Below are 243,140 nucleotides of genomic sequence, written 5' to 3' on the forward strand. Positions count from 1 at the left end.
GGGAATATCATGGATGCTGAAGAAATGAGGGTAATAAGTAGGGAGGTCTTGAATCATTTGCATATTATGAGGAAAGAGCACTTGAAGCACATCAAGGTGGACAAATCCCAAGGACCTGACCAAGTGCAGCCACAGAACTTATGGGAAGCCAAAGAAGAAATCAGAGGAGCCCTTGTAGAGATATTTGCTTCATTATTAGTCACTGGCAAAGTTCCAGAAGATAGGATGGTAGCCACTGTTGTTCCATTCTTCAGGAAGAGTAGCAAGGACATGCCAGGGAACTACAGGCCAGTGAGCCTGACTTCAGTTATAGGGAAGTTACTGGAGGGAATTCTGTGAGACAAAATCTGCCATTGCTTAGGTAAGTCAGGGCCCGATCAGGAAAATTCAACAAGGTTTTGTGCGTGGGAGGCCATGTCTAATGAATCTTTTGGAGTTTCTCAAAGGGGTAACTAAGAGGATAGATGAAGGTAGGTAGGTTGTCTATGTGGACTTTAGTAAGGTCTTTGACAAAGCTTTGCATAGTCGGCTGATCTAGGTTAGATTGAGGGGGAACTAGTGAGTGTTCAGAATTAGTTTAATGATAGGAAGCAGAGGGTAATGGTTGAAGGTCAATTTTCCAACTGAGGCCTGTGACTAGTGAGGTGCCACAGGGAATGTTGGAACATATGTTACTCATTTATGTAAACGATTTGGATACAAATGTATAGGGCATGATTAGCAAGTTTACTAATGAAACTAAATTAAGGTGTCTTGTTATTGTGAAGTAGGTTGATCATTTAAGTGCATGGGCTGAGGATTGGCAATTAGATTTCATCTTAGATAAATGTAAGGTGATGCATTTTGGAGAGTCAAACCAGTGTAGTGTTTATATAGAGAAGATTTAAGTCTGGCACTACTTACTGGTTTGAGTGATAACTTTCTGGTCGCCAATGAAACAAAAAAAGCAACTAAATGCTTCTTTATTCACACTTTTTCTGGTAAACCATCATAGCAAACAGTGGCCTGTGGATCCCTGTTGGAGCTCATCTGAATCACCTGTACGATCTGTCATTTTTCTGTGTGGCTAGAGTCTCGCTGGGGCAGGACAATTGCAACATGGCATGGTCCAGTCCGTGAAGTCTGCATTCCGGTTCACGGTCCGGTCCATCGTTCCTTATTCCAGGTTTTCTGGTTTTCCTTTGTTCTGGTGGGTGCTCTAATTAAGGCACCTGATTCTCATTTTGGCTGGCTACATAAATAGCTCCTGGGTTCAGCTTCATTTGCTGGACTGTTCCCTTCTCTTTGGAAGTCTTACCTGCAACTGCATCGCTGTCAAGTTCTACCACTAGAGCAAGACCGGAGCCTTGCTGTGTCTACCACTAGAGCAAGACTGGAGCCTCGTTGTTTGGAACTGTCTCTGTGTCCATGCCTTTGCTTGGTAGGTCCAGCCATTTGATGCTACCTTCTGTTGGGAACCATCTCTGTGTCCATGCCTTTGTTAGGTAGGTCTGGCTGTTTGCCGCTACCTTGTGTTGGGAACAATCTCTGTGTCTACGTTCTTGCTAAGTAGGTCCGGCCATTTGCCACTACCTTGTGTTGAGAACCATCTTGTTGTGTTCAGTAAGCTGTGTATAAGTCCTGGCCCTATGTCCTGTTCCCAAGGAGGGGTCCCAGCTCTGTGTTCCATGTTCCTGTCTCTCAAGTCCAAGGCTCGGAGCGTCCAGTCCTTGTCCAAGGCTCGGAGCGTCCAGTCCTTGTCCAATGCTCCGAGCGTCCAGTCCTCGTCCAAGTCTCTGAGTTCCTGTTCTGCCAAGACCAAATCAAGGCTTTGTGTTCTCGTCCACCCCAGGAGTACCTTGTCCTGCCCAGGAAAGCCTTGAAGAATCCAAGCCTTGTCCAGTCCTGTAGCCATGTCATGTCCTCGCCTAATTCCAGGGTCTGAGCCTGAGTCAAGACCCAGGTTCTGGGTCCCTGTCCAGTCTCTGGCTCAGAGCCCTGGCCAAGGCTCCTAGTTCCTAGTTCTGTGTCCTAGTTCTGCTTTCCTAGTCAAGTCCTAGCCCAGGCCCTGTATCCTAGTCTCGTCCTGGGACTGTGTCAATGTCCAGCATCATTTCTTCCCCTCTTCCCTTGCTTTCTTGACAAACCTAGTCCTGTTCCTTGTACTTCAGCGTCTGGGTTTTGCATTTGGGTCCGCCACACAGCATGTCCAGACTGGAGTTGATGGAGCGGACTTGGAGGCCATTCAATGCGGCAGAGCCAGGGTGAGGTGTGGAAAGATCCAAGGTTTGATTGATTGAGGGCTAAGCCAAATTGGAAAGGGTGGATAATTGGATATAGCGGAGCCAGGGGAGGTGGGGAAAGATCTAAAGTTTGATCGATTTAAGTGCTGAGTCTAACTGGAAAGATTGGGTACTGGCCGTATTGAGGTGGCTGAGTTGAGCCCGTGGATGAGGAACAACCCAAGGTTTTGACAATTTAAAGACTGAGCCAGATTGCAATGCTCAGCGTGTTGGGGTCAGATGCGAGAGACAGACTGGTTCGGCTTGCTGATCTGGGGGATTTGCTTGAATCTGTGCTGGACTGAGGCTGTGGCCTGCAGCTAGTAGGCTTCTGAATCAGCTGTAGAGATGCCTGGCATTGTGAACTAAAGTTCTGAATACTGTTCGCTTGCTTTATTGTTTGCACAATTTGCTTTTTCTTCCTCTTTGCACATTGGGTGTTTGACAGTCTTCTTTTGTTTTTAATGAGTTCTTTGTTTCATGGCTGCCTGCAAGGAGACAAATCTCAAGTTTGTATAATACATACATACTTTGATAATAAAATGTACTTTGCACGTCAGGGTCCAGATGGGTACTGTGGAACAAAGAGACATGAGAGTACATGTGCAAGCTGCTGTGCATGCTGACGGGTGATAGAGAAGGTGGCTTGCATACTGGTAGTAGGGACATTATGTTACATTTATATACAGTATATTATTGGTGAGACAGCACTTGGAATATTGTGTACAGTTTTGTCACCTTGCTAGAGGAAAGACTGTTGGCTGGAGAGGGTGCAGAATAGATTTACGAAGATACTGCCTGGACTAGAGGGTCTGATTTGCAGGAAGAGTTTGGTCATGCTGGATCTTTATTCACTGAAGTGCAGGAGAATAAAAGTTGGCCTCATAGAAGTTTATAAAATCATTGAGGAGTATGGATGTTGGACAGTTATAGTCTTTTCCCCAGGGTTGGGGGTCCAAAATTGGAGGGCACAGATAAAAGATGAGAGGGAATGATTTAAAAGCAAACCTGACGGGTAACTTTTTATACAGAAAGAGGCGAGTACCTGGAATGAACAGGCAGGTACAATTGCAATTTTTAAGAGGGATTTGGATAGGTGCTTGGAGGGGAGGATCTTGGTGGGTTATGTTCTGAATGTGGGCAACTTGGACTAGCGGGGAGGATGCAGTTGTTGGCATGGACTAGCTGTACTGAAGGGCCTGTTTCTGTGCTGTATAACTATGATAGGGAGCAAGATAGGAGTTCACATAATGCAAGTAGAAACCAGTCAAGCTATCGGTCTATTAAAATTGCTCAGTCAATACTCTGAAATAAGTCCTCAAAAATAGATTTGTTGATCCACAAAACATTTCTTAGGTGTAGGAGATATAAATATCAAGTGTTTAGTAAGTTACTCTGGAGCTCCGAAAGCATATAACCTTAAAGGCCAATTTAGTCATATAACCACGCCCAGGTCTTCCTGCCACACCCAGGTTTCATCACCTTAGAAGCACAGGTATTGTTGTACTGTTTATTTTTGAACTTGTATCATAAATACACCTCATTATTTGTTAATTCATTTGTGGTAATATTACTTTGTGTTGTGTGTGTGAGTTATATGTACTGTGTTGTGAACCTTGGTTTGGAGGAACATTGTTTCTATGGTGGTACACATGTGTACGGTTGAACGACAATGAACTGAAGTTGATAACAAAAAAATCTGCAGATGATGGAAATCCAAAGCAACTTAGATAAAGTCCTGGAGGAGCTCAGCAGGGCAGGCAGCATCCATGGAAATGAACAAACAGTCGATATTTTGATTCTTCAGGACTGGAAAGGAAGGGAGAAGACACCAGCATAAAAGGGTTGGGGAGGGGAAAGAGGATAACTATAAGGCAATAAATGAAGCTAGGTGGATAGGAAAGGTAAAGGGCTGGAGAGGAAGGAATCTGATGGGAGAGAGGAACATAGGAGAAACGATAGGAGGAGAGGCACTGTGGGGTGTGATAGGCAGGTGAGAAGACGTAAGAGGCCAGAGTGGGAAATAGAAGAAGGGAGGAGGAGGGAAATTTTTTTTTAACCAGAACGAAAAATCAATATTCATGCCATCAGGTTGAAGGCTACCAGACGGAATATAAGATGTTCCCCCACCCTTGGGGTAGCTACATCATAGCACAAGAGGAGGCCATAGGCCAACATGTCATAATAGAAATGGGAATCTGAATTGAAATGTTTGGCTACTGGAAAGTTCCACTTTTGGCAGAGGGAGTGGAGGTACTCGTCAATGCGGTCCCCCAATTTACAACAGGTCTCACCGATGTAGAGAAGGCCACATCAGGAGTACCAGACACAAGACAACTGCAGCAGGTTTGCAGGTGAAGTGTTGCCTCACCTGGAAAACATGATAAGTTTCATATAAGGTTAAATTAAATGCTAGATTATATCACCTCAAATCTGAGGGGAAATCTGTCTGTTTTGCATGTTTTCTAAGATTTAAGGACAGGAAATTTGGGCCTGTAGTACTACTCAGTATCGTGGATAAAGAATTAATTAAATGTCAGAAAACAGAGCAGGAATATGCTGGTCTTCCTTACTCCTGCAAGAGGTTGTGTGGTTAGACTTTAATTTGCCTTGTGGAAACTAAATATAATGTTTACCTACTTTAACTGATCTTCAATAGCAATCCAATGGTTATAAAGTGCTATAGGTTGTTACATGAGATGGGTTCTTCCTTCTGTGACTTACTGATGCCCCAGTGTACTGATGGCGGAGAGATTAAATAGTTAGGGGAGTGTGACAGGATGCCGGCAAGCAAATGCCATTCTCCTAAGTATCGCTGCAATTGCATATATCTAAGCAAATACAGTATTCTATCACACTCCTGACTTACAGGCAGACTAAAGGCTTTGTTGTTCATTACTGAACAACAGCTTTGACCTGTTCTTGTAACCACAGTATTTATGTACCTTAGTCCAGTTGAGTTTTTGGTCAGAGCTGTTGATAGCAGAGGACTCGGGAATGGTACCAGCATTGAATGCCAAGGTTAGATTATCTTCTAAATGGAATTTATATGTCATAAGCCAGGCCAGCAATTATTGCTTGTACTTGGACACCACATTGATGCAGTTGGGTAGAGTGGTACAGTGGTGCAATGGTGCTGCTGATAGAGCCACTGTCCTAAGAACCATATAGCAATCCAGCATGGAAGCAGCTCCCACAGCCCTTGCAGTCTACACTGACTAGAGAACCCTCCCTGTTGCCTATATTCAGCCCATAACTCTCCAAGCCCTTCCCTCCATGTACCTACAGTATCTTCCCAGGTACTCGTGTTACGTACCCCGTAACTGGGTTGCCAAACCAGCAGAAATGGACCACTCGTTGGAATCTGGACTACTAGGCACAAATAAGGTTTTATTAAAGAAATAAGTAACACAGTACTCTAATCATAAGGATATAAATGCAACAGATTAGCAATGATAATACACATATGTACACAGAACTAGGGTAATAGGAATCAACCAAGCTCTATCGCAGTCTAGGGGTAAAACGATCAGGTCTTAAGTGACGCAGAGTTCAGTTCAGCTTAGCACAGTTCGCAGTAATCGCTGTTGTGCCGTTGGGGAGAGAGACAGGGAGGGGGATGCAATTTGATTCAAGCAGACCTTTGTCTTCGCAGTTGGTTTTGGGCGGACCCTTTTATGTCTTCTATCCCGCTGTGGTCACCGACTGTGACCCCTCCGTTCCGGGTACGATCGTTCTTCCGTGGTGAACCCGGCACCCAGGCAAGGACGGACACACACACCAGGTTCCCATCGATCGTACCTTTACACCCTGGGAGCCTATGGTCGGTTCCCCCAAACCAGACCTCCAAACTTCCACCAACTTGTGGGGGCACACCGCTCTTTCCCAGGGTCTCGTTATCTCGTGGTGTGTTGCGTGCCTAGCGAACCTGCTGTTTTTATCCCCCTACTGGGGTATTGCCTGTCCATCAAACTTCAAACAGTTCAGGTTCAAGGCAACCGGTCTGTCAATATTTTGAATTGTGTTTCTTTTCCATTAATCCCTCTCTCCTCTCTCATCAGCATTTTGAACATTTCTCCATTGTCTCTCGTATCTCTCTCATTAGTATCAATTGCCCGATAACTTGGTTTGGCGTCACACTCACGACAACCATAAAGAAGTTACCTCTCAACACTCTTTTAACTCCTTCCCCTTTCACCTTGCATCTGCGCCCTCTCGTTTTGGACTCCCTGACCCTGGAGTACCTCCTGGTTACCGAGGTTCAGTTCAGTCCTCTGTTGCTGTCTGTGTGGAGTTTGTCTGCATGGGTTTCCTCCAGCTGCTCCAGTTTCGTCTCACATCCCAAAGGTATGCAGATTGGTAGATTAACTGGCCACTGTAAATCGCTCCTAGTGTGCGGGTAAGCAGTAGAGTCTGGGGTGAGTTGATGGGAGTGTGAGGAGAATAAAATGGGATTTATGTAAGGTCAGTGTATATGAATGTTTTGTGATCAGCATAGACTCAATGGGCTGAAAAGCCTGTTTCTGTGACCCTGTTGCTCTTAAGAAGATGACATTATCTGCCCTCTTGAACCACTACAGTCTTTATAGTGAAAGCACTCTCATGGTGTAGTTGGGGAGAGGGATACAGGATTTAGAGTTGCTGATGATCAAGGAAGCTCAATAACATCCAGGTCAGAACGGTGCAGCCTAGAAGGAAATCTGAAGCGGGTGGTTTTCCATGTGTCCCTCTCATTTGTTGGTGGTAAAGGCTGTGAACTTAGGAGGAGCCTAAGTCAGTGTCTGCAATTGTAATAGATAGATAGATAGTCATACGTTATTGATCCCAAGGGAAATTGGGTTTCGTTACAGTTGCACCAACCAAGAATAGAGTATAAATATAGCAATATAAAACCATAAATAAATAGTAACATGTAAATTATGCCAGATGAAATTAAGTCCAGGACCAGCCTATTGGCTCAGGGTGTCTGACCCTCCAAGGGAGGAGTTGTAAAGTTTGATAGCCACAGGCAGGAATGACTTCCTATGATGCTCAGTGTTGCATCTTGGTGGAATGAGTCTCTGGCTGAATGTACTCCTGTGCCCACCCAGTACATTATGTAGTGGATGGGAGACATTGTAATCTGCAAGTGTAAAGGTGGTGTTTGAGCAGCTTTGTCCTAAATGGTGTCAATCCCCTGAAGTGCTGTTGGAGCTACATTCGCCCAGGTAAGTGGAAAACATCCCATTGAAGTCCTAATTGCTGCATTGTAATTGGTCAGGAGGTAAGTCACTCACTGCAGGATAAACAATCTCCGAACTATTCTTGTAGCCACAATATTTGTGTGTCCAGTCCATTTAATGCTAGGATTGTGGCAATCACAGGACATTGATAGTAAGCCAAAGGTAGGTAGACTTATTTCATTGCCTGGCAGGTTTGTGAAATGGGTGATATTTGCTAATTGTCATTCTAAGCCTGAATGTTGTCTAGCTCTAGGTCGAGGTATAGGTTGATTTAATTGCTGAATAATTGCAAATGAAATTGGGCATGATGTAATATATCCCTTTTTAACCTTCTGATGTTTGGGAGGTCATAGATGAAGCAACTGAATATGGTTGGGCTAGGACACTGCCCTGAGGAACCTCTACTGTGATTTCCTGGGTCTAAAATGATGATTTTCAACAACCACACCTGCCCTTCTTTGTGGGAGGTATATCTCTGAAAGACTGAGGTCTTTTTCCCTTGATGCCCACTGACTTTAATTTTACTTGGGCTCTTTGATGACACTCTTGGTCAGTTGACTCATAGCCGTCAATCTCAATTCACATCAGGAATTCAGTTCTCACTATGAAAATATCTAGAACTGAGTGATCTTACTAAAACTGGTTATTAGAAAGTAATGCCACTTGATAGCGCTACAGTTATCCTTTTCCATCAGTAATCCCTTTCCATCATCAGGCTGATAATTGAGAATAGGTTGATTGAGCGGTAATTAACTGGATTGGATTTGCCGTACTCTTTGAGGTTAATATAGGCAAGTTTCTATATTGTAAGGTAGGAGCCAGTGCTGTAACAGAACTGGCACAGCTTGGGGTAGAGTTACAATGAAATCTGGAGAGAAGACCCTCCGAACAACAACTAGGATGTTGTCTGTATCTGTGTCAGACAAATATTGTGGAAAAGCTGGGCCATGCATATGTTTATATTGGGGAGTAGCATGTCATACTTTTGTTCCAATGTCTAGGCCTAAATGCTCAGGTACTCCTGATTTTTTTGGATGTAGGCATAACTGGCAAGATCAGCTTTTATTATAAATTGTTAATGTTTTTAGGAAGTTTTAGAATTAGAATTAGAATTTTATTTATTACATCCATCTCACAACATGAGGGAGTAAAGAATCTTCATGTTGCATCTCCGTCGCAATGTTCAAGCAATAAGGAAGGGAAATGTGGAGGATATTACCCAAACACTAAGATTGTATACATACAGTGGTATGCAGAAGTTTGGGCACCCCGGTCAAAATTTCTGTTACTGTGAATAGCTAAGCAAATAAAAGATGACCTGATTTCCAAATGGCATAAAGTTAAAGATGACACATTTCATTAATATTTTCAAAATTACTTTTTTATTTCCTCCTTCTACAGTTTCAAAATAACAAAAAAGGAAAAGAGCCCGAAGCAGAAGTTTGGGCACCATGCATGGTAGGTACTTAGCAACACCCCTTTTGGCAAGTATCACAGCTTGTAAACGCTTTCTGTAGCCAATTAAGAGTCTTTCAATTCTTGTTTGGAAGATTTTCACCCATTCTTCCTTGCAAAAGTTTTCTAGTTCTGTGAGACTCTTGGGCCGTCTTGCATGCACTGCTCTTTTGAGGTCTATCCACGGATTTTCGATGATGTTTAGATCGGGGGACTGTGAGGACCATGGCAAAGCCTTCAGCTTGCGCCTCTTGAGGTAGTCCACTGTGGATTTTGAGGTGTGTTTAGGATCATAATCCTGTTGTAGAAGCCATCCTCTTTTCATCTTCAGCTTTTTTTTACAAACGGTGTGATGTTTGCTTCCAGAATTTGCTGGTATTTAATTGAATTCATTCTTCCCTCTACCAGTGAAATGTTCCCCTTGCCACTGGCTGCAACACAGCCCAAAGCATGATCGATCCACCCCCATGCTTAACAGTTGGAGAGGTGTTCTTTTCATGAAATTCAACACCCTTTTTTTTTTCTCCAAACATACCTTTGCTCATTGTGGCCAAAAAGTTCTATTTTAACTTTATCAGTCCACAGGACTTGTTTCTAAAATGCATCAGGTTTGTTTAGATGTTCCTTTGCAAACTTCTGATGCTGAATTTTGTGGTGAGGAAGCTGGAAAGGTTTTCTTCTGATGACTGTTCCATGAAGATCATATTTGTGCAGGTGTCGCTGCACAGTAGAACAGTGCACCACCACTCCAGAATCTGCTAAATCTTCCTGAAGGTCTTTTGCAGTCAAACAGGGGTTTTGATTTGCCTTTCTAGCAATCCTATGAGCAATTCTCTTGGAAAGTTTTCTTGGTCTTCCAGACCTCAACTTGACCTCCACCATTCCTGTTAACTGCCATTTCTTAATTACATTATGAACTGAGGAAATGGCTACTTGAAAACTCTATGCTATCTTCTTATAACCTTCCCTTGCTTTGTGGGCATCATTTATTTTAATTTTCAGAGTGCTTAAAGGAGCCCATGGCTGCTGATCGTTGGGACGAGGTTTGAGGAGTCAGGGTATTTATAAAGCTTCGAAATTTGCATCGTCTGGCCTTTCCTAACGATGATTGTGAACAAACCATAGCCCTAACAAGCTAATTATGGTCTGAGACCTTGGTAAAAGTTATCTGAGAGCTCAAATCTCTTGGGGTGCCCAAACTTTTGCATGGTGCTGCTTTCTTTTTTTTTCACTCTAAAATTGTACAAAACAAAAATAATACTCTAATCTTGCTTAAAATGTTGAAAATAACGTTTAATCTTTAACTTTGACTTTTGGAGATCAGTTCATCTTCTACTCACTTAACTATTCACAGTAACAGAAATTTTGATCGGGGTGCCCAAACTTTTGCATACCACTGTAATTGTTTTGTATACATGTATGCCGTCCAATACAACGTACAGGCAGATATGCAATCAGAGAAATGTGTATTGATAAAACTGATAGCCTGGTGAAAGTAACTGCCCGGTAGCCTATTGGTCCTCGTCTTAAAGCTGCAATACCGTTTGCCAGACAGTAGCAGCTGAAACAGTTTGTGTTTGTGGTGGCTGGAGTCCCTTTTGATCCTCTGGGCCCTTTTTACACACCTGCTGCTGTAAATGTCCTGAATATAGGAAAATTCACATCCACAGATGCGCTGGGCTGTCTGCTCCGCTCTCTGCAGTGCCCTGCGATGAAGGGTAATACAGTTCCTGTACCAAGCAGTGTCATAGCCAGTCAGTATACTCTCGATAATCCCCCTGTAGAAAATCATGAGGATTTGGAGACTCATCCCAAACTTGTTCAGCTGCCTGAGGTGCTTTTTCACCACACAGCTGATATGTACAGTCCAGGTGAGATCCTCAGTGATGTGTACACTGAGGAAACTACTCACCCGCTCAACTACAGTTCCATTGATGTCAATAGGGGCTAGCCTATCTCCATTCCACCTGTAATCTATAATCAACTCCTTCATTTTTTCAACATTGAGTTAGTCCTTATAAAGAAGGTATCCCCATAATGTTACTTGTAAGGAGTTCCATTATTTAGATTAGGCAACAATGAAGGAAGAGTGACATATTTGCAAATCAGGATAGTTTGAACTCCTGACTTCTCTGTGCTGCTCTCAAATTCTTCTTGCTAACCTATCCTAATGATGCATCAGCTTCCCTCACAACCGGAACAGTGAGATCATTTGTGAATATTCAAGTCAATGAAGGAAAATCATGATAGTAATATCTTGAAGTGAATTCTGCCCAATTTATGTACATAATTTGGAGAGGAAATTGCAGTTGTGTCATGGTCCGGCCTGTGAAGTCCACATTCCGGTTCACAGTCCAGTCCATCGTTCGCTATTCCAGGTTTTCTTGTTTTCCCCAGTTTCTGTTGAGGCAGCTGATTCTCATTTGGGCTGGCTTCATAAATAGCTTCAGGATTCGGCCTCTGGCCGCTGGACTATTCTCTTCCCTTCTGTATCCCTGTCAGTTGCCGTGGCAAGTTATCTTGGCAAGTAACCTTGGCGGTTACCACGGCAAGTAACCTGGGCAGTTACCACGGCAAGTTCCCTTGGTAGCCACCCCCGCCCTGCATTCAAGATAAGAGCCCGGCCCTGCGTCCTGGAAAGCATCCTGGCCCTGTGTCCTAGAAGGGTTCCGGTGGCTCTGAGCCCCAAGAGGGAGTCCCCGCTCCAGGCCCAGTCCAAGTACCCAAGAGCCCAGCCAAGCCCAGTCCAAGGGTCCCTGTCCGGTCTCTGGCTCGGAGTCCTAGTCCAGGCTTCTTGTTTCAAGTTCCTCATCCAGGTACTACGCTCCCAGTCCAAGTCCTAGCCCAGGCCCGGTGTCCTTGTCTCGTCCAGGGTCTGTGTCCATGTCCAGCATTGTTTCCTCCTGACTTCCCTTGCCTTCTTGACACTCCTAGTCTGGTTCCTAGTATGCCAGTGTCTGTGCTTTGAATTTTGGTCCGCCACCAGTGCCCCCTTATGACAAGTTGATGACATTCCTGTCTACCTGCTACCTTTTTGTTTCCCAATGATCATGGTTTGAGTTTTGAAGAGTCTTTGAAACCTCAGCCATCTATTACTGTGCATAAATCCTGCCCTATAACAAGTTGATGACAACTGCCATAATTCTGATGATGATTGAAAGTTGCCGGTTTTCAAAAATCACATTGTTTTCACTTCTCTGCTTTCTCCTTCCTCTATGACCTCATTCAGCCTCTATCTGCCCCAGATCTCCACACCTTTCTAGTTTTGGTTTCTGGACCATCCCCAAATTTAATCACTCCACTGCTATCTTTCCAGTATATTGATGGCTATACTTGTGCTTTTTCCTGCTCTCATACAGAACTCAAAACTAACTGCTTTCACTTTCTCTTGGTTCATCTCCAACTCCAAGAAGACCACTATCTCTAAGGCCAGGTTAATGATTAATACCCATTACAAACCCACAGACTCCCGCAATGATCTTAACTACACTTTCCCCTGTCCTTCATCTTGCAGTAACTCCATATTACTTCTCCTTATTTCTCACTCTGACTTGCTGAGTATTTTCTGCTTCTGTTTTAAATAATACTGATTTCAGTATTTCCATGAATGGAGCTAACCCAGCAATCTGCAAGGTACAATGAATTCCAGATCTCAAATGTGCTTCCTTCTTCTCTTCTGAACTCTGAGCAGTGTTACACATTCAATAAACATAAGAATGGAAAGAATAACCTTCCTGCAAACAATTAACCTTAAATGGAAATTATCATGAATCTAACTCGGTTTATTGCAATTCAAGTTCAAAGTAAAATTTATTATCAAATGATAATTACAGTTACTGTTTTATAGATTTGCTAAGTACACCCACATGCAGCTCTGAGTTTCTTTTTCTGTGGGCGTACTTAGCAAATCTATAAAACAGTAACTGTAAGCTGTAAACATCAGAATTTAAGCACCAGCGTTTTGTGGCATTCTATCCCCAATACAAATTACCAAGATCAGAGAACAACTCACTCCAACTGTGTATACCTTATACAGCCTTGAGAATCGTCTCCTTACAGGCAGCCATGGAACAAAGAAACCCAGCAGAACCCATTTAAAAATAAAAAGACCATCGAATACCCAATATTCAGAGGGGGGAAAAAAAACAAATTATGCAACCATGAAAGTAAGCAAATAGCATTCAGAATCGAAGTTTATGTAAGTGAATCCATAGACACAAAACAAGGCATCCCTGCAGCTGATTCAGGAGCAGGCCACAGCCTCAGTTCAGCGCTGAGCCGAGTAAACGTCATGGAGCTGCGAGCTGAACTGGCTCGTCCCTTGCCTCTGGCCCCAACACCCTGACCTTTTCAACCTAATCTGCTGCTTAGGTCATCTAAACCTTGAGTTGTTCGTTGTTCTTGAACCCAGGCCCTGCCGCTTCAATATACTGGTGCCCCGCTGCCTCAAATCGGCCTGTACCCAACCTTTCCAATTTGGACCTGCGCTTAAATTGATCAAACGTCGAGCTTTTCCTTGCTCCCGGGCCCAGGCTCTGCATCGACTCTGCCCCTCCTCAGTTCTGCAGCATCAAATCACCTCCAAGTCTGCTCCAGCAATGGCTAAACATTGACTCATTCCTTCCTCTCAGGGCCGGGCCCCACCACCTAAATTTGGCCCACCATGTTGTAACTGTAATGCACCTTCAAAACAAAAATGCTAAGTTGGGCAAGCTATTCAAGAGCTCAACTCTGAAAGGGAAATTACAGCGATCATTTACCAGAAAAAGTGTCATTAATAAAGCATTTAGTTGTTTCCTTTGTTTTGTTCTGACTGAAAGTGAATAACCAAAATCAGGAGGGGTGCATCTAGCATTATCAACTCTAGTTGAATTTAGGGTTGCTATGGCAATAAGCTGTTCACGAAGCATTCCGATATGGACTATTACCGTGAAAGAAAAGAAGTGTAGTATCGAAAACCTGTGAAACTTGTGGTTGGTGCTGTACGAAACATTCAGCAGATCAGATAGCAGAGGGTGAAACAAATTAAATTCTCAACAGAACTAGGAATGGTTAAATGCTTCGAACTACTGAGAAGGGAAAGAAAAGGGGACAAAGGTAATGTCAATGCACTTTGGTGAGAGAAACCAAAAGCCAGACTATTACCTAAATAGAAAGGAACTGCAAAGAAGTGAAGTGTAGAGGGGTCTAGGTGTTCTTGCACATGAGCCACAAGCTTAGCAGTGGTTAAGAAGCAAATGACATATTGGCTTTTATTGCAAAAGGGTTACAATTTAGAAACATGAAAATTTTATTACAATTGTACAAAGCATTGGTGAGGCCACACCTAGAGTACTGTGCATACTTCAGTGTAGTCTCCCAGAACTCAAAGTACATTCGCAAGATCCAGTTTACCACATTATCATCCATATTATTAATATAAATGACAAGCAACGGACCTAGCAGTGATCACTGCACACCACCAGTTACAGGCCTCCACTCAGAGGCAATCATCTTCTACCATTCTATGGCTTCTCCTGGTAAATCAATGTTAAATCCAAATTACTATTTCATCCTGAATGCCAGGTGATTTAACAATCTGGACTACCTTCCTATGTGGGACTTTATCAATGGCCTTGCTAAAGTCCATGTAGACAGCATCCACTGCCTTTCCATCATCAGCTTCCTGGTAACCTCATCAGAAAACAGGTTGGATCGTTAGGTTGGTTAGGCATGATCTACCATGCACAAACCCATGCTGACTAATCCTATCCCAACCCTGTCTATCCAAACACTTGTATGTCCTGTTCCTTTAACACCTTCAAATAATTTACCCACCAGTAACATCAGAATCTCTGGCCTATAATTTCCTGGCTTATTCTTAGAGCGTTTCATCAATGACGAAACAACATTAACTATCCTCCAATCCTCTGGTACCTCACTTGTGGCTAAGGACATATCAATACTTGTGCTAGGGCCCCTGCAATTTCTGCACTAGCTTCCCACAAGGACCGAGGGGACACTTTGTTAGGCCCTGGGGACTTATCCACCCTAACTTGCCTCAAGGCAGCAAGCACTCCCACTTCTGTTATCTGGATATGGTCCATCACTTCACTTTTTTTTAAGTTGGCTCGTCTGTTGAGTAAATACGGATGAAAAAATCCATTTAGGATCACTCTCCTTTCTGTCAGCTCCATACTTAGATGACCATGCTGATCTTCAAGTGGACTAATTTTGATCCTTGCTACCCTTTTGCTCTTGATAGATCTGAAGAAACCATCAGTATTCTGTCTTCACCTTGTGTGCCAGAGCAACCTCGTGCTTTCTTTTTGCTTCCTGATTTCCTCCTTAAGTGTTCTGTTGCATCACTTATTCTGCTCAAGCATCTCATTTGTCGCTTGCTGCCTATATCTGCTATACACCTCCTTAACCAGGGCCTCAATATTCCTCAAAAACATAGGTTCCCTAAACCTGTAAGCCTTGTATTTTATTCTAATAGGAACATACAAACTCTGTACACTCAATATTTCACTTTTGAAGGCCTCCCACTTACCAAGCATCCGTTTGCCAGAAAACAACCTCTCCCAATCCACATTCTTTCTGCCAGGTCTTTTCTGATGCCTGCAAAATTGGCCTACCTCCAATTTTGAATCTCAACCCAAGGGTCAGGCATATCTTTCTCCATAATTATTGTGAAATTATGATCACTAGATGCGAAGTGTTCCCCTACACACTCTTCTGTCACGTGTCCTCTCTCTTCCCATAATAGGAAATCCAGTATTGCACTATTTCTAGTTGGGACCTCTATATATCAAGTAAGGAAACTTTCTTGAACATATTTGACAAACTCTATCCCATCTAATTCTTTTACAGTATGAGAGTCCCAGTCAATATGTGGAAAGTTAAAATCACCATTTCTCTAAAGGTTATTCTGCTATCTCTCTACAAATTTTGTTCTCTAAATCTTGCTGACTACTTAGAGCTCTATAATATAATCCCAATAATGTGGACATCCCTTTCTTATTCCTAATTTCCACCTATACAGTTTCTGTAGATGAACTCTGCAGTCTATCCTGCCTGAGAACTGCTATGACATTTTCCCTGACAAATAATGCCTCCTCTATAATGTCTAAAACAATGAAACCCTGGAACATTGAGCTGCCAGTCCTGCCCCCCCTGCAAACCATCTTGCTAATGGCTACAATATCATAATTTCACATGTTGAACCACACTCTAAGCTCATCTGCAATACACAACAGACACAACCCAGAAGATTAGTCCCACCATGCTCACCTCTTTGTCTGCAGGCTTAACATCTACTTTTCCCACAACCACTCCACTAGCTGCCCTAGCACTCTAGTTTAAAGCTCCCCACTACACCCCCACCCCTACTCTAAGCAGCATAGGCAAACCTTCCTGCAAGAATATCAGTCCCCTTCCAGTTCAGCTGCAAACGGTTCCATGTGTACAGGTCCATCCTTCCCTAGAAGAGAGCCCAATGATCCAAAAATCTGAAGCCCTCTTTTCTGCACAACTCCTTAGACACATGTTAAACTATATTCCTATTTCTAGCCCCATTGGGAGATGATTATGGGCAGCAATTGTGAGATCACCACCCTTAAGGTTCTATCCTTTAATTTCGCACCTAACTGTAGGAAAACACTTTGCAAGACCCCATTACCCTTCCTGACTATGTCATTTATCAACATGGACTACAACCTCTGGCTCCTCCCCCTCCCCTTAAGAATGTTGTGGACGTGATCCAAGTTATACTTAAACTTCCATCTGGAAGGAAACATACCGTTCAGTAATCTTGTTCTCTTCCATATGATCTGTCTGTTTGTTTCCCTGGTTGTCAAGCTGGGGGGGGGGTGGGTAGTGGGGACAAGCTCCCACTATCTGAAAGTGCTCCTCATGGCATGTGCCTCAAATGGCCTCTGACAACTAAGTCCAGCTCCTGGCCTTCTGGTGTGGCTGAGCCTCTAAGCCCGGCGGAACTGTTTCTACTGACAGGAGAAGGGGCGAAGGCGGGCCCTGGTGCCTTAAAACCAGTGCTTCGGGTAGATGGAGCTTGTCAGCCTGGGAAGGCAGTCCATCTAAGAGAGGGAAAACTCTGATTTTAAACCTCCGCTGCCTTGCGGCCATACCCACTCATGGGAAAGGCTTCGGGAGCAAACTCTGAGGACAAATCCGGAGCTGGAGTCCCTAAGGCAGTCCGACGTTGCCTTCAACCTTGTTCTGGCAACTCCTGCGACGACACTGATGCCAAGTTGTATTGGCCCTTGCCCTTCCCTTGGACAACATCGGTGTCATGGAGAGGGGAGACTTGCAGCATGGGCAACCGCCAGTCTTCCATACAACATTGCCCAGGCCTGCATCCTGAAGAGGACACTCCAGCGTCGCCTCACCATGACGGCACAACACGGAAAGCAGCAGTCTACCGGTTATAAGCCTGCGCTCGATTGGCGTAGAGCAAGGCACCAGGGGTTGCTTTCGACGGAGGGAGAGACCATCACGTCTTACTGGACAGCTACCGCCTGCCTGAAGCTGGGCAGCCCCCAGCCGATTAGGTGCTGCCCCTCCACTGTCCGCTCGCTCCACTGGGTGCGTGAGGCTTAGGGATACAAGTAGCCCGAACTGCGGACTGTAAACACTGCACCAGTCACAACAAGAAGACAAAGAAAGAAGCCAGCATTCAGACTAGGATGCTGGAATATACGGACCATGACAACTGGTATATCAGATGACCTTCGGGAGATCAGCGACACAAGCAAGACAGCAGTGATTAACAATGAACTGTCGAGACTCCAAGTGGACATCGCAACGCTCCAGGAGACACGTCTCGCAGAATCGGGAACCCTACGTGAAAGACACTATACCACCTTCTGGCAGGGGAAGGGCTCAGACGAGACCAGAGAGCATGGTGTCGGCTTTGCCGCGAAGAACTCGCTGCTGAAGATGGTAGAGCCTAGCGAGAAAGGGACGGAGCGGATTTTCTCGTTTCGACTCCACACATCCGACGGGCCTGTCAAACTTGTCAGCGTCTATGCCCCAACCCTCTACTCTACACAAGATGCAAAGAACAAGTTCTACGACCAGCTGTCAGTGATGATACAGGAGATCCCAAGTCAGGAACAGTTGCTGCTACTTGGTGACTCCAACGCCAGAGTGGGCGCCCACCACGACTCCTGGCCAAGCTGCCTGGGGTGGTACGGGATTGGCAGCATGAATGACAACGGGCAACGACTGCTTGAGCTTTGCACGCTCCACGAATTGTGTGTCACCAACACCTACTTCCAGACCAAAGTTCTGCACAGAGTGTCTTGGCTACATCCCTGCTCCAAATACTGGCACCAGCTGGACCTGATAATCACAGGACGCCGTCACCTGAGAAACGTGCTCACGACTCGCTCTTTTCAGAATGCCGACTGTGACACGGATCACTCTCTGGTTTGCTGCAGGATCAGACTTCGGCTGAAGAAGATGCACTGCGCCAAGCCTCCAGGCAAGCATCGATGCCGGTAAGACACAACACCCAGACAAAGCAGCAGAGTTCATCAAGTCACTGGAGGATGCTCTCCTTGCAGACCCACCTGAAGGAGATGCTCAGCAGAGATGGGACTCTCTCAGGGACACTATCCTCAGCACTGCACTCAAGGCCTTCGGGAAGAAACGGGGCAAGACACAGGACTGGTTTGAAGCGAGCTCAAGTAAGCTCACTGCTGTCATCGAGGTGAAGCGTGTTGCACTACTAGACCACAAACGCCACCCCACCCAGGCAACCGCTAAGGACAGCAAGAAGCAAGGCCCAGGAAACAGCCAGACGCTATGCAAATGACTACTGGCTGCAACTATGCGAAAGCATTCAGTCATCATTTGACACAGCCAACATCCGTGGAGTGTACGAGGGGATCAAGAAAGCCATCAGGCCAACCCAGAGCAAGACAACACCATTGAAAACCATAACAGGCGAGACCATCAATGACAAAGGCAAGTGGATGGAGAGATGAGTGGAGCATTACTCTGAACTCTTCTCCAAAGAAAACAACATCTCCGACAGCACACTAGACGCCGTGGAATACCTGCCTGTCATGGAGGAACTTGATGCATTGCCGACTGCCGAAGAGCTGAGTAAAACCATCGACAGCCTGCCCACTGGGAAGGCACCAGGATTGGATGGCATTCCACCAGAGGCCATCAAATGTACAAAGGGCGACCTGCTAAACCACCTGCACGAACTACTGTGCCAGTGCTGGATAGAGGGAGCAGTGTGGCAAGACATGAGAGACTGCAACATTGTCACCATATATAAGAACAAAGGGGACAGAAGTGACTGTAACAGCTTCAGGGGAATCTCCTTGCTGAGCATCGTTGGGAAGGTCTTCGCCTGCGTGGTCCTGAACAGACTGCAGAAAATAGCCAAAAGGGTATATCCCGAGTCTCAGTGCGGTTTCAGGTCAGAACACTCCACAATTGACATGATCTTCTCCCTTCAACAGCTACAAGAGAAATGCAGAGAGCAAAGACAACCACTCTACGTCGCTTTCATTGACCTTAAGAAGGCCTTCGACCTCGTGAGCAGACACGGCCTGTTCAAAATCCTCGCCAGGATTGGTTGTCCCCCGAGGCTCCTCAGGATAGTTCAGTCATTCCACACAGACATGAAGGGCGTCGTTCAGTTCGACGGCTCTTTTTCGGAGGCTTTCAGCATCCGCAGCGGTGTGAAGCAGGGCTGTGTGCTTGCCCCCACCCTGTTCAGCATCTTCTTTGTAGTCATGCTGAAGCACGCCTTTGGAACATAACTGATGGTGTCTGCCTCCACACCAGATCGGACGGGAGGCTGTTCAGACTGTCCCGGCTGAGGATGAAAACCAAGGTTCGTGAAGTACTCATCAAGGACATGTTGTTTGCAGACGATGCGGCACTGGCAACACACTCTGAAGAGCAACTGCAATGCCTCATAGACAGCTTCTCAAGAGCCTGCCAGGACTTCAGCTTGACCATCAGCCTGAAGAAGATCAACGTGTTGGGCCAAGGAGTTGAGCACCCTTATGCCATTACCATCAACAACTACGAGCTGGAGGTAGTTCACAATTTTACGTACCTCGGCTTCACCATCACAAACAGCCTCTCCCTTGACCCCGAGGTCAACAGACGGATCTGACGAGCAGCCTGAACATTCGCAAGGCTGACAGTCTGGGAGAACAGAAAGCTGATGACACACACCAAGGTTGCAGTCTACAGGGCCTGCGTCCTCAGCACACTGCTTTACGGCAGCAAGACCTGAAGCTTCTACTCTAGACAAGAGCGGCGTCTCAACGCTATCCACCTTTGCAGCCTGAGACGCATCCTGGACATCAAGTGGGTTGACAGAGTCACCAACAATGAGGTCTTGGCCCACGCCCAGATACCCAGCCTCTTCACCCTGCTCCAACAATGCAGTCTCTGCTGGCTGGGCCACGTACACCGCATGTCAGATGGGAGGATCCCGAAAGACCTGCTGTACGGGGAACTGGCCTCTGGCAAGAGAGCACAAGGGCGGCCCCATCTTCGTTTCAAAGATGTCTGCAAGAGAGACATGAAGTCGCTGAACATGAACATTGAGAGATGGAGGACATCACAAGCAATCGCTCTCACTGGAGGCTGGAACTACACAGAGGTCTAAAAAGAGGAGAAGAGAAGCAGAGGCTTGCTGCTGAAGAAAAGCACACTCGTCGGAAAAACAGCACCAAGATGACACTGGAGGACAGTGCCTTCAAGTGCAGTCGCTGCAGCCGAGACTGTCACTCCTATGTGGGACTCTACAGCCACAACAGACGCTGCTCTATCAACACAGACTGAGGCAAGACTTTCCAGGCACAGATCCATGGTCTTGCGAGACTAACGGATGCCACAATGACTATGAATTCCCTATCACTACTGGTTAGGGGAACAAATAGACAGAAGGTCATATGGAAGAGAATCAAATTCCAAAATTGTATGTTTCTTCCCAGATAGAGTTTGTCAGCCACGGTTGACAGATCATCTGGGAGAAGGAAAACTTTGATACCAAACCTCCACTGCCATGCTGCTATACCCACTCTTAGGAAAGCCTCGGGATTAAACCTGAGGAAAAATCTGGAGTTGGTGTCCCTCGAGCAGTTCTACATTGAGTTCAATGCTGACTGGCAGCTCCTGCGACGCCACTGGTGTAAAACTATATTGGTTGCTGCCGTTCCTCCGGGTTCATCAGCTGAGTGGAGAGCGGGAGCCTGCCACATGAGTAACAGCTTGCTCTTCATATGGTCCTTCCCTGGGTTGCATACTAGCTTGTGTATCACATAGACAGCTAGGGCACAACATCCATGGTCAACCCTGACTAATGGAGGGCTTGGGACTGCTTGCCTCTTCTCTCCCCACCCCCTTTCGCTTCTGAGTCACAGAGTCAGACTCAGTGCCAGAGAATGGACTGCTGTGGCTTTCCTTTGCTAGGTCACTCTCCCCAGCAGTATCCAAGACAATATAATTGTTATTGAGGGGAACAGCCAGAGGGGTACCCTACACTGGCTACCTATTCTCTTTCCCTCTCCTGACAGTCACCCAGTTTCTAATGTCCTGCACCTTAAATGTAACGAGATCCCTGTATCTTCTGTCAATCACCATTTCAGCCTCCCCGATGATCCAGAGCTCATCCAGCTCCAACTCCAGTTCTTTAACATGGTCTATAGGAAGCTGCCAATGGAAGCATTTCTTGCAAATGTAATCATCAAGCATACTGGAGGTCTCTCTCTCTTCCTGCTGTCCAATCATTCCCACTGCTCTGACTGTGCATAAGAAAGAAAGAAGGAAGGAAAGAACAAACAAAAAAGGAGAGAATGAAGTAAATAAGGAAGGAAAGAAAGAAATCAGAAACTTACCTTAGCCGCCTCCTCTCCTCGCTGAAGCCTCTTGAGCCAAAGCTTCACCTTCCCACTCTAACTGTGGCCCCTTCCAACAATCGCTGATCTGCTTAAACCAAATGTTGTTTCAATGCCCCTGTCAAATATCCAATAACCCAAATGATCCCAAGCTCCAAAGAAAGTTCCCAACATGATCTGCTTGCTTTCTTAAATCTGACACTTACTCACCACAAACAATAGCTCAAGTGATCTCAAACTCTACTCTGCATTCTGTAAAAATTGGAAATAGAGGCCTAATGTACTCAATCTGTCCTCATTCCACAAAACTGTCATTCCAGAACGAGAAGTAACTTTTCTCGAGAAGTAACATATTGTACTATTATTTAAAACAGCTTTAATGTTGAAGCATTCTTATTCATGCATTATGCACATGACTTTTTTCAAAGTTTAGGCTTGGGTATAAATATTACATGTGTATTTGTGCTCCCAAAATGGATTTTCATCTCATGGTATTGAAAATGGCTAACAGACAAACACTTATGTCAGAATTCTGTTCATCGACTATAGCTCAGCATTTAGCACCGTTATTTCCACAATCCTTATTGATAAGTTACAGAACCTGAGCCTCTGTGCTTCCCTCTGCAATTGGATCCTCAGCTTCCTAACCAGAAGATCACAATTTGTGTGGATTGGTGATAATATCTCCTCCTTGCTGATGATCAACACTGGTGCACCTCAGGGGTGTGTGCTTAGCCCACTGCTCTACTCTCTCTATACCCATGACTGTGTGGCTAGGCATAGCTCAAATACCACATATAAATTTGCTGATGATGCAACCATTGTTGATAGAATCTCAGATGGAGATGAGAGGGTGTACAGGAGCAAGATATGCCAACTGATGGAATGGTGTCATGACAACAACCTTGCACTCATCGTCAGTAAGATGAAAGAGCTGATTGTCAGTAAGACTAAAGGAAGGGTAAAATGAAGGAACACATACCAATCCTCATAGGGGGATCAGAAGTGGAAAGAGTGAGCAGTTTCATGTTCCTGGGTATCAAAATCTCTGAGGAACTAACCTGGTCCCAATATACCGATGCAGCTATAAAGAAGGCAAGATAGCAACTATACTTCATTAGGAGCTTGAAGAGATTTGGTATGTTAACAAATACACTCAAAAACTCCTATAGATGTACCACGGAGGGCATTCTGACAGGCTGCATCACTGTCTGGTATGGAGGTGGGGGGGCTACTGCACGAGACCGAAAGAAGCTGCAGAGGGTCGTAAATTTAGTTGGCTCCGTCTTGGGTACTAGCCTACAAAGTACTCAGGACATCTTCAGGAGTAGTGTCTCACAAGGATAGTATCCATTATTAAGTTACCCCAGCACACAGGGCATGCCCTTTTCTCATTGTTACCATCAGGTAGGAGGTACATAAGCCTGAAGGCACACACTCAGTGATTCAGGAACAGCTTCTTCCCCTCTGGACATTGAACCCATGAACACTACCTCACTTTTTTAATATGTTATTTCTGTTTTTGCATGATCTTTAGTCTATTCAATATACATATACTGTTATTGATTTACTTTTACTTTTTTCCTTCTATATTATGTATTGCATTGAACTGCTGTTGCTAAGTTAATAAATTTCACAACACACGCAGTTGATAATAAAGCTGATTCAGTGTATTCATACTTGCAAGGGAAGATTGCTGCAACAAATTAAGCTAAAAGCATGTTGATACAAGTTTAAAATATTTTTGGCTGATCCATGCTTGGCAGTTTTCATTGTGTTGATATAGGGCAGGGACTCTAGTGAAGCATAAGTAAGGAGAAGTGCATAATGAAAAAAACTGCAGATGCTTGAAATCTGAAAGAAGAAATGATAGATATAACCGATAATTACTATCTTTACTCTGTTACTTCCCGATCTTGAAGATAAACTGGGAAAGAGTGCGGATGTGGGCAGAAATGGGGCACTGAGCATTCTGAAAAGAAGAATAAGATTTTAAAATTTGAATCATTGCTAATTCATGAACCAAGTAAGCAATAGGGAAATGGGATGTGATGTAAATTAAGATATAGTCAGCAGAGTTTTGGATGAGCTGAAATTTATGGTGGTAAGGTAATAAACTATGGAACATTGTAACAGCCAGTAACACAAGCCATTTATATCCAAGGTGCATCGGCACTAAAGGATTATAGACTTTAGCATGAAATGTTAAATAATTTTATATGTTATTTATAACAGTGGAAATGTGCCATTTAACACATTTATATGATTTTCCTGGTTTAGTAAAAGTGTTTCAGCAAGCCTGTCCTTTCAATGTTTCCACGTCTGATTAGTCTGAAGGAAAAAATATTAAACACATTTAAGATTATCTTTTGCTGCTGCAAATAGGTTAATTTCTCTCCATGCATGTGTTAATGTATTTTAAAGTGTGTTATGTGAAATATAATGCTAAATGCAAGGGAAATTTAAATGTCAACAATCCAATTGTTTGTCCAGGAATGGAAATTGGGGTTAAGACTTTGGGATCATTACTTTGGGATCAGATGTGTTTTTATAAACTAAATCTTTGTCTGATTTAGCTGCAAAATTTACCCTCTTGTTAATGTAAGGAAACATTATAACATAGACTGAGAGGACTGTAGGTCTTTTGATTCTTAGGATTTATCCCAATTCCTGGATAACTGGGGTATTTAAATTTTAAAACTTCATTGCTTTGCTGGAGTACTCAATGAATGATCACATCAGCCAATTTTGTTTCACTTTCATTGGGTCAGCATCCTCAGCACTGTAGCTTGCTTTCCTGATGATAATTTCATCCTCTATGATCTATCCTAAATGTGCATAGTAAAGATCATTTTTGATCCATGTCTTATACATCTACTTATACCTTATCAATCTTACATGCTATGCATAATTCGTGCTTACAAAATATTTACTTCTAACTGCCAATTCTTTTGAAGTAATGCTTGTTTACTTGTCATATTGTGAATTATTCCAACCATGGACTCTATTTGATTTGCACAAATATCAATAAAATAAATGCAATAATTCATATAAAATCCATTTCAGATGTTAATTAAGGGAGATATATTGGTCAGGCTAGGGAAAGAAGATGAGCATACCTTGGAGTATATGATGGCTTCTGACAATATAGTATTACCTTCATCCTGCACTGATGGATCAAGTCTCTAGAGTAGATGTTGACTTTTGAGTCTAGATGACCACACAGCCCTTCTATCAATAGATAATTTCAGTATTTGACAACCATACAACATTTCATATAAGGCCAGTCTACAATCCACAAGAACAGTTGCTCAGATCATATTGTTGGCTCAAGCAGCTATACCTTAATCCACCTAAAAGATTTACCTTGAAGTTTCTTCCCAAAATCATTTTAACTCTTGACCTCTTTATAAAATACTCTTAAAACGTATCTCCCTGGCATACCACAGTGCAGAGGTTGCAACGCGTCACCTCTGGATACCCATCCGCTATATACTGGCTAGGGAAGCTGATGAATATCAAGCTTTTGGAAATGTATCTAGAAGGAAAAAATCTCTCCCAGGTGGTACTCCATTTGTCCTCAGTGCAAAAGTGTTTGGAAAATCAGTGCTACTTAGTAAGTTTAATAATTTCTTCAAAATGGATGTAAATGAGGGTGTTCGGGCAGAAATTCTCCCAACATTTTGTCAATTAAGCACCATTTAGAAGAGAATGTTTTTAAAAATCCTGGCTATTTCCCGTTCCCCAATGATACCCTTGCACTCCTTGACATTTCCACCTCTCCTACCCCTACCCAAATTAACCCCCTGGCAAGCCCCAGTTTTTTTCTTATAAAACAGAAAACATTGGCATGTGGGTACAATCTTCAGCTGGGCGTAATACAACTATCATGATATCTGGTGTGGTTGCGGGTGCTTAGCTTGGACCATGTGTGGATTGGATCCAGTGTTCAGGCTCCCCAGATACATCCACTTGGGCAGAAGAACCTGCTTTTGATGTCACCCTATGTAAATTATCGGCTCTCTTTCATTGTTCTTTCTGCAGGTCAGAGTAGTTCAATTGACTGGTATCCCATCAACCAAGCTAAACATGAATTCCCTCAACTATCAGTGTGCACCATTTGCAAGATGTACTGCAATTACTGGCCTGGCAGTTCCAACAACATTACCCAAACACATCACCTCTATCACCAATAGAGACAGGGACTTAGAACATAAGACATATGAGCACAAATAGGCCATTTGGCCCATTGAGTCGGCTCCAGCATTTAGTCATGTTTTACTCTCCTCAGCCCCACTCCCCGGCCTTCTCCTTGTAACCTTGGATGCCATGTTCAGTCAAGAACCTATCAAGCTCTGTGTTAAATGCACCCGACAACCTGGCTTCCACAGTTGCCAGTGGTAATAAATTCCACAAATTCACCACTCTCTAGCTAAAGAAGTTGCAGAGCCTGGGCCTCTGTAGCTCGCTCTGTAATTGGATTCTCGACTTCCTAACCAGAAGAACACAGTCTGTGCATATCCTCTTCGCTGACAATCAACACTGGCTCACCTCAGTGGTGTGTGCTTAGCCCACTGCTCTACTCTCTATATACACATAACTGTGTGGCTAGGCATAGCTCAAACACCATCTACAAATTTGCTAATGATACAACCATTGTTAGTAGAATCTCAGGTAGTGACGAGAGGGCATACAGGAGTGAGATATGCGAACTAGTGGAATAGTGCTGCAGCAAAACCTGGCACTTAATGTCAGTAAGACGAAAGAGCTGATTGTGGACTTCAGGAAAGGTAAGATGAAGGAACATGTACCAATCCTTATGGAGGGATCTGAAGTAGAGAGAGTGAGCAGCTTCAAGTTCCTGGGTGTCAAGGTCTCTGAGGATCTAACCTGGTCCCAGCTTATTGATGTAGTCATAAAGAAGGCAAGACAGCGGCTATACTTTATTATAGTTATTTTAGTTTGAAGTGATTTGGCATGTCAACAAATACGTTCAAAAACCTCTATAGTTGCACCGTGGAGAACATTCTGACAGGCTGCATCACTGTCTGGTATGGAGGGGCTACCGCACAGGACCGGAAGAAGCTGCAGAAGGTTGTAAATCTAGTCAGCTCCATCTTGGGTACTAGCCTACGAAGTATCCAGGACATCTTTAGGAAGCGGAATCTCAGAAAGGCAGCGTCCATTATTAAGGACCTCCAGCACCCAGGGCATGCCCTTTTCTCACTGTTACCATCAGGAAGGGGATACAGAAGCCTGAAGGCACACACTCAGTGATTCAAGAAAAGCTTCTTCCCCTCTGCCATCTGATTCCTAAATGGACTTTGAAGCTTTGGACACTACCTCAGTTTTTTTAATATACAGTACTGTATTTCTGTTTTTTGCACTTTTTTTATTTATTCAATATAGGTAATTGATTTACTTAAGAAATTGAATATTCCAAAATTATCATCTAATGAAGGTTCAAAGCTAGATGTACCTATTACAGTAGAGGAAATAAAGAATGCTATTTTTTCAATGAACTCAGGTAAAGCACCTGGCCCAGACAGATTTACAGTAGAATTTTTAAATTTTTTCTCTACTACACTGACTCCTTGGCTATGTTGTGTTTTTAGGAATGCAGTATCTATAGGTAAATTACTACAATCTTTTTATCGAGCTTCTATTTCCCTAATTCTTAAAAAAGTTAAGGACCCCATTGAATGTGCATCTTTATAGGCCTATATCTTTGCTGAATGTGGATTCTAAGATTTTTTCTAAAATATTGGCAATAAGATTGGAGAATGTATTACCTCAAATTATTTCTGCTGATCAGACTGGATTTATTAAAAATCATTACTCTTTTTTAATATTAGGAGATTAATGAATATTGTTTATATGCCTTCACCCAAAATTCCAGAATGTGTTATTTCATTGGATGCTGAGAAAGCTTTTGACAGAGTTGAATGGACATATTTATTTAATAGCCTTGAGAAATTTAATTTTAGTTCGATATTTATATCTTGGATTACACTGATATATCTTACCCCTTTGGCTTTGGTATTTACTAACAACCAAAAATCCCCTCTTTTTCATCTATTCCGTGGTACTAGGCAGGGTTGTCCTCTTAGTCCACTACTATTTGATATTGCTTTGGAACCGCTAGCTATTGACTCCCCTAATATATTAGGCATTACCCATGGAAATGAGACTCATAAATTATCATCATATGCAGATGATCTACTGTTATATATTTCTAACCCAGGAAAATCTATTCCAGCAGTATTAACTTTGCTTGCTCAGCTTAGTAGTTTTTCTGGTTATAAATTGAACCTAGGTAAGAGTGAACTTTTTCCATTAAATATGAAGATTCCCACTTACAGAAACTCTCCATTTAGAGTGACTACTGACTATTTTACTTATTGAGGAGTTAAAATTACTAAGAGACATAAGGATCTCTTCAATTTTAACCTTTTACCATTAATTAATCAGGTTAAACAACTGATTACTAAGTGGTCCCCATTGTCTCTATCATTGATTGGCCGAATCAATGCTGTTAAAATGATCATTTTACCTAAATTTTTATATTTATTTCAAATGATACCAATTTTTATTCCTAAGTCCTTCTTTGATACTATTGATTCTAAAATTTCCTCTTATATGTGGCAAAATAAAAATCCCAGATTAAGTAAAAAAATACTTACAGAAATCTAAGAAAGAAGGTGGTTTGGCATTGCCTAACCTAAGATTTTATCATTGGGCAATTAGTATTCGATATTTAATATTTTGGATGCAAGATTGGAATATAATTCCAAGCCCATATTGGGTAAACCTTGAAGGGCAATCTGTACAAGGGTTTTCTTTAGCTTCCATTTTAGGAACTTCACTTCCTTTTGTACTATCCAAATTGAACAAACATTTAACCCTATAGTTAAACATATATTGCGAATATGGTTTCAATTTTGTAAATTTTTTGGCCTGAATGAATTTGTGTTATCAAGTCCTATTATATAGAAACATAGAAACATAGAAAATAGGTGCAGGAGTAGGCCATTCGGCCCTTCGAGCCTGCACCGCCATTTATTATGATCATGGCTGATCCTCCAACTCAGAACCCCGCCCCAGCCTTCCCTCCATACCCCCTGACCCCCGTAGCCACAAGGGCCATATCTAACTCCCTCTTAAATATAGCCAATGAACTGGCCTCAACTGTTTCCTGTGGCAGAGAATTCCACAGATTCACCACTCTCTGTGTGAAGAAGTTTTTCCTATTCTCGGTCCTAAAAGGCTTCCCCTTTATCGTCAAACTGTGGCCCCTCGTTCTGGACTTCCCCAACATCGGGAACAATCTTCCTGCATCTAGCCTATCCAATCCCTTTAGGATCTTATACATTTCAATCAGATCCCCCCTCAATCTTCTAAATTCCAACGAGTACAAGCCCAGTTCATCCAGTCTTTCTTCATATGAAAGTCCTGCCATCCCAGGAATCAATCTGGTGAACCTTCTTTGTACTCCCTCTATGGCAAGGATGTCTTTCCTCAGATTAGGGGACCAAAACTGCACACAATACTCCAGGTGTGGTCTCACCAAGGCCTTGTACAACTGCAGTAGCACCTCCCTGCTCCTGTACTCGAATCCTCTCGCTATAAATGCCAGCATACCGTTCGCCTTTTTCACCGCCTGCTGTACCTGCATGCCCACTTTCAATGACTGGTGTATAATGACACCCAGGTCTCGTTGCACCTCTCCTTTTCCTAATCGGCCACCATTCAGATAATAATCTGTTTTCCTATTTTTGCCACCAAAGTGGATAACTTCACATTTATCCACATTAAATTGCATCTGCCATGAATTTGCCCACTCACCCAACCTATCCAAGTCACCCTGCATCCTCTTAGCATCCTCCTCACAGCTAACACTGCCACCCGGCTTCGTGTCATCTGCAAACTTGGAGATGCTGCATTTAATTCCCTCATCCAAGTCATTAATATATATTGTAAACAACTGGGGTCCCAGCACAGAGCCTTATGGTACCCCACTAGTCACTGCCTGCCATTCTGAAAAGGTCCCATTTATTCCCACTCTTTGCTTCCTGTCTGCTAACCAATTCTCCACCCACACCAATACCTTACCCCCAATACCGTGTGCTTTAAGTTTGCACACTAATCTCCTGTGTGGGACCTTGTCAAAAGCCTTTTGAAAATCCAAATATACCACATCCACTGGTTCTCCCCTATCCACTCTACTAGTTACATCCTCAAAAAATTCTATGAGATTCGTCAGACATGATTTTCCTTTCACAAATCCATGCTGACTTTGTCCGATCATTTCACCGCTTTCCAAATGTGCTGTTATCACATCCTTGATAACTGACTCCAGCAGTTTCCCCACCACTGACGTTAGGCTAACCGGTCTATAATTCCCTGGTTTCTCTCTCTCTCCTTTTTTAAAAAGTGGGGTTACATTAGCCACCCTCCAATCCTCAGGAACTAGTCCAGAATCTAACGAGTTTTGAAAAATTATCACTAATGCATCCACTATTTCTTGGGCTACTTCCTTAAGCACTCTAGGATGCAGACCATCTGGCCCTGGGGATTTATCTGCCTTCAATCCCTTCAATTTACCTAACACCACTTCCCTACTAACATGTATTTCGCTCAGTTCCTCCATCCCACTGGACCCTCTGTCCCCTACTATTTCTGGAAGATTATTTATGTCCTCCTTAGTGAAGACAGAACCAAAGTAATTATTCAATAGGTCTGCCATGTCCTTGCTCCCCATAATCAATTCACCTGTTTCTGTCTGCAGGGGACCTACATTTGTCTTTACCAGTCTTTTCCTTTTTACATGTCTATAAAAGCTCTTCCAGTCCGTTTTTATGTTCCCTGCCAGTTTTCTCTCATAATCTTTTTTCCCCTTCCTAATTAAGCCCTTTGTCCTCCTCTGCTGAACTCTGAATTTCTCCCAGTCCTCAGGTGAGCCACTTTTTCTGGCTAATTTGTATGCTTCTTCTTTGGAATTGATACTATCCCTAATTTCTCTTGTCAGCCACGGGTGCACTACCTTCCTTGATTTATTCTTTTGCCAAACTGGGATGAACAATTGTTGTAGTTCATCCATGCAACCTTTAAATGCTTGCCATTGCATATCCACCGTCAATCCTTTAAGTGTCATTTGCCAGTCTATCTTGGCTAATTCACGTCTCATACCTTCAAAGTTACCCTTCTTTAAGTTCAGACCCTTTGTTTCTGAATTAACTATGTCACTCTCCATCTTATTTCTTTTTATCTATATCTAATTTCTTTTTTCAACCCTCGGTAATGGACCAAGCCTTTTTGATATGGAAAATGAAAGGTATAATATGTTTTTGTGATTTATTTCTGGATAACTGTTTTATGTCTTTTGAGTAATTATCTAAGACTTTATCTAAGATTTGCCTAGATCTCATTTTTTTAGATATTTACAAGTAAGCAATTTTTTAAATACTACGTTGCCTACCTTTCAGACTTCAAATCTTACAGGCATTATTGATAAAATTTTAGGTTTAAATCCTTTTCAGAAGGGATTGATAGTAATTATTTATGATATAATTATGAAATTATAGCCAGATATATCTGATAAAATTGAAAACGAATGGGAAAGGGAACTTCAACTTTCTCTACCTATAGAGAAATAAGATAAAATTTTCCAATTAGTGAGTACTTCTTCTATATGTGCTAAACATACATTAATACAATTTAAAGTAGTACATAGAGCCCACATGTCCAAAGATAAACTAGCTCGTTTTTATTCCCATATAAACCCTGCTTGTGATAGATGTCACTCTGAGATGGATTCTTTAACTCATATGTTTTGGTCCTGTCCTCTTTTGGAAAAATATTGGAAAGATATTTTTGATATTATTTCAACAGTTCTATGTTTTGATTTAAAACCCCATTCTATTACGGCAATTTTTGGATTGCCAATGGTAGAACACAGATCTTTGTCTTCTTCAGCCTGTCGGATGATAGCATTTGTTACTTTAATGGCTAGAAGATCTATTTTGTTGAACTGGAAGGAAATCAATCCTCCTACTACTTTCCAATGGTTTTCTCAAACTATATTAAGTTTAAATTTAGAAAAAATTAGAAGTGATATTTTTGACCCTTCGGTTAAATTTGAAGAAACTTGGAAACCTTTTATGCAATCTGACCTTTCCAAATTTTTTTTTTCTAACTTAAATTATATGAATAGAGGAGCGGAGTTGACGACATTACTGAACGCGTCTGATTCAAGATATTGGTCTAGCCCTGTTTTGTTCTGTTTTTTGGGTTTTTTTTCTCTTTTGGGGATTTTTTTTGTTTATATATACAAATGCTTGTATTTTTTTCTTTTTATTTCTTAATGACTAATTTCATTATGAGTTTGGGAGTCTATTATTCCTATGTTGCTTAAAATCCTTTTTGTATATACTGATTAAGATTATTCCAATCTCTTTGTACCAACTTTGTTATTGTGTTTATAATTTTGAAAATTAATTAAGAGATTTAAAAAGAAAGATTTACTTGTTTATTTACTATTATGTTTTATTTTATTTATTATTATTTTTCCTCTCTGGTAGATTATGTATAGCATTGAACTGCTGCTGCTAAGTTAACAAATTTCACGTCACATGCCGGTGATAATAAACCTGATTCTGAAAAAAGTTTCTCTGCTTCTCTGTTTTCAGTGAATGCCCCTCTATCCTGAGGTTGTGCCCTCTTGTCCTAGACTCCCTCACCACAGGAAATATCCTTTCCACATCTACTCTGTCTAGGCCTTTCAGCATTCGAAAGTTTTCAAAGAGATCTCCCCTCATTCTTCTAAATTCCAGCGAGTACAGATTCAGAGCTATCAAATGTTCCTCATATGTTAACCCTTTCATTCCTGGAATAATCCTTATGAACCTCCTCTGGACCCTCTCCAATGCCATCACATCTTTTCTTAGATGTGAAACTCAAAACTGCTCACAATACTCAAGGTGAGTATTGCCTTATAAAGCCTCAGCATCACATCCCTGCTCTTGTATTCAATTCCTCTTGAAATGAATGCTAACATCGCATTTGCCTTCCTCACCACTGACTCGACTTGCAACTTAACCTTTAGGATATTCTGCACTTCATGCTCCTCATCAGTCTACCATCCTTCCCCCCGTGCAATACAGCATTCACTAATTATCAACAGCCTCCCCTATCTCGCATCAAAAACTGAGAATAGACTCAACCAAATAAACAAGGTCCATGTGCGTACTGCCATACTGTGCGAAGGGATGTCTAATGAGATTGCTAACAGGGCTGCTCGGTCACTACCCACCACTGCGAGTGCTACATCACGCATTGTGTGACATTCAAAAGATGATTTTTATAAAATCACCATCTCTTACAGAACCCCTTGCGCTGTCTCATGGAACCTCAGGTTTCCGTGGAACCCCGGTTGAGAAACCCTGCTATAGATGATGAAGTACTGTATTCAGACATCCCACCTCTCCCGGAAGTTCCAGGAGTCTCCCGCACATTGATAGCGGCTCCCTGACGCCCGCAAATTATATACAATATCCCAGAAATCAATTTTTTTGAGAGCGAGCAAGCGAGAGGGGGAGAGGGAGGGAGGGAGAGAGAGAGAGAGAGAGACGTAGTGAGAGTGTGACAGAGAGAGCATTCTGATTGGTCTGTCTTTGTGCTAAGTAGAACTATCAGTTTTCTATGTGTGCGGGCTTTATAGTCGACCTCTCGCTCTCTCTTTCATTGTCCATCAGTTCAGCTTAGTTCCTGCAGTGCCATGGCAGAGTGTTCCAAAAAAAGAAAATATAAAATGTACTTCACCCCAGACTAAAGTGTATCCCTGTCTAATAGGGGTCAAAAATAATGACAGTGTTGCTCACTGCACTATTTGTAGCAGTGACTTTTCTGTTGCCCATGGTGGGTTAAATGACTGTAAAAGACATGTTGAGGTGAGTTTAACAGGTGTCATTTGTTTATTAGCATAGCTAACATTATTTAAACTAGCTGGCTGGCTGCTAAGGAGCTACTTTATTGATGTCTTACGTGATGAGGCCAAACTCCCTGTAGTTTTGCTTAAAGTTGTAATAGAATAAAAAAAAACTTCTCCATGATAATATAATACAATATAATTGTGAATCTTGTGAATCTGATGACTTGCAAAATTAACAAATTCATTGACCCAGACTGCTATGAGGTTGAGGATTCTGGCAAAATGCTCAAATCTGCCAAGCAAGCCACATCACAGTACAACAAAAGTTTGCAAAAGAAATAGAAAAGCTATTTGCATTAGCATTTAGCTATTAGCATTGAGACTGCCAACAAAATACTCAACAAGGTGTGTATGTATATGTGTGTGTGTATGTGTGTATATATAGTGTGTGTGTGTGAGAATACTTTCAATGTGTGATCAAATAAATTGTTGTGTTCTTTCATAATCAAATGTCCTGTATACATACACCCTTGGAGGTCGACCGGGGGGCGGGGGGGGGGTGCTACCTCCCTGAAATGAGTTGTTGCAGGGTGGGATGTCTGTGTATTACTCTTAATAATATTTCCTGCCATCTCCACCCAGTTTAGCGTCTTTTTTTCTCTTCCAGTGGCTCATCCACTAGGATCTGCTGAGACAGTACTCCACCTAGTGGCTAGAGTCCAATGAAATCAGGGACTCACTTTCCAAATGCCACCTATGATAACAATTAAGTAATTCTTTGGCTGCATGTCATTTTGTTAAAGAAGGGAGATTTTGTTGAAGTCATGCCAGTCACTCCTATGTTCTATTTTTGACTTACTGGGAAGTTGTTCTAGCCTGGTGTTTGCCACTCCCTTTTCAGTAGTGCTGCCAGGGGTTGAAAGAAGGCAGTCTAATTACAACACACATTTGTGAATGGACGAGCATTTCCTGAGTGCCACCCCACAGGCTCAAAGCTAACAAAAAGTAGTAGATTTGTTTTGGGAAATTGGAGGTGGGGCAGAGTTAATGGAGAGGAATTGATTCCAAAGAGAAGATGGCTGGGAGATTGAACAAGTGGTGTCAGAGAGAGTTCAGGGAAATCAGTATTTGTAGTGGGTGGTAGTTGCATTGTCTAATCAGTTTTTATTTGTAGAAAACCTGACCTGATATGTCTGCAGCGCTCGGGGGAGTATTGAGGAATGAGCAAAATCTAGATGTATAGATAATCAATGTACAGAGGGTAGAGAAGATGCAACACTGGGCCTCCTCTTAAGAGAATGAGGTAGGGCAAGTGATTGACGTAAGTGATTGACGTATCAGTGGAGGAGCACATTGCTACCAGTCATCATAATAGTTCTAATAATTTTTAAATAGTTATGCAGAAATATAGGAATTTAACAGCTTAAATTGGAGCAGGGATACTTTTGGAGGCATTAGGTGGAGGTCAATTAGGTGAGAATATTGTAGGCAAAGGGACGTCTGCAATGTGGAAAGTTTTTTAAAGTATGATATCCAGAGTCAGGGACAGCATGTTCCTGTTAGAGTGAAGGGTAAGGCTGGCAAGGGAATCTTGGCAGACAAGAGATATCAAGACTCTTGACAGAAAAAGGAGGAGGTATACATCAGATTTAGGGGTTAGGATCAAGTAAATACCTTGATTAGAAATATAGGAATACACTTAACAGGGAAATCAAGAGGGCAGGAAGGGGGCATGAGAAGCATCTATAGGCAAGTTTAAGGAAAATCCCAAGAGATGCTACAGGTATACTGCATGGATAGATAAGGATTGATTAGCGAGTCAGCATGGAATTGTGCATGGAAAATTGAGTCTCACAAATCTATTAAAGCTTGTTTAAAAATAAAGTAAACAAGAAGCTTGATTAGGGAAAAGTATTGGACACTGTCTTTGTGGACTTTAGCAAGGTCTTGTTGGAAAGACTAGTCTGGAAGGTTGGATCACATGGGATCCAGGGAGAGCCATAATTGACCTGATGGTAGGAAGCAGAGGGTGATGGTGGTAGGTTGTTTTTTTGGCCTGTGTCTGGTGTGGTACCATGGGGCTTCAGCGCCTATTGTTGTTCGAAATTTATCTAAATGATTTGGCTGAGAATATACAAAGCACGGTTACTAACTTTGCAGATGACACTAAAACAGGTGGCACCATAGAGAGTGAAGGTGGTTACCAAAACTTACAGCGGATCAGAGAAGCAAGTGGGCTGAGAAAAGGCAAATGGCATTCAATTCAGATAAAGGCAAGGGGTCTAATTTTGGGAAGCCATGCCAAGTTAGGACATTTACAGTGAACGGTTGTGCCTTGGGGAGTGTTGCAGAACAGAAGGACCTCCAAGTACAACCACATAGTTCCCTAAAAGTGGCAACACAGATAGATGAGGTGGTGAAAAAGCCATCAGGCATGCTGGCCTTCATTAGTTAGGATGTGATGTGGCAGTTGTATAAGGTGTTGGTGAGTTCTTCCCTGGAGTATCATTTATTGTTTTAGTTGCCTTTTTATAGGAAAGGCATCATTAAGCTGGAAAGTGTGCAAGGAAAATTTACAAGAATTTTTGCCAGAAATTGAGGGGCAGGGAGGGGGTGGGCAGGCTTGGACTTCATTTCTCTGAGCATGGGAGACTGAGTTTATAGGGAAGTATAAAAACATGAGGGGCATAGGTAGGGTGAAAGCACACTGTCTTTTTCTCAGGAAAATAGAAACAAAATCTAGAGGGCACAGGATTAAGGTGGGAGGGGAAAGATTTAAAAGGGACTTTAGGTGCTGTTTCTCCACTCAAAGCGTGCAGAGGGAGGAAGTAATTGAGGTAGATACAATTACAACATTTAAAAGACATTTGGACAGGTACATGGATAGGTAAAGTTTAGAGGGATACATGCCAAACACAGGAAAATAGGGCTAACTTTGAAGGATATCTTGGTTGAATTGGACCAGACGGCCAATTTCCATGTTGTATTACTCAATGAGTCTATTTAGCACTCGTTCAACCTGTTTAGTGAGTGCATTATGACAATGCATGATCTAAAACAAGCTGAAACAGGAATCAGATTGTAGGATTATAGTAAAGATGATCCAAGATATAGAGACTGTACTGGCCTATTGCTTGAGAAATCTTAAATAAAAATTATTTGCTAAAAAGACTCAACAGTCCAAGCATTAGCTGTGGAAAGAAACGCAGATTTAATGTTTCAGGTCAAGAACCTTTCATCAGAATTAGGAAAGTGAGATAAAGATCAGTTTAACGTTGCAGACAGGTGGTGGTTGGAAATACAAAGAGATTATCACTGATAAACTGAGGCCAGCTGGCATATTTACTATCACATGAAAACATTTACATGCTCTTCACCTTATTCTGCAACAACACCAGCATAGATCATCGTAAAAATGACTTGGTCTGCAGTTTTTTTATCCTTTGCCACACTCAGAGTTGCATGGAAACCCTGACCCCACCATGTCAGAATAATCCCTCTTTACCCTCTTAGCCACATGAGCCATCCACCTTTTTGCAGCTACCATTGGACAGGAGGTACAGAAGCCTTCCATATCACCAGCTTCAGGAACAGCTACTTCTCTCCAACCATTCTGTTCTAGAACCCACCTGTACAATTCTAATCACTCGCTCAGTAATATCAACACTATGACCACTTTGCACTACAATTGAATTTTTGTTCTAATTGTGTTCTATCCTGTATAATTTATGTGCAATTTATATAATTTTTGTAAATGTTATGCCTTTACATTTCCCTGTAAATCAGGTCCTCAAGTCCCAGCAGCATCCATATAAATTTTCTCTGCCCTCTTTCAAGCTTGTTGATATCTTTTCTGTAGGTGACCAGAAATGCACACAACACCGACCAACATTTTTTTTCCTCCAAAAATACTTTATTCAGAAATATTACAAAATAAAATTGTTTACATAGAAAAAAACATTCGTTGACTCTGAGTCCTTACTCAAGTTATTTACAATAAAATTGTGTTGACTCAGTCCATATTCAAATGAAAGATGTTTACAATAAATCGTTTGACTCTCAAACCTTAGTCAAGAATTAAAACATTTACAATAAAAAATTATTAACAATAAAAAACCAGGCATTGACTCTAATTCCTTTACCAAAGTTCTTTAATGGTCTACACAATTTCAGCCACTCCTGGGGCACCAAGTTGATTCATCTATCCACACCGCTGATGAGGGGTATCCTCCTCCCCAGCCGACCCGTCCCGCTCCCACGGGTGACGAACCTTAAACTGTAGTCCTTCCCCACCGGGCCTTCGCGGTGGCCGCACCAAGCTTGAGTGTATCCCTCAGCACGTACTCCTGCAGGCAAGAGTGAGCCAGTCGGCAGCATTCAGTCACCGACATCTCCATGTGCTGGTAGACCACCAAGTTTCGGGCAGACCAAAGAGCGTCCTTCACCGAATTGATGATCTGCCAGCAACACCGGATGTTTGTCTCTGTGTGTGTCCCCAGGAACAGCCCGTAGATCACAGAGCGCTCGGTTACGCAGCTGCTGGGCATGAATCTTGACACCGTCCCTTCCATCCTCCTCCAAACCTTCTTCGTGAACCCACAGTGTACAAAGAGGTGAGTCACCGACTCCACCTCATTACAGTCCTCCCGTGGGCAGCGAGGTGTGGAGATGACATTCCGGGCATACAGGAGGGCCCTGACTGGGAGGGCCCCTCTCACTACCAGCCAGGCGAGGTCTTTGTGCCTGTTGGTGAGGTCTGGCGATGAGGCATTTTGCCAGATGTACTGGACAGTCTGCTCAGGGAGCCACCCCACTGAGTCCATCTTGTCCTTCTCCTAGAGTGCCTGCAGGACATTAAGTGCCAACCACTGTCTAATTGCCTCGTGGTCAAAGGCCTTGGCCTGGAAGAACTTTTCTATGAAGGACAGATATGGAGGCAACGACCAGCTGATGGGGGTGTTGCGCTAGGAAGGGGCCAGACCCATCCTTTATAGCCAGGGCGACAGGTAGAACCTGGGCACATAGTGGTACTTTTTGCCCACATATCTGGGATCCACGCACAACCTAATGCAGCCACACATGAAGCTGGCCATCAGGGTGAGGGCAACATTGGGGACGTTCTTGCCCCCATTGTCTAGGGACTTGTGCATGACGGTCCATCTGACCCACTCCATCTTGGATCCCCAGACGAATCTGAAGACAGCTCGGGTGATTCTTATTCAACTTCAACATAATATCCCAACTCCTGATTTATGAAGATCAATATGCCGCAGCTCTCTTTATGACCCTATCTGTCTGTGATGTCACTTCAAGGAATTCTGAATCTGTATTCTCAGGTCCCTCTGTTCTATAACTATTCACTGCTTAAATCTTACATTCTTTAAGGTTGTCGTAGCCAGGGGAGGTAGTGGGGGATAAGCTCCCACTACCTTTTAAATGCTCCTATTGGAGTGCATCTCAAATAGCCTCTGACAACCAAGTCCAGCTCCTGGCTTTAATTTGTAGCTTAGCTACTAAGCCCATTTCTACAGACAGGAGAAGGGGCAAAGATGGGTTACTGGCACCTGAAAACAAGTCGCTTCGGACCGATGGGGCTCTTCAACTGTTTTTAGTACCTCATCTAAGAGAAAGAAAACTCTGATCTCAAACCTCTGGTGCCTTGCAGCTATTAGCACTCATGGGGAAGACTTTGGGAGGAAACCCAAGGAAAAATCTGGAGATGGAGTCCCTAACTCAGTACTAGGTTGAGCTCAATGCCGGCTAGCAACCCCTATAATGCCGCTGGTGCCAAATGGTATTGATCTCTGCCGTTCATTTAGATTCATCAGCTGTATAGCCTGCTGCATAGGCAACAACATACTCTCCAAAGTGTACTGGCATGGTTTGCATATCATGTAGCCATCTAAGATGCAATATCCATGGTCAACCCTGACCAATGAGGGGCCTCATAAGACTTTTGTCCTCCAAAGTGTAACACCTCATATTTGTCCGGATAGCCTCCAACCTAATGGCATGAACATTGATTTCTCAAACTTCCATTATTTTCTCTCCCTGCCCCTTCTCTTTTTCCTTTCCCGATTGAGTCCCATCTCACCCCTTCTCCCTCTGGTGCACTTCCACTTTCCCTTTCTTCCATGGTCCTCTGTCCTATCTACTCAGATTCTTTCTTCTTCAGCCCCCCCACTCCTCCACCCACCCATCTTCCTCCTCACTTAGTTTCACCTATCACCTGCTAGCCTGTACTCCTATCCCTCACTCCACTTTCTTCTAGTCCTAATGAAGGGTCTTAAACTGAACCGTCAACTATTTATTTTCCTCCAGCAGTTTGAGATTCTGCAGATGCTGGAAAACACCCGTTTTAAATTCCATCTGCCATTTTTACCCCACTTTCCCAGCTGATCCATATCACTTTGCTAGCTTTGATTACCTTCCTCACTGTCCACTATGCCTCCAGTCTTGGTGTCATCTGCAAATTTGCTGATCCAGTTTACCACAGTATCATCTAGATTATTAAAGTAGAGGATAAACAACAGATCCAGAACCAAACCCCTATGGCAAACCACTAGTCACAGACTTCCAGTAAGAAAAAAAACATATTCAGGCTCATCTAAAATGATTAGGGCCGTAAGTGTTTCAGATTTTGGAGTAAACAATGAGATAGCTTGGGATCACCATCATTTCCAACTCTGAATTTTGTCTTACACTTGATCATCACATATGCAGTGAAAATTATGACATACCATTAATATGATGAAAATATATCATCTGCAGGGTAACAAAAGCAGCACAGCATCGGGAGAATCCCTGAATCAGCTGTTGAACAACAAACAACAGGCTTTCAGTCTCTACCTACGATGTTGTGTTTTGATTAAAAGGTTACATTACACTGTATTGGTATTTCACTTTTTTTTAGGTTTTATGTAAGGTATAAAAACCAGCAGCATTGTAGACTTGTTCTGGTGCTAGATTTTCATGAGCAATGATCTTTGTAAATTTATCAATACTTTGTGACTCATAAATGCTTTGTCTTTAATTTTTTTAAAGTCATGATAGATCTTTGCTTGTTCCATGATCAGCATACTGTTAAGTGGCATATATTCACTCCTGTGTTAATGAATGTATTCTTTCAATGCATGAACAAGATCTTCATTTTTTGCGTAATGCAGTGTTTTTCTTTTTTCCATTAACTTCTGTTCATTGCATATGTGAGGTTACTTCTCAGAACTGTCTGTGATGCAGAGACCTGAGCATCGTCAGGGAACCTTCCCAGTGCCTTGTGGTATTTTCCATTTGTGACGTCATATCAGCACTCGAAAAAAAAAAATCAGATTTTGGAGTTTCACATAAGGGGTACTCAACCTGTTCTACCACTGTCTTCTTCTGCTATGTCAAATTTACTATTACATCCTGAATGCCAAGTACTTGAACTTTCTACACCAGCCTCCCATGCGGGCCTTTGTCAAAGCTCTTGCTTAAGTCAATGTAGACAACATCCACCATCTTCCCTTTATTAACATTCTTAGTAACCTCCTTGAAGACCTCTATAAGAATGGTTAGACATGATCTTTTCACAAAGCCATGTTGACTATCCCTAATCAGGTTGTCTATCCAAATATTTATATATCCAGTCCCTTATACCTGCCAATAATCTAGCCACAAATGACAACAGGCTCACTAGCTTATAATTTCCCGGTTTATTCCTAGAGCCCTTTTTAAACAACAGAACATTAGCTATCCTCCAGTCCTGCGGCACTTCACCTGTGGCTAAGACATTTTAAGTATCTCTGCCAGGGTTCTTGCAATTTCTGCATCAGCCTCCACAAGGTCAGAGCGGACATCTTATTAGACCCTGGGGATTTATCCACCCTAACATGTCTCAAGAGACCAAGCACCTCCTCTTCAATAATTCAAATAAAATACATGAACCGACCATTGTTTTGCCTCAGTTCTATAGACTGGGTTTGTCACTCGAGTAAATAAAGATGCAAAAAATTCATTTTAGACCTCCCCCATCTCTTTCAGCTCCATGCATTGATGACCACTCTTCAAGTGGTCCAATTTTGTTCCTTGATATCATTTTGCTCTTAATATAGCTATAGAAGCCCATGGGATTCTTTATCATCTTGTCTGACAGAGCAATCCCATGTTCACTTTGTGCCCTCCTGATTTCTCTCTCGTGTTCTCTTGCATTTCTTGCACTCAAAGCATATCATTAAAGGTCCTAATGATTGTCCTATTCAGTAACCTGCTTATTCAATGTTTAATTTTAGTTTTGTCAGACCCAATCAGCTCTAAAAATCATTTATCTAAACATGGGGAAAGAGCTGAATTCCAGAGATGAGGTAATAATGACTTCTTCACAGTGCATTCAATCAAAAGCTACCTTCATGGTGTCTAGTAAAACTGAAATCGAACTACATCAGTGTGGAGAAATTCTCCAATAGGTGGATTCATAGGACAGCTTAGTACAAAGAAATATAAGATTGTTTGAGGCCACTCACAATCCCAGAACAATGGCATAGTGGTTCCTGAGGACAGCGCCTTGCTAATTCTACCCCCTTCATCAAAAATCATCAGCTGGGGGAAGTGGTGGAGGTTGAAAGATAGGAGGAGCACCATTGATTAACAATTTAATTGGACAAACTGTATATGAACTATGGTAAACTATCCTGTGGCAAGTTCTCAAACCCTTTTATTGTCTACAGGTAAAAGTCAGTGTGATGGAAAACCCAAGTGAATTCTAAGCTCAGCACTTCTCAAGCATTACTGACTGCTTGATTAGAACCAAAAGCAATGAGAGGTGGACAATAAAAGTTGGTCATGTCACAAATACCTACTTGTAGATTAATTTTATTTGAAATTTTATCTACTAATAATTGACAAACAACAGAATCTCATGTTAGGACTTCATTCTTTTCGTCTGGGTTTCAAAATAACATTGCAGTTCTTGTCACTTGAAGCATAAAGTGTTTATACATACTGTACATTTTACTTTTACTACAGTTCAGGATCATACATCATTTCCCTCCTTTCCATCACAAACCTGACCCATTTAGAACTTCTCCTGCCTCTCCCTCCCTCACCACCTCTACATCACACTCCAAACCCTCCCCAACCCCACTACAACATACACCTGTGAACACAAACATTAGTTAACTGTAGAAAATTAATACTACCTTCCTGGGAAACTTGGAGCATGGCCTAAAAGGCGACAGCCCTGTCAAAGGAATATTTAACTAAATATTGATTTTAAGATAATCCATTTAAAATCAAACATGTGGTTATTAGTCATCCTCGCTGTCTTTATTCAATTTCATTCGAATATTCTTCCGATTTCTCTTTCTTACATTGTGAAATATGACTGATTTTTGCTCCTTCTCTTCTGTTGTCATCTGTTTCCTGTCCTTTGACAGCTCCGCTGCATCTTTATCGTGCCACCAAGCTTCTGCATCCTGGACTTCACTGCAATCTGAAAGTGCCAGTTCTACTGAACTGAGTTCACCTCTCTTTTCTCTCTTCTTGATCACATCAACCTTTTTGCCAGGACTATCCCATTCTGTTACCTTTGGTTTTGATGGCTTTCTGAAAAGGATTTTACCAACACCACTGTCAGATTTTTGATTGAAACAGGAACTGGAGCTTTCATTGAAGTCTGTTAGGTCTTCAATTAGGTCTTGCTGCATGTCTGTATTTTTTTCTTTTTTTCGTTTTTTCAGAACACCCATGAACTCAAACGCCACTGCTGTATTTTTCTTATTGCTCATTTCTGGAACATCTTCCAAGCTGTATTTTGTCCAGCGTTCTGGATGCAGAAGAAAGTCTGGGACAGAGTGTGGCTTTTTACACAAGACAGTACTCTGCTTTGCTCTGGCTGGTACCGTGACTATCATTCTCTCTGAAGGAGAACCTTCTGTCATCTTTCCCTGAGAAGCTTGATATGGTGGACATTTGAATTCTCCTTCAATGATCTTCTTGTCCTTGGACTGAGAAGCATCAAATTTTACTGCATTCTCCAAGCCACTGAATATTCTGTGACTGCGTGAAGTGAACCCAGAACTAGTTCCCCGTAACTGAAACAGCTGCAATGGTGGACTATTTCCAGTGGTCAGAGAATGATCTGGCACGTAATCACATTGCGGTTCAACAAGTGAGTCATCCAGCTCCCAGACACCTGGATCAGATTCATCAACATGTGACATAGAATTAAGTGACTGTGGGTTATTTTCTGAATCAGTTTCACCGATGGATATTACATCATTGAATAATCTGGTTTCATGGTTCGGGTCTGTTAGAGGCAGGAGATCTGTGGAAACCAAATTGGTCTCCTCATCTGCCATTTTATTGCAACAATGGACTGTTGTCTTCTGTAGACACTGCAGCAAACAGGTGCTTCCAGATTTCCAGGGAGCTCAAAGCCTGGTAAGGAAAGAATACGGTATTGTAGATCAGTAGATGGATATTTTAAATACTGTTTACTAAGTACATACTTATGTATTAAAAATACAAATAATCAGTTTTAAAATCAAAGTATTAATTTAGTTGAAGCAGTGATCAATATTTATGTTTCAGATTTGTCTGATACATTCAATATCAACAATCCCTCTAATTTTTTCACAGCTGCGCTAACAAACCATTGCTCTGTGCAAGAATTTTTTACATGGCCTGCAAACTGTGTGGAACTTTAAATGCGGAGTATTTTTTTGTCAGTCATGCAACATTCTCTTTTCCAAATTCAAAAATTGTTGCAACAACAGGGTCAAAAGCTTGCCATTCTCTTAACTTATCGTCAAGAAATCTATTACCCAAGTGATTACATACACGTTAAATAAATCGAATAATAAGACACAGTATCGGCATCAGAACTTAGAGGCAAGCAGTTTGTCACTCCAATAGACAGCATCGCCAAGATACTGTGATCATAACTTGTTAACTTTTGCTTCCTCATACTGCAATGCTTCAATTATATTCAAATAGCTTTTCTGAAGTAATTTACAAATAGTTGCCTGATCTTCTAAAACATCATTAAGGACAGTTAACAACAGGAATTCTGCAGATGCTGGAAATCCAAGCAACACACATCCAAGTTGCTGGTGAATGCAGCAGGCCAGGCAGCATCTCTAGGAAGAGGTACAGTTGATGTTTCAGGCCGAGACCCTTCGTCAGGACTATCGGAAGGAAGAGCTAGTAAGAGATTTGAAAGTGGGAGGGGGAGATCCAAAATGATAGGAGAAGGCAGGAGGGGGAGGGATGGAGCCAAGAGCTGGACAGGTGATAGGCAAAAGGGATATGAGAGGATCATGGGACAGGAGGTCTGGGGAGAAAGACAAATGGGGGGGGGGGAGAACCCAGAGGATGGGCAAGGGGTATAGTCAGAGGGACAGAGGGAGAAAAAGGAGAGTGAGAGAAAGAATGTGTGTATAAAAATAAATAACGGATTGGGTACCAGGGGGAGGTGGGGCATTAGCAGAAGTTAGAGAAGTCCATGTTCATGCCATCAGGTTGGAGGCTACCCAGACGGAATATAAGGTGTTGTTCCTCCAACCTGAGTGCGGCTTCATCTTTACAGTAGAGGAGGCCGTGGATAGACATGTCAGAATGGGAATGGGATGTGGAATTAAAATGTGTGGCCACTGGGAGATCCTGCTTTCTCTGGTGGACAGAGCGTAGGTGTTCAGCAAAGCGGCCTCCCAGTCTGCGTTGGGTCTCGCCAATATATAGAAGGCCACATCGGGAGCACCGTACGCAGTATATCACCCCAGCCGACTCACAGGTGAAGTGTCACCTCACCTGGAAGGACTGTCTGGGGCCCTGAATGGTGGTAACGGAGGAAGTGTAAGGGCATGTGTAGCACTTGTTCCACTTACAAGGATAAGTGCCAGGAGCGAGATCAGTGGGGAGGGATGGGGGGGACGAATGGACAAGGGAGTCACGTAGGGAACGATCACTGCAGAAAGCGGGGGGGGGAGGGAAAGATGTGCTTAGTGGTGGGATCCCGTTGGAGGTGGCGGAAGTTACGGAGAATAATATGTCGGACCCAGGGGCTGATGGGATGGTAGGTGAGGACCAGGGGAACCCTATTCCTAGTGGGGTGGCGGGAGGATGGAGTGAGAGCAGATGTACGTGAAATGGGGGAGATGCGTTTGAGAGCAGAGTTGATAGTGGAGGAAGGGAAGCCCCTTTCTTTAAAAAAGGACATCTCCCTCATCCTGGAATGAAAAGCCTCATCCTGAGAGCAGATGCGGTGGAGACGGAGGAATTGCGAGAAGGGGAGGGCATTTTTGCAAGAGACAGGGTGAGAAGAGGAATAGTCCAGATAGCTGTGAGAGTCAGTAAGCTTATAGTAGACATCAGTGGATAAGCTGTCTCCAGAGACAGAAAGATCTAGAATGGGGAGGGAGGTGTTGGAAATGGACCAGGTAAACTTGAGGGCAGGGTAAAAGTTGGAGGCAAAGTTAATAAAGTCAACAGCTCAGCATGCGTGCAGGAAGCAGCGCCAATGCAGTCGTTGATGTAGCAAAGGAAAAGTGGGGGACAGATACCAGAATAGGCACGGAACATAGATTGTTCCACAAAGCCAACAAAAAGGCAGGCATAGGTAGGACCCATACGGGTGCCCATAGCTACACCTTTAGTATGGAAGAAGTGGGAGGAGCCAAAGGAGAAATTATTAAGAGTAAGGACTAATTCCGCTAGATGGAGCAGAGTGGTGGTAGAGGGGAACTGATTAGGTCTAGAATCCAAAAAGAAGCGGAGAGCTTTGAGACCATCCTTGTAAGCGGAATAAGTGCTACACATTATCCTTGTAAGCAGAACAAGTGCTACACATGCCCTTACACTTCCTCCTTAACCACCATTCAGGGCCCCAGACAGTCCTTCCAGGTGAGGCGACACTTCACCTGTGAGTCAGCTGGGGTGATATACTGCATCCGGTGCTCCCGATGTGGCCTTCTATACATTGGCGAGTCCCGACGCAGACTGGGAGTCCGCTTTGCTGAACACCTACGCTCTGTCCGCCAGAGAAAGCAGGATCTCCCAGTGGCCACACATTTTAATTCCACATCCCATTCCCATTCTGACATGTCTATCCACTGCCTCCTCTACTGTAAAGATGAAACTACACTCAGGTTGGAGGAACAACACCTTATATTCCGTCTGGGTAGCCTCCAACCTGATGGCATGAACATGGACTTCTCTAACTTCCGCTAATGCCCCACCTCCCCCTCGTACCCCATCCGTTATTTATTTTTATACACACATTCTTTCTCTCACTCTCCTTTTTCTCCCTCTGTCCCTCTGACTATACCCCTTGCCCATCCTCTGGGTTCCCCCCCCCATTTGTCTTTCTCCCCAGACCTCCTGTCCCATGATCCTCTCATATCCCTTTTGCCAATCACCTGTCCAGCTCTTGGCTCCATCCCTCCCCCTCCTGTCTTCTCCTATCATTTTGGATCTCCCCCTCCCCCTCCCACTTCCAAATCTCTTACTAACTCTTCCTTCAGTTAGTCCTGACGAAGGGTCTCGGCCTGAAACATCGACTGTACCTCTTCCTAGAGATTAAGGACAGTTAACTCTATTCGAGCAGTAGTTGCTGCTTGGAAGGTTACATTCATTAACTTGCTCTTTGTAATACTGGATCAAAACTTTAATTCCTCATTAAAGCAGTAATGGCAAATGTTTGACAGCCATCTTACTTTGTTTATTGGTCAAAATGATAGAGCGTCACATTCTGCGATATTATTAATTCTTCTAGCTTTCCTTTTCTAACAGATGGCCTGCTGAACATTGTATACACTGTTTGTAGCAGTGTTTCTACATCCTGCATAATAGATACTTTTTTCCCCATACGTCATCTAATCCCGGGTCTTCTCTATTGCAATGCAATGTTGCTCAGACAAATGCTTTACTTCTCAAAAAATTGCAGCCACACTGTTATTCCTTCCAAGCATTTCATTTAACCCGTCTCACATAATCATCACCATCTCTTGAAAATCAAGATTGTTGTTTATTTTTTAAATTACTTCAACAATGGTGACACTGCCACATGTAGTTTCAAAGTATCCATAAACATAGTCTTATATGTCTGGTCAAAACTTAAAATAAAAAATTAACATTTTCTCGGCTGAAATGTCTGTGCTTTCATCAGCAATTAGGGTAGGGAAAGCAGATTTCTGCAATCCTTCCATTATATGTTTCTGAAGCACAAAGCTGATATACCCAAATTAAAACGCAACTGACAGACACAATGGCAAAAGTAAAATGTTTTGATGAGATGGCGTCAGCGTTCAGTGGGCCAGCAGCTTATCAACAATGAGCTACCGATTTCTATTCTGTGTTTATTCTTACAATTTGTATCTATGTTGTAACTTGAAACACTGTCAATTTAAAAATATGTTGAAGCCCTAAAATATTTCAAAGTAAAGGTTGTGGTACATTTATAATTTAGAAAGTTTATGGATTATATTCATTAACACATTAGTTACAGGTTATTTCATAATTATATGAGCATAATTTCAAAATTATATTAACATTCCAGCAACAAGTTTGTGTGTCCAGGGATACTTCAGTTACTGTGCAGCTGTTCACCCACACAGCTTAGAGGGAACAGTGGTGGGTGCCCACTATTTTGTCTCAATAAAGATCAGCAGACTGATAGCAATTTAGTGTAATAATATTAAATATAAGCCTGACCTATCATTAATTCGCCATTAACTTTACTCAGTATAACAAACTCACTTTCAATATGAACAAATTGCAGTGAATCATTTGACTGTGATTCCAATTGAATATGGATAATTTATTTTTGAAAAGTAAAAATAATTTAGTATATTTGTATAAAAAACTGTTTTACAGATTGATGTACTAATCTGATTACCCAAATTTGATAGTACATACAAAAGTAATATCCATAATTTGGTTGTTAAACTTCCCCTATCCTCCAAGTCATTACTGTTATTTCAAAGAAGCCACGAATTTTTGCATGGGCTGAATTTTGATTTTCCCAGCCAAAGGCACTAGACAATTGTGGAATTCCTAGTAACATACTTCCTAGTAACATAGTAGCATACTAGCTCTCCATAAACTTGGGTGCAACATTGTTGTTTATAATCAGTGGTGTATGTTTATAAATTGTCAGGCAGTTAAAAAATTAAAGTTTTGTGAGTAAAAGTGTCTACTTATAGGTTTCAGAGTTATCAATATAACTGTTTAGGCTTGTTTCAGGGACACTGCAGATGCTGGAATGTGGAGCAACGAATACTCTGCTGGAGGAACTTAGTGAGTATCTGTATGGGGAAAGGAATTGCTGGCATTTGGGTCAAAACTCTTTATTTCGACTCACATTTCAGTAAAAATTAAATATTGTTACCAGATTTTACTTTGCATATTGCTAGTTGTGGTTCCAGCATCAACAATAGAAACGTTTTTTTCAGGAAGGTAAGTAATGGTGAGAATTGAACATGTTCAAACTTAGCATAATTCTGGTACCAAGTATAAAACAACAGATGAAAAGTGTAATCTGCATTCCAACAACCTCATGAGCAACTTCTATTGCACACAATGCTTTAATCGCCTTGGATGAGATTCTTCTTCATTGCTTTTCGGTGAAAAAAACCTACGACATGTAGGTTTACCATTAACTTGGTAAATAAAACAGATAAAATTGCACATTCTTCATGAATGAGACCTTCCTTTGGAGGATCAGCAGAGTTACATCAATATGCTACACATAGCATCTCTAAGCCTTAAAGACAAGGTGAAGGAGAATCCCAGAAGATTATACAGCTACGTTAAGAGAAAAAGGATTGCAAGGGACAAAAATGGTCCTCTGGAAGATCGGAATAGTAATCCGTATGTAGAGCCAATTAAGATGGGAGAGATCTTGAATGAATTTTTTGCATCTTTATTTACTCAGGAGACAGACACAGAGTCTATAGAAGTGAGGCAACACAGCATCAACTTCATGGACCCTATACAGAGTACAAAGGAGGTGTTTGCTGTCTTAAGGCAAATTAGGGTGACTAAATTGCTAGGGCCTGACAAGGTGTTCTCTCAGACCCTGTGAGAGGCATGTGCAGAAATTGCTAGGGCCCTAGCAGAGGTACTTAAATCATCCTTAGCAACAAGTGAAGTACCAGAGGAATAGCCAATATTGTTCTGCTGTTTAAAGAAGGCTCTAAAAATAAACCAGGAAATTATAGGCTGGTGAGTCTGTCATCAGGAGTGGGAAAGTTATTGTAAGGTATTCTAAGGCAGGGGTCCCCAACCTTTTTTGCATTGCTGACTGGTTTAATATTGACAATATTCTTGCAGACCGGCCGACCGGGGGGGGGGGGGGGAGTAGGGTTGCCAACGGACAAGAGTAGCAGTCAAATGCGTTGTTTACCCAGAAAGACTACAATGACCATGAAGCCTTGCACGGGCACCAGTGCGCATGCACGTCGTGACCTGCCGATACCCACCCCCCAAGCAAATTCTTTTTGGCGATTCTGTTCGTGGGGGTGGGTGTTAATCACTATTGGAATATAGGCGATAAGTGGGTAATACACTCAATTTTGTTTCTAAAAGGGTTTATCTAACGAATTTAATATTAAACACACAGCGCATATTTTCCTCGCATGAATACAGTGATAAGTCAATTATCAGGGGAGAACAGGGGAGCTTAAAGTGAGTGTTGAACAAACTTCCAGTAGAAGTGGTAGAGGCAGGTTCGATATTATCATTTAAAGAAAAATTGGATAGGTATATGGACAGGAAAGGAATGGAGGGTTATGGGCTGTGTGCAGGTCGGCGGGACTAGGTGAGAGTAGTGTTTGGCACGGACTAGAAGGGCCGAGATGGCCTGTTTCCGGGCTGTAATTGTTATACGGTCACTTATAAGTCAATAGCATCATAACATTTTAAGTAACATTTGGATATTAAACACACAGCACATATTTTCCCCGTATAAATATATAAAATCATTGCAACACACCCAATATCGCTGAATCAGTGGAAGCCCTGGGCTTGTTTCCCTGCAACAACATGGTCCTATTGAGGGGTGATGGGAGACAGCGATACTCGAAGGGGATTCCTTATGTCCAGTCTATTCCGCAATTTAGTTTTCGTTGCATTCATTGCAGAAAACTCCGCTTCGCAGAAGAATGTTAGAAATGGAAGCAACGTTTTCAGTGCTTTCGTGGCTATCTCAGGATATTTAGCCTTGACTTTGATCCAAAATGCCGACAGAGATGTCAAACATACTTTTCAGCCTGTCATCATTTGCAAGCTCGAGGAGTTGATCTCCTTCTCACCCTGACATGGATGACGCGCGGGTCATGACCTTGCATGCGTAATGGCTGATCAGTGGCCGTGACAGGGAACGAGGAAAGGTGCGGCTGACTCATATTGCCAAATCACATCACTTCCTCGTGGCCCGGTAGCGCATGCTCTGCGGCCCGGTAGCAGTCCGCGGCCCGGTGGTTGGGGACCACTGTTCTAAGGGACTGGATAAATGAGTATTTGGCTAGAAATGGACTGATTAAGGATAGTCAGCATGGCTTTGTGCGTGGTACATCATGTCTAACCAATCTTAATAGAGTTTTTTAAGGAAGTTACCAGGAAAGTGGATGAAGGCAAGGAGGTGGATGTTGCCTACATGGACTTTAGCAAGGCAATTGACAATTTCCCGCATGGGAGGTTGGTCAAGGAGGTTCAGTCCTCAGCATTCAGGATGAGGTAGTAAATTGGATTAGACATTGGCTTTGTGGAAGAAGTCAGAGAGTAGTAGTAGATAGTTGCCTCTCTGACTGGAGGCCTGTGACTAGTGGAGTGCCACAGGGATCAGTACTGGGTCTATATCAATGATCTGGATGATAATCTGGTTAACTGGATCAGCAAATTTGCAGATGACACCAAGGTTGGGGGTGTAGTGGACAGTTAGAAAGGTGATCATGGCTTGCAAAGGGATCTGGATCAAATGGAAAAATGGCAGATGGAACTTGATGCAGACAAGTGTGAGATGTTGTACAGTAGGACCAACCAGGGTAGGTCTTACACAGTGAATGGTAGGACACTGAGGAGTGCTGTAGAGCAAAGGGATCTGAGAATACAGATCTATAATTCATTGAAAATGGTGTCACAGGTAGACAAAATCATAAAGAGGGCTTTTGGCACATTGGCCTTCATAAATCAAGCAAATATTGAGGATAGGAGATGGGATGTTATGTTGAAGTTGTATAAGACATTGGTGAGGCCTAATCTGGAGTATTGTGAACAGTTTTGGTCACCTTTCTACAGGAAAGATGGAAATAAGTCTGGAAGTGTACAGAGAAACTTTACAAGGGTGGTGCAGGGTCTGGAGGATTGAGTCATAAGGAAAGATTGAATTCATTAGAACTTCATTCCTTGGAGCGTAGAAGATTAAGGGGAAATTTGATAGAGGTATATAAAATTATGAGGAGTAAAGATAGGGTAAATGCAAGCAGGCTTTTTCCATGGAGGTTGGATGAGACTACCAGAGGTCAAAGGTTAAGGGTGAAAGGTTTAAGGGAATATGAGGGGGAAAACATCTTCACTCTGAGGGTGGTGAGTGTGTGGAATGAGCTGCCTACACAAGTGGTGCATGCAAACTTGATTTCAACATTTAAGATAAGTGTGGATAGGTACATGAATGATAAAGGTATGGCATGATATGGTCCCAATGCTGGTCACTGGGAGTAGGTAGCTTAAATGGTTCGCCGCAGACTAGAAGGGTCTGTTTCTGTGCTGTTCCTTTTTATGACTCTATTACAATGGCCAACATAGTAAATAATTCACTGTAGTGACCCTCACTGACTATAAAAACTATCTGCAACCAATTGTGACTTGCATATAGGGATTAATCAACTGCTCATCCGCTTGGAGCCTCCTGAAATAAAGGAATCAATCTAGCCAGTGCAACACAAAATGGCACGAACCATGGAGATCTTGCAGAGAACTTATAAAACTTCTTAATACATTTCTCCTGAATAACTCTGACTGCAATCTGCAGCCTGAAATTTCCGATTAAGTAATGTACTTTTGGACCGTCTTACTGAACATTTCACAATCTTCTGAAGCACAGGGTAGACTTAACACTCAAGCATGCAGGTACAGCACCTTTACGTGGACAAAGGTATATCACCCCAGACAAAAGAGCAGGAGAAGGGGAGGACTCCAAGCCAGGTTAAAACACCAAAGCATCAAACAACTTCTACCTGTATCTTGTTAGCAAGCATATAGTCACTGGAGAACAAAACTGAGAACCTAAGGGCAAGATTGCTGAACTGGAGGGAAAAGAGAAATTGCTGCATTCTCTGTATCGTGGAAACATGGCTCAGTCTGGACATGCTGGATATGTCAGTAAGACCCAAGGGCTTCTGATAAAACAGGATAGACCAGTCTGCTGATTCGGAGAAGGCAAAAAGTGGGGGTTCATGTCTGTGATTCATAATAACCTCTTTGTGGTGCTCAGATGCAGTGGTCTTATGGTGCTTTTGCTCCCCCAACCTGGAACATTTAACAATCAAGTGCCGACTATTCTAATTATCAAGGGAGTTCTCTGTGATCCTGACCATAGTTTACATACCACCAACAGCCAACATTAAGCAGGTACTCAAGCAAACAAGAAACAACTTACCCCAATGCCTTTCAAACATTGTCAGGAACTTCAATCAGGCCTCTGAAATCTCTGCCCAATTTCATCAACGTATAACCTGCAGCACCAGAGGTCCCAAGACACTCGACCACTGCTAAAGTATGATTAGGAATGCCTATCGTTGCATGCCTAAACCATATTTTGGGAAATCGGATCACTTGGCAGTCCTCCTACCTGCATACAGGCAGAGGCTAAAGAGCAAGGCACCAGAGATAGGTTAACAAATACCTGGTCGCAGGAGGCATAGGAGCGGCAATGGGATCACTTGGAATTGGTGAACTGGACAATGTTCAAGGACACAAAGGATCTGAATGAATACACCACAGTTGTCATGGACTTTATAAAAACAGTTGTAGACAAAATCATTCGGAGTCTTCTCCAACCAGAAATCCTGGATGAACCATGAGATCCAAAGTCTGCAGAGGGCCAGGTCAGTGGCATTCAGGTCTGGTGACCAAGTAAAATAAATACGAGAATTCTAGGTACAATCTCCAGAAAGCAATCTCATGTGTGAAGAAGCAGTTCTGGACCAAACATGAATCACTAACGGATGCTAGACAGCTGAAGCAGACCTTCAATGCTATCACTTCTTACATAGTGAAACCAAGTGACTTAGGTGACTAAAAAGTTTTGCTCCCAGATAAACTCAATGCCTTTTATGCTCACTTTGGTTGGCAAAACATGGAGGCACCTTCACAAACTCCCCACAACCCCTGATAACCCTGTGATTTCAGTCTCTAAGGCCATTGTGAAAGTGAGAGCATCTTTCAGGAGGGTGAACCCAAAGAAACCATTTGGCCAAGACAGGGTACCTGGTTGAGTATTAAAGACCTGTGCTGATCAACTGGCTGGAGTGTTCACTGATATTTTTAACCAGTCTGATGTACCCACCTGCTTCAAGCAGGCTTCAAAGATACTAATGTCCAAGAAGAATGTGGTGACCTGTCTCAATGACTATCATCCAGTAGCACTTATAACCACTGTAATGAGGTGTTTTGAGAGGTTGGTGATGAAACACATCAACTCCTAGCTGAGAAGCGCCTTGGCTCCATTTGCCTACTGTTACAACAGGTTAACAGCATATGCCATTTTATTAGCTCTTCATTCAACCCTGGAACATCTGGACAACGAAGATACATATATCAGGATGCTCTTCAGCGACTAAAGGCTCTGCGTTCAACACTATTATTCTCTCAAAACTAACCAATAAGCTTCAAGATCTTGCTTTCAATACCTCCTTGCGCAACTGGATCCTCAATTTCCTCACTTGCGGACTCCAGTCAGTTCAGTTGCACAACAACATCTACTCCACAATCTCCATCAGTACAGAGGCACCACAAGGCTGTGTGCTTAGCCCCCTGCCCTGCTTGCTTTATACTTACAACTGCGAGGCTAAGCACAGCTCCAATGACCTATTTAAGTTTGCTGACAATGCCGCTGTTGTTGGCTGAGTCAAATGTGGTGACAAGTCAGCATATAGGAAGGAGATTGAAAATCTCCGTGAGTGGTGCCACAACAGCAACCCCTAACTCAATGTCAGCAAGACAAAGAGACTGATTATTGACTTCAGGAGGAGGAAAGCTGAGGTCCATGAGCCAGTCCTCACTGGGGGATCAGAGATAGATGGTCAGCAACTTTAAATTCCTCGGTGTTATCATCTCAGAGGATGTGTCCTGGGTCCAGCACGCAAGTGCAATTACAAAGAAAGTACACAGTGCCTCTACTTTCTTAGAAGTTTGAGATGATTTGGCATGTCATCGGAAACTTTAACAAACTTCTATACAGTAGATGTATGGTGGAGAGTATATTGACTGGTTGCATCACAGCCTGGTATGGAAACACCAATGTCCTTGAAGGAAAAAACCTACAAAAAGTAGTGGCTAAGGCCTAATCCATCACAGGTAAAGCCCTCCCCACTATTGAGCACATCTACACGAAGTGCTGTTGCAGGAAAGTAGAATCCATCATCAGGGACTCCCAGCATCCAGGCCATGCTCTCTTCTCACTGCTACCATCAGGAAGGTACAGGAGCCTCAGGTCTCACACCACCAAGTTCAGGAACAGTCATTACCCCTCAACCATCAGGCTCTTGAACCAGAGTAACTTCATTCGCCCCTTCAATGAACCGTTTTGATAACCTTTGGACTCACTTTCAAGGACTCTTCATCTCATGTTCTCAAAATTTATTATTTATTTATGATTATTATTATTTTTTATTTATCTTTGCATTTATATAAATTTGTTGTCTTTTGCATACCGGTTAGTGCAGTTTTTCATTGATTCCATTATGGTCATTGGATTTATTGAGTATGTCTGCAAGAAAATGAATCTCAGGGTTGTATATGGTGACATGTATGTACTTTAATAATAAACTTACTTTTAACTTTGAGAATGGTGGCAAAGCAGGTTGGAGAATATGGTCTCCCATCCATGGCCTCACCTGTCCTGGTAGCCTGACTATCATGGTAGGTGTTACTGCCACTGAGTGCAGCTGCCATAGGGGCAGCAATACACAAGGCAATGATATAACAAATGCAAGTTCTGCATTAACACTCTCTAAATCATCAAGGTCAGATTTTAGTGCCAAATAGAGTGGAGTAGCTTAATCATCAAACATATTATGCAAGTATGAAAGATGAAGCAATTCACACTGCATCAGAAAATTTTGCATTAAAGTCCCAATAAATGAATCTTCAAATATATCATTTATTGGAACGAAGTTGCCATTTTTGCCTGATGTTAAACAAAATATTTAAATCCATCAATTACCCTTTGGATATACAGCATTACAGCATTCTCCCCTCCAACATCCATCATTGGAGAGATCTACTTACCTTGTTCTGAGACTGGGCTAGTTTCCCTTCTTCTCGGTCTGTCAAAGCTACCAGGGTCGTGAGCTCACACACACTGCAAAAACAATGTCAGCAGCTCTAAATCAATAATTTTTATTTGCTAATTTCCCTAACACATAATTTGGACTGGCAAATATCCAAATAAATGTAAAGACATGAAAAAGGATCTAGTGCTTTCCCGGTATATATGACCCTTACAATTTGATTGTAAATAAGGTGGGAGAGTGGAAACCTGATTGGATGAGGACTAACCAATCAGGAGGGTCGGGCTATAGGGGTATAAATACCACCAGACATGCCTGGGCATCATCCTTGATGAAGATGGCACAGTTTGTCATCGAAACGTTAGTTATAATCCATATCTGCCCAAGAACAGTTTAAATGTAAAGACATGTTAAGTTTGAAACTGTTATTTACCACTGTAGTTTACAATGATATTTCACAACATCCATATTAATTATTTTTTATAGATGAACTACATATGAGCATTAAACTCTTCCAGAACATGATTCTAAATGGCAAAGAGATCCTCAGTGTCTAGGCCTACCTTCCCCCCCCCCCAATAAACATGATTAAAATTGATTCACCACTCTTAAGCTATTTCAATGTAATGTGGTGACCCACTTTCCAGCACACTCAAACCGGCTCACAAAACAGCGCGCACCGGCCCCAAAAAGGGCGCCAGGCCATCTTCACCAGCAGGGGGAAAAACCCGTGCGCAGAAAGGGTCTGCGAATATGCATTCCCCACAGCAGTCCTGCCCGGGGAGGGCAGGAACGGGAAGGCTTTAAAGGAGGCTGCAAAATTTGAATAGATCTCTTTTTTCACAACTACAACTCACCAACTACGTGTCGTTATTCTAGCGCTGTGTGTAGCACACCATTACAATTGGTGACCCCGACGGCCCAAACGATAGTTGGACCAGAGATGACTGACACCGCATCTGTTTATGCAGTTTCATTAAAACTGCCAAGCTTCTGGACGCTGCGACCTTGCCTATGGTTCGAACAAGCAGAAGCCCAATTCCACATTCGGCAGATAACCTCGGATTCCACTTGTTACTACTACGTAGTGAGCTCCCTCGACAAGACAGCTGCATAAGTTGAGGAGTTTATACAGTCGCCCCTGGAGGACGACAAATACACAGCATTCAAGGCCCTGCTCATAAGGACTTTTGGACTCTCACAGCATGAGCGAGCTGCCCGCTTACTGCACCTGGATGACTTGGGAGACAGGCCGCCGTCAGTATTAATGAACGAAATGCTGGCCCTGGCTGAAGGACACAAACCCTGCCTCATGTTTGAGCAGGCGTTCCTAGAGCAACTGCCCGAGGACATATGCCTGCTGCTGTCCGACGCAGATTTCAGCGACCCCCGGGAGGTGGCGGCCTGGGCAGATGCGCTGTGGAATGCCAAGAAGGCATCCGCTGCACAGATCACCAAGCCGCGTGCCCAAAGGCAGACCAGACCAGGCCCGGCAGCAGAGCCTACAAAACCCAGCGACGGGAGTGAGGAGCCCAGCGAACAATGGTGCTTCTACCACCAGCAGTGGGGCACAGAGGCCCGCCGCTGTAGACCGCCCTGCAAATTCCCGGGAAATGCCAGGGCCAGCCGCCGCTGATGGCTACGGCGGCTGGCCATCAGGACAGCCTCCTGTATGTCTGGGACAAGCAGTCGGGACGCCGCTTTTTGGTTGACACCGGAGCGGAGATCAGCGTCTTACCTCCAACGAGTTACGACACCCGCAACAGAGAACCAAGACCCACCCTGAGGGCCGCAAATGGCAGCACAATACAGACCTACGGCACCCACACAGTGCGGCTACAGTTCAGCTCCAGCCGGTTCACGTGGGACTTCACACTGGCCGCCGTGGCCCAACCACCCCTGGGGGCGGATCTTCTGCGAGCTCTTTAAAGGAGGCCGCAAAGTTTGAATAAATCTCTTTTCTCGCAACTACAACTCACCGACTACGTGTCGTTATTCTAGCGCCATGTGTAGCACACTGCTGCAGTAGTTTACTTCACATCAAATGCTTTTAGATGGATTAAGTAATTTCTTCATTATTTTATCTAAGGTCAGACAATTCAGGTAACCCTTCCTATGTCAAATGGTGATGAGTGTACACAACTATTCTTTCAGCATATTAGGCACTATCAATGGTCTCTATACCTGCTTTCCTCACAGCCCCAGTAGTATTGCTGAATATTTGCATAATGTTTGATATCAATCAGATCACCTACAACACCAGAATTTAAATTGCTTATTGATCCCAAATTCCTAAGTGTTCAACTTGCGGCTTAGAGATTTGATTTATTGGTAGTACTATGTGTTACAAAGAACTGATAGATTTCCTGCCAGTTTCTGTAATGTTGTACTTCGAGTATTTAGCATACTTCATGATCTGTTTCTTTAACCCTCCACCCCCTCCCCTACCAAGATCATCAGGGGTTTGGAAATAATCTGAATTTGATGTCTTTATAAGGGACCAGCATGGGCTAAGGATCTTATCCACTGAACCTGCACCTGCTAAAAACTGTGAACTTTACTCAGTAGACTACTAAAGCTGGTTAATTAGATATCGTAATAGTAGGAAAATAATGTGTCAATGGCAAGGAGTAGGATATCCAATGCAAAGCATTTGTATGAGAGGGTCACTCCAGAAAGATCAAGTTCTTTACTCCGTTAATAGACAGAGTTAAATTGTCAATGTTAACAGAATCTTTTCCTTTTACCCTTCCTTGCTTCATTTCCAGCTCTTCACTCTCCCAATACTCAGTCATGCAACATTTCATTTTCACTCTAATGAATATATACTATCCCAATTTCACTTTAGTACTCCAACCATGTGCTTTGTTTATATGAGTTCAAAGCTATGTTGGCATTTTCTGAAGGAATAATTAATCTATTTGCAAAGCATTATAAACAAAAGCCAAACCGTTCCACTCTTTCTCATCAACTTTTAGCCCAAAATATAAGCCGAGGGCTAACCTCACAGGTATCATCGTCTATATATATGTACTTTTCTCCAAATTGTCTATTTGTTCACAAATTAATATATTAACAGGGAGAGGCGAACTAAAAGAATGCAGATTTGGGACTGAGTTGAACAAATAGAGAAAAGTACATATAGATGATAACTGTTGCCTGTGGGTGAGGTGAAGTTAGTCCTCGGCATATGCTTGGGGCTAGATGTTGATGAGAGGCGATAAGTGGAAAAGGTTGAAGAATGAGGAATCTGATAGGAGGGGAGAAAGGGATGAAGGAGGGAAAGTGATGGGCAGATGAGGAGAAGGGAAGGGGTACGTGGGGAACCCGAATGGGGAATAGAAAAACAGAGAGCATGTAAAATGACGTTTGGTGACCCGTTTCTGGCGCCATTCCCTCTCCACCGCCCCCCCCCCCGACTCACAGATTCCGAGTGGTGGACAGGATACTATTTAACTCTAAAAGGACTGCGGTTCTCTGTTCATTAAGCTGTGACTCCGGGTCCATGTCCCTCTGGTTTCAGTGTAGGCCGGGTTCCTAAGTACGGCTCACCACCTTCCGTTACGGATCCTTCTCCTCTCACCCGCGCTCACCGGAAACGACGGATCAGAGCGGCCAATTGCCTCTTAGCAACGGCGCTTTGGGAGTTGTAGTCCTTTCCCTTCAGTCTCCAGCTCCTTACATCCATGTAACTGCAGATCCCGTAATCCCTCTCCGACAGTCTTACGGTCTCTCGGAACTCCGACGCTGTCATAACTTTGCTTTGTGGCGGGCCACGGCGTTTGATGATATTGCCGACCCAGGACGGTTCCGTGGCTTTGACCTGGCAGTCAGTATTCCCTACCCAGTCAAATTGATAGATATTGACAGCTACCTGGACCAGTCAGAGCCAAGAAGCAAGATGGTGACCAATCAGGGCGGCTGTCTTTCTGAGTGGGCTCCTCCCCCCTCTCGCACTGGGAAGGGCGGCAAGCGCTTGTTTGGTTGAGAGCAAGTTGTTCAGCTTTGAAGAGAATGTATGTGGCTTTAATAAGATCTGTATTGGATTATGGAAATATAGTATATGGATCAGCATCTAGGTCTCTTATAAGGAAACTGGATGTGATTCAGGCTCAGGCCTTGAGAGTGTGCAGTGGGGCTTTTAAAACGTCACCAGTGTCAGCACTACAGGTAGAAATGGGAATAATGCCTTTGGAATTAAGAAGGATGCAACTGATGGCAAACTACTGGGCTAACTTGCGGGGGCACAATGATTCTCACCCTACTAAAGGAGTGTTGCAGGAGTGCTGGGAAAATGGGAGGTTTCAGAGGGATACCTTTAGTCGGATAGGGAATGATATCGCGAAAGAATGTGGAGTGTTTGATCTGAGGATAAGTCCTTCAGTAGTTTATCCGGTTGTAGCTCCATGGAAGCTTGTATGGCCTGACATAGACTGGCATTTGTTAGAGGTAAAAAGGAAAGAAAGATATAAAACAGATTTGGTAAATGCATTTAACTGTCATGTGATGGAAAAGTATAGTGATTATACTCACATTTATACGGATGGTGCGAAGGAACCTGAAACAGGAGTGACAGGGTTTGGGGTGGTAATACCAGCAAAAGAAATTGGAATCAGCAGAAGAACATCTAATAAGTTAGGGGTGTTTACAGTGGAGATGCTGGCAGTGTTGGTTGCGTTGCAATGGGTGCAGAAAGCCAGACAAACCAAAGCATTGATATGTTCAGATTCATCCTCAGTTCTAGCAAGTTTAAGGTCTTTTCACACAAACAGTCGGCAAGATGTACTTTATGAAGTCCTTCCGTTAGTTACAAGAATTGCAAATCAGGGAGGTCAGGTAAAATTTCTATGGGTTCCAGCACATGTAGGGGTGAAGGGGAATGAGAGGGTGGATGAGTTGGCAAAGAGGGCGTTAAAGAAAGAAAATGTGGAAATGCACATTAGTATCAGTAAAGCAGAGGTTAAGTGTGTAATCTGGGAAAAAGTCAACCGAATGTGGCAAGAAAGATGGGACAGGGAGGGGAAAGGGAGGCATTTATATCAAATACAAAAGAGTGTTGCAGTTACTAGGGTGGGTAATGGAAACAGAAGAGAGGAAATTGTGTGGACTAGGTTAAGGCTGGGGCATTGTGCACGAAACAAAACATTGAAAATGATAGGGAAACACCAGACAGGATTGTGTGAGGAATGTCAGGAAGAGGAGTCAGTAGAACATGTAGTTCTGAGTTGCAGGAAGTATGGGATACAGAGAAAGATGATGAGAAATAAATTAAGGGAGTTGGGGATGCAGGAATTCACATTAAAAGGGTTGCTGGGCATGGGTGAGAGAGCACAAGTCCGGGTATTTTTAGAGTTTTTAAGGGGTACAGGGGTTTTTTTTATAGAATATGACGAATAAACAGGAATAGGATACTAGGATGGTCAAAGATGGGAGGGTGAAGTGTAGGTTTGTATATATATGTGTGTGTGTGTGTGTGTGTGTGTGTGTGTGTGTGTGTGTGCGCGCGCGCGCGCGCGCGTGTGTGTGTGTGTGTGTGTGTGCGCGCGCGTGATTGGGTGAAGGGATTTAGAATGTATGTCTAGTGCACATTCTGGAGCAGAGGGTGGCGGTAATGCACCATTAAGCTGGATGCCAACCGCCCTAAAACAAGATACAGACAGACAGACAGACGCTTGTTTGGTTCTGCCTCTGGCAGCCAGCTTCGTGATTGGAGCTCGCCGGTCCGGTCCAACCGGGCGACTGAGGGAGTCAGCCAGCGGTGCCAGTGCATTTAAATCACAGAGAGCTGATTCTGGATTGCACTTTGATTCTGTGTCTCTTTGTTATGGGCGTGTGTCAGTGAGACCGCTAATAGAGTTGTGAAGTTGTCTGATTTTAATTCTATACTGCGCAGAGAGTCTGTGCCTTGGGGATGATGACCACTCCTGAGAAAGATGCCGGGGTGGGCTTCGTCATTCGTATAACTAACTTCAACATGGCTCTTTATTCCACTTGTTTATGGATTCAGAACGGAGTCATGCCGGTGAGTTATAAACTGAGGAAGAGTTTTTCTGATAAGTGATCTGTGATTAGCTGCAATACGGTGAATTGCGTTTCCTTGTTGCACAAAACGTGAGCCGGGACTGAAAATTCCTTATGCAAATTTATACTGTAACTAAAGTAATTTCAGTTTCATAAATTGGTCTCTTTTGACCCGTTTCCAGAGTAAAAGCACATTGTATTCCGTCTGCTGTCTCTTGTTTCCGTTTCAAACGGCCAAGGTTGTACAGTTTGGAAAGGAAGCAGTACCTCAACTTTTCTACTTATTGTAAAGTACATAAGCATACCTTTTGTATTTAATCCCATTTAATTTGTCTTTACTGCGGTAGTTACAGATTCGTCTCCATGAGGACGGTTGCAAACCACTCATTTTTTATTGTTGTTTATTCTCAATGCTAGTTAGTGTAAGCATCTCCCTTGTAATGAATAAAACCGATCAGGTATTGTGGTGGAACGTTAATTATTCTAGATATAAGCTATTTATGCATATCAAAGGTTCATTATTTTTTCAAAGTGTGTTTGCAGAATACAACTCTTCTCCATATAGCCATAAAATACAGAAAACCATAGAAGTAACGCGCACAAAATGCTGGAGGAACTCAGCAGGCCAAGCAGCAGTCAATGTTTTGGACTGAGACCCTTCATGGGGGAGGAAGAAACAGAAAGTGAAAGGTGCAAGGAGAGAAGGGAAGGAGTGAAGTAAAGAGCTGGGAAGGTGACGGATGAAAGAAATAAAGGGTTGGAGAAGGGGGAATCTGACATGAGAGGGTAGAAGACCATGGAAGAAAAGGAAAGGGGAGGAGCACCAGATGGACAGGTAAGGAGATGAGGTGAGAGAGGGAAACAGGAATGGTGAAAGGGAGGCAATTACCGGAAGTTTGAGAAATTGATGTTAATGCCATCAGTTTGGAGTCTACCCATTTGGAATATAAGGTATTGCTCCTCCAATCCAAGTGCGGCCTCATCGTGACAGTAGAGGAGGCCGTGGACTGACATGTCGGAATGGGAAGTAGAATTGATGGGTGAGCACCAGGGGCTCCTGGTTTTTTTGGCAGATGGAGCATAGGAGCTTGGTGAAGTAGTCTCCCAATCTATATTGGGTCTTACTGGTATAAGGAGGCCACACCGGGAGCATCAGATAGCATAGATGACCCCAACAGAATCATAAGTGAAATATCGCCTCATCTGGAAGGACTGTTTGGGGCCCTGAATTGTAGTGAGGGAGGAGGTGTAGGGACATCTGTAACACAAATTCTGCTTGCAAGAATAAGTGCCAGGAGGGGGATGAGTGGACAAGGGAATCTCGTGGGGAGTGATCCAAGTGGAATGTGGAGGGAGGGAAAGATGTACTTGCTGGTGGGATCCCGTTGGAGATTGTGGAAGTTATGGAGAGTTATGTGATGGACGCGGAGGCTACTGGGGTGGTAAGTGAGGGCAAGAGGTACCCTATCCCTGGTGTGGTGGTGGGAGGATGCGGTGAGGGCAGACATGTGTGAAATGGAAAAGATGTGGGTGAGGGCAGCGTTGATGGTGGAGGAAAGAAACCTTATTTCTTTGGGGAAGGAGAACATCTCATTAGTTCTGGAAAGAAAAGTCTCATCCTGAGAGCAGATGCGGTGAAGACAGAGGAACTGAGAGGAGGGGACGGCGTTTTTTTCACAAATGGCAGAGTGAAAACAGGTATAGTCCAGAAAGCTATGAGAGTCAGTGGGTTTGTAAAAGATATCAGTAAATAAACTGTCTCCAGAGATAGACAGAGAGATCAAGAAAGAGGAGGGAGCTGTCAGAAATGGACTAGGTAAATTTGAGGGCAGGGTGGAAGTTGGAGGAAAAGTTGATGAAGTTGACTAACTCTGCATGGGTGCAGGAAGCAGCACTAATGCAGTCGTTGATGTAGCATAGAAAAAGTTGGGAAGCAATACTGGTATAGGCTTGGAACATAGACTATTCCACATAACCAACAAAAAGGCAGGCATAGTTGCGATCAATGCGAGTGCTCATGGCTACACCTTTGGTTTGAAGGAAGTGGGAGGAGATGAAGGAGAAATTATTGAGAGGGAGGACCAGTTCCACCAGACGGAGGAGAGTGGTGGTGGACGGGAACAGGCTGTATCTGCTGTTCAGAAAAAAGCAGAGAGCTTTAAAGCCCTCATATAGGGAATATATAGAAACCTGATATCCCAAACTGTAGGATTGTATTGGGAAATGAAAGCCTGAAACAAGTTCATAACTTCAAGTACCTTGGATCATGGGTAACATCTGATGGCAAAGGTGAAACAGACATAAAAGCAAGAATAGCAATGGCAAGAACAGCATTTAGAGAAATGAGAAACATCCTCAGGAACAAGAAAATAGCAACTGACATCCATCTTAGAACTCTCAGCTGCTACATTCTTCCTATATTGATGTATGGCTGCGAGTCATGGACCATCACAAATGCAATGGAGAAAAGAATCAATGCAGCAGAAATGTGGTTCCTCAGAAGAATGCTGTGCATATCATATACGGACAGGATAATCGAGGAAGAAGTTCTACAGAGAGTGAAAACAAAACGTACATTACTTTAAAAAAATCAGAAAATAGCAATCAAAATTCTTTGGACACATCATGCAAAGAGAGACATTAAAACATTTAGTTACAACCAGAAAGCTGGAAGGGAAAAGAAGCAGAGGCAGACAGAGAATGAAAATGATAGATGGAATAACATCATGGTTAGAAACAGGGGAGGCAACAACTGCAATTCAGAGGGTCAGGGACCGTGATGGATGGAGAGACATGATCACCCATGCTGAATGGCAAGGCATCTGCATGATAGGGAATAGATGTCCATGGTGAAAATGAGCCAATTGAGGCCAGAGACGTTGAAGTCACTGAAAAGATCTAAAACATGTGAAGTGTCATGGATTTAGGTAGGAAGGGACTGAACCAGGGAGATAATAGGAGTTGAGGTATGCAGATGCAAGTTCGGTGGGGCAGAAACAATGGGCCTACCTGGACAGATAGGTTTATGGATCTTGAGCCATAGAAGTAGTTGAAAGAAAGACATCAGTTTCTCTTCTCTCTCCCCCCCCCCACATGAAAAAAAACAAAATTATGCCGACCCCAACCCTTTCCTCTTACAAAAAACAGCAGGGCACCCACATGGAGAAACAATAACAAGAGCATCAAGCCCCAAACCATCAGCCAATTGGCAACAAGGAAGAATGGGTGAGAATATGGGGGAAAAAAAACATAGAATTGAAAAAGGTCAATATGGACTGCAGATAGATTGAACTACAGTCCAATCCATCAATCTCAGAATTTCAATAACATTTCTGAGGGCATTTGTAAATCTATCTGCACTTTGCCTTGTTGCTTTTTGCGTATTTCTAAAATAATTTCAACTGGCAATGCTGGAGTCTGAAACATAAATAGAAATGCTGGAAATATTAATTTGTCTAGCAGCATATGTGGAAATAGAAAATGGTTAATGTTTCAGGTCAATCTCCTCAGAACTGGGAAGAATGGTGGGGGAAATGCAGACTCTGGTTGTGAGTGCAGTTTCCCTTTAAGAATAAGGAAGCGAGGAAAGCATGCTGAGCTGTAGGTAAAATTGAACCAGAGAGGCTTTAGACCCCTCCACCCCCGCCCCCCCCCCACTCCAGATTATCATTCTGGTGAGCGTACAATCTCTGGAAAATAAAGCTGAAGACCTCTGAGCAAGATTGCTGCACCAGAGGGACATCAGGGACTTCTGTGTACTTTGTTTCATGAAAACTTTGCTACCTCCTACCATTTTGGATGCAGCACTGCAGCTCGATGGTTTCACCAATCACCATAAAGACAGGATAGCTCCGTCTTTTAAGGGCAGAGGAGGTGGAGTATGCTTTATAATTAACTCATCGTGGTTCACATACGTGGTGGTTCTGTCTTAATCCAGTTCACCTGACCTGGAACACCTAGTGGTCACGTGTCATCTTTTTTTATCTGCCAAGGGAGTTTTCCACCACCATTCTGGTACCGGTGTACATTCCACCTCAGGCCAATGCCTAGCGGGCAATAGAAAAGCTGAACTCCATAATCTGCAGGCACAAAACTATGCACCCTGATCCCTTCACTATTATTGTGGGGGATTTCAGCCATGCCAGCCTGCAGTCTCTAAACAGCTACCACCAGCATATCACCTGTGGAACCAGAGGAGCTACCGCTCTGGAACACTACTTTACCATCACCAAGAATGCTTACTTTGCCATCCTTCACCCAGACTTTGTAAAGTCTGATCACCTGGCTGTACTTGTGCTCCCAGCCTATAGAGAGACTAAAGACTGAAGCACCAGAGGTGAGGACCAAGGAGGTATCGGCAAGGGAGGTGGAGGAGCAATTACAGGACTGGAGAATATTCAGGGATTCATCTTTGAGTCTGAATGAATACACCACAGTTGTCACTGACTTCTTCAACAGCTGTGTGGATGAGTGTGTGGTTTCAAGAACACATTGGACATACCCAAATCAAAAGCCATAGATAAACCATGAAATTTGTAGTTTGCTGAGGGCTAGATGTGTGGCTTTCAAGACTGGTGATCCAGAACTATACAAGAAGTCCAGATACAACCTATGGAAAGCTACCTTAGGAATGAAAAAAGCAATTCTGATTGAGACTAGATGAGATCAGATGCAGGTCAGCTCTGGCAAGCCATTTCCTACAAAGCGAAACCAAACATTATAAATGGTGGTGACTGTTTACTCACTAATGAGCTCAACGCTTTTTATGCTTGCTTTGAAAGGGAGAATAAAACTACATTTATGCAAATCCCTACTGCATCTAATGACCCTGTGATCTCTGTCTCAGAGGCCGATGTCAGAGCATCTTTCCAGCAGGTGAATGCTTGCAAAGCATCAGGCCCTGGTGATGTACCTGGTAAGGCTCTGAAAATCTGTACCAACCAATATCATCTTCAATCTCTTATGCTGCAGTCAGAGGTTCCCACCAGCTTCAAAAGGGCGACAATCATACCAGTGCCCAAGAAGAACAAGGTGAGCTGCCTCAACAACTGTCACCCAGTGGCACTCAAGTCTGCTATGATGAAGCACTTTGAGAGGTTGGTCATGGCTAGTATCAGTTCCTGCCTAAGCAGGGACCTGGACCTATTGCAATTTGTGCAATTTGCCTATCACCACAACAGGTCTACAGCGAATACAATCTCACTGGCTCTCCACTTGGCTTTGGATCACCTGTACAATAGTAATACTTAGATTAGCCTGCTGTTTATTGAATACAGCTGAGTGTTCAACACCATGATACATAGAACATAGAAAACATTCAGCATAATACAGGCCTTTTGGCTCACAATATTGTGCCAAAGATGTACTCACTTCAGAAATCTAAAAAGAGGGAATAAGATATACTTACACATTTATGTATTGGATTTACTAGGTTGAATAATCCCAAGAGATTCTGTAGATGCTGGAAATCCAGAGCATCTCACATACAAAATGCTGGAGGAACTCAGCAGTTCTGACAGCATCTATGGAAATGACTAAACAGTCGATGTTTCAGCCTGAAACCCTTTATTAGGACTGGAAAGGAAGAGGACAGATGCCAGAGTAAGAAGGTAGAGGGAGAGAAAGGAGGACTAGCAAGAAAGTGATAGGTGAATCTAGGTGGGTAGGAAAGGTAAAGGGCTGGAGAAGGAGTCTGATAGGAGAGGAGAAAGGGAAGGAGGATGGGAAATAGGGGGAGATGAGAGGCAGGTGAGAAGTGGTAAGAGGCCAGACTGGTGAATAGAAGGAGAGGGGAAGAGAAAATTACAGGAAGGAGAAATCAATGTTAATGCCATCAATTTGAAGGCTACTCAGAATATATATTTTGCTTCTTCACCCTGAGAGTGACCTCATCATGGTAAAAGTGAAGGCTATAGACTGATATGTTGGAGTGGGAATGTGGTTAGAAATTAAAATGGTTGGTCCCTGGGAAATCCTACTTCTGGCAGATGGAGCAGAGGTATTTGACAGAGCGGTCTCACCAATGTAGAATGTGGAATAATTGCTTGTTCAGAATTAATAAGCATAATAATATGGACATTTATAGGGAGTGCACTTGTCAAGAAACAATGCCGCATATACTGTTTGAATGTATGATACCCTCAGTTCTAATCACAGAGCTCCAAAATCTGGCCCTCTTTACCCCTCCCTCTGCAACTGGATCCTTGACTCCTTCACTGGAAGACCACAGTCAGTGCCCAACCAAAATAACATCTCCACTTTGCTGGCAATCAACACTGGCACACCTCAAGGATGCATGCTGCTCTACTCTCCCTACACCCACAATTGTGTGGCTTGGCACAGGTCAAACACTATCTGTAAACTTGCTGATGACAACTGTTGTTGGCTGAATTTCAGATAGTGATGAGGAGATGTACAGGAGCAAGATAGATCAGCTGGTTCAGTGGTGTTGCTTCAACAACCTTGCACGGTATGACCAGGGAATTGATTGTGGACCTTGGGGAAGGGTAAGCCAAGGGAATACACAGCAGTCCTGATAGAGGAATCAGAAGTGGAAAGGGTGAACAGTTTCAAGTTCCTGGGTGTCAACATCTCTACAACACTTTGATGCAATTACAAAGAAGGCAGACAGCAACTAAATTCCATTAGGAGTTTCAGGAGAATTGGTATGTTGCCAAACACACTTGAAAATTTCCACAGATGTACTATGGAGAACATTCTAACTGGTTTCTTCACTGTCTGGTATGAAGGGGGCCACTACCCAGGAACGGAAAAGGCTGTAGAAGGTTGTAGACTCAGCCAGCATGGGCACTAGCCTCCCCAACATTCGGGCCGTCTTCAAAAGGCAATGCCTCAGAAAGGTGGCAACCATCATTAAGGACCCCCATCACCTAGGACATACCCTCTTCTCATTGCTACCATCAAGGAGGTATAGGAGCCTGAAGAAAGACACACAACATTTCGAGAACAGCTACTTCACTCTGCCATCAGATTTCTGAATGGACAATGAACCCCTGAACAATTCCTCAGTATTTGCCCCTCTCTTTTTCACTACTTACTTAATTTATTTTTGTATATATTTCTTATTGTAATTTATAGGTTTCTTTAATTTCTTGTGTATCACAATGTACAGCTGCCACAAACCAACAAATTTCACAATGTGCTGGTGCTGTTAAACCTGATTCTGGTTCTGATCATTCTGAATGCCATGCACATTCTGATCTGTCTGCTTGCAGCCTCCCCCATTGTCATAATGAAGCCCACCATAAATTAGAAGAACAACATCTCATTAACTGTCCAGGCACTTTGCAACCTTAGGAATACAAATTGACTTTTTAATCTTGAGGTAAACAGTTTTCCCATTAATATGTTTAAATCCCTTTCTCTTTAAAATGTCTTGCTAACAGTCAGTACTCATGCGCTTTATCATCAGGTCTGTCTTAACGTATCTCCATATAAACTTTTGTCTTGCACCTCACTCTTTTCCTCCAGATTTGCTTTGTAAACTATAAATCTTCCACTGTCTTCTCAATTCTAAGCAAGGATCTCTGGAACAAAATGTCCCTGTTTTTCCTTTCCTCAGATGCTGCTTGTTTGACTACTTTATTCTACCATTTTGATTTTTGTTACAAGTTTTCCCCAGGTTACTAGGTTGAGGCAAGTTCTAAATCTTCTGTGCATCAAGTGTGGAGTAATTCTAAGTGAGAACAAAAGGTTTGTTAACCAGAAATTCAACATGTAGCTCATTATTGTCCATATAGTATCAAATCATGCTTGACTAATCTTCTGGAATTTTTTGAGGATGTAACTATGAAAATGGACATGGGAAAGCCAGTGGATGTGGTGTACCTGGACTTTCAGAAAGCCTTTGATAAGGTCCCACATAGGAGGTTAGTGGGCAAAATTAGAGCAAATGGTATTAGAGGTAGGGTACTGACATGGATAGAAAATTGGTTGGCAGACAGGAAACAAAGAGTAGGGATTAATGGGGCCTTTTCAGAATGGCAGGCAGTGACTAGTGGGGTACCGCAAAGCTCGGTGCTGGGACCACAGCTATTTACGATATACATTAATGATTTAGATGAAGGGATTAAAAGTAACATTAGCAAATTTGCAGATGACACAAAGCTGGGTGGCAGTGTGAAATGTGAGGAGGATGCTATGAGAATGCAGGGTGACTTGGACAGGTTGGGTGAGTGGGCAGATGCAAGGCAGATGCAGTTTAATGTGGATAAATGTGAGGTTATCCACTTTGGTGGCAAGAACAGGAAGGCAGATTACTATCTGAATGGTGTCAAGTTAGGAACGAGATCGAGGTGTCCTTGTTCATCAGTCACTGAAAGTAAGCATGCAGGTACAGCAGGCAGTGAAGAAAGCTAATGGCATGCTGGCCTTCATAACAAGGGGAATTGAGTATAGGAGCAAAGAGGTCCTTCTGCAGTTGTACAGGGCCATGGTGAGACCACACCTGGAGTATTGTGTATAGTTTTGGGCTCCAAATTTGAGGAAGGACATTCTTGCTATTGAGGGAATGCAGCGTAGGTTCACGAGGTTAATTCCCAGGATGACGGGACTGTCATATGTTGAAAGATTGGAGCAACTGGGCTTATATACACTGGAATTTAGAAGGATGAGAGGGGATCTGATTGAAACATATAAGCTTATTAAGGGATTGGACACAGTAGAGGCAGGAAACATGTTCCTGATGTTGGGGGAGTCCAGAACCAGAGGCCACAGTTTAAGAATAAGGGGTAGACTATTTAGAACGGAGTTGAGGAAAAACTTTTTCACACGGAGGGTTGTGGTTCTGTGGAATGCTCTGCCTCAGAAGGCAGTGGAAGCCAATTCTCTGGATTCTTTCAAGAAAAAGTTAGATAAAGCTCTTAAAGATGGCGGAGTCAAGGGATATGGGGAGAAGGCAGGAAAAGGGTACTGATTGTGCATGATCAGCCATGATCACAGTGAATGGCAGTGCTGGCTCAAAGGACTGAATGGCCTACTCCTGCACCTATTGTTTATTGTCTAATTGTACTGTTTTAAATACTTGCTTATGTACTCTTACTACTTTTTCAGCTGCTCTATTTGACACTGGGTGATGTGGTGGGGTGAGAATATGCTAACCATGGTCATTATGCTATAAGTATTCAAACTTGTGTTGACAAACTGGTCCACTGTTGGATTTCAAGTATTTTGCTATGCCGTGGATGGCAAATACGAGTCAGGAGTAATCGATAATGCTGAGTCATAGCACGGCTGCCAACCTGTTTGATTTACAGCTGTTTGGAATGGAAGCCTTTCAAAACTTTTTTTGGGAAAGAAGTCCCTTTTTGATGGTAATCTCTTTGGAAAGGCTTGGTTGGTCATTTTCAGGATTGAATCAATGTTGACTCCAATATAGATGTACACTGTTATAAAATTTTCTAAGCTGCTGTCTAGACAAGACCAGCACACAGAGACTGTGGCTGTTCCTTAAACATTCATGACTCTAGAATAAGGGTTATCCATATTTTTTGTTTCATAACAATGGGGATAATGTCTGGATAGTGCCAGGTCAAACACCATTGAACCACTGAAAGGTGAACTCGCTTCTGACAAAGTGTTGTAATTCTGGATGACAGTGATAATTTTCCATTGGTCATTTACATAAAGTGTATTCATACACTTGCTTAGGTATGGTGTCCTTCTGTACAGACAACATCTGTTTCTGTAACTACAAAATTTCATCCTTGATTTGAACATTAAATTACATGCAGTTCATGCCTGATTCCTCATATGTTAAGCATGGTAAATGCATCACTCGTTTGTGAACAAGTTTCCTCAAGGTTGCTATTTTATTATAACAGTAAAATTGGCCTACACTGCGTTTTGGAAAAGGTGAACAGTTAGGGTCAGTGAGTTATTGATTGGCTTTATCTCAAATAATAATGGGGCAGCCCACAGAGAAGAAGTCATCACCCTAACACAGTAGTGTCGAGAAAGCAACCTCTTCCTCAAAGTTACAAAAACAAAGGAGCTGGCTGTGATGGAGATGGGCTAACCCCTATTGGCAACAATGGATCTAGGGCTGAGAGAGTGAACAGCTTTAAATTCCTTGGTATACACATCACCAAGGACTTCACTTGGTCTGTAAATACTGGCTGTGTGGTGAAAAAAACACAACAGTGCCTCTTTCACTTCAGATATTTGAAGAAGTTTGGCATGAGTCCCCAAATCTTAAGGATTTTCTACAGGGGCACAATTAAAAGCATCCTGACTGGCTGCATCACTGCTTGGTATGGGAACTGTACTTCCCTCAACCGCAGGACTCTGCAGAGAGTGGTGTGGACAGCCCAGCACATCTGTAGCTGTGAACTTCCCACTATTCGGGACAGCTCTGGGCACCTTTGTTCTCGGACAATTGACTCTGCTCCCCTCAACTGATTGACACAAGATGACGCAATCTCCACTGTGTAGGAAAGGGGTCTAGTTCTGTCCTTCGTCTTTACTAATTCTGTAAATACTGAGGCAAAACTGTTCTTCTAGGTGACCAGTTTTCCCTTGAATATCTATGATTTGGAGGAAAGATCAGGGATCTTTCCTCCAAATCATCAAGGGCTGCCACGATGTCAAGAGCAGCTGTTAATTCAAATGAGTAATTCAAATTCTTTCGCCCACAGTTTTACACAATTCAAGTTTTGATTCTTATCTGTTGAGTTATGCATGCATGATATTTGTGCTGCTTAAAGTACTAAACGGATATCTAAATTCATAATGAGGTATAATGGAATGTATAATGAATACTGAGGGAATTCCAGGTTTATTTTTCTCTAACATAGATACTGCCATTTAATGGCCAGCTTGCTTTCCCTTCTCACTGATAAAACATGTCATTAGGAAATTGAAATAGATTCAGCATTTACTGATGAGTTGAATGAAATGTTATCCAATAATGTCAAAAGATAATTTCAGTGGAATTCAATAGAGTGATTATGCAGAAATGTTTTGCCTCATGTTCATGTTGATATCGTCAGTGATAATCTTTTGCTGCCTGGAAGCATTTGCATGAGATGAGCTTCAGTAAGTTTGAATACTTTTTGGCTCAGGTGTCCTAGGTAGTAGATTCAGCCCAGTACATCACAGGTGAAGCCCTCCCAACTGTTGAGCACATCTACATGAAACACTGTCATAGGAAAGCAGCAACCATCATCAGAGATCCCCACCACCCAGGTCCTGCTCTTTACTTGCTGCTGCCATCAGGTAGAAGCTACAAGAGCCTCTGGACTCGCACCACCGGGTTCAAGAACAGTTACTACCCCTTAACCATCAGGCCCTTGAATAAAAGGGGATAACTACACTCACTTGCCCCATCATCAAAATGTTCCTACACAAATTATCTTCCCTTAAGGGCTCTTTATCTCATGTTCTCATTATTTATTGCTATTTATTTATATATGCATGTACACAGTTTGTCTTCTGCACTCTGGTTGGTCTATCAGCTGATCCTTAAAATCTTAAGAATTTTTGGCAGTATTGTTCCAGGGCTTTCGGATGCCTACTCCAGGTGGTCCATTATTCAACTCCATATTCTAATGTAGGAAGGACAGCTGCTCCATAGACCAAAAGATTGAGGTGCATCAGTGTTGATTGTCAGTGAGGAGGAGATGCTATTTTCAATGAGGAAGTCAAGGACTCAGTGGTAGCTCACCCTGCTCTTCTTGGGCACTGGTATGATTGTCGTCTTTTTGAAGTAGGTGGTAACTTCTGACTGCAACAGTGAGAGATTGAAGATGTCCTTGAACACTTGTGGGTGGGTTTGCACAGGTTTCAGTGCCCTACCAGGTACACCGTTGGGGCCTGACATCTTGTAAGAGTTTACCCTCGTGAAATATGTTCTGACAATGGCCTCTGAGATGGAGATCACAGGTCACAAATGCAACAGGATTTGCACAGGTGTAGATTTGTTCTCCCTTTCAAAGCGTACATAAAAGGTATTGAGCTAATCTGGAAGTGAAGCATCACAGCCATTCATGAATTTAGGTTTCCCCTTGTATGGAAATAATGGCCTGAAAACCTTGCCAGAGCTGACATACCTCCTATTCCATCTCTGACCTCAATTGGAATTGTTATTTTGCTCATAAAGTAGCCTTCCATAGGTCATACCAGTACTACTTGTATAGTTCTGGATCACCAGTCTTGAATGACACAGATTCAGCCCTCAGCAGACGACAAATCTCCGGGTTCATCCATGACTTTTGGTTTGGCTTTGTCTGGTATGTTTTCGAAGGCACACACTCACCCACACAGATGTTGATGAAGTCAGTGACAACAGTGGCATAATCGTACAAATTCGAAGATCAATCCCTGAATATTGATCATACCTTAACCATACTTTTGTGGTCCTCACTTCTTGCCTGTGTGCCGGAAGTAGAACAGCCATGTGATTGGACTTGCCAAATTGCAGGCTTGGGATGCATGGTAAATGTTCTAGATGGTGGTGTAATAGCGGTAAAGTGAGTTTGCGTATGGGATATGTTGATAGTTGGTAGTTTCTTCAAGCTTGCCTGGTTGAAATCCCCAGCAGTGATCAGGAAGGCATCAGGGTGTGCTTTATCGTGACGGCTGATTATTGCTTAGCTGCTCTAGTGTCTGCCAGACATTGGCCAGGGGTGTAGTGTACACTGCTGCCAGGATGACAGTGGAAAACGCCCTCAACAGATAAAATGAAGGACACATAACAATGAGATGTTCCAAGTCGGGCGTAGTTTCAAGTGACCGCAAAATGTATGTGATACTCAAACTACTTTCCCTTCTGTGTCCCATTGGATACGTATTAGGATTAGGAATTTAAGAGGCAAGGCAGAGCAAGCTTGTGGAGCTGACATTTAATGAGATCCTGGCTGATCTGATTGTAACCACAGCAATGCATTCCCAACATTACAGAAGCATACCTTCTGACCATTGCATTCCATTCTCTTGGCAATAAACAAAATTTTGTTAGCTTACCTAATTACTTGCAGTACCTGTAAATCACGTACTGGGGGGAGGAGACTCAACTCTGCAGTCTCTCCCCATTTTGACAATCTCCCATTTTCCCACATTATACTTCAATTGACAGATCTTTGCCCATGCAATTTATTTCCTCATCCCTTCTGTAGCCTTCTTGCATCTTCACAACTTAATTTTCTATTTAGCTTTGTGTCATCTACAACCTTAGCGGTCATGCCATAAGATATAAGAGAATTAGACCATTTGGCTCATCGAGTCTGCTCCGCAACTGATAAGATTCCGAAGTGTCCACTCTCCCACAATTTTAGTGGTACAACTGCTGCCCCAGAAAAGCATAGGACATGGACTTTCTTACTGCACTAACAGTAGCAATGTTCTGTCAGTATACAATAGGTTTCAATAGGTACATTTACTGTCCAAGAAATGTATACAATATACATCCTGAAATTATTTTTCTTCGCAAACATCCATGAGAAGAGTGTCCCAAAAAATGAATAACAGTTAAGCGTTAGAACCCCAAATGCCGTCAGCTCCCCCCCCACACACAAGCAGCAGCAAGGCAACAACACCCCCATCCCCCCCACCAGCAAAAAAGCATCAGTGCCCTCCACTGAGCACTCAAGCGTGCAGCAAAGCATCAATAAAGACACAGACTTGCAGTACCCCGAAGACTACTCGTTCACCCAGTAATTTGACATACTGCAGGCTCTCTCTCTCCCTAATAAGGGAAAAAGAGGTGCCCCCTTTTCACAGTGAGAGGCGAGACATAACAAACAAGTCGCTGATTTATGATGTTAAAAGTCTGTTGCATCGCTTTTTCCGAGCTCTGCCCCAGAGAGGCTCAGGTCTCTAGACACACAGCTCACGGCAGCTAACCGGCTGCTCCCACAAGGCCTCCGTCAGGGGCGCCGGCCTAGAATCAGCCCGTCTCCAGAGCCACAAAAATCCGACACCCTGAAGGCACACGAGTCTTCCAGGCTGCGTCCTTGGGATATCAAAAAGCGGCCATTCGTGAGGCCCTGAGAGCAGGTCTCATTCCCGCAAAGAACCAAAGTCAGAATGTAATTCCAGGTCAGGATCTTCAAAAGAACCTTGAAAAGGAGGGGAAAAAAATAGATATCAAAGATAGAAATAGAGCTGTTTCCAAGGATGCAAACAAAGGAGTCCCTGTTTAGTGCCATCATCACTTTGCTCTGCCCACCCACTGTTACCTGCCAGAACTAAATAGAATTGATGATACTATATTTTAATGTAAATCCATTTTAAATTGAGCATTCCTTCTAATAAATATAAAACAAAAACATCACATTTAATTGTGAGCAAGCAAGTAAACAATAATTTTTTTAAAAAAGCAGTTTCTACGTTAAACAGCATCCAATTCTTGGAATTTTCAAAGATCTTCTCACACCATCAATAATTAGGATTACCCAAGCACAGGAAATTATCTACTATCAAATTACGCAAAGTTCCACTGCTCTGTGAAATTTACTGCAATTAATAGCCAAGTTAATCAGTCAATTAACTTAATTGACAATTTAACGGGTAAGCAGCATATGAACAGTCGTATGGTGAAGGTGGGCCTCTTGGATCTTATGAAACATTAGTAGTTATTCCCTACAAGCAAATGATTGGTTTTCTGAACTAGTTAGTGACTTGCTTTGAGATCCAAGACTGGTCAAAGAGTTTTGTTTTACGCATTTTCATGTTGCTTGATAAAGAGGAATTTGTGCTGCCAAACACTGAGGTAAAGACAAAAGGAAGCTGTTTTGGGAAAATAAGGAAAGACACAGGGACAAGGTCTGGCACAGTATATGCACACGCCACACATACACACACGTGCATACACGTACACAGTAGTTGCCTTGGATGTAAACCGAAGGCATTTATATAATTTATTATTTATTTTGTAATTTATAACAATTTTCATGTCTTTGACCTGTACTGCTGCCACAAAGCAACAAATTACACATCTGATTCAGAAATGTTGAGGCCAACCAGCAAAAGACCCATTTATGCCTTCTCTGCTTTCTGTTATCCAGCCAGTTTCTTTTATCCATGCCTATACCATGATCTTTCCTTTTCTACAATAAAATTTATTACGTATCTTCTGGGAAATGCAAGTATACTACATCCTCCTATTCTCCTTATCCACCCCACATGTTAGTTCAAAGAATCCCAGTAAATTGCTCAAATGGTATTTCCCTTTCACAGATCCTGAGATGCCATTTGAAAAAGAGCCGGGAAGGTTCTTGTTGTCAGCATTCCTCCATCTTATCCATTTCCTGTTTTGAGGAATTTTGTTTTGTGTATATTGATTAGCATGTTTTCCCAACAGTTACAGGATATAGTTTAGTAATTAAGATGTCGCTAAGTGTTTTATAACAAAGAACAGTTAATATTTCATCAGTTAAGAAAGGATGAACTTGCCTGAGAATTGGCTGAAATTAAGATCTAATTGTTTATGCAAGTGCTGAACCAGGCTAGAAATTGAGTAAGGAAAGAACAGCAGAGAAGATCTGTATCAAGCAGGAGTGATTAAGTGGCAAAGGAAATGATCTGTGGTAATGGAAGAGTAAGAACATTAAAGGTAGGTCCAGAGGCAGTATAGTTACACCTGAACAGTTGTGCGATTGAAAATTGGAGCAGTGAGTATGGATGAAAGTTATCACGAACCATGCTAACAGCAGAGGTGCCCAACCTGAAAATTAGGGATAGTTTCTGAATATTGCCTTGTGTGACATATACTATATGGCCAAGAATAATGGATGTGTCTCCCTTTAACAATTGTACTGTGTGACCAATGGCTCAGTTACCATAGCACTGGACAGAACAGTCTGCCAGTGTGAAAATAAGCCACAGCAAGGATAGTGCCCTTCACCGTGGGTGTTTATTTCATTTAATAAAGTATCCTTGTTCATTTAAATTACCAATTGTCTTACATGATCTTCAATACATTATGAATGGAGCCAAATTATTAATAGTTAACCGCAGTTTTGCTGATTTGAAGAACTGCGATGTCTGGTCTGGAGTTGCTCAGTGGAACACAGGCTTTATTGTGGTCCACTGTGGATTAATAGTGCAAGTTTAGGGACTGTTTTATTCCATGTTTGTGGTACATTTCTGCTTGCTGTGTTGTGTGGGACTGTTAGTACTGTGCTTTGCACCTTAACTCTGTTGTAATGCTGTCTTGTTTGGCTGTATTCATGTATGGTTGAATGACAAATAAACTTAAATTGAATGTGGGAGACTTGGTTGAGGGAATGACTCTGATGTGAGAAAGTAAAAGTGTATAAAGACTTGAAAAGCTGCAGAACTAATTAAAGGCAGTTCAGAAATGCTGAATGGCCAACGAAAGGAAGTGGATGAAGTGAAGCAAGAGATTACTTGAAGAATAAATTGGTTTGGTGTTGTAAGTTCTGTGGATGTTGTAAGTACATGGAAAGTTGAGAAAACTGATGCCCTGCATACAAGAAACAAGTGCTCACAATGTGAACTGGATAAATTTACCAAGAAAGCATCCTGAAGTGGACATCAAACACTGGCGCAGTGGCCAAGATGAGCTATGCTGCAACACAGGTAAGGTGGACACAAGGTACCCAATGTCAATAATCAAATCATCATTTTTGTGGAAGGAACACACATTGGATATATCTTCAGGAGGTTGATGGAATAACCAGTGGCATTTCTGCTGGATAACAACATGCAAGGTTCCCACAAAAGCAGCAAGCAACCTTGAAGCAGAACAGTTGATTGCACATTTTCTTGAAAGTATTATACTAATCTGCAGATGGGATTGATAAAGCTACAGCTTTACAAATGCCAGGATCATGAAGGTTTCTTCAAAGCAAGCAGTCACTTCAGCCATGCAGTACAGATAAATATGCAGATATTGCTAACGAGGCATGGAAACCAGAAATTCGGGACAGCTGAAGGCAGGTTAAATTTTAAAAAAAATAAAAGATGAGTACACCAGAGGTCATTAGAAATTAGTAGTTAGTAGAAGTAGGAAGCAACTGGAAGTGTAAGTTGAATTCAAAATATTCAGCGTATAAATCGTGCAATCATCCTAGTACAGAGGAATCTTCAGAGTGAACAGCAAATACTTTCTATTTTGAATTTGGTATAGAGTAAATGACCCATAATACCATTAAAATAATTTAACGCTTGAAGACTCGTACAGCCAGATTTGGAAACAGCTTCTTTCTATCTGTGATAAGACTGCTGAACAGATCCTGACCTGGATCTGGGCCATACCCTCAAAATATCCAGACCTGCCTCTCGGTTTTTTTGCACTACCTTACTTTCCATTTTTCTATTTTCTATTTGTGATTTATAATTTAAATTTTTAATATTTACTATCGATTTGTAATCCAGGGAGCGGGAAGTGCAGAATCAAATATTGCTGTGATGATTGTACGTTCTAGTATCAATTGTTTGGCGACAATAAAGTATAATGTATAATCCCCAATTCATTTTAGGCACTTGACAAACAAAACACAATGCCTGAGTTGAAATGTAACTATGCTTATTTCAAGTCACTAATTAAATGATAGTGAACTGAGTGTAATGTTATTAGATTGAATACCCATGGGTATCAATAATAATATTAATAAAATAATGTAAAATAAAATGCTACTGTGTGCCTACTGCCCTCGCAGTGCATAAGTACAAAACTATGCAGCAAGTCAAATACCTTCTGAAAAATCACCCGAGTCTGAAGCTTTCTTCAGGGTTTTTAATGAGATCTTACTTGTGAAAAGATACTGCTGTTTCAAGGGCATATAAAACAAGGATGGAGATGTGTGGCTTCCCACCATGAGCTTCAGATTGAATCCAAATTAACCCGTGCAGGAAATGATACATTTGTTTTAAAAAAACAGCTTATGTACAGGATGTGATGTTCATACAAGACAAACTTGCATACAAAATGAACAGCGCTTCTAGAAGCCAGAAAGCTCCCTGCCTGGTGTCCATAGGATGTCAAGCTTAACTACTGAAACTAAAAGTCAAATGATAATATCGTTAAGTCTTTGGCGAAAGAAGGATAGTCTTGGAGACTGGCCATGAAAACAGTCTTGGTACACAGTCTTTAACGTCGGTGGTACACAGTTTCACTTTGAAAATACTGGCCTTTGGTGACGTTCCTGGTGGAGATCAGCAAGAATGCTGGGCCATTTAACCATGAGGAGAGTGTGAGCTGATTGGCTTGGTACCCTCATGTGGCATGATCAGCCAGGTTGAGATCAGTGGGATCTTAGTTCTATTGGCTGTTCTGGGTTGTGGAGATTGGCTTACATTGGTCAGGGATATTATGTTGCAGTTGTATAAGTCATTAGTGCAGTTGTACTTGGAATACTGTGCATGATTTTGGGTCCTGCAGATGAAGACATGGGTGAAATGGAAAGAGTGCAGAGTAAATTTGAGGATTCTACTAGGACTAGAGGCCCAGACTAATAGTGAAAGGTTGGTGAGGCATACCTTTACTCCTTTGAACACAGGAGAATGAGAACATAGAACATAGAACATAGAATAGTACAGCACAGTACAGGCCCTTCGGCCCACAATGCTGTGCCGACCCTCAAACCCTGCCTCCCATATAACCCCCCACCTTAAATTCTTCCATATACCTGTCTAGTAGTCTCTTAAACTTCACTAGTGTATCTGCCTCCACCACTGACTCAGGCAGTGCATTCCATGCACCAACCACTCGTGAGTAAAAAAAAACCTTCCTCTAATATCCCCCTTGAACTTCCCACCCCTTACCTTAAAGCCATGTCCTCTTGTATTGAGCAGTGGTGCTCTGGGGAAGAGGCGCTGGCTATCCACTCTATCTATTCCTCTTATTATCTTGTACACCTCTATCATGTCTCCTCTCGTCCTACTTCTCTCCAAAGAGTAAATCCCTAGCTCCCTTAATCTCTGATCATAATGAAAACTCCCTAAACCAGGCAGCATTCTGGTAAATTTCCTCTGTACCCTTTCCAATGCTTCCACATCCTTCCTATATTGAGGCGACCAGAACGGGACACAGTACTCCAAGTGTGGCCTAACCAGAGTTTTATAGAGCTGCATCATTACATCGCGACTCTTAAACTCTATCCCTCGACTTATGAAAGCTAACACCCCATAAGCTTTCTTAACTACCCTATCCACCTCTGAGGCAACTTTCAGGGATCTGTGGACATGTACCCCCAGATCCCTCTGCTCCTCCACACTACCAAGTATCCTGCCATTTACTTTGTACTCTGCCTTGGAGTTTGTCCTTCCAAAGTGTACCACCTCACACTTCTCCGGGTCGAACTCCATCTGCTACTTCTCAGCCCATTTCTGCATCCTAGCAATGTCTCTCTGCAATCTTTGACAATCCTCTACACTATCTACAACACCACCAACCTTTGTGTCGTCTGCAAACTTGCCAACCCACCCTTCTATCCCCACATCCAGGTCGTTAATAAAAATCACGAAAAGTAGAGGTCCCAGAACAGATCCTTGTGGGACACCACTAGTCACAATCCTTGAATCTGAATGTACTCCCTCCACCATGATCCTCTGCCTTCTGCAGGCAAGCCAATTCTGAATCCACCTGGCCAAACTTCCCTGGGTCCCATGCCTTCTGACTTTCTGAATAAGCCTACCGTGTGGAACCTTGTCAAATGCCTTACTAAAATCCATATAGATCACATTCACTGCACTACCCTCATCTATATGCCTGGTCACTTCCTCAAAGAACTCTATCAGGCTTGTTACACACGGTCTGCCCTTCACAAAGCCATGCTGACTGTCCCTGATCAGACCATGATTCTGTAAATGCCCAGAGATCCTATCTCTAAGAATCTTTTCCAACAGCTTTCCCACCACAGACGTAAGGTTCACTGGTCTATAATTACCCGGACTATCCCTACTACCTTTTTTGAACAAGGGGACAACATTCACCTCCCTCCAATCCTCCGGTACCATTCCCGTGGACAACGAGGACATAAGGATCCTAGCCAGAGGCTCAGCAATCTTTTCCCTTGCCTTGTGGAGCAGCCTGGGGAATATTCCGTCAGGCCCTGGGGCCTTATCTGTCCTAATGTATTTTAACAACTCCAACACCTCCTCTCCCTTAATATCAGCATGCTCCAGAACATCAACCTCACTCATATTGGCCTCACCATCATCAATTTCCCTCTCATTGGTGAATACCGAAGAGAAGTATTCATTGAGGACCTCGCTCACTTCCATAGCCTTGAGGCACATCTTCCCACCTTCATCTCTAATCGGTCCTACCTTCACTCCTGTCATCCTTTTTTTCTTACATATTTGAAGAATGCCTTGGGGTTTTCCTTTACCCTACTCGCCAAGACCTTCTCATGCCCCCTTCTTGCTCTTCTCAGCCCCTTCTTAAGCTCCTTTCTTGCTTCCCTATATTCCTTAATAGACCCTTCTGATCCTTGCTTCCTAAACCTCACATATGCTGCCTTCTTCCACCTGACTAGATTTTCCACCTCACTTGTCACCCATGGTTCCTTCACCCTCCCATTCTTTATCTTCCTCACCAGGACAAATTTATCCCTAACATCCTGCAAGAGATCTCTAAACATCGACCACATGTCCATAGTACATTTTCCTGCAAAAACATCATCCCAATTCACACCCGCAAGTTCTAGCCTTATAGCCTCATAATTTGCCCTTCCCCAATTAAAAAATTTTCCTCTCCTCTCTGATTCTATCCTTTTCCATGATAATGCTAAAGGCCAGGGAGCGGTGGTCACTGTCCCCCAGATGCTCACCCACTGAGAGATCTGTGACCTGACCCGGTTCATTACCAAGTACTAGATCTAGTACGGCATTCCCCCTAGGTGGCCTGTCCACATACTGCGACAGGAATCCGTCCTGGACACACTTAACAAACTCTGCCCTGTCTAACCCCTTGGAACTAATCAGGTGCCAATCAATATTAGGGAAATTAAAGTCACCCATGATAACAACCCCATTATTTTTACACCTTTCCAAAATCTGCCTCCCAATCTGCTCCTCTGTATCTCTGCTGCTACCAGGGAGCCTATAGAATACCCCCAGTAGAGTAACTGCTCCCTTCCTGTTCCTGACTTCCACCCATACTGACTCAAAAGAGGATCCTGCTACATTACCCACCCTTTCTGTAGTTGTAATAGTATCCCTGACCAATAAAGCCACCCCTCCTCCCCTTTTTTCGCCCTCTCTATCCCTTTTAAAGCACTGAAATCCAGGAATATTGAGAATCCATTCCTGCCCTGGTGCCAGCCAAGTCTCTGTAATGGCCACTACATCACAATTCCATGTATGTATCCAAGCTCTCAGTTCATCACCTTTGTTCCTGATGCTTCTTGCATTGAGGTACACACACTTCAGCCCTTCTACCTTACTGTCTTTACACCGTTTATTCTGCTTCTCTTTCCTCAAAGCCTCTGTATATGTTAGATCTGGCTTTTCTCCATGCACATCTTTCACAGCTCTATCGCTCTGGGTCCCATCCCCCTTGCAAATTAGTTTAAACCCTCCCGAACCATGGTAGCAAACCTACCTGCAAGGATATTGCTCCCCCTCGAGTTCAGGTGCAACCCATCCAATCTGTACAGGTCCCACCTTCCCCAGAAGAGATCCCAATGATCCAAAATTCTAATACCCTGTTCCCTGCACCAACTCCTCAGCCACGTATTCAACTGCCATCTCCTCCAATTCTTACCATCACTGTCACGTAGCACTGGCAGCAATCCTGAGAACGCCACCCTTGAGGTCCTGTTCTTCAGCCTTCTGCCTAGTTCCCGAAACTCACAATTCAGGACCTCATCCCTCTTCCTGCCTATGTCGTTGGTCCCTACATGTATCACGACTTCTGGTTGCTTTCCCTCTCGTACCAGGATGTCGTGCACCCGGTCAAAGACATCCCGGACCCTGGCACCCGGGAGGCAACAAACCATACGGGTGTCCTTCTCACGTCCACAAAATTTCCTGTCTGCTCCCCTGACTATAGAGTCTCCAATGACGACAGCTCTGCTCTTTCCGTCCCACCCTTCTACACTATCGGGTCAGACAGTGCCGGAGGCCCTGCCACCGTGGCTCACACCTGGTCGGTCATCCCCACCAACAGTATCCAGGACAGTAAACTTATTATTCAGGGGAATGGCTACAGGGGTGCTCTGCACTACCTGTCTGCTCACCTTCGTTTTCCCCCCTCTGACTGTCACCCAACGACCTGCTTCCGACAGCCTAGGTGTGACTACCTCCCTGTAGCTCTCATCTATGACTGCCTCATTCTCCCTTATGAGTGGAAGGTCATCCAGCTCCTTCTCTAGATTCCTTACACGGTGTTCCAGATCGCCCAGCCGTATGCACTTCTGGGAGATATGACTCTGCGGGAGAGGGGCGTTCCCCCAAGACTGCCACATCTCACATGAGAGGCACATCACCGTCTCAGGAGACATTGTAAAAACTAACTGCGAGCAAGCTTGTCCTCCGCCTCTTCTCGTCGAAGCCTCTCGAGTCAAAGCCTCAAAGCTCCACTCCTTCACTGGCCACTTTCCACAGGCCGCTTCGCTTGAGCTATCCCTCTATTTATCTGTTTGAGCTTTTCAAAATGCTTGGTCACCTGACCTCAACTGCCCAATCAGCCGCTTTCTGCTGAGTCAACCTTATAATATGTTTAAAAGTTTGGGAGGCATTGACAAAGTTTCTGTTCCCCAGATTCAAGATTCAAATGTACATTGAAACCTACAGTATAATGTGTTATTTCCATTGTCAACCAACACACCTGAGGGTGTGCTAGGGGTGGCATGCAAGTGTCACCACGCGTTTCGGTATAGCCTGCCTGCAATGCTCAGAACAACAACACAGAATATAACAAAAGCAAAACCAGCCCCGTTCCTTCCCCCTCACCCATGCACATACACAGTCTTCCAACCCCAAGACAGATCATTTTCAACCTCCAGTGGAGTGAGGAGTCCGAAACTAGTGGGTATAGATAAGGGGCAAGAGAGGAAAGAGGTAAAGGAGACTTGACTGGCAACTTTTTCATGCAGAGGATGGTGAAAATATGAAACAAGCCTCCAGAGTAAGTGATTGAGGCAGTGTCATTTAAGAAGCGCCCCCCCAAGATATGTACATGGAGGGGAGGGGCCAGGAAAGATGTGGGCTGAATGCAGGAAATTGGGACAAGCTAGGTGAAGAATATGGTCAGCATGGACTTGTACAGGCCCTTCGGTCCAACAGGGTGTTGCTCTATAACTCTATTTAGTAAGAATTGTCCCTTTAACTCTGTACCCAATAATTATTTTTAAAAAACAATAACAAACATCCTTTAATTTTATAAGATTGAAGTGCAATATGGTAGTTTTAATATTCTTTATTACTTAGAGTAGCCTGGATTTTGCCGCCATCAATGAAGGAACAATGTTATTGGTGTCTCTCAGTCTCTTGGGAAGCTGTGACAATCCACTGTTTATATACAGTATATCTTGTGGTCTGGTGCCCTCTACAGTGGATCTGTAGCATGTACAATATGACAGAAAACTGGCTTTTGCAATTAATCTATCCTACATTCTAGCAAAGCCACCTCTGTAGCTGGAGAGGAGTAAAACATTTTTGTCATTCCCTCTTATAATACAACACTACCAGACTTACTTTTCAAGTGCCAAGACTGATTTGCTTTCAAGACACTTTTTGTAGTCCACTTTCATGAAATCATCTCTCAGCTTCCAGCCTTAGCCAAACTTAAAACCTATATTTTAATCTTTTGAACTTTCCAAAAATGTGCTGAAACAAATGTAACCAAAAAAGTGGTACTAATGTTCTCTGTCCTGCTTGATTCCCTAAATGCAAACCTGAATTGCTTTGCACCCCTGTTGGGCTTGCTAACTGCTGGCTGAAACATTCTGCTAAATGCAATTGTGTGATTCTGTGTCCTCTGTACAAATGTCTCTGTCAATATAAAAAAAGTTGAAATTCACTATTACTATCCTAGTTCAACTTTTTTTCAGAAATTTGTTTACACGTTTGGCTCCTGCCTCTCTTAGACTGTTGAGCCCAATAGTACACTCCTTCAGTGTAACTGCCGCAGTTTTTTCATGTCAATCTATTTCTTCACTTGATGAACCTTCCAACATACTGTATCATACCGCCAAGCAGTGACTGTTTCACCAATATTGCCACTCTGTATCTTGTCTGTAAACCGCATACATGAAAAGTTTAAGGACATTTCCATAATAGCTGTAACAAACTTCCACATAACGTATCAGTGTCCTCAGTGCATTTGCCTTATTCATTAAGACTTGCATTTAGATGTCTGACATTAAAAGCAAAGGAATACTTAATTTCCTAATCTTATTCCTATAGGTCTCTAAAAATCTCAAGGTTGCATACAGTATACATACAGTACTTTGAACTTTGAAATCTTGTAAGTTTTCTACTCTACCAGTTTCTGCCCCTGCTTTTTTTAAATTTTGCTCATTTTCCACCCCCTCCTAACTACCACCTGCCACAGCACTAACAAATCTACCTTGGGACTATTGTTTCTGGCCTTTTAGGGTATAACCTGGTCAGCCTCTACAAGTGCCACTTTCTCCAGATCCATACTGTTTTGATGCTCTCAATAGTCTGTTCTTCTGTCTGGTAGTTGCCTGGTCCTCCTCTGGCTGCATAAACAAGCTGTAGGATGAGCATTTTCTGAAATGTCCTGTCTATAAATACTCAGTTTTGCAGATGGACTAGAGTGACATCAGGGGTTGGAGAATCTTCAAAGTTTGAGTTCCTCTAGCTCACACCACTTCCTTGACCCCACGTTATCCAGGATACTGACCAGCTCAGGAGTACCTACGTACCACAGGTTTATGTGTTCCACAAGTCTAAGGTGCTATGCCATTCATCTGTTTATTATTAGGTTAAATCACAAAGTGGAAATCAGAACATCACCTCTCTTCTGTGATTACACTGAAAACTCTCACTCACCAGATTGCCATGTTTCGTACTCTTGACAGATCTGTGCTATTTGCAAAAATGATAGTGCGTCTAGAGGAAAAAAAAATCTGTGGCGAAAGGGAATAGAAATAGTGCTAATAAAACTAGTGATAGTAAAATTCTTTAAGAATATGACCCCACATTTAGAAAATTAACTTTTTGTTCAAGAAAGGTTAGCTTGCACTACCCCATCCCCACTTTTTCTTAAATTAGTAAACAACTCATGGACAGCTCTAAATTTTCACCGTTAAGTGTATCATGGTGAAAGTCATAAACCAGAATAAACTGGACAGTAACCTACAGGCTTCCATATTCAATTACACATATAGAAACTACAGGAACTTGTAGTTTATTGTACTGCATAAAATGCAATATAACCCCAAAACTGAGCCAATGTTTCAAATGAATAAATTGTTGTTTTTCTGTTTGCTCATCTACCAATAAATAAAGTGGCTAAATAGAATTGCCTGCCATCTGTTCACCTTTAATAAAGAATTGGAGAAGCACAGAAGAAGCGCATGAGAACAGCACAAGTATCCAGTACAGATTACAAATTTGCTTTTGCTGTATCCAGTGTTGTCATTTGTTTCCTTCTGACATGTGGAATAAATGACTGAGCAGTGGCTTCTGTAACAGTGGGAAAGACCAAAGGAAGCCATGCTGGATCATCAGCCCAACACTTCTGAGTGAACGTGGTGTGAATACTTCAGTCTTTTTATTCTGATACTCCCCATTGATGTCTCGCTGTTGCGAGGATGAAGAAGCTGATGTACTCTCCTCCCGTTAGCTATGGAATTATCGGCCACTATTGAAGACTGTTTATGGAAAGCTGTAGAACTCTGTCTTGCCTGCTGATAGTGAGATCCCATGCTGTGTATGTTGCAGGCCGTTTGGCCTGTTTAACGTACATGCTTCACAAGGTCAACACATAATTTTTGGGTATGGTTAGTGCTGCTTCCAGCATGGCCTTCTGCTGTAATTATTCAACCTGACTTGATTATCTGGCTTGGCAATGATGATAGAGTGTGGAGTACGCCGGATTATGTCGTTACAGAACAGAATGGAAATATTTCTTCTACTGTGATGGTCCACAGTGATCAGTTTTGATCTGGCAAATTTGTTCACGAGAAAAGAAGTAGTAACTGCACCTCCTGAGACAATTGTAGATTGAAGCTTCATTATAAAATTTGAGCATATAATGTGGGTTAATACCTTTCTGTTGCATTACAAGAGGATTCCGCATTTCAATGGAATATTAAATCAAGTTTACCAATAAAATATCCTGAGGAAGTGAAAAGCTTTGCTTAATAACAAGTAATTACCTAACAGACCTTGTTTTAATCTGTGGTTCTATTTTATTTCTAGTCTTGTGCAAATATGAGCACTCAATAAAAAAAAAGCTGTCATTTAAACCGCACCAAGTTCTTCCTTTTGGTCCCAGATAAACTTTCAATGGTCTCAGTTAGCACCATATGGCCACACTTGTGCCTTCTGTCCCATTCCCCTGGGGTTGTTCACATCTCAGCACACCTCTGCCTGCTATGGAATTGCTTTTCCCTGATTTTGGTGAAAATGATTAGTCTGGGGCATTAATCTGAGTCTCTTTCAGGAGGTGCTATCTGACCTGCTATGTATTTCCTGCATTTTCTACTTTTATTTTGTAGTTAATGCATGATCTAGGAATGTTCAGAACATTCTTAGACAAACTTAGACAAGGAATTGGGAAGGTTGAAAGTGAGTCTGGTGCTGCAGCTGGATAACAGCGTGTAGTTTTCCTTTCCAAGGGCCTATTCAAATCCGTCCCCATGTATTCATAATGAGTGCCTCCTAATGTATCTCCTGATTAGCACCTTGAGTAGTTTCTGACTACCTTTTGCTAACCCAAATCTTTCATCTTATGCACTTGCCTGTTTCAAAATGTTAGAGAAGTTAACTTCATTGCATTGTTGAACTAGCATCTTATTCAGTTATCATCAGTCTTTCTTGTCTGAATGCTTTCTACTTACTAGACTGTGTTGGGTGGACTAGGAAGTGGGTAAAGAGAGGAAAATCTTTAAACTGACAGGAAGGAGTGAGAAATTGTGAGCTGGGCTAAAAGAGTAGAAAATGAGAGATTTGAAGGCTCAATCAGTTAGTGTTCATGGGTTTAATGTCCATTCAGAACTGGGATGGCAAAGGGGAAGAAGCTGTTCCCGAAGTGTTAGGTGTGTCCTCTGTGTCTGCTTCCTGATGGTAGCAATGAGAACAAGGCATGACCTGCATGATGGGGGTCCTTAATGATAGACGCCACCTTTTTGAGGCATCACTCCTTGATACTACGGAGGCTGGTGCTCACGATGGGGCTTTCTAAGTTTAAAAGTCTCTGCAGAATATTTCAATTCCGTGCAGGAGCAACCTCCTCCACTCCCTCCCAATACCAGACTGTGATGCAGCCAGTTAGAATGCTCTCCACAATACATTTGTAGGAATTTGCAAGTGTTTTTGGTGATATACCAAATTTCCTCAATAGAGCCGCTGTTGTGCCGCCTTTGTAGCTGCATTGATATGTTGGGTCCAGGTTAGATCTTCAGATATTGACACCCGTGAATTTGAAATTGCTCACTGTTTCCACTTCTGAGGACTGGTGTGTATTCCTTCGTCTTAGCCTTCCTGAAGCCCACAATCAGTTATTTGGTCTGACTGACGTTGAGTGCAAGGTTGTTTCTGCGATACCATTCAATTAGCTGATATATCTTTCTCCTGTGTGTCCTCTCATTACCATCTGAAATTCTGCCAACAATAGTTGTACCATCAACAAATTTACAAATGGCACTTGAGTTGAGCCTAGCCGCAGAGTCACAGTCAAATTTTGTGAGAAGCTTCCCTTCGATTTCCAGCTCGCCTCCAAGTATCTCTTACTAGTGAAGGCAAAAAATGGTTTGACTTGGCTACGGAAGCTCAGAAATTTATCGATGGCCTCCCTGTTACTTCGAGTCCCTCAGATTCGGCCTGATTACTTATACTGGAGGAGAAGTACTTTTTTTGGGTTTTTTTCCTGATCTTTCTTTCTTAGGCCAGTAAATTTTTTTTCTCCTGGTTCTTGCAGGTAGGTCACTGGATAAATTCTGTTTACTTGTTTTTATATTTTTTCTTAAACACTAGTTCATATCTTTTATTTTGGATTGTTGCCTTGAGTTAAGCTTAATAAATTTTGGTGGAATTGTTTTTCTTTTCACCATGTGTAACTTTAGTTTGCAGTGCTAAAAGTGTTTTGGTTTTTAATTCGTACAAGATGGAGCTGATGATGATGTTGAGAGACAGGAAGTTGGGTTATGAGATTTTTTTTGAAGAGCTTGCTGCTGTTTTCCGGTAGCTTTCTTGTCGTGCGGTCTGCGGGGGTGGGGAGGGAACCCTAATGCCAATATTATTCATAGAACCTTTTAGATATTTGTATTATTCAGGACGTAATTCTGTCCTGTTTCTCTTGTTTTATACTTTTGCCCCAGAGCTGTTACTGGAATTTCTGACAATGCTTATGCTTACTATCCTCTGTCTTTTTTTTAAAAGGACAATGGTTAGTCCGTTGAATTTTGTAAGCTGGAATATTAAGGGAATGAATCATCCTGTTAAAAGAAGAAAGGTGTTTTCACATCTTAGACAGCTTAATGCAGCAATTGCTTTTTTGCAAGAAACACACATTCGTAGTTCGGCTAACTTTTGTCTCATGTCAAGATGGGCGGGGCAGCACTTCCATTCTGCCTTTCATGCTAAAGCCAGGGGGTCTCAAATTTTATAAATCAAAATGTTCCCTTTGAGCTTCCTAACAAAGTATCTGATACAAATGGTCGTTTTATTATTGTCTCGGGGAAATTATATAACACACTGGTAGTCTTGGCTAACGTATACACTCCCAATTCGGATGATGTGGAGTTTTTTTGATTGTTTTTTTTCTCTTTGTTGCCTGAGCTGAGTTCATATTCTCTTATATTGGGCGGTGATTTTAATTGTCGGTTAGATCCAGTTTTGGATCGATCATCTTCTATTCCTAGACTACCAAGTAAATCTGCTTTATCAATTCAGTCTTTCCTTTCCAAATATGGTATCTCCGATGTATGGCGTTTTCTTCATCCAAATGAGAGAGATTACTCTTTTTTTTTCACATGTCCATCACACTTTTACTAGAATTGATTATTTTTAATTGATAATCAGCTGATTCCATCTGTTCGCTTTTGTGACTATCAGAGTATATTGATTTCAGATCACGCCCCAGTCACGCTGTCTATAATTCTTCCTGGTTTCCCCCAAATGAATAAGCATTGGCGCTTTAATCTGACCCTGCTGTCGGATAATGATTTTGTAAAATTTATTGAGGACTAGATAGTATTTTTTTAAAATACTAACACATCATCTGAAACCTCAAGTCAGGTTGTTTGGCGCGCTATGAAAGCATATTTAAGGGGTCAAATAATTTCATATACTGTGAATTTATAAAGAACGACCCATAAAGAGCAATTAGATCTGGTCAATCAAATTAACGCAACAGATCAACTATATGCCCAGACCAAAAATCTGGAGTTGTATAAGAAACGAGTGGAACTTCAAACTCAGTTTAGCCTTACTTCCATTCACCCAACTGTACGCCAACTTTTGGAAAGTAAGAGCCGGTTTTATATCCATGGTGATAAATCCAGTAATTTTTTAGTTAACCAACTAAGATGCTCTAAAGCTAAACAACATATTACAAAAATTCAAATGGGAAATGAGAACATTACATTGAATCATTCTGGAATTAATGACACATTCAAGAATTACTATTCTTGACTCTATACTTCTGAATCTTTAAATGATAATATTTCTGTCGAGCATTTTTTAAATAGTTTAAATATTCCTATGCTTTCTCCTGATTTCAAAGCAAAATTGAATGAGCCATTATCATTGGAGGAAATATCCTCAGCTATTTCTGCATTGCAGTCTGGTAAATCTCCTGGACCTGATGAGTTTTCTGCAGAATTTTATAAATCATTTTCCTCACTGCTTTTGCCTCAACTAATTTTAGTTTTATCTGACTCGTTTAAACAAGGTGAGTTTCTAGCTTCACTTAATGAGGCATGTATCATTCTTTTAGTGAAAAAATGTAAAAATCCATCAGAGTGTTCTTCGTACAGGTGGATTTCTTTGCTAAATTTTGATGTTAAAATTTTGGCTAAAGTTTTGGCCCGTAGATTGGAGAACATTCTACCCTCAATTATTTCTGAAGACCAAACTGGTTTTATTAAAAATAGTCTCCTTTTTTAATATACGGCATCTATTTAATATCTTATACTCACCTTCAGCTGGGATTCCTGAATGTGTCATTTCTCTAGACATGGAGAAAGCATTCGATCGTGTGGAGTGGTATTATATTTTTGCGGTTTTAGAAAAATTTGATTTTGGACGAAGTTTTATTACGTGGATTAAATTGTTATATTCACACCCCACTGCTTCTGTCTTGACCAACTCTCAGCAATCCCAACCTTTCAACCTTAAACATGGCACCTGACAAGGGTGCCCTTTAAGTCCCTTATTTTTTGATCTGGCCATAGATCCATTGGCGATTGCGTTTTGTGGCTGTGCTGAATTGACGGGGATTGTGGGGGAGGGGGGGCGGTGTTGAGCACAAAGTCGCTCTTTATGCTGATGATCTTTTACTTTTTATATCAATTCTGACTACCTCCTTATCCCCAATGTTTTCACTCTTTAATAAATTTAGCCAGCTTTCCAGATACAAACTTAATTTAGATAAGAGTGAACTCTTTCCAATAAAAAGAGAAGCACAAATATTAGAATTTCATAACCTCCCTTTTAAAGTAATAAATAATCAATTTACTTACCTTGGCTTTACAATAACAAGGAATTATAAGCGTCTTTTTGGATAAAATTTCACTAATCTTTTAAATCATACAAAACAAAGTCTAGTACTGTGATCACCCCTGTCCAGGTCTCTAATAGGTCGAATTAATGTTAAAATGTACTAACGTTTGTACATCCTTCCTAAATTTTTATACTTATTTCAATCTTTACTAATTTTTATTTCTAAAGCTTTTTTTGACTCGTTAGATTCTATTATTTCATCCTATCTATGGAAGGGCAAACGTCCCAGACTAAATAAAGGTCACCTTTAAAAACTTAAAAGGGTAAATGGTATGGCCTTGCCCAATTTTCATTTATATTACTGGGCAGCCAACAAATGTAGTTTCATCTTTTGGTCTTAATTTTATAATCAGTCTAACTGCCTAATATGGGTGGCAATGGAGTTGAACTCTTATAAGAATCTCTCCATTCCCTCTCTTTTTGAATCCGTACTTCCTTGCCATCTGCCTAAATCAATTGTTAATCCTGTCATCAGAAACACTCTGAGAATATGGGCTCAGTTCAGAAAATATAATGGTCTTCACGGTTTCTCTCTCTAGTCCTATTCTACATAATCATTTTTTTTCAGCCTTCTATGCAGGATTTCACATTTCAAGACTGGCACAAAAAGGGCATTAAGTGCTTTGAAGATCTTTACAATCACTTTGCAACTTTTGAACAACTGTCTGTAAAGTTCAACCTACCTAACACTCATTTCTTTAGATATCTCCAAAATATCAACCCTTTAATACCAAACTTTCCTGAGGTACCCGATTGAAAAAATGTTGTGGATTTGTTTCTTCATATGAACCCATTTGGTAAAGGTTTAATATTCACTATTCGAGATATGTTTGCGATTTTGAGGCAAGCCGCTTTTGACAAAATTACAACTGCCTGGAAGCATGATTTAAATCTTTCTCTGTCCGACGAGGTTTGGGATTCAATTCTCAAGTCAGTTAATTCAACTTCTTTATGTGCTCACCACTGCCTTTTACAGTTCAAAGTTGTACATGGGGCTCATATGTCTAAAACTAAATTATTGCGGTTCTATCCTGATATTAGTCCCTGTTGCGACAAGTGTAAAGGGGGCGAGGCTTCGCTTATTCATATGTACTGGGTTTGTCCTAACTTGGAGAAATTCTGGAGAGATTTTTTTAAACTTTATCCCATATACTTAATTGGTATTTGGATCCTAACCCTCTGATTGCTCTTTTCGGTACCTCGGGAGAAGTTGATACGCATCTGAGTCCGGCTAAGTGTTGTTCATTGTCTTTTGCCTCTCCTTTGGCCAGACGTGCAGTCCTTAGGTGGAGAGATGTTGCCCCACCCACTCATGCTCAATGGCTCAGAGACATTGTGTCCCGCTTAGACCTTGAAAAGATTCATTATTCACTTCTTAATTCGGACATAAAGTTCCAAAAGGTGTGGGGACCTTTTCTTGAATATTTTCATAATTCCCGTTTAGATTAAGGGTTTATCCCTTTTTCTTTGCATTTAAATCCCTTACTTCCAGCTTTTTTTGGTTAAGACTTACGGTTTTTTTAATGTCTAAACGTATTATAGTTCAGGTAGTAGGCAATATACATTTTAATAAATTCAGCTCTGTAGTGATAAAAGTTCTGATTAACTTTTCTACATATCGTAAGGTTGGCTTGGAGTTGGGTAGTGGGAGGGTGGGGTGGTTACTAACTTTAAACGTTTCTACTATCAGTGCTTTTTCTTAACTGTTGTGAACTGTACATTTGATATGTTTGCTTTGCACTGTATAAACCTTTTTTACTTTGCATTGTAAAAACTTATTTTAAAAAATTAATTTTAAAAAATTTGTGAAAAGACAAGAGGAAACGTATTCGGACAAATGCACAAAGAAAATAAAAATTAAAATGGAGGTGCAGGAACAAACATGTCAATGGGAATTTACAGTAATTCTAAAGTTGAGGAAGGACTTGGGAGGAAACATCCTGAAACAAACTAAACAGCAGTTTTGGAGTGCTGCCACAATTAGCGAGCCTGTTTATTCTCCTACACAATTTGCAACCAATGGTTCACATTCTTTGTGCTAAGAGTGCATAATTTCCCCATATGGTACCGTTATAGTGCTCGGCTTTCAGTGCAAACAGATTTTTAGCCGCTGGTTCCTGTAGTTTGTTAACCGGGTCAGCAGTTCAAGTGCTGCATGTGGTCCAAGTTGAGGGAAACCTAAACATAAACAAGAATTCCCTGATTTTGTAGCTTCTGAAATGATATAATCTAAACTTGCATATAAAGAATGAGTGCAAGTTTGAGTCAACGCTTCAAAGAAACCAGATAAACCATAACTAAAATTCTTTTGGTTTTCATCCTTAATGCTAGTGTGAGGTAGAATAGAGTTAGCTAAGTTCAACCTGATATCACAAAGCTGCTTCACTCCAGCAAATGATCTGAAAACTCCAAAGAGAGCAAGAAGTCAAACAAAGCAAACGCTGGGGGAGGAGATTGCGCAGAAGATTAGCTCGAAGAATATGTGGAACACACAGAGCTTTTTGCAAGGCATGTTTTTAATCACTTTCAATCTCCACCAGACCTCATCCCACTATCTAACGCAGCAGAATCACAGAATGGTTTCACCATGGAATGATGCCATTTAGCCCAAATAATTAATGCCAAATATGTGAAGGGGCAATCTTGCTCATATGTCCGCACCCTGGTTCTCTCCTTGCAGTTTTGTAAATTATTTCTTTTCAGATACTTACCTAGTTCTCTTTTGAATCTACCTCCAAAACTGCCCCTGCCAGTATATTCCAGAACCCAATCACTCATTGCATGAATACATTTTGTCATAATCTTGCTTTTGGGTTCTTTAGTCAAACACCATTCTACAGTACTGTTCAAAACTCTTAGGCACATATATATTGCTAGGGAGCCTAAAACTTTTGCACAGTACTGTAGTAATTTTATGTATTGCACTGTACTGTTGCTGTTGCCAAAAATATTCATGACATATATGAGTGAAGATATGGGTCTCTGTTATGCACTGCTGAGAGTGGGAAGTGAACAGGGAGAGGGGAATCGTGGTTGGGAAAAGGGGAAGGGAAAGGGGAGAGAACAGGAAACACCAGAGAGACATTCTGTAATGATCAATAAGCCAATTGTTTGGAATCAAATGACCTTGTTTGGTGTCTCGGGGCTAGGTGTATATGTGCCCAGCCCCTCCTCCTCAGCTTGCTGTCCAACTTCACTCCAGTGGTGCTCGATCCTCACCACTCCCAACACTCTTTGTTCCTGCCAGATTTATGTACACACTCTCCGCTCCACAGTGACAAGTATGGTACTGTGCAAAAATCTTGGGCACCCGAGTACTTATTAGTTTCTTTCTACTTGGTGTCTATATCCTGGTGATTTTAAATACCATGACCACTTTCTCTTACAGCCTCTTCATTACAACAATCCCAGCTTCCCTGGTCTATCCACATTACCAATGTCTTCCATCCCAAAATCATTTTGATAAACATCTTCTGAACTTCCAGTAATAGCTCCCCCCCTCACCATTCCCCATCCTCATTTTCCTTTCTCACCTTATCTCCTTGCCTCCGCCCATCTCATCACCTCCTTCTGGTGCTTCTCATCCTTCCCTTTCTTCCATGGCATTCTGTCCTCTCCTATCAGATTCTCCCTTCAAAAGCCCTTTATCTCTTTCACCAATCGACTTCCCTCCCCCTCCCCTGGTTTCACCTGTCACCTACTACTATGTCCTCCCCTTCCCCCATCCTCTTACTCTGACTTCTAATCTCTTTTCTCCAGTCCTGCTGAAGGGTCTCAGCCTGAAACGTCAACTCTCTACTCTTTTCCATAGATGCTGCCTGGCCTGCTGAGTTCCTCCAGCATTTTGTGTGTATTACTTTGATTTCCAGCATCTGCAGATTTTCTCTTGTTTGTGAAACATCTTTGTAAATACCTTACTGTTTTTGTAAAATGCGGCACCCAGAGCTGGTCACTATATTTAATTTGTGGCCAGACCAATGTTTAATAAAAGTTCATTATGCATTTTTTCTTTTGTACTCTATGGCTTAATTTGGCTTTATTTATAAAGACTGACTCTATTTGTATATTGTGTTATCAATGTAAACTTGCATTCCTCTTCATACTCATTCATTCTTATCCTGATTCCTCATAAGTTTGAGTATGTTTCTGCTCAACAATTGCTCAATAAATTTATTACTGAAAGTCCTATTCTTTATGCCTCTCAGTTTGGGACACACCTAGAAGCAGAACATTTGCTCTAAATTACTCAATTCATTATTTTAAATACCCCCTCCATTCATTTTTTTAAATAGATCTATCAAGTCACTTCTCAATCTTTTCAGAGAGATGTTTCGCAATTGTCTTATTAAGAGTTGACAGAGCAGAGAGAACAGGAACAGAACAGTATGGGCGGGGGGGGGTCTCTGCTACTTGAAAAGGGAGGAACGAAAGACGGCATTTAGCATAAAACAGCTACTGTTATACCCAAAAGATGAGAAAATTCCATAGATAAGGGACAGCCAATTAGAAAATACTATTTAATACTGTGGTAAAATTAGCCAATGAGAAAATACTAGCCACTTAATGAAAGAACAAAGCTTCCAGAATTATAATTGGAATAGCTACTAGAGGCATATTAAACTTTCATATATAAAGGTTGCTTAAAATAGAAGCAGATTATTGATTGTAAAACTGCAAAGAAAATAACAACTAAAATTAAACAGTCTGAACCAGCAATCCCCCCCCCTTTAATTCTAAATCACGCGTTTAGAATCATTACATCTGAAAATTCAGAGGCAGAAAATCTTTCAGTATTCATGTTACAAAATTGTCAAATAAAAACTACCTGGGTTATGCAATAGCATAGAGTATATATTCTTCAAAGTATTCATAAGATTGTCATAGTTAGGCAGATTAGTAGGCACACTTCCACAAGTTTGAACTATTTTATTAATGATTGCTTTTAAAGAAGTAAAAAAAGATGTAAATTATGATAAGGCTTATTGATATGATTAATATGAATAACTACAGCTTCCATGAATTGAATAAATCCTATCATAGAAATCTTATCCATCAAGTTGATGTATTTTAGTTGCTTCTTTACAAATATAATCAGCCAAATTAGTGATGACTTCTGACTTGGGTATGTAAGTACAATGCCTATAATCGCACATGTTCTTCCCCCACCCTTAACTGCTAAGAGAACATCTAATGCCGTATGATTTTGAAGAACCATTTTATACATGGCAACCATTTCTATTGTTACCTTTCCCAAGGCTTCAGCAGTGTCATTGGTTACCCTTTCTGAAGGCTGATTTATACTTCTGCGTTAACTCGACGCCGTAACCTACGCAAGTGACCTATGCACGTTGTGAGCATTTATACTTGAACATTGGTGTGTCTGCGTCGCTCTGCAATTCGCACACTTCACGCATGCCCACCCACCTGCCCGTGCAAGGCTTCATGGTCATGGTAGTCTTTCTGGGGTAAACAAGTTTAAAGCGAGCATCTTTTTTTGTAAAAGCGAAATGTGTCCTCCATAATTTCGGAGGTCTGTAAAGCTTTATGGAAAGCATTGCAGCCAGAGTTCCTTCCCTGCCCTTAAGTCACCCAATGGGAAGCCATTGCAGCGTAGGAGGAAATACGATGCTCCCAGGCGGACCAGTACCAGCTGTTGCGTTCTGCGTTACCGTGACGCATAGTTACATTTTGGGGGAGGTGCGTGTCAGGCTATGGCGCAGGGTTCTGCGTAGGCTCTGCGTAGGGTTCGCGGCGACGCCATACCTACGGTGTCGAGTTGATGCAGAAGTATAAATCAGCCTTAAGGCTGCAGCAACAGTTTTAATCTCTCTTTCAGTCCATAAAATGGGAAGACAATTGATGCAAAATGATGTCCTTTTGAAATCTGTCATTTACTTCTAGACTCATTGGAGATAAAGGTAAGGTGTGTGTATGTTTCATGGCAGGAGAAACATACCCTAAATAGCAAGATCCTAACCAATTGCATGGAAGGGGGGAGTAGGTTCAATTTCTGCACATCAAGTACATATTGTTCTATGAACGTAGACCATTTCGTATTACCTGGCAGGAGCTTTGTTGGATTGTGATATTTTTGCTCATCAATAATACAAGTATACATTATGAATCAACTCAACTGGCAGATTTTGATTAGGGGAAATTGAAAAAAAAGCAAATAATAATACAATAAACTTCACAATGTCCAGTAGTTGTCAACTTGCCTGAAATCTACTGGCTGGTTAGTGATTTGTTTACTGTAGCTCAGCAGCATAAGCAGTGTGACAGAGGTTACTGACACATTAACCACTACACTACTGTCTTTGTCAGGTACCACTTAATAGCTCACTTGCAGCCACTGACAAGTATCCACTTTTACCTTCCACTTGCACTGCTGAGTTGATAATTAACAGCCCTTGATAAGGACCTTCCTGTCGAGTTCACAGTGGTTCCTTATGCAGTTTCTTAATCAGGTCCCACTTGCCAGGAATCAGGGTATGTCCTCCTTCTGCCTGGTGTTCCCAAGCAGCAGAAAGCTGTTGAGAAGCAAACTGTACAGCTTGGGTTAATTTCACACAACAGTTGACCAAACTCTCTGCCATAATGTGTATATCACCCTCTGTGAGGTCGAGGACTACCAGCAGTGAGATAGAATGCACTGTTACCATCTTGAATAGACTTGGTTAAGTTTTATTGGTTGGGTTGCTCTGATGCTACCTAAGACTGTAGGAAGAGCCTAGGCCATGGTACACCTTCCTCATGATACTTAGTCAGTTGTTATTTGATTATCAATTGGCATAAATCCAGATAAATATTCCCAGGGAAATGTATTTCTGGGTGAGAGTTGAAGTGACATAGCATTCCCCATCTAGGGATATAGTCCTTGATCAGAGTCTTTGCTGTGTGTGTGTTGCTGTCACTTTCCTTGCTGGAATAGTTTACACCCATCTTGAAAACTTGTCCATTATTACCAGTACATCTGAGTATTCTTGGCACTTTGGTAAAGAAATGTAGTCCACTTATAAATGTAAAACTGGACCAACCGGGTCAGGAGCACCTAATTGTTGTAGCTTTCCACTACTCCAGGATCTATTTTCTGGAATGTCATGCATATTTAAACATTTGTGGAGCTTGTGTCCTGAATTTTGGGTTTCACCATATTGGGTGAATGTCAATCATCTTTTGCAATGCAATGTGTCCTAGGGTGTGTATTTGCTGTGCCAGATAAGGAAGCAACTTATTTGGAACTACTAGGCTCTGACTAGTGCCATACTGAAGTTATCCACTTTGGTGGCAAAAATAGGAAAACAGATTATTATCTGAATGGTGGCCGATTAGGAAAAGGGGAGGTGCAACGAGACCTGGGTGTCATTATACACCAGTCATTGAAAGTGGGCATGCAGGTACAGCAGGCGGTGAAAAAGGCGAATGGTATGCTGGCATTTATAGCGAGAGGATTTGAGTACAGGAGCAGGGAGGTACTACTGCAGTTGTACAAGGCCTTTCTGAGACCACACCTGGAGTATTGTGTGCAGTTTTGGTCCCCTAATCTGAGGAAAGACATCCTTGCCATAGAGGGAGTACAAAGAAGGTTCACCAGATTGATTCCTGGGATGGCAGGACTTTCATATGAAGAAAGACTGGATGAACTGGGCTTGTACTCGTTGGAATTTAGAAGATTGAGGGGTGATCTGATTGAAACGTATAAAATCCTAAAGGGATTGGACAGGCTAGATACAGGAAGATTGTTCCCGATGTTGGGGAAGTCCAGAACGAGGGGCCACAGTTTGAGGATAGAGGGGAAGCCTTTTAGGACTGAGATTAGGAAAAACTTCTTCACACAGAGAGTGGTGAATCTGTGGAATTCTCTGCCACAGGAAACAGTTGAGGCCAGTTCATTGGCTATATTTAAGAGGGAGTTAGATATGGCCCTTGTGGCTACGGGGGTCAGGGGGTATGGAGGGAAGGCTGGGGTAGGGTTCTGAGTTGGATGATCAGCCATGATCATAATAAATGGTGGTGCAGGCTCGCAGGGCCGAATGGCCTACTCCTGCACCTATTTTCTATGTTTCTATCTTTCTATATGTACATACTCCATCATTGTTTAACTTCTCCCTATTCTCCATCCACTGCCATTTTTCCTCTGGAGAGCATTAAACCTGGATATCTTGTATGCTTGTGATACAGAGCTCAACTTTGTTTCCATAAATTCAGTTGTCTGGTTCACTGTATATATTCTTGGTGTTCCTTTTATTTTTTTCTGTGCTGCCTTTTTTGCAATTTCATCTCCACAGCTTTCCATTGACGTCATCTTGGAGTGACTTTTTCATTTTAATACAGCAACTTCTGATGGTAGTTTTATAGCATCCATAAGTTCTGGTACTAGTTGGCCATTCTTGACTAGGAATCCTTACTGCTGTAAGAAATCCTCTGTCTTCATAGGTTTCCAAAATCATGAAAAAAATCCAAAAGCATATCAAGAATCAGTGTAGATATTAGCTGATCTTCCTTCCGCCAACTTACAGGCTTCAGTCAAATCAGTGTATAGAATCAGATCTTTGGCAGAGTAATAGCCAACAAGATATTGTCATTCTCCATGTTCTTGAGTTAAAACTGCCGTCATGTGTTTCTCATTGATATACAGGGTAAATAATTTGCCTATATCAGGTATTCTTAGAAGCACACTATGTCATCTTTAAAGTTTGAAACGCTTTCAGTTGCTCTTCATTAAGAGTCACAGGGTCATTCGAGCAGTTGCTGTCCTTCAGCAGATTGAATAATTGTGCAATAGTTGATGGATATGCCACTAGCTTATCAATACATTGACAACAATGGTGTTATCTTTAGTCCCATGTGTCTTCATGCCTTTGGTCTTTATTGGAGCAATCAGTAACATAGCTGTTAATCTTTTTGTTTCATCACTGTCATCCTCACCTGAGTCGGGAGCGACTGCTATACAGTCCATGCCATGTCCATCCAGTAGCTCCTTGGAGTTCAGGTAATGTCGCTGTTCTGGGAGTCTGCCCAATATAGGCCGTAATTCTCCCAAATTCCGATGGTGGCACTTCATAGGGAGACTGGTCAATGTGAGATGTAATATGGAGCTTCAGAAGTAGGTGTTTGCCTGGGCGGAGCATCAACAGTTGTGTCACTAGCGGGACTGCACACTTGAATTCGCAGTTGTGCTTTCTTGTATTGTTTCATTGTGTTCCTAAGCCCCAAATAATGCATTTTGATTGAATTAAAAACACAAGATTCTGTAGATGTTTGAAATCCAGAGCAACACATACAAACAAGTTTCTCCAACATTTTGTGTGTGTGACTTCAATTGAATTACCGTCTTGTTCTTTCGCTCGTTCAGTTAAAGCAAATTTCCCTCTTTGGACTTTTTACCATCACTGTCATGCTGTTTTGTAGTTTGTTGCAAGTTTCACGTGTTTTTTTTTTGACTAGTAAAAGACATTACTCATCACATTAACTCTTTCACTCACACACATTTGATCAAACCGGCCACACAGTCTTATCTCTAAGTCAGATGCAACCATTTTCTGGATCCTAACACATGCCTTCTTATTCTTAATAAACTTAACATTATTGGTATCTTTCGGATTTTTTCATTAGTTTTATCAAACAGATGTTTCATTCTGGTAAGAATTCTTAGGACTTTTCACAACTTTGGCCATCATTTTGATTTTGATCTTAAACCATGCGTACTTCTTATTACTTTGACCATGATCTCGAAATATCAATAGTTTGCAGCGAAAATTTTAACAGGTTGTTGTGAAACTCAAATTAAATTCTTTTTTTCCCCAAGCTCCGCTGGCTTGCACGTATTTAAGTTGTTTTACGCACTCTACTAGCTTATAGAAATTTTTTTATTAATCTGTGCTCCTCTGCTTACACAAATTTAGTTTTTGATGCTCTACCAGTTTGTATATTTAGTATGTGCTCTCCCGGTTTTGCGTATAGCTCTACCGGGTTATGTTTCTATTTTACAGATACTGTATGCTTTTTTACATAGCAGCAGAGCGATCCTCAATCATGATTTCCATCCAATGATGTAGAAGCCAAAATTAGTTTTCTCTCAGACAATTTGGGATATAAAGAGGAAGTTCTTGCCCCTTTTGTTTAGGTGTGATTCCTCCAAGCTCTAAATCTTTGCAATCATGTTAGCTGGCTAGGCCAATTGTTGGTTTCTGCTTTAAATCCAAGTTTCTTGGATGAGTCATAAAACATGTTGCTTCATTATCATTTTATTAAGAGTGGATAGAATAAAGAGAATAGGAACGGAACAGTGTCAGGGGGTCACTGCTACCTGAAAAGAGAGGAACTAAAGATGACGATTAACATGAAACAGCTACTTTTATACCCAAAAGGTAAGAAAATTCCGTAGATGAAAGACAACCAATTAGAAAATGCTTATTTGATTGACTAATGAGAAAATGTTAAACAAGAGAAATCCAAGCATCACACACAAAATGCTGGAGGAACTTAGCAGGCCAGGCAGCATCTATGGAAAAGAGTAAACCATCAATGTTTCGGACTGAGAACCTTAATCAGGTCTGGAGAAGATGAGAAGCCAGAGTAAGAAGGTGGGGGGAGGGGAGGAAGAAATACAAGGTGATAAGTGAAACCAAGAGAGAGGGAGGGGTGAAGTAAAGAGCTGGGAAGTGGCTTTGTGAAAGAGATAGAGGGCTAGAGAAGGGGGAATCTTACAGGAGAGGACAGAAAACCATGGAAGAAAGAAAAGGAGGCGAGGAGCACCAGAGGAAGGTGATGGGCAGGTAAGGAAATGAGGTGAGAGAGAGAATGGGAATAGTAAAGGAGAAGTGGTGGGGGGGGGGCATTACCAGAGTTCAAAAAATCGATGTTCATGCCATTGTGTACCCAGACTGAATATAAGGTGTTGCTCTTCCAACCTGAGTGTGGCTTCATCGCAGCAGTAGAAGAGGCCTTGGACTGACATGTCAGAATGAGAATGGGAAATGGAATTAAAATGGGTGTCCACGAGGAGATCCCACTTTTTCTGGCCTACAGAGAACAGGTGCTCTACGACAATCTACGTCTGATCTCACCAATATACAGGATGCCACATCGGAGCACTGGATACAGCAGGTGACCCCAACAGACTCTCAGGTGAAGTCCTGATGAAGGGTCTCGGCCTGAAACGTTGACTGTACCACTTCCTAGAGATCCTGCCTGGCCTGCTGCGTTCACCAGCAACTTTGATGTATGTTGCTATCACCTGGAAGGACTGTTTGGGGCCCTGTATGGTAGTGAGGGAGGAGGTGTAGGGGCAGGTGTGGCACTTGTTCTGCTTACAAGGATAAGTGCCGGGAGGGAGATCCGTGTGGCGAGAAAATGCTCGCCACTTAATGAAAGAACAAAGCTTCCAGAGTTATTCTTTGTGTAGCAACTAGAGGCATATTAAACTGTTACGTATACAAAGACTACTTAAATACAAGCAGATAATTAACTGTTAAACAACAAAGAAAATGATAATTAAAGTTAAACAGTCAGACCCAACAATGCCGATATTAAATTTCATTTTCTGTTTATATGCCAATTATCTAGATTAGATATCTACAGTAACAGATGCCTCTGAGTGTTCAAGCACCTTTGTCACAAAGTAATTCACACAAATAGTCTAAAAGCTTCTGGGGGCAGAAATCTCAGACACCTAAAGTTAATGTTGTCAGGGCTGTCTCTGAGTACACAATTATTGTAAATACACAAACTATTGATTGCTTATATTTTTAACCATGTTTGATGTGCTAAGTGACAATGTCTGTCTGGTCTGCCAGCTGCATCTCGGTCACAATGCTGCAAATAACTTAGTCATGTTGCCTGGTTTGATGGAAGCCGATTAACACAATCCCATTGCCTTAAAGTTTGGCTATTGCATATGCAATTCTTAGTCTGTGAAGCAGCCTGTACTTTTAACTTCAATTTACTGCTTGCAATTTACACAAAGAAATTAAGGCTAATTGCAAGCTTTGTGAACTTATTTACATTTACTTTAAGAACTGAAGCCTGGTTCTCATTTGCTATATTCACATTACTCTAGAATACTCTCTAACACCTATATTAAAATTCATTTGCTGTTTATATGCCAATGATCCAGATCTATTTGTCATTTTGTATTTTGTCCTTTTTTTAACTACAAGCCCCAATTTAGTCAATTGAAAATTTTAGCATTGTACTTCTGATTCCTGGTGTCAAATTATTTAAACAAATGAATTTACTGCAAGGCACTATATTCCATGCAACACACTTAAAAGTTGCTGGTGAACGCAGCAGGCTAGGCAGCATCTCTAGGAAGAGGTACAGTCGACGTTTTGGGCCGAGACCCTTCGTCCACTCCTGTTTGGTATCAATTATTGGTACTGTCTGATACTTTTAAAGTACTGCTGTGTGTTCTGCTGTTAATTGCATCCTGAATTTAAATAATTTTCTTTATGTTGGATGTGGTAGAGATAATTTGATGGATTTACCTCCACTTTCAGTGATCAGTATTACACTGGCAGCAATGTTTCTATTTAAAAAATGTGGAGGGAACAGCGTCTATCAGAGCTCTTGTCTGTTTCAAACAGTACACAATATTATCCCAGATTCTAACAGTTAATGTTTTGTCCCCAGTATTTGTCGAAGAAGTTGGGGATGGATGCGATCATGTTTGGTTATCTACAGACAACGTTTGCTATTATCCAGCTTCTGGGTGGACCTCTGTTTGGCAGGTAAATAATTTGGTCCAGGAAGTGAGGTTGTCCAGGGTAAATTTCAGCTTAGCTGCTATTCCACAAGAATTTAAAGAGAACAATGCTCATTAACTCCAACTTCAAAGGCACATAGAGATATAGAAGTACAACACGGAAACAGGCCCTTTGTCACATCTAGTCCATGCCAAACCATTTAAACTGCTTAGTCCCACTGAACTCCACCCGGACCATAGCTGTCCATACCCTTCCCATTTGTATACCTATCCAAACATCTCTTAAACATTGAAATTGAGCTTGCACGTACCACTTGCAATGGCAACACATTCCATACTCTAACAACCCTTTGAGTGAAGAAGTTCCCCATCATGTTCTGCTTAAACATTTCACCTTCCACCCTTAACCTATGACCTCTAGTTGTAGTCCCACCTACCCTTGATAGAAAAAGCGTGCTTGTATTTACCCTATCTCTATCCCTCATAATCTTGTATATCTCTATCAAATCTCCCCTCAATCTTCTATGTTCTAAGGAATAAAGTCCTAACCTAGTCAGTCTTTCCTTATAATTCAGATCCATCAGACCGAGCACCATTCTTGTGAATTTTCTCTGTATTCTATCAGCCTTATTTACATTTTTCCTGTAGGCAGGTGACCAAAACTGTCCATAATACTCCAAACTGGACCTCACCAGTATCTTGTACAACTTGAACATAACATCTCAGTACTTTGATTTATGAAGCCCAATGTGCCAAAAGCTATCTTTACAACCCAACCTACCTGTGTCGCCACATCTGATGAATTATGGACCTGTATTCCCAAATCCTTCTGTTCCATTGCATTCCACAGTCCCTAACTGTTCAGTGCATAAGGCCTACCCTACTTGGTCCGACGGAAGTGCAACACCTTGCATTAAATTCCATCTGCCATTTTTCAGCCCACTTTTCCAGCTGGTGCAGATCCCGCTGCAAGCTCTGGTAGTCTTCCTCACTGTCCACTGCATCCCCAATCGTGGTGATGTCCGCATTATCATCCAGATCATTGATATAGATGACAAATAACAGCAGACCTAGCACCAATCCCTGCGACACTCCACTCCACGGGCCTCCAGTCAAAGAGGTAATCATCTACTATCGCTCTCTGGTTCCTCCCACAAGGCTAACGTCTAATCCAATTTACTACCTCATCTTGAATGCTAAGTGACTAAACCTTTCTGACGAAACTCCCATGCAGGACCTTGCCAAAGTCCATGCAGACAACATCCACTGCCTTGCCTCCATCTACTTTCCTGGTAACTTCCTCAAAAAAACTCTATAAGATTTGATAGACATGACCTACCATGCATGAAGCAATGCTGACTATCCCTAATCAGGCTGCCTGTCAAAATACTCATATATTGGGTCCCTAAGATACCTTCCAATAACTTTCCCAATACTATAGGCTCACTGGCCTATAGCTTCCTGGTTTATTTTTTAGAGGACTTTCTTAAACAGCAGAAAACTTGTTCGTGTTGCCTTTTATTCTGACAAGCACATTAAAACTTTGTACTCAAAATTTCTCTTTTGAAGGTCTCCCACCTACCAAGTACACCTTTGCCTGAAAACAGCCTGTTCCAATCCACATTTGCAGTCCCTTTCTGATACCACCAAAATTGGCCTTTCTCCAATTTAGGTCTGGTATGCAGGTTGAGATTCTATCTTTTTCCATATTTACTTTGAAACTAATGGCATTATGATCACTAGGTGCAGAGTGTTCCACTACACAAACTTCTGTCACCTGCCCTGTCTCATTCCCTAATAGGAGATCAAGTATTGAACCCTCTCTCATTGGTACTTCTATGAACTGATTAAAGAAATGTGGGAATTCAATATGCATGTAGATTGGGTAAATCAGGTTGGTGCTGCATTACAGGAGGTGGAATTTCTTGTGTGCCTACGAGATCTATAGAGCAGCTCGTGGCTGAACCCACTAGAGGATCAGCTATTCTGGAATGGTTGTTGTGTAATCAACCAGAATTGATTAGAGAGCTTGGTAAAAGAGCCCTGAGAACAAGTAATCATGATATGACCGAATTTGCCCTGAAATTTGAGAAGCTAAAGTCAGATGTATCAGTACTACAGTGGAGTAAAGGCAATTACAGAGGCCTGAGGGCGGAGTTGGCCAGAATTGATTGGAAAAGAACACTAGCAGAGATGACAGCAGAGCAGCAATTGATGGAATTTCTGGAAGCAATTTGGAAAGCATAGGATATACTGTACATCTCAAAGAGAAAGAAATATTCTGAAGGGAAGATGACACAACCATAGCTAACAAGAGAAGTCAAAGCCAACATAAAAGCCAAAGTGAGGGCATATAATAAAGCAAAAATTAGTGGGAAGTTTGAGGATTGGGAAGCTTTTAAAAACCAACAGAAGGCAACTAAAAAAGTCATTAAGAAGGTAAAGTTAGCCAATAATATTAAAGAGGATACCCAAAGTTTCTTCAGATACATAAAATGTTAAAGAGAGGCGAGAGTAGATATTGGACCGCTGGGAAATGATGCTGGGGAGATAGTAATGGGGGCAAAGAAAAGGCCGATGAACTGAATCAGTATTTTGTATCAGTCTTCACTGTGGAAGACATTAGCAGTGGTGGAAGTTCCAGAAGTGAAGGTTTATGAAGTGTGTGAAGTTACCATAACTAAAGAGAAGGTTCATAGGAAATTGGAATGTCTGAAGGTAAAAAGGTCACCTAGACCAGATGGTATGCACCCCAGAGTTTTGAAAAAGGTGGTTGAAGAGATCATGGTGGCATTAGTGATGATGTTTCAAAAATCATTAGATTCTGGAATGGTTCCAGAAGACTGTCACCCCACTCTTCATGAAGGGAGAGAGGCAGAAGAAAGGAAACTATAGGCCAGTTAGTCTGACCTCAGTGGTTGGGAATATGTTGGAGTTGATTATTAAGGATGAGGTCTCAGGGTACTTGGAAGCACATGATAAAATAGGCCGTAGTCAGCATGATTTCCTCAGGGGAAAAATCTTGCCTGTCAAATCTGTTGGAATTTTTTGAAGAAATGACATGCAGGATAGACAAAGGAGAATTGGTTGATGAGGTATACTTTGATTCTCAGAGGGCCCAAGGTTCCACACCTGAACCTGTTTAACAAGCTACGAGCCCATGGTATTACAGGAAAGATTCTAGCATGGATAAATCAGTGTCTGATTGGCAGGAGGCAAGAAATGAGAATAAAGGAAGCCTTTACTGGTTGGCTGCCGGAGACTAGTGGTGTTCCACAGGGGTCTGTGTTGGGACAGATTCTTTTTGTGTTATATGTCAATGATTTGGATGATGGAATTGATGGCTTTATTGCAAAGTTTGCACATGATATGAAGATAGGTGGAGGAGTAGGTAGTTTTGAGGAAGTAGGCTACAGAAGGATGGACAGATTAGGAGAATGGGCAAAGAAATGGCAGGTGGAATATAGTGTTGGGAAGTGCATGGTCATGCACTTTGGTTGAAGAAATGAAAGGATTGAATATTTTCTAAATGGAGAGAAATACAAAATGAGATGCAAAGGGACTTGGAAATCCCTGTGCAGGATTCCCTTACAGTTAGTTTGCAGGTTGGATCTGTGGTGAGGAGGCAAATGCAACGTTAGCATTAATTTCAAGAGGGCTAGAACATAAAAGCAAGGATGTAATGTTGAAGCTTTATAAAGCACCGATGAGGCCTCACTTGGAGTATTGTGAGCAGATATGGGCCCCTTAGAAAGGATGTGCTGAAACTAGAGAGGGTTCAAAGGAGGTCCATGAAAATGATTCCAAGATTGAATAACGATATGAAGAGTGTCAGATGGCTCTTGGGTCTGTATTTACTAGAATTCAGAAGAATGAGGAGTGACATTGAAACCTATTGAATGGTGAAAGACCTTGATAGAGTGCATGTGGAGAAGATGTTTCCTCTGGTGGGAGAGTTTAAGACCAGAGGACACAGCCTCAGAGTAGTTGGGCATCTTTTTAGAACAGAGATGAGGAGGAATTTCTTCAGCCAGAGAATGAATGTGGAATTCTTTGCCATAGGCTTCTGTAGAGGCCAAATCTTTATGTATATTTAAGGCAGAAGTAGATAGAGACTTGATTGGTCAGAGCATGAAGGAATATGGGGAGATGGCAGGAGATTGGGGCTGAGAGGAAATTGTAGTGCAGAGACAATGGGCCAAATGGCCTAATTCTGCTCCTATATCTTATGGTCTCACGGAAACTTTCCTGAACAGATTTGACAAACTCTGTCCCATCTAGTCCTTTTACAGTGTGGAAGTCCCAGTCAAAATGTGGATAGTTAAGATCATCTACTGTAACAACCTTGTGTTTCTTGCAACAGTCTGCGATCTCTCTACAAATTTGTCCTCTTCTTATTCCTCAGTTCCACCCATACAACCTCAATAGATGAGTTCTCCAGTCTGTCCTAACTGAGCACTGTCATGACTAGTACCTCCACCCTTTCCCTTTTAATCCCTTCCACTCTGTCACACCTAAAACAACGGAACCCCAGAATATTGAGCTGCCCGTCCTGCCACTTCTGCAACCAAGTCTCACTAATGGCTACAATAACATAATTTCATGTGTTGATCCATGCTCCTAAGCTCATCTGTCTTTCCTACAATACTTCTTGTAGCTCTGAACACTAGTCTCACCATGCTGAACTTTTATAATCCTGACTTTGCCTGAGGTCTTAACAACATCTGTCTCTACAACTTCTTTGCTATCTGTTCTGGCACTCTAGTTCCCATCACCCTGCAATCCCCACCTTGCAGCACCGGCAAAACTTCCCGCTAGCATATTAGACCCCTTCCAGGTCAGGTTCAAACCATCCCTTCTGTACAGGTTGCACCTTACCTTGATTCCAATGATCCAAAAGTCTGTCACCTTCTCTCCTACACCATCTCCTTCACCATGTGTATGATCTTCCTGTTTCTGGCTTCATTAGCACATGGCACGAGTAACAGTCCTGACATCACAACCCTAGATATCCTGTCCTTTAACTTTGCATCTAACTCCCTGAACTGACTTTGAAGAACCTCGACACTCTTCATACCTATGTCATTGGTACCTATGGTACAAAAATTCAAAACTCGGAGGTGCAAAGGGATTTGGGAGGCCTTGTGCAGAGTTCCCTAGGTTAATCTGCAGGTTTAATGGGGTGGTGAGGAAGGCTAATGCAATGTTAGCATTCATTTGATGACAGCTAGAATGTAGAGGACTAGGATGTAAAGCTGAGGCTGTATAAGGCCCTAGTGAGATAAGGGGTCCAAATCTGCTCACAACACTCCAAGTGAGGCCTCACCATTGCTTAATAAAGTCTTGACATTACATCCTTGCTTTTGAATTCTAGTCCTCTTGAAATGAATGCTAATATTTGCCTTCCTCACCACAGACTTGACCTGCAAATTAATCTGTAGGGAATCCTGCACAAAGACTCACAAGTCCCTTTGTGCCACAGCTTTTTGTACTCTTTTCCATTTTGAAAATGGTCAGCCCTTTCATTTCTTCTGCTGAAGTGCATGACCATACACTTCCTGACACTGTATTCCATCTGCCATTTCTTTGTCCATTCTCCTAATCTGTCTAAGTCCTTCTGTAGCATACTTCTTCAAAACTTCCCTTCCACTATCTTCATATCGTCTGCAAACTTTGCAACAAATCCATCAATCCCATCATCCAAATCATTGACATATAATGTAAAAAGAATCGGTCCCAACAGAGACCCCTGTGGAACACCACTAGTTACCGGCAGCCAACCAGAAAGGGCTCCCTTTATTCCCACTCTTGCCTCCTGCCACTCAGCCAGTGCTTTATCCATGCTAGGATCTTTCCTGTAATACCATAGGCTCATAGCTTGTTAAACAGCCTCATGTAGCACCTTGTCAAAGGCCTTCTGAAAATCCAAGTACACAACATCAGCCAATTCTCCTTCGTCTATCCTACTTGTTATTTCTTCAAAGAATTCCAACAGATTTGTCAAACAAGATTCTCCCTTAAGAAAACCATGCTGATTATGGCCTATTTTTATCATGTACCTCCATGTACCCTGAGACCTCATCCCTAATAATCGACTCCAGCATCTTCCCAACCACTGAGGTCAGACTAACTGGCATATAGTTTCCTTTCTTCTGTCTCTCTCCCTTGTAGATTGGAGTGACATTTGCAATTTTCCAGTCTTTCAGACCATTCCAGAATCTAATGATTCTTGAAAGATTTACTTATGGCAACTTCACACATTTCATGACACCTGACTCTTGGAACTTCTACTATACTGCTGGTGTCTTCCACAGTGAAGTCTGATGCAAAATACTTATTCAGTTTGTCCACCATTTCCTTGCCCCCATTACTACCTCCCCAGTATTGTTTTTCAGCAGTCCAGTATCCACTCACACCTCTCTTTTACACTTTATGTAACTGAAGAAACTTTTGGTATCCTCTTTAACATTATCAGCTAGCTTACTTTCATATTCCAGCTTTATCTTTTTAATGACTTTTTTAGTTGCCTTCTGTTGGTTTTTAAAAGCTTCACAATCCTCTAACTTCCCACTAATTTTTGCTCTATTATATTCCCTCACTTTGGCTTTTATGCTGGCCTTGACTTCTCTTGTTAGCCATGTCATCTTCCTGTTAGAATATTTCTTCCTCTTTGGGATGTATATATCCTGTGCCTTCCAAATTGCTTCTAGAAATTCCAGCCATTACTGCTCTGCCGTCGTCCTTACCAGTGTTCTTTTCCGATCATTTCTGGCCAACTCCTCTCTCATGCCTCTGTAATTCCCTTTACTCCACTGTAGTACTGATACATCTGACTTTAGCTTCTCATTCTCAAATTTCAGGGTGAATTCAATCATATTATGATCACTTCTCCTAAAGGTTCTTTTACTTTAAACTCTCTAATCAATTCTGGTTTGTTGCATAACACCCAAAATCCAGAATAGCTAGTGGGCTCAACCATGAGCTGCTACGATAAGCTATCTCATAGGCACTCGAGAAATTCCCTCTTAGAAATTAGCTCTATCCATAATGATTCAACACCTGATGACCCATGTCACCTCTTTCTAATGACTTGATTTCGTTTTTTTTATCAACAGAGCAACACCAACCCCTCTGCCTGCCTGTCCTTTTGATACAATGTGTATCCTTGGACATTATGCTCCCAGCTATAAGCTTCTTTCAGCCATGATTCAGTGATGCCTACAACATTATACAACAATGCTGCAAGTTCATCTACCTTATTCCAGATACTGCATTCATTCAAATGTAACACCTTCAGTCCTGTATTCACCCTTTTCAGCTGTGTCCACCTTTTACATTGGAACTCATCCTCTGACTGCAGTTTTGCCTTATCAACAGCCACTCCTCACTACACATGGCCTCTGTTTGTAAACCAACTACTTCATCTTCAGCACTACCATCTGCCTTTCCTATGATATTTCTTGCTTTGAAATGTACGCAGCTCAGGACACTGGCTGTACATGCTCAACCTTTTGATTCCTGACTTTGCCTGAGGTCTTATCAACATCTGCCTCCACAACTTCTCCACTGACTGTTCTGGAAATCTGGTTCCCATCCCCCTGCAGCTCTGGTTTAAACCCCACTGTGCAGCATTAATAAACCTTCCCACTAGGATATTAGTCCCCCTCCAGTTCAGGTGCAAACCGTCCCTTCTGTACAGGTCCCACCTTCCCTGGAAGAGAGCCCAATGATCCAAAAATCTTATGCCCTCCTTCCTACACCAACTTCTTAGCCACATACTAAACTGTATAATCTTCCTGGTTCTGGCCTCACTTGCACGTGGCACGAGTAGCAATCCTGAGATCACAATCCTGGAGATCCACTCCTTTAACTTGGCACGTAACTCAGTGAACTCCATCTGCAGAACTTTGTCACTCGACTTGCCCATGCCATTTGTACCTATATGGATCATGACTCCTGGCTGTTCACCCTCCCACTTAAGAATTTTGAGGACTCGATTCAAGATAACCTGGACCCTGGCACTCAGGAGGCTACATACCATCTGGGAAGCTCGTTCTCGCCCAAAGAAGCTCCTGTCCGTTCCCCTAACTAACGAATCCCCTATCACCACAGCATTCCTCTTCTGCCCCTTTCCCTTCTGAGTCAGAGGGTGACACAGTGCTAGAGACCCAACCACTGTGACTTTCCCTTGCTAGGTCATCCCCCCGACAGTATCCAGAGTGATATACCTATTGTTCAGGGGGATGGCCACAGGGGTACTCTACGCTGGCAGCTTAACCCCTTTCCCCTTCCTGGCCCAGTTTTCTGTGTCCTGCACTTTGGATGCAAGTAACTACCTCTCTTTATATCCTATCAATCACCCCCTCAGCCTCACGAATGAATCAGAGTTCAACCAATTCCAGTTCCAACCCCCTCTCGCAGTTGTAGTCATCAGGGACACTGGACACTGCCTTCCCACATCCAGCAAGAGGAGCATTCATCTATACTGCCTGGCACCTCTACTATCCTAGCTGAGCAGGTATAAAGATGGGAAGGAAAAAAACTTAGGCTTTTTTTTCCTTTTGCTTTCCCTGATTGAAGCTTCTCTTCACTAAATCCTCAAAGCTAAAGCCTCAAGATCACCACTCTGACTCTGTCCCGTCAGAAGATAGCCACTGGTGAGGCCTCACTTGGAGTATTGTGAGCGGTTCTGGGCCCCTTATTTAAGAAAGGATGTGCTGACATTGGATAGGGTTTAGTGGAGGTTCAGAAAAATGATTCCGGGAATGAAAGGGTTATCATATGCCTTTAGAATACTTCCTCTTTTTTGGGATATATCTATCCTGTTCCTTCCAAATTGCTCCCAGAAACTCCAACCATTGCTACTCTACCATCATCCCTGCTAGTGTCCCCTTCCAATCAACTTTGGCCAGCACCTCTCTCATGCCCCTGTAATTCCCCTTATTCCACTGTAGTGCTGATACATCTGATTTTAGCTTCCCTCTCTCAAATTGCTGGGTGAATTCTATCAAGTTATGATCACTGTTTCCTAAGGGTTCCATTACCTTCAGCTCCCTAATCAAATCCAATTTATTATACAACATCCAATCCAGATCTATTGGGCTCAAACACAAACAAGAGAAAATCTGCAGATACAGAAAATCCAAAAAACACAGACAAAATGCTGGAGGATCTCAGGAGGCCAGTCAGCATCTGTGGAAAAGAGTACAGTCGACTTTTCAGGCAGAGACTGGTACTCCTCATTTTTTTTTCTCCAGTCCTGATGAAGGGTCTTGGCCTGAAATGTCAACCGTATTCTTTTCCATAGTTACTGCCTGGCCTGCTGAGTTCTTCCAGTATTTTCCTGTGGGCTCAAACCCAAGCTGCTCCAAAAAGCCATCTCGGCTGTATTCCACAGATTCTCTCTCTTGAGATCCAATATCAACTTGATTTTTCCAATCTATCTGCATATTGAAACTCCACATGACCAAGGTAACATTGCCTTTTTGCCATGCTTTTTCTCTCTCCAGGAGTAATTTGAAGAGCACATCCTGACTACTGTTAGGAGGCCTGTAAATAATTCCTATCCGTGTCGTCTTAAACCTGCAGTTTCTTAACTCAACCAACAAGGATTCTGCATCGTCTGATCCTATCTCACCTCTTCCTGAAGATTTTATTTCATTTTTTTTACCAGCAGAGCCATTCCTCCTCCTCTGCCTGCCTACCTGCCTGTCCTTTCAATAGATTGTGTATCTTTGGCTATTAAACTCTGAACTAAGATGGTCTTTCAGCCATGACATGTTGTCCTTGTGACAGTTCCTTTCACCTCTAAGAACATTAGCACCTAAACAAATAGACATCTGTGTTCTTTTAGTAGCAGGAGGATTTGGAATAGCCTCTTTCATCTCAATGAAGGCAAGCTCACCGGCTTCTCCGATATTTACCTGCCTTGTTACTGTAATTAATCAAGGTTGCTGCTATTTTTGATACGACCACAAAATATGACACCCTCTGGCATTCTGATTTTCAGTTTAATGCTGTTGGCCCCTTATATTTTAATGTGACCTTAAATGACTGTCCCTCTACAAGAACTAGTGCTTTTACCTCTTCTTCTCCCCATTCAACCCAAATACAGAGAAGTACAAACTAAGCAGACTTCATGAAAAAACAGTGCAGTCCAACAATTTAGCCACCAGGCATTTGGTTCCTTTCTAACTTCCATGGGATTTGATTTTTCCAAACCCTTGATTTTTACATTTTGATTCTATTTTGAACAGTCTGCACAAGAAGCAATTATCACATCACCTCTGATTCATCCTTTAGTTCGCTAGCTTATACAGGGAGATACTTGTTGATTTGCTGGTGCAGTTCTACTAGTATCTACGTGCTAGTGATGAGATCTAGAATCATAGAAACATGTAGCACAGAAAAGACCTCACTTTAAGGAATCTTTAATGATTTTGTAAAAGGCTGTATCTGATGTATTAAATTTTCCTCCTTGGCTTCATCAGAGGCTCAGTAAAGAGCTGGAACATGAGTGGTTTTAGAGCACTAGTAATCCATCAGCTCCTTATACAGGATGCCAGGTCAGCTGTCTGACTTGTATTTTGATACCTGTCTGCCCATGCTAATGAAAGCTGTGTCTCAGCTAACATTCCTGTCCTTCAGCCCGGCTCTGCATCCTGTCAATGTACCATTGCAACCTACAACAACCCTGTACGCTATCCACAACTCCAAATACCTTCGTGTCATCAGCAAATTTTAAAAAATCATGAAGAGCAGGGGATCCAGAACAGATCCCTGTGGAACACCACTGGCAGCCGACCTCCAGGCAGAATATTCTCTGCTTACCACCACCTTTTGCCTTCAATGGGCAAGCCAGTTCTGCACCCACATAGCCAGGTTTCCATGGATGCCTGGCCTCCTGACTTTCTGAATGAGCTTACCATGGGGAATCGTCAATCCATATACACCACATTTACTTCTCTGCCTTCGTCAATGTCACATTTGTCACATCTGAAAATAGTTCATTCAGGCTTATGAAGCATGACCTTCCCCTGACGATGCCATGCTGACCAGCCTTCATGAGACTGCTTTTCCATATACTTGTAAATTCTGTCTCTAAGAATCTGCTCCAATTATTTTCCCACCACTGAAGTAATATTCACTGGTATATAATTCCCAGGGTTGCTCCTATTCCTTTTTTGAACAAAGCAGTAATACTTGCCACCCTCCAATCATCTGGTATTACATCTGTGGCCAATGAGGATGCAAAGATCATTGTCAAGGGTACAGCAATCTCTTCCCTTACTTCCTTTAGTAACCTGGGATATGTCCCATCTGACCCTGGAGATTTATATATCCCAATGTTTTTCAAAAGTTCTAGCACATTCTCCTTATCATCAACATGTTCAAGCAAGTCAGCCTGTCCTCACAATTGTCAAAGTCCCTCTCGCTGGTGAATACTGAAGAAAAGTATTAAGGACCTCACCTTTTGGTCATAATTCTAGTCCATCAACCTTTCCTGGATTTAACTGCTCCATCGCTGTGTGCTTGCCTTGGGATATCAAGCTAACATTTCCTTGTTTTCCTTCCTTTTCCCCAGTTGTGGAATTTCCTGTTTTCAGCACCCTGTCGCGCTGACCTGACACAGATCTTGGGGTTAAACTTCTGACATCCTCTTGTGTAGGGACATACAATTTATTGCACAGAATGAGTCATTCATTAATGATATGTGGTTTGTAAAATACCCTGTAATGATAGTTTCTTCATCACAGGTTAGTTAGAAAAACCTGAACTAAGACGTGGTTACTGTTGCCATGTGAACAAAGTCACCAGAGAGACATAGTTGGTACATACGAAAAGTAGCCTTTTATTTGATATACACACATTCACAAATAAGCTGGCAGACTTTTGGAGGAGGAGAGGGAGAGTGACTGACTGACTTTCAGAGCAAGGGATCTGCCTGACCCAACACTATACGATATTTTATATTCTAGATCGAGCAATTCAGGTCAAAGGACAATTCCATATTTACAATGCTTCCTTTGAACTAAATGTAACAGTTTCAACTGTCTGGATCTTCCCACCATCATGTTCACAACTATATTACAGACCCCCAGATACACAAGTAACAATTTTAAATCAGCATTGTCTGTTCTTCCAATTAACTTGGTTCACGGTTCTTAGGAGCCCATTGTTCAAAGCTGCATTTATTCCACAATTCATATTCGAATCTGAAGACTAGTGACTGGAGTCAGCTAAGTTAGTTGTTACATGTGCTAACCCCAAAAGTTACTCTAACAGTTATGATTTTTGTTTTAACTTGTTTTGCATTACTACTGAAAGAAACAATCCATTTGCACTAATCACATACAGCATGTGTTATCTTCAAATTGTATCATAAAGATTGAAATTTCTCATTGGTAGCCAATGAGAGTTTCAAATTTTTATTTTTGCCACCGTTTCATCCATCACCTTTCTACCCCCCCCCCCCCAGTAAAAAGAGAATGCATTCGATTCACAATAGAGGAGCTAGGGAGAGGAGTGGGAATTAAACAGTACAATTAAAATAGGTAAAGATGAGGCTGTAAATAGGAAAGAGCAAAAATCGATTGAGTCTAGATAAAGCTAGAGGTAGAAGCTAAAGTGTAGAGAAAGCAAAAACTCTGACCACATTATTGTATAACTCCTTGGAAGTGTGGGTGCTGGTTAATGGCTAGAAAATTGAGCAAAGCAAAAATCTGATAACAAAAATCGGATGTCAGTGGGGTGAGGAGTGCAGGGGGTAGGTACAATGGAGCATTGTCAAGATGAAAATGAATATTTTTCTCAGAGTTAATAAGGAATGATCAGGAAGGGTTTGTTAAAAGCAAATCAAATCTTGTTTTTCTCATTGAATTGTAAATACGAAATTCCAAGAAGTCTGTAATAAAGTACTGTACTATGAAACAGTTTTTTTGTACAATTAAACAATGTACTGTCAAAGAGAGAGTGGCATACTATAGAAATAAGATATTGACTACTTATAACTGAGGTGATAAGTCCAGATTACCTCCAGAAAGCCATGACTGCAAATATAATCAAGGGCAAAGTCAATACACTACTGTATTAGACTCTTATTTCCTAAACAATCCATGAAAACAGAATTATGTGAGAAAGTGTTGTAGAGATTTTAATTAGAGGAGCAGGTTTGAGGTGCCTTACTCTTGCTTCTATTTCTTATACATAATTGCTCAAGGAGAACCATTCAGAAAATTAGTAGATGATCTCCCTCTTTTTCTCCCTCTGTCCCTCTGAATATTCCCCTTGCCCATCCTCTGGGTCCCCTCCTCCCCTGTCTTTCTCCCCAGACCTCCTGTCCCATGATCCTCTCACATCCCCTTTGCCAATCACCTGTCCAGCTCTTGGCTCCATCCCTCCCTCTCCTGTCTTCTCCTATAATTTGGATCTCCCCCTCCCCCTCCAACTTTCAAATCTCTTACTAGCTCTTCCTTCAGTTAGTCCTGACAAAGGGTCTCGGCCCGAAACGTCGACTGTACCTCTTCCTAGAGATGCTGCCTGGCCTGCTGCGTTCACCAACAACTTTGATGTGTGTTGCTTGAATTTCCAGCATCTGCAGAATAACTGTTGTTTTAGTAGATGATCTTGTGAGTGAAGATATGTATGTAGTCTGTTCCCTCAACAATTAGCATCAGCTTGGATTTTGCTGAGTGGAGCCTGCTGGATGCAATCACTGCTAAAATATTCAATTATACTGCGCTGACTTAAGGACAAATCTGGACTGAGGAATGCGAGGCCAAGAGCTTCTTGCATGATGTCAGGGCCTAGTGATGGAATCAGATCATGTGGGCAGACTAGGCCAGAGCAAGGTGTCCCTTAAACCAGTTTAGAAAAAGGTTCCCCTTTTTCCCCACCTCCCCTTTGTACCCCATCCGTTATTTATTTATTTATATTATTTTTTAAAATTTTCTCTCTCTCTCTCTCTTTTTCTCCCTCTGTCCCTTTCAGTATACTCCTCGCCCATCCTCTGGGCTTCCCTCCCCCTTTCTTTCTCCCTTGGCCTCCCGTCCCATGGTCCTCTCCCTTCCCCAGCCTCGTATCCTTTTTGCCAATCAACTTTCCAGCTCTTAGCTCCATCCGACCCCCTCCTGTCTTCTCCATATCATTTTGGATCTCCCCCTCTCCCTCCCATTTTCAAATCTCTTACTATCTCTTCTTTCAGTTAGTTCTGACGAAGGGTCTTGGCCCGAAACATCGACTGTACCTCTTCCTATGGATGCTGCCTGGCCTGCTGTGTTTACCAGCATTTTTTGTGTGTGTTGATTGAATTTCCAGCATCTGCAGATTTCCTCGTGTTTGCATTAGAAAAAGGTCTATTAGATGGCAAATCCACATCCCAACTTTGCCATGCACCAAACTCACAATTTTTTTCAATAGTTCTGAATGACCCTGACATCTGGGATTTGGTCCTAATCTTTGTTGATGTGCTTGTGAAGTTTGGGCATTCTCTCCATGACCACTGGGCGCTTCACTTTACATGTTGGGAGGTTAGTAGATGGCTGTAAATCAGGGGTCCCCAACCTTTTTTGCACCGCGGACCAGTTTAATATTGACAATATTCTTGCGGACTGGTCGTCCGGGGTGGGTGTTCAAGTAGGGTTAAACTCACCTCAACATGTCTTTTACAGTTAGGGTTGCCAACTTTCTCACTCCAAAATAAGGGACAAATCCTGGGACACTTGTGTTTACCCCGAGTAAGACTACCATGACCACAAAGCTTTGCGCAGGCACCTGTGTGCACATGCGTGACGTGTGCACGTGTGTACGTGCCAATTTTTTTTCCACAGATCTGTTTTGGCTTAATCTTCCCGACTATACTGTACATACATTATTTCTACTTTATATAGGCTGTGTATTTATCATATCATTCCTGCTTTTACTATATGTTAGTGTTATTTTAGGTTTTATGTTATTTGGTATGATTTGGTAGGCTTTTTTGGGGTCTGGGAACACAAAAATTTTTCCCATATAAATTAATGGTAATTGCTTCTTCACTTTACGCCATTTCCGCACAAAAGGTTTCAAAGGAAAGCTCTACCTTAGCGGGGGAGATACGAAACAAGGGCTGTCCTGTATGGGACAAACCAATTTAGCCCAATATACGGGATGTCCTGGCAAACACGGGACAGTTGGCAACCCTATGTTCAAGTCCAACAGTGCATGACAGGGAATGAGGAAAGGTGCAGCTGACTCATATCATTTCCTCGCTGCCCGGTAGCACATGCTTTGCGGCCCGCTGGTTGGGGACCGCTGCTGTAAGTTATACCTCGTGTAAAGTGGCAAAAGAATTGAGTGGGATGTGAAAGAGCCACGTGGGCATCATGGTAATATAGCGGTTATCTTGACCTGGTAAAGGATTGCAAGTTAAAAAGAAACCAGTATTAGATTTCAGGTTTACTCTGAATCTGTTTTTAATATTTCGTTTATGGGCAAAGGAATTTTGCAGAAGGAAAGAACTTTATGTCTGGTATTTAATAACATTTAATATATTATTTACAATGTCCAGCTGATACAATATAGTCCAATTTGCACTACCATTCAACACATTTCTGGTTTGTTATGAATGGAAATTGGTACCTACTGTACATGAAATAGAATGCAGGGAATGAACAATATTGAACTCTCCACCCTGATGGATGCTCATCAAGTTTTCCTTTGAAAGAAAGGTGTACTATGTTCTCGCTAGAGTGTATCTGTTGAAACTAATGGTGAAAAGTATTCAGCAGAATTGAGTATGCACACTGAGCCAAAGTATTAGGTACTCTGCACACCGAAGTATTTCAAAGCAAAAGACATGACACAGTTTAAAGTTCTTGCAGAGTTTATCAAAAAGTTCTGACTAAGTCTTTGAAGGCACTTATACGGGAGGTGCCGTTGTATGGCTTCTTAATTCCTTATCTGGAGAGAGAAAAAAAAGTAAAGAAATGAGGTAAATCTCTTACTAGCTCTTCTTTCAATTAGTCCTGATGAAGGGTCTCGGCCCGAAACGTCGACTGTACCTCTTCCTAGAGATGCTGCCTGGCCTGCTGCGTTCACCAGCAACTTTGATGTGTGTTGCTTAAAGAAATGAGGTTATGGGGCTGTCTTTGAGCACATGATTGCCAGTACTTTGATGTTAAAGCAATTGCATTTGATGCTAAGATTATTGTTTTTCTCTCAAAGATCTGATAATTTAGATATTAAGCTCTTTTAATGCTTGGGTGGTTAAGATGCCATTTGTAGCTCCTTGGTGTTCAAGTGGTTCTTTAGCCTGTGATATTTACTGTAAGTTCACACTATAACTTCACTTGATTGGCATGATCTGGAGTTGATCTTTTGAATATCCATCCTGATGGTTTGATTCTTGCAGAAACATTGCTGTAATTTTTTTCAGGTAGAAAAGACATTCATTTTAAATATTTTCATAGTGATGGAAAATTACAAATTTATTTAAATGTTGCGCTTTTGTTGCATCTGGAATGTGCTTATATTTCAGCTACATTGTTAACCACAGATGTCAGGTGATTTGTACAACTGCTGTACACAGTGTTTTCCCTGGTTGTCCATTGGTTATCGATGGTGTCTTAATTTGTAGCCAGAAAGGAATCTTTTTTTTCTCTCTCTTGCTTCTGCATTTAACTCTATACCGTGACTCTGTCTTGCCTCCCTTTGTCCAGTTCCTTCTACCTACATCCATGATACCACCCATGCCCGGCACCATTTTGATAGGCAGAGGAGCGGCTATGGGATTGCTTCGAGCAGGTGGACCGGGCCATGTTCAAGGACTCATCAGAGGACCTGAATGAATATGCCACAGTTGTCACGGACTTTATCAAAACCTCATGGATAAGTATGTCCCCACAAAATCATTCAGTCTTCTCCAACCAGAAGCCTGGATAAATCAAGAGATTTGAAATCTGCTGAGGGCTAGATTAATGGAGCTCAGGACTAGTGATCCAGGAAAGTACAAGAGGTTCAGATATGTCCTCCAGAAAGCCATCTCACATGCAAAGTGGCAATTCCAGACTAAACTTTCTTTTCAAATCTTTTTATTATTATTATTATCCAAAATTAACAAGAGCACATCGAAATAGGCAGCACTTACAATGTCTCAAGAGAAAAAAAACATTATTTTAAAGATTGAAAAAATTTTGGTGATTATATAAAAAAAAGAAAAAAAATCCCTACTAAAGCAAAGAAAAGTGAGGGGGGAAAAAACCCATCAGGTGTTCAACCCCGGCGCCATTCATCATACAAAAAGCTTCTAAAGGTAAACATCAAACCGCCAGCAAGAAAAAAAAATGTACCAAAAATTTACAATTAGATCATGGAAGAAATCTATCAATTAACTCAAATGATTGTAACCAGCAAATTAACCCTATCTTTTCTCAAAATCAAACATAGGTTCAAAGGTTTGACTTCTAATTTTCTCCAAACTAAGACATAGCATCACTTGAGAGAACCATTGTGACAAAATGGGAGCCAACGTATCCTTCCACTTCAACAAAATGGCCCTTTCCAGACTAAACTTGAACCTCAAAGAGGCGCTCAATAACTGTGGTGGGGCTTGAATGCCATCACCTCCGACAGAGCAAAACCAAGCAACATAAATGACAATGGGATTTTGCTCCTAGGTTAGCTCAATGCCTTTTGTTTGACTGATAGAACATGGAGGCACCTTCACAAAACATAGCCCCCAACAACTCTGTATCTCAGTCTCTGAGGCTGATGTAAGAGCATCCTTCAGCAGAGCAAATCCACATCTGGCCCAGGTGGCTTAGCTGGTCAAGTGGCTGGAATGTTTACGGACATCTTCAGCTTCTCACTTCAAAACTTTTCACTAAACTCCAATACCTGGGCCTTAATACTTCCCTGTGCAGCTGAATCCTCTATCTCCACACTGTCAGACCCCAGTTAGGACAGTTTGGCAACAACTAACTATCAACATGGGTGCACCACAAGGCTGTGTGCTTAGCCTTCTGCTTTATAGTTCAAGTTCAATTGTCATTCGACCATGTGTGTACAGTATACCCATGAATACAGCCAAATGAAACAATGTTACTCTGGGACCAAGGTGTAAAATGCAGTACCAACAGTCACACAGCACAAAGCACCTATAAGATATCAGTAAATACGGTCACACAAAAAATATAATCCAAGACCCTGAGTCCATGAATGTTGCAGAAATTTGCCACCGAACCCAATACAGCTTGCCTTCTGTAGAGTGAACACTGGGGGGCAGCACTGAGTCCAGCTTGGATGCCACACTACACTGCCTCTGGTGGAGTGCACCATCTCTGACACCTCTCTCCTGGGCGACTTTAAACAGCTGACACCGCACCTCGAGGCCTGGTCCTCGCTATAACCGAGGCCACACAGCTGTCCTACCATCCACCAGGAAATTAGTGAATCAGACTTTCAGCATTCCACATTAACAATGTCCAACAGGGGCTTGCGATCACAAGAAAAATGACTTACGATGATCACTCGCTGTTAGACTGCACACCTCCTTTGTGTACCGACGCCTCGCTGATGCAGGCAGCAGCACAATCCACATCATCCAACTCCTTGAGTTTCTCTGCCAACGAGCAACTCGCTGATGGGGTACATCCGCAGAACTTTAAGTTCTTAATGTCCAACAGGATCTTGCCATCATAAAAAGTGCGTTTTTTTAAAAAAAACTTGACCCCGTAGAAGCTACTGCGATTGAATGCACCGCCATCTTACCATAGGATCTCATCTTACAGGATCTTACTGATTGTGTGGCTGAGTACAGCTCCAACGCTGCATTTAAGTTTGCTGATGACACCACTGTTGTTGGCCAAATCAAAGGTGGTGACATATCTGCATAAGGGAGGGAGATTGAAAATCTGGTTGGGTGTTACCACAACAACAACCTCTCACTCAATGTTGGCAAAACCAAGGAGCTGATTTTTGACTGCAGGTGGAAGCAGCTGGAGGTTCATGAGCCAGTCCGCATCAGGGGATTGGAGGTGGAAAGGGTCAGTAGCTTTTAATTCCTTGGTGTTATCGTATCAGAAGATCTGTCCTGGGACCAGTATTTAAGTGCCATTACAAAAAAGGCATGACAGATCCTCAACTTTCTTAGAAGTTTGCAATCATTCAGCATGTCACCAAAAACTTCTGTATGTGGAGAGTATCCTCACTGGTTGCATCACAGCCTGGTATGGAAACACCAGTGCCCAGGAGCGGGAAAGATTGCAGAACAGCTCATCACAGGCAAAACCCTCTCCACCATTGAGCACATTTACAGGGAGTGCTGCCACAGGAAAGCAGCATCCGTCATCAAGGACAAATGACGATAGGAGCGGTACGGTGTTCCATCTTCCGGTGCCGTCTGTAAGGAGTTGGTGTGTTCCCCACGTAACCACGTGGGTTTCCAGAGATGTACGGGTTAATAAGTTATTTGGTCACATGTGTTTAACGGGTGGTGGAGCTGAAAGGGGCCTGTTACCATGCTCTATCTCTAAATAATTAAAATACTCGCACACGCCAGGCCACCTCCTCGTTTCAGTACTACCATCACGCAGGAGGTATAGGTGCCTCAAATCTCACACCACCAGGAGCATTATTATTTTTTCATTTTTATTTTGGAGATTAAAGCACAGAACAGGCCCTTCTGGCCCAGCAACCCACCTGTCAACACTAGCCTGAAAACAGGACAATTTACAATGGCCAATTAACCTACTAACCGGTTCGTCTTTGGACTGTGTGAGTAAACCAGACCACCCAAAGGAAACCCACTCGTTCAAGCGGCGGGTACACAACTCCTTACAGACAGCGTTGAATTTGAAATCCAGTGTCCCGAGCAGTGAAAGCATTACACTAATCACCATGTTACTGTGGCACCCTCCTGAACCAGCGTAGATAACTTCACTCACCACAACTCTGGACTGATTTGAGGGACTACAAATTCACTTTCAAGGAGTATTTACAACTCCTGTTCTCATTATTCTTTTATTTATACAATTTGTCTTTTGCACATTGCTTGTTTTTCAGGCTTTGTTTATGTATAGTTTTTTCATAAATTCTATTGTATTTACTTACATATAAATACCTGCAAGAAAATTAGTCTCAAGGTAGTATTCAGTAACAAATACATACATTGATCATAAATTTACTTTGAACTTACAGTTTCCTAGCCCCAACTGCCTCATCTTCACCATCTAGTCTTTATACACCTCCATTCACCATCAGGAAAACTTTAGGATGCTCTGGTTCTTTCTCAGAGAAAGACTCAAGAAGTGCCCCTCCAGTAACCCACATTCACCAATCCTTATGCAGAGTCTTGACCCAAAACATCCACCATCCTTTGCCTCCATGGATGCTACATAACCCACTGAGTTCCTGTAGTGATTTTTTTTTTGCCTCAGATTCCAGCATCTCCTCTGGATGCTAAATAAATTTGGCTTGTCACAATCGCCCATTTCTATTGATGCACCATGGAACGCTTTCTATTTGGATACAAAACAGCTTAGTATTAAAACTGGTCTGCAAGTGACTGCAAAGAGCTGTGTACAATCATGGAGACCAGCTTCCCCTCCATGGACTCTGTGCTTCTCACTACCTCAGTAAAGCAGCCAACATAATCAAAAACCCCGACTACCCTCTCTTCTCCCCTCTTCCATTGGGCTGAAGATACAAAAGCCTGAAAGCACATACTTCCAGGCTTAAGGACAGCTTCTACCCTGCTATTATTAGATATTGTACCTCTGTACAATTTTTGTACCCTATTATAATAAGATGGACTCTTGACCTCACAACGTACTTTGTTATGATCTTGCATCTTATTGTTTACCTGCACTTCACTTTCTCTACAGCTGTTACACGTTATTCTGCATTGTTATTGTTTACCTGTTCTAGTTCAGTGTCCTGTGCAATGATTTGATCTGCATGAACAGTATACAAGACAAGCTTTTCACAGTATCTCGATATGTGTGACAATATTATTCCAATTCCAATCTTGCGTTCCCAGCAATCTTTGAAATTGTATTTCGATTCTTCTATTGACAGATTTGGTGACTTGTTTGGAGCCCGAGCTGCCCTCTCACTGGCATACCTCTCCTCTGGCCTTACCAGCATGATAATGGGACTTTCAACAAATGTGTCGCTGCTTTTCCTATCTCGATTGCCCTCCGTATTCATGCATGGAATGCAAGGTACAGTGTGGTATGTTTTTCCTCCCATTTTTCTGCTCAACTCTCTAGTGCCCAATTTTAAAATGCATTCTTTCCTTTTAACCCCTCCCAGCTGCTCAGATGGTTGTGACTGACCTCTCCTCAGAGTCGGAAAGGACTGGAAAACTGGGGAAGCTTGGTCTCTCCTATGGTGTGGGAATGATTGTTGGTTCTTCAGCTGGTGGCTTTCTGATATCTAAATTTGGGTAAGTACATACTCAGGGTCTCCAGGCCTCCCACAAAAGTCAACCTAACAGGCAAAATTCAAAGTGAAGTTTATTATCAGAGTACGTACGTGTCAACACATACAGCTCTGAGATTCTTTTTCTGCGGGTATACTTATGTACTTGGGTAATCATCATTACTCTTTTCAGCAAACTAGCCAAGAGCTCCTCTATTGGCTAACTGGATGGGTGTTCCAAGTTGTGCCGAGTTAACAGAATAAAAGGTTTTATCTCCTGCATCCTACTGGAACCTGCAAAAATGCAAATCAGGTACATTTAGTTGTACAGTGCACGCAAACTGTGCTTGGCCACTCATTATGTACCTGAGGAGAATGACCTTGTAGTGACGATCTCCTGGGGGAAAAAATACCTGCCTCGACTAGAACTGCTAATCAGCATGACACAGCAGCTTAAGAAGGGAATGGAAAAAATTTGGAGGTCAACCTTGACTTTTTAAAAATAAAGCTGAAGATTGCATCTCTATTTTAATGAAGCAGTGGTTAAATTTTAGCACGTACTGTTGTATCTGTACTAACTTGATGGGAAATTTCCAACCAATTGCAAATCATTCACTATAACTGATTGTTGACTTTTTGATGGGATGCATTTCATGAATAATTGTGCCAACATGCACTTTAGCCTGAATCATGTTTGTTAGCTGATTTTCTGAATGAGGACAAGTTAGCAGTGGAAGAGTCACAACACCTGGCTCCCTCCTTAACTGGTGTGCACACATTGGAGTAGACCAGATAACAGCCATGTTGATCCAACTCTTTTCTGTATCCACTAAATTCACCTTCTAATGAGCCATAACTGGAGATTACACATGACATGCTTGCTCTATACATAAGCATTTTAGTTTTCAGTTATAAAAACTTTGCCCAAGTTAATAAATTCGCTCATTTTGGTTAAACTGTCTTTTTAACGAATCCAATCTTTCATAATACTTTTGTACCTTAAACAATTTAATTTTTTGTTACAAAGCACTTCTAACACATTTAAATGTACAAATTGGTTAAATAGAACATAGAATAGTACAGCACTGTACAGGCCCTTTGGCCCACAATGTTGTGCCGACCCTCAAACCCTGCCTCCCATATAACCCCCACCTTAAACTCCTCCATATACCTGTCTAGTAGTCCCTTAAACTTCACGAGTGTATCTGCCTCCACCACTGACTCAGGCAGTGCATTCCATGCACCAACCACTCTCTGAGTAAAAAACCTTCCTCTAATATCCCCCTTGAACTTCCCACCCCTTACCTTAAAGCCATGTCCTTTTGTATGAGCAGTGGTGCCCTGGGGAAGAGGCGCTGGCTATCCACTCTATCTATTCCTCTTAATATCTTGTACACCTCTATCATGTCTCGTCTCATCCTCCTTCTCTCCAAAGAGTAAAGCCCTAGCTCCCTTAATCTCTGATCATAATGCATACTCTCTAAACCAGGTAGCATCCTGGTAAAGCTCCTCTGTACCCTTTCCAACGCTTCCACATCCTTCCTATAGTGAGGTGACCAGAACTGGACACAGTACTCCAAGTGTGGCCTAACCAGAGTTTTATAGAACTGCATCATTACCTCGCGACCTTTAAACTCTATCCCTGGACTTATGAAAGCTAACACCCCATAAGCTGTCTTAACTACCCTATCTACCTGAGAGGCAACTTTCAGGGATCTGTGGGCATGTACCCCCAGATCCCTCTGCTCCTCCACACTACCAAGTATCCTGCCATTTACTTTCTACTCTGCCTTGGAGTTTGTCCTTCCAAAGTGTACCACCTCACACTTCTCCGGGTTGAACTCCATCTGCCACTTCTCAGCCCACTTCTGCATCCTATCAATGTCCCTCTGCAATCTTTGACAATCCTCTACACTATCTACAACACCACCAACTTTTGTGTCATCTGCAAACTTACCAACCCACCCTTCTACTCCCACATCCAGGTCGTTAATAAAAATCACAAAGAGTAGAGGTCCCAGAACAGATCCTTGTGGGACACCACTAGTCACAATCCTCCAATCTGAATGTACTCCCTCCACCACCACCCTCTGCCTTCCGCAGGCAAGCCAATTCTGAATCCACCTGGCCAAACTTCCCTGGATCCCATGCCTTCTGACTTTCTGAATAAGCCTACCGTGTGGAACCTTGTCAAATGCCTTACTAAAATCCATATAGATCACATCCACTGCACTACCCTCATCTATATGCCTGGTCACTTCCTCAAAGAACTCTATCAGGCTTGTTAGACACGATCTGCCCTTCACAAAGCCATGCTGACTGTCCCTGACCAGACCATGATTCTCTAAATGCCCAGAGATCCTATCTCTAAGAATCTTTTCCAACAGCTTTCCCACCACAGACGTAAGGCTCACTGGTCTATAATTACCTGGACTATCCCTACTACCTTTTTTGAACAAGGGGACAACATTCACCTCCCTCCAATCCTCCGGTACCATTCCCGTGGACAACGAGGACATAAAGATCCTAGCCAGAGGCTCAGCAATCTCTTCCCTCACCTCGTGGAGCAGCCTAGGGAATATTCCGTCAGGCTCCGGGGTCTTATCTGTCCTAATGTATTTTAACAACTCCAACACCTCCTCTCCCTTAATATCAACATGCTCCAGAACATCAACCTCACTCATGTTGTCCTCACCGTCATCAAGTTCTCTCTCATTGGTGAATACCGAAGAGAAGTATTCATTGAGGACCTCGCTCACTTCCACAGCCTCCATGCACATCTTCCCACCGTTATCTCTAATTGGTCCTACCTTCACTCCTGTCATCCTTTTGTTCTTCACATAATTGAAGAATGCCTTGGGTTTTTCCTTTACCCTACTCGCCAAGGCCTTCTCATGCCCTCTTCTTGCTCTTCTCAGCCCCTTCTTAAGCTCCTTTCTTGCTTCCCTATATTCCTCAATAGACCCATCTGATCCTTGCTTTCTAAACCTCATGTATGCTGCCTTCTTCCACCTGACTAGATTCTCCACCTCACTTGTCACCCATGGTTCCTTCACCCTACCATTCTTTATCTTCCTCACCGGGACTAATTTATCCCTTACATCCCACAAGAGATCTCTAAACATCAACCACATCTCCATAGTACATTTCCCTGCAAAAACATCATCCCAATTCACACCCGCAAGTTCTAGCCTTATAGCCTCATAATTTGCCCTTCCCCAATTAAAAATTTTCCTATCCCCTCTGATTCTATCCTTTTCCATGATAATGCTAAAGGCCAGGGAGCGGTGGTCACTGTCCCCCAGATACTCACCCACCAAGAGATCTGTGACCTGACCCGATTCATTACCAAGTACTAGATCTAGTATGGCATTCCTCCTAGTCGGCCTGTCCACATACTGTGACAGGAATTCATCCTGGACACACTTAATAAACTCTGCCCCATCTAAACCCTTGGAATTAATCAGGTGCCAATCAATATTAGGGAAGTTAAAGTCACCCATGATAACAACCATGTTATTTTTGCACCTTTCCAAAATCTGCCTCCCGATCTGCTCCTCTGTATCTCTGCTGCTACCAGGGGGCCTATAGAATACCCCCAACAGAATAACTGCTCCCTTCCTGTTCCTGACTTCCAACCATACTAACTCAAAAGAGGATCCTGCTACATTACCCACCCTTTCTGTAGCTGTAATAGTATCCCTGACCAGTAATGTCACCCCTCCTCCCTTTATGCCCCCTCTCTATCCCTTTTAAAGCACTGAAATCCAGGAACATTGAGAATCCATTCCTGCCCTGGCGCCAGCCAAGTCTCTGTAATGGCCACTACATCATAATTCCATGTATGTATCCAAGCTCTCAGTTCATCACCTTTGTTCCTGATGCTTCTTGCATTGAGGTACACAGATTTCAGCCCTTCTACCTTACTGTCTTTACACCATTTATTCTGCTTCTCTTTCCTCAAAGCCTCTGTATATGTTAGATCTGGCTTTACTCCATGCACTTCTTTCACTGCTCTATCGCTCCGGGCCCCATCCCCCTTGCAAACTAGTTTAAAACCTCCCAAACCATGCTAGCAAACCTACCTGCAAGGATATTGCTCCCCCTCGGGTTCAGATGCAACCCATCCAATCTGTACAGGTCCCACCTTCTCCAGAAAAGATCCCAATGATCCAAAAATCTAAAACCCTGCTCCCTGCACCAACTCCTCAGCCATGCATTCAACTGCCATCTCCTCCAATTCTTACCATCACTGTCACGTAGCACTGACAGCAATCTTGAGAACACCACCCTTGAGGTCCTGTTCTTCACCCTTCTGCCTAGTTCTCAAAACTCACACTTCAGGACCTCATCCATTTTCCTGCCTATGTCATTGGTACCAACATGTATCACAACTTCTGGTTGCTTTCCCTCTCGTACCAGGATATCGTGCACCCGATCAGAGACATCCCGGACCCTGGCACCCGGAGGCAACAAACCATACGGGTGTCCTCACGTCCACAAAATCTCCTGTCTGCTCCCCTGACTATAGAGTCTCCAATGACAACAGCTCTCCTCTTCTCCGTCCCACCCTTCTGCACCACCGGGTCAGACTCGGTGCTGGAGGCCCTGCCACCATGGGTCACACCTAGTCGGTTGTCCCCGCCAACAGTATCCAGGATGGTAAACTTATTAAGCTAATAAACATTCAGATTTAAACTACAGTGGATTCCGATTAACTGGGACACATCAGGACAAGTACATTTTGGCCTAATTAAGCAGCTGCCCCAATTACCCGAAGTTTCATGGAAATACTTTAAAAGATACTTCAAAAACCACAGTTTACCTGAGTAACAAATTATGTACTTATATGAAATATAGAACAAATTAGAACACTACCAAAACAACTACAGTACTATAAAACTGTATTAGTTCCTAATAGTTGTTGACAGATGAATTAATTTATGTAAGCTGAGATGTTCTTTTGATTGGCTGTAATTGAACAAAATTAGCGCAGACACTTTTTGCCATTAGTGGACTGCTTTTATACAATTATTTTGTCAATTGCATCCTCCAAATCTTCATTTTCATTGTTACATTTAAGATGATTGTTGATACCTTCATACTCTTTGTTGTTCCTAACTTGTTGAAGTAGTGAAATCATTTCTGGCATATCCAAGCCTGAATGCTTGAAACTGCAGTGGCCAAAACGGTTCTGAATCATCTTGCTGCTTATTACTCACCTATTAGTGACAAAAAAAAAATTGCATTTTGAACACAAGCATTATATTTTTAAAGATTAAAAAAGATTTAAAAACAAACTGCTGATGACAAAACAGCAGAGAAATTCATTGAATAAGTTTGTGATAAGTTTGTCACTGATGAAAATCTAATACCAGAACAAGTCTACAATGCTGATGGGTTTTATACCTCACATAAAAGTTATAAAAAGTAAAATACAAATACAGTGTACTATAACCTTTTAATCAAAACATGGTATTATAGGCCGAGACTGAAAGCCTGTCATTGTTTGTTGTTGTTCAACAGCTGATTCAGGTATTCTCCCAATTCTACTGTGCTGCTTTTGTTACCCCGCATGCATTATATTTTCATTATATTAATGGTACATAATAATTATTACTATTAAGTTCATATGTGTGATGAACATGTATAAGCCAAAGATTCCTTACTGGTACTACATAAATTCAGAGTCAGAAATGATGGCGATACCAAGCTATCTCATTATATATTCGGAAATCCAAAACGAATCTGAAACACTTCTGGCCCCAAGCATTTTGGATAAAGTGCACTCAACCTGTATATTATATTTCTTATGTGAAAATATTGTACCTTTGTTATTCAGGATGGTCCAGTTTAAGACAAAGAGTACATCAATGTTGAAAAACCGTGTTGAATAGAGATAGTTATCTCTCCTGTGCTCCCAATTACTATTGCACTGGTAGTCGACCTCTTTGATCAGTTATCTTCCTCGGTCACTATGTTTGAATTTTACTGTGTGCTGTACTCATTTTTTTGATGAATAATTTTATTTCAAGGTTCTTACAATGTCAGTGATGATGTTCTGAGTTTGGTACTTTCAAGGATACGGCCCTGGCTAGTACCTTATTTTTATCTTGCAATGTATGTGAGAAACAGCAGAGGGCAGCAAAGGGCTAACAGTAGATGGGGGGGACAAATGAGCCAGAGCTATGGATCACCCTTTGTGCCTGGCTGAACTCCAAGGCAGGGGAAGAGAGTGAGCCTACGTCTTCTCAGATTAGCTAGATCAGCCTTGAAGTTTAACACCTGTTCATGGCTGCTTCTTTGTTCTGTACTACACCAGAATTACTACTTAGTTCAAAAGAAGTCTGTTGAGTTGATTTTGGAAAAAGCATTTGAAATTTACGGAATGTTTTTCTTAATCTCAAGAAGTCCAACAGCACTTTAACTATGTGCTTTTAACATACATCGGTTTTAATGATGCTTAGGGATAGATTTTGACAAAGACTAGTGCCAAGATCAGGGACATCTCCTGAAGATCACAGTTCCCTGAAAGTTGCCTCACAGGTAGATAGGGTAGTTAAGAAAGCTTATGGGGTGTTAGCTTTCATAAATTGAGGGATAGAGTTTATTAAGAGTCGCGAGGTAATGATGCAGCTCTATAAAACTCTTGTTAGGCCACACTTGGAGTACTGTGTCCAGCTCTGGTCACCTCACTATAGGAAGGATGTGGAAGCATTGGAAAGGGTACAGAAGACATTTACCAGGATGCTGCCCGGTTTAGAGAGTACGGATTATGATCAGAGATTAAGGGAGCTAGGGCTTTACTCTTTGGAGAGAAGGAGGATGAGAGGAGACATGATAGAGGTATACAAGATATTAAGAGGAATAGATAGAGTGGATAGCCAGCGCCTCTTCCCCAGGGCACCACTGCTCAATACAAGAGGACATGGCTTTAAGCTAAAGGGTGGGAAGTTCAAGGGGGATATTAGAGGAAGGTTTTTTACTCAGACAGTGATTGGTGCGTGGAATGCACTGCCTGAGTCAGTGGTGGAGGCAGATACACTAGTGAAATTTAAGAGACTACTAGACAGGTATATGGAGGAATTTAAGGTGGGGGGTTATATGGGAGGCAGGGTTTGAGGGTCGGCACAACAATGTGGGCCGAAGGGCCTGTACAGTGCTGTACTATTCTCTGTTCTAAGGGCGAATATAAGGAGCGAAATAGAAAGTTGAAAAGCAAGACCTCAAGGGTTGTAATCTCTGGATTGCTTCCTGTGCATGCACCGTTGAGGTTAAGAAGAGGATTATTTGGCAGGTGAATGCGTGGCTAAAGAATTGGTGCTGGAGTTGGGGCTTCAGATTTGTGGATCATTGGGATATCTTCTGGGGAAGGTATAACATGTCAAAAAAGCAAGCGTTACACCTGAATTTGAGGGATGGGGCAGAATTTGTTAGGTGTGTCTAGAAAGGATTCTCGACTCAATATGTAGACAAACCAATTAGATTTGATGATTGGCAATGAACTAGGCCAGGTTCAGATCTGTCAGTGGGAGAACATTTCAGAGACAGTGGCCACAGCTCCCTGACCTTTACTATAGCCTTGCAGATATATAGGAGCAAATGGTATGGGGGAAATATTGAATTGCAGAAGGACGAATTATAATGCTATTTGGCAGGAACTGGGCAAGCGATATACTCAGGGAAATGCACAACAAAAATGTGGATGCTGTCTGGGGAGAACTTGCTTGGGGTTCTGGATAGGGTTGTCCCATGGAAGCAGGGAAAGAATCATGGGGTGAAGGAACCGTGGTTGAATGAGATACGGAACATCTAGTCAAGAGTAAAAAAAGAAGCTTATTTAAGATTTAGGAAATAAGGATCATACTAAAGAGTTACAGAGTAGCCAGGAAGGAGCTGAAGATTGGACAGGAGGGCTATAAGGGAGCATGAGAAGGTCTTGGCGAGTAGGATTAAAAAAAAAACCCAAGGGGTTCTACATGTATGTGACGAACAGGAGGATGGCCAGAGTGAGGGTAGGATCCATTAGGGGTAGTTGTAGCAATGTGCCTGGAGATGAAGGATGAAGGGGAGATCCTGAATGAATGCCTTGTTTTATTATTCACCAGTGAGATGGACTTTGATGATTGTGAGGACAGCATAAAAACAGGCTGATATGCTTGAATATGTTGATATTCAGAAAGAGAATGTGTTGGAACTTTTGGAAAACATTAGTATAGATACCTGGGTCCAGACAGGATATACCCCAGGTTACAACAGGAAGTCAGAGAAGAGATTGCTGCACCCTTGGCAATGATCTTTGTATCCTCACTGGCTTCAGGAGGAGATGATGGTTAGTGGCCAATGTTATTCCTTTGTTCAAGAAAGGGAGTAGGGATAACCCGGGGAATTATAGACCAGTGAGTCTTCATTGGTGGGCAAATTATTGGTGAGGGTTCTTAGAGCCAGGATTTATGAGTATTTAGGGAAGCATAGTCTGATTAGGGATAGTAAGGGTGACATTGTGAGGGCAGGTCATGCCTCACAAGCCTGATTGATTACTTTTGAGGATGTGACAAAGCACGTTGATGAAGATAGAGCTGTGGATATGGTATGTATGACTTTTAGTTAGGCATTTATAAGGTTCCCCATCATAGGCTCATTCAGAAAATGAGGAAGTATGGGTTCCAGGGAAGCGTGGCTGTGCGGATATCGAATCGGCTTGCCCATAGGAGGCAGAGGATGGTTGCAGACGGAGCGTACTCTGCTGGAGGTTGGTGACAAATGGTGTTCCAATGGGATCTGTTCTGAGACCCCCCACTCTTTGTGATGTTATAAATGACTTGGATGAGGAAGTGGAAGGGTGGATTAGTACGTTTGCAGATAACAGAGGTTGTGGATAGTCTGCAGGGTTGTAGGTTGCAACGTGACATTGACATGATGCAGAACTGGGTTGAGAAGTGGCAGATGGAGTTCAACCCTGAATAGTGTGAAGTGATTCATCTTGGAAGTTTAAAAGTCAAGGTAGAATACAGGGTTAATAGCACGATACCTGGTAGTGTGGAGAATGGAAAGATCTTGGGGTCCACATGCATAGATCCCTCAAAGTTGCTGCACCATTTAAGAATTGTGTTGGCTTTCATTTGTTGTGGAATTGAGTTCAAGAGTAGTGAGGTCATGTTAAAGCCCAATAAGTACCCTGGTTAGACCACACCGAACTGTCCCCACAACCTGTGGGCTCACATTCAAGGACTTTTCCTCTCATTTTGTCAATATTTATTGCTTATTTATTTATTACTTTCTTTTGTAATTGCTCAGTATATGGGCTTTTGCACATTGGTTATTTGTTCGTGCTGGGTGTGGTCCTTCATTGATACTATCATGTTTCTTGGATATACTGGCTGTGCCCACAAGAAAAAGAATTTCAGGGTTGTATATAGTGACATGTATGTATTTTGATAATAAATTTACTTTATGCTTTGAACTTAGAATATGGTGTTCAGTTCTGGTTGCTTTATGATAGGAAAGATGTGGAAGCTTTAGGGTGCAGAGGAGATTTACGTTGCCTGCACAGGGCAAGTCTTATGAAGATAGGTTGAACATGCTAGGGTTTTTCTCCTTGGAGCGAAGGAGGAAGAGGGGTGATTTGCTAGAGATGTACAAGATGATAAGATGCACCGAAGAAGTGGAAAATCAGAGATATTTTCCAAGGGCAGAAATGGCTCATACAAGGTGGCATAATTTTAAGGTGATTTGAGGAAAGTATAGAGAGGACGTCAGAGGCAAGTTCTTTATACAGAGAGTGGTAGGTGCATACAATGCCCTCCCAGGGCTGATGCTAGAGGGAGATACACTAGATGTATTTACGAATCTCTTAGATAAGCACTTGGATGATAGAAAAATTGAAGTTTATATAGGAGGTCAAGGGTAGATTAATTTTAGAATAGATTAAAAGGTCAGCACAACGTAATGGGCCAAAGGGTCTGTATTGTGCTGCAATGTTCTATTTTCTCAAAAGGAGCAGAATTAGGCCATTCGGCCCATTGAGTCTGTTCTGCCATTCCATCATCGCTGATTTATTATCCCTTTCAACCCCATTCTCCTGCCTTTGCCTCATTACCTTTGATACCTTGACTAATCAAGAACCTATCAACCTCTGGTTTAAACATACCCATTGACTTGGTCTCCACAGCAGTCTATGGCAGCAAATTCCACAGATTCACCACTCTCTGGCTAAAGAAATTCTTCCACATTTCTGTTCCAATGGGACGTCCTTCTACTTTGAGGCTATGTCCCCTGCTCCTAGACTCCCTCACTATAGGAAACCTCTCCGTCCATTCCATCTAGATCTTCCAGTATTCAATAGGATTCAATGAGACCTCTCTCCCCATTCTTCTAAACTCCAGCAAACACAGGCCCAGAGCCATCAACCTCTCCTCGTATGTTATCCCTGCCATTCCCGGGATCATTCTCATGAACCGACCCTGGGCCATCTCCAATATCAGCAAATCTTTTAGGGACCCAAACCTGCTCACAATACTCTTAAGTGCAATCTGACCAATCAGTGCCGTGTAAAGCCTCAGCATTACACCCTTACTTTTATATTCTAGTCCTCTCAAAATGAATGCCAACAATGTATTTGCCTTCCTTACCACCGACTCGACCTACAAATTAACTTTCAGGGAATTCTGCACGAGGACGCCCAAGTCCCTATGCACCTCTGATTTCTGAATTTGCCCTGTTTGGAAAGTAGTCTATCCTTTATTCCTTCTATCAAAGTGCATGACCATACACTTCCCTACACTGTATTCCGTCTGACTTTTTTTGCTCGTTCTCCTAATCTGTCTATCTCCTTCTGCAGACACCCTGCTTCCTCAGTATGACCTACCTCTCCACCTATCCTTGTATCATCCACAAACTTAGTTATAAATCCATCAATTTCATCATCCAAATCATTGACATACAGTATAGTCATCGTAGTCATAGTCATACTTTATTGATCCCGGGGGAAATTGGTTTTCGTTACAGTTGCACCATAAATAATAAATAGTAATAGAACCATAAATAGTTAAATAGTAATATGTAAATTATGCCAGTAAATTATGAAATAAGTCCAGGACCAGCCTATTGGCTCAGGGTGTCTTACCCTCCAAGGGAGGAGTTGTAAAGTTTGATGGCCACAGGCAGGAATGACTTCCTACGACGCTCTGTGCTGCGTCTCGGTGGAATGAGTCTCTGGCTGAATGTACTCCTGTGCCCACCCAGTACATTATGTAGTGGATGGGAGACATTGACCAAAATGGCATGCAACTTAGACAGCATCCTCTTTTCAGACACCACCATAAGAGAGTCCATTTCCATCCCTACAACATCACTGGCCTTACGAATGAGTTTGTTGATTCTGTTGGTGTCTGCTACCCTCAGCCTGCTGCCCCAGCACACAACAGCAAACATGATAGCACTGGCCGCCACAGACTCATAGAACATCCTCAGCAGCGTCCGGCAGATGTTAAAGGACCTCAGTTTCCTCAGGAAATAGAGATGGCTCTGACCCTTCTTGTAGACAGCCTCAGTGTTCTTTGACCAGTCCAGTTTATTGTCTATTCGTATCCCCAGGTATTTGTAATCCTCCACCATGTCCACACTGACCCCCTGGATGGAAACAGGGGTCACCGGTACCTTAGCTCTCCTCAGGTCTACCACCAGCTCCTTAGTCTTTTTCACATTAAGCTGCAGATAATTCTGCTCACACCATGTGACAAAGTTTCCTACCGTAGACCTGTACTCAACCTCATCTCCCTTGCTGATGCATCCAACTATGGCAGAGTCATCAGAAAACTTCTGAAGATGACAAGACTCTGTGCAGTAGTTGAAGTCTGAGGTGTAAATGGTGAAGAGAAAGGGAGACAAGACAGTCCCCGGTGGAGCCCCAGTGCTGCTGATCACTCTGTCGGACACACAGTGTTGCAAGCACACGTACTGTGGTCTGCCAGTCAGGTAATCAAGAATCCATGATACCAGGGAAACATCCACCTGCATCGCTGTCAGCTTCTCCCCCAGCAGAGCAGGGCGGATGGTGTTGAACGCACTGGAGAAGTCAAAAAACATGACCCTCACAGTGCTCGCTGGCTTGTCCAGGTGGGCGTAGACACGGTTTAGCAGGTAGACGATGGCATCCTCTACTCCTAGTCGGGGCTGGTAGGCGAACTGGAGGGGATCTAAGTGTGGCCTGACCATAGGCCGGAGCAATTCCAGAACAAGTTTCTCCAGGGTCTTCATGATGTGGGAGGTCAGTGCCACCGGTCTGTAGTCATTGAGGCCGCTGGGGCGCGGCGTCTTCGGCACAGGTACAAGGCAGGACGTCTTCCACAGCACAGGAACCCTCCGGAGCCTCAGGCTCATGTTGAATACATGGCGAAGTACTCCACATAGCTGAGGGGCACAGGCTTTGAGCACCCTGGTACTGACACCATCTGGTCCTGCAGCCTTGCTTGGGTTGAGACGTTTCAGCTGTCTTCTCACCTGTTCAGCAGTGAAGCCCACCATGGTGGTTTCATGTGGGGGAGGGGTATAGTCATGAGAGCAGGGTGAGGGACTGTGAGGAGGGGTAGGAGGGGAGAGTGGAATATGTGTTGTTTGGGGGCCGACAACAGATGACTCATGTGGAGGATGGGCAGGGGTCACAATGTCAAATCTGTTAAAGAACAGGTTAAGTTCGTTGGCCCTGTCCACAATGCCTTCATCTCCTCTGCTAGTTTGCCGAAACCCAGTGATGGTCCTCATCCCTCTCCAGACCTCTCTCATGTTGTTCTGCTGGAGTTTCCACTCAAGCTTCCTCCTGTACCTGTCTTAACCTCCCTGATCCTGGCTTTCAGGTCCCTCTGTGTTGCCCTCAGCTCCTCTCTGTTTCCATCTCTAAACGCCCTCTTTTTAGTGTTCAGGATGTCCTTAATGTCCTTTGTCACCCATGGCTTGTTATTTGAATAACAAAGGGCAGTTCTTGTCAGAACATTGCAGTCCGCACTGAAGCTGATGTAACCAGTGATGCACTCTGTGAGCCCATCAATATCCTCTCCATGTGGCTCACAGAGTGCCTGCCAGTCTGTCACCTCAAAACAACCCTGGAGCGCCTCATAAGCCTCCTCCGACCATTTCCTCACTGTCCTCGAGGTTGCAGGTTTACTCTTCGCCAGAGGCACGTAGCAGGGTTTTAGATGCACCAGGTTGTGATCTGACCTTCCCAGTGGGGGGAGGGGAGAGGAGCTGTATGCATCCTTAACGTTAGCGTACATCAAATCTAAAGTCCTCTCCCCTCTGGTTGTACAGCTCACATACTGCGTGAAGTTGGGCAGTGTTCTAGCCATGGTAACCTGGTTGAAGTCACCCGAGATGGTAATGAGGGCACTCGGGTGCTGGGTTTGTAATCTGGCTATGACGGTGTAAATGATGTTACACACAGACGTCGGGTTGGCAGAGGGAGGGATGTACACAACAACCACAATTGCATGTGAGATTTCCCTTGGCAAATAATATGGCTGGAGTCCAACAGCAAAAAGTTCAATATCCGGGCTACAGACACGTTCCTTGATCGTAATATGCCCAGGATTGCACCATCTGTTATTTACCAGAATCGCCAGCCCCCCTCCTTTGCGAAAAGAAGTGATTCCAACACCGAGCCCTGTGGATCATCATTATACACTGGCAGCCAACTAGAAAAGGCCCCCTTTATTCCCACTCTTTGCATCCGATTGTCTATCCATGCTCCTTAGCAATAGTAACTACACTCATTTCTGGTCCATGACACACTCAAATTTCTGGTGTCTTCCACAGTGAAGACTGATGCAAAATACCTATTAAGTTTGTCTGCCATTCCTTTGTCCCCATTATTATCACTCCAGTGAAATTTTCCAGCAGTCCAATATCCACTCTCACCATTCATTTATTCTTTATATATCTGGAAAAAAAACTTTTGGTATCATCTTTTATATTATTTGCTAGCTTCCTTCATATTTCACCTTTCATCTTCTTGTTTCTTTTTTTGTAGTTTCCTTCTGTTGATTTTTTTAAAGCTTCCCAATCCTCTACTTCCTGCTAATTTTTGCTATATTATATGCTCTCTCTTTTCCTTTTCATCTGTCTTTGACATTCCTAGTGTCCTCTTCTAATCAATTTAGCCAGCTCCTCTCTCATGCATCTGTAGTTCCCTTTACTCCACTGTAATAATGATACATCTGATTTTTAGCTTCTCCCTCTCAAACTGCAGGGTAAATCCTATCATATTATCATCCCTGCTTCCTAAGGGTTCCGTATCTTATCAAACCTGGTTCATTACATAATATCCAATCCAGAATTGCTTTTTCCCTAGTGGGTTCAACCACAAACTGCTCCAAAAAGCTATCTTATGCTAAAATTCCTTCTCTTGGGATCCATCATCAACCTGATTTCCCCACTGTATCAATTTGCCGATGACACAACTATTGTTGGCAGAATTCCAGGTGGTGATGAGACACACAGGAGCGAGATAGGTCAGCTGGTCGAGTGGTGCTGCAGCAACAATCTTGCACTTAACATCCGAAAGACAAAAGTCGAGGGAACACACGCTAGTCCTCATCGAGGGATCAGAAGTGGCAAGGGTGAGCAGTTTCAAGTTCCTGGGTATCAACATCTTTGAGGATCTATCCTGGGCCCAATATATTGATGCAATTACAAAGAAGGCATGATAGCGGCTAATTTTCAACAGGAGTTTGAGGAGAATTGGTATGTCACCAAAGTCACATGCAACTTTCTACAGATGTACTGTGGAGAGCATTCTAACTGGTTGCATTACCACCTGATGGGGGGGGGGTGGGGAGCAATGCATAGGATCAGAGCTGTAAGCTCAGTCAGCCCCATCATGGACACTAGCGTCCCTAGCATCCAGGACAGCTTCAAAAGGTGAAGCCTCAGAAAGGTGGCATCCATCATTAAGGTCCCTTATCATCCAGTACATGGGCTCTTCTCTTTGCTACCATCGGGGAGGAAGTACAGGAGCCTGAAGACACACACTCAACGTTTCAGGAACAGCCTCTTCTCCTGGCATCAGATTCCCGAATGGACAATGTACCCATGAACAAATACCTCAGTATTTTGTCTTCTCTTTTTCCGCTACTTATTTTTTTTTCTTGTTTTCACTATGCATTGCAATGTACTGCTGCTGCAAAACAACAAATTTCACGATATATGCTAGCGATATTAAACCGAATTCTGATTCTATCTGCACATTGAAATCTCCCTGACTATCATAGTATTGTCCTTTACACATGCCTTTTCCATCTTCTTTTGCAATTTGTACCCCACATTCTGGCTGCTGTTTGCATTAGGGTCACAGAGTCATAGAACACAACAGCACAGAAACAGGCCCTTCAGCCCATCTAGTCCATACCAACCTATTTGTCTAGTCCTATCAACCTGCACCTGGACCATAGCCCTCCAAACCTCCCATCCATGTACCTACCCAAACTTTCCTGAAATGTTGAAATAGAACCCACATCCACCACTTCAGCTGGCAACTTGTTCCACACTCTCACCACCCTCTGAGTGAAGAAGTACCCCATCATGTTTCCCTTAAATGTTTCACCTTTCACCCTGAAATCATGACATTTAGGTTTAGTCTCGCTCAACTTTCAGTGGAAAAAGCCTGCTTGCATTTATGCTATCTATACCCCTCATAATTTTGTATACTTCTATCACATCATTCATCTAGGCTCTAGGAAATAGTCCTAACTTATTCAACCTTTCCTTATGATTCAGGTCCACAAGTCCTGACAACAGCCTTGTAAATCCTCTCTGCACACTTTTGATCTTATTGACATCTTTCCTGTAAGTAGGTAACCAAAACAGCACAAAATACTCAAAATCAGACCTCACCAACATATTACACAACTTCAACATAACATCCCAAGCCTGCACTCAATACTTTGATTTATGAAGGCCAATGTACCAAATGTTTTCTTTATAACCCTATTTACCTTTGATGCCACTTTCAAGGAACTGTGGATCTGTATTCCCAGATCCCTCTGTTCTATTGCACTCCTCAGTGCCCTACTGTTCACTGTATGTCCTATCCTGCTTGGTCTTCCCAAAGTGCAATACCTCACACTTGTCTGCATTAAATTCCAGCTGCCGTTTTTCGGCCCATTTTTCCAGCTGGTCCAGATCCTGCTGCAAGCTTTGGTGGTCTTCCTCACCGTTCACTACACACCCAATCTCGATGTCATCCACAAATTTACTGATCCAGTTTGTCATTCAGATCATTAACACAGATGACAAACAACAATGGACCCAACATCAAATCTTGTGGCAGTCCACTAGTTACTATCCTCCAGTTAGAGAAACAACCATCTACTATCACTCTCCAGCTTCTCCTGTGAAGCCAATGTCAAATCCAGTTTACTACCTCATCTTGAATGCTGAGCAACTGAACCTTCTAGATCAGCTCCCTTACAGAATCTTGCCAAATGCCTTTATTGAGTCCATGTTGACTACATCCACAGCCTTTCCTTCATCAACTTTCCTGGTAACTTTATTGAGAAACTCTGTGAGATTGGTTAGACCTGGCCTAACAAACACAAAGCCATGTTGACTATCCCTAACCTCTTCCTGTCTGTCCAAATACTTATATACCTGGTCCCATAGAATACCTTCCAATAACTTTCCCACTACTCATGTCAGGCTAACCGGTTTATAGTTTTCTAGCTTATTCATAGAACCTTTCTTAAACTACAGAACTACATTAACTATCGTCCAAGCCTCCCATAGTGTCTGAGGGAACACCTTGTCAGGCCCTGGGGATTTACCTACCCTAATTTGCCTCAAGACAGCAAACACCTTCTGTGTAATCTGTATAGGGCCCATGTCCTCACTGCTGCTTTGCCTCACTTCAATAGATCTGTGTTCATCTCCCAAATAAATACTGATGTAAAAAATTAGCCTAAGATCTCCCCATCTCTTTCGGTTCCATGTCCACTGTAATCTTCCAGAGGACCAATTTTGCCCCTTGCAATCCTTTTACCCTTCATACATCTGTAGAAGTTCCTTGGGAATTTCCTTCATTTTGTCTGCTGGAGCAACCTCATTCTTTCTTTTAGCCCTCCTGGTTTCCTCCTTAATTGTCCTCTTGCATTTCTTGTATTTCTCAAATGCCTCATTTGCTCCTTCCTGCTATGTATCTCCTTCTTTTACTTAACCAGGGCCTCAATGACTCTCGAAAACCAAGGTTCCCTAAACCTCTTACCTGTGTCTTTTATTCTGATAGAAACATACAAATCTTTACTCTCAGAATTTCACTTTTGAAGGCCTCCCTCTTACCCAATTTCTTTGCCAGAAAACAACCTGTCCCAGTTCACACTTCCCAGATCCTTTCTGATACCATCTCCAATTTAGAATCTTAACCTCTGCAGTTTCTTAACTCTACCCATAGGATTCTACATCTTCTAATCCTATGTCACCTCATTGTGAGGGTTTGATTTAATTTTATACCAAAAGAGCTACTTCACCCCCTCTGCATACCCGCCTGTCCTTTTGTATCCTTGGAGGTTCAGCTCCCAACTGCGTTCTTCTTTCAGCCACAACTCACTGATGTTCACAACTTCATACCTGTCAGTCTCTAAGTGTGCTACAAGATCATCTGCCTTATTCTGTATACTGTGGGCGCTCAAATATAACACCTTCAATCCTGTACTCATTACACAGCTCCAATCTACTAATTAACTTTGCTGATGACACTACACTGATTGGCCTAATCTCAAGTAATAATGAGGCAGCCTACAGAGAGGAAGTCATCACCCTGACATGGTGGTGTCAAGAAAACAACCATTCCCTCAATGTCGCAAAAACAAAGGGGTTGTGAACTACAGGAGGAATAGAGAAGGGCTAGCCACCATTGACATCAATGGATGTGGGGTTGAAAGGGTGAACAAGTTTAAGTTCCTCAGCATACACATCACCAAGGATTTCAAATGGTCGGTACATACCGGTTATGTGGTGAAAAAGGCACAACAGCACCTCTTTCACCTCAGAAGTTTGGTATCAGCCCCCACATCCTAAGAACTTTCTACAGGGACACAATTGAGAGCATCTGACTGTTGCTTTACTGCCTGGTATGGGAACTGTATTTCCCTCAATCGCAGGACTCTGCAGAGAGTGGTACAGACAGCCCAGCACATCTGTAGATGTGAACTTCCCACTATTCAGGACATTTACAAAGACAGGTGTGTAAAAAGGGCCCGAAGGATCACTGGGGACCCGAGTCACCCCAACCACAAACTGTTCCAGCTGCTGTCATCTGGGAAGCGGTACCACAGCATAAAAGCCAGGACCAACAGACTCCGGAACAACTTCTTCCACCAGGCCATCAGGCTGATTAATTCATGCTGATACAGTTGTATTTCTGTTATATTGACTATCCTGTTGTACATATTATTTACTGTAAATTACCATGATTGCACATTGCACGTTTAGGCAGAGATGTAACAAAGATTTATATGAAGGATGTAAGTAATGAAGTCAATTCAATTCAATTCATTTCCTTTTCAATTTTGCCCCCACATTATTTGAAGTTAATTCTTGTCACTTTCTAAACTTTGTCTTTTTATTTATTCTGGAGATTCCTGCACTCTCCTTCCCTTTTTATTTATCCTCACTTTTCTAAACTGTTGAGACTATCATTTAGTTTAAAGACACATTTCAACCCATCCCACTGGCTGCAATTTTACCTTATCATCTGTCTATCATTCCTCACAGTCTCATAACATATTGCATCTACTTAACAGCTGCCTATCGCCTGCCCCATCACTCCAGTTCCCATCTCCCTGTCAAATAAATTTAATCCTCCCAAACAGCTCTAGCAAACCTGCCTGCAAGGATGTTGGCCCCCTCTCGGGTTCAGGTGCTACCCATCCTGACGAAGGGTCTCGGCCTGAAACGTCGACTGCACCTCTTCCTAGAGATGCTGCCTGGCCTGCTGCGTTCACCAGCAACTTTTATGTGTGTTGCTTTAGTACAGGTCATACCTTCCCTAGAAGAGATCCAATGATTCAGAAATCTGAAACCCTGCTTCCTGCACCAATTCCTCGTGTTCTATGAGTCTCCTCTTTGCAATAATACCATCATTGAAATCCTCCCAAGAGGGTTTAATGTCTCATCTTTCAAAAAAAAAACAGTGCATTACATTTTGCTCTCGAGTCTCCAGACTGGGACTTACGCCCACAGCTTCTGATTCAGAGGTAAGAACTGTACCACTAAGCCATGAAGATAAGTAAAGGAGCTATCTGTGCGTAGGAATTGTATACTCAGACATTGACTATAAATCTCATGGGGGTTATTGCAGCTTATCTGATTCATGCAGTCTCTGAGCTGGGTCCATGACAAGAATCATACTGCCTGTACTATTATAATGAGTAGACTTGCATCAAAGGAGCCTTCACCTACTTGCTGACTGGATCTTTTCCCTAAATGTTCTGACTCTTTCTTAGGAGCAGCGATTTGCTGCTGATGACTCATTGAATTAATATGCAAGACTAGGTAAGGATTTTGACATGGAAGTAGGGGTGTGCTATTTGCTTCCTCAAACCCACTCTTCCATTCATTTTGTTCTGAGAAATTTCAGTGAAAACGTGGGAAGAACAAAATGTGATAAATGTAATGATCAGTGCAGACGCAGAAGGCTGAAGGTCCAGCTTCCTTTCTCTGTTTGTATGCTTCTGCGTTTCTACCAAGACCATGGCTGGTCTTTTCCACCCAATTGTCATGCCATTAGATTCCTTTACCTGCAAAAGTCTCTTTGGTCTTTGGGATAAATACATTTTTATCTTATGAATGCTCCCAATGGTTTTCTGTTCACTGCCCTCTGGATGGAGATTTTTCAAAGATTTGCAGTTCTCTGAGTAAAGGAATTTCTCTTCACAACAGGCCTGAATGGCAGTCCCCATATTAAAGGCCATTCCTGCCCCCAATGCATGCACTCATACTAGCATTCACAGACACTCCTAAAATAGGGAAAGGCAAAACGCTGGAATACACAGCAGCTCAGGCAATGTCAGTGAGGGAGAAGCCAAGGCAGTGTTTAGTTCTTGATTCTCTAGGGAGAGTCTACATTACCCTGCCTCTCAGAATCTTTTACATTTCCAACAGATCAACTTCAATTTTTCCAAACTGCAGCACATATTAGTCCACCCTTCTCCACCTCCTCCACAGGGTGATCTCCTTTTGTGAGAGTATGGTGCACTACATCTGAGGTTTGTACTGCAAATCCTTTTGGTGGTATGGAGAACGCATTTCACCCAACGGTGTTACAAAAGAATATCCTGTATTTTGTTCCAGCATCAACTGGTGGTATAAGTCCAGGCCTCTCCCGCCCACCCAGATCAAAAAGTGAATATTATCCTCAGAGGATGGTACGGAAGACAGAGGTTTTATTCATGTGTTTCTGGCAACAGTACTGAGAAAAAATAGCTTTTCTTTTGCAATGTGATCCATGTAGACCAAATTAGATCCAGTATCCTGGAAAATTTATAACAAGGGCTATGACTAGGGCTTTATTACTTGGGGAAATAAATGCAAGGGCTGGTTTGAGAGTGAGGAAAGGTTGGTTAGTTTAAGGAAGCAAAGATAACCATTTAGATATAGTTCCAGGCCACAGTGTACAGATCAGTTTGGGTTACAACAAGCAGAGAGTGACAGGAAGGAGTAGAAAGTTCAATGAAATTTGTGACATTACCATTACACAATGTCCTCTGGCCCTGATGATTGCTGCCTTGGAGTCACAGATGGAGGTCGCATGAGGTCATGCTACTTCCCTGCAATCCCACACTGATCCAGCTGGAAGCCCAGTTTTTGCAATACGAGTTATTTGAATCTCTAAAAGAGTAGAGAGATTCTATCAGTGAGCATATTGATGTCTTGCTGAGTGGGGTATTGTGAGTGGATAGCTGCCCCCATTCAGGTGAGTGGTTGTAGTGCTCCAGGAGTGGTGTATTTGAGCAGCTAATTGTTCCTGCACAGATTGCTGTCCTATATGAGCAGAGAGGAGCAGTGTAAGCAGAACACTGCTCTGTAGGAGCAGAGATGTAGTATGTGGGAACTGCTGTCTCTTTGGTAGGAGCAATGACACCATCTCCCACCCCATCTCCAATTGCACTCGTGTATATTCTTCTGCGTGGATTTTGCAGAGAGCAGTCCCTAAACAGAAAAAGTGAAGACAGCAAGGACTGGACACTGATGTTTAGGATCCATCAGTTTTGTATCTAGAGATTGAAATGATAACAGAGTGGTCAGGTTGCCAGCAAGCTGTGTGGTCTCAGCAGTTTACTCCCCAGTCCCTAGAGGCCACTGTTTTCCTTTGTCAGGTCGGGCAACACGGTCGCCTGTGCCCCATGTCCATGATTGTTCACTCGGTGGCTGTGGGTATCAGTTTGAACCTGGTCAATCTATGGCTAGAATTTCTCTGGAATCTCACGGACACCTATGAAGTCTCACGGAAAACAGGAGCACCCTTCCAGCATGCAGTCAGGAGACACTGCAGTGTAGCTCTAACCCATGTAGAGGTACTCCATATGAATAGAGAAAGGACTCCTTTCTCCCCCCACCCCCCAACCTTCTTCTTGTGACTTCTGCGCGTTTCCTTTCCAGCCCTGATGAAGGGTCTTGGCCCAAAACGTGCTCAGTTTATTTCCATCCTTAGATGCTATCTGATTTGCTGAGTTCCTTCAGCATTTTGTTCGTGTTGCTAAAGTACCTACTGTTATGGTTTGGATTTTTTCAATGATTTCAAGTTCCCTGGCCCCATCGTCTTATTTTCACCATGGATGTCCAGTCCCTATGTACCTCCGTCCCCCACCAGGAAGGTCTCAAAGCTCTCTGTTTCTTTTTGGATTCCAGACTCAACCAGTTCCCCTCTACCACCACTCTCCTCCGTCTAGCGGAATTGGTCTTTACTCTTAATAATTTCTCCTTGGCTCCTCCCACTTCCTTCAAACTAAAGGTGTAGCCATGGGCACCTGTGTGGGTCCCAGCTATGCCTGCCTTTTTCTTGGCTATGTGGAACAGTCCATGTTCCGTGCCTATACTGGTATCCGTCCCCCACTTTTCCTTTGCTACATCGACGACTGCATTGGCGCTGCTTCCTGCACGCGTGCTAAGCTTGTTGACTTCATCAACTTTGCCTCCAACTTCCACCCTGCCCTCAAACTCAAACTTACCTGGTCCATTTCTGACATCTCCCTCACCTTCCTTGATCTCTCTGTCTCTATCTCTGGAGACAGCTTATCAACTGGTGTCTACTATAAGCCCATGGACTCTCACAGCTACCTGGACTATTCCTCTTCTCACCCTGTTCTTGTAAAAATGCCATCCCCTTCTCTCAATTCCTCCATCTCCGCTGCATCTGCTCTCAGAATGAGGCTTTTCATTCCAGGATGAAGGAGATGTCTTCCTTTTTTAAAGAAAGGGGCTTCCCTTCCTCCACCATCAACTCTGCCCTCAAACACATCTCTCCCATTTCATGCACATCTGCTCTCACCCCTTCCTCCCGCCACCCCACTAGAGATAGGGTTCTTCTTGTCCTCACCTACCGCCCCACCAGCCTCCGTGCCCAACATATAATTCTCCGTAACTTCCGCCATCTCCAACGGGATCCCACCACCAAGCACATCTTTCCCTCCTCCCCACTTTCTGCTTTCTGCAGGGATTGCTCCCTATGCGACTCCCTTCCCTCCCATCCCTTCCCACCGATTTCCCTCCCGGTACTTATCCTTGTAAGTGGAACAAGTGCTACACCTACCCTTACACTTCCTCCCTCACCACCACTCAGGGCCCCAGACAGTCCTTCCAGGTGAGGCGACACTTCACCTGTGAGTCGGCTGGGGTGATATACTGTGTCCGGTGCTCCCAATGCGGCCTTCTATTTATTGGCGAGACCCAACGCAGATTGGGAGACCACTTCACTGAATACCTACGCTCTGTCCGCCAGAGAAAGCAGGATCTCCCAGTGGCCACACATTTTAATTCCACGTCCCATTCCCATTCTGATATGTCTATCCATGGCCTCCTCTACTGTAAAGATGAAGCCACACTCAGGTTGGAGGAACAACACCTTATATTCCGTCTGGGTAGCCTCCAACCTGATGGCATGAACATTGATTTCTCTAACTTCCGTTAACGCCCTTCCTCCCCTTCTTACCCCATCCCTTATTTATTTATTTATTTATTTATTTATCTCTCCTCTCCCCCCCCCCCTTCTCTCTTTCTCTCTCTATCCCTCTCACAATAACTCCTTGCCTGCTCTCCATCTTCATCTGGTGCTCCCTTCCCCCTTTCTTTCTCCCTAGGCCTCCCATCCCATGATCCTCTCCCTTCTCCAGCCTTGTATCCCTTTTGCCAATCAACTTTCCAGCCCTTGGCTTCATCCCCCACCCCTCCTGTCTGCTATCTTTTCGGATCTCCCCCTCCCCCTCCCACTTTCAAATCTCTTACTATCTCTTTTTTCCGTTAGTCCTAACGAAGGGCCTTGACCTGAGACATCGACTGTACCTCTTCCTATAGATGCTGCCTGGCCTGCTGTGTTCCACCAGCATTTTGTGTGTGTTACTGTTATGTTTTTAAGGTTTTTAACTACTTGAGAGTTATTTTGCAATATATGATTAAATACTGTTGAAATGAGTTTCAATTAAGGGAATTGCACAAGATGACTGATACTGGTGCTGACATTACTGCGTGCTCTGCCTTGCCTGCCTTGAAAATGTTGTCAGCAGAGACTCTGTCAAAGCCTCCATTGAATTAATGTTTGGCTTCATTCAGGTTGTGGGCAGCACGGGCAGGGCTGGGATTCATCACCTTTTTCAGGGTTGTTTTCACAGTCAACCAGATTGCTTTGTCTCTGGAATTGCAGTCAAGGCAAGACTAGATATAGACACCACATATGAAGGACGCTTGTGTGATGGGTATTCACATATATCCAGTGTTGTCATCATCATCGTTGCCAAGACTAGCTATTTTGAACATTTCAGGTTTACTGGATTTAAATTTCCTGGCTCTTAGGTAGTTGTCCAGTAAAACAACCTGGTGTTTGTAACTGAACAAAACGACGAGGCAACACTTGTCCTATCAGGCAGTATCTGTGGAAAGAGAAATAGTTAATGTTTTAAGTCAAAGACACTTAATCACTCTCTAACTTCCTTTTTTAACAGCTCACTGTTACTTCAGTATATCACAGACATTCCTTTTGTCTCATCTGTCCTTCCACGTAACACCATCTTCTTGGCAACTAAAAACTGACTTTATCCCCCTTTCCCAGTTTTTGATCTCCAATATCAACTCTTTTTGAGCTGATTCCAGGATCTTTTTTTTCATATTCCAACATCTTCAGGTTTTTCCCCAAATATTTTATTCAGTAACTAAATGATGAAGTAAACCATTCATGATAGTTCAAACAACACACACAAATGTTGCTGGTGAACGCAGCAGGCCAGGCAGCATCTCTAGGAAGAGGTACAGTCAACATTTCGGGCCAAGACCCTTCGTCAGGACTAACTGAAGGAAGAGCTAGTAAGTGATTTGAAAGGGGGAGGGGGAGATCCAAAATGATAGGAGAAGACAGGAGGGGGAGGGATGGAGCCAAGAGCTGGACAGGTGATAGGCAAAAGGGATATGAGAGGATCATGGGACAGGAGGCCCAGGGAGAAAGAAAAGGTGGGGGGGGAAGGCCAGAGGATGGGCAAGGAGTATAGTGAGAGAGACAGAGGGAGAAAAAGGAGAGAGAGAAAAAGAATGTGTGTATATAAATAAATAACGGATGGGGTACAAGGGGGAGGTGAGGCATTAGCGGAAGTTAGAGAAGTCAATGTTCATGCCATCAGGTTGGAGGCTACCCAGACGGAATATAAGGTGTTGTTCCTCCAACCTGAATGTGGCCCCGATGTGGCCTTCTATACATTGGTGAGACCCAACGCAGACTGGGAGATCGTTTCGCTGGACACCTACGCTCTGTCTGCCGGAGAATGCAGGATCTCCCAGTGGCCACACATTTTAATTCCACGTCCCATTCCCATTCTGATATGTCTATCCATGGCCGCCTCTACTGTAAAGATGAAGCCACACTCAGGTTGGGAGAGCAACAACCTGTATTCTGTCTGGGTAGCCTCCAAGCTGATGGCATGAACGTCAATTTCTCAAACTTCCAGTAATTACCACCCCTCCCCTTCAACATTCCCCATTCCCATCCCCCTTTCTCACTTTATCTCCTTACCTGCCCATCACCTCCCTCTTTCCCTTTCTTCCATGGCCTTCTGTCCTTTCTTATCAGATTCCTCCTTCTCCAGTCCTTTATCTCTTTCACCAATCAACGTCCTAGCTCTTGGCTTCACCCCCTCCCCCCTCCCAGTTTCACCTATCACCTAATACCTTGTACTACTTCCTCCCCAGCCCCCACCCACCTTACTCTGACTTCTCATATCTGTTTCCCAGCCCTGATGAAGGGGCTCAGAACGAAATGTCAGCTGTTTACTCTTTTCCATAGATGCTGCCTGGGCTGCTGAGTTCCTCCAGCATTCTGTGTATACTACACAGATGTGATTATATCTGTACTGTGCCTTTTCCACAACAGTGTAAGTTTGTGTGATGAGCTCCATTTCATGTTGATGAAGGCAGGAATGAACATGGCAATTATACTTATTTCTACCCTTTCTTCTGGCAGTTCATCCCACATATCCACCATCCTCTCTACAAAAAAAACACCTTGGCCTTCAAGTTCCCTTTAAATCTTTCCCCTCTTGCCTTAAGTCTGTGCCCTCTAGTTTTAGATCACCCTGAGCCATGGGAAAAGACCCTTAATATTGTCAGCCGCCTTTGCTCCAGAATAAACAGCCCCAGTCTCTTTATGACTCAAACCTTCCATTCCCAACAATATCCATGTGAAACTTTTCTGCATCCTCTTAATCATATTCTTCCTATCGAAGAGGAAAGAGAAAATAAGTGGTCTCGTTCAGGGTATATGCTGATACTAAAGAACTAAGTTTAAGAAGTGGACCTCAGGAGTTGTGATTAATTAACTATTACCATGATAATTGCTCATTTAAAAAAGGGATCATGAGATTAGGGATTTTTTAAAAAGGGGTTTCTTTTCACTAAATCACTGGCACGAACATGAATGTTAAATAAAAACAGAAAATGGTGGAATTATTCAGTAGGTCAGAAGATATCTCAGTAAAGGGAAACAGCTTTACTGATTCAGATTCATGACACTTCCTCCGAGCTAGGAAAAAGAGAACCCAAGTTAGTTTTCATTTGCAGTCACCGGCTGTGAATGCTTGGGAGATTGGTTTGGGTTAATTTGGTTCTTTTCGTAACAAATGTGAGACCCCGCTGGTTTCCTTGACTGCATAAATCTAGGGAATACACACTCCAGTCCCGCCAAACCCCCATGTATGAGCCTACTCTCAAAATCCCATCCCTGATCACTATGTATCCACATAGGACAGACAACAACCCATTAACTTCTAAGCTGACCTTGGTGAAACTGGTTGCCACAGGCCATCGGTGGTTGGCGGCGTTGTCTGCCTATGATTTCAGCCTGAAGTACCGACCAGGGAGTCGGAACATTGATGCCAAACGTTGGCCTGACACGCACATGAAGGGCTGGACAGGGACGGAGCGTGGGAGAGCGTTCCTGCCCCGGACTCAAAGCCATGTGCCAGTTTTCCATCACAGGGAAGGCAGAGGAAAGGCAAGGGCAGGATGGAGCGGTAGATCAAATGGGAGCTTCTGATGAGGCCATTCCACAAGCTTTCTACAACCTGACTGCTCTGAAGACAAAGCAGTTGCCAGAATTGAGTCCTGGGGAAGTGGCAGCTGCTTAGCGAGATGACCCATGCATTGGTACTGTTTGTTCAGCAGTTGTGAAGGGGACATGACCCAAGCAGACAAGGTGAAACACTCTGTGATGTCTTTGCTGCTGAGCAGATGGCCTAGGTTGGAGTTGAGGAACCAGATTCTATACCGGGTGGCGTCACCTCCAGACTGGCCTCGGCGTCTTCCTCCATATACATCGAAGGCACAACTTGCAATACTCTTCGAAGTCCAGCTTCATTCACGGCCAGTAGAACCAATCTCTGAGCAATCCATAGGTCTTGTCAACCCCCAAGTGGCCGGAATCATCATGAAGTGACTTCAACACAATCCTCCAATACTTCTCAGGCAGGACCAGCTGTGAAGTTAATTTGTGGATTTCCTACTTGTTTGGTATACAAATGGTGATGTCCACGTCATAAAGATTATCCCAGGTAGTTTCCACACCTTGTGCAGAATGAGCACATCTTGGCCAGAGCATTGACTAGGTTTCCAAAATTGGTTTAAGTCCGAAATATAAAGGAGTATATTCCTATTCCTGATAACTATGTATCAACCACAGTTGTAAAGATGTGCGTTTTTGCCTGTCATGAAACTTTGTCTTTTTGGTGGTATATACTAATGTTGATTAAGCTGTAAAAACATTAGAAATCAACTCTTACAGAAGAGCAGAGTTGGAGATCAAAATCACGTCGATTCCATTTAGAAAGTAGGTCAGATATGGGCATGAAAGGGATATTGTATTTAGTGATTTCAGTAAGTTTTACAATTGCACTCTCTGTTCTGCAACAACAATCATTTGACTAACACAAGGCTGCCTTCAAGTAGACCAGATTGGTTTGGACATGTCCCATCGTGCCTTTAGACTTCCTCCCTTTTGTTAGGTTTAGTATCCATGTTGATGTTTCCATAGTGACATTATCCCAAAATATTTCCCTTGATACCAGAATGTGCCTCAGGTGATAAAGGGAAATCAAAGATGTTGCGGGAGGTCCAAGCAATGATGTAGAAAACAACAGTTATATATACTGGGCTAAATGTTTAAAGGTCGCGTTGCAAGGGAATAATAGATAAAAATATTCATACCCAGAGGTCAACCTTGACTTGTCATTTACTCAGTAGGTCATGTCAATACACAACAAGAGGCTCATAGTTACGGGTGTGTTCCTTTTTTCTATTTGCCCCGAGTAGATACATCTTAGTCTGAGTGTCTGAGGGGTAGGGGTGAAGGATATGATGGTTAGGAGGTGGGTTTCAGGTGGGACATTGAGCTTCACTCATGAAGAATTAGATGAGGTACCCAAGATGCAGAGACCCCAAGCAGAGTTGGAAGTGGAACAAAACAAAACCAGGACACTACTCAAATCTTCTGCCTCCAGATTGAGAGGCAATATTTCTCACTCTTTAAGTTCTTCTAGTTCAACTCTCTTAGCTGAATCTTTTCCTTTTATACCATTGGAAATTTCTATTGAATGGTAACGAGCAGTTTGAATTTAGAAGCACAACATAAAAAAGGAACAAGAGGCAATGTTCCAAAGTTCAAAGTAAGTTTATTATCGAAGTATATATGTATACAGTATGTCACCGTTTACAAACCTGAGATTCATTTTCTTGTGGGCATACTCAGTAAATTGAATAACCATGATAGAATTAGTGAAAGACTGCACCAACAGGGCGGATAACCAATGTGCAAAAGACAGCAAATTGCAAATAGAAAAAGAAATAAACAAGTAATAAAATTGATAACATGAGATGAAGAGTTCTTGAAAGTGAGCCCATTGGTTATGGGAACAGTTCAGTGATGGGCAAGTAAAGTTATCCTCTCTGGTTCAAGAGCCATCCGGTTAATGTACTGGGTGCTCCACTCCCTGCAGTGAGCGATTATGTAGGTTAATGGTTATCAATAGTTTAAATGCTGAAAGCATTCAGAAAGTTGGGCCATACTTGTGGACCAAATGAAAAAGAATTAATATTCTGATTGCTGACTAAGGAGCACTCTGGTCTATCCATTAACCTGAAATGTTTATTTTGTTTCTTGGAGAGATGTGGTTAAGCCCTAGGGTTAATTTCAGGATAATAACTGACTCTACATGTTTTTAAAATCCCTTCACACAGCGTACGGGTGTCACTGAAAAGGCCGGCATTTAGTTTCCATTATCGACTGCTCCTGAGAAGGTGATGTTGGGCACTTCCTTGAGCTCTTTGCCTGATTGAAATGTGGGATTGCTTTCATATGCAGGCAAAATGATGCAAGCGCTCCTACAGTGCAAACAGGATTTTACCTCTTTGACAAAGGAACAGAAATAAATCTCCAAGACAGTAGTAGTCATCCCACCTGCCTCTCCTGAACGTCTTTCCAGGTGGTACCCAATGAGCATTTGAGAGATGCTTATATATATAAAACAAAAGTGCATTTTGTAGATTGTGCCATTCCTTCAGTGAACTTCATGGGTGTAGTAATGCTAATTGGAATTAGCATGCACACAGGAATAGGCCAGTTATCCTTTCAAGTCTGTTCCTGCATGCAGTGAAGTCATAGCTCCTCTATAATTAACATTACATCCTTTTGATTATTTTCCCCATATAAATCTTTTATCTCTGGTTGACCAAACAAAGCTTCCATTTCATGTTAAGTATTTTTTAGCCTTGCTCGTGAAAGGCCCATCTCAAGTTTTTAAGCTATGCCCCTTAATTCTGGAGTCATGATCCAGAAGAAATACTTTCTTTTGGGAGAAGAGGTTGTGGTGGTGAAGGAGTACAAATACTTGGGTGTTCACCTTGACAACAGAGTTGACTGGAAAACCAGCACGAAGGCTGTTTCCAAGAAGGGGATGAGCAGACTCTATTTTCTAAGGAAGCTGAGGTCCTTCAATGTGTGCAGCAGGATTTTGGAGATCTTTTACCAGTCTGGTGTAGCGAGTGCAGTCATCTATGTTGCTTTATGTTTGGGGAGCACCATCTATGCTGGTAATGCAAAAAGACTAAATAAGCTTATCAAAAGGGCTGCATCTGTCCTCGGCTACAACCCGGACTCTTTTGAGTTAGTGGTGGAAAGAAGGTCACTAAACAAACAGTTATCCATTATGGACAATCTGGCACATCTTCTCCATGACCTACTGAATAAGCAACGGAACACCCTTTTGAACAGGCTCATTCAGCTCCGCTGTCACAAGGATTGTTACAGAAAACCTGTCCTACCAAATGCAATAATCATATACATCAGTTTATCCCTGTGTGACAGGAGAACACAAGTCATAGTACAATAGTCTCTGCTTTATTATTTTGTACATTATTATTGCACAGTGTTGCACATTGATACATTATTGTATACTATTATTCTGTATGCTAGTTAAGTCTGCACACTGCTAAGTGTGTTTTAAATGCTGATGTAACAAAAGAATTTCCCATTCAGTATCAATAAAGTATTTATTATTATTAATTTCCCTCTACTCTGTTACATTCCCTATATAGGGAAAAGACTCTGGTTTATGTAATATATTTGTAAATTAATCCTTTGAGTCTGGAATCAGTCTGATAAATCCTTGCCATGCTCCAACCAAGCTGAGTATATTCCTCCAGAACTACATGCATTATTTTGGGTTTATTCTAACCAGAATTTGCTATAACTAAGCATTTATTCCAAACTCTTCTGACCACAATTATTCAGATTTCCTCAGTCATTTCTTGATTGACAGATTAGTAAGTGGCTGATTTGAAATGAATTACGTAGTAGCAGAGAACAGGACATTTATACGTATGCTTTGGATAATCGCCATGTGTTACAGAGAATATAGCTATTGGTAAATTACATATAAAGAGAATTAGGATTATATTTCACAGGCTATAAGCATAACTTGAAAGGTGTATAAATGGCAATTTCATAGGAATGAGGATGTCTGTGAGCTGATCAGAAATTGCAGAGTTGACAGGTTTCTTTCAGTATGTGCTATCAGCTGATTCCTAGTCACACAAGGTCACTGCTAATAGGGAGATTAGTGCTGAACAGGCCTTGGGGAAAGTTCACAGGAATGTCACACAGTCTATAAAGTATTTCTATGTCACTGAGGGCATGCTTGGGTTGAATTCATTGAGTAGGAAATTAATATAAGCCATTCTTCCCATTATGTTTACACCCCTTTTCTTTCTCCAGAAACCATAATTTCTAACTCAACTGGCCTTTATATAAATCTAGCCAATGAGTGTCAAAATGGTGGAATGTGGCATTGCTTTTCAAGGTGACTTCTCTAAGATTCATACGTTTAGCTCTAGAATTAGAATTTCTTCTTTGGTCCAGCTTGATGTTGTCCTTGTTTGATGCTGATATGCAGGCCTTCTAGTTACCACAGCCACTGGATCACAAGCAGGAGGAGGAGGAGGAACCTAGTTTTCATTCTTTCTTCAATCAGTAGCGTTGACACCAATTAAATCAATCATGCTGCCGTGCAGTTTGAGTTAAATTAATCCAGAATATGTAAATTGTTATCTGTGCAGTAATCGCCAGACTGGAATTACTACCTTTAAGGACATGGGAGGAGACATTGGGATATAGAAAGAACTGGAGCAAAGGGGAGAATTTGGAAACTCTGCTCAGATGTTACTCAGTATCAGAACTGAACCAGGGCTGCTGGAGGTGTGAGGTGGCAGCACTGCCTGCTGTACCATCACACATTTGTTTTTTGCCTTTGTGGATCAGCCTTATACTGATTAATGTTATTTCATTAGGGGTCAAATGACATTTATTATTTAATTAGGAAACATAGGAAGGAGCCATTCAGCTCATCAACTCCCACCACCACTGTAGAGCAAGTCTGGCAATCCCATTACCCCATCTTCATAACTCTGAAAAGTTTTACTTCTAATATTTATCCATTTCTTTTTTGGAAGCTACCACTGAATCATATTCCACTACAACCTGATAGAGCATATTCTGGTCAGAACCAGCCATTGTATTTGGGGACAAACCTATTAAAACTGTGTACCTTGGTCTTTAACCCACCTAATAATAGGAACAGCTTCTCTCTTATTAAATGGCTTTCTACTCTTTCATCAAATCTACTTTCAAGTCATTGATCTGAAATGTTAAATCTTTTCTTTCTGGCTACTGAATGTTTCCTGAATTTTTCTACTTTTTCAGACTGCCAGCATAATTTTCTGCGAGATTCACAAACACAAGAAAATCTGCAGATGCTGGAAATTCAAAGGAACACGCACAAAATGTAGGAGGAACCTCCAGCATTTTGCTTCAGATTGCCTTTTTTTGCTTCAGCTATATTAAACAGCTTCTGTTCTCAGGCTAATAACCCTAGATTTTCTAGTCTGTTCTTGCAGTTGTCCCTCATTCCTGGAATCATTCTGGAAAATCTTTTTTGCCCTGCCGCTTGGACCTTCCCATCCTTTTTAGAATGTAGTGACTAAAACTGGGCGCACAATTTCTGATATTCCGTAACAAATGTTTGATCATCATAATCCCCTTGCTTTTGTTACTTGTTTACCAAGCCTGGGATTCGATGTGCTTTTGATCTCTACTAGAAATTCCTTCACTGTTCATTCAACAATTTGAAATCTTCCCTTAAATCTTACCCTACACTCCCAGATCCAGATCATTACAGACTCAACACCCCAATGCGTTCATTGCTGTATTGGGAGGCTTCAACTATGTTTCTTTATTGACAGTCATACCCAGCTTCGATCAGTTTGTCAAGTGTGATACAAGAGAAAATAAAACATCGGCTCTCTTGTATGTAAATGTTACAGCTCCACAGCTTGCCCCCCCCCCCGCCACTTGGAAGATCAGATCACAGCCTGTCTTACCTCATGCCCTTGTATAAGCCTGAAGTACAGCGATAGCTAGCTACCACTAAGATAGTAAAGAAGTGGTCTCCAGAAGCCATCGAGGCCTTGAAGGGCTGCTTTGAGGTTACTGATTGGAATGTGCCTTGTGAACCATATGGGGAGGACATTAATAGACTTGCTGATTGCATTACTGGCTCCTTCAACTTCTGTGTCAACTGTAATGCCATCAAGGACTGTTCGCTGCTTCCCTGACAACAAACCATGGGTCACCAGTCATCTAAAGGCTCTTCTCAACCACAAAAGGAGAGCCTTTAGATCAGGAGACTGGGAGGAATTGAAACATGTGCAGAGGGAGCTAAAGGTGAAGATCAAGGTGGCTAAAGAGGAATGCAGGAGAGAGCTGGAGAACAAGCTTGGGCAAAGTAGCTCACGGGAGGTGTGGAGCGGCATGAAGAACATCACTGGTTTCAACCAGCCTAGCTGTAGAGCCTTGAAATGCAACTGTGAATAGGCAAATGAGTTAAACCAATTCTTCAATAGGTTTGACAACTGCCCTTCTGTTCACACCCCCCTCAGCACACCAGTCAAGTGCCGAGGCACCCAATGCCCCCTCAACACCAATGCCTCCCCTCCTCCATGTGGATGAACAACACCAGCTACTACTGTCTGCATCCCCTCCTTGCCCTGCACCTACCATCCACACTTTCACATACCAACTGCTATTGTCCCGATCTTCACGCCCCACCCCTGGCCTTGCATCAACTCCTCAGTCATCATGGACTCACCCTCACTACTGAGCAGGTGAGAAGGGCTCCGGGGAAACTCCGACACAGCAAAGCATTGGGACCGGATGGTGTGAAACCCCAGGTCCTGAAGGAATATGCTGAGTTGCTGTGTGGAGTTCTCCAGCACATTTTCAATCTGAGTCTCTGCCTGGAAAGGGTCCCAACTGTTTGGAAAACATCATGTCCCAGTACCCAAGAAGGGCCATCCAAAAGTCTTGAATTACTACCGTCCAGTGGCCTTGACCTCACACATCATGAACACCCTAGAGAGGTTGGTCTTGTCTCACCTCTGACCCCTGGTCAGATCAGCCCTCGATCCTCTGCCTACCAGGAGCACATTGGAGTCAATGATGCTGTCATCTCCCTGCTGAACGGAGCCTATTCCCATTTGGATAAGCAGAGCAGCACTGTGAGGATCATGATTTTTGATTTCTCAAGCGTCTTCAATATCATACAGCCCTTGTCGCTGGGGGGAAAGCTCCATTTAATGCAGGTTGGCACCTGCAGTGTATCCTGGATAATAGACTACCTGACTGGCAGACCACAGTTGTGCAGCTTCAGAGCTGTGGACTGTGTTGGCTCCCTTCCTATTTACCCTGTATACCTTGGACTTTGGATACAACACTGAGACATGTCACCTGCAGAAACTCTCCGATAACTCAGCAATAGTTGGGTGTATAAAGGAAGGATGCATACAGGGCCCTGGTGGAGGACCTTGCCAAATGGTGCAAGCTGAATCATCTGCAACTTAACATCAGAAAGACAAAGAAGATGGTGATAGACTTTAGGAAGACTAAGCCTGCACTGCTCCCTGTTACTATTGATGGTGAGGATGTGGTTGTGGTGAGGACCTACAAGTACCTGGGGTGCACCTGGATGACAAACTTGAGTGAAGCACCAACACAGAGGCTGTGTACAAGAAGGACCAGAGTTGCTTCTACTTCCTGAGGAGACTGAGGATCTCTGGAATATACAGGTCTCTCCTTCACATGTTCTACCAGCGTGCTGTTGCCAGAACAGTCTTCTATATGGTGGTATGCCGGGGCAATGGCATCAACAGGGGCGATGCCAACAGGCTCAATAAACTGACTTGAAAGGCTGGCACTATCATAGGAGTCAAACTGGACACACTGTAGGCTGTGGTAGAACAGAAAATCCTGGCAATTGTAGACATTGTTTCTCTCCCTCTGCATGCCACCTTGGCTGAACAGAGGAGCACTTTTAGTAATAGACTAAGTCAACTGCACTGCTCCAAAGTGAGCTCATTCTTACCCTCAGCCATTAGACTCTATAATGAGTCAACCTATAGCTGGGGAAGTGATGATGCCCTCCTGTTAAACTGCTGAGGTAACTAATTTTTTATTCTTTCTTATTTCTCTTCTAATATTTGTATATCTAGGAATTTGTAATGCTACTGTGACACTATAATTTCCTTTGGGATCAATAAAGTATCTATCTAATACGAATCAAAAATAACGGAAATCCCAATGCACCATTGTCTATCTCCTTCCATTATGAAAATCTACTGTGGCTATTTCTGCCTATGCTGTTACTCACAGTTTTTAGCTTGAGTTTTGCAGATTGGCTTTTTATGTTGAATTTTATCAAAATCCTTTTGAAAAAGACTGTACTTTTTGTAATCTATTGTATGATGTTCAGAAGCCCTCTGTAACCTCGTCCAAAAATGCAGTCAGATTAGTCAAACATTATTTGCCTAAAAATAGTTATTAACTCAGCAAACTGCAATTACATTTCTTTTTCTCTGTGATTATTATTTTGAAAAGCTTCCCCACCTATGAAGTTATGCTGACTGGCTAAGCTTGTCCTTGCATCTCTTTTTGAACACGAATGTAACTCTTGCCTTTGTATTGCCTTCTGATAATCCCACTATTACAAGCTTGGAAGATATGGGCCAGCCCGTGTGCAATCATCTCCACCTGAGCAACTTAAAATACATCCTATATTGTCCAGATGACATCCATATTACCTCTGTGTAATACTTCATCAATTTTTGTACCTGCAATCGCTTCTATTGGGATCTTTACCTATAGTAAAAACAGGTACAAAGTGCTCATTAGGAATTGGCCATTGTCTGCACTTCCATGCTTGTATCACCCTTTTCTGTCTTATTGCCTCCACTTATTTTCTTGTTACTAGTGAACTGTGTAAATGTTCAATGAAGACTTCTGTGTCCCTTTTGATTGCTGCAAATCTATTCTTTCTATTCTCTCTTCATCCTTATTTCATTTCTATTTTCCCCATGCAACAAATAACAATATGATGTGTTTAATATGCTCCTTCTTCAATTTTATCATGCTCTTTGTCTCTTGTGTCATTCAGGAGAACTAGCTCTGGGTGACCTACCTTCCCCCTAATGGACAGATACTTAAACTTTATCTGAAGCCATCTGGCCATTATTCACTTACAATTCTGCCTGTCAGCCTTTGATTCCAGTTTTTTCACGTTAGATCCCTTTCATCCAACTGATGATCTGAAATGATAGGAGAAGACAGGAGGGGGAGGGATGGAGCCAAGAGCTGGACAACACCTTATATTCTGTCTGGGTAGCCTCCAACCTGATGGCTTGAACATTGACTTCTCAAGCTTCTGCTAATGCCCCACCTCCCCCTCGTACCCCATCCGTTATTTATTTATATACACACATTCTTTCTCTCTCTCCCCTTTTTCTCCCTCTGTCCCTCTCACTATACCCCTTGCCCATCCTCTGGGTTCCCCCCCTCCCCCTTTTCCTTCTCCCTGGGCCTCCTGTCCCATGATCCTCTCATATCCCTTTTGCCAATCACCTGTCCAGCTCTTGGCTCTATCCCTCCCCCTCCTGTCTTCTCCTATCATTTCTGATCTCCCCCTTCCCCTCCCACTTTCAAATCCCCTACTCACTCTTCCTTCAGTTAGTCCTGACGAAGGGTCTCAGCCCGAAACGTTCGACTGTACCTCTTCCTAGAGATGCTGCCTGGCCTGCTGCGTTCACCAGCAACTTTGATGTGTGTTACTATGTGTGAGTATGTTTTTTTTAACACAGAGAGTAGTGGGTGCCTAGAATGCACAGCCAGTGGTGGTAGAGGAGGTAAAGACATCTAAGTGGTTTGTAGGTAGACACATGAATGTGTAGAGAATGGGGTGATATGGACATTATGTAGGCTGAAGGGATGAGTTTAGTTGGGTGTATGATTATTAATTTGCCACAACATCATGGGCCTTTTCCTGTACTGTTCTACATTCTAATTCTGGGTTATCGTTTTCCCCTTTCCATTATTGATCAGAAGTTTATGATTACTGTTCCCTAAGTGACGACATGACCTACCTTAGAACTGGATTCCACAATGCCGGCTTCTTCATTTTAACCAAAACATAAACTGATCAAGAAAGCTTGAACAACATACAAAATGTTGGAGGAACTCAGCAGGTCAGGCAGCAACTAAACTTGAACATCGTGTTCAAGTTTTCATCATCTGCAGAATGTCTTTGTGTTTATGATCAAGAAAGCCCTCCTGAATACACCTAAATTTCCTCCGCTTCTTTGCTCGTTTAAGTTCGTCGAAATCAATACTGGGATTATTAGAGTCTCCATTATCATCGCTCTATACATCTTGCATCTCTTAATAGTTCTCTGCAGATTTCCCTTCTTCAACCTGTCCTCACTTTAGGGCTGAAATGTAATCTGGTTGTTGATCTCAGAAAAAAAGACTGGGGAATTCAAATTGAAACACAATGCTGGAAATACTCAGTAGGTGAGAGAATATCTGTGGGTAGATAAACAGAATTAACATCCCATGGGCGTGACCTTGCCGCAGAAATAAGAAGAGTTAGAAATAAAACTAATTTTATTTTACAGAGAAGGGAAAGAGTAGGCAATAATGGATAAAAGGGTGGAGACCAAGAATGAGAGATGACACAAATGGTGACAGAGTCAGTTTAAAAAAAAAGGGTGGTAACGATTTGGTAATGACATGATGTGCCCAGAGGAGATGTGAAAATGAAAGCAAAGAAACAAAAGCACTGGAATCATGAGATACAATTCTGCAGAAGCTGGAAATCTGACATGAAGATAGAACACAGGTAAATGCTCAGTAGATCAGACAGTATCTGTTGATAGAGAAACAGAGTTAACATTTCAACCAGTTCAGATACAAATGGGTTCCAGTTAAGGAACTGAACTTGAGTATGGGGCATTCTATCTCAACATCTTAATTGGTGATTCCCGTCTGGGCCTTGATTTTATTTATTTCTCTGGATTATTTATTGATTGAGATACAGTGTGGAAAAGGCCCTTCCAGCCCTTCCAGCCACGCTGCCCAGCAATCCCTCAGTTTAATCCTAGTTTAATCGTGGGACAATTTACAATTACCAGTTAACCTACCGACTGTCTTTGAACTGTGGGAGGAAACCAGAGCACCTGGAAGAAACCCGCACCCAGAGAACGTATAAACTTCCTACAGGCATCGGCTGGAATTGAACCCGGGTCCCCGGTTCTGTAAAACGTTGTGCTAACCACTGTGCCACCCCTATTGTTGCTTGTGGCGTTGATGTTTCAAAATCAACAGTGAAAATTTGCATGAAATCAGGTAAAGCCATGTGCATTTAGAACATGGAGCATAGAACAGTACAGCCAGGAACAGGCCCTGTGGTCCATAACATTGGGCCAAAACAATCAAATTGGTAATTAAGTGGCTAACTAAACTAACTTCCCTTTACCTACACAATTTTGATTTTCCTCTACCACCAACCCCAGGCAGTGCATTCCAGCACTACCACTCACTGTGTAAAGTAAAAAAGCACTTGCTGCTCACATCTCCTTTGAAATTACCCCCTCCCACCTTGAATGCATACCCTTTAGCATTAGACGCTTAACGCCTGGGAAAAAGATATGGTCTGGCTACTCTATCTATGCCTCTCATAATCTTATAAATCTATATCAGATCTCCCCTCCACCAGTCCAGAGAAAACAACTCAAATTTGTCCAATCTCTTGTTATAACACGTGCCGTCTAATCCAGGCAACATTCTGTTAAACTTTTTATACACCTTCACCAAAGCTTCGACATCCTTTCTATAATGGGGCAACCAGAAGTGTATGTAATACTCCAGAGGTGGCCTAACTAGAGTTTTATAAAGCTGTAACATAACTTCCTGACTCCTGAACTCAGTGGCTCAGCTAATAAAAGCAAGCATGCCATATGCCATCTTAACCACGCAATCAACCTGTCTAGGTACTTTTAGGGAGCTTTGAACTTGGACCCGAAGATCCCTCTGCTTATCCAACACTGTTAAAGGTCTTGTCTTTACATTTGACCTACCGAGGTTCAACACTTCACATTTGGCCGGGTTAACCTCCATTCATTCCTCTGCCCATATCTACAATGGATCTATATACAGTTGTATTCTTTGCCAGTCTTTTATACTATCCACAACACCGCCAGTCTTCAGATCATCTGCAGACTTACTTACATTACTTAGTAATGTAGGACCATTGGATTTGATGAGAATGACCATGGAGCACTGAATGCTCAGCCTGGAAGGCTGAGAGATTGTGCTGGATGGGAGTGAGAGGACAGAGATGGGAAATAGCCTAGGTTATTTTTGTTGAAACAGGTAAAGTACTTCTTCCTGGCTCAATAATTTTTTACTGTCCGATTAGCTCCTCCTCAAATGAACAAGCAACTGATGCTGTGGTTGTGCTCAGCTGAGCGCTGAGAAGTGCAACATATTGTATATCAAAGGATGCTCATTTATATTTTATAAGACCTGTCAACTGATGTAGTTAGGTCCTGTGGCTGTTCAGCGTTCCTCCTGGAAAAGGCGGAGGCAGCTCCCCACCATCATTATAACATTCACTATCTACCATGCAGTTGTTTCCAAATTTTCCTTTTTGTAGGTCAAAATTCGCAGATGACATTAGGTGAGATAATGCTTATGGAATACTGTAATGAGGAAAGGAATTAAAAACTTAGAGCTGTGGTAATACTTGGGAAAAGTTTGGGAGTGAAAATCAATGCAGTACTTCAAGAATGCAGAGATATATGATCATGTATTTTGTGTTAAAGGGCTTGGAATTTAGATGTAATGTGTATATACATCAGATATAATATATTCAGATATAAGGATACAAGAAAGGATGAAGAAGGAAGTTTCTTGAAAGTATAAGGACAGATTAAAAGCATGTTATATTTTATAAGTAGGAGCACAGAAAATTAAAACAAATAGGAGAAGATAAATTTCTGTAAGGTAATAGACGATGTGAAGGACCTTAAGAACCCTAGAAAGTGTACATTTTAGATTCGTCACATCGCTACTAGAGATGAAATGTTGTTGTTAGGTGAGATGTTGGGACTAAAAATCAGCTCAGAAGAAGCTTAAAGGAGATTTTTAGAATCATAGTGATTCCCTTCCATGTGGAAAGAATGATAGGTGTCATTGGTTGAAGGTTCTCATTAAAGATGTGCAGATCACATAAATATTTATTCAGAGATTTGGAACACTGAATTCTTTGATTTGGACTGAATGAGGCAGGGATATTGCATCTTTTTTTTAAAGAAAAAGTGGATAATTATTTAAACTGTTGGAAAATACAGAACTGTGGGAGAATGAGAAGCGGTATTAGTTTTGGATCGCAATGATAAATACTTGACAGAGACTGGTATAGTGTATGATCTCAATCTGTGCTAAAAACCTTACCAGGGAAGCTTGAAATATGTGATTTTAATTTGAAATGGCACAGGCGGGCATAAGTACAATTGAATGAAAACATAACTTGTTTGTATTCAAAATACAGTTAATTTTAGACACGGTTTATATTTGCACCATGTGATGTGCTTGTGGCATTGGAGGTATTAGGATAGGAGTCGCAGTTGGTTTTGACTGCTGAGCGGCTCAGTGCATTCTATGTTTGTTTGGACTTGCACTGTGTCAGATGGCTAATGGCTTGTTGTCAGGTTTGTGGAAGCTGGGAGGTGGGGGGTGGAAGAGTGGTATATCCTGAACATGTAATGCTGTGCTTAGCCTGCACATAATTAGCTGCAGGAGGTTAATGTCAATATCAAACCACTTCCTGGCACTTGCACACTAAACAGCAGGAGTATTTTTAAATGGTAGGAAACTGGCAAAATGAACTGTTTACCCTACGTGTGGTGTTTTGATATTAAAAAAAATCCTCCTACGCCTGATGTTTCCTTCCTGAATATAACTTCTTCAGAAAATAAAATTATTCTTCTCTCATATGTTTCCTCTGTCATTGCTTGCTGGAGAATCTTGCTGATACCATGCCCAAGTAAACTTTCTTTACATAAAACTCAGAAACTGGTAGTGGCCCATTCCACCATGGGAGGAGGAGGACTGGTGAAACAAGTGACTTCTCAATAAATTTATTATGATTATATGTAGTTGGTCTAAATCTTACTTTATCAAAATATGTGGATGAGTTTCTGCTTTCTCTGTTTGGAAGTTAATATATTGGTAACCATTATTTATCATAAGCCACTTTTTCTGAAAATATCTTAGTGACAAATGTCCTAATTTTTGGTATCAAACTGAAGAAACAGGAACCCAAAAATATGAAAATTTTCAATATTACGAGCAACAATGATGGCTTAAGATATACAGACAACTTTCATAGTTCCTTCAATTCCACTGAGCATCTTCCATGCCAACATTTTTCTCATATTCATTTGAAAACTCATGACATGAAAATTCTTGGCTATTGAATACAGAAGCAGAAACAGAACAATAAAATATTCTATTGCTACCACGATAAGAAAGTAAAACGAAAAAGTTGAAAATTCTGATAACAAGATGCTAAATATTTAAAGTATTTCCATTTATTTTCCAGGGATCATTTTGAGCCATGTCCCTGCACTTGATAATGATGAGAAATGAGTGATTGTCAGTAGAAATCTAGAGAAGTGGTTGTTGAAAGGAGATACTTTTTTTTGTTGCTCTCTGAATTGATGTAACTAATTTAAATCCTGATAGGTAGTGAATACAATGATCTATTGGAACATCTGCTATCAACCTTTCATGCCAGCAATTGGGCAAGACACCTATATTGAGTCTGTTGTTGAATAAGTAATGAACTAAAACTATGCTTTGTCTTACAATCAATATGTTTACCAGTTTTTTTCTGTGTAACTAAGTGATTAAGCTGTAGAGGAACAATCTTGGAGAGTGTTGGCAGCAGTGGAAGGGAAGCAGAGAGCAATATTTCTGATCAAGATGCATAGAATCGTGCATTTGGTTTCCAGCAGTTCAGTGTGTGGTAAGCGAACTCAAATAACAATGGTATTCCACAACCAAATAGCAAAGAGCAAGAGTTCGGCTTTCATCAGATTTCAGAAGGTGATTTCTGTAGTCATGGGTGAAGAGACAAGTAAACAGAGTGATTATTTAGAGCATCCATGAATTTGTGAGAACCTCTAAGTGCAGGTGAGGTGCAACATGCGGTCAATTAAAAATGTAACTTCTGATGGAACTTTGCCATAAATTTCATTTTGAGCGCTGTTTTCAGAATGGAAAAGTCACTAACTTGAGTGCCAAAGCCACTGTCATTTGGTCGTTTTTCTCACTTGTTTGTTGAACTTTGCTGTGTACCAATATTTTCTTCATTTGCCTACCACATTTAACAAAATAATTAATTGACAGCAACTTGCCTTACATCATGCATGTCTTTGACATCTCTCTATACAAATGTAATTCTTCTTTCTTTAAAAAATCACATAAGGTAAATGAAGAATGCACCCTAACAGGTGTATGTAACAAGACATCTTTAATTATCTTAATGTTAAAGTGTATATCTTTCTTTCCCAAGTCTATTTTAGCTTATTACACATGGGCTTCTATTACAATTTTATAAGGAGTTATAGTGTACCGTGTTCCTCATTTTTGAGAAGGTGCAGAAACTCTTGTGTTCCTACTTGGAGTTATACTGAATTCCTAAAGACAGGAGATAATGCTGGTGCCAAAATCCCGAACAAAAACAGAATTCTGGAAGAACTCAGCAGGTCAAGCAGCATTTGTGGAGATGTAATTTGACCCTGCATCAAGGTTGAGAGGGAGCAGAAAAGATTGCTAGCATGTAGTACTAAGTAGGTGTGTCGGATAGAACCTGGTAGATGGAACCAGATAGAGAGAGGGCTATGGGACAGTGTAGGTAGGTGATAGGTGGAGCGACTTTGCGAAGGGGATGATGAGCAGATGGAGCTAGGTAGGGGAGGGGATGTGAAGGGTGAACAAAACTATGTGGATAGGCAAGTGTGTGTAGGTAAAGACAGGCTTTCCTGAAATTAGAAAATGTTACATTTATAGCTTTGGGTTGTAAGCTACCAAAACAGATTATGAGATGCTGTTCTTTCAATTTGCCTTGGCCTTTCCATGGCAATGGAGAATGCCAAGGACAGACAAGTCTGTGTGAGAGTGGGAAGGATAGTCAAAATAACATGTAACCAGATGTTCAAGATGGCCAATGTGGACATGGTGCTCTGCCTAGTCTATGTTTGGTTTCACCCATGTAGAGGAGCCCAAATGACAAACACAATGTTTGAAAAAGTGCACGCTCCCTCATCACACCTGGAAGAGCTATTTATTGTCCCTGGATAGTGGTGAGGAACGAGATGGGAGAACTGGTGTGTTAAAGGAAAATGCCGAGAGAAAGAGAAAAGATTGGGGAGGAAGGAGTAAACCTGAGAGTGAACCCCTGCAGAAGGGGGAAGAGGGGAAGATGTTACTGGTGATGGGATTGCATTGGAGCTAGTGGAAGTGGCAGAAGATGGTGTTTAGATGGGGAGTCTGGTGGGGTGAAAGATGAACACCAAGGGAGTTCTGCTGCTGTTCTGCTTGGGAGAGGGTGGAGAAAACAGATGTACTGAAAATGAAGGAAATATAGGTGAAGGCTCCATTGATTAAAGCCCTGCTCCCAGGACAGTTCAGAAACCCCAGAGCGGAAGATCTTATCTTGAGAACAGAAGACCTACTTGGAGAAATTGAGAAAAAGGGGATGGCATCTTTAGGAGGAAGAGTGGGAACAGCTATAGTAGAGACCTTCCCCCCGCCCCCCGCTCCCCACAAACCTGGTACCATCAACCTATCATCCCCTCCGCACCTCTCTCCACCTATCACCTGTCAGACTCTACCCCATTCTCCTGCTATATATTGGCAATAATTCCAGTTCCCCCCTCAGTCCTTTTGGGGGTTCTCAACCCCAAACATTGATGTTAGTTGACCTATTGAGTTCTTCCAGCAATCTGTCTTTGTTCTGAATTGGCTTGAGGAGTTACAAAGATTTCAGTGACCCTGGGGTGAGCAGAGGTATAATTACAGACTCAAGAAAGTTGTGTTTATAATTAACTGGGCGTATCCAGATGTAATTAACCAGCGCCCCACCCCTAAATAAAGTTTGGTGATCTACACTGAAAATTACAGTCAATGGAAGAGGATGGGAATTACCTTGACTTGGTGGTATTCACAATTATAATATCTACCGATACTACTCTCCAGAGAGGGCTGTGATAAATAAGTACATCTGCTGGAAATGAACCCTAGCAGAGTTAGTGCCTTCAAAAGAGAAGGTGAAGTACTGTATAAATTGTCTCATGTTGTTATCTGACCGCTGTAAAATCAGAGAGGTGGTTAAGTTTAACAGAAAGTGATTGCGGGGGTGTTGATCCACAGCTAACCCTGCCCTTTGAATGTAGTGTAGCTAATTCTGTCTGGAAGACAGTCACATTCCGCTAGTGACACTGTATTGTTAGCTAGATTGTAGAGGAGGGCTAGTGTAATGAAAGGCTAGCATCATTTGAAGCTGTATGATGAACCTTGGTTGAGCAGATGTAAGGTGGAGAGAAGTCTTGTATCATCAGATACGACATGGTGGCCATACCATGGAAAAGGATGGCTTACAAATGCTAATCCCAGTGAAGAGATGATACTGACTATCATTAGGAGGCCTTCGAATGACGGTAAAACCAATAGCATTAATGGCGCCATCAATATCAGTATCCTCAAAACGCAAACAACAGGAATTCTGCAGATGCTGGAAATTCAAGCAACACACATCAAAGTTGCTGGTGAACGCAGCAGGCCAGGCGGCATCTCTAGGAAGAGGTACAGTCGACGTTTCTGACGAAGGGTCTCGACGTCCTGACGAAGGGTCTCGACGTCCTGACGAAGGGTCTCGGCCTGAAACGTCGACTGTACTTCTTCCTATAGATGCTGCCTGGCCTGCTGCGTTCACCAGCAACTTTGATGTGAATAACAGTATCCTACTGCTCACATCGCACTTCTCCAGCATCCACCCTCTTCATCTCCAGATACCTGGTCAGAAGGCGGTGGAGACCAGAGATCAAAGTAAGCAGTTAATTCCAAGTGATCAGTGGATGCTGTAAGATGTTTGTGGAGTGCACAAGTGGTCAAGGTCAGCAAGTACATTTTCAAATGCATTATCTTTCCCTGAGTACTTTTAGCTTCAGGCACTGTTCAATTCACCACACCCATATCATTCACCTCATGATGGTTGCTATCCAAACGAGTCATGCTTGGCGTTCATTTAGTCTACACACCCTCATACTCAGCAATCAATACATATCCACATCTCACAATGAATTCTATACTGTAAAATGTTCAACCATTCATTTTGCATATTCATCCACACAGACAGAGGTCATTGGGCCCATTGAATGTGTGGCAACTCTCCGAACATTCCCAATGAATCACATTTCCCCATTTATTTCCTTCTTTTCTTTCGTATGCACATAAACTCCACCCAAGTGATTTGTAAACCACACATTCCTTGTTGGACAAGGTGTTGCTCAAATAGTCACAGCGTGAGATTGAGTGTGCTTCCATACGCTCAGCCCTGTGAAGAGGCAAGTCACCCAACATCGGGCAGACAGTGGCAACACGTACTAGTATCCTACCACTAACAGCACATCCACCACTCCAGAACACAGACTCCCTTTTGATTCATAACCTGCAGGTGAGAGAAGTATATGATCTTCTTTCACCATAACCTTGCACATTCTTCCTTTAGTAAAAGCACCCAGGATCTGCAATCAAGCTCAAGGCAGTCCCTCTATTGAATTACTACAGCACAGCAGAAGGCCATTTGGCCAATGAGTCTGTGCTGGCTCCAACTAGTGCCAACCCTTCAGTCCCCGTTCTTTGCATATTTCCTGTTATTGCACATAAGCATACAAGTGATAACCCAGTTCCCGTTGAAAGCTCTGATTCTGTTTCTACCACCCTAATAGACAAAGAGTTCAAATTCATAGCTCGTCACTGTACAAAAAGAAATATTCACATCCTCCTTAAAATATTTTGCTCGAAACTTTATATCTGTGGTTGAACCATTTGCTAATGGGAACTACTTCTCTTTATTTGCCATATCCAATCCAGTCATGATTAATAAGGCTTCTCTGTTTCCCCTCTTTCTGGGTTGTCGATAAAATATCGACTTTCGCTGGTGTACAAGTTCATAGTTAGCAACAACCTTTCAATAACTCATCTAAGTAAGAGTTATGTGTGTGAGCACAGAATGTCCTTCAGCAAATAATACAACCAAATAAAATGTCACATCCAAATTTTTGTGTATTCTTACCTGTCACATACCTAGATGTTTCTGTGGAATCAATACCACTGTGGTCATAGCACATGATAAGTCATTGAAGCAAGCAAATCAGTTTAATTGTGTACTAGACATTGGACTCTGAACTGAAGGTTTAAATCTATTATTTTAAAAACCAGAGACTCTTGATTAAACTTCATATTGCATTTGCGCTAATGCAATTGCCTTAACACAAGAGCATAAAGTGTACAAGCAATATATTTTGTCTTCAGATCACATTCAGTTTTTGAGTTGTCATGAAGACAAAAATATATAAGTTGAATCCTTAGTTGCAAGAAACAAAGGATCAAAGGTCCTTTTGCACATAATGTTCTAACCAATCTTGATAGATGCTTTGCTTGATATTTAATTAATGACAGGTGTAGAATGCAAATTTATAAGCCCACATTGTTGATTTAACATCTGTTACGTCCTTCAGGGAGTCGTTTGCAGTCTACGTTGCAGCAGCAGGATCTGTTCTGAACAGCATTGTAGTGATGAAATATATACCAGAAGATACCAAATCTGTGATACGAAAAAACAAACCAGGTCAGTTGAGGCTTATGTGTGTCTCAGTACAGTCCAGCCATGACCAGCAGATCCTGTGATAACCTGTCCTATTTCTGAACTATACAGTATTTTATCGTTTAAACTTTTCTTGCCTTAGTCTTCCTGACCAGAAAATTTTGACTTCACATGCATCAGATATCGTAGACATTGCATCAAATCATTGGATGTTATGGAAATCCATTTGACCAGTTATATCTGTGCTGCCTCTTTAAAAGAGCTGTTAAATTTAATTCCAGTCCCTATTTCATCCCCATATACTTGCAAATTCATACACTTAATATGTGTCCAGTTGCCATTAGAAAGTTCCTGCGGAATTCAGTCCCAGCGTCGTGTTAGGTAGTACATTCCAGCTTCTGACAACACCCTCTGTGGAAAAAAACTTTATTTCCGTTCTAATATTTTTGCCGTTTATTTTAAACTTTTAACGTTTGGTTATCAACCCACTTGCCAGAGTAAACATTTTTCCTACGTACTCTATGGTGGAGGTCTATTGAAACAAGATATGCAGCATTCAGCCTCTGCCAAGGCTGTACTTGTCGGCATCCATCCTCAGGAACTGTCCAAAAATGTTGACTGGTACAGCCAAAAATATGATTACTGTCCAATTTTTCCTTCCACCCCTAAGCTATACCAAGGTCAAATGCAATGATCCTTTGATTTGGATCAGTGACCTCAGCAAAGAATGGGATGTAAACCTAAGATATTTTCTCATATATGGCAGTTTGAAAAGTTCTCCCAAATGGTGGATGCTGAGTCAGCTGAAACTTTTCAGAATATGTCATGAAATTTGTTGTTTTGCAGCAGCAGTGCATCGTAATACATAATAATAAAACAACTATAAATTCCAAACAAATGTTTATTAAAAACTTAATTAAATAAGTAGTTTAAAAAGATAGCAAAATCAGAAAAATGGATAGTGAGGTAGTGTAGATGGTTCATTGTCCTTCAGAAATCTGATGATAGAGAGAAAGAAGCTGTTCCTAAAATGTTGAGTGTGGGTCTTCAGGCTCCTCTACCACCTCCTCAATGAGAAGAGGCAGATGCTGGGTAATGGGCGACCTTAATGAAGGATGCCACCTTTCTGAGGCTTTGATGCTGGAGAAGCTTGGCCCATTGCGGAGCTGGCTGAGTTTGCGACTTTCTGTAGCTGTTTCCAGTCCTGTGCAGTGGCCTCTCCGTACCAGACAGTGGTGCAACCAGCTGGAAGACTCCCCACGACACATAGGTAGAAACCTGCATGACGTACCACATATCCTCAAACTGAAGTCGGCAGATATTTGTTAAGTAAAGCTTTTAAAGGATAGTGCACAAAGATGAGTTATAAGAGGTGTTACAGATCAGCATAGTATACTTGATAAGAGTAACTTCAGAGCATGCATGATCTTCTGCTATAACTTAGTTTGTATAGCTCAGTAGTATGTCAGCACTTTTATGTGCCAAGTCACTGGAAAAGTCATTTTTTAAAATATCAATAAGCAACTGTGTGGATGACTCTTGAGCAGGAATGTGAGCAAATGAGTGCCGTGAGGTGATATAAAAATCTGGTTGGTTCACCAAGGGAGTTTGGGCATTGTCAGTCCAGTCCCAAGAGGCACATTTACAAATTTGAATTACTTTGATAGTTTCATTCAGAGAGATTATATGGAAAAAATGTGTCTGAGATCCTGCTGTCCCTAATGTTCCAGCAGTGTATCTAATAAAGCCATTGGCAACTCTCCCAGAGGATTTGTGGATGAAGACATTAAAGGACATAGAATAGAATATCCTAAATTTACTCAGTAGATTTTGCTGATAGAGAAGAAAAAGAGGAAACCAACCAAAGGATGAGTTGTAAAAAAAAATACACTAGTGAGATCATTTGTGTGAAACACAGAGCATATAAATCGGTGAGCAATGATATGCTTATTTCATTTCTAGAAATAGCTTCCAGTAGGAACATCTTCAATGTGAAAAAAATTTTCAAACTGTTGAGCATCCCTGGAGCCACAGAAATACTTGCCATTAAAGCCATCACTGGACTGCCAATGGGTAAGTCATCTTTCATTACCTCTTTGAATATGAAAGAAACAGCTGCTGGGTAATTGCTCAATGTAAATTATGTCTCTGTTCTTGCAATGGGTAAGTGACTTCATATTTGTATGTATATATAACAGACAGATCTATGTGAAATAAACTACCATATACTGTTTTAATAAATGCTAATCATATTATAGTTCTTTGTTTCTCCCTTCCCGAGGATAAAGCTCAGCTATTTCTGTTCATTACTTCAAATAAGTGATATATGTAAGCCCAAACGTTTGAGTATTGGTGCTAAGAATGAGGAATGGTGTATCTGTGTCCTACTATTCCTGGGTTGATGGCGTTAGGCGATGTTCTTAATCAGCAAGTTTGATCTAACAGATTTGTCTATAACATCAGGAGTTGGATTGGCTGACATCAGATTGGGAACCAAAGTGTGGCATAAATCTATGAGAATTGAGATAAAGAGCATGGTAAACTCAACAAAAAGAAATTTGAAGGTGAATGCAGAGTTTGGGCAGCTATTTGCAGCAGTGGACAGAAGTTTACTTCACAGAAAGAAGGATAATCAAAAGAAATGATTGGCACAGCCAAATATAATATGTAAAAATAAACAAATTTGAGGCAACATTTACTGGTTAAAATTTAATAAAGATTTATATAAAGATGCATTTATGTGCATTTTTGAAGTGCAGAAGTACGTGGGAGAAATATGACAGATTTTCTATGCAGTTTGGAAAAGGGTCAGTAAATCAAATAATGAAGTTTTTAATTCATTGAATCCAAGCATAATCAAATGAAATATTAGTCAGAAGCCATTCAACCACCATTAGAGCAGCACAACTAGTGTACCTTCCCAAGTACTACTTAACTAGTAGGAAACAATTTGGTCCATCAAGTTCATGTTAGCTCCTGGCAATGCAATTACGTCTCTCCTTATTATCCTGCATACATACTACTTATGGGGTTGAGAGGGATAGTAAATCAGCCATGATGGAATAGCGGACAGATTCGATGGGCCAAATGACGTGATTCTGCTTCTATGTCTTATGGTCTTATTTTTTCTCCCATTCTCATTATCGCCTCTGTGATTCTTTTGCCACCTGTCTCCCAGAGCAGCACATTTTTCAGATGTGCTGCTATTGCAGAGTCTCAATGTTCCGTTCTCCACGTTGAGGCCTCATCGGCAAGGGATAGGAATGTTGTTAATTCTATCAAGCATTCTGAGAATGCCTTTAAAGCAATTTCTCTATCAAGCTAGAAATTTCTTACAGAACATGGAGTGCTTGTTTCAGAAGTTTGATGTCAGGCATGTGAGCAACGTGGCCTGCCCAAACAGGCTGTCTAGATGCCTTCCAGGTGAGTTGACACTTCACTTGTGAGTCTGCCAGTTTGTCTACATATCCGGTGCTCTTGGTATCGCCTCCTGTGCATTGGAGAGACCTGATATAGATTGGGAGGTGCTTCATCAAGCATCTTTGCTCTGGTTGCCACAAAAGATGGGCTTTCCCGGTGGCCACCCATATTAATTCTACTTCCCATTCTCATTCCTACTTGTCGATCCATGGCCTCCTAGATTGCCAAGATAAGACAACACTCAGTTGGAGAAACAATATCTCATATCCCATCTGGGTATCCTCCAACCTGAGAACATGAGCATCAATTTCTCTAACCTCTGGTTATTTCTTCTCCTCCTCTCTTTTCCATTTCCCACTCCGGTTCCCCTCTTATCCATTCTCTTCACCTTCCCATCCTCTCCCTCTGGTGCCCCTTCTCCTGCCCTTTCTCCCATGGTCCACTCTCCTCTCCTATCAGGATCCTTCTTCAGCCCTTTACCTTTTCTACCTATCACCTCCTAGCTTCTCACAGTACCCTCCCTCCTCCCACACCCACCTATTTTCCCTTCCATCAGGCTTCACCTTTCACCTTCTAGCTTGTACGCCTACCCCTCCTTATTCTAGCTTCTTCCTCCTTCCTTTCCACTCCTGATGTCTCGGCCCCAGACGTCGACAGTTTATTCCTCTCCATTGATGCTGCCTGACCTGCTGAGTTCCTCCAGAATTCTGTGTTTGTTGTTGAAAGATAAAAACTGCACACTTGACACTTAGCTCATTTACCACTTAGAACAGTCGCCCCAGTCCCTTTGCATATTTTTGAGATATGGCGCCTCCAAATTGCAACTAATGCAACAACCAGACAACTGCATGTAACGTAGTTCCTGTTTTATACCAAAGTATTGCATTTACAACCAGTGTATCGGAAAATATACAATGATCTGACATTCAGCAAGGTGATAGTTCAGCACTTGTAACCATCAGAGGAATGGTCAGCAAAAACTTGATGGGCTGAAGGTCCTATTTCCATGGTGTATCTCTTGATGAATGGTTGGGGGAGATTTTGGCTAAAGATTGAGATAATCAGTGTGACGTCACAGCCAATTCATCATCTGCATTCTTCAGATGTGTTCACTTTTTGGATTCTGCTTAGTTACTCGTGTAATTAAATAATTTTCATCTTGGTGCATAGCAGATTTAGGTGTGGGGTTACTGTGGTTAGAAACCTTGCCTAATATAATATGTCATTTATTCTTGCAGGTCTAAGAGCAATAAAAATAGCAATTTTTCTAGTTTTGTTGATGTGAGGAGATGTAAATGGAAAAAGAGGGTCTGATAAGACCAGTGGTGTTAGCACACTTCCAGTCCTTACAGTGTAGGTTTGCACAAGGAATAATCACCCACCTCTTTGCACACTAGAGTTGGTAAAATGGTGTGGAGGAGGATGCAAGGGACCCTGACTCGGTTTATCCCCAACAGCTGTGCAACGGAGGACTCTCTGAACTATAAGTTGTATCCAGGGTCACACACTTAGACAGCTATCAGGTGCTTCTGGAAGCTCATCAACTCAGTGAAAGATGCCCTTTGACCTGCCGAAAACTTGTTGGTCCTCCTGCACTGCGGGATGTCTGTAAGGGAATGCTGCTAACCAGCATATTCCAAGCTGCGGTAGTACATGCTGATGAGGGATGCACTGAAACTCAGTGTGGCCAGTGCTAAGGCTCTGTGGGGAAGGACCACGTTCTAGGGACCATAGATGGAAGAGCTGAGTTGGGTGGGGAAGCACCTCTAACAGCGAAAGTGTATGCACCCTTGGGGGGGGGCGCATCAGTGGCTATGGTGCTCACATTTTACTTTTCCTTTTAAAAAGAGTTCACTGCTGAATGTTTTGACTATGAATGCAGAAGTTTTGCACTGTTACTTCCTTTTTTTTATTATTATGAACAAATGTTAGGTTTGAAATTAAAAGAGCAAAGGGTAATCTCTGAGTTTACTGGAGCGATGATAATTGTGCTGCAGTTCACATCCAAGCCCTTTGAAACGCAAAGATGAAAATGTTATAAGAAGTAAGGAAATGTCAAAAAAAACTTGCATTTTTCTTGCTTGTTAGCATTTGCAATTCTATTTGGGAAGTGCCATTAGCAAATTTTGTGTGGCCTCAATGCAGTCCTGTAAGATTGCAAGACAGTTAGCACAGCACTTCACAGTGCCAGCTGTAAGATCGGGGATCAGTTCCCACCACCGTCCGTAACAATTTTGTACCTTCTCCCCAAGACCGCGTGGGTTTCCTCTGGGTGCTCCAGTTTCCTCCCACATTCCAAAGATGTATGGTTAGGGTTAGTGAGTTGTGGGCACACTATGTTGGCGCTGGAAGCATAGCAACGCTTCCAAGCTGATTTTATTTGATGCAAACACACATTTCACTAAACGTTTCAACATACATATGACAAGTAAATCTTTAATTTCTAAATATTTCATCTTTAGATCCAAATTTATTACATTTAAATAGCTACAGTGCCTCATAGTTTGCAATTTCTTGGTTTACTGGCATAGTAGACAGCAGCAATAGTCTGACATGGAGCAGCACTGGAACAGGCTCGCTGGCCCACCAGGTCTGTGTGAACATGATGCCTAGTTAAACTGATCTCATCCACCTCCTCATGGTCCCCCTTTCCTTGCCTGTTGATGTGTCTAAGTGCCTCTTAAATGTTAAAGGGAATACCCTTACTAAATGCTGCAAACCCCAAAAAAAATCCTCATGATAATCTTGTATTAGCTTCTCCTCATTCTATTCCTCCTCTTGCCTCCCTTTATCACCCCCAAAGTTATAGCGAATCTGAGAAATGAGTGCTCACCCATCCTGCCCTCATTGACGTTAGTTTACATGCAAAGGCTCAAGGGATAGTGATCAAGAGCAGGGAGTTGAGTCATATTTTCCATTTTCCTGGGCTGGCCACACTGATCATCTAACCTGAGACTGGATCTAGCCTGTGATTCATCTGTGTGTGGAATGACTTGTCATCCCACAAGAATAAGATCAATCCTATTCCTTTCCATTGAAGCATGATGCAGCTGCTACAGAAGCTGCAGACAATTTGGGGCCTTTCAGCCACCTACGGGCTGAGGGATTGGAGCCTGTGTGAAGAAACCGCTCCAACTTATTACTCAAATGTGGGGAAACCTGATCTTGCTGATAAAATGTACGCTTTGTGAGCAAATACCTCTTGTATCACAAGAGGTGACATACAAAATTACTGAATTAATTTGAGCTGGACGGCTCGTCTTGTTTCGAGCAGACAAAGATGCAGCTCTTTCCGGTAAGACTCGCAGTGGTGGCTTGTGTGTTTACATCAATACGGAATGGTGCGAGAACTCTGTGCTGGTCTCCAATTACTGCTCATCGCTAGAGGAGTTTGTGGCTGTTAGATGCAGACCATTTTATTTACCACAGGAATTCACCACTGTCCTTATAGTCGGTGTCTACATTCCCCCCAGCGCTAATGCTAAGGAGGCGCTCTGTGAACAGTATGGGGCTATTAGCAAACTGCAGAACGCACACCCTGATGGACTGTTTATCGTCACCGGAGATTTTAACCACGCGAACCTTAAGTCAGTGCTTCCCAGATCCCATCAGAACATGGACTTTGCAACGAGAGGGGAGAACACGTTGGACCTTGTTTACACAAACATTCCTGATGCATATCAGGCAGAACTCCGCCCCGACCCCGGTTACTCAGTCCACATCTCTGTTATGCTAATCCCAGCATACAGACCGCTCATCAGGCGCTCCAGACCAGTTTGGAAGCAGGTGAAAACCTAGCCAGCAGGAGCCTTCTCTGCTCTTCAAGACTGCTTTGAGCACACTGACTGGCACATGTTCAGGGAGGCTGCAACCAATGGCGACTCTGCCAACTTGGAGGAGTACATGGCATCAGTGACTAGCTACATCAGCAAGTGCATTGATGACAGCACTGTGTCCAAGACCATCACTACATGTGCTAACCAGAAGCCATGGACGACCGCGGAGGTGTGTGCGCTGCTGAGGACACGTGACTCTGCCTTCAGAGCAGGCAACAAGGCAGCCCTAACAACAGCGAGGGCCAAACTGTCCCAGACCATCAGAGAGGCAAAGCGTGCACACGCTCAGTGAATCCACAGCCACTTCCAGGACACTGGCGACGTGCGGCGCATGTGAAAGGGCATTCAGGGCATCACCAACTACAAGACAACACCACCTGCCTGTGTTGGTGATGCCTCCCTCCCAGATGCGTTGAACAACTTTTACGCTTGTTTTGAGACAGAAAATGATGTGGTGGCAAGGAAGACCACCCCTCCTCCAAATGACCAGGTGCTGTGTCTTACCGTGGCCGATGTGAGGAGAACCCTGTGCAGGGTCAACCCATGGAAGGCTGCTGGACCAGACAATATTCCTGGCAGAGTGCTTAGAGGATGTGCAGACCAGCTAGCAGAGATTCTCACTGACATCTTCAACATCTCCCTGAGCTGCGCTGTCGTTCCAACGTGCTTCAAGGCCGCCACCATCGTCCCCGTGCCGAAGAAGTCTTCAGTGTCCTGCCTCAATGACTACCGTCCCGTCGCACTCACATCCATCATCATGAAGTGTTTCGAGAGGCTCATAATGAGGTACATCAAGACCCCGCTGTTCCCCTCACTGGACCCCCTGCAGTTCGCGTACCCTCCCAACCGTTCAACAGATGACGCCATTGCCATCACCCTCCACCTGGCCCTAACCCACCTGGACAAAAAAGACACGTACGTTCGAATGCTGTTCATAGACTTCAGTTCAGCATTCAACACAATCATTCTTCAGAAACTGATTGGAAAGCTGAGCCTACTGGGCCTGAACACCTCCCTCTGCAACTGGATTCTAGACTTCCTGACTGGGAGACCTCAGTCAGTCCGGATTGGAAGCAGCAAATCCAACACCATCACACTGAGCCCGGGGGCCCCCAGGGCTGTGTGATCAGTCCACTGCTGTTCACTCTGCTGACCCACGACTGTGCAGCAATACACAGCTCAAATCACATCATCAAGTTCGCCGATGACACGACCGTGGTGGGTCTCATCAGCAAGAACGATGAGTCAGCATACAGAGAGGAGGTGCAGCGGCTAACAGACTGGTGCAGAGCCAACAACCTGTCTCTAATGTGAACAAAACAAAAGAGATGGTTGTTGACTTCAGGAGGACACGAAGCGACCACTCTCCACTGAACATCGACAACTCCTCCGTAGAGATCTTTAGGAGCACCAAATTTCTTGGTGTTCACCTGGCGGAGAATCTCACCTGCCCTCTCAACACCAGCTTCATAGCAAAGAAAGCGTCTCTACTTTCTGTGAAGGCTGGGAAAAGTCCATCTCCCACCCCCCATCCTCACCACATTCTACAGAGGTTGTATTGAGAGCATCCTGAGCAGCTGCATCACTGCCTGGTTCGGGAATTGCACCATCTCGGATTGCAAGACCCTGCAGTGGATAGTGAGGTCAGCTGAGAAGATCATCAGGGTCTCTCTTCCCGCCATTACAGACGTTTATACCACACGCTGCATCTGCAAAGCAAACAGCATTATGAAGGACCCCACACACCCCTCATGCAAGCTCTTCTCCCTCCTGCCATCTGGCAAAAGGCACCGAAGCATTCAGGCTCTCACGACTAGACTATGTAACAGTTTCTTCCCCCAAGCAATCAGACTCTTCAATACCCAGAGCCTGGACTGACACCAACCTACTGCCCTCTACTGTGCCTATTGTCTTGTTTATTATTTATTGTAATGCCTGCACTGTTTTGTGCACTTTATGCAGTCCTGGGTAGGTCTGTAGTCTAGTGTAGTTTTTGTGTTGTTTTACGTAGTTCAGTGTAGTTTTTGTATTGTTTCATGTAGCACCATGGTCCTGAAAAACATCGTCTCGTTTTTACTGTGTACTGTACCAGCAGTTATGGTCGAAATGACAATAAAAAATGACGACTTGAAAAGTTTTATGAATAAGGTATATTTGGAGGGAAAAATAGTGCTATTCCTAGTTCACAGCCATTTTGCATACTGAAAACTAGGTGTGATAGATAAATAAAAGCAGGAGCTTGAAAACTTGCCAAGGTCATTCTCAAGCCCCAGAACATCAATCAATATAAAAATTTAAAATTAATTCATGCCTCTTACCTATCTCTTGTGTTTTACAGTAACAATTTGTGATTAAGCATCTATGTTGGTGGCATACAAACTCCCTGTTAAATCAGTCAAAAATTATCTAGTTAACATAAATTTAAGGACTGCCTCCAATCTCACACTTTGATTAAATAGAGAACTTGTTCAATTTGATTATACAAAGCTTGTTAAAAACTTTGTAGAATCTCGCATGATCTGATTATCCCTATCCTTGTCTGTTGCAGGAGTGTTCCAGAGTATGTTTTCGGTTGTTGGTATGGATTATTTCAAACTGGAAGCAGAGGACAATGGCTACCTCATGGCTTACGTTGGTGTTCTGCAAATGGCAAGTGACATTTATGCGGCTGTGCTGAGCGTTACTGGCGATAACTGTAAATATTGGAAGAAATTGCTATTCATGTATACTTTGGCACAATATATAAATAATACTGTATTTAAAATAACACAGGCAAAATGCTGGGGGATCTCAGCAGGTCAAGCAGAATCTATGGAAATGAATAGATAGTCGACGTTTCGGGTCGGGACTCTTCTTCAGGACTGGAAAGGAAAGGGGAAGATGCCAGAATAAAAAGGTGGTGGGGGGAGGGGGAGGGGCTAGCTGGAAGGTGATAGGTGAAGTCAGGTGGGTGGGAAAGGTCTTGGGCCGGAGAAGAAGGAATCAGAGAGGAGAGGAGAGTGGCCATAGGAGAATGGACAAGAGAATCTCAGAAGCAGTCATCTCTGCGGAAAGTGGAGATGGAGGGGAGAGGTAAAGATATATATTTATAATGTCATTATTAAGCAAGTATAGGTTGCATTGCATTAGACAAATTTTCCTTTCTTCACCACTGACCAACATATGACTGGAAAATTGGATTGCAGCTTGAATACATGTTAAGGATTTGAAGTACGATACCTCAGTTAACATGCGTAGAAAGATCTTTATTGTTAGTCAAGCCTAGTCCGTAGAGCAGGATCTTAGGACCTTTTTGCAATCATGAAGTAGTCACTATAAAACATGCAAGACTGTTAGATGCAAACACAATATTAATTTGCAATGTCATGAAAGAAGAAAAATATTAAGATATATGATTGTATTAAAAGTGGATTGTTCATTAATTAACTAAACAACCAAGATAATCTAGATCATTATAAATTCAAATGTCAGTTTAGTATTCACAGATATCTCTCTTAGTCAGGGGCGTATCTACAGAAAATAGCGCCTGTGACAAGCACTGAAATTGCACCCGTCCAAATATCTGACACCCATCTTTTACAAAACTTTACCATAATATCAGCTCAAAAATAAAAGTCAGTCTCGTTAATCTTTTAATTAACAAATTATGGCACTACATGAAAATTATAACTGCACCTTCCTCACTGATACAAATTGGTCTATGATGTGATCAAAGTCAGTTTTTTCAGTTTCTTCTCTTTCTACACTCAGCAGAGCAAGATCACAGAGTCTGCTTTGACCTATGGAGGCTCTCAAATACGAAAGTATTAGTTTTAACTTGCTGAATGATCTCTCACAGCTGGTGATGGAAACTGCGATGGTTAGCAGTATCTGAATAACAATGCGAAGATTGAGGAAGATGCTCTCATCTCCATACTGAACAATAAATTCAGGAAGCTCTTCGGGTCTTGATATTTTTATGTTGACCCGCCTTGATAGCAACATTCTGCAATCCAAAATTTCTTCATATAGCTGCTGTCCATCAACATCAGAGCTGTACAATTCGCCCAAATTTTCGTGCTTCTTCTTTAGGTCGTTACAGTCAGCGCCATAACACAGTCCCTCGACATCGAGAAGGAACCCAAACTTGGCATCAGAGTCATGCAAACGAGCGAACCTTTCGTCCATTTCTCTGTGAAGACGGTCGAGTGTTCCCTTCATGACTGTTTCCATTTCCTCCTTAGCTGTTAACCCAGCGTCTCTCGAGTTCTCATCAGCCTTTCATTTCTGACGTCTTTCAAATTCAATATTCAAATGACAGAGACCAACTCCTTCTTCGAGTGACTCACTGACTAACACTTCTCTTTCATCATAAAAATGATCTCAGAGGGCTTTCAAATCCAGGGCAGCATTGTGGAAGTTCATGCTAGCACCCTGTAGCCATTTTTGAATACTGTCAATGCGAATGAGTACTTTGTTCCAAAATCCTAGCAAAATCAGAAAAACGTAACTCAACATGCTATTGTACAGCTGCCTTACATCACTTCTTGTTTCACTGGTCTTGTTTTCATCGTCTATCATGTCCTGGAAAACATGAAGTATCTCCTCAAGGTACTTGTTGACGGGCTTCACTGCTTCTGTCCTTGCACTCCACCTGGTTTCGGACTCTGACTTAACAACCACAGGCACGGCGTTTTTGAGCTTTTCCCAGTGCTGTGTTGAATGAGAGAAAAACATGTAGAGAGCTTCGATGGTTCCAAAAAACGTGACCGTCATTGTATCCTGCTTGGCTGCATGTACACCCACCAAGTTGAGTGAGTGATTGTTGCAATTCACAAACACTGCCAGGTCGTTTTTCTCACTTATTCTTTGATGAACATCACTTCTGTGTCCAGCCATCACAGCAGCGTTGTCATAGCACTGTGTCCGACAATCTTGTAACTCCACTTTGTCCTTCTCTAGCTGTTTCAAGATGTCTTCAACCAAGCTCTCAGCATCCTTCTGGCTTATCAGGATAAAACCAAGGAAGGACTCTCTAACACAGACTGTTTTCCTCTCAAAATCAACTTCCATATCCCTCACTACTTCTGACATCTGCTCATGGTGTGCCAAATCAGGAGTCGAGTTGAACATGAGACAATAATACTTGGCTTTACGAATGCTTCTCAGTAAACTCTGGTGAACAGTGGATGTCATCACATGGATGAATTTGTTCTGGACACCTGGTGAAAGATAAGACATGGATCCAGGATGACTTTCCAAATGAGTGAGGTGTTCTTTTATGACAGGGTCAAAGATGACCAGTAGTTTCAGTAAGCCAAGGAAATTTCCCACATTGGAGTCATTGTCTAGCTGAAGTGACTCCCTGTGTCCTCGCAAAGCCAGGTTCTGAGTTGCAAGGAATTTTATGCAGTGAAGGATTCTCGTCAAGATATCACGCCACTTCTGCTTTTCCTTCTCAATCTGTGACTGAAATACTGCATCAATAACTCCTCTGTTTCCAGCTAAATTTCTTTCCATTTCTTTCCACTGTGTGAAGCATTCCTGATGATTCTTGGCATTTTCATGAACACCAATCCTTTCAGGTGCTTTCCACTGGTTGAATCCACTTTCCTGCTCCAATGAGGATTGATGGTCTGACCGGGAATAGAGAAGACAACAGATACAAAATGCAGACCTTTTAGAAGGGGAATAGACCAGCCATGAGCAAGTCACTTCCTCACCATTTCCTCACCTTGCTCTTGAACCAAGTTTTGTTCATTGAACGGTTATTTTTTGGTAGGAAAGACCCCTCATTGTTATGGAAATACTTCAAACCCAGATTTATTATTTCTGCTCTCAATGCGTCAGGCAGAATTGCTTTTCCAGTATCCTTGTCGAACTTCAGAAGTCCAATGTCATGCTGTTCAATCACTTCTGGTATGACAGTTCGAGGCTCTTTGACACCATCCAGTTCACTAGGTTCAGTGTCGTCAGGTTCAATCTCATCAGATAAAATCTCGTCAATAAACTCAACATCACCACCACCACCATCGTCTTCCCCTCCTGTCGTGTCCACATTCCCTGTGGCAGCCTCACTCTTAATCTCATCATACTCGGATTTATCTGATTTGACTTCCTCCTCGGCTTGTGATGCATTTGTACTTGATCCACCTTTGGATTCTAACAAACTTGTAGCAAGTGCAGGCGGCTCCATGGAACGTGTCGAACTGCTTGTTCCGGGCTTTTCAAAGAAGGGCATGAAGAACTTGCTCGACTTCTTGGCTTCCTCCGCCTCCAACTTTCATCTCTTTCGTCCTTCAGCTCCTCTTTCCTTCCTCGTGAAGAAACGTTTCATGGTCTTCTTACACAATGCTCTAAAATAAGGCCATCCTAGTGCTTCTCACCCATGATAATCAAAGATAGATCAGACATCTGAAGAAAATTATTTTTTCACTATCCGAAGATAGCTTGCCTGACTTTAATAGAAACTGCTCAGTGGCGCCCAGGGCACCTGCCATACCTGCCATACCTTAGATACACCACTGCACTTAGTGATGTTTTATTTGATAACAGTCAAACTTATATTCCATGCCCCAAGCTTATAATAAAGATTTAATTCGATTAAGTATCATAATCTAATCAGTTGTAAATTTCCAGTTTTTCCCTTGTGGTGTGCACCCAGGATCAGTTTTAGCTTTTCAGTCTGCCTGTAGGATCATTAACAACGAACAAACTCTGTGACCAATTCTCCTGTGCAGTTCCAAAGCTAAATGTAAAGAGGCTTGATCTTGATCAGTTATGTGAGTTTACCCACTTTGGCAGGAAAATTAGAAAAGCAAATATTTTGTGAGAGATTGATTCTCAAGACCATTATTTTCATTGAGAACAAATCATTGGAAACTTACCTGCATTCCAGACATCCACCACTCTCTGAGTAAAAAAGATTTGCCCCTCACAACCCCCTCTTACCTTCAATGCATGCCCTCTGGTATTAGACATTTCAGCCCTGGGAAACATATTCTCTGTTCACTCTATCTATGCCTCTCATAATCTTGTAAACCTCTATCCGATCTCCCCTCAGCCTCCAGCGCTCAAGAGTAAACAACCCAAGTTTATCCAGTCTCTTGTGATAGCACATGGCCTCTAGTCCTGGCAGCATCCTGGTAAACCTCTTTTGCACCCTCTCCAAAGCTTGTACATCCTGTATCTGCAACTGATCTATATCACACTGTATTCTTTGCCCGGTCTTCTACACTATCCTCATCTCCACCAATCTCAGTATCACCCATAAACTTACTAACCCACCCACCTACATTTTCATCCAAGTTATTTATATACACCACAAACAGCAAAGGTCCCAGTACAGATCCCTGCAGAACACCACTAATTACAGATCTCCAAAAATAAGTCCCTTCAACCACTACATTCTGTCGTCTATACACAAGCCAGTTCTAAATCCAAGCAGTCAATTCTCCACGGACCCCATGCATCTATTCTTCTCGATTAGCCTCCCATGAGGGACTTTCTCAAATGCCTTACTAAAATCCAGACAGACAACATTCACTGCCCTACCCTCATCAATCTCTCTCATCACTTTGTCAAAAAACTCAATCAGGTTGGTAAGGCACAACCTACTACACATGAAGCCATACTGGCTCTCCCCAATTAGGCCTTGACTTTCCAATGGTTCGTATATCCTATCCCTACAATTTTATTTTCCAGCAATTTCTCTACAGCTGAAGTGAGACTCACCCAGTCTCCAGGAATTTCCCTTGTTCCTTAGCCACTTTACATATCTGGAACATGAACAAATCTGTTCTCCAGATCTTTAGGAAGGAAGGATATATTTGCAGTAGTGTAAGTGGGGCAGTGATACACCATTTCAATGCCTGGGATTGGTCTATTATTTGTTTTCTAATTAATTCTATAATTTTAATCTGCTGTTGATTCTAAATTACTTACTCTGTTTCATGCAAAGTGTAACATATAATCTACTATTACAGCATGGTTTAAATCCACAGCTTTTAGGAGAATTGAAATTTGGTACATTTTTTTCTCTTTGTCTCTGTAACAGTCTCTTTTTCTCTCCATCATCCTCTGTCTATCCATCTTACTCTTTTTCACTCATTTTTCTATTTTTCTATCTTTCTATCCTTCTTTCGATCTTTCTCTCTCCACCCTTCTCACCCACCCACACACACCCACCCTCTCCACCCACGCGCACCCTCTCTCTCTCCCCGTGTGCACTCTCCCCCTGTCCCCCCCGTGTGCACTCTCCCCCTGTCCCCCCGCGCACCCTCCCCCTCTCCCCCCGCGCGCTCGCTCTCTGTCCCCCCCACGTGCGCTCCCTCTCTGTCCCCCCCACGCGCGCTCTCTCTCTGTCCCACCCGCACGCGCTCTCTCTCTGTCCCCCGTCCCCCCGCGTGCTCTCTCTCTCTCTCTCTCTCTCTCTCTCTCTCTCTGTCCTTCCCCCCCCGCGCGCGCTCTGTCTCTCTTCCTCCCTCCCTCTAGATCTCACACTCCAGCTCTTCCCTTCCCAGCCACCCACTTAATCTGTATGTGAAGCTTTGGAACTAAATCAACACCCTGTGAAGTTCACTGTAAATATTTAACAGACAGGTGGACGGGTACAGAGATGGAAAAGGTTTGAGAATTGTAAGCTAACCACAGGTAAATGGGACGTTTAGATAGACATCTTGGTCAGCATGGATGAGATGTCCAAAGAGCCTGTGTTGGATTAACTGTGACTCTATTATGAAAATGCAGAGCAATACAGAGCAAAGGAATCTCAGCATGTGATTTTCATTCAAAGTTTGGGAATATTTCATCTGTGAAAAAGTAAGTTGAAGCAGCCATTATCCTACTCATCACCAATACTAACAGTCAGCCTCAGCATTGTTTAATTTGACCTGACAACAACAGCTATACTGTTTGGAGATAGTTGCCTTGTGATTAGATATGGTTGTTCCATCGGTTGGTTCACTCTGTGAACCTAATTTCAGTGAAAATAATTGTGAATGAAAACCCGTGGATCACAATGTCCATTTTAATCACCCTTATTTCTGGAAATATGTAAATGTTATTTCCCCAATTTTACTTTGTACTGGAGTGGCCCGCACTGTCCAGAGGCTGCTCCAATAGAAACACACATGAAATGCTGGAGGAACTCAGCAGGTCAGGCAGCATCTATGGAAATAAAAGGGCACTTGATGTTTTGGGCCAAGACCTTTCTTCAGGGCTCCCTATAGAAGCCTGCTTCTACTTGCCCAGAGTAAACTTCCCTAAGCAAACCTTCATTCCTTCATTGACTGCCAAGGAACCCCGATCTCCCCAACTTGAGAAAAATGATCATGGCCCCTGATCCACACTGTGAACTGGCATTGCAGGCTTTCTCCCTCTACTCATTAGTCCTTAAACACATTACTCCTTCAACATAAACCTCCCTGATCCTTTTGTTTATGTGATTCTTCCCAAATCTGGTCACCCCTGACCTTAGACATCACTCTGCATTGGACCTTACCAAATTTAATTTCCTCTGATGGTTTGCAAGAAGTGCTCTCTGACAATTTGAACCTCTTTGATTTGAAGAATAATCCCTTTGTTTTAGTTTCCATTCCAGAAGAAAGAGTCTATCCCCTGCCAAACCCTGCCTAATCTTTGTAAGTTATCCTCATCGTTTAACCATCTGTTTCCCCCTCCCCCTGTATCACTTAGGCTGCAAGTATCCACCACTTGTTCTATGCCCCCCACCCCACTACCTCAGTGTCCTGAATGGCCAATGAATTTTTCTTGAATTCCAGGGCTTGGAATTGAAGTACTCCATACTGAATCTGACCAGAGTTCTGCACAACACCAGCATAACTCCCACCCCTTTCTTATTTCATCCTCTCCCTGAACCCCAGGGTAATTCAGTGTTCCATTTTGCAAGTAACACCATTTGAACGACATCAGTGAAATTGGAACTGCTCCTCTTTTCCACCTGTGTTGCCCAGAGCCAATTGTGATCTGCATTACTCTTGTCGTAATCCTGTAGGCATTCAAATTTACCCTGCTGCTGATCTCTGTGGCATGTGATTTTTATAAATGACCTGGATGAGGAAGCAGAGGGATGGGTTAGTAAATTTGCTGATGACACAAAGGTTGGTGGTGTTGTGGATAGTGTGGAGGGCTGTCAGAGGTTACAGCGGGACATCAATAGGATGCAAAACTGGGCTGAGAAGTGGCAGATGGAGTTCAACCTAGATAAGTGTGAGGTGGTTCATTTTGGTAGGTCAAATATGATGGCAGAATATAGTATTAATGGTAAGACTCTTGGCAGTGTGGAGGATCAGAGGGATCTTGGGGTCTGAGTCCATAGGATGCCCAAAGCAGCTGTGCAGATTGACTCTGTGGTTAAGAAGACATATGATGTATTGGCCTTCATCAATCATGGAATTGAATTTAGGAGCCGAGAGGTAATGTTGCAGCTATATAGGACCCTGCTCAGACCCCACTTGAAGTACTGTGCTCAGTTCAGGTTGCCTCACTACAGGAAGGATGTGGAAACTGTAGAAAGGGTGCAGAGGAGATTTACAAGGATGTTGCCTGGATTGGGGAGCATGCCTTATGAAAACAGGTTGAGTGAGCTCAGCCTTTTCTCCTTGGAGCGACGGAGGATGAGAGGTGACCTGATAGAGGTGTATAAGATGATGAGAGGCATTGATCGTGTGGATAGTCAGAGGCTTTTTCCCAGGGCTGAAATGGCTGCTGCAAGCAGGCACAAGTTTAAGGTGCTTGGCAGTAGGTACAGAGGAGATGTCAGGGGTAAGTTTTTTACGCAGAGAGTGGTGAGGGCGTTGAATGGGCTGCCGGCAGCAGTGGTGGAGGCAGATGCGATAGTGTCTTTTAAGAGACTTTTCATAGGTACATGGAGCTTAGAAAAATAGAGGGCTATGGTAACCCTAGTAATTTCTAAGGTAAGGACATGTTCGGCATAACTTTGTGGGCCGAAGGGCCTGTATTGTGCTGTAGGTTTTCTATGTTTCTATGTTATTTGACATGGCACTTTGGGACCACTGCTTCCTGCATCTGCCATCCATTTTTGCTGCCTCTCTGTGACATTGAGTTAATACCTGTTTGCTTTGTTCCACAAATCCTGTCACTGTAGATGGTCCAGTTGATGTTCAGGTGACCTTCTGATGGCCATGCTGATTTCATGCTTACTCATCAGTAAGATCTCTATGCTGCTCTAGTAACAGAATTCCTTTTTATTTTTTAAATGACCTGCCATTGTGTGAGAAGTGAAGAACTAGAGTAAATAAGAATCCATAACAATAGAAGCCACCATCTCATAAAATATTTGTTTGAAGATGGAATGAGATATGTCGTTCTATATCTCTGAAGAAACAGTATAGTATCAGAGAAGAAGTGCATTTTGAATGTACTTTTCAGACTTGTGTGAGAAAAGTGGAGGTTCTAGTGCCCTACAACACTGGAGGAGAGTTTGACAGACATTATAGGGTAAAGATTGTGGGGGGGGGGGGCGCTGAGTGGCGGGCAAGAAGAAGAAAGCAGTGTTGCTTTTAACACTCTTGAAAGAGTCCTTTGGTCTAGATGTGCTGTGGTTTGATAGCACAACAGAGAGAGAAACTGGAATTTTGGGAAAAAACTAGATTAGTGAAAGTAGGATCATGTAAAAGTACTTCAAGGAAGGGTTGCTTACCTTGGCATCGTGTGCTTTGGAAGATTCAGTTTCCGTGTCAAAGGATTGGCACACACAACAGGGGTTAACTTCTGGCCTTGGTGCCAAGGAACACTTCCACTTCACATATTTGAAACTTAGGGAAACATTCAGTATAAGACAAAGAACAAACTTTGTTCTTGTCACAGGAGAAACAGTGCTTATTCACTTCATTTAGATAAATACTAACTCATAAGACGGAGTAGATTTTTGAATAACCAAGAGGGCAATACTACTGATTGAAATCTCTCTCTCTCTCTCTCTCTATCTCTATCTATCTATATATATGTGACAGGAAAGAGAAACTATGAATTATTTCTGCCTGCCATAAGCAATTCTTACTTTTTGTGCATCACATTGTATACACTCCCCAATCTAGTAGCCAGAAATACATAAAATCAAAACTTGACTATTTACAGAAAAAACAATGCTAGGAAATTCCTCTCTGAGGTGGTTCTTCTACCATCCATGTAGGACTCCTGTGTGTTCTTTATGTATGGACCTGAGGTTCTTAATACAGTCTCTTCTACTTTTCCACTTTGAGAGCTGTTGTGAGCCAAGAATCCCCGAGAGTTAACAGGATGTTGCACCTTATCAAGGAGACTTTCAGCACGTCTGTGAATCTTTTCCTCTGTGCTACTTTCACAGCTTTACCAATACCAATCCAGATGACCACTAGATCTGATAAGCCTTACACATTCATTCCACTGTGAACCTGTTGCAGCAGTAGGGAAATAGCAGCAGGTCCAGGTCCTTGCTCAGACAGGAGTCAATTCAAGCCATGACCGACCTCTGGAAACACTTTATTATGGTAGATAATGTCGAGGTAGCCCACTCTGCTCTTTTTCAACGCTGGTACAATTGCTGACGTGGTAACCTCCAACAACAGAATTGAGAAATTGAAGTTCAGTACCGACTGGGTACTGGAAACATGCTAAACAGAGAAACAGGTCCGTTGGAGCCTGATGTATTGTGAGAGTTCACTCTCTTGAAGGACGTTCTGACATCGGCCTCTGAGACAGATCACGTGATCATCAGATGCTATGGGAATTTGCACAGGGGTAGTGTTATTCTCCTTTTCAAAGTGAGTTTAAAAGGCATTGTGCTCATCAGAGAGTAAAGCATCACTGCCATTTATGCTGTTTGCTTTGCCTTCTAGGAAGTAATGGTATGCAAACCCTACCACAGCTGTCATGTAGCTGATTGTGTCTCTAGCTTCACTCAGAATTGCCTTTTCGCTTTCACAATAGCCTTCTCTAAGTAATACCCATGTAGAATTCTGGATTGCTGGTCTTGAATGCCACAGATCTAGCCCTCAGCAGACCATGATTCAATTTGGCTTCTGGTTTGGGTAAACTCAGTGTTTTCTTGAAGGTACGCACTGATTCATGCAGATCTTAATGCAGTCAGTGATGGGTGTGGCATAATCATTCAGATTGAAAGTTGGATCCCTGAATATAGTCCTGTCCACTGATTCAAAACAATCCTATAAATGCTTCTTTGACCATACCTTTGCAGTTCTTAGCACTGGTGCTGTGGTTCTCAGACTCTGTACATATGCCAGGAGGTAAACTACAGCCAGGTGATTGGTCTAGCCAGACTGCAGACACGGAATAGCACGGTGAGTGTTCTTGATGGTGGTATTACAGGATAAAGTGTATTGGCTCCTCCGATTCCACAGGTGAATTACTGGTGGTAGTGGGTCAAAGACTTCTTCAAACTGGTCTGGTTGGTCTTTCCCTCATCATGGTTGGGAAAGGATCAGGTGCAATGTCACAGTGGTCATCTCCTCCCATGCCGGCTTGCTGTGTGCCAGGTGCAGAATGTGCACCACTACCAGAATTACGGTGGAGAACTCCCTCAGCAGGTAAAATGGGCAACAATTGACCGCCAGGTTTTCCAGATCAGGGGAGCAGGACTGAGACAGAACCACCACAACGTGTTCATCATGAAGCAAACACTGTCATTCTGTGTTTGCCTGATGCTGTCATCTGGTCCCTGCAGTGGATGGTGAAGCTCTCAAGCTGGAGTGCTGTATCCATTGGGAATGAGCCATGTCTCTGTTAAGCAAAGTACACAACAGCCTCTGAAGCTCCTCTGGTACTACTTGCTCAATTTTATTTTCCAGAGGCTGCATATTAGCCAAAAAGATGGTAGGGAAGTGGTGGGGGTTGGAGGTTGGGGTCCTTAAACCCTATGCTTCAGTTTTACCTGGAGTACTCCCAATCAGACATATTTCCTGAGCTTCCAGCTGCTCCACTTGCTGCTTGGATGGTCTGGATTTCCAAGTCTGCCAGTTCTTAAGATTGCTAGTTCACTTAACTATGTTGAAATAATGTTACTTCCTGCAGTCCCTGTGGCTGCAAACTTCAACTGTAGTGGTTTCAGTAGGAGCATTTGGTGATTCCCTCAGGGACTGCAATCAAGAAGTCACCCTTTATCAGTGCTGTTTTTTTCAGCGTCAATAAAGACAGGTAGGGTGACATGGAATTTCAGTCGAAGGGTCTGTTCACAGAGAACATAGAGTTACTAAAAAGGGATTATGCAGGCTGGAGAAATGCAAAGTCTCTCCTGGACTTCCTGTTGGATCAGTGGGAAGTAATCAATCAAAGAGAATGTCAGAGCATTCTTCATCCTCAAGGGATCAAGACAGAGTCAGAGGGAATTGTGCAAAGGGTAGATGTAGATGTGCCATTGAAGTCAAAACTATTGCAGTGCGCCAATAGCTTTTGGGTCCACCTGGCGAAGGAAGCCATTGGGAAAAAAACTAGAGAAAGTTTTTTTTTAACGTGGGCGAAGGTCTTGCTCTAAGTAAGAACTGGAATTCAATTATGAATAAGGTGGGACAGCAGAAACTGATTGGATGAGGACTAACCAATCAGGAGGGACAGACAATGGGGATACATACAGCACTGGACTAGACATGCCCAGGCATCATCCCTGAGGAAGATAACAAGAGTTTCTCATTGAATCGTTGGTTAAAATTGATACCTGTACCTGACTGGAAGCCCGTGAAGAGTTTATTTGTCACCTGATCAGTTTTCTATCCCATTCACCCTCAAGTCTGACCTCCTGAATGTGCTGGAGATCTGGTTTGGAGGGGGCAAGGTGCTCAACAAAAATTGGCTTGAGTGTGTAGACAAGGTTAAAGCAAAATTTGGACCATAGAAGCAGTGCTTCCTCTGGATGGTAGGCAAGGCCTTCATCATTTGGTGTGAGGAGCTCTCAGCGATGCTGTACTTGGTGCAGATGTGGCCCATACACATTCCTCTGCTTGGCAGTCACTCAAGCTATTTCCCATCCCATCTGGGGATCCATGATGGAATGGATTCTATTTGGTCATGATGCATAAGTCTTCAGATAATGGGAGAAGAGTGCCCAGCATTCTCCTTATTCTGAATGTCACCTTGGTGCTTGCATATTTCAGTTCTACAACCCAGCCACACACAAAGCTGTCACTGTGTGCTGAGATCTTACCTGACCCAAGTGTTCTGAAGGATGGACCTGGCCTTGTTGCTGTGTAGTGTTCCGTTCAGTTGGACCACGCCGTAATACCTGTCCTTCGTGAAAAAGGTTTTTGAGAAAAACACCTTTGACCATATGTGATCATAAATTTGGTGGCACATTCTAAATTGCAGGAGTACATGCTGAAGGATGCACTGAAACTTGGTGCGGCTAATACAGGGGTTTTTGTAGGGAAGGTTTGCAATCCAAGGTTCTTCTGTAGCTAGGTATTGAGCTAAGCCCTGTGTAGAAGCCACTCAAACACTTGAAGATTTTATTATCCCAAGAGGCTACATGAGTGGCAATGGGTCTCTGTACACTAAAATAGGCAGGACCAATAGCACTATGAATGTATGGACACTATAAGTGTAAAGAAAACCATGTGCTGTGTTTGCATTTCTTGGAATATATTTTATTTGTAAAAAACGCAAACAACAGGAATTCTGCAGATGCTGGAAATTCAAGCAACACACATCAAAGTTGCTGGTGAACGCAGCAGGCCAGGCAGCATCTATAGGAAGAGGCGCAGTCGACGTTTCAGGCCGAGACCCTTCGTCAGGACTAACTGAAGGAAGAGTGAGTAAGGGATTTGAAAGTTGGAGGGGGAGGGGGAGATGCAAAATGATAGGAGAAGACAGGAGGGGGAGGGATAGAGCCGAGAGCTGGACAGGTGATAGGCAGAAGGGGATACGAGAGGATCATGGGACAGGAGGTCCGGGAAGAAAGACGGGGGGAGGGGGTGACCCAGAGGATGGGCAAGAGGTATATTCAGAGGGACAGAGGGAGAAAAAGGAGAGTGAGAGAAAGAATGTGTGCATAAAAAAGAGTAACAGATGGGGTACGAGGGGGAGGTGGGGCCTAGCGGAAGTTAGAGAAGTCAATGTTCATGCCATCAGGTTGGAGGCTACCCATACGGAATATAAGGTGTTGTTCCTCCAACCTGAGTGTGGCTTCATCTTTACAGTAGAGGAGGCCGTGGATAGACATGTCAGAATGGGAATGGGATGTGGAATTAAAATGTGTGGCTACTGGGAGATCCTGCTTTCTCTGGCGGACAGAGCGTAGATGTTCAGCATAGCGGTCTCCCAGTCTGCGTCGGGTCTCACCAATATATAAAAGGCCACATCGGGAGCACCGGACGCAGTATATCACCCCAGTCGACTCACAGGTGAAGTGATGCCTCACCTGGAAGGACTGTTTGGGGCCCTGAATGGTGGTAAGGGAGGAAGTGTAAGGGCATGTGTAACACTTGTTCCGCTTACACGGATAAGTGCCAGGAGGGAGATCAGTGGGGAGGGATGGGGGGGACGAATGGACAAGGGAGTTGTGTAGGGAGCGATCCCTGCGGAATGCAGAGAGGGGGGAGGGAAAGATATGCTTAGTGGTGGGATCCCGTTGGAGGTGGCGGAAGTTATGGAGAATAATATGTTGGACCCGGAGGCTGATGGGGTGGTAGGTGAGGACCAGGGGAACCCTATTCCTAGTGGGGTGGTGGGAGGATGGAGTGAGAGCAGATGTACGTGAAATGGGGGAGATGCGTTTAAGAGCAGAGTTGATAGTGGAGGAAGGGAAGCCCCTTTCTTTAAAAAAGGAAGACATCTCCCTCGTCCTAGAATGAAAAGCCTCATCCTGAGAGCAGATGCGGCGGAGACGGAGGAATTGCGAGAAGGGGATGGCGTTTTTGCAAGAGACAGGGTGAGAAGAGGAATAGTCCAGATAGCTGTGAGAGTCAGTAGGCTTATAGTAGACATCAGTGGATAAGCTGTCTCCAGAGACAGAGACAGAAAGATCTAGAAAGGGGAGGGAGGTGTCGGAAATGGACCAGGTAAACTTGAGGGCAGGGTGAAAGTTGGAGGCAAAGTTAATAAAGTCAACGAGTTCTGCATGCGTGCAGGAAGCAGCGCCAATGCAGTCGTCGATGTAGCGAAGGAAAAGTGGGGGACAGATACCAGAATAGGCACGGAACATAGATTGTTCCACAAACCCAACAAAAAGGCAGGCATAGCTAGGACCCATACGGGTGCCCATAGCTACACCTTTAGTTTGGAGGAAATGGGAGGAGCAAAAGGAGAAATTATTAAGAGTAAGGACTAATTCTGCTAGACGGAGCAGAGTGGTGGTAGAGGGGAACTGATTAGGTCTGGAATCCAAAAAGAAGCGTAGAGCTTTGAGACCATCCTGATGGGGGATGGAAGTATATAGGGACTGGACATTTGTAAATTCATTTTTGAAAGAAAAATCATCTGATAAAGATGATAATTCCTGTCTCCTTGACAAACATTCAACTTGTTCTTCCCAATGAAAAACATATTATCCAATCATGCATTGTAAAGGAAATAGTGGCAGCATTTGATGATTTAAAACAAATGAATACTGGTTGCTTTCGACATTCTCTAAATGTATTCTAATTAAAAATGTGGAAAGCTTTCTCTGAGGAATGTGTGCATGGCTAAACTATGACATTAATCAGCAGGTTCATTCAAATCATATGTGCAGTTCTGTTGTCTGTATTGCCACTAGGTACATGTACGTGACAAATAAAATCATTGAATGATTATGATTACAAAGTCACCACCTGCACCCTAGGATTTTGCTGTCACTTCAGTAAGGTGGTGTTGCTGCATTATGGATACTCCCTGTGAATCAGAGCTGCAACTCCTTTCTGCGGATCTGACAGCACCACTCATTTAATGGGTATCATTCAAAAAAAATTGGTGATATTTACTTTTGTCGTCTTCTATTAATATAGATCTATGATTTTAGGGACATATGTATATACAGTATTTCTGCACTATTTTTGAGTTGCTTCAGAAGAAATATGTTCTTGTGAAACATCTTGGAATATTTTAATAAAGTTAGGGAAGTTGGAGAATAAAACTAGAAAAAAAAATCATTGACTAATGCAGCATTTTTCTTTTTCAGTGATAGTTTCACAGATAAGCTAATACCTGTCACTGCTTAACATACCTGCAAAACCTGGCTCATCCTTTATGAACAATGCATTTTTTGTGTGACACATTTTTTGATTTATGATTCATACAGGTCTTAAATATACCATACCATTCAGCTTCTTGTGAAGGCAAATGCAGCCATGTATCATGTATTCCACGTTTTTACCTACACAGATGTATATGAATGCAATTGACAAACATCTAAAATAAAAAGTGTCAAGCTACCATTTTGCACATAGGATTGAATAGTTCCAGTAGAATATATTAATATGTTCCTCCCTTTCAGACATTAGTAATATTTGCTGTGTTCTTCCACAATTACCTGTTTTATATTTAACTTACTAGTTTTTTCATAATGATTTTCTTGCAACCTTTATTTTATCTAAGGATGATTTTAATTATTTTGGAAACGAGGTAGCATTCAAGTTGTAAAGTGAATGTGTCATTCAGAGTCACAGTGACTTTACACATACTTTCTCACCTGGTCCATCAGATCATTGCTGTAGTCACCAAGTCAAGTTTTTACTGAGGTTGCTGCTGCCTTTTGCAGGATGTCACGCGTTTTCCCTTTTAGCTCATCTGTACTCTTGTTAACTTCTCTGCCAAAGCTATCTTACCTGATGTACTGGGCATTGTTTTACATTGAAGAAGTGGGCTGCAGATGGAGTGCTCTAGGTTGAAGTTCAGCTACCTGAGCAGGTATCCCTGAAAGGGCTGGGAGAAGTAAGGGAAAGTGAGGTAAAATAATTACTTTTGAAGAGCTCCTTTTTATTAGGTAAAAAGTGAGCTAGTGGGACAATGGTTATGTTAAGAATTCCAGAATAGCTGGGCCTGGTTGCTGAGACCTCTAACAGTTTGCAGAATTAAGGATGTCCAGCTAGTCTGTCCTTTGAGAGAAGCAATGGAGGACGCAAGATGATTTATTTTCTGTTAGAAATAGACATCCTTCATATCAGTGGTTTCTTCAAAATGCTAACTCTAAAGACCTTTTATGGATTCTGGGTAACTGAATCAACCCTTGGATCACATAAATCCTAATTCATTCATTGCTATTGTTGCTCTAGAAACCTATATCTTTAACTGTGTATTTATTGAGATAGAATGCAGAAAGGGGCCTTCTGGCCTTTTGAACAGCATCCCCCCCTCCCTCCAGTAACCCCCAAATTAACGGGACAATTTACAATGACGTACCAACTGGTACAGCTTTGGACTGTGGGTGGAAACCAGAACATCGAGAGGAAACCATTGTTTTTTTTTCAATAACCTCTCTCTATCCTCCACAACATTGACAGGCTCAGCTTCACAGTTGTGGGGTTTTCAGGATTTCATTTTCCTTCACTAAATGGATGATTCGTTAGTCATTATCTCTACTTTTTCCAACAACCTTCCGATATCTAGTTGGTCTTTGCAAACAATCGGAGATAGGTGTACATAGACCACATACACCTTCTGTATAGTTTCCACATGAACTTCTCTTTAGCGAGTCGAGTGGAAGGTTTAGCTGAATTTCTTCCCCAGAGAACCAAGCTGTTGGCTAATATGGGTGACCTGGCAGTGTGATTTATTCACTAAAGTCATAAAATCTCTTTAATTGTCTTGCCACTCTTACTGAAACATTTTTCCTGTTTAGAATATCTTGGTTAGTTGATTATTCAACATCAATTTTTCTTTTGAACTTTTGATAACATGTAGCATTAAATCTTCAAAGGAGTTTTGAATTGCAAAAATCCAAACTAGCTGCGTGCTTAATTCTAACACAATGTCTTTCATACATTAGCTGCTATTTGTGATACTGCACTTAACCTGAAATACCTGTATTGCTTCTCTTTCACAGTTATTAATGCTTTGTCACCTATAAACTGGAGTGAGAATGCAAATTGAGTAGCAATAAAATAGCTAAGATTGCAACCGTGGGAAAGATATGACTTTAAAAATGCCCAAAGGGAAAAGAAACCACCTGCTGCAAATGTACTTGTATGCATATTATTGTTACATGTTCAATGGATATAGCTGGGCTGGTCCCATTTGTAAATTGTGGTTTCTCAATTACGTTTGGTGGACAGAGTATTCAAAGTTGCTGCAGGCATCAGGAAGTGGAAAGAGCAACCTTAACTGCCACTCATTCAACAGGAAAGGATCAGGCATCGCACCCAGTCATGCTATTGAGAGAACTGTTTCAAGCTGAATATAATGTGGAGACATAAAATACTACAGATGTTGGAACCTGGAGCAACAAATATAATGCTAAGGGAGTTCAGCAAATCAAGCAGCATCTGTGGGAGGAAATGCAGTGAACATGAAATCCTGATGAAGCATCTTGACCTGGAATGTTGACCAACCATTTCATGCCTGACCTGCTGAGTTCCTCCAGCAGTTTGTTTGAATGGAATGTATATAGGCCTAAGAATATGCCCAAAAGTATTCTTCTGAGTGTTTGAGGTTCAATTCTACCATCTCAGCATTATGATCAGAAGGCAACACAAGGGACGACAGAAACTGGAATCTGGAATCAAACTGCTGGAGGAACTCAACCAGTCAGGCTACTTCTGTGGGGGGAAATGCATAATTGGCATGTTAGGTCGAAACCTTTCATCTCAATTGTAAAGAATAGAGGGGAGGTAGCCAGTACAAGGAGGTAAGAGGAGAGGAGTAAAGCAATGCCTGGCAAGTGATAGGTGGATCCAGTTGAGGAGTGGATGAGTGGTAAATAGAGTCAAGTTGGGGAGAGAGAAGGTTGGGGACGGTGACAAAGTGTAGTACATGCCCTTCAGCCCACAATGTTGTGCTGACCCTTTAACCTACCCCAAGATCAATCTACCCCTTCCCTCCCACATAGCCTTCCATTTTTCTTTCATCCATGTGCTTAGAAACATAGAAATCCTACAGCACATACAGGTCCTTCGGCCCACAATGCTGTGAGAACATGTACTTACTTTAGAAATTACCTAGGGTTACCCATAGCCCTCTATTTTTCTAAGCTCCGTGTACCTATCCAAAAGTCTCTTAAAAGACCCAATTCTATTCGTTTTCTCCACCGTCGCCTACAACCCATTTCACGCACTCACCACTCGCTGCGTAAAAAAAACTTAACCCTGACATCTCTGTACCTACTTCCACTCCTTAAAACTGTGCCCTCGTGTTAGCCATTTCAGCCCTGGGAAAAAGCCTCTGACCATCCACATGATCAATGCCTCTCATCATCTTATACACCTCTATCAGGTCATCTCTCATCCTCAGTCGCTCCAAGGAGAAAAGGTCAAGTTCACTCAACCTATTCGCATGAGACATGCCCCCCAATCCAGGCAACATCCTTGTAAATCTCCTCTGCACCCTTTCTATAGTTTCCATATCCTTCCTGTAATGAGGTGGCTAGAACTGAGCACAGTACTCCAAGTGGGGTCTGACCAGGGTCCTATATAGCTGTAAGATTACCTCTCAGCTCTTAAACTCAGTCCCATGGTTGATGAAGTTGATACACCATATGCCACCTTAACCACACAGCCAACTTGCGCAGCAGCTTTGAGTGTCCTATGGACTCAGATTCCAAGATCCCTCTGATCCTCCACACTGCCAAGAGTCTTACCACTAATACTATATTCTGCATCATATTTGACTTACCAAAATGAACTACCTCACGCTTATCTGGGTTGAGCTCCATTTGCCACTTCTCAGCCCAATTTCGCATCCTATCGATGTTCCGCTGTAACCTCTGACAGCCCTCCACACTATCCACAACACCCCCAACTTTTGTGTCATCAGCAAATTTACTAACCCATCCCTCCACTCTCTCATCCAAGTCATTTGTAAAAATCACAAAGAGTAAGGGTCCCAGAACAGATCCCTGAGGCGCATCACTGGTCACCAACCTCCATGCAGAATATGACCCATCTACAACTACTCTTTGCCTTCTGTGGGCAAGCCAACTCTGGATCCACAAAGCAAGGTCCCCTTGGATCCCATGCCTCCTTATTTTCTCAATAAGCCTTTCATGGGGTACCTTATCAAATGCCTTGCTGAAATCCATATACACTACATCTAATGCTCTACCTTCATCAATATGTTTAGTCACATCCTCAAAAAATTCAATCAGGCTCATGACCTGCCTTTGACAAAGCCATGCTGACTGTTCCTAATCGTATTATGCCTCTCATTTAAGAGACTCTTAGACTCTTATCTAACAGTCTCTTAAATGTCCCCAATGTATCTGTCATCATTCCTGGTAGTACATTCCATGCACCTGCCACTGTGTTTTTTTTAAAAAAAACAACCTACCACTGACATCCCTCTATACTTTCCTCCAAACACCTTAAAATTATACTCCCTCAGATGTTGGTAAGTGATAGGTGAATGCAGCAAGGGCTGCAGATTGTGGATTTGATTTTTTTTAAAAAAGGACAAATGAAGAGGAATCTGCTGCCCTTCCGTTCCTTTCTCTCTCCTTATCTGCACAGGTCCTCTCAGGCGCACCTTTTATTCAAAACTCCTGATGTAGACCTCAGTCTCCCAGTTTCTTCTCTGTTCCCCACCATCTCAATTTGCCCATTTCCCACTTACCCCTCCCACCAGGTCCCTTCCCCCTCCTGTTTCCATCCTGCCTGCCATACCTCCTCGTCAGGTTCATCTACACCTTTCTTTCTTATCACCTCACCACTTTATACTGATTATCTCCCTTTTGCCCTTTCAGTCTAGATCAGCGGTTCCCAACCTTTTTTATGCCTTGGACCCAAGGGTCTGTAGACCCCAGGTTAGGAACGCTTGCATTAGATGAAGGGTCCCTACCTGAAATGTCAACCATGCATTTCCCTCCATAGATGCTACCTAGCCTGCTGAGTTCCTCCAGCAGCTCAAAAATCTTGGCAAAATAGCAATTTTGAAGCTGATTGATTAATGCATACATTGCACAAATATGTGTGGATGCTTGCACTTAACTGCTGCATTGCTTCATAAACTTAGCACACTGATTTCTGCAACTATTTATTAAATGCCTCTCTTTACCAACTCTTGTTCTGACCTAGACTCAATGAAGATTTTTGGTTTATCATTCCCTGACTACACTTCCGGATTGATAGATTGCTGCACAGTTAATAGCTGAGGTTTTGGGTTGATGTGAAATACGGCAATCAATGAAGAGCATGATATTTCCACAAAATCCTGGCCAATACAGTAGTGTAGTGGTTAGTGTGACGCAGTTATAGATTGGGGACTCACAGTTCAATTCCGACACTGTACATTCTCCCTGTGAACATGTGGGTTTCTTCCAGGTGCTCTGGTTTCCTCCCACGTACCAAAGATATACTGGTTAGTAGGTTAATTGTTCATTGTAAATCATCCTGTGATTAGGCTTAGGTTAAGGTTAAGCAGGTGGGTTGCTGAGCGATGTGGCTGGTTGAGCTGGAAGGGCCTGTTCTGTGCTGAATCTCTCAATAAAATAAAACATTATTTCCTTAGCCTGCACCCACTGGAAAAACAAACTGTCATTTATCTTATTGATGTTTATGGGCCTTTGCTCAATGTGAATTGCAGAGAATTGCACTGTTATTCCATTCAACACTCAATTCCTATTGCACTTTATGCATTTTATTGTAATTTATCTGCTGCTGAAACCACCTCTGACTCTTTTCTATATAACCTCTTTATATAGTTCAATTCATTCTACCTCATTTTTTTCTATCCAACTACACCTGGTGCTTATCTTTGGGCAAAAAGGTTTCCTTTGAAGCCCTTATGTATGAGTATCTATCTTTTATTTATAGCCCTGGTTTCTGGTCATCTCTCAAGGCGTATCACCTCTCAATGGTAAAGGGACCAATCTGTTCACAATCTGATTTGTTACTTAGCTTAACCATTTAACAGAGGTTTCCCCAAGAAATGAGCACTATTTTGTTTGTTGTTACATGGAAAAAATGCTGATTGGGGATGGATTCCTCCTCGTAGGATTCCATGCAGGAAGCATGGCTACACATCAGCAATACAAGGCATTTAAGGAAACGGGGTTTTAAACTCCCAATACCGACTATCTTGCTGGCAAACGTGCAGTCTCTGGTGAATCAAATCGATGATCTCAGAGCTAGAGTGTTGAATCAAAGGGACATTAGGACTGCGTGTGTCCTTTGTTTCACGGAATCCTGGTTAACCTCTTCCATACCAGATGCAGCGATTCAGATCGACAGGTTTACTATACACTGTCAGGATAGATCTATAGATTCTCTCAAAAGCAGAGGGGAAGGAGTATGCCTCATGACCAACTCTTCTTGGTGCACAAGTATACAAGTATATCAATGCTGTCCCAATTCTGCTCATCAGACCTGAAATATCTAGCAGTTAAGTGCCTTCCTTTTTACCTACTACGGGAGATTTCCAGGATCATTTTGATAGCAGTATACATTCCACCTCAGGCCAATGTCAATCAGGCTTTAGATGATCTGAGCAATGGGATCAACATGCACGAAACAGCACACTCTAACACTTTCACCGTTGTTTTTTGGGGGGTGGGGGTTTAACCAAGCCAGTCTGAAAAATCGCTAAGCAATTACCATCGACAGATCACTTGCAATACTAAAGGAAACAACACTGTTACGTCACTGTCAAGAATGCCTACCATTGACCTTTTGCAAGTGAATTGGCAAAAAAAAGTTGAGCAGGTTAAACGCAATATTGACGTTTGGAAAACCCTTCCAATTTCTTTGGTGGGGAGGGTTAACGCAATCAAAATGATTGTACTGCCACGATTTCTTCATCTTTTCCGTTCAATTCCATGTTTTATTCCTCTGCATATTTTAAGCAATTAGATTCAATTATTATACCCTTCATTTGGAATTATAAAGCCATTAGAATTACTAAAAAAAAACGTCAAAGCCCAAGGAAGCAGGTGGTTTTGCCCTACGGAACATTAAAATGTATTACTGAGCTGCCCACCTATCCATTCTTGCATGGTGGAAAAAAGGCCCACCCTCTACCTCAGACTCGTGCCCAGCATGGTTACTCATAGAGCGAGTGCTTTGAAAGAAGACTTCCTTACCAGCTCTCCTTAATAGCCCCACTGCAGTTAATAAGTCACATTTTAGTAACAGCTTCGTGGTTGGCAGCACTATAAGAATTTGGAAGCAGATTCAACTGCACATTATTGACACTCCGATTTGTGACAATCATTCCTTTTTGCCTGGCCTGAATGATACTGTTTTTTTTCTACCTGGAAACAGAGAGGCATCTGTAGTGTAGGTGACCTATATATTAATGGAAACTTTGCCTCATTTGCGCAGTTACAAGCAGTTTACAATATCCCTACATCTAGTTTTATTAGATATTTACAAATTCGAGATTATGTTAGGAAGTATATACCTAACTTCAAAGTTTTAGACAAACATGAGTCCATGAAGGCAATAAATAAATTTGATCCTGTTACTCGTAGTGCGGTATCCTATTTTTATCGGATCCTACATAATGGAGCTCGGGTGAATACTGCAGGTTTTAAACAGGCAGGGGTGGATGAATTGGGTATAGAACTGACAGAGGAGGTCTGGGATGAGTGTTTAAAGAGTATACATGATTGTTCAGTCAACGTCAGACACAGACTTATACAATTTAAAACAATACATAACTTCATTATTCCAAAGAAAAGTTGCACAGTTTCCACCCTGGTGTTTCACCGGTTTGTAGTAGATGTAAATCTGTGAACAGTAACTTGTCACATTCATTCTGGTCATGTTGTAAGCTTTATACATACTGGAAAAGTATTTTTCACTGTTTCTCTGAGGCTTTTGGGAAGCGGAGGGAACCAGACCCGCTCATAGCCATCCTCGGAGCAGCAAGCTCCCTATCTTCAGCCAATATGTATGAAAAAATGGCTGTATTGTTTGGAAAGGTGATTGCTAAGAAGTTAATCCTGCAAATGTGGAAAATGGACTCTGTGCCTGCGTACGATCTGTGGCTGAGAGAACTGGCAAATACTTTACATCTGGAGAGAATGAGACTATGTAATGAGGACAGAGGGGACATCTTTGAAAGGATATGGGGCCCTCTATTGGACTTTCTCACGGGGTGAGGACTGAGGTTTTTTGGTGTGGTACACCTCTCCTGTGTATGTTTACTTTTGCCTTCATATTTTTCTCCCTTTTGCTGCTCAATATTTAATTTGATTTTGTTAAGGCTGTGGTTTTGTGGATATGCTGTTTTTTTGTTTGTAATAAAAAAAATAAAAAAGAATATTAAAAAAAATGCCTACCATGCTATTCCATGCCCTCACTTCAGGAAGTCTGATCACCTGGTTGACTTCTACTCCCTGAGTATAGGCAGAGACTGAAGACTGTAGCACCAGTAGTGAGGACCAAGAAGGTATGGACAAAGGAAGCACAGGAGCGCTTACAAGACTGCTTTTAATAGGTGGACTAGTCTGTATTCAGGGATTCATCTTTGAATCTGGATGAGTATGCTGTAGTTGTTACCGACTTCATTAAAACCTGTGTGGATGAGTGTGTGCCCACAAAGACTTATTTGTACATTCCCAAATCAAAAGCCGTGGATGAACCAGGAGGTACATGGTCTGATGAAAGTCAAATCTGTGGTATTCAAGTCTGGCAACCCAGGCCTGTATCAGAAAACCAGATATGATTTGCGGAGGGTAAAGAGACAATTTCAAATGAGGTTGGAGGTGACCTCGGATGTACAACAACTCTGGCAGGGTTTGCAAGACATTACTTCTTACAAAGCGAAACCCAGTAGCATGAATGGCAGTGATGTTTCACTACCAGATGAACTCAATGCCTTCTATGCCCGCTTTGAAAGGGGGAATACAACTACAGCTGTGAAGATCCCTGCTGCACCTGATGACCCCATGATCTCTGTCTCAGAGGCCAATGTTAAGCTGTTTTTAAAGAGAGTGAACCCTCACAAGGTGGAAGGCACACCACCTTGTCATTATCTGGGATTCTGCCAACAGCAGTTGTCATCGGTGAATTTATAGTCAGTATTCATTCGTGCATGATTCTCAAATACCAGAGTCTTTTGAGAAACAATTGGAATGTATTGTTTATTGCTGGGGAACTGAATGCACTGTTTAAAAATAAGGAGTTGCTTATTTAAGACAGAAAAGAGGTTTTTTTCCATTTGTGAATTCACATTCTCGGAGGTTCATCGAAGTTTGTGAATATCTTTTAAAGGACAGGTGGATAGATATTCGATAAACAATGGCTGGATTGTTAAAAGGTTACTGTAGGTAGACAAGAGTGTGGAATGGAGATTACAGTCAGTTCTGATCATATTAAATGACAGAGCAGGCATGAGGGTCTGCGTGGTTTTCTCCTGCCTTTAATTTGTATGTCTGTCACCAGTGCCGCGCCCCCCCCCCCAAGACCGAAGACCCTTTCTCCCATCTTCAGAATATTTGATCCATCTGGACCTCTCCTTTCAGCCTCTTGCTGTCTTTAGATTTATGCATCACTGCAGATATGATATTGACCATTTTACCTTTTACACTGTCCACACACAGTTCGGCATACACACGGTCCAACGATGTGCTTTCAGTTGTTCCATGGGTGCCTTGGTGCGGAGACCGCACCCTTGAAAAGCCCAATTGTAGCATTTCACAGCTAGCAAGGCTGGGTCAGGACTTCTCAGCTGTGAAATCTATGAGGCTTTTTAATAGTTTTCAAATGCCTCTGATATTACCTTGTGAGGCAGTCAATCAGGGTGCCTCTTATGGCAGGTCCCTGAACGTATATTTGGCAGCTCTTCTCACCTCAAATCATTCAGTCAATTTACAGACAGAAGAAAGAGCCAAGTTTATTAAAAACATGCAGAAACATCTTGGGTAATCAAAAACATTGCACTAAAGCAGAGTAATTTTTTTAAGGATACCACTCTATAGAGTGTACCAACAGAGCACACTGACAGTGAGGTGCCATTTCGTCCATAATTCCTGAACTACTGTATCTGAAGTCTGGTAATTCAACCCAACCCAATGTGTGCTGGCAAAACTCAGCAATGCATAAACCATTACATTTATTAAGCAGGTAAATAAGTAATACCTCAAAGTAACGTATTAGAGCCTTTACTGTTATCTCTTCGGTTGGTTGTCTGTTGTATCCGATGATAAAAGAGAAACCTATATAGGAGAGATTTTAAGGTGAAAGATCTCTTGCACTTGATCAGTTCCACTCTCTCGACCTTGGAAGTCTGGGTTCAGCGGTACGAGTAGCCATCACAAATGGGGTCTTCCTTAGTTGCAGCGGATGACCATGACTTCTTCTGTGCCTGTCACACCCTTCACTCTAAATGAAGCGTCATTACAGAACCTCCCTCCTGGCTACTGAATCTCACTGTTGATCTCATTCACCCAGTCTGCCAGAGCTGACTTTTCATGCTTGGTTACGCATATCCCTTTCTCACCAGGGTTTGAGACCTGACTGTTGAAGCTGTGTATATACTGGGTGTGGCTGCTATCACATGCAGACAGCTACTTGGAGCCACAGGTGAGATGAGTATCCAATGGGAACCAAGGGTGAGTAAACTACCCCAAAATGGACATTGCAAGGCCCTTCATCAGAGCTGCTACCCCTTCCTATGCACCTCATACTCTTTGTTTTACCTATATAGATGAGAAAAAACTAAGTACCCTTTCCTGTTTGAGCTTGCAATGTAATGATGGTTGTTGAAGCATAATTAATCAGTTTTTATATGTTTTCCAAGTCCAAAGTAAATTTATTATCTATGTATACACCATATGCTCCCTTGAGATTTATTTTCTAGAAGGCATTTACAGGAAAAAAAGAAACACAACAGGAATTATGAAAACTATACATAAACCATGACTGACAAACATCCAATGTGCCAAAGAAGACAAAATGAACAAATAATAAAAGAGTAAATAAATAATATTGTGGTAATGAGTTGTAGATCGGTTGTGGAGTCAGCTCAGCGTTGAGGTGAATAAAGTTATCTACACTGGTTCAGAAACCTGATGGTTTAGGGCAATAACTCTTTCTGAATCTGGTGGGGTGAGACCTAATGTTCCTCTACCTCAGCAGTGAGAAGACAGCATGGCCTGGATGGTGGGGGCCCTTGATGATGGATGCTGATTTACATAGAAACATGGAAAGTAGGTGCAGGAGTAGGCCATTCGGCCCTTTGAGCCTGCACCGCCATTCAGTATGATCATGGCTGATCATCCAACTCAGAACCTTGTACCTGCCTTCTCTCCATACCCCCGATCCCTTTAGCCACAAGGGCCACATCTAACTCCCTCTTAAGTATAGCCAATGAACTGGCCTCAACTGTTTCCTGTGGCAAAGAATTCCGCAGATTCACCACTGAAGAAGTTTTTCCTCATCTCGGTCCTAAAAGGCTTCCCCTTTATCCTTGAACTGTGACCCCTTGTTCTGGACTTCCCCAACATTGGGAACAATCTTCCTGCATCTAGCCTGTCCAATCCCTTTAGGATTTTATACAGATTTTATTTCTTATGGCAGCGCTCCTTGTAGAAGTGCTCAGTGATGGAGAGGACTTTGCCTGTGATGGACTAGGCTGTATCCCCACTTTTTGTCGATATTTCCATTGCTGTTTCCATACCAGGCTGTTATACAACCAATCAGGATACTGTCCACTGTACATCTTAAGAAGTTTATCAAAGTTTTAGATGACATGCCAAATTTACACAAGCTTCTAAGAAAGACTTTGTGATGGCACTTCCATGCTGGTCCCTGGTCAGATCCTCTGATATGGTGCCCTAATGAGGACTGGCTCATGGACCTCTGGCTTCTTCCTCCTGAGTGAAAATCCAGCCCTTTGGTTTTGCTGGCATTGAGTGAGAGGTTGTTGTTGTGGCACCATTCAACCAGATTTTCAGTCTCTCTCCTACATGCCAATTTGTCACCAGCTTTGATATGGCCAGCAAACTTACATATGGCACTGGAGTTCTACTTATCAAGCAGCCTCGTGGTGCGCCTGTGCGGATGGTGATTGTTGAAGAGATGTTGGTGCCCACTCATACTGACTAGGTCTGCAAGTGAGGAAATCAAGAATCCGGTTGTACGGGGAGCTATCAAGGCCTAGGTCTGGGAGTTTAGTAATTAGTTTCAAGGGGATAATAGTGTTGAATGCTCTGTAGTCAATAAAGAACTCGGGTGCAGTGGTAGCCGGAGTGCTCTGAAACGCGCTCAGCACCTCTTTAAGAAAAAAGCCAAAATAAACAAGGTAATTAATTCGGGTGATTTGAGTCTCTCAGAAACTGCTGATCTCCTGGGATTTTTACATACAACATACTCTGGAGTTTACAAAGAATGGTGCCAAAAACAAAAAAGAATCCAGCGAGTGGATTTAACACGATGTTTTCGCTCACGGAACGGCCACTCGCCCAAGCAAGAGGTTAAAGAGATCAGTAAACGCCCCAGACAATTGATCAGCACAGGTCTTTAGTACTTGGTGTCTGTGCCATATGCGTTCCATGGGCTTACCCTCCTGAACGATGCTTTCACGTCAGCTTCAGAGACTGACATCACAGCGTCATCAGGGGTTGTGGGAGTTCATGAAGGTGCCTCCATGTATTGATGGTCAAAGAGAGAATAAAAGGCATTGAACTCATCTGGGAGCAAAGCCTTGTTGTAGAAGGTGATAGCATCCTTCTGTGATTCACGTTTGGTCCAGAATTGCCAGTTCACATGCGAGATGGCTTTCCAGAGGTCATACCTGGACCACTGGTACTTACCCAGATTACCAATCCTGAACACCTCTGATCTAGCCCTCAGGAGATTACAGATCTCTTGATTTTTCCAGGGCTTCTTGTTGGAGAAGACCTTGATGTTATAGATACACACTTGTCCACAGGTGTCTTTAGAAAGTCCATAACAACCGTGGCCCTCTGATGAGTCTTTGAACATGGTCTGGTCTACCATCTTGAAGCAGTCTTGCAGTTGCTCCTCTGCCTCCCGTGACCACCCCTTTGATGTCCTTACCTCTAGTGCCTTGCTCTTTAGCATCTGCCTATTTGCAGATAGGAGGGGGACAGCCAGATGATCAGATTGCTGAAATGAGGTCCCGGATGGAATGGTAGGCAGACAAGTGCAGCAGTGGTCAATTGTGGTGAGTCTTCTGGTGCTGCAGCTGATGTGCTGATGGTAGTTGGGCAGTGATTTCTCAAGCTAACCTGACTGAAGTTGCAAGCAAGGACATGAAAGGTATCAGGGTAAACTGTTTCTTGTTTGTTAATCATAGCACTCAAGATATCACTTAACACCTGCCTTTGGTTGTATGTAAATTGCAGTCAGGATCACAGTGGAGAACTCTCTTGGTAAATAGAATGGCCAGCACTTAATCACTGGATGTTCCAGGTCAGGAGAACAAGAGTGAAACAAGACCACTACATCCAAGCACCGCAATGAGTTTATTATGATGCAGACACCGCCACCCCTACTCATTCCTGATGCTGTTGTCCAATCTATCTGGTGGTTGACAACTCCCTGGGTTGGAGCGTGGTGTCGGGGGTGAGCCACATCTCAGTGAAACAAAACACAACCAACACATAAAAGTTGCTGGTGAACGCAGCAGGCCAGGCAGCATCTCTAGGAAGAGGTGCAGTCGACGTTTCAGGCCGAGACCCTTCGTCAGGACTAACTGAAGGAAGAGTTAGTAAGAGATTTGAAAGTGGGAGGGGGAGGGGGAGATCCAGAGAAAGCAGGATCTCCCAGTGGCCACACATTTTAATTCCACATCCCATTCCCATTCTGACATGTCTATCCACGGCCTCCTCTACTGTAAAGATGAAGCCACACTCAGGTTGGAGGAACAACACCTTATATTCCGTCTGGGTAGCCTCCAACCTGATGGCATGAACATTGACTTCTCTAACTTCCGCTAATGCCCCACCTCCCCCTCGTACCCCATCCGTTATTTATTTATATACACACATTCTTTCTCTCACTCTCCTTTTTCTCCCTCTGTCCATCTGACTATACCCCTTGCCCATCCTCTGGGTTTTTCCCCCCTCCCCCTTTTCCTTCTCCCTGGGCCTCCTGTCCCATGATCCTCTCATATCCCTTTCGCCAATCAACTGTCCAGCTCTTGGCTCTATCCCTCCCGCTCCTGTCTTCTCCTATCATTTTGGATCTCCCCCTCCCCCTCCAACTTTCAAATCTCTTACTCACTCTTCCTTCAGTTAGTCCTGACGAAGGGTCTCGGCCTGAAACGTCGACTGCACCTCTTCCTAGAGATGCTGCCTGGCCTGCTGCGTTCACCAGCAACTTTTATGTGTGTTGCTTGAATTTCCAGCATCTGCAGAATTCCTGTTGTTTGCGTTTTTAAAATCCTTCGTTACTCTCTGATACATCAAACTTGCCCTTAGGTCCTGTATGCTGATCTGCAGCCTCATTTAAAGTCCACTCCTTCTTCCGCACTTTCTATGGCAGACACGGACATCCGGCCACTTCTAGCGCCGTACCGACATTCGTAGGATGTCAACTTCATCAAGATCATAAAATTGTCGATGCATTTAAGCGGTTCAGAAGTCCAAGGGAAATTGCAGGCTGCAGATTGTGGAGATAACAGTTCAGAAAATGTGTATCTACTATTTTTGTGAGCTGCCCGCAAAATGTCACCATATTTCACTAGCACCATTTTGGATTTGCATCTTGGATTTTCTCTTGATTCCTCTTCCTTTCTCCCAACCTCTATCTCCCTTCCTTCTCTGTGTGTCTCTCTCTCTCTTTCCGCCTGTCGCCGTCTCTCTCTGCACCCTTGTCCGTCTCCTCCCTGTCTTCAATCACCCTCTCCTCTTTTTAAAATCTTTATTGGCTTTAAACTGACAACATTGTTGTGAAAAGAGTAGTGATAGAGTCTGTCTCTCAAACTGTCCAAGATACTCACTCCAGTAAATCACATGACATACAATAATTTTAAATGTAGTCAGTGTTATTTGTTAATTTGCAGCATGTGGGAATTGGTGATAAGCTCAGCATTTACTTATTGTCCATCCCTAATTATCACGAGAAGATTTTTCTTGGTGATGAGCTGCTACTCCCGCTATTGCTGTTACTATTCTGCAGGTATTTGCCACATTGGGGAATCTAATCCGGGATTTTGACAGCACAATTGTAAAAGGACAAGAGTTTATTTTCAAGATAAAATGGTGTGCTGTTTGGTTGGGTGCTGGTTGTTGTTCCTCTCCACACCTGGTGGCACATTGAATACCGCCTTGCCGTTTCTTTAGCATTTGTCTGTTTTTTACAAGGCTGAATTGCTAGCTCGACGCTCAGACCAGCACGGATGGAAAGCCTGCAAGGAGCCGGCCAGATTCAAATCCAAGCCCACTTGCCTCGGAATTCTGGTGCAATTGTCACTACATCACTAGCTGGCTTATTTTTGGTGTTGGTGGATGACTTGTAAATATGGGACCGATTCTGTAGTCATTGGAAATTCCAACATTAGGATAGTTCTACCTGTTTCATAGGGTAGTTGCTTTTCACAGTCATTTCAAACTGCTTCCTTCCTCTTTTGTCTAATGATAATCATCTCAGATTCCTGCAAGGCAAATGAACAGGGCACACTGTGTGCATGACAACAGCAGGCAAGAGGCGGCTGGTTAAGCTGCACATAGCCTGGTTTTCATTCCTGATTTCAAGCACTTTTTTTTAACATATTCAGCCCACTGCTGAGGAAGTCCTATAGAGCCTGTGGGAACGGTGTTTGGGAATTTTCAATGCTTTCTTCCAAAGTTTATGAGAATAACGTTCTTTGAGTTTGTACTTCCAACAAAAGGCTTCTCTTATTCTTTTAGTACATTCAAGTAACTTATATTCATATTATGACTCAGATACAATTTCCAGAAAAGCTCCACTGAACAATTAAAAATCGTTATCCTTCCTGATTTTTCCCATAATACAAGAGCACAGTCCAAATAAACTGTTGCTTGTTTCACAGCCATTGCATGTGCAATCTAAGTTGAATTATTGCTTTGCTGCATTTAAATTGGCTCAGCATATTAATGCAATCGTGAAGAAGGCACACCAGTGGCTCTACTTTGTTAGGAGTTTGAGGAAATTTGGTGCGTCATCACAGGCTTGCAAACTTCTACAGATGTACAATGGAGAGCATTCTTACTGGTCGCATCACAGCTTGGTATACGCAGGATCACAAACGGCTGCCGAGGGTTGTAGATTCAGCCAGTTACATGAAGGGCACAATATTTCCCTGCCATCAAGGACATCTTCAAAAGACGGTGCCTCAGAAAACGACATACATCATAAAGACCCTCACCATCGAGGAGGAGGAGGAGGTACAGGAACCTGAAAACCCACACTCAACATTTTAGGAACCACTTCTTCCCTCTGCCATAGATTTCCGAACATTCCACGAACACTGCCTTATCATTTGTCTTTGCACTATTTATTTTTGCATAGTAATTTTCATGCCTGGCACTGTACTGCTGCTGTTAAACCTTGCCGTTTCAGTGATATTATGTCAGTGATAAGCTGATTCTGATTCTAACTCATGGCAGCCTCTGCCTACAAACTGGAATCTCCCTCACTTTGTCTCCGTCCCAGTCCCAGTCCCACAGCAGGTGTTGTGCTAGTCTGAAGAGAGCTGGTTCCCCCACTGTGCAAAGCGCATGGCCCTGTAACAAGAGGTCACGGAAGGCACCTGTCTCATATTTCCTTGCGCAGCTAGAATTTGAGCTCATTGACGCCAAACAAAAGAAGTATGCACTGCTGAGTGAGAAAGGAAGCCAACTCCCTGTTTTGTGAATGAAGCAAGTAGACTGACTCTGTCATTAGTAAATGATTAAACCACAGAAGCATCCACCCTTCAGCGGAGCCTTGTGAGTCCAAGTAAAAGTGAATACCAGCTTCGCATACAGTCAGTCTCATAAATTCTGAGTACAGTCAAGTCCACAGATATTTCCTTGGGCCGTGTTCTTCCATATAACGTTTTGGACAGTACAGTAGTGAACAAATGTAGTGCAGTTAGAACTGGTTTCTGGTATGTTTGCACGTCCTTCAGCATTGTCTGTGACAAATATCGAGTGCAGAAACTGCAGTCATACTGCTTCAAATTGGCAGTAGTCAAAACTGTTGGCACAGTAGCATAGTGGTTAGCACGATGCTTTACAGTACTAGTAACAGGCTGGCTGGTGGCGTAGTGGCATCAGCGCTGGACTTCGGGGCGAGAGGTCCTGAGTTCAAATCCAGCCGGCTCCCAATAAGAGCAGGTGATCTCTTAAAAAAAACTCACCCGGCAGAAGGTAATGGCTTAATGCCTCGTACGCGATTTCCCAGGCGTGGAAGGAAATCGTCTGCAAGCTGGAAATAATTCGGATACGACATACCATACCAACGTGGGTACAATTCCCGACGCTACCTGTAAGGAGTTTGTACGTTCTCTCTCTGATCGCATAGGTTTCCTCTGGGTGCTCCGGTTTCCTCCCACAGTCCAAAGACCTACCAGTTGGTAGGTTACTTGGTCATTGTAAATTGTCCCATGATTAAGCTAAGGTTAAATCAGGGGTTGCTGGCAGTGTGGCTTGAAGGGCCTATTCCATGCTGTATCTGAATAAATGAATAAAATAAACCCCATGATATCAAAGAGGAAATTAATATTGTCTACGGTACACTGAGTCACAGAGTCCTGTCAGTCCTGACGTCAAGCACCTTAGTAACAATAATTTTGCCTCTAGTGCAGGGGTTCCCAACCTGAGGTCTACGAACCCCTCAATTAATGGTAAGCCTCCATGCGACAAAGGTAGAGAACCCCTGCTCTCGTGCTTTCATAACATGAAAGTGGGGAATCGTATCCCATTGGTCCAGGTCGGATTCAATCTGATAATAGAGCCCATAGAAAAATCCCCTTGTCTGTTACACATGCCAAAGTTAAAGTGATGTCATTTATTGGTTTTTTTCATATTTCTCTAGATTATGCAAGTGCTGTTAGTTGGATGGGTGACTAAGCGAGTAGGAGAACACACCCTACTTCCCTGGTGCATCCTGGTGATTTCTCTAGTAGGTTTAGCCACGGTAAGTGCTGATCTAGTTCCTTTCCATTATACCGAATGGACTTCTTCAAACTTTCTGTTCACAGCAAGCACGACAAGAAAATGAGTGCTCAAGGGTTTAGAGTTCAGTCATCTAGTGAGTCATCTGCCGTGTTACTAAATCACTGCACACATGTTCTAAGTAGGATGCCACAGATATTAAAGAAAAAGTCACATACCAGTTTTTTTTTATTAAATGCCTCACTCTCTGGCTACTCTTTGAGATTAACCTTCACTTTTTGGAGATTTGAAGCCAACCCTAGATGGGTTGAATCCTCAGAATCTTGCAATAAAGAGAGTAAAATATTTTAACTGCTGTTAAAATAGAGATTTAAATAAAAGTTTTTGCCTATCATTTCAATAACGTCCTCCCCCACAAGCCAAACGACATCACTGTGGCAGCTGTGCTTATGTCTGCGGCTTAACAGCAGGATGTAGCTCATAGCCTGAGGCTCATGTGAGGGAGCGGGGTCATAGGCTCAAAGGTCAAGGATCTTGTCAATCTTTAAACATTCTCAAGGTGGATTGAAAGCAGAGGGCCTGAATTGCTTTCACAGTTCAGGAAGGCTACAAATAAGGAAATGGAAGTGCAGTGAGACCGGATGCCTTTGAAGTCCTTTGACTGCTTCACTGGTGGTTTTTGGTTTTCATGCCGAAAGCCTGTGATGATCACTCACAGCTGAAAAAGACTTCAGGGATTTCCTCTCACAACACACAAAATGTTTGAGGAACTCAGCGGGTCAGGCAGCATCAATGGAGGGAAACAATTGACATTTCAGTTTGAGATCCTTCATGGAAAGAAAGAGAGGAGAATTCGATAAGAAAGGGTTGGGGGGGAGGGATGGAGCAAGAGCTGGCAGGCGATTGGTAAGTCAAGTACGTTTTTATAATGCTATTTCTTTGGTTTTATTCCTCTCTGTTCTAAAATTAATAGTTTCCATCTATTTTCGTCAGGCATTGATGAGCAACATCTTCCATTTCTACCTAATTTGCATTCCCATGTCCTTAGGAATGGCTGGATTCTACCTGACCACAGATAGTATCTTAACCAAAATTGTTCCTCCCTCAGACACTGGTGAGTGAAAAAAATAACACTGTAATTATTAACTTTTACTACCATTGAACTTCTCCTTTTAAACCCTTATCCTTGTGAATTGCAATGTGCAGTGATTTATCAGAGCCTGTCAAAGTAGAAGGTGCAATGTTTAGTTGCTCAGACCCCTTACTAAGTTAACTGATAGAGATGGTGATATTCTTCCACTTGCCCCAAGCTCCCTTGATACAGTATACAGAGGGACAAAATGTCACTTTCAGGCCTTAACTTTCAGAAAGGAGTTGGAAAAACATATGAAAAGGAAGAATATGCAGGGTTTTAAGAAAAATATCATGGTAGTGACACTAATTAGTTCTTTCAAAGAACAAATATGGAGTTTTAGAGGAATGTGGGACAAATATAAGGAAATGGAATTAGTTTGGTTGGCGCCATGGACAAGGTGTTTCTGTGCTGTATTATATCTGTGATGCTATAATTGATACAGAACACTGGCTTAACAGCCTGAATGTCCTCTTTCAAGCTGCATAGATCCATAATTCTGCTCCATATCATTACTCATCGGGCCTTGCTCATGTAGTAGGAAAGGTCAAAATCAATCGCTCTTACAAAATCCCCTCATCGCCCTCCTCCCTCAGTGAAATAGTTTGCCTAGACTATTTGCCTTGTCCCATACATGATAAATAGGCCCTTGAATAAGGTTCAGACAGCAGCCAGTCTCTTTTCCTGAGGCTGCAACTCTCGAGATTTTAATCACATCAAAACCCAGCCTGCAGAATTCTGTTAATCATTTTGCCTTGACACTTCAGCCATTCTATCTGCAGCCCACATTAATGCATCATGAAGCTTTTGCATATTATCTTGTAAATGAAACTTTTTAAAAACAGCTTTTGATTCACCACACCCCTGTCTGGTGCTTTTCCATCCCCATTTAAGATCCAGTGTCTTTTACGCCAAATGTGGTCCCTTGAGATATCGTCATGACAACACAGGAACAGGCCCTTTGGCCCACAATGCTATGCCGAACCAATTCAATTAATAATCAAATGGTCAACTAAACTAATCCCCTCCACCTACACAATATTCATATCCTTCCATTTTCCTCACATCTATGTGCCTAACTAAACATCCCTTACAAGTCTGTAATGTATCTGCCTCTACCACCACACCAAGCAGCACATTCCAGGCACCCACAAATCTCTGTGTAAAAAAAAATTTGCCCCTCACATCTCCTTTGAAATTACCCCCCTCAGTTTAAAATCATGCCTTCTGGGGAAAAGATACTGTCTGTCTACTCCATCTATGCCTCTCATCATCTTAGAAACCTCCCATTTCGCTGCTCCAGATAAAATAAACTAAGTTTGTCCAACTTCTCAAGATAGCACCAGCCCTCTAGTCCAGGCAACATCCTGGTAAACCTTTTCTGCACCTGTCCCAAGCCTCAACATCCTTCCTATAATGATGCGACCTGAGCTGTATGTAAAATTCCAGATGTTGCCTAACTAGAATTTTATAAAGCTGCAAATGTAACTACACCTCAGAATCCCCACCTGATTTTTCTCCAGTTTATATGTTGTTGAAGTTCAGAGAGAGTTGCTCTGTTCTTCTTCAGAGATGACTGATATCATTCAATAGAAATAAATTTTAATTAGGATGCCATTGACCCAGTTGTAATTGAAAGGAAAGAATGGGTCTAACCCTAGGTTGGGATAAACTAGCTCATAGAGAGGGTTAAGTTCCAAGGTTTAAACAAAGTTACTTTTGTCTGAATAACAGCCATATGGTGTGTTGTAAAGGCTGAGGACATTGGGCTGTTGTTACTGCTGTCCAAACCCACATGCCCTTTGGAGAGATGGCCTGCAGAAGACAGGTTGTACTGTACTAACAACGAAATACGGGCAGTCGGATGTTGAGTTATTGCTGCTGATGGTATTGAACTACATAGACTGAGCTAGGTTTCTGTATCAGTGAGAGATTTTGATGAGTGGTCAGGCTTGGTTACTGTGATGTCAGGAGATTTAGAAATAGGTAGGGGAGCTTTTTCTTGTGCTTCTGGAAAGTTGATCTGGCTGAACTATATGGGGTTAAACTTTTTATAAATGACTTGGATTATTAATTCATGTCAATGTATAGATAGATTTGGACTTCATGGATTACTTCTGTTGAACTCTTTTCATTTTCCTGTATTCATTATTTGATTGTGAATTTCTCTTTCTGTAGGTGCGATGCTTGGGTTGAATATGTCCGTACACTCTCTCATCCGTTCAATAGCTCCCACTATTGGAGGCTTCCTATTTCAATTATATGGGTACCCATCTTTCGGATACCTGCAGTTCACAGTCAGTTTGCTAGTCTTTCTCTACATATTTAAAAGAAGTTCCAATTGAAATGCTGGAGTGCTATCAACTCTAGGAAGAGTCTTAAACCTTACAGAATGGTCAGTTCCAGAATCTCAATCGTTTAAGAGAATCTAATTTGTGAATAATTTCAACACTCGGTGGATCAGTAGTTTAGTACCAGAGAGAAGAGGAAGAATTATGATAGTGGACGTACAGCACATCCAGTGCATTGATTTGAGTTGTGAAGATCAATGCTGAAGATTTCTATGGTTTTTGCTAATCAGATGTATTAATGACTTTGGTGTTCAGGTGATACATGCAGGAAGTCTATAACAAAAGAACATGAAGAATATCATACAGAACAGAAGCTGCTAATGTTTTCACATAGTTAATAGAGCTGCGAGATAATTAATTCTCCAGCTGGGCAGTAGCCGTATGGTTGCCGTTGTGCTGCAACTTTATCTCCTGCTCCTCTTCATGTTGGGCAATTTGTGGGCATTGTGGTTGATTTGCTTCCCCTCCAGTAATGTGAATTTGAAGCATAATAAGAGGCCAATGTGGAACTGAAAGGAGGCACACAATTAGGTCAGCAGCTAACTGGGCTGGGAGTCAGTGCTCCTCCCCTGCTGAATGCACTGAGTTTTTGAATGCTCCTGATTCGTAAAGCTATTCTCAGTTTTTTTTATGGGTTATTCTAAACTTGGCCATACTTCATCATTTCCAGAGTGCTACGGAATTTTAAGAGTATTGCTGATTTTGCCACGATTATCAACATTTTCCCTCCTCTCTATCTTTCGCTTTTTGACAGCATTATGTATTTTATCCAAAATTTCATTGCTTAGACCTGTGCTCTTTTCATTTTGGAATGATAAGGGGTGATCTTATTGAAACAGATAAGGATGGGGAAAAAATTGACAGATACAGAAGGATCTTTCCAGTAATCTCTCCCCTTCAGCCCGTAGAATGATTGCATTTCTTACTTTAATGGCGAAAAGATGTATTTTACAACATTGGAAGGAGATTAATGCTCCAACTACATTCTTTTGGTTTTCCCAGACGATACTATGTTTAAATTTGGAGAAAATTAGAAGTAATCTTTATGATTCTTCCGTTAAATTTGAACAGACTTGGAGATCTTTTATTCAACATTTTCATTTAATGTAACTTTTTTTCTTTCTCTGGCCATATCTACATTCCCTTCTTGATTTTTAACTGTTTTTAATGGAGGTCGGGTTTGAGGACGTGAGTGTTTTAAGTTGTTTAACTCTACTTGATACCTAGTTAGCCCATTGCTTTGCTTTGCTTTTTAGATTAGTTGCACGGTGGCGTTTTTCTTGGGTTTTTTTTTCCTTTTCCTTGTTGACATGTTTGAAAATTAGTATACTATTATATTACCTTGTTATTTTATATCTAAACTGCACTGTTTGCACTAACTTTTTTTTGTGTATTAATATCTCTTGTAAAGTTATATTGCAACTGTGTATCAGTGCCTATATGGTTTACCTTTTGTGTAATTCAATAAAAAGATTTAAAAAGAAAAGAAAGATACAAAAGGATCTGTATCTGTTTAAAGCAATTGTCTGAAAATTGTGTCTTCCATGAGTCCCTGTGCTTGCCCAAAGCTGTCTAACAGAGCAATGTGGCAACTCTGATCTTGCTTTATCACTATGGGCGGAAATAGTTAATACAAGGGGGCGTAATTTTAAGGTGGTTTGAGGAAAGTCTAGGAGGGATGTCAGAGGTAAATTCTTTACACAGAGAGTGGTGGGTGCATAGAACACACTGCCAGGGCTGATGGTAGGGGCAGATACATTATGGGCATTTAAGAAATTCTTTGATAGGCACATGGATGATAGAAAAATTAAGGGCTATGTAGGAGGGAGGTGTTAGGTTGATCTTAGAGTAGGTTATAAGGTTGGCACAACATCATGGGCTGAGGGGCCTGTACTATGCTGTTATGTTCTATGTTCTTAACATTACTGCTCTAACTACTAGTTTTGGAGAGAAAGAAAGGGAACAGAACTCATCATATGTTTATGCTTCTGCCACATGCTCCATACACACCCACTCCTTCCCTGAAACTCGGGGAAGATCAGTCTTGAAAGCTTGGAAAGCAAGGGAACAATTGACAAGTCCCGGTTCAGGAAACCTCAGCCAAATGGCTCGCAGTGACCTACTGCTGTTACTGGTTTTCTGTGCTGAATTTGGTGTTTTATTGATAGTCTTCATAATCTAACAGGTTCTTGCAGCCTTGGTTTTCCCTTTGAAATTCAGACAGTAGCATGGAAAATGTTTAGTCACATCCAGATGCAGAAGAGAACACTAAGCCAGAGCATAATGATATACAGGAAGAGGGCTAGACGGCCCTTTACTGAGGACACTTACACATAATTGATTGAGCCAAATGATCTTGGGCAGATCCATAGCTTTGAAGATAACTAGATTCAATTGTAACTGTAAAAGAAAACACTCATTTGCAAGGGTTATGGAAATTACACATAAACAGTTCCACACAAGAAATAAATGTTAGATGACCTGAAGAATTGTGGGACAGGGTATTTGGTGTCTTGGACAGGCGATGTTGGTGAAGGTGAACAAGGAGATGGACGTACTAATAATGGAACTAAGAAGTGGTAAAGGGTGCAGAATGATATATGAAGGGGAAGATGTACAGTATATTTGCATTTTGGGTCACATTGTAGATGATTGAATTAATGGAGATTTATGATAACTCACAGGTTGACAAAAACAGATTCAGTAATATTGTGAAACCAGCAACAGGCTGAAAGCAGAAAGGGAATAGACATGGTTATAGGATCTGTTCACGTGGCAAAGACTTGTTCCAATCAGATAAATGCTGTGGGATTACAAAGTTGCAAAAAAAAAGGCTGGGAAAAGAATTGACTACCTGAATGTGCTCAAGCAATGGGACATATTAATCCAGCTGGCTATGTGTTGTTGCACCCATCCCCATCCTGAGGTTTAAATTTAAGCCTGATTAACCCTGTGTATTTCTGGTGATGTGACTTTATTGATCTTTGACAGTTGTAGAAATGTGCCACAGTAAACAGTGAATTTAAGTCAATATGCTGAATTTTCCCTCCATTTCATTGTCATTTTCTATATATCCTTTTTGATCATTATCTTGTGATGTAAATTATAAGTCTTACATTTTTGTATCCATTGTAAAATAGAAGAATAAAGAACTGAATAAGGGTGTCAGACAACCTTTTAGCTCCTAAAGTGTCTTGCAAATGGCACACAAATTATTCAGGAAACATCCACCCTTCCCATAAATTCATGTTTTATTTCCAGTGATCACAAACTCCAAGACTGAATACTGAATTTTCTTTAAAGAAATATTTCAACTAAAGAGAATGTGTTCTTTCTCAGCCTTGGCAATATGACTATTCTTCATCTGTAAACTTAAACAACGAAAGTAATAAATTTAATAAAAATGGAACATGTCCACAGCTGTACGGATGCTTCCCTCTCTTTATCTCAGGTCTTTGTCCAGTAAGGCTGCAGCAGGGGCTTGTTTCAGTGTCTGCTACTTGAGAGTTGTCTGGGGTGTTATACTGTATGGCCGTCACATCTGAACTCGAATCACGTTGGTGCTTTTTCCAATGTTTGTCTTGCAACACAGTCAGAGGCTCAAAATTCAAAGTTCTAAGTAGGTTTAGTATCAAAGTACATATATGTCCCATGTACAACCCCGAGATTTGTTTTAGTCACCCAATAACCATAATAGAATCAATGAAAGATTGCACCCAACAGGGCAGACCACCTGTGTGCAAAAGACAACAAACTGAAAAAATAATAATAAAGAAGTAAGCAATAAATATCAAGAACATGAGATGAAGAGTTAATGAAATTGTGCCTCATTTTTGTGAGTAGAGCTTCAGACTTTGGTATATGTATATCCCGGGTGTGTACCTTTCCCTGGGTAGGAGGAATTTGGGGGAAGTTATGTGTGGCAGATCTGATGTGGAATGTGGTGTAAGGAAGCTGAGGCAGCAAGTTGAGACCCCTGCCCACTGCCTGCTTCCCCAAGCTGCCAAGACCATTGTGATTGTGGGGACTGAAAGACTGAGCTTCCTGGGTCTAGAGGACGCCGAGGAAATCAGCAGGGTGCCAGTATTGTCTCTTCAGGGTGCAGCACTACACAACATGCGGCCGCTCTCTGTGACACCCCCCCCCCATTAGTTTGTTCCCTCGATCACTGACCCAGCCTAGCCTAGTGTAGCCACCTGTTGCCGTCCCTGCTCCACATTACCTGAGCGGTTGGTGACCTTACGTGCCAGAGAGTGCGTGTAGCTTCGTGTGCTGCTGCCAGCTACAACCAGGACCTAATGGAAGATGAGACTCCTCTCCCAGCGCTCCATTGAACTTCTCACGTGGGACACAGAACTACACGAGTGGCATTTCTTCTTCACGGTGCTCCCTTAATACCTATTGAAACCAACTCCTAACCACAACCACTGCAGGTACTATTCACTGAACAGTTGTCAATTATGTGTCAACTTGTTTATACCTTTCTACATTGATATATACTAGTTTTCACTTTGTAAACTTTGCGTAATTACTTTAAAAATTTCCAACCCCTAATTGAAAAATTACCTGTGCACTAGAAGTAGTTGAAATTAAATGCACAACTATTAAAAAGCTTTTCAGAAAATACCCCACAATAATGTTTTAAGTTGGATTGTAGAAAATAAATTTTCCTGCTTGGCATTATATTACTGTATCCAATTTCTTTATCTCGTGGATCATTGACCAACATGGTGGCAATGGGTGAAAGGATGTAAATTTAGAGTAAGAAAAACAGAAACGGACGAATAAACACAAACTCCAGTGTCAAAGGAGCAAGCAAACCAAGGGCTAGTGTTGAGTTAGTACCTTCTGTTTACTTCATACAAATAGAAAGATTATTTGATGACTTTTATAAGGCTGATTCAGCTGAAAGGTCAGGAAGGTTAAACATTTGGTGTCAGAAATTTTGGTCAGATACCTTAGTCTGTATTTATACCCTTTTTTTAAAGTTTACAGTAGCCTGTTTTGTTGGCACATTGGCAGAGAAAGCAAAGGAAATGCCATTGGTTGTGTCAAACATGTCTGTTGACTGCAAGACACCATTTCATTCTGCCCTGCATTTAGGGTGCATCTCTGTTTAAAAGCATTAAAACAAATTGAACAATGTTGCCCCTAGTTACATTATTATAGCAGAATAGGAAAATAGCAAATCGAAGTACTCAAATATTGCAGGAATGTATAAGATCAGTTTGGTCATCTATGAGGATTTCCTTATAATTTAGAAATAAGCTAGAGAAAGTTTTATTATTAGTCATGTTCTGCTGTAAGATACCACCACACCCTTACATTCAAGAGTGCTGCAATGCAAGAGTTCTCTGGACTGTAAATTACAAAAGAATTTATGTGGGTTGAACATAGACAGCAGGACTCATCCGTCCCAAATATTACAGCAGTCGGGTGTCACAATGTCTCATTCATACTTGTTTTCACTCTCCCGCTGTAGACTTCAGTAAAGACTGGTTTGGATGCTGGAATTGTGTCAGTACTCTGAATGAGCAAAGTTCCCATTTGGAACCTTTGACCTCAGCTGGAAACTACATATGGAATTGAGAGGTCCGTATTTTAAACTTTGTCTCAAAATTTGCAGAGTGCTGGGTGGTACCTCTTCGTAACTATCATCTACATGAATGAGAGAAAGGAACTATATAGTCAGTTATTGCTCCCAGAAGGTTAGTAACCAATTCCGTGCATGTCCAGTCTGTGGTCAGAGACCTCAAAGTTCCATATGCCTGGCCACGTAACCCTCAACACCCAAACAGTGCAATCTGAGCCATGCTCATTTGCCAATACGTCAGGATTGAATTTTTTGGGGTTTGCAGGATTGAAAGTACTCTTTATTGGCTATCTAATCTCCTTTTAGGCAAGGATGGCACATACTCCTCCCTGTCTAGTTTATGTGATCCAAACCTACCAATGTAGGTGCCACCTCCTCAGGGCAATTACAGATCGAGAATAAATGCTGTCTTTGCCAGTGATAACTATCCCTTATGAAATAAATCAAAAATCTAAACCCACCTTATGCAAATACAAAGACTAAAGAGACAGCAGATTGAGGTTCATTTTTTATATAAAAAAAACTTTAATAAATATGCAAATTTAGATTACAAAATAATTTATAAGATGACGGTGCGCGATAAATGTTCTTGGATTCTGCAATAAGTAAATAAATAAAGCAGATTTCCAGTCAGCCCCACAGGCTCACTTGGGCCAGGTGTCAGGTCCTGAATGTCTGTGGCTGATTACAGCAGCTCGGGTCCTTCTGGCTGAAGCAGCAGCGGACGAAACTGAAGTCACTTCAAATGGCTCTCAATCTCCTGGGTGTCTTCATCCACTTGTTCACTCACTGATGTTTCTTCCACAACCAACATGACCAACCTAGACAAAGAGCACAGTTGATTAGTGACCAAAATATTTTCTAACAGTCAGTGTCACACATTAATTTAAAGTGTTAGGAATCGGTAGCTTTTACACTAGGGGAAATCTCACAGAATTTTGTCAAGTCCCGAGATGAAAAAGTTTAACTTTTACGTTTGGGACTTTCATTCTAAACCTAGAATGTTCAAGACCATTCATTTCTTTCATCTATGTTACCTATCCCCAGGGCACTGACTCATACTGTTGAGTCATTCACATAAGGGAGTGGGCAGACACCTCCCTGTAGATCTAATCGTTTACAGGAATGAATCCAGGTAGCGAAGCTCTTCAGGCGTGGGCGAGCTCCAGAGTTCAACACGAAGCTGCACTTACCCAACACCCAGATACCACCCACACATTCCGCCAGGTGTGGTAGAAAAACCACCCAACAATCCCGCCTCATCGTGCTGCCATGTTATACTGTCCTGGCGAATATCAGCTTGCCCCACCCGGGATGTGCGCTGAACATTATCAGATAGGTTCTGAACCCAAAGTAAGAACTGACTTCCCGTTTAATTTGACCAGCCGCAAGCAGATGACAGAAAACGGGAGGAACTGACCCCATCCCGGGATGGGTACTCGAAAGCCCGCTTTATCATAATCCCGGGGTTTTCTGCTCCCAGTAATTCCAGCAGAACTTCTAAAACTTTTGAGACCGTCTAGAAAAATCCTCCAGCTTTCTCTGCACCGGCCTATGACTTGGACTTCCCACCACGCGGCAAGATAGGAGGGAGTGTGTGTGTGTTTATAATGGGAAGCACCGACCCTATCCCGGATGGATAACTTTAATGCCGGCTTTCCCCGATCCCACGTTCGAATTAACAAGGCGACCATGGGTAACGCGAGGCTACGTCCTTACCTGTGGAGTACGCCTAGGGAGCCCTTCCCAACAGCTTCTCCTGCTGGCCCACACTGAGCATTTCTGCGTCCTGTCGCGATCTGAAGCTCTGGATGGCTTTCTTGTTCTTGAACTCAATGAGAGCCATGGTGATGGCCGCGTTCCAGCTGCCTTCCGCCAGGCACCTGAAGTCCATCTCTTTGTTGTCGGTGGTGACCACGGTGAAGTAGATGTATTTGCCCGTCCTTTCCACGCAGTCCACCGTCCGGATCTCCTGCAGGCTCAGGTCCTTGCTCCGGGACCGCTTCTGGGAGTCCGGGTAGAGCCGGAGGCAGTCTTGGGTCAGCACACAGTACTTCTTCTTCCAGAGCTGGAGCAGGCTATCGCCCCTCTTCTCCAGCACGCCTTCCTTCATCACCTGGGTGCCATCCACTGTCTTCCTCATCTTAACAACTTTAAGTTGAAGCCTTGCCGTAAAGAAGCTAGAACCGGCTCTTTGGCTTTTCCCACAGCTGCCGCTCTCAGACTCCGGGCGCTGGCCCGCTCCTCGGGAGATAAAGGCTCCCGGCGCCCCTCCCATTTCCTGTCTCGCTCAGCTGATGTCACCCAGGAGCTGGAGGAGGGGAGGCTGTACAGACTCCGCCACTCCTTACGGTAAAAAGGATTCGTTTCTTCCCAAAGGATCTGATACAAGCCGTCTCTCTCTTTGCTCACATCCTGTTGGCCCCACCAAGCGAAAAGGCTGCGGCCCCCGCCTACCAGTGAAAGATCCGCTGTTTGGAAAAGGCGGATTTTTCTTTAGAGGGTGCCGTCGCCGAGTTCCGGTTTGTGTAATCCATGGGGAGGGGATGACCAGACCCGGCACCATGCAACCCTGCCGAAGGTCCAGCGTTGCCGACCCCACCCCTCAGGATGAGCTGTTGGTGGCAGGGTGAAATATTTCAATATACTGGATGACATATTTAAAACAATTTGGAAAAAAAACCTCTCCATAACTAGTAACTGAGAAACATGAAATATGGATTTTGTTCCAATTGGGATAGTTTTAGTTTACAGACTCACTACGGATAGTGGTGCCGTGGTGAATTAGTAAAATGTAAGTGCCTGGAGTTACTGCTTCACGAGATTGGAGTAAGGTTAAAGAGGTCGACCACAGTCCCCTCGCTGACACGCGGTCGGTGCTAAGGGAGCATTACGCTAATGCGGCCAGACTGGGTACATCGTCTACCGTTTAAAATCATGGTGTTTCCCGACGGCACTGTGTAAGACCTATCGTTTGGCAAGCAAAGGGATTTGAATGAGTTTGAGAGCAGATTGCTGAATGGCAACGATTGCTGTGGAAAAGAACAACATCATACACAGAATAAAAATAAATGGTGGGAATAATATACAAATTTACAAAACATGAGAAATGAGATCTCTGAGTATTAAAGTCAGCTCCGAGAGACCATCAGCAGAGATAATCAGACCTTCAGATATGTCCCAGAGGAAGAATATGGAGGATCCAGAGTTAAATGGTACAAACTCCAAAACAAAGTCTTTTTGTGCTTGTACCTGGGACATTATATCCAGATCTTGTTGGCCTGAACATAATATTCAGATTTATTGTGTAAGAGAGAAAGGGGAAGCCAAACTGAGAGAGACAGGGAATAGTACAAGACACAGGCCCTTCCACCAACGATGCCTATAGCAACCACCATATATACCTATATGATCTATATTCCCAATTCCCTGCTGTTCACATATCTGTCCAAATGCCAAAGTATTGCCCTGGTACCAGCTTCCACCAACCCCCCCGGCTGCATGTTCCAGGCACCTACTATTCCATGCAAACAAAACCTGCTACACAAATCTTAAAACTCTCCCCTCACATGTTAAACCTATCTCCCTAAGTATTTGGTGTTCCCTATCTACACTTTCACACAACCTCCATTGCTCAGGAGAAAATAATCCAAGTTTGTCCAGACACTTCCTACTCTGTAATCCAAACAACATTCTGGTGAGCCTCTGTAAAGCCTCCATGCAGCAACCAGAACTGCCCAACATGCGCTGGATGTGGTTTACCAACATTTAATACAGCTGCAACATGATTTCTGGACTTCTATTCTCAGCACTCTAAATGAAGAAGGTACACCTTCTTTATCATCCTTTCTAATTTCAGGGAGCTATGGACTTGCACCCCAAGGTCCCCCGTGTTTTTAAACGTCTTCCATTATTTTATACTTTCCTCTTCTCACAGTGCAACACCTCACATTTGTCAGGATTAAATTTCTCTGTCTACATTTATAACTGGTCTATATCCTGCTGAAACTTCTGGCAACCTCTCAATATTTGTAGCTCCATCATATTTTGTGTTGTCTGCAAACTTACTCATGGGTGTACCTACATTTTTGTCCATATCGCAAACACCAGTATGAGACATGAGCCTCTGCATCCAGTCTATCATTCTTTGCAATTTCCACCATCTTCAACAGGATCCAATCACTAATCTTTGCCTCACCCAACTCTGTGCTTCCTGCAGGGATTGCTCTATCTATGATACATTTTTTTTCGGTTGACCCTCCCCACCAATCTCCCTCCCGGCACTTATCCCTGCAAGTTGAAGAAGTGCTACAACTGCCCATACGTCTCCATTCAGGGTTGCAAACAGTCCATCCAGGTGAGGCAACACTTCACCCGCGAGCCTGTCGGGTTCATCTATTGTATCTGGCGCTCCCGTTGCAGCCTAGATTGGTTGTCCTCTCTGTCAAGCACTTTCATTCTGTCTGCAACAAGCAATTATTTTAATTCCACTGCCCATTCCTATAATGACATGTTGGCCCATGGCCTCCTCTACTGCCAATGTAAGGCCACTCTCAGGTTGGAGGAGTAACACGTCATATTCCATCTGGGTGTTCTCCAAAGTGGCAGCATGAACACTGATTTCTCTAACTTCCATTAATTTCACCTCCTTTCCGCCTCTCTTTTCCAAGACTTATCCAACAATGGTTGCTTCCTTTCTTTTCAAATCTTTTTATTGTTACATTATACAAAAGAAATAACACGAGTACAGTACATTGAAGTAACAACACTTACAATGTCTCAAAAAAGACATTATCTTAAAGATTGAAAAAAAAATTTGTGATAACAAGAAAAACCTACTAAGCAGAAAAAGTGAGAAAAAAAGAGAACCCATTAGGTGTACAATCCCAGAGCCATGCGTCATACAAAACCTTCTAAAAGTAAACATCGAACCACCAGCAAGAAAAGAAAATATACCAAAAAATTTACAATTAGATTGTGGAAAAAAATCTGTCAATTAGCTCAAATGATAATAACAAGCAAATGAGCCCCATCTTTTCTCAAAATCAAATAAAGGTTCAAAGGTTCGACTTCTAATTTTCTCCAAACTAAGACATAACATCACTTGAGAGAACCATTGTGTCAAAATGGGAGCTGATGTATCCTTCCACTTCAACAAAATGGCCCTCCTAGCTATCCATGTAACAAATGCAATAACATGTTGGTCAGACACAGAAATACAATGGTTACTTCCAATCTACTCTCACCAACTCCTACCTCATGTTATTGAAATTAGTCTTTCCGCTGAGGTCATTCCATATCCTCATCCACAATGATCTGGAAACTTAGTTATATATCACTCTTCCCTAAATGTTCTCCGATGGAAAAATAGTTCACCTCTCCAGGCTCATTTTCGAATACGATGTCTAATATGACTCCTTTCCTGATCAGATTATCTACATAGAGTGTCAAGAAACCCTCTTGGATATATCTAACAAATTCTGCACCATCTAAATCTCTGGAACTAGGAAGTTTCCAGTCAATACTACAGAATCTTAAAGGCACCTCTACAACTAACCTGTTGCTTTTATGTCCTCCCATGGAGGACATGCCTCAAAAAGGCAGCATCCATCATTAAGTACCCTCATCTCTCAGAATATGCCCTCTTCTCATTGCTGCCACTAAAGAGGAGGTACAGGAGCCTGAAGACACACTCAACATTTTAGGAGCAGCTTCTTCCCCTCTGCCATCAGATTTCTGAATGGACAATGAAGCCATGAACCCTATCTCAGAAATTTTCCCTCTCTGTTTGCACTACTTGTTGAATTTAATTTTCAATGTTATATATACTTCTTTTGTAAATTATAGATTTTTTGTGTGTATTGCAACCTGGCGGGGTGGAGATATGTCTCTACAAAAGGAGGTGTAAGGTGCTCCTTCCTTCCACTAGCCTGCAGGTCACCCTTGGGCAAGGTGTGGCACCTCCTCAGGCCCCAATCAGGGTCAGCTGAAGCCATGGGAGCAGGTGGTGGGTGGTCATACAAGCAGTTGGTGCATATCACAAGTTCTGGTTATGCGACCACTGATGCCAGGCAGACAATCTCTGAAGTGTATTGATAATAGCTGGGGTCACCTGCCTTTTAAAGACACTGCCCAGAAGGCGGCAATGGCAAACCACTTCTGTAGAAAAATTTGCCAAGAACAATCATGGTCATAGAAAGGCCATGATCACCTACATCAAAAGCCACAGAACATGTTGATGATCTCAATGTACTGCTGCCATATACCCACCACAGTGGTCTGTGCGTACCGGCTGTGTGGTGATAAAGGCACAACAGCACCTTTTTCACCTCAGACGGTTGAAGAATTTTGGTGTGAGCCCCCAAATCCTAAGAACTTTCTACAATTGAGAGCATCCTGACTGGCTACATCACTGCTTGGGATGGGAACTGTACTTTCCCCAATTGCAGGACTCTGCAGAGAGTGGTGCAAACAGTCCAGCACATCTGTAGATGTAAACTTCCCACTATTGAGGACATTTACAAAGACAGGTGTGTAAAAAGGACCCGAAGGATCATTGGGGACCCGAGTCACCCCAACCACAAACTGTTCCAGCTGCTAGCATCTGGGAAGTGGTACCACAGCATAAAAGTCAAGACCAACAGGCTCCGGGACAGCTTCCTCCACCAGGCCATCAGACTGATTAATTCATGCTGATGCAACTGTATTTCTATGTTACATTGACTGTTCTACATACTATTCATTATAAATTACTATAAATTGCACATTGCACATTTAGACGGAGATGTAACATAAAGATTTTTATTCCTCATGTATGTGAAGGATGTAAGTAATAAAGGAAATTCAATTCAATTCACAAAACAACATATTTCATGTCATATGCCAGTGATATGAAACCTTGATTCTTGTTCTGGTTCCATAACTCAGCGACATTTCTTCATCACCCGTTGGTTATTGAGAGGCCTTTAGTATAATCCACTTCTCTTGTTCCTGAGTCCTACCCATATTACTCACTCAATGAGCTGTCCAGGAAGTCCTCTCTGAGCTGCTGTGACATTCTCCATGACCTATAGTGCAGCTCCACCACCTCTTTTACATCCCTTTCTGTTGCATCTGAAACAACCTGTTCTCTGGTTGAAGAAGTTAGGGTGGGCCATTCTAGAAAAGCTTTATTAAAGATTCAGAACAGGATACATAAATTGAAACAAAAACAAAAATTGCTGGAAGCACTCAACAGATCTGGCAACATTTGAGGAAAATGAAACAGAATTAACAACTCAAACATCTGCAGTGTTTCTGATTCTTGACAGAGAATCTTACTCTGTTGGAGATTACCACAGCTCTTAATCACAGCAAACAGACTCAAGCTTAGAACAAAAAGCAACACGCTTAATAGAGAGCCTGATGATATGTAAATATTTGTGAAAAGCAGATATATAACTAATAATTTCTTATAACCTTTAACAGGCATAAAGTGCCTCCTTTGTTTGTAGATGCTGCTTGCTGTTGAATCAGAAAAGAACAAGGAACAAATTTTAAAATATTTTTGTTACAGGCCCCTATATCAGAACATCCAGCATGCATATATTTTCTGGTTATATGTTACTTATACACTGTCATATAATGGGTATTAAAACTTAGAGTGTAAAGTAATCTCTGACTCCCCAACTGATATAGCTAATGCCTTAATTCTTCTCCTTTATAAATGTCCTATAAGATCTGAAATAACTTTCAATGCAAAAATAAAAATTGGGGGTTATTGCAGTTGGGTTCCTACTTAGGCATTTTCACAGGCTGAAGAACTTAAAGTCCTCTGAACTCTCCCAACTCAAAGTGCATTGAGTTTTGATTCCCTTTAGGTACAAAATATACTGGGTGATTAAATACAGTTTCAATAGATTCAATGCATAGTTTACTTAAATATTTTGGGTGTGGATAAATTGTTCCAGGCAATTACACACTTACAATGGAAGCACATTTTAACCGAGAAGAACAACTCTGATTATTCAGAAACCTTTACTGAGACTAGATATTTCACTCTGATATTTGGAAAGCTTCAGAGGACATGAAAGCTTAGATATCTTCTTTAATCAGAATTTTGTGAAGTGTTGCTCACTGGATACACAAATAATACAGGTATTAATGAAAAATTAATTGAACAAATGATTTTGTGGTACTGTGGCTAGTTTGGAACCTCTCATGATCTCATTCCAGGGTTGGAGACCCAGTGCCCCTTTAGCTATAATATCTGTCTATCTGTGTTATAATGGCGCTAAGTTCAGGAAGTTTTATTTCCTCATGCATGGAACTTAATCTGTTGTTACTCAGTGTCTAAAACATTTCTCCAAAGTATCCTCCCTCTGTGAGGACACTTCAGAAAGTACCTGATAATTTCACAACCAATTGCTGCTTGTAGGTTACATTTGAAAATAGTTCAAAGGCTGGTTCTTGCTTGTATTAGAGGTAATTAGACTTTACTATACTATGGCTCCCTGCTTTCTAGTAGTCACGTTGGGTTAATTACATTCATGTTTGGCCAATGAAGTTTTAAGAGCTATTTTGGATGGGTCCTGTTAAAGAAGTTGGGTTTGGAATGAATTGGTGCCTGTTTGACACATGCAGGAAGATTGCAAGAGCAACACTGCTGAAGGCTAACCCGTATCGCCAATATATAGCACTTGTGAACATGGAATAAACTACCTCTTTAAAGAGTTTCTGTCCTGTGCCATAGGTTAATTCCCAGCTCATAATCCAGGATTTTGACCCAGCTACAATGATGATAGTGGTTAAGGGTTTGTTAAGGGTTAACTGCTTAGCTTTGCCAATTTGAATGTGGTAGACAGAGTGGACTCAGAGTGAAGGATGGGTTGCCTTGTCCAGAATGGTGTTGAGTTTCTTGAGCATTGTAGAGGCTAGACCCAGATAGCTTTGTGCATTGTAAACAGTGGAAAGGTTTTGGGAAGTTGGGTGAGTAACTAGTTTCTGGTCTGCTTTTATTATTTACGTTGCTGGTCCAGTGAAGTTTCTAGTCAATGGTGACATTATGGATATTGATGGTGGGAGAAGGAGCAATGCTAATGTTACTGAATCTCAGAAGGTGCTTAGTCATGGAGTCATAAAAAACTACAGCACAGAAACAGGCCCTTCAGCCCATCTAGTCTATGCTAAAACCTTTTAATCTGCCTACACCCATTGACCTGCACCAGGACCATAGCCCTCCATATCCCTGCCATTCATGCACCTACCTAAACTCCTGTTAAACGTTGAAATCAAGCTTGCATGCACCATTTGCGCTGGCAGCTTGTTCCACACTCTCAAGTTTCCCCTCATGTTCCCCTTAAACTTTTCACCTTTCACCCTTAACCTATGATCTCTAGTAGTCCCACCCAACATCAGCGGAAAAAGCCTGCTTGCATTTGCCCAAATTATATCCCTCATAATTTTGTATACCATTATCAAATCTCCTCTCAATTTTCTACCTTCCAAGGCATAAAGTCCTAACTTATTCCATCTTTCCATATAACTCAGGTCCTCCAGACCCAGCAATATCCTCTGTACTCTTTCAACCTTATTTACATCTTTCCTGGAGGTAGACCAAAACCTGACAGAATACCCCGAATTAAGCCTCACCAATATCTTATACAACTTCAACATAACGTCCCATCTCCTGTATTCAATATTTTGATGTACGAAGGCCCATGTTCCAAAAGCTGTCTTTACGACCCTATCTACCTGTGACACCACTTTCAAAGAAATATGGACCTGTTTTCCCAGATCCCTTTGTTCTACTGCGCTCCTCAGTTCCCTACTGTGTAGACAGTGGAACTGGAACTGTGTAAGACCTACCCTGGTTGGTGCTACCAAAGTGCAACACCTTGTACTTGTCTGCATTGAATTCCATCTGCCATTTTTCAGCCCATTTTTCCCACTGGTTCAGATCCCGCTGCAAATCATGATTTGTCTTCCTCACTGTCCACTACACTCCCAATTTTGGTGTCATCTGCAAATTTGCTGATCCATTTAACCACATTAGCATCTGGATCATTGATATAGATGACAAACAGCTAAGGACCCAGCACCAATCCAAGCGGCACTCTTCTAGTCACAGGCCTTCAGTCAGAGTGGCAACCATTTACTACCACTCTCTGGCTTCTCTCATAGAGCCAATGTCTAATCCAATTTACTACCTCATCTTTAATGCCGAGCAACTGAACCTTCTTGACCAACCTCCCATAGGGAACCTTGTCAAATGCCTTGGTAAAGTCCATGTAGCCAACATCCACTGCCTTGCCTTCATCAACTTTCCTGGTAACTTCCTTGGAAAACTCTATAGGGTTGGTTACACATGACCTTCCAGGCATGAAGCTATGCTGACTATCCTTAGTCAGTCCATGTCTATCCAAATACTTATAAATCTGAGGTCCCTTAGAATATCTTCCAATTACTTCCCCACTGCTGACGTCAGGCTCACTGGCCTATAATTCTCTGGTTTATTTTTAGAGCCTTTTTTAAACAGTGGAACAGCATTGGCTATCCTCCAATCCTCTGGTACTTCACCTGTCGCTAAGGATGATTTAGCACCTAACTCTCTGAACTCATTTTGCAGAACCTCATCACATCACCTACCCATGTCATTGGTACCTACACGGGCTACGACTTCTGGCTGTTCACCCTCCCACAAGAACGCTGAGGACTCGACCTGAGATGTGCCAGACCCTGACACCCGGGAAGCACACACCTTCCGGGAATCTTGTTCTCATCCAGATAACCTCGTTTCCGTTCCACTAACTAACAAGTCCCCTATCACCAAAGTTCGCCTCATTTCCCCTCTTCCCTCTGTGTCACAGTACCAGAGCTCTGACCCCTGTGACTTCCCTCTGCTAGGTCATTTCCTACCCTCCTCACCCCCCCAGTGGTATCGAAAGTGGTATACCTGTTGCTGAGGGTTTGGTCACAGGGGGGCTCTGCACTGGCTCTTACTGGAGACAGTCATTTCCTATACTTGTACCTACTGTATAAAATCATTTGTACTGGAAAGATCACATGAATTATTTTCAATAGTATAATAGTTCAGAGGAAATTCTTCATTACTACTTATGGGACTGAGTACTAATCTGTTTTTTTCAACTATCCTAAGATATCACAGGCAGGGTATGATATGGATATATATTATGACATACCATGAATTATATTTGTCTGGGACAGGATGGCTGGGTCAGGAAATCTTTACCTATCTGTCAATGTTCATATATTATATTTATTATATCTTACACTTCATATTTTAAATATATTGAGTGCATCTGACAGACTGAGTGTCTGCCGTGGTCTTGACCCGTGTGAGGAATCACCACCCGGGAGAGTGAATCAGAGATCCCTATGATAGTGGAACTCAGAGGCAGTTTGCGATATATCAGGAGAGGAAAGGCTGGGCTGGGGAGAAACATGCATTTAGGTATAAAGCAGTTAAAATAAAATCTGTTGCACGGAAGGAGGTGATCAGAACATCGAGAGTCAGGAATGATGTGGGAAGGATGATGTGTACACAGTCTGTGAATGTTTCCCTGCCGGGTTCTGCAATCTGTGTGCAAGCCACAGCACTCAGGAAATAGCAACGAGTAGGAGGAGGAGGCATTGCCTAACTTGTGACTGAATATCTCCAGACCTCCTCACTGCCCCCCCCAAATAATAAAGATAAAGAATATTTCCCACCCACTCACTCAGTTTCTGCCAAACAACTTAAAGAGCTGAGAAAAAAACATCCGATGGGAAAGTGAGACCAACTGCACCTCTCCCAGCTGCCTGTCTGGCCTCCTGCAGTTTATCAGTGATTGGAGTACACAACAACACTGCTAAAATCTGTAGGAACCAGATTAACAGACAGACAGATCAGGTCCGCCATTGCATTTGCACCTAAATGTTCCTAATGTGCTCTCATGAAGAAGCAACCCTGCCCCCCCCCACCCCCGATGTTACCAATGTGTGGTCAGCTCTCCAATTTTCACGGTTTTGACCAATGAAAGGTTGGGACATGAGAAGGTTGAATGGCCTCACTCAGGACTCAACCCGCAGACACACAGGCATGCTAATCCAAACAGAAAACCCACTGGTGAGCCATTGGGATCATCCCCAAAACCTCGTCTAAATAAATGTCTGATTTAAATGAGCAGGAATTTCAGTGGTCAGGAGTTGGTAATGATTGGGTCTCATTGCACAATATAATTTCTTCAATGATTAGATCACCGCAGCAACATACTTTCCATTTGAAGTTCTGAACGAAAGCTCGGAAAGGGTTAGTAAAGGCGTTGACCAAAACTTCCTGCAATTCTTTCAAATTGGAGGTTGCAATCTGTAATCCGGCAAAAGGAGATAAGGGTGCAGAAGAAAATAGAAGTCTGTTGGATTGCGGTGAATTTAGCAGCCTGTGTTTTGGAGTGAAACTTACAGAGAACTTGTTGGAATTTGAGCTTTTCAGTGGTCATTGCAATATGAACTGGAAGTGGATGATTGGTCAGTATAACTGATGGAATCCCAAGGGTAAATGAAGGCCATTTGGCCTCCTTAGCGTGCAGTAACTTCCCAGCATTGATGCATATGGCTGAGATAATTATACAAGGAATTAAATGCTGATGCTGATGGGAAAGCTGGAAAGAAACTAGTTCAGACTGCAAATGTGTGATGAAGAGTATTCTTTTGAGATCTATATTGTGTCACTTCTATTGTTTGCATCATTTGTGTTTTTTCTCTTTCTCTGCTTATTAGAGGTTTGTCTTTTTTTCAGTTGGGATTTTTCGGGCTTCTTGCTTTGCGGCTGCCTGTAAGCAGACAAATCTCAAGGTTGTATAATTCATACACTCTTTGATAATAAATGTACTTTGAATCTCGAAGAAGCCAATAGCAAAATGGTTGATTCGAATGGCCAAATGTTGTGCAACATGGAGACAATCTTCTGAGTGAGCAAACTGACTAAGCATGCCAAAAAAGTGAATGGAAGAATTTGCATATAACTTAATACTTTCCAAGTCTTCAGAATATCCAGTGTTACTTTTCAACCAATCGTCACTTTCCTTTTGTAACAAAGATGCCACATATATCAAAGGTCTATAAACAGTAAAAAAAACGGTCACGCCATCTATTTGTGCTGGTATTGAGAAGGAAACATAACACAAAAAAAAGTGACATTTTTCTTTCCAAGTCTGTAGTTTTATAGAGATAAAATATATTTATATGTATCAACGTCTATTTATTCATAAACAAAAGAAAATCTGCAGATGCTGGAAATCCAAGTGACATGTACACAAAATACTGGAGGAACTCAGCAGGCCAAGCAGCGTCTATGGAGAAGGGTACAGTCGATGCTTTGGGCCGAGATCCTTCAGCAGAACTGGAGGAAAAGAGATGAGGAGTAGATTTAAAAGGTGGGGGGAGGGGAGGGAGATACACATGGCGTCGACTGTACTCTTTTCCTCCAGCATTTTGTGTGTGTTGCTTCTATTTATTCATGACTGGTTGTGAAGCAAATGAGAGTTGTTACAACAGTTGCAGATTTTGGTGAGACTGAACACAGAAAAAAGGAAGGTCTAGAAATTCTGTTTCCTCGAGAAATCAATTGTTATCTCAGTCCAAGATTTTCCACGATGATCTTGAAATCAAAAATTTGTTTCTTCAATGTGTATGAAGTGTCCATACCTGGAGACAGACAGAGGTGCGAAATGACGCTCAGTAGGGTGAAATGAACAGTGAGGTGGCACTTCTGGGGAGTGAATTTCCTGGAGAGTATTGCAGAACCTGGTCTTCATCTGGAATGCGAGGCCCATGACGATCAGTTGGTATTGGTTTATTATTCGCACAGGTACCGTGACATGTTAGTTTTGCAAGCTGTCCATGTAAGTTTGTTATATACGTCACCGTACATGTATGGTGGCATATGGGTAACCTTGATAAGAAATTTGCATGGATAGCTTGAGATTCTGTTTCTTTTGGGCATTCTCAGTAATTACAAAGAAACACAATAGAACCAGTGAAAAACTGCACACAATAAAGACGGACAAACAACCAATGTGCAAAAGACAACACATTGTTCACCTACAAAACAGTACAATGAATAAATAAATAAATGATATTGAGAACATGAGTTGTAGAGCCCTTGAAAGTGCGCTCATTGGTTATGGAATCAGTTCAGTGAGTGAGGTTATCCAGTGTGGTGGTTCGGGAGCCTGATGGTTGAGGGCTAATAACTGTTTGTGGGACCTAAAGCTCCTGTACTCCTTTCTGATGGCAGCAGTGAGAAAGGAGCAGGGCCTGGATGGTGCGGGTCCTTGACAACAGATGCTTCTTTCCTGCGACAGCGCTCCTTGTAGCTGTGTTCAATGGTGGGGAGAGCTTTACCTGTGGCCTCTGTGTTCACTAGGCTCTCTTTCTCTTCCCCTCACTTTATCTCACTGGTATCCGAGATCTGGCCCACCACGGTGATGTCAGTTGTGAGGACTAGTTGCTGGCTGGTGCCATTTTAAGTTATTATAAACTTGTTTCTTACTGCAGATTTTCCTTTGGTACCCCAACATCCATTCATAGAAACATAGAAAATAGGTGCAGGAGTAGGCCATTCGGCCCTTCAAGCCTGCACCGCCATTCAGTATGATCATGGCTGATCATCCAACTCAGAACCCTGTACCAGCCTTCCCTCCATACCCCCTGATCCCTTTAGCCACAAGGGCCATATCTAACTCCCTCTTAAATATAGCCAATGAACTGGCCTCAACTGTTTCCTGTGGCAGAGAATTCCACAGATTCACCACTCTTTGTGTGAAGAAGTTTTTCCTAATCTCGGTCCTAAAAGGCTTCCCCTTTATCCTCAAACTGTGACCCTTCATTCTGGACTTCCCCAACATCGGGAACAATCTTCCTGCATCTAACCTGTCCAATCCCTTTTATACATTTTGTACATTTCAATAAGATCTCTCCCTCAATCTTCTAAATTCCAACGAGTATAAGCCTAGTCGATCCAGTCTTTCATCATATGAAAGTCCTGCCAGCCCAGGAGTCAATCTGGTGAACCTTCTTTGTACTCCCTCTATGGCAAAGATGCCTTTCCTCAGATTACGGGACCGAAACTGCACACAATACTCCAGGTGTGGTCTCACCAAGGCCTTGTACAACTGCAGTAGTACCTCCCTGCTCCTGTACTCGAATCCTCTCGCTATAAATGCCAGCATAGCATTTGCCTTTTTCACTGCCTGCTGTACCTGGATGCCCACTTTCAATGACTGGTGTATAATGACACCCAGGTCTCGTTGCACCTCCCCTTTTCCTAATCGGCCACCATTCAGATAATAATCTGTTTTCCTGTTTTTGCCACCAAAGTGGATAACCTCACATTTATCCACATTAAATTGCATCTGCCATGAATTTGCCCACTCACCTAACCTATCCAAGTCACCCTGCATCCTCTTAGCATCCTCCTCACTGCTAACACTGCCACCCAGCTTCGTGTCATCCGCAAACTTGGAGATGCTGCATTTAATTCCCTCATCCAAGTCATTAATATATATTGTAAACAACTGGGGTCCCAGCACTGAGCCTTGCGGTATCCCACTAGTCACCGCCTGCCATTCTGAAAAGGTCCCGTTTATTCCCACTCTTTGCTTCCTGTCTGCTAACCAATTCTCCACCCACACCAATACCTTACCCCCAATACCGTGTGCTTTAAGTTTGCACACTAATCTCCCGTGTGGGACCTTGTCAAAAGCCTTTTGAAAATCCAAATATACCACATCCACTGGTTCTCCCCTATCCACTCTACTAGTTACATCCTCAAAAAATTCTATGAGATTCGTCAGACATGATTTTCCTTTCACAAATCCATGCTGACTTTGTCCGATCATTTCACCGCTTTCCAAATGTGCTGTTATCACATCCTTGATAACTGACTCCAGCAGTTTCCCCACCACCGACGTTAGGCTAACTGGTCTATAATTCCCCGGTTTCTCTCTCCCTCCTTTTTAAAAAAGTGGGGTTACATTAGCCACCCTCCAATCCTCAGGAACTAGTCCAGAATCTAAAGAGTTTTGAAAAATTATAACTAATGCATCCACTATTTCTTGGGCTACTTCCTTAAGCACTCTGGGATGCAGACCATCTGGCCCTGTGGATTTATCTGCCTTTAATCCCTTCAATTTACCTAACACCACTTCCCTACTAACATGTATTTCCCTCAGTTCCTCCATCTCACTAGACCCTCTGTCCCCTACTATTTCTGGAAGATTATTTATGTCCTCCTTAGTGAAGACAGAACCAAAGTAGTTATTCATTTGGTCTGCCATGTCCTTGCTCCCCATAATCAATTCACCTGTTTCTGTCTGTAGGGGACCTACATTTGTCTTAATGAATCTTTTTCTTTTCACATATCTATAAAAGCTTTTACAGTCAGTTTTTATGTTCCCTGCCAGTTTTCTGTCATAATCTTTTTTCCCTTTCCTAATTAAGCCCTTTGTCCTTCTCTGCTGGACTGTGAATTCCTCCCAGTCCTCAGGTGAGCCACTTTTTCTGGCTAATTTGTATGCTTCTTCTTTGGAATTGATACTATCCCTAATTTCCCTTGTCAGCCACGGGTGCACTACCTTTCCTGATTTATTCTTTTGCCAAACTGGGATGAACAATTGTTGTAGTTCATCCAAGCGATCTTTAAATGCTTCCCAATGCATATCCACTGTCAACCCTTTAAGTGTCATTTGCCAGTCTATCTTAGCTAATTCACGTCTCATACCTTCAAAGTTACCCTTCTTTAAGTTCAGAACCTTTGTTTCTGAATTAACTATGTCACTCTCCATCTTAATGAAGAATTCCACCATATTATGGTCACTCTTACCCAAGGGGCCTCTCACAAGATTGCTAATTAACCCTTCCTCATTGCTCAAAAGCCAGTCTAGAATAGCCTGCT

General features: G+C 42.5%; 3 protein-coding genes across 5 annotated transcripts; 1 reads left to right on the top strand and 2 right to left on the bottom strand.

Moving 5' to 3' along the window:
• Positions 1 to 42,424: 42,424 nt before the first annotated feature.
• tssc4 (tumor suppressing subtransferable candidate 4) lies at positions 42,425 to 60,048 on the bottom strand. Of its 3 annotated transcripts, none has more exons than XM_063062118.1 (3): positions 59,823 to 60,048; positions 56,228 to 56,300; positions 42,427 to 44,158 (listed from the first exon to the last, which is right to left on the bottom strand). In XM_063062118.1, exon 3 carries the CDS (start codon positions 44,077 to 44,079, stop codon positions 43,027 to 43,029), a length of 1,053 nt encoding a protein of 350 aa, XP_062918188.1. In that variant the 5' UTR covers positions 44,080 to 44,158; positions 56,228 to 56,300; positions 59,823 to 60,048; the 3' UTR covers positions 42,427 to 43,026. The 3 variants fall into 3 exon arrangements, with proteins under 3 accessions (XP_062918189.1, XP_062918188.1, XP_062918187.1); XM_063062117.1 differs by lacking the exon at positions 59,823 to 60,048 and adding an exon at positions 59,654 to 59,814; XM_063062119.1 differs by lacking the exons at positions 56,228 to 56,300; positions 59,823 to 60,048 and adding an exon at positions 59,654 to 59,814 and having other exon boundaries at positions 42,425 to 44,158.
• A 1,978-nt stretch (positions 60,049 to 62,026) lies between these two features.
• On the top strand, positions 62,027 to 223,564 carry slc22a18 (solute carrier family 22 member 18). Its single transcript, XM_063062120.1, has 10 exons — positions 62,027 to 62,251; positions 105,730 to 105,827; positions 126,857 to 127,002; positions 127,094 to 127,226; positions 173,681 to 173,790; positions 175,729 to 175,839; positions 183,571 to 183,671; positions 217,049 to 217,150; positions 218,122 to 218,242; positions 220,439 to 223,564. The coding sequence occupies exons 1-10, from the start codon at positions 62,141 to 62,143 to the stop codon at positions 220,603 to 220,605; spliced, it is 1,200 nt and encodes a 399-aa protein (XP_062918190.1). The 5' UTR covers positions 62,027 to 62,140; the 3' UTR covers positions 220,606 to 223,564.
• A 3,141-nt stretch (positions 223,565 to 226,705) lies between these two features.
• phlda2 (pleckstrin homology-like domain, family A, member 2) lies at positions 226,706 to 228,497 on the bottom strand. The gene is made up of 2 exons (XM_063063221.1): positions 227,924 to 228,497; positions 226,706 to 227,025 (listed from the first exon to the last, which is right to left on the bottom strand). The coding sequence occupies exon 1, from the start codon at positions 228,480 to 228,482 to the stop codon at positions 227,937 to 227,939; it is 546 nt and encodes a 181-aa protein (XP_062919291.1). The 5' UTR covers positions 228,483 to 228,497; the 3' UTR covers positions 226,706 to 227,025; positions 227,924 to 227,936.
• Positions 228,498 to 243,140: the final 14,643 nt, after the last annotated feature.

Source organism: Mobula hypostoma, chromosome 11 (genome assembly GCF_963921235.1).
Source record: "Mobula hypostoma chromosome 11, sMobHyp1.1, whole genome shotgun sequence".
NCBI classification, from domain to species: domain Eukaryota; kingdom Metazoa; phylum Chordata; class Chondrichthyes; order Myliobatiformes; family Myliobatidae; genus Mobula; species Mobula hypostoma.

What these genes read in the sequence shown, in the direction of transcription:
- tssc4 (XM_063062119.1), bottom strand. Translation starts at nt 44,079, where the DNA reads ATGGCAGATGAGGAGACCAATTTGGTTTCCACAGATCTCCTGCCTCTA.
- slc22a18 (XM_063062120.1), top strand. Translation starts at nt 62,141, where the DNA reads ATGATGACCACTCCTGAGAAAGATGCCGGGGTGGGCTTCGTCATTCGT. An exon ending in GGTGGACCTCTGTTTGGCAG is followed by an intron (nt 105,828 to 126,856) that starts GTAAATAATTTG and finishes TTCTATTGACAG; the next exon opens with ATTTGGTGACTTGTTTGGAG. An exon ending in GATACGAAAAAACAAACCAG is followed by an intron (nt 173,791 to 175,728) that starts GTCAGTTGAGGC and finishes TTTCATTTCTAG; the next exon opens with AAATAGCTTCCAGTAGGAAC.
- phlda2 (XM_063063221.1), bottom strand. Translation starts at nt 228,482, where the DNA reads ATGGGAGGGGCGCCGGGAGCCTTTATCTCCCGAGGAGCGGGCCAGCGC.